The sequence below is a fragment of the Melanotaenia boesemani genome, chromosome 9 (assembly GCF_017639745.1).
Source record: "Melanotaenia boesemani isolate fMelBoe1 chromosome 9, fMelBoe1.pri, whole genome shotgun sequence".
NCBI classification, from domain to species: Eukaryota; Metazoa; Chordata; class Actinopteri; order Atheriniformes; family Melanotaeniidae; genus Melanotaenia; species Melanotaenia boesemani.
In genome coordinates, this window is record NC_055690.1 from 30,169,899 (window position 1) to 30,414,947 (window position 245,049).

Here is a 245,049-nt window from a genome sequence, read left to right on the forward strand (position 1 = left end):
GGTTTTAAAATAAAAGCAAAACTCATGTAAAAAGAGGTTAGATTTTCTTCTATAAGATGTACATATTTGAAACAAAAAAGTTTCCAAACCGACAAAAATAAATCCAAAAGAATATCAATAGTAATTTTAGTCATTTTGTTGTGAAAATCCATTGCAATTATTACATAAAAAATAAAAATCTGCTAAAACCAGTTATATCTGTATTTAAAAACGTAAGTCTATTCTTTATATTTTTAGCCAATATAATGAGCCATTGTGAAATGTCCAAAGAGCCACTCCGGAGCTGCAGGTTGCAGACCCCTGGTCTAGCATAAAAATCCTTTCAAAATATAACTGTGACCAATAATGTAATTTGATTGATAATGTGATTTATTTTTTCTTTTCTGTATTTGTGTTTGTTTCTCAAGATTTTGTATATTATTGGCAAATTATGTTATTGGCTTACTATAATTTGAAAATAGCTAAAGTTTTTAAGAACTGCTAGGTTATTGGTTGCTACAAGGCAGGATGAATCCATGCTCTCATGATGTTTCCACCAAATTCTGAGCCTATCATCAGAAGCTTTGGCGCTTCAGCTGGTTGGCTCAGAATGGTACGATGGATGGTTTGGATCTGAAATTGAGACTCATCAAACCAGCAACGTTTCTCCATCTTCTATTCAGTTCTGGTGAGTCTGTGTGATTTGTAGCCTCAGTTCCTGTTCTTAGCTGACAGGAGGCACCCGGTGTGGTCTTCTGCTGCTGTAGCCCATCTGCTTCAAGGTCGGACGTGTTGTGTGTTCAGAGATGCTGTTCTGAAGACCTTTGTTGGAACCAGTCTGCACATTCTCCTCTGACATCAACAAGACGTGTTGGACCAGACAACTGCTGCTCACTGGATATTTTCTCTTCTTCAGAATATTCTCTGTAAACCCTAGCTGGTCTTTTGGTTGTGTGTGAAAATCCCAGTAGATCAGCATTTTTCTGAAATACTCAGACCAACAACCATGCAGCATTCAAAGTAATTTAAATCCTCTTTCTTCCTCGTTCTGATGGTCTATTTTAACTTCAGCAAGTCGTCTTCATCATGTCTTCATGACTACATTTGTTGAATTAAATATTTGTGTTAAGGTGGACCTAATAAAGTGGATGGTGAATAAAAAAAAAATAATTATATATATATATATATATATATATATATATATATGTATATATATATATATATATATATATATATATAGTGTTCATTTATAGGCTACTAACATACAGAAAAGTGAGAGGAAAACAACTAAAAGGGAGACGGGAAGCACATGACAGAAAACGTTAGAAAGTTATGAATATATAGGATATACACACACAGAATGGCAAAAGGTTCGAGGAACTTTTTGTAGTTCTGGTCTTGATGGGGTTGTACCGTATAACCACCACCAGATGTCGCTAAGGTATTTTCCTTACTGTGCACATTTACCGCAATGTGAGCTGTTTCGTTATTTTCTAAATTAAACTAATTCAAATCATGTTCCTGTCTCTGAAACAATACATGAAACTCCGTAATTGTTATGAAATAATTTAAGTTGTTAAAATCAGTTGTTTTAACACTAAAGTCCAGTACTTTGAGTAAGTCTGATTTATAAACCATTTTCGAATCTTTAACAAAATAACCCACTTTAAGAGCAGCATATTTTATCTGTAGTACTCAGGTATGGAGAACATTTAGATCATATAAACTGGGTCAAAGTAATCGATTTATTTTTGCATCATAATTAAACTTGTTTAGACGTCAGCTGTCCGCCGATTTTCCCCGCAGACTATTTTGGAGTTGAAAACGTTTGAGTCATCTTTACAACCTTCGTTTTAATCTGTTAAATGACAACGCGGCGTTAAAACCGTCTTTTTTCTAACGGAAATCTCTACAAGGCTGAGAAACGGCCAACTCGGCGGCGCTCGCGCCTCCTCAGCCCTTCCCTGCCTTATCCATCACCATTTGAAGACTTGTGCTCACGTGCCCTCGCTGTGCGCCCCCTTCCAGTTGGAACAGAGCATGCCATACATCGTCCACTTCCAGATAAGGGACTGCGGTCTCGCCCCTCCGGCGGAGTCGATCCCCCGGAGCTGCAGCCCGTGGAGCCGCCGCCTGCCGCGGAGCGGAGATTCAACCTTGGAGGAGGACGAATGCTGCGTTTGTTGCAGGTAATGCATGACTTCCTGCGGCCGAGGAAGGACGGGGCAGATCTACAGGGTAAACACTGCTGTGTCCTGCCGCATGCAGCTCCCCATCCGACCCGCCGCCTGCTCCTCCTGCAGCTCGGACAGAAGGCTTGCTTTTAGGGGATAACACCGCCGCTCTCCAAGTGAAATATTTCCGTGAAGTTGTGTTCGGGATAGGAGGCTGCGGCGGGCCGAGCTCCACACCGAAGCCTACTTTTGGTATCCTCCACCCTGACTTTGCTGTGTCCGAGCTGCGCGGCCATGCTGCAGGCTGCACCCTGTGACCTGTTCCCGACCTGACTGGGATTAACAAACTCACCGCTCCCATCTGAATATTATTGTTTATCTTCTGACCGCCTTGTAGTTTCTGCTTTAGCCCCGAACTGACCAGGTTTTACCTGGTAAATGTGAGCAGAGTATCTCAAACATTAATCAAAGCTGACTCTGCATGACTGCTCTGTGGGACCAGCATTCTCTTCATCACAACCCCCAGTGAGGCAGCATCATGGGTGCCAAGCAGACCAAAGGCCAGGAGCTGGGGGGAGCCAGTCCTCAGCACAGCTGGAAGCGGACCCCCACCAAGGAACGGGGAGACATCTTCGCCGCCCTCATGCTGAAGTCAGGAGACCGGCTGAGCCGTGGCGGGACGCCACCGCCTCCTTACCAGCGACGCATAGGAATGATCCAGGAGATGATGCTGATGGCCAAACAGGGGAAGCAGGACGAGGCCACAGAGATGTTGAAGACGCTCCGACAGGTAGCTGTGTGTTTGTCTGTGATTGAGTTAAAACCTTCAAGAATATCTCTTGTTTATTTACATACTCGTATTAATCTCCAAGTTGATGCCTTCACTGATACTGAAACAGAAAAAACGCACTGAATAAACTTCACACATACTTCCTTCCTCCCTTGCTGCATGGCCAGGTCTGTTTTGTTCAGACTGGCTTTGCTACAGAGTCCACCATGCTGTGATCTACAGCCTCTCTCTGCCTTTCAAGACATTATCAACACTTTGCTGACTGCTGCTGTCGCTACAGAGAAAATGAAAACACTTAACAGACGCGAAGAATCTGCTGTGATGAGATAGAAAAGGAAAGCAGGAGAATGAAAATACCACCAACTGAATGGAGGAGCTGGAGAGCTGAACGGGCATCTGTGCGTGTAAGAGTGAAATTATGACAAGAAGAAAACAAACATCAGAAGGTATTCAGTGTTTACCAGCTCTGATTGAACCACAGGGAGCAGAGCTTCAGGCTTCAACACACACAGCTATCTTCCTTTGGGCTTTGGAGATTTCATTTCTTTCTTTAACGCTACTGATTATTTGCATTATGAATCCTGACTCAGTGGCAAAAACAAACCTTAATACAGAGGCCAGTCCTACACACACACACACACACCACTGAGTGCCTAAGATGTGAAAAATCTACAGTTATCAATAGAATTGTAATAAGCTACATCCATGAAATGATATAAAAACAACTATGTACTAGACAGCTGACATTAACCAACTCTGAGGGTGGACTGGATTTTCCTGTAATACCTCTTTTTACCACTAGATGGGGCACTAGTCATTATCGGGTTTATTCTGTCAGAGACAAAAAAGAAATAGCAGCAAAATAACCAAGGGCTGAACGATTTATTATATTTAAATACAAATTGCAATTTATCAAATGTTGCAATTAGTAAATTGCAAAGAAGCATGGTTAATTTTCATGTCCGATGGCGCTTGATCCAGGCGCGGTCCACGGTTTTACATATCCACTCGCTTCAGACGTAATTCCTGTCGTCTTCACTGAGCGACAGTTATTTAGGGTGACCACCCAGATATGTCCTCTTTTTGAGAGTTAAAAAGTGTGTCCGGCTGGGATGTCAAAATTATCTGAGATTTTGTTCTATCAGCCTCAGATATGTTTACACTGGATTTGTGTTTCATTCCCCACACTTGTTTTTTAATCTCCACTCTATCACAAGGAGGCAGCTCAGTGCAGAGAGGACAGAGTAACTGGGTGTTTGTGCAAAACAGCAGAGAAAGTGTGAGTGACTCTCCCTCCTTCTCGGATGAGCTTCACACCCGTGGGGGATGCGAAACCCATCAAACTTTTCCTGGTGAGAGGGTTCAACACCTTAATAAGACGAGGTAGGCTACATGTTAAATGAAACATCATCTGATGCAACACTCCGCTGGGAAGTCATGTCATTTTCCATAAATGACTAAAACACTGAGACAAAAAACACAGTGGACAGAAAACAGCTCAACTTCTGAAATGTCCTAATGAAGTGAATGAAGGCGGTTTTACTAAGTGTACTCACTCTAAATATTCTTATGGACTCGACACACGGGAGGCGACAACGGTGACAGAAACTCATCGCCACCCAGGTGAACCCCATCACACGGGGGGCGACAAACAGCAGCATCGCACTTTCACCTTTCACCAAGAAATTTGATTGGTTATGATATTGGAGGGAATTTTGACATTTTCAAAACAGTCAATGACAGATGAGGCATGATGGATAAAAAGTCAGAAGTTGACAGAAATCTTGCCATTGACTCTACTGCACAAAAGAGAAGGACAACCCTGGGTTCATCCTATTTTACAAACAAGGAAACAGCATGGTGAATATCATCGTTTGATGGCGGACCTCAAGGCTGATCCAGATAAATCCAGGACCTGCATTTGGACAAATTCACCCTTTTGCCATGTGGCTGCCTTTTTATTTACATCTCTATAATCTTTACGTGAAGTATCATAAAGTCTGGGAACGTCAGACACAGCTAAAACTATCTGTTCCTCCATGTTGGAAGTGTTTGCAGACTGCACTGTCTAGCCTGCTCTCAGCTCGTTGGTCAGTCCATGAAGCCCCTCGCTGGTTGGAGGAAGGCAGCGATTATCGCCTCATTGCACAAGTTCCATAGGAAATAAATAGCGAAGTAGCAACGTCGCCTCCCGTGTGCCGAGCCCATTAGAGTTTAGATTTCAGATAAAGTGCTGACGTTTATAAAACCTACTAAGAATATTGGATCCATTTTAAGCTGTAATACAACTCAGACATTTCTAGGAAGAAATGAGGCCCTGTGATGTAAATGAATAACAGACTTTAACAGACTTTAGTTTTTACTACAAGGACTAAGCACAAGCCTGTTCTAGAGGAAACATTTTAGTGTTTGGCCACAGGTTGCATCTTGGAGTTGGATGTAAAGCCCTTCATGTCTCAGCTTTGTGTCCTTGTTAGAATACAGAGCAGGTAATTTCTAGATGTGATAATCCTCCATCTCATATAGAAAATATATTTCTGAACAGAAGCTGGAACTTTTTTTTTAGGAATTGGAAGATTAAATCACAATTTATGTCAGAAAAATCACAATTAATGTTATCATTGTTAGACAATTTAAATGAATTCTTTAGACTTAAAAAAAAAATATATATATATATATATACAGTCTGTATGTACAGTACAAATGTTTAATATCTTTAACTTTTAAACTTTAATTAAAATAAGACCTAAACAAATAGAAACAGTCTTATGTTGTTATGAGACCGTGAAACTGATCCATCAGGATAAGCTCAGGATAAGAAGGTTTTTTGAAGGACTACATGACAAGCCCTCCAATACACCCTCTTTAATGCTTTTTATCATAAATATTTGTCATATTTCCTATTTACCGGAGCCATTGTCACTGTTGCTCAGGGGAAGTTGTGCGTGCATGTCTGGGTAGGGGTGTGCCGGTTTGGACGGCCGTGATACCATTGAAACAGAGCTGTTGACACTACTTCATATTTCCCGTTCCATGGGCTATAACTTTATTGTGGAAAACTGTAAGAGAATCAGAAGTAGCCTATGTCTTTTTTTAATCAGGAGCAGGACAAGCCCAAATAAGCAACTACACTCAGGAAAACAAGCCCAAAAACCCTCCAATGACAATATATGCAAGCGACAGAAGGCATCCTAACAGATACCCGAGTCACCTCATCTGACTCCTCTTAATGCGGAGTTCTGCTCTGAGCCTCTCCTGGACAACCAAACTTCTCACACCTTGTCATCTTAAGTGAGAGTCTATACACCCTGTGGAGAAATTCAGTTTGGCTGCTTATATCCACAGTCTTGTTCTTTTGCTCGCTACCTACAAATCATGTTTAGGTGAGGTCAAGCTCGACCGGGAAATCAAGAGCTTTGTCTTTTGGTTCAGCTCCTTTTTCACCATGAGAGACAGATGCAGAGTCTGTATCACTGTGGACGCTACACATGCCCATGTGGGTTTGTTTTGGCCCAGTTATTTAACACTTAATGAGAAGTTTTGTCCATGCAGGGCGGGGTTCTGCATGCGGCGGTTTCCTTGTCGTTGTATAGATTTTCGTACTTTCTCGCCACCTCAACTAGCTGTGCCTTCAAACTATCCATTTAAATTGGCTACAAGGTGTAGAAATGTGGGTAAACACAGCAAAATATGCACGTGTCGGACAATAATCAGGAGAAATGTCTCGTGGTCAGACATGGAAGAGCTTGGGAAAAGTTCTGATATAAATACAATCAAGTCAGGACCACTAGGATCTGATGCAGCTCCATGTTTTACTCTGATGGCATTGATGTGGACACAGAAGCTGTCCTCCATAAACCAACAGATGAGCTAGTTTTCTTCTTCCTTCTGTGTCTTCTCCGTCAGTGATTCATGATGCAGCACCACCTCTCACATGATTTAATTTGTAATTCAGGAAATATTCAAGCTTTGGCAGCACTGGTCTGTCATCCCCAACCAATTTTCATCAACTTCTTAAGAACATTGTAATTTTTCTGATTTTTCATAACTGACCAGCACAAATACAAATGAAAACAGCAGGTAAATCTGGGGCAAAAAATCCCACAAAAACTAGTGTTTTATGTTATTTATCAGACACTGATTTTATTTATCCCCTCCTGTTTCCTCCTCTGACCTTTTCTGTGCTGAGAATGAAGGAATCATTTTTTTGTTTCTTGTCTGATATTTTTTAAGTGGATAAATATGGTTCTTGGAGTCTGCGCAGCTGGATTAAATGAAAATGCCAAACAGAAATGTGATTACTCTGCTTCAAGAGGCAGAGGGTACACAGCAGCATTGCTGGGCAGATGATTTATAGAGTCTAATAGAAAATGTTAAGTTGGCATCATTTTAGATAATTGGGTTTGTTGATTAGTCTGCTACTACCTTTGAGCTAACCAATTATTTGATCAAATAATTGGAGTATATCTGATTTTAAGATGAGGTTCTGTTTATAAAACATTGTTATTCTGTCTGAACCACACCTATACTAGGCTACAAGCCCCTTAAACGTGCACCCAGCTGAATGTATTTGTGTGCCTGAATTAGCTGTGAATCTGGTTCTGGACTAGATTTTTTTCCCTCCACCATCATAAATTTAAATATGAGCTTCATTATTGGGTCCTTCTGCCCCGGATGTCCTTTCCTTTTGTTTACTGAAGGCACTCGAGCTGTTGTATTGGTCTTTCTCCATCTTTGTTCATGGTCAGCTGGGTTCAGAACATCCCTTTGATGCTGAGCGCTCTAATTAGGGTGGATGGTGTTCTCTAATGAAAGAAGAGACCGAGCTGTTTTGCATGTTGTATAAATTGCTGCAAGTATGTCTGTACACACTTAACCCTAAGTGCTCAAAGAAATTCACTTTGTATGGTCATGCTGTCGCTGTCATGTATATTTCATGAAGGTCTTTTGTTAGTAATCTACTGCATCTCCGGATGGTAAATATTATTATAAGAAGCAAAAAAAAAAAAAAAAATAAATAAATAAATAAATTGATCTTTTGTTTTCTTTTATTATTATTCAAAAAAGAGGAGAACTCCACATATTTAGTTTTAAAGACGCGCTACAAAACTTTAGCAGGTTTTCTCAGTAATGTCGCCCCTAACGACGGGTAAAGCTTGTTACATAGGCAAGGCGAGGCAAGGCAGTTTATTTGTATAGCACATTTCATGTACAGGACAATTCAAAGTGCTTTACATAAAACAAAGACATTACAGATATTTAGAATAGTAAAAGGCATCAATACATAATCAACACATAATCAAAATAAAATAATAAATTACATTAAAATGATTAAAAGCAAGATAAGTTAAAAAAGTTAACATGCAGATTTCATGCATAGGTGCATGAGAAAAGAAATGTTTTTAACCTGGATTTAAAAATGTCTACATTTGGTGAAAGTTTAATCTCCACTGGCAGTTTGTTCCACTTGTTTGCAGCATAACAGCTAAATGCTGCTTCTCCATGTTTAGTCTGGACTCTGGTCTGGACTGGTTGACCAGAGTCTTTGGATCTAAGAGCTCTGCTAGGTTTATATTCTCTGAACATATCACAGATGTATTCTGGGCCTAAACCATTCTGGGATTTGTAAACAATCAGAAGGGTTTTAAATTATATTCTGTGACTGACTGGAAGCCAGTGTAAAGATTTCAAAACTGGTGTGATGTGTTCAGATCTCTTAGTCCTGGTTAAAACTCTAGCAGCAGTGTTCTGGATGAGCTGCAGATGTTTAATGCTCTTTTTAGGAAGTCCTGTTAAAAGACCATTACAGTAATCCAGTCTACTGGAGATGAACGCATGGATGAGTTTCTCCTGGTCTTTCTGGGAGACTAAACTTTTAATTCTGTTGATGTTTCTGAGCTGGTAAAAAGCTGTCTTAGTGACAGCTTTGATGTGGCTGCTGAAAGTCAGATCTGAGTCTATCAACACTCCCAGGTTACGAACTTGGTTGGTGATTTTAAGAGCCCGAGTCTCCAGGTGTTTGCCAGTGCTGACCCTCTTCTCTTTGCTACCAAACAGAATAATCTCAGTTTTGTCTTCATTTAATTGTAGGAAATTCTCCCTCATCCAGGTGTTTATTTGCTCCAGACACTGACACATTAAGTCTATTGGACTGCAGTCATCTGGTGACAGAGACACATAAAGTTGTGTATCATCTGCATAACTTTGATAACTAATGCTATAGTTCTGTAATATTTGACCCAAAGGGAGCATATACAAGTTGAACAGAAGAGGTCCAAGGACTGACCCCTGGGGGACTCCACAGGTCATGGCCACTCGCTCGAATTCATAGCTGCCGATCGTAACAAAATAACTCTGGCCTTCTAAATAGGACCTGAACCAGTTAAGAACCGCTCCAGAAAGTCCAACCCAGTTTTCCAGCCTGTGCAACAGGATTCTGTGATCTACAGTATCAAATGCAGCACTGAGATCCAACAGAACCAGAACTGATACTTGACCAGAATCAGTATTCAACCTAACGTCATTTAACACTTTGACCAAAACTGTTTCAGTGCTGTGATGAGGTCGGAAGCCGGACTGAAATTTATCAAGATTTCCACTTTCATTTAAAAAGTCATGAAGCTGGTGAAATACAACTTTTTCAATAATCTTGGAAATAAAAGAGAGGTTAGAGACATGTCTATAGCTGTTCATTATAGAGGCATAATCCACCAGAGGCAAGAACTTTCTTCTTGTTCTCACGGTCGCAAAAACAAGATAAAAAGTCTGTTTATGTCCGGTCAGTTCATACTCCACAAGAAGCTTTGTCCGCAATGGGGCGGGTATTGCATGCAGCGGTGTTTGTGTATTTATATACCACATGCTGTATTAATTTTCTTACTAACTCACCACCTCAATCCTGCAATAAAAAAAAACAAAAAACTTTTCCCTCATTTTTGGCGCAAATGACGCTGCTGTCATCCTCTCTGTGTCTGCGCTGCCTCCCCCTCTCCCTCTGTCTTCTCAAAGTCAGTGGTGCTGTGCAGATGTTGAAGACGCAGGGCTGACCATTTAGAGGCCATGAATGTTGTGAGAGAAATTATGAACAGGTTCTGAGATATGAATCAGAGCAGGACTCTTCTCAAACAAAGTAGCTGACAGGTGTTAGGATTTATGCAGGGGCGGGTCTAAAAAAGTTTTAATGGGGGGCCAGTCAGGGGCACTGGCCAGGAAAGGTTTGCTTGGGTGAGCCTGCATTGTATGACGTTTATCACTTTACCACAAAGACATACACTTACATACTTTTTAGACAAATCACCAGTTGAATCAGAGTTTCTTCATCGATGTTGGCTGTTTAACTTCAGTCATCACATCTGGTGGTTTTATGGCAGATATAATCACCATGGAGACGGTTGGTAGGATGATGGTGTATGAATTCTGCACTATAGACCATGGTAGAGATGATACAGAACAATACAAGTACATTACATGTTGTGTTTATTGACCCTTGGACATACAGACATAGTTGCAAATGGTGAATAATCACAATTAATTTATTTGTAAGCTGTGATTATTCTAATAAAACATTGTAACCATTTCATAGCCTAAATATGCATCTGTCTGCCAGAGGCTACTGGACTTTGTTCATATGTCTCATATGTTTTTCCAGTATTGTTCAGTCTCCAGCCTTGGTGAGTTAGCATGTGTGGTATTTTTGTTTGTTTTGGCCTCTATTTCTGCTTGGAGTCTTTGTTTGGCATTTTCCAGTATGGCCCGACTGATTAATCGGCCGATATTAGCCCTTTTCAAAATGGCCAATAATCGGCCGTTGTTTTGCCGATTATACGCCAATCTAGTCTTACTTTCCCATCAAACAGTAAATGCTGTTAAGTGTTGGAGTCTGCAGAATGATGTCCTTGTGGTGTTTGTCCATTAGATGGAGCTCTGACTCCATTCAATCCCACAGCATGACTCAGCATGCCTCCAGTTCAGTTTAACTCTGTTTGCCATGTGTAATGACGAGTGATGCATGCTTTGTTGTGTCAGTTTTTTAGTTACGCTGCATTGCTAAAGTTGTGCTAAATTAGCTTAAGGCGCTCCCCATTGTAATGTTTTAGCTAACTGCTCTAAGCGGAAGTCTTATTTTGAAGTGTGAAGCACCGGAACAGGATGTGCATGTAAAATGTTAGAGCATTGCAACGTTGACTTGTAGCCATAGTAGCACATCAAGAATATGCAATAAAGAACCGGCTGATGTTGGCAGTTAACATATATCGTGTGGTTAAGTGATTCCTATAAAACGGCCAGTCATGTCACCCGTCCATGTTAGCAATAACATCGCTGTTATCCCAACCTAGCATAGCATTAGCTAAGTAGCCAGGAACTGCAGAAATAACACAAGTGTACAAAATATCTGAGAGCACAAAACGAGTGTTCATCAATCCGTAAGCTGCAGGTTGAGACTTATTTTAAGAGGAGAGATGTGAAGGCAGAGGGGAGGAGGTTTATTCACTGCAGCACTGAAAATTTAACATTATTAATATTACAGTCTGTCTTCAGCCACAGTCATGTCTTCCTTAGTTTTGCTTTGTCAGAAAATACTAATGTGACACGGGCTGTAGAAGTGACTCACTATGTGTTACAATTATTGCCAGACCATTTGTGACCATTATATCTAAAATACAACTCTATCAAAGATGACATTTTGACATTTGAGAAAAGCATATCTGGTTTTTATTTTGGTTCATATGCCATGATATGTTTCATGACAAAGTATTGGAGTAAAGAAAATGTAATTTAACATTAAAGGGCATCAGAAGGCTGCATAAATAATGTTTTGCTAACTTCACTCATGTTGGTTAACCTTATATATATTTTTCTACCTGTACTTTAACCTACTTTTAATTTGCATCAGCAAGAAGTACAAAACAAGATGTATTTAATTTATTCATGATTTATTTATACAATTCATTTATAGATGGACTCTTTTTTTAAAGGTTATAATTTCCCAGTTATTTAATGCTTTGTTGTATGTTTTGGGAAATTCTTTGGTTGTAAAGTTAAACATGTAAGGACAACATATTGTGAAACAGTAAAATATTTGCCTGTAATTCATATCTTTGTTGGTGTAAGCATTAAAGAACCAAAAATGAAGTTCATTTATTCATTATATATTTTTTTAAAAAATCGGCCAATTAATCGGTAATCAGATTTTTTTCTGCCAAATATCAGAATCGGTATCGGCCTCAAAAAATCCATATCGGTCGCGCCCTAGTTTCCAGAGCCTCAGGTATGGGTAAATGAAGGTACCTCTTGGTGCTTTCCTAGTTGTACCTTTCTGGAGTTCTGACTATTGACAATCCTTGTTGTGACAATCTATGTTGCTTTGATTTTGGCTTCTAACGTCCTCCTCCATGGTGCCTCCTTATTGCCCTTTATGTTACTGATATGTTAGCCGAGCATCTCCACATATATATATGTGGGTATGTGTGTGTATAAAAACTGCACACAAAGTTGACTGCTCATTGTCTTGTACCTGTGTTCAATTGACCTGGTATAGTGGATGCTGTGGCCCATGTGGGCAGTTTGTTTCCATAAACAGAGGCAGCTGGTCAGGTTCAGTCCCAGTGTCTCCCTGGGCCACTTTCTTATCTACCTACTGTAGAAGGACAGTAGAGCCCACGTAATATTAAAAATTGAAAATGTGGAACACACACATTACACAAATAGCATTTCACACACATTTTACAATTTCTCTATGGAGATAAAGTATTTTTATTTGAAATGTTAATGGCATCACAATGATGTAACGACTAATCGATTTTCAGACTAGTCGACTTCAAAAACCACTTAAAATGCCCATCCCAGTAAGTCATTCATGGCTTGTGGCTGCATGAAGTCAACTGGAAACAATGTGATTCTGTGCAACCTGGTAACTGGCAGCACACATAATACACACCTGTTGATGAAGTAATCCTGGGTTTCTGTCCCAGTGATGCCATTCTGAACTGACAATACAGCAGCTGATTAATATGTATGCGTGTCATTCATTTAAAGCTGCCGTCATTATTTGCTCCCCCTCCTACGCAGAACAAAAGGCTGCATGGAAAGCTCAGTGAGTCATACTTCCATGGAGGATACTGAGAATCTCTCCCTGGCTCTCAGTCCATTTTGCCACTGAACTGGTTATGAATTGTCCACAAAACAAATCCAAACGGACATGAAAATGTTTCTGCAGATGCTCATGTTTGGGCTGAAACATATGTGTGTGTCCTGATACACACATTGTCTCAGAAACTGTGTGAAACACTAACATTTACGGCAAAAATAATCACCAGCACGACACATTATGAATTCAGACTGTTATAGCAGAACTGACAGTACATGTACAGCATGATTATTTCCAATAAATACTCTCTAATAAGCAATAAATTTATTTATTTTTCTCTTCTTGTTGCACTGAGGTATTTTTAGGGCACAATACTTTATTCAACATATATTCAGAGGCAGGTCTAGAGATTTTTTTTACTGAGGGCCAGGGCATAGACTGGGAGAACAGTGGATCATGTAAAGGATGCTTAAAACCTTTAAAAGGAAAGATCTAGATTGTATTAAGTAATTAACAGATTATTACAAGTGAAGTGGTCCTCTCATGTTAAAATAAAGAAGAAAATAGAAAATAGTTAATGGATTTTTTTTCAGCCAGTGGTTGTTTAATTTAGGAAACATTAGGAAAAAAGTAACAGCCACGATTGCAAAGACAGAGACTTGAAATATTTAATGGGCAATGAAGATATAAAAAAACAGCTTTGAGCCCAATCAGAAGTTATCAGGTTTCTTTCAGCATACCCAGACATTTGTTAAACTTATATAAGATAGCACTTTTCTAGTCACATGTTGACCACTCAAAGCTACAAACCTTGCACTACTACTGTCACATTCTTTTGTGACATACTAAGTGCTTTCTACTATCACTCACATTCATACCCAGTAGACACATCGGGAGGCAAAGTGGGGTTCAGTGTCTTGCCCAAGGACACTCTTCCTCCTGAGCTACAGCCACCCCATGTAATTTTGCATAGTTCTTACACGTGGTGGATATATGACTGTTACATCCAGTTGAAATAAAATAGTCCTTGTCTTTCAAGTAGAATTAAAACTAACTGAGAACTGGACTGGAGATTCCCAACCAATTTTAGAATATAAACAGTCAAGGCTTCTCTTGTATATAAGATTTTTAATCTCAGCCGGACCATCTGTTAAATAAAGGAAATTAAATTATTATCCTTGTTAAGAGTATTGATGTAGAAATAACAGATAAAAAATCCTGATAAGATGTGGCAATCATCACCTGTAGCCAGATGTATCTTCTGTTACCACAAGCATTTTTTACACTTTCGCTCCCTGATTTTACCAACTCTAGCAACGTTGCCTTTAATAGAGCTACTTAACATTTCATAATATTCCATATAGTTAAAGGACATGAACTAAAATCAAATGGAATTTTACTCAACACTATTTTTATCTTCATTCTTTTGCTGCAAAGACACTTTTGGCCCTTTACCATGTTGCACCTGACATCAAAAGGGGAACATGTTCAATGTGTAAATTATGTGTTGCGTTCACTTGTACTTGGGCATCTGAGGTTTAACTGAATAAAATAATTGAATTATAAAGAGTATCTATTGTAAATGGATATTTGTTAGATGCGGCTGTCTGCCTTTCCATTACATTTTTTCGCAAAATAAAAGCAATATTTCTAAAATATCGACAAAGTGCAACTGCGATTTGCAGGAGTTTCCATTGAATGGGGTTCAGCACATTAGCCGTTATTCTCATAAAAATCCTCATCTCACAAGACCCCACTTTGAGGAGGATGGAGATTTCAAATTCTTTGTAACACTGCATTTTGCTGTTTTGCTATCAAGGATAGCAGTTATATTTTTTCTTTAATTATTTGTAAAAAGATTTCCGTCTCCTCCCGATTCTACTCATACCATGCTACCTTTACTTGAAATTAACTGGTCACGTGACTCCCATGTCACGTCTGGGGATGTGTGAATGCGAAAAAAAGTGTTTCCATTACACTTTGGCTATATACTTCTATATCAACACGCCTGAAAAAATCACCTCATGAGAGAGTAAAAAAAATTTTTGTGATATTTAAAGGGTTTTACAAGATTTCTGTGTTTCCATTACCAGTTTTTTTTTGTGATATTAAGGTTTTGCACAGTTCTACGGGTGATGGAAATGCACCAACATCTGCAGCCCACCAGTAAAAAGCTCTGGTCCACAAATCTCATTCAGAAGTGCTGGAGAATTATCAAGATAGTAGCTGTCTGATAGTCCCCGTAAAAAGAATGCAGTTTTATGCTGTGCTACAGGCAGATTACGTACTAAACAAAATCTGTATCTGTCCAACGAGTTTCCCTGACTCCTTCCACATTGTTGTGCCCTCAATAATAAAACTTTTTCATTGTAAGATGTCACAATTCCTTCTAAGTGGCAGAATGGCATGATGTACAGCTTCATGCTACCCAGGAAGCCCATGACCTTTCCTCACTCACGACTAACTGCACATTCGTCTCACTTATAGCTAAGAGCAGCAAAGCTTTACTACATCAGTATTGTAGTGGGTTTTACAGTGCTTTCAAGTTTTTTATCCAATTCGTTGTGCCTATAATGCTGCATGATGGATAACTTATTTAACTTAATTAACAATCACATCATATATTTGAATTCATGCAGTGTGTGTCCACACAGCCAGTGGGCTGCTTAAAATTCGCCAGTAAAATCATATACAACTTTGTTTTCTTTTTTAAAATCCCTTCATGTCCTCTAGTTTAATTTTGTACTGTGTTCCTTCACATGGCGTCATCATTCATGCTGACTTTTTATTTAACAAGGCTGCTATTCATGCGTGAAGCTCTTCCAACAGGTTTATACTTTTTCGGCTTTGAGGGGTCTTATGTGACAAACTTTCATTTTTCCCTCAGCAGTGAGCAGTCAGACAGCAGGAAGCTGTGCAACAGGATGTCATTTACTGCTTTAAGGGGGTCAGCAAGTTTACAAAACAGGAAATGTGAAAACGTAAAAGCCTCTTACACCCTGGCTTTTAGTCAAACACGACAGATGAACATGAATGAAAACTACATACAGCTTTTTGAATAGAAAATGGGTTTTACCTAATAATTTATGGGGCATTTGGATTTGGTTCTTTGTCCTTTTGTTGTTGAATAAATGAATGAAATTGGGTAGCTTCATTTCCAATGCCACAAAAAAGAAAATAGTACCACATAAATTTACTGTCCACTTTTTCAGGTCCACCAGAACTGCATTAATTCTTGGTGTGAAATATTCAACAAGATGAAACTTTCCTCAGACGTTTTGCTCCATATTGGCATGACAGCATCACACAGCTGCTGCAGGTTTATCGGCTGCAGTTCCACCACATCTCAAAGCTGCTCTACTGGACTGAGATCTGGTGACTGAGGAGGCCGTTGGAGTCCAGTGAACTCATCGTCATGTTCTAGAAAGCAGGTGGAGATGATTTGAGCTTTGTGACATGGTGCATTATCCTGCTGAAGTAGCATCAGAAGATGCTAAACTGTGGTCATAAAGGGATGGACATGGTCAGCAACAATACTCAGGTAGGCTGTGGTGGTTAAACCAGGCCACGTTGGTACTGAGGGGCCCAAAGTGGGCCAAGAAAATACCCCCCATACCATTACACCAGAAGCACCAGCAGTCTGAAGCGTTGATCCAAGACAGCATGGATAAATGCTTTCATGTTGTTTCCACCAAATTCTGACCCAACCATCTGAATGTGGAGCTAAAATCAGACCAGGCAGCGTTTTCCTTTGTCCATGATACCTTTGTGGTAGGGCTGGGCGATATGGCCTAAAACTAATATTCTAATATTTTTTGGCTTGATCCCGATGCACGATATACATCCCAATGTTTTGAAATCTTCTCTAAAACACTGTGTAAAATTTGAATTCAACATTATCATGCATGAAAAAACACTAGTAGTTAAGAAAGCTGAGCAAAATTTATCTTTTTCCCTTTCAAAAACTTTTTATTTTGAACCAGAAGCCTGCACTCAACCATTTAATAAAACCCAGTGTTTTCCCAACCATTATATTAGAGTGGTGCCCCACCTCCCAACAGCAACTCCCTAGAAGATCAAATTAATTTTATTCTCTGTAATTACTTAATTAAAATCTGATCTTTTTTTATTTAATTATATAATAAAATATTGTTTTATTATTTAGGTTATTTTAATTTTGAAGTAATCTAAGGTCTTCTTTCCTCTAGAACAGGTTTATATTTTTACCTTTTATTATAAAAACTAAACAGCCTGGTTTTATCTTATTCTCATGTTGACATGTAATTACGTGTACATGTCAGTACCTGCGTGCACACACAGGTGAGCTACACTCCCATCAGCTGAGAGAGAATGTGGCGTGTCTTTAACAGCAGTATAAAAATCACCGTTGTCTTTGTGGTGGATTTTCATGTCCAGGAAGTTTATGGTTCGGTTTGTTTCCTCTTCATTCAGGAATTTGAAGTTTCCAGTGTTGTCCATTATATTTAAATAATCTGTGAGTTGTTGTGTGTGGACAGATTAGATTTTTTCCAATATGTCTTCTTAACCTTTCCAGAGGGTGGGTTTGTATTGTGTTGGTACTGCAGTTAAGGCTTTTGCTTCCAGATCTTCCATAAAGAAACTGCTCATGATGGCTGACAAAGGGTCTCTCATTGCGAATCTTTCTATTTGCCTGTAAATTTTGTCCCTGAATTTGAAATAGGTGGATTTGGCAGTAAAACGAGGAGGCGGGATGTGTCCTCAGCTGTGAGAGTTGTACGTTTCCTAAAGGTCCGGCCGTTAAGAAGCGTTCTTGTGCAATTTATTGTGTGACGTCGGCGGGGGTTTTGGTGAATAGTGATACAATGTTGTGTGAAATGAAAATTTCGTCAGTTTCTATTTTTGTGTTTTTGAGTTCTTGTGCCAGTTATTTTGCATTTTTGCAAAGTTGATCTGTGAGTTTGAGGATGGTTTTATTATTTCAACCAGCGCTTTTGATGGGTTGTATGTGATGGAACCAATGCTGTCCAGTGGAGGTCCTTTTTGTGAATTTTTGATGTGACATAAATCCTAGGCATAATGCTTGCAGTTTGTAGTAAATGATTATACATGTCCTGAGTTATTTTCTTTTCTTCTTTGGGGTCTTTCTTGATGTGTTATTGTCTCCTAACATAGTTTTGATCTGGGTTGTGTAGGTTTCCGTGTCCATAACCACTGTTGTTCTGCCTTCTGTAGGTAATATAGTGATGGTATTACCCGTTTTGAGTGCATGTATTGCATTTTCTTTGTCTTTTAGAATATTTTGTTTGTGGTAATTTTGCAGTTTTTTTAAATTCCTGCAACAGCGTGAAGTAGTCCTGCTTTTTTTCTGGATTCTCGTGTCTTTTTACAGACTAATTCTCTGTGCGTTAATTTCTTTACCTTTTCTTCTTGCAGTGTTTCTTGAACATTTTTCTTCCCTCTTGTAGTTCCTTGTTGATTTGTTCGTCCATCATTAGATCTTTTCTTGCTGTCTGAATGATTTTTTTTGCATTTTTCGTGTGGATCGGGTTCTTGGTGTTGAGGCTTGCTGGTGTAATATCCTCATCTCTACAACGGAGGTTAAATCTGAGATGCTCCTGATGGGTCGTGGTTGAGTGCCTTGCATGGCAGCTTCCGCCACCAGTGTGTGAATGTGTGTGAATGGGTGAATGTGACGTACATGTAAAGCTCTTTGGATAAAAGCGCTATATAAGTACAAACCATTTACCATTTACGTTGCATATATCGTCCAGTCCTACTTTGTTGGAAACAGGGCTGCATGTTACCACCATCTCGGTTTGTGCCTTGGCTATGAGGGAGGCGTTCAAACTGATCCTTTCTGTGTGGAGTTTGCATGTTCTCCCCATGTACTGTATGTGTGGGCTCTCTTTGAGTACTCCAGCTTCCTCCCATGGTGCAAATAGATGTGTGTTGGGTTAACTGATCATTCTAAATTCTCCCTATGACTGAGTATGTGTGGTTGTCTCTTTGTGTTTGCCCTGTGATGGGCTGGCGACCTGTCCAGGATGCACCCTGTCTCTTTCCTAGCACTGCTGGGATAGGCTACAGCTTCCCCGCGATCCTACGTTGGAATAAGCAAGTATAGAAAATCTTTGGTTGGAACCAGTGCTCATTTGATTTCCTGTTGCATTTCTATCATCTCCAACCAGCCTGTCCATTCTCCTCTGATCTCTGACATCAACAAGACATCCTGGTCCAGACAACTGCTGCTCACTGGATATTTTCTCTTCTTCAGACCATCTCTGTAAACCCTAAAGATGGTTGTGTGTGAAAATCTCAGTAAATACTCAGACCAACAACCAGGTCACGTTCAAAGTCTCCTAAATCCTTTTTCTTCCTTATTCTGATGCTCAGTTTGAACTTCAGCAAGTTGTCTTGACCATGTCTGCATGACTAAATGCATTGAGTTGCTGCCATGTGATTGGCTGATTAAATATTTGTATTAAGCAGTTAAACACGTGGATCTGATTAAATGGCTGGTGAATGTAGATGAACAGGAAGGATGTGTTGCCTCTAAGCTCCATCGCATTAGTGATTATTTAATGCTCTTCTCTACTATGTCTGTAGGACCTGGGCATGGAGTCAACTTCTCTGGATGATGTGCTGTATCGCTATGCCAGCTTCCGAAACCTGGTTGATCCAATCACACACGACCTGATCATCAGCCTAGCGCGATACGTTCACTGCCCCAAGACGGTAGGACATCACACTCATCTGTGCTTTGTTTATCCGAACCATCACTGCTGAGTGCTCAGCCAGCACCATAATCTGAAACTAACTAACTCGCCAAACATTACACACATGCACACACACACACACACAGCAGAAGATGATGTGTGTGATGAACAGTGGTAACCACAGTACACGCCTGCGCATGCTCATACACGCACAGACTGATGTGACTCATTGGGTTGCTGCGATCAGAGGGTCTTCTGACTCATTCTGTCTGACACTATTAGGTTATAGAAGTGCTCTAAGTCAGTGGTTCTCATCTTATTTTCCCTGAGGACCCCCTTCACTCATCTACCAAAGAGCTGAGGACCCCCCGCTCGCCCCGTGTTGAAACCATGCATGGTTTAATTCTTTCATTAGATAGTTCTCAACATAAATTATTCATTCTGGTTGACTTCTTTCCTTTGATAAAAAGTTGAAGAAATTACCAATATGTAATTGGAATAAATGGGTATAAACCGGATGGATAGATAGATTACATTGTTCTGCCTGTTAATAAAAAGATAGAAAACTGATGTTTCTCACCAGATATTTCTTTCTTTTGAGAAGTAGAAAAACAACTTTTTACAAGAAAAACATTACCAAACAATTTCATCTCACAGAAATATGTGAAACATCCATGAAGTCTAAACACTTAATTACATATCTGCAACACATAATTGTTCAAAATTACTTGCCGGGACCACGGAAATCAGGCACTGTTAAGTCTATGGTGGAACTTTGTCGCGGTGTCTGCACGACTTTTCTGATTCTGGAAGTTATGTTTTCTAATACAGAATAAATCTTTTTTTAATGTCATTATGGAAATTTTCTAAAATAACTTTGGTCAGGCTGCTCTCACAAATGGTTTGTAAGATTTCTTATTAAAAATAATGCACAGATATTCATCCACATCCTACTAAATCCTGAGGCCTTCAGGGTTTATTTGGATGTACGAACACTACATGACTCCTTCTTTGAAAAACTGACTTTTGAACCATAACCTCTGCATATTTGAAGTCTTGAAGTAAAAGGGCTTAAAGACACGGGTCCAAGTGTAATAGAGCGCGCTTGACCTAAGCTGTCATGTAATAACTCGTGTTATACCCACCAACTCGGGGCACTGCCAGATGAAATACATTTTCATCCATTTAACAATTAGATTATTAACATCAACAGTTGTGTTCACTGTCGCTTTAACCCTGAACTATATGTTGTTTAGTGTCCTTTCTTATTATCAATACTAATATTAAAGGTGGATTAATAATAGGAGAATAAAATTATCCTTTCAGTTCTGTAAATTAAACAAACCAAGAGTCCATGGCCAGATTTAATTCAAAATTATCTTATTATGTATATGCAGCCATCACACTGACCAATAACATTATCCCAAAGTTCTCTCTTCCAGCAAAGACCAAAGAAACGTACAAGCCAGTTACTAACCAGCCTCGTTCTTTACAACATCCATCCACCACCATAGTTTGTTGTCACTTCATTTAAATTTCTCTCCTCATTCGGCTGCATTTTGTTCAGTAGTAGCTCATAAACAACATTACGTTAAAGCAAGAACTCAGCTAATGGATGTATGATATGTCATGGAAGAGTGTTCATGAGTAATTTGCTTCAGTCATGGTGATGGGAAGTCCGGCTCTTTTCAAAGGTTCAACTCGCTTCCAGCTCCCAAATGGTTATTTATTTAGTATCGCTCTGAGCTTCTGTTTGAGCCTAATTTAGCAATTGCAATGGTTTGTGTTGATAAGCAATTTTTTTTAATTGTTTTCGTACAAACCTATTTTTATGCATTTCTTTGTATTAAAAAAAAGTACCTACTGTTTAACATTTGACTCAAACCTTTAAATGAACAACTAAACAGAGGATCACACCAAAAACAAAGGCATAAATCTTAACATTATGAGACTTTGAAATTAGGAATATTATCATTTTTCAAATTGTGCTCCCAGTTTCGCAGTATCCATATCTTTGAAATGTAGCTAGCTGCTTCTTTTTTGTCCTTCACTCATTTCTTCGCTTTTTCCTGACGTCCTTTCATTTATTGATGCCTGGTTGTCGCAAATGAGTGACAAACCCCCCTCTGGCCTTAGCTTATTTTATTTCTGTATTTATGTTCTGTGGACCTAAGAGTCAAGTTAAAATCTTGCATTATGGCTTTTATGAGGTTGTGAATTTATAAAATAGCATCAGTGTTTGAAAAGCTGTGTGTAGTTTTACCAGTAACTACAGTCAGTGGTTCTTGTTGGGTTGATTTTGTTTACAGGTTTGATAAGAGAGTTGAGGACCACCATCAACCCCTGCCTTATTTTTACCTGCCAGTTTTACAAACTTTTACCGGAGACAGGTGAGATTAACGGATGCATTGCTGCAATGCTCCATCAGGATGAAGCTGGATGTGTTCAGTGGATGTACCTTCACCACATCAAAGCAGAACGCCACTATTTTTTTTTTTTTTTGGATTTTGAAACCTCATTTCTTTTACTTTATTTTGCTGAGTGGGTAGTAGTATATTTGTCATGTGACAAAATTCAGGTGGTAGATTTCTGGTTGGTTAAGTCTTCATGATTTATTTTAAAATGTTAATGTGTACAGACTTTTTAAGTTTTAACAACACAGCTGGCTTTAGCAGTGATACCTTTCTCTGCTAAGATTTAGTTACCTTAGAATTAGCAGAAAGCAACATTAGAGTCACATTTCTGACAAACCTAAACATGTACAGAGGGATAGATGGAGGAAATTCCAATCATGCAATGTCCTAACAGCACTCACAGTATACTTTTCTGCCTCCAGCAAACTGATATTTTTGCTTTTTGCAAAAGGAACAAATTAAAATGATATTTTTTTCAACACAGCACCGACTTTCCAACACTGCTTCACCTCCATCTACCAATGTGTTAATTTATACATCTGTTGTCGTGGTTACGGCTGCAAATATTCCCTTTCCGCCGAGATCAGAGGGTCTAGCAGCTTCGCACTGTTTAAAAAAACGACTTAAACTTTGGCTAAAATCCACACAAGACTATAACCATGATGAAATGCCTCAGCTCACTAATTCAGCACTACTGAATGACACTTCATCCTTTTAAAGATGCTGCTAGAACTAAAGTAGGGCCTTTTAATATTATTATTCACTATTAAGGCTTTTTATAGTTTATATATTTTTAATCCTGTATTTATACTGAGTTGTTATACTGTATTTATAGCTTTTTGCTGTCTTATCTGTTTTTGTTTTTAAATAGTTTGTGAATTGTTTTGTGTAATGTTCTGTTTTCCATATTTACTGTTTGTGTACCTGCCCAGGGACGGCAGATGTAAATTAGCTTTTATCGTGTGATTGTGCATTGTCCCTACAAAATAAACAATAAATTAATTAAATTAAAATTACATAATTTAGTTCAGTTTAATCTGAGTGAAATAAAAACAGAAAGACTGCAGGAAAATTAATCATACATTTTTATAAATAAAAAAAAGGACTGAAAATCTATTTAGCTGAGAGGCTGCATTAATGTATTGAGGTAATTGTGCTGATGCATCAGTAGAGACGTGTTTGTTGATTACATCATATGCATTCAGCTTTCATGAGGACGTTTATAGATCACTCAAGTTAATGAAAGAAACCCTGAAATAAAAATCTAGTCATTTAAAAAAGTTTGAGAAATCTCAGTAAAGTGAAAAAGAACGTAAAGATTTTATGTCGAGATATAATAAAAATAATTTAAGACTCAAAATGACTGAGGGTTATTTTACAAAAACTAAAAAATGCAAAGTATAAAATCATTACCGTTATGCATCTTAATGACTACTAAACTGAGCTTATATGCACAAGACAATATGGTTTAACACAATAACACAATAACGATTCACACACACTCACCAACACTGAACAATAGAAGATGGAGAAACGTTGCTGGTCTGATGAGTCTCCATTTCAGCTCCACATTCAGATGCTAGGCTCAGAATTAGATGGAAACAACATGAAGTCATGGATCCATCCTGCTATGGATCAACACTTTAGGCTGCTGGTGGTGTAATGGTGGGGGGATATTTACTTGGCCCACTTTGGGCCCCTTAGTACCAACATGGCCTGGTTTAACCACCACAGCCTACCTGAGTATTGTTGCTGACCATGTAAATCCCTTCATGACCACAGCGTAGCATCTTCTGATGCTACTTCCAGCAGGATAATGCACCATGTCACAAAGCTCAGATCATCTCCACCTGCTTTCTAGAACATGATGATGAGTTCACTGGACTCCAACGGCCTCCACAGCCACCAGATCTCAACCTGTAGTTGCAACTATCACCATTGCTTCTTTTACTTTTTCTACACAAGAAGATTAACTGGAAATACCGTGATTATCAAGCTTTCACAACGGGTTTCACAATTTTTCCAGTGTGAGAAGCAACAAATGCCACAAACAAATATCTACCCACTCATCCATATGTCTACATGCAACATACAGTGATTTCCAAGCTGTTGACAAACATTTACATTTACATCACTCTCACATCCTCACGTCTTCCTTTCAGCTGTTCATTTCCAAATGATTTTAAAATACATTTAAAGATTAACAGAAGTTGAGCAATTTACACCAGAAAAACATAACGATGTTTAAATGAATTAAATAATCAGGTAACGGAGGACAGGACAGAGTCATGTCAGAAATCATGAGAAAGCAGGGGATTTATTTCAGAGAGCAAATAAGACCAGCAGTCTGACGAAGAGTCTGACAAGAATGACTCATAGCACGTAAAGCTATTTATAGCAGGAATTTATAAACCTGGAAGAATAAAGTCCTCTTGCTTGAAGGATTTAATTTAAAGCATGACTGATATGAATATGAAATGTGTTTTGGCAGTTATGATAAAAAATGTGGAGATGGACAATAATCTCAGGGATTTTATTTTCATTGTCTCATCTGTCTGTCTCTACTTCTCTTTGATTCAACATTCAAGATGTTTTATTGTCCATTTCTGCAGTATGTGGTAGGGATGTTCCAATCCCATTTTTTCTGTCCAATACCAATTCTGATACCTGGGGATTAGGTATCTGCTGATACCGGGTACCGATCTGATACCTGTGTTATGTATCCCCGCTGTGGGACTCCTGTGCTCAGTGTGATGATGCTAGAGATGTTATTGCCAATCCACACTGCTCGTGGCCTCTCACTGAAGAAATCCAGCAACCAGTTGCACAGTGAGGTGTTGAATCCTAGCTGGTCCAGTTTGATGATGAGCAGGGTGGAGAGCAGCACAGATTGCATCATCAGTTGACCGGTTAGCTTGGTATGCAAACTGGAATGGGTCAAGGATGGAGGGGAGGGTGGATTTGATGTGAGACATGACTAGCCGTTCAAAGTACTTCATGATGATGGGGGTGAGTGTGAAAGGGCAGTAGTCATCTAAGGAGGTGGGAGTAGGTTTTTTTTGGCACAGGCATGATGGTGGTGATTTTGAAGCATGCTGGAACAACAGCCTGGCTCAGAGACTTGTTACAGATGTTCATGAAGACATCTTTAAGCTCCTTTGCACAGTCCTTCAGCACACGTCCAGGTAATGTTGTCTGAAACTGTAGTTTTGCGGGTGTTGATGTTGGAGAGTGTCCTCTTCACACTGGCTGCAGACAAACACAGAGCTTGGTCAGGCCTTCTGCATCTCCAGCTCTGAAGGCAGCATTCCTGGCCTTCAGCAGCCTGCCGACCTCTCCTGTCAGCCAAGGTTAGCTCTGGTGACGATGGTCCACGTGTGGGTTACATCATCCATGCTTTTTCTGATGTAGGAAGTGACACTGTCTGTGTCCTCCTTAATGTCTGTGTGGCTTTTGTGTTTGGGCTGCTTGCTTGAAAACACCCCAGTCCGTAGTGTCAAAGCAGTCTTGGAGTGCACGTACTTGGCCACACATGTACTTGCTTCAGGAGGGGTTAGGTGGTCTTCACCCTGGGCCTGTATGCTGGTCTGAGCAGGATAGTGATGTGGTCAGAGAGTCGGATGTGGAGGAGGGGAGAAGCTTTGTATGGTCCTTTCTGAGTTGGGTAGACTAAGACCAAGATGTTGTTTAGGTCTTTAGGTCTGCATGATAAAATCACCAATGAGGATAAGAAAGGCATCTGGGTGGGCTGTCTGCTCCCACTGATGGCCTGAAATAGTTCACAGAGTGCCTCCTCTCTAACAGTGTTGTTATTGGTGGGGAACATAAACCCCGGTCAGCAGAATCTCTGTAAATCCCCTCGGCAAGTAGAGAGGACGCAGCACTTTATGATCATAAACTCCACCAAGGGGAGAACAGTGTGTACATACCAGCGCAGAGTCCTGACTCCAAGCGTTGTTGCTGTACACATCCTCCACCGCTGCAGGGTTTCCCCCCCTGGACTCTGTCGGCTCGGTAGCATGTTTGCTGCTCCAGCTGCACGGCGGAGTCCGGGGCTTTGTCATTCAGCTGTTTCCATAAAAACAACAAATTCTCGTTGAATCCACAAACTTAAATCAACATCCTGATTTAATAAGTGGAAGAGATTTATCTTTCCACTCTGAGATGTTATATTTTATTTATTGGAGATAGAAGGATTTGCACAAACAGTTTGACTTGAAGCAGATTGAAACTCCCAGCCTTACAGTACCAGGTAGTTTTCTTATAAATCACAACTTTGTTTGTGTGAAAGACACACACTCACACACTCACAACATTACTGCTTTTGTTCTGAAACTTTTTAATCTGTCACATTAATGAATAATGAATGAATGAATGCCAGTCTGTATGAGGGACAGGAGACATTTAATTTGATTTAATATGATTTATGTTTAATCTAATTTAATTTGTTTTATTTAATCCAATATCATTTATTTCATTTAGCTATTTTTCATTCATTCATTTCATATTTATTCATTTATTTATTTTTATTTCCTTTTGTTTATGATTGTATTCCATCTTAAGCTGAAAGAATTTAATAAATTTAGTTGTACTTATTGTTGCCTCATATTGAACTTAATTTTGATAGCTAGCCAGCAGCTTAAAATCATTTTTGCTTATTTCAGTGACTCTGTTGTTCAGTTCGTAGAACACACTAATGGTACATTTTTATCCATAAATTAATTTTTCAAAGTTCCTTTCAGGGTAGCACAGAACAGCCTAAATGGTAAATGGACTTGTACTTATATAGCTCTTTTCCAGTCAGCTTAACTTCTCAAAGTGCTTTACGCTGCATGTCACATTCACGCACACACTCACACTCCGATTGGGAGGCAATGCAGGGTTCAGTGCTTACCCAAGGATAATTAGGCATGCAGTCAGGAGAAGCCTGGAATCAATTCACCATCCTGCATGGTTGGAAGACAACTGCTCTTCCTCCTGAGCTACAGCCACCCCAACCTTCCACATCCCCTACAACGTCTTCCTGGAGGGATCCCCAGCTGGGAGATTTAATCCCTCCAACATGATTCTTTTATTTGGGTCATTGCCCAATGAGTAGGAAGTTGGACCAATAAAGATTTCTTGTTTAGGAGGACAGTAGACGTATGATTTTTTTTCACTTGGAGGCTGAAAAATCTTTAGAAGGAGCACATCAAGTGTGTTCACTTAGACCCTGCATCAGGTTGACTGTTGCATTGATCCTAGCTGATCAGGATGGGATGATGCTTCATTTGGTCTGGTTCTTGGTAGGCAGGGAGACCTAAGAGTAGTCAAATGATGGACTGGTAACCTGTTCACCTCTTACCTGAAAGCAGCTGGGATAGACTTCAGCCAGTCCCTCATCCCTCTGAATTGGAATAAGAGTGTATAGAAAATGGATGGATGGCCTAAGAGTGTAATACGAATGTCATCCAACCTTGATGTCTTACAAATGCCAAGTTTCTTGACTACTAAATCCCTAAGGCCACACCACAGAGTTATTTTTAGGGGCCACAGCAACTTTTTTCTTTGCAGGTAAGTATGTGATGAATTTAAAGCTCCCCATTCTTTTCCAACTTATGGCTCCCTTATCCCACCGTATCCTGCATCGAGTTATTGGGCTGCTGCTATGGCAGCGTCATCAAACTACCACAAACTAACCAGAACCAGAAACCAAAATGCCCTTAAACTAGCAAGGAGCTCCTGAAACAGGGATTTTAACAGGACATGTTCTGGAGGTTCTGCAAACAGTCATCACTATTTTAACTTAAGAAAAACATTAAAGTTCTATAAGATAAGAAATCTGTCTTAAGATTATATAAACACCAACCTTTCTCTTGCCAGGAGAAACGACTTGCGGTCAGACTTGGAAGGCTTCAGTAAAAGTTCTGATAGAAATATGATCAACCCAAGAGGGCCAGGATCTGAGCAGCTCCATGTTTTACTCTGATGTGGTGGAAACAGAAGCTGTCCTGCACTAACCAATAGAGAAGCCAGTTTTCTTCTTTGTTTTTTTCCCTCAGTAATTTTTGATGCAGCGCCACCTCTGGTGTGGAGAGGAACATGTTATTTTAAAGATTAATGCGGCGTGAACTTAAACTTTGTCCGGAAGAACCCCCCAACTAAACCGAGTCTCCAGTCGTACCGAGTCCTGTAAACTTTCCTGGTGAGAATGCAGCCTTAGTTGGATTCTGGTCTTCACATGTAGACCAGGGAGGCTTAAAAACCCATTTTGAGGCAGGACAGTTTGGCTTGGTAAACCCTGATCTCTGCTGTGTTTCCACAACCTTTACCTGGTAGGCAGTGGATCTTCTGGACAGTGAGAGATAGCAATAAACATTTACTTAATATGGTGACATCATACCGGAGCAACACCTCTGTTGAATTATAACGAAGAATGCGACACAGAAACGGTTGCGTTCTTTCTTTTTGGCATTTGGCTTTAAGCAACACAAAACCCACAGCATATTTAACACAGAACTGTTGCCGCTTTGTTCTTTTGCAGAGTCACACGGGAAGTGATGATTCTTTCGACCAATCTGTGGATTGTAGTGTGTTAAGTGCCACCCTTTTTGTTAGATCTGTAAGATTGGGACCATTACGGAACGTCCCCAGAAAAGTAGGATGGGTATTCTGGCACCCGTCCCGGTTTTTGCCTGTTCCTTACCGAACTAGACCCATTGATGGAAACGCTGCTAAAAATGCGACAGTCTCCCCTCATTTTCCCTCTTCAAACAGAAGTGTGTGTCCTCCTCCAATGTGAAATTATTCAGTTTATTTAAACTTTTTTCTCACTAACACAATGTCCAAGTTGAACAGTTTGGTGTCCTAAAAGGAAAAAAAAAACAAACAAAAAAAAAACAGTAATTTTCTTTTTCTTTTTCATTACAAGAAGCCAATAAGTTTTTGACTGATGCTGCAGGATTATTTACTTGTAAATGTCATGGCCTTTTCCACAGCACAAATATAACATTGGATAGTGAAGATATTTGCTTTTATCTAAGGCAGTACAGGAAATACTAAAACAGGCTTGTCTCTAAAATCTTCCCCCAGTTAGGGCAGATAAAGTCATTACTTCCCGAGATCAAGCCACGATTCTCAGTCTGCCATGTCTCCTCCTCTCCTGACCGCTGAAACAGGAGCAAGAAGATTGAATTATCCAGACAATTCATCTGCACAGTAGAGAAGGAGTTTAGCACTAATTTACCAGAGCATGCAGGGTATACGGTGATGAAATAGAACCAAAGTAATGGCCCAATCTGGACTGTGCAAACTAATTTCATCAGCAGGTTAGCCTAAAGCAAAGCAGGTGAGGGGAGGAATTAAGGGGAATTGAAGAGGGAAGGAAAGAAAGAGAGGAGAGGTCATGAGCTCTCAGGAGACCGAGAACACTCACAGATGTGCTCTGTATCAATAATGTAAGGAGAGAAACAGGAAGAAAAATGGGAGGAAGGTCAACTGAAGAGGCAGAGAGGAAAAACAAGCAAAGAGATGCTGAAGGAGGATTAAAAGGGATGCTTTACTAGAAGGATCAGTACTCTGCTTCAGTGATGAGGCAGAGAAAACCTGCTGCTTCTTTATGGTTGCTTTCATCATCATTTCTGTTTATTTCTACATGTAAAACAGGAAGATGGCAGGTGTGTGCGGCCATTCGGGGCTGAAAATGGGAGTGCAGATCAGATTCCCGTGTGTGTCTAGTAATCAGGTCACTTTGTATGAAGAATGCGTAGTACTGTCAACAGAGATTTACAGGAGAGTAAATTTAGTTTAGAGACATTTAGATGCTGTTAATGGACAATATGCTGTCAGTGTTTTAGGATCCAAACAGGTGAGGATGTATCTTTATATATGAGGACTATGATTCCCTGATTGTTTATTTTTATTCTTTATATCTTCACTTCTATTACAGCCTTTGTTTACATCTATATTTTTATACTATTTCCGTAAAATCTGTTTCTTGTCATATACGACTATTTCTTGTGATTATTGATACAATGATCAAATGCAATGCAATTTATGTAATCTTGCTGGACCTGACCAGAGGGGACAGAAAAAAGAGAATAAAGAGAAGTAAAAAGGAAAGCAGAAAAAAGGAAGAGGAGACAAAGATCCAGTAGATAGAAGCAACGACCCTGCCAGACACCAGCCATCCAGGGCGCCCAGAGCGAAGGGCCCAGGGCCCCAAGAGCCCAGAGGTGTAGGGTAGAATATTTTTTATGTTAATTAATCTGTGCATGTTAGTGGAGGAATGTCTACCTTTAATAAAGCCTGTTTGGTCAGGATGTGTAATTAGAGAGGTTATTTTTTCTATCCTTCTGGCCAGAGCTTTACTGATTATTTTAAGATCTATATTTATTAATGAAATTGGACGGTAGCTGGATGGAAGTGTCGGGTCTTTTCCTGGTTTTAATAGTGGAGTAATATTAGCTAGGTTCATATTTGGAGGTATTTTTTGTTTTTGTTTTTTTATTTCTAATATCTTAATGTAGAAAGTGGGTGTCAGTATTGTCCAGAATTCTTTGAAGAATTCTGCTGGGTAACCATCTGGATGTGGACCATCTGGATGTGGAGCTTCTGGATGTGGAGCTTTATTGTTGGGCATATGCTGGAGAGCTTCATGGAGTTCGCCGACTGAAAGAGGTGAATCCAAGGTTATTTAATTTTCATGTTTTAATTTTGGAAGATTGATGTTACTAAGAAATCAATCAATATTCTCATCTGTTGTGTTTAGTTGTGATTTATATAAAGTTTTATAGAATTCTCTACGAGTGTTATTTATCTTGTTAGGGTCATGGCTGATATGTTCTGGATCTTTTACAGAGGAGATGGTTGTTTTTTATTTTATTATTTTATTTTATTTTCAAACAGAAAATTTGGCAGGTTTTCATGCAAGCCACATACTCAACTCCGCTGCTCATCCCACAAATGTCAGAACCTGATACCTTTTAGTCTGTGTGAGACTGTTTTATTTAGAAATTCTTGTCCTCCCCACATCCTGTTTAGATCCCCCTCTGTGTGAGTCCCTCCCTGTCTAATTGTCTTCACCTGTGTCCCAATAACTTCCTTTCCTCCCAGATATTTAAGCCCTCCCACTTCCCTTCAGTTAAAGACTTTTTGTCTGTTCCAGACTTTTTGATGAATTGCAGAAATCAGAATCTTGTTCTCAATAAAATACCATTTTTTTGCCAGCCCAGCATCTGACTCTGCACGCCTGGAGTATGACCATTCTGACCCCGATAATGCATTCTCCTTACACATGTAGCTCAGTTTAACAGGAAATAAATAGCATTTCCAGCAGTGTTAGATTAGCTAGAAGCATTGTTACTACAAAGAAATAATCCACCAAACACTAATTTAAACAATATCAAAAATAACATTTCTAAATTTATTGCAGTACTGTATAAAATTAGACCTTTTATGCCAGAAATCTTTGTTTATATTATATTATTCATTAATTGTACCATAGCCTATATGACATACTGGAAAAACTTTATTAAATAAACATAATTTTTTTTTATTTTATTTTTACAATAGAAAATCATTAGAATATTAACTAATAAACGTGATCTTAAAACGACTAATCCGTGTGATTTTTTTAATTAAGCATACTCAAAGTGAGTGAATTAGTAGATTATAAATGAAAACAAATAATGTACAAAGCTACGAACAGTTACCTCCAAACGTCCAGAAGCTGTTCAGAACAAGAGAAAAAAGAACGATCTGAGAGGTAATTTAATTTTTTTAAAACTCAGTTCGAACCAACTATAAATGTAACTGTTTGGAGTTATTGTCCTGAACATATTAAAAATTGTGATTCTTTGAAAGTGTTTAAACAGGTAATTATCAGGTTGTTCTTAACACTGATGCATGAGACACTTCGAGAGGCCACATAAGTGACTTTGGGTAAAATTATTTATTTTCCTTATAAAAATCTATATATCTGATTAAAATTGTGTTATGTGTTGATGTTCTTCTGTTGTTTTATAAGCTTTCAGTCTACATCTCTTTTGGTTCATATAGATTCAATCTTGTTTATCATTTTGTCTGTTATGTTTTGTATATGCCTCCTTTGGAGGAACTAACCATCAATAAATTTCCATATTTTTTGTGCCAACTTTATATTCTGCATCTAGCAATCTGATCCATCAAGAACATGTGATGGCAATACAGTTTATCTCACCTCTTTTTGGAATTGAATTACACTCAAATTAAGCCTCAGTAGCATAAGGAAATGTGTAAGTTCTACAATCTATAAAAAATAATATCTTTTTTATATAAATCATGCTATTATCACAATTGTCTTCCAGATATCAAGATTTGATTATTTCTCCTTTGTGCCTTTTCACAGTGACTTCTGCACCTCTCTCTCAGCTCACCTCTTGAGCTGTTCTCCATCACTCTGGCATCTTCTGAGAGGACAATTTTGTTGAGAGCGCAGAAGAAGCCTGAGTGAAAGAGAGAGGCTCAGACTGGAAAGAGGATATTTGTAGATGAAGCAGATTAATATGCAGGCTGGGACTTTTTGATGATGAGATACAGGATGGCGTGTTGGTGAGGGTGTTGCTGCAGAATCCCAGTGGTTGAATTATCGCCTGACTTGTCATTCACCTGACTTCCTCCTGCTCAGACCGACCTCAGGCCTGAGGAGGAGTCAAAGCTTTGTCATCCAACTGGAGCAATAAATGCAGTCACGATTGTTTGTATCTCAAATAAATGAAGTGCAATAGGTGAAATTTTCATCTCAGATCTGACTTTTCTGTCATTGAAGAAGTTAAAAAAACTCCTCCATGACGGAGCTGAGCTGCAGAATACTGACAAATAATAAAATATGAAAACTGCTTCTTCACAATGAATCACAAGATTGATTTGTCCACAAAATTTTTGCAACAGATAAATTTCTTCACAGTTTCTCCAGGAATTCATTATCGCTTCATTTAGTCAGAAAAATAAGGAAATTTGTGCAGCCGGGGAATGCAGAGTGTCTGCTTCCCTTGATTTGACTCTCTCAGATGCTGTCTTGTAGAAAATTGTTTTTCTGCCTCTGAGCACCGAGCATGACACAAACACTCACCTTCTCACAGTTTAGGTGATGCTGACCGTCTTTGTTTATATCATTTCTTCCCTTCACCATCTGTTGCTGGATGATGTGATTGTATGAACGAACAAACCTGTGACAGTACTTCATATTCATATGTGATGGAGTTTCATCATCTCTGAATTAAACTATGATTCATAAAGATTTTGCATCACAACTAACAAGTGAAGCTTTAGCTGGTGTGTATGGGAACAGATTTTCTTTCCTGCTTCATAAATGTGCAGTTCAGACACTTTGATCATCTCACACCATTAAATGAAGAGTGTTTGTGTTCAGTCACTGCATACAGCTCCGGTCCCTGCTCTATATATATTTATATCTTAGGGAAATTCTCCCCAACACAAGCACTGCAAAGCTAAACCTTTCAACACAAGAAGAACACAGAGCATTACTTCATGTGTACAATTTTACTTGCAAGGAGTGTGTGCACCATACGAGTATGATACACACACTGAGTTGTTTCACATATTACAAGGCATTTATAGGGGAGGTTCATGAAGTCCTTCCCTGTACATAAAACAGTACATAATTACACAATTTCAGGATTTACAGGCTTCAGTGTTTCCTACTAAAATAAGCTATAGGGAGTCAGGGGCACGGTGACCTTCTTTTCTTCTTATCATGGTTTGGTCTTGGTTTTCGAGCAGGATCCACTGTGGATCCACTGTGGATCTGTGGAAATAATTCCCCTGACGTACAGTAGGTCATCTCTTAAAGGGAGTTTGTGGGCTGAAGCTGTCATCTGTATCTCGTAGAGAGCAACATATCTCACAGCTGTTATATGAGCAGCTAAATTCCATCAGTGACGGATGACTTCACTGTATATCTGTTTGTGCTTTCAGACAGACACCGTTCTGGTTCTTGTCCTGCTGTGGAGTCTGTTTAAGAACGAGCTTTCATTTAGACACAAGATATTGTCAGCCAACAGAGAAGAACCCGAACCATCTGAACCTTTAACTAAATAATAACGGCAAACTCTGGCATGTTTTGACTCAAGTCTTTGGATCCCAATCAATGGTTCTCTAGCCACCTTTCTGAACATCTTTTTGTAACATCCTTGGCTTGCTGCCTCTTTTTTATGAATTCGAAAGGACCCATAAAGTAACCTTGATAAGTTCAATAACTGGAGCAACCCCCCAAAAAAACCATAAAACTTAGACATTTTGCAGAGACCAAGAACACATTCACCCTCCACCTCTCTGACAACCGCCCCATGTTACAAGAAACTGATGAGGAGGATGTAACATGTGAACACAAGTGACTAGGTTTTGGCTCTGTTTTTTCACTGATTATAAGAGGAAAGCTGCTGTATGTTTGAGCCTTTCGTTTCGAGTTATTGAAATGGTAAGTTAAGTGTTTTAGGTGGGAATTTTTAACTCCGTACATTGAGTTGAAGGATCTGTCAACAGGACTGTTTACTAATTTCATGGGAAAATTAACGAAAAGTTATGATTACAGGACAATCTTTACAGTGATTCATCATTTTGTTACGACTCTGGCACCTGTTCGTACCACTGCTGTCACATATGCCACATGTTCAGAAAGATGCCGCTCTGAACCACACTGCAATGTCAAATATCGTAAAAAAATGCTAAATTAAACCTACGGTTGCTGCTTAAGTTGTATTTTTCTGGCCCAGCCCAACACTGTGTCAGATTTAAATTCTGATATAATTTACTGATTAGTGATCAAATATTAGATGGAGATGGAGGAAAAGCTGAGAGTCTGTCTGCTCAATCAGTTTTTCCTTTTCTTTGGAAGTATTTTAGTTTTGAAACAGAAAACTAAGATAGCAACTTAAAACTTAAGAGCATCATCACCCAGAGACACTTTAAGTATCAGACAACATCAGCTTTGTAAGTTTTCTAGCTGATATTTGGAAGATTTGTTATAAATTGCTTCTGACTGAAGCTTTTCCCTTTCTGATTTAGTTTTGTTGTACTCAATGAAAAAAATATATATTTAAAAAAACCTCCAGATTATGTTAACATTATTAATAAAAACATATCTGTGTACACTCAGCAGATGAGCTCATCATGACATCCGTCAGATGGATTAAATAATCTGTGGAAACCTTTGTAAATGCATACTGCTGATGCTGTGGAGCTGAACGGCTGTTTTCTCGTCTCCTTCTGTAACTGTATTCATGGCTTCTCTGTGTTTGTGTCCTTGTGTCCGACAGGAAGGAGACTCTCTCGGGGCGATGGAGAAGGTTTGTCGCCAGCTGACCTACCATCTCAGCCCCCACTCTCAGTGGAGGAGGCAGGGCTTGCTCAAGAGGAAACCTCAGGCCTGGTGAGTGTGTGTGTGTGTGTGTGTGTTATGTGTGTTTGTGTGAACATCTCGGTGTGTCACCAATGTGTCATCATCTGCTGCCCCTTTGGATGCTGTGGAAAAATCTCCTAATGTCTGAGCCTATTTATTTTCTCTCTCATACACACAGTTGGAGATGAAATGCGTCCTCTTTATTCCCTCTGCCGGCTTCTCTCCTTTCTTCAGTCCCCGTCTTTAAGCGCACATTGTAACCTGAAGTGATTTGTGTTCCTTTGTCTGGATTTAAGCTCTGAGCTTTGTCAGTTGTTTGTATTTCTTTTTCTCCTCTTCCTCACACATGCATTTTGTAAAACCTCATTTATAAAGTCTGTACAAAAGTGGAGATTCTGACTGGATTTGGTTTTTATGTAGCAGTGTGGCACATTATGTAAATAAGCCATCAAAAGCAAGTAACTAATCCAAAAGCTTCTTCAGCTCAGCTCCAGTGCAAACACTCCAAGTTAAATAACATTTAGACTTCAAATGTTATTTAATATTAGCTGATTATGGGAATTTTCAACATTTTACTCAAAACACTATTGGTTGTATTTAATTGCACTTGTGTGTTCTGTTAAATTTATTGTCTCCCCTCAGGATGCAGGCGTTATGGTCTCTGTTTTTTGTGTAAGAAATACTTTAATCACAAAACACAAGAGGTAGGACCTCCATGAGAGTTCAGATGCATAGATTTGACATGGTGCTTTGGGTTTGTTTGCACTGTAAACTTGTCTCCTGTCCAACGTCTTCACATCTGTTCTCACATGCTGCAGTTCTAGCGTCTCCTTTTTCTCTCTTGTTTCAGCACTTTGTGTTTCTCCATCTGAATTTTTTCATTTTGTTCAATTTGAAGTTGGATGCTGTAGTGGGCAAACATTCAATCCAGCTTTATCCATTCAATCCAGCTTTGTGCAGCGTCAGTTCACAACAAAGTCATCTCAAAGCACTTTTACACAAACAGTTCATTTTTTTTCTTCAGTTATAATCCAATTAAAACAAATCCACTATATGATTTACATTAGTCCAGTTCATGATAACTGTGTTCCTATAAGCCAGTTCATAAAAAATAATTGCCTAGCTATGGAATCCAATTGATTGCATCAATTTTTTTCTTTCATTTAAACCTCCACCCGGAGCTGCATGAGGAGACAATGGAGAGAAAAACCTTCATCAGAACCAGAACCGGGAAGGATGGCCACCTGCCTGGACCAGTTGGTGGTAGAGAGGACAGGAAAGAGGCCAACAAACTCTAGCCAGGGAGACAAGGCCCATTTATACTAGATACAGAAGAAAGATACACAGACGGACGGACAGTTTCATCCGTCTTTTGCGTTGGTTATATGTGTAATTTGGTCCGTTTTCAAGGAGCTTACCTATCCGTTTCTTGACGCAGAAGACGGAGCAATACCTCCGGAAATTGCTGGGACATTGCTGAGCAGAATAGCGGACATGTGACCAACGAAAGAAACAAACCAGTGGAGAAGACGAGGAAAAATTTAAAAAGCAGAATAAGTATGAAGACGAGGACAACAACTGTAGAAATTCTATCAACTTTTGAAGCAAGGATTCAATGTTTACGCTGGAATTATACCGGCTACGTGTGCGTCACGTTACAGCTGCGCCACAGTTTAGTTCCGACCTGCGTAGAGCTGCATTTTATACCGGGAGCGTGTCAGGTGTGGAGCTCCTACGAGTGCAGTCCATCGCGAAATCACAGGAGTGGAGAATCTTGTGATTCTCCACTTCCAGGATGAAAATCTCGTCGTCTGTGATGACATAAAAAAATAACACTGAGACCCCCTGACTGGTTAAACACGTAATGTTTTCATGGTTCAGCTTTTATTTTGAAAAATACCGGAAGCTTTTATACTGTTACTGTGTCTTATTTCTTGTCTAGATTCTTGTCTGCGTAAATCTAGCGTCCTGGAAGGAAAAATTGTGAAGCACTGTCTCTCATCTTCGGGATGCTGCTGGGCACGACAGCTCAAGAAATGTGCATCAAAGCTGTCACTGTGCCATCAAACAAATCAGGAAGTTTTAGAGTTGGAAAGTTGCGTAATGCGTCTCTAATGGCTCCACGGTCGCTCACCTTCATATGGTACAAAATTCAGTCTTTTATCTGGCACACATGAACATGAACCCATCTCTCCTGGTGTAATGTCCCTCCATCAGCTGCCTATCATTTCAGGACCCTTTTTAATAATCTTTTTATGTGTTTTTAAATCCCTCCATGATCTTGTGCCACCCTACCTCTCTTAGCTCCTTCACCCTGACACACCTGCATGTTTCCTAGGATCACCTGATCAGCTGCTCTCGAATGAGATATAAACAAAGCAGAACCTTTGCTGTTGCTGCTTCCAAATAGTGAAACGACTTGCCTCTGCACATCAGACAGGCCTTCTCATTGTCTGTTTTTAAATCTCTTCTTTATGTGGTAGAAGAAATAGTTGTTTCCAGGGTTTATTCTGCAGAAGACATTTGCGGTGTAAATGTCAGGGTCTGTGGTGTCATGTCAGTAATAAGTGCAGGCAGCAGACACCTCAACACGTCTCACTTTACTCACATCAGTCTGACTTCTCACAAACTTATCAAGCAAAGTTTTATTGGAATCTATTGGTTCAGGTCGATATCATTAAATGAGCCTCTAAATGTCGAATCTGACGTATTTCCTCTTCATTTTACATGTCAGAACCTTTGTGTGCTCAATGTTTCTCAGAGCTGAAACCCTCTGACGTAATCTGAGATGCTTTACAAACATCCAGATGCCTTCAAGCATCAAATGGTAAAAAATTATATTTGGACTCATTTTGGTGAAAGGATCCCCACTGCTGCTGTAAGAGAAGATGATAGTGAAGAAATGGAAATGTTAGAATAACCAGCAGCTGTCAGTTTGTCAGTGCAAGAGGAGAAAAAACACATCAGTGCAGCAGATGAGACCTGCTGAGTTTGTTTTTGGTTGCATTTCAGCGCTTTCAGTCAACCAGAGTGATTTATGGTTTAATCAAATTAGGGAACTCCCAAAGTCGCTGTCCTTACTGGAATGGAATAAAGATGATATTCAGATTGAGTTTGGCACTTGTCTGAATTAATTCTGCAGAATGAGATCAGTGTAGCGCTGCAGTCGTCACTTCAGGCTGTCAGGAGGCAGTCAGTAAGTTTGCTGGATTATTTTTTTGTTTTAACCATAGGCGTTGCCAGACCTCTTATGAGAGGTCTGTGCCCCAGTACAATCTTAGGAGTGACAAATGATGTGATATAACAGTAACATGGACAGAAGACAGTTATCTTAAACTGATCTGTTAAGCCAAATAAAGCATGTTAATTAAAATTCAAGCTCCTGTTTGCACTGAAAATTTCATTAACAACAATTATGGATGCTCTGTGAAGCCTTTCAAAAGGTGCAAAATGGTTTAGTCCACACATGCACCGGACATTTCAGCAGAGTTACACAGACTATGTATATTGTGGAGTGAGAAGGGAAGAAGGCTGGAAAAAGTCTCATCTACTAAAAACAAAAAGAGAGGAAAGGGAGAGAAAATCAAGCAGCACACCTGAACTAACACAGAGATTGAACTTGAGATGATCAGAAAGTTATCATCTATCATTTCATCACAGTTTAACCTTGTGTCAATATTTTACTCCTTTCCCAGTGATCAATGACTTTTCCCACATATTTAGTATGGATTTCTTTTGATCTCAGGAGCCTTCACTGTCATTATGTTGAGAAACTGAAAGCAACTGACTCAAAAAACTGGAACGTTTACACCAAATAAACTACCGTTATGTTATAGAGGGTTCAAAGTAAAACAGAAGAGAAGAATATTCTAACTTTAAGGCAACAATGACCAATGAATAAGGCAAAGTCTTATTATTATATGACCTACTGTTAGTGTATTTGAGACTGATTTTTGTCTTACAAATGCTACTTGATTATAAAAAGGGTTTGTTTTATAATCATTTCTTAATTATTTAATTCAGTGCATTAGGTCGACAAATAAAATTCCCAGCCAGTACCATTCATCAGAAAAGTGTCCATGTTATAAGATACAGAGTAGAAGAAGTTCACAGCAGGTCAGGAAGTACAGCAAAAACACGATTCAGAGAGAGATCAAAATTACATGACCTGAATTTGCATTTGCAAATTATTTACTAAAACAATCTGATATTCAGTTAGAATTATGTTATAACTATATCCAAACAAATTTACAATATGATTAGATAATAAATTCTGTGGTTTGTATGTTTCACGTTTGATTAACCACACAGAGAAGATGAGAGAGAGGCAGATGGAGTAGATGGAAAATGGAACATGTGGACAGAAAGATGGGTACAATGTCTCAAATCATGCTTTAAATAAAAATAAATAAACTGCAATTTTTAATTGTGCAAAAAATTTTAAGGTGTAATTTTCTTCTCCAGAGCCGAACAGCTGATTCTACCATTGACTGATGTTTGGTGTCATTTATTGGATTGGATGTGAGAAGTGTGCATGCGGAAGGATGTGGAAGAGCTGTACACATTCACAACAGCCTGCTACCTCCTCTTGCTGGTCACCAGTTTGGCCACTCTGGCATCCCATTCTGCAACCCGCATCTGTCACCAGTCAGCCAGTGTGGTTGTATTGGTCCTTCTGGTGCCAACAGCAGCCCAATATAATCCTTCAAGTGTTAAATGGGGTTGAGGTCAGGACTGCAGGCAGGTCATCCATCCTCTCTGATAAACCCCACTCTGTGGGGCCAGATCTTGAAGTTTGGTCCCAGACTATGGATATATGGGATCACTACTGGTTGCAGAATTTCATCTCCACATCTCTCTGCATTGAGATTTCCTCCAGTGATGACAAACCTTGTTTTTCCAGTGAAGCATATGCCGCCCCACACCATCCTCCATCAAAAGATGTTACCCTATCAGTGTGCTTAATGTTCTCCATGTCTTCTCCACACTTTGACCCAACTGCCATAGAAAGAAACTGGATTCATCACAGAACATAACATTCCTCCAGTGCACATTTTGCAGCAGTGCAAAGCGGCTCGATGGTGAGGGGCTGGCTGTTTGGCATCAGCAGAGAAGATTTGAGAAGTTTTTCCTTGGCACGACCCACATACTCAACTCTGCTTTCTTATCCCACAAATGCTTTTTCCTTAGAAATGTGGCTCCATTTAAAAGCGAAATAAACAGACTTACCAACAGTATGAGATTTATTGACAAGAAACTTCCCACCAACTCCACAGAGAAATATCTGTTATTTGGTTGCATTTTGAAAACGATATCTAAGAGACAAAGGACTTGATTTCCAGGTAACATTTTCTAATGTCAGAAACTCAGCATGTTACATTTCAACATTTAATTTTTTTGGGGGGGGGGGTTGGTATCAACAAAAGCTTAACATTCACATTTCCACAGTGCCTGCATTCAAGTCACTAATGTTAATGTTGTTTTTATCAGGTCCACCTTGCCAGTACCGGCGCGGGTTGGACCCCTTATTCCTTCAGAACAGCCTTAATTCTTGATGTCGTAGACTGAACAAGGTTTTGGAAACATTCCTCAGAGATTTTTCTCCATATTGACATCACACAGTTGCTGCCACAAATAAACCGGATTTCCAACTGTATAATATCTATTGCCAAGAAGCATTGTTACAATAAATAAAATAGTCTACTAAACACTGATTTCTTTACTTTTTGTGCTAACTTTATATATCTGTGCCAGTTATATCAGTCCCTTCCCTAATCAACAGAAAGGATAAAGCTGTGTCCAGTTTAATGGGTTCAGTCAGTGATTTTACATTTGAATTATGTTTGTGGGTCTTATTTTCACTCACACCCACATCATCATAATCATTTCAGCTGTAATTGCCAGTGAGTTTTATTTTTTCATGTAGGTTTTATCATGTTTTCGTTTCAGCTCTTTATACCTAAATATGAAATAACTTTTGCCTAAAAGCTGTCGTTTGCTGTAAAATACCAACAAACACAAAAACACATAATATAGGCTTGGTTTCTATATACATTTTTAATTTATTTAATTTGTTATTTCTATTATATATGACTTGTTCCAGTCCCCACCCTCTGAGATGTCTGTTTAATTTATTGCTTCATAATTAAGTAATTAGATGAGACAGCAGAACAGAAAAACAGAGACATCTGTGAGTTAAAATCTGTTCTCAGTCGTTCTCTGAGAAGCTGCATATCAATATGAGAAATAAATAAATAACTATGCATTCATACTGTTTTATACTTGGCAGAAAAGCTAACTAATCCCTGCCAACATCTGACTCAGCATTCAGACATCTTAAAAATGCAACGAAAATGGGCACGTCTCACTGTTTCTTTACTTTATATGTGTGTGTATGTGTAAATCAAATATTTGGTTTCGTAGAATAGTTACAAAAATGTTTCAGAACACCTCCCTCCTCCTCACTAACCTGAGCTTCTAGAGAAAGCAGCATCACTCTGCTGTTGCTGTAGCAACAGCAGACAACTGTATTCAGCTCCTCCAGCCTCACCAAGCCTCTCGTGGTGATGCTGATGCGACATGGACAGTCCACGGTGCTCGTTTTCAGTACTGTGAACCATGCTTTAGTTGTAAAACATATAAATTACAATATCTCTTCTATTAAGGGTTGCAACTCTGACAGCTAGCTTAACTTTTGTGTGTGTTTCTAAATGATATGCAGTCATCTCAGTTCAGTCCAAGTGAGGATGAGACAGTCAAGAAAATTAGGCCAGAATAAATTTAACCAGAACTGCAAGGATCATCGGTCAGAAGTCTGAGACTCCCAAGTATAGTTTTTACATCACTGACAGTGTTTGATGTACTACCAGGTCCAGCAGGGTCCGGTTCTGGATTTACAAGGTAGCTAATGTAAGCCAGTGAAGACTGGTTCTTCATGAAAGAGAGCATATATGTTACATCGTGGTAGGCAGTTTTTACCCCAAAAAACTATTTAGATTCTTGTGCTGAATTCAAAGTGCTGCACCAAAATTTGGTTTAGTTTCTAACTTTGAACAATGTTAAATCACATTCGGTTCACGCCTCCGCGTCATCCATTAATTTATGATAATGGCCACCTTGTCGTGCATTATCCCTTACATATATGTGTATTCAAGCCCAAAATTATTCATATCTCTGGCAAATTCTAATTTAAAGTTAGTTTTATTCAACCAGCAACTTTTTTTCTTTGGAAATGACACAGGCGTCTCCCAGAAGATTATAAGATGATGTACAAGAGGCATCCTTGTGGAAAAAAATATTTCTCAGCTTTAATTTACATTTGAACAGAAAGTGGCATGTCCAAAATTATTCATACCCTTTGCAAACTGTCACAGTCTATGGGAAAATCCAAAGTTCTAGACCATTCCAAATAGTCCAAGCTGTTCTAAAGCATCCTAATGACCATGATTCATTGGGAACAGCTATTTTAATGAACTCCACAGGTGAAAAACTGCAGCTCCATATGTATATATATATATATATATAGCTCAATACAACTGTCATTTGTCTACAATGACGGCGGGACATGGAGGTGTTTAGATGCAAGATGGAAGAAGATGACAGTTTTCACAGCTGGCTCTGTGGATGGATTTGAGAATAAGAAGAACATTGATGGAACAACAGATGAGCGTTGCCACAATGGAGGATGATGGTGTTTTAATCAAGCGGCAACCTCCGCCTGTAAAATGTGAAGTCTGTGCGGAAGTGCAAACAAATTGCAGTTCATCCCCTCATCCACTAGGGGCTGGCTCCAAAACAGAGCAAACCCCCATAGACTCCCATGTTAAAAAGGCCAGCTTCACAGCAGAAATAAACATGTTTTTAAGGCTGGTACAAAAATCCATTTTAGGATTAATAGGTCAAGTTTACCTTCATGACAACTGTGAGGAGGGTGAATTTTTTTCTAACTCATCCATTTGGATGTTATTTAATCTTGAAATTCGACATAATTATTTTATCAACAGGTGTTTGGGTGATGCTGCTGTAGGACTTTTATCACACTTTTAACACTTAAACTTCAATGATAAAATTAAAATGTATTTTTATCCAGATCATTAGTTTTATCAGTTTCTTCAGCAATATTAACTGTTTAACTTCAGTCATCACATCTGGTGGTTTTATGTCAGACATTATCACCATAGAGATGGTTGGTGAAATGTGTTGGATAAATTCTGCATTATGATCTAGGAACAGTGTTTCTCAGTCCATGTCCTAAGGGCCCACTGCCCTGCATGTTGCAGTTAACATTGAATATTTGTAAGCATTGGCTTGCTGTTCCTGATGATACAATACAATAAAAATTGACATTTTTTGCATAATCATGATAAATCGTGATTAATTAATTTGTAAGCTGTGATTAATCTGATTAAAATTTTAAAAATGTCCTTATTCTAGGTCCTTACAGAAACACGTGTACCACCTGTAGCATCATCTTTCATGGAGACTCTGAATCTGACAAGTCACAGACGAGTCCTGCTAATCCAGTCAGGAATACCCTACAAGTTAGAGATGTGTTAGTGGGTTTACCCTCATTGAACCTCTTTAAACATGCAAATTTTTATTTTAAAGCACTCGTTCTTTACTTTTGTTTAGAAGAGTAAACAAGAGTAAAGAACAAGTTACTCAGTAAATCTAAGGAAGGTCATGATTCTCTCTAGGTGATGTTTTAACAACATCAGCTCCACCACAGCATCCACCAGGCCGAACAGCTGCAGCAGCATTTAAACAGCTGTCTGTCTGACCGTCTGTCTTTGTGTATGTGTGTTTTTTTCCAAATGGCTCATTTAGCGTTCATAATGTTGGCAGGGAAATAATGAGTTCTTGCTGAGGTTTTGCTGGACGACAACATTGTTTGCCATGGAAACACATCATTACACAAACACACACAGACATAGCAGTTTTGCTCAGAGAGTGCATCACCTCATCCTGCTCCCCTGCTTCTTGCAGCCTTTCTTGTCTGTCTGTCAGTCTGTCTTGTTTCCCTGGGTACCAGTCTGTCTGTGTGTGTGCTGCCTGCTGACCCGTCTGGCTCTCGCTGCCTCAGTAGCAGATTTATTGGCGGCATCCGCCTGTGCTCTGGCAGCCAGCAGAGAGAGAAGTTGAATGTTAACTCGGGTTATCTTTTTGCCCTCTTCATTTACATGTTCTGCCTCGTTTCACAGCCGGCACTGAGGACATCAGACCTCTCATGCGTTCATGTTTGTGTGTGTGTGTGTGTGTGTGTGTGTGTGTGTGTGTGTGTGTGGGAGGAAGAGAATTAAGAATTAAGAAGGTGAAAAAAAAATAGAGCTTCAACTAATCTAAAGCAGCTCACAAGCAATACTAGGCAAACATTTGATATTCTGATATCCTAAATCCATTTTTTGCAAAATTATTATGATTTTAATAACTTGTGTGATTTGGCAGAAAACTATTAGACTAGAATTATTGGAAACATGCCACTGTGAGTTTCTAACATATTTTTACACCTATAGGAGGTCATTGATTTGTCGTTACACATCCTTTCACACTCAATCACCATTTCCTTTGTTGGCTGCAGAGGAATGTTCATGTTGATAAAAGTTTCATAAACGTTGTCTTGTGGTGCAACAAACCATCCCACCAACTCTTCAAATAACTGGTTTGCACATTTTAAAAAATGTATTTGAGATTTTTTTATGCAAATAGAAATCATTAAAAAAGGTCTTTTGATTAACATTTTCTAATGTCATAAACTTACCATGTTACATTTCATTGTTTAAAAATTTATATCAGCGTTTCTGTTTGAGGTTAAATCAATGGGGATTTCAAGCATGCAGCTCAAGAGTCCAGAAGAACTTCATGTCAGATGCACAAAATCAGAAATATTTTTTTTATATAATTTCACCAGATTTACAATCATGGTTCCAAAGATGCTGTTTCATGAAAAAATATTAGATCATTTTGATTTTGATGGCAGCAACCTACCTGGAAATAGTTGGAAGAGAAGCAACAAAAGGCCGGAAAAGTCCAACTTTCTATCCATTCTCTGGAAAAGTAATTGACACAAATCAAAAACAACCCGTGGAGTGTTTGACAACTTATGAGGTAAATTGGTGACAGGTAAGTGTTGTTTCCACCATGAGGTCCGGCTTGGGAGGGGACATTTTGGCGTGGCTTGGTCTGGTAAATCCTGATCTCGGTGGCATTTCCACAGCCAACCGTACCCTTACCCAGCCAGATAGAGAACAATTAACCAATTTCGACCAATCAAGGGATTGCAGTGGGTCATGATTCACCCTTTAGGGTTAGATCGGTAAAATTGGGACCCCTATGGTCGGGTGGTAAAGGTAGGATTGTCAAGTTGGATATTTCCTCAATTTTTCCCATGGAAGCGCAACAAAAGCGTACCAACCTGTACCCATTAGTGGAAACGAAGCTTAACATGACTGGGCAAAAAAGGAGCATTTCAGAGAAGCAGAGCCTCTCAGATGTAAAGATGGACAGAGGTTCACCAGTCTGAGACATACTAGGTCCCAATCTGTCGACCAGTTGTGAAAAAATGTTCCTTAACGTAAAACTGAGTAAAAAAGACTGATAATGTTCATTAAAGCATTGAATCTTGAATTTAGTGGAAACAGCATCAAAGTATATATCCATCCTGCCAACAGTTCAGACTGGTGGTGGTGTGGATATTTTCTTGGCCCACTTTGGGCCCCTTAGTACCAACGTGGCCTGGTTTAACCACCACAGCCTACCTGAGTATTGTTTCTGACCATGTCCATTCCTTTATGACCACAGTGGAGCATCTTCTGATGGCTACTTCCAGCAGGATAATGCACCATGTCACAAAGCTCAGATCATCTCCACCTGCTTTCTAGAACATGACAATGAGTTCAGTGTACTCCAACGGCCTCCACAGTCACCAGATCTCAGTCCAGTAAAGCAGCTTTGGGATGTGGTGGAACGGGAGATTCTCATCATTGATGTCCAGCTGCGTGATGCTGTTATGTCAATATGGAGCAAATCTATGAGGAAGTGTATTTAAATTATCCTTGAAAAAATGTTAAAAAAAAAAAAAAGAAAAGGAAAGAAAAGTCAAAATTGAATTTGAACTTTCTTGTCCAGAATTGGACATTTTCCTTTGCCTGAAATATTAATGCTGGCTAAAACTTACAATTAGGAGCTAATGAGGTTTCAAAATTAATCTTAGTCTTTTTAAAGTGCTTTGTTTTCTGCTCTGTTTTAATCCTAATCTCCCTTCTGACTCATCCTCTGAATCATCTCAGAGCCCTTTGTTCTAGGTGTGTGTCCTTACTGAGCCACAGTCACACAGAAGCTATTATTCGCTTTAAAATGACTTTCTGAGCTCAGAGCATCTAGACGAGATCACAAATGATAAAAGTCTCAAAGTGGTTTAAAGAAACAGGATTTTATGTGCAGGCGCATGTCTCAGTATGAATGAGTAGGAAATCATATGAAGCCAGCCTGATGTTTTCCCAGTTCCATCTCTGGGTCAGCCTCCTTCACACTGACTCATGTTTATTCCCAGTGGATCACTGACCTGCTGTATCTGTGAATAATGGTCTTACCCACTGAGCCCACTGCTGTCTGACGCATCTGCCCATCTCATAGATCATTTAATTCTTTTAAAATGAAAAATCTGCATTTAAATTTTTTTCTCAGAAACCCTTTTTAATTAGCTGTTTTGACACATGAGCAACAGCCTCCTGCTGTTGGATAAACAGTAAATGGGATCCTCTGGAGGTGATGACAGCCCAGAAAATGCTGCCCTAGATGATTTAATAAAAGTCAACTATGAGGCAGGGGGGCGTCATCAGAACCATCTGATCTACAAGCTTCTGTCCAAGAACTTCAGTGGACACTTAAAGCTGCTGGTAGCTGTGTAACTGGGGAGGCAGACAACACAAAACGTGTGTTTAGTTTCTTAAAAGCAACATCAGATGTATTTAAATCTCAGCTAAACAAAACCGATCCACAGACTCAGCACAGTATCTTCTGACTTCAGACAAAAGTAGCCACGATAATCCAAACAATCACTTCCACACACAGAAACACTGTTTCTTCATTTTAAAATGCTGAAATATCTCTTTTATTAGGTAACCCAACTTGATTCAGGAATTTTAATGATTCTTTACTATGGGGAGACGTCATGATCTGTGTGTTTTTGGTTTAGTTTTACATTCCTATGGGTTTGTTGTATTGTCTGGTTTCCTGTTTTATTTTGTAGTTCATTCCCCTTCTGTATCGTATTCTGTTCTGCCTCCTGTACGTTAGCACACCTGGTTTAATTTGCTCATTCACTTTACCTGCTCCCTATTAGTTTCTCAGTGTATTTATACCCTTTGGTTTCAGTTGTCGTTTGTCAGATCATCCGTCGTGTTTCATCCATGAACGTGCTTTAGTCCTTCTTATTTAAAACCTTTATTTCTACACCTGCTTCCCTTTTCAACCCGACTGGGTCCTCAGATCAGATAGGGATAATTTTGCCATTAGAGCTTTTAACTGAAAAATAATGCCTGTAGTCATTAGCAAAATACAGTTGCAATGGCTTGGTGGAGATCTGCACATTTTTTCTCTCTTTTTTTTATTTTTTTGTATTTGCGGTTGTGTGAGGCACTTTGTGTAATAAAGTTTCATCTTTATAAAATCCCTGTTGGTTGGATGGACTTTAAGAAATGGAACATTTGTGCTGTAATGTTAAATCCCATCTGGATGTGTTCTGAACCAAACCCAGTTGTTTATGTGCCTGGATTTGTTGGCACGGTGGTGAATATTATCTGATAAATTCTTTACACTGTTTGAAAAAATGTTTCTCCTATCAATGATCAGATTGTTAAAATAAATAAATAAACTCTATTGTAGTTTAATTTTGATAATGAAAGTCATTAATCCCAGAGAGAATTTATGCATGATCATTCATAAAGAATTGAAAATAAACAATAATCTAAAAATTAAAGGTATGAGGAGCTGCAGTACTGAGGCTTCATCTGATGACGATGTAGCTAAGAAAAGCCATGTTTTTGCAGCATTTTCTTGCTTAAGAATCCTGCAGCGGCTGCTTCCTTTTTCCTCCTATTCTGGTTGAAATTGGCCTCATCAGTGTAATAAGATGCTGCAGTCGCTGATTTCTGTGTGACTCTGCTGAGAAGCAGCTCCTGATGGCAGATGATTTGATAAAACAGAGCAAGATGGTTGGAGTGGCTTTTAGAAACCTAACAGCCCACAAACTCTGAGCTTCCTCTTTAAACCTTGTTGCACATAAGATGAGAAACTAAAATTCCATTTTATCTCTGCTGGTTGGTTTGAATCAGGTGTGTGTCGATTTCTGTATCGTGGGATTCAGGTCTGAAGTCAAACACATTATGAGCTCTCTAAGCTTCTCATCTGCTTCAAATTTGCACACTTTGAGTCTCTGCTGGTTTTTTACTGCTTTAAACCAAAGAGGGTGAAGAGGTGTTGGAAGCTGCCCTCATAGTCCATGAAGAAATATATTTCTCTATGCTGATAACACACCAGACAACATGCAGTGACTGAAGAAACCCCTCGGGTTTAGATGTGTGTAATTCCACTTTTCTGCAGTGGTTGAAACCCAGATGTGCGTCTGGTCCCTGTTGAGTGAAGAGAAATGAAGGAAGAAGCAACTGAGTGTTGGAGGGGCACATATGGAGCGTAATGATTAGATCAGTGGTCTCCATCCTGGAGTAATGGGGGGCCAGGGGCATCGCTGCACCAGCTGTGTTAACTAATTAACACACTTTCACTACGAGATGAGAAAATAACCTGCTGCATGGAGCTGGGTTGGTGCATGCTCCTCCAGGGCTGCAGTGGGAAGTGGTTTGAGACCATTTAAACCGACAGAGAGGGGCAGCCTCATCTGTCTCAAGATGTTTTCTGTTTCTTTCACTTCAAATGTTTTTACTTGCAAGTGAATTACAAATTTATGTTTGATATCTCAATTCCATAATGAGAATAACTGGGACAGTTTATAATATAAATCCAGTAAAGAACTGTTCAGCAGCCAGTAAGATTCACACAGCCAAGTTATGGATCGTTTGGACTCATATCCCGGTTACAACAGTCAGTCCATTTATATCCCTCTCCTTAGGTACAGTGGTGTGGAAAAAGTGTTTGCCCCCTTCCTGATTTCTTTTTTTGTATGTTTGTCACACTTAAATGTTTTAGATTGTCAAATAAATTTTAATATTAGTCAAAGAAAACACAAGTAAACACAAAATGCAGTTTTTAAATGAAGGATTTTATTATTAAGGGAGAAAAAATCCAAACCTACATGGCCCTGTGTAAACAATTGATTGTGCCCCCCATTAAAACATAATTTAACTGTGGTTTATCACACCTAAGTTCAATTTCTCTATCCACACCCAGGTCTGATCACTACCACACTGGTTCTTAGTCAAGAAATCACTTAAATAGGACCTTGTAGATTTGATTTGTACTTGTACTCTCAACAGTTGCTTTGACATCTTCTAGTCAGGTTTCCATCTACATCATAGCACTAAAACTGCTCTTCTTAAAATAACAAATAGCATTTGCTTAAACACAAACAAAGGCAACACCTCTATCTTAGTTTTATTGGATTTGAGCATGGCATTAACCACAGTTGACCGTAATATACTGATAAATAGATTGGAAGATTGGGTGGGTCTCTCTGGCATGGCACTAAACTGGATTAAACCATATTTGACAGACAGTGGCAACTTTGTGGCTTTTGAAAATCATGCATCTGAGCACATAAAAACAACACGTGGAGTATCACAGCGATCTTTTATGGGGTTACTTCTGTTCAACATTTACATGTTTCCACTCACACAGATCATGAAAAAATAACTAATGTATTACTGTAGTTATGCAGATAAAACGCAAATAAATATAACATATATATAACAATACGACCAGGGAATTACAGTCACCTGCAAAATCTCTCGAGGAAATAAATAACTGGATACTTCATAGTTTCTTACAATTAAACTAAGACAAGACGGATGTAATAATTTTTGGAAGAAAAGAAGACAACTAAAAATCAGTACCCTTCTTAAATCTCCAATGTTAAAAAGCACAAACCAAGCTAGAAATGTGGGTATAAGTTTGGATTCTGACCTGAAATTTAACAGCCATATTAAATCATTTAAAGGACTGATGTGTCAGAGTGACTAAGAAAACTGGTTCATCTATTTATTTTCAGCAGACTGGACCACTTTAACAGTCTATTCACAAGTTTACCACAAAAATTGCTCAGAGAGTTGCAATTGATCCAGAACGTTGCTGCTCGAGTCCTGACCAACACCAGAAAGGTTGATCATGTCACTCTTGTTCAATTGTCCTGACACTGTCTCCCTGTCCAACAAAGACTTGATTCATTATGTTGTTGGTGGTGTGGGGACAAAGTACATCTCAGACCTTCTTCAGACCTTTCAGACAGCTAAGATCATCATGTGCAGACCTGCTTTCTGTTCCCAAAGCTAGGACTAAAGATGGAGAAGCTGTTCTTAGTTAGAGGGCTTGATTAAGACTTCCATTTATCATTTGAAAATCATATTAAAAAGATCATAAGAACAGCAAAGGCAAATTTGTACACCTTTCGACATATAAGGGACTGTTTATTATTCCAGGCGGCAAATGTATTCATGCATGCAGTGGTTTTCTCTCATCTCAGTTACTGTATAACCTCCTGGTCACAAGCAAAGAGTACAGCAATGACTACATTCGAGTAATTTACAATAGAGCTTTAAAAATATTGGCTAATAAACCCATTAGAACTCACCATTGTGAGGTTTTGCAGAGGTTAAATTTTCTAAATTTTGAAAATTTTATAAAATTTTGTAATCTTTTAATGATGAATAAATGTTTGCATAATCAAGCCCCAGAGGTCCTTGGACAGCTTATAGTTCCTCTAAGAGTGATGGGGTCAATCACACGAGGACCCTCCAATGGGAATGTGAAAGAGCCTTGGAGAAAAACAGCCCTTTGAACGTCAGCTTTTTCTGTCAAGGTTGCTAAAGTGTGGAACTTCTTATCACCTGAATTGAAACGGGACCCAGGTTTAGGGACTTTAAAAAAAAAAACTAAAGAAGGTTTTAAAGAGAGATCAAGTTTGTATACATTTTTTAATAAAAAAAAATTAAATTTAAATTGTAAATGTAATGTATTTGTATTGTAAAAGCCCAACTAGGTACGGACATTGCGAATTAGCCTTGGCTATAAATGTTATGGTGTGATACATGTTTATTGTATACACTTGTCCCTATCAAATAAACGAATGAGTAAAGAATAAAGAGAGAAAGTCAGGAACAACCCAGGATCCTTGTAGACTCAGGCCTGCAGTGATTTTAAAAGCTGCTGGAGCATCACAGTCTAAAGAGAGGATACAGAGGACAAGAGAAAAACCTGTCCCCAGAAATAACACCTACAGCTCTGTTGCTAGGAACCTGCACAAAGAGAAACCTTTCTGTAGAAACATGTTTTGGTCAGATGACACAGTTTGAAACTCGGACACATCCCAGCTGGGTGTGGAATGAATAAGCCAAAGGTCCTGAACTGACCCGTATCAAATACATATGGTCTGTACTGAGTAACCGGCTTCTTCTTCTGCTGGCCCAGAAGAGAGGGTATTGTTCACAATATTTCTGTTGGGGATTATTTTTAGCAGCCGATTAAAACACGGTTGGTGTCAGGCGGAGTTCACGGCACCGGACGGAGAGGTAGATTAAATAGATTGTTCTGTCTGAACAACAGTGGAGCTTGACAGCAGGATCAGGGTTTGGTAGCACATACTTGTTGTAATAATTCATTGTAGGTTTTGTTGATAATATGTAGAACATAATCCTTTTCAATTTTTCACTACATGACCAGCCCTTCTGCTCTATTATCGGACCCCTGAGATCTGGACCATATGTTTCTTCCTGAGAGATTTCCCATCAGAGAGAAATTTTACATGAAAGTGATGCCTCCTGACGCGCTATGGCAACACAGACAGCAGTGTTTTATTTTCAGAACATTTTTCCTTAGTTTGGCCAAATGTCAAAATAAATATGATTCAGACCGAACTTAGAAGGTCAGCTGGAGTAGAACAAAAACTTAACTGTCTTCAAGCAGCTGATCAGAAACTTCAGGAAGAGTCAGAGCATACGCTTCCCACCACAAATCTGAAATGATACCAGGAGCTTCATGATGTTTATTCCCTCCGAGTTAAACCAAAAATAAAACTGACTGTGTGGCCGTTGGGGGAGTGAGCAAAATATTTCTGGAGAGCTAAATTTGACCTGTGCCCATGGTTTTGTTTTGGGCTGCTCTGACCCAGATTCCTCTAAAATCCCTCTTGTATAACAAGAATATGTTCACATGTTGAGTCCCACAGTCTGCTCTGCTGTCAGTGAAGCTTCTTAATGAACCACTTCTGACAATGAATTTGCTCTGAAGAAGCAGTTTTACTGTATCATCACTTAATCTCATATTAGGAATCCTAGTATATGACGAATCTCACATCCCTGTACTTGTTAGTCACCTCCAGTTTCTTATTTTTGGGTCAGACCCCCAGATCAGGTCTGCCAAATCCAGACAACCCACAGTTTATTTTTAGCTTCTACTGTAACAGTTCAGCTCTGAGTCTCAGGCATTTTTATATCACAAAAGTTCTTCCATTTAGACCTCTTTATGTTCTCTGTTAGCATCATTTCACCACATTTATTTTACTTCTTTACAACTATTCTTAACAAATATACCATCCACTTTACAGCTTATTTTTGAGATTTCAGATCTGTGTTAAATATAATTTAATAATCAGCGACAGACTGTTTAGCCAATAAGCTGCACAGTTTTGAAACTGCAAGAGGACCAAGTCTTTGCTTAGTTGTGTCAGAGTTATTCTGGCTTTGTAACCTTTTGACGAGAAAGAAGACTTGCTGCATTGGAAACATTCCTCAGAGGTTTTGCTCCATATTGACATGACAGCATCACAGAGTTGCTGCAGGTTTGTCAGCTGCAGCCCTGATGAGAATCTCCCTTTCCACCACATCCTAAAGCTGCTCTACTGGACTGAGATCTGGGGCCTCATTTATCAAGCTGGCGTAGGAACAAAAACCGACGTACACCAAATATAGTCACCTTTTGGGATTTATGAAAACCAAATTTGTCAGAAAATGTTCCTGCCTCCACGCAACTCTGACCCTGGTATACGCACATAATCTAAAAAAACGGGAAACAGCGACACCAACGGTACATAATAAAATCAAGGAAATGATGTGAAACGTGAGACATTTGTGCACAATCCACTATTACGTTTCACACCACATGTTAGATATTAAACCTGTTTGCATAAATAAATAAAGAGGCACATTCAGTATTAATTCTCCTAAGAGCGCACACTCGGGGGAAAAAAAAATAAACAGGATTTTCAAGAAAAAGAGACATGATAAGAACCTCAACCATTAAAATATGTTCTAACATTGTGAAACAAAACTTACATGTTATAAAAACCTAAATAAGGTGGACAGTCTGCTGCCAGCATGTCAGTGTGAAAAGTAGCTTTGGTCATTCATTCAGCAGAGCAGGACGCAGACTGTAGGCTGGAGGTCTAGAAGTGATGCAACGCTAATGAAACGCACAAGAGGTGGATTTCCTTTTATTTATTTATTTATTTACCCTAACCCTCTTCACAAAAGTGTGAAATAAGCAGTTTTATTTAACAGGTGGCTGACACTGTGTGACATAAAGTTCTCATCAGCTTTAACATTTCTTCCCTCTTTTGTCTCCAGTCTGAAGGCGGTGCTGTCAGCGCCTCTGTCCAGCGGAGCTCTGGACCTCTCTGGCATCCCCTTGTCAGCCCGGGACATGGAGCGTCTGTGTGCACACCTGCAGCGTCATGCATCCACGGTGGTCAGCTTGGAGCTGGGCTTCACAGAGCTGACGGATGAGGCTTTCCTGCTGCTCCTCCCCACACTGGCCGCTCTGCCACATCTGGAGACTCTAGCCCTCAACGGAAACAGACTAACCAGAGCGATTCTAAAGGAGCTGACTGATGCCCTGAAGGTCCGAACAGCATCTGTCTTGTAATCTGCCTGTGGAGCCATAATTCTAATATTTTACTCATGATAAAAATCCAGAATGATTATACATGAGTTATTTCTGTTTTGACTAAATGGACTTTGGGGAAAATAACTCATGAATGGAAATGAAAACTAAAAAAATCTTCCAATTCAAATCAGTAAATGTTGTTTCTTTTATTTTTTATCCCCTGGGCAGAAAAGTACCACTGACATGTGAGATCTCTTCATTCGGGGATTTAGAAATCTATTTTAAAACATGTGAGTTGACAGGTGAACTTGTTTTTTCACAGGATCCGAACAGTTTCCCGAGCGTGACGTGGATCGACCTGGGAAACAACGTGGACATCTTCTCCCTACCGCAGCCCTTCCTGGTCAGCCTGAGGAAACGCTGCCCTAAGCAGGGCAACTTGCCCACCATCCTGGAGTTTGGAGAGAGCCAGGCCAGTGAACCCCCCGAAAGGCTGAGGGGTCTCGGGGAAGAGGAGGAGACGGATGATACCAACCAGACTGAGAGCATGGGGGAGCTCAGGTCGGAGGTAGAGGAGGAGCTGGATGGAGAGACTGAGATAGAGGAGATGATGGAGGAGCTGCTGGACTTTGACAGAGAGGTGCAGGGGAAGGCGGATGAGGAGGAGAGCATGTGGACGGTGGGGGAGCAGAGAAGAGTTGGAGGGAGAAGGCGAGAGAGACGGGAGGAGGAGGATGAAAAGGAGAAGGAAACACAGCAGAGAGCCATGAGGAAGCCGGGAAGGAGGCCAGCAATGGTGGAAGATGAAGATGACACGCAGAGCCACTCCTCCCACTTTTCATGCTCCAGCCAATCACAGCACTCTCTTTCTGGAGCAGTGGAGCCAATGAGAGCAGAGGAGGATTACTCGATCAGCCAATCAGAACATTTAACCTGATTGCTGCTTCCTGCTTGGTTTGTGTTTTCCTTCCTGTGTCTGGTCCTATGTGGACGGAGAGAAGACTGAGGCTGGACACGACCCTGTTGTCCGTCCAGTGATCCGGTTCGCCTCCGATAACTGACATGATGACTGCTGAGCCCAAGGTCAAAGGTTGGCCCAACAAGATGTGTTTAATCAGAACAGACTGCTTTATCTGCTTACACAAAGTTGTCTGTACAACAATGGCCACGTTTACATGAGGGTTTTAATTCTCCTTTAATTCAGAATAAAAATTAAAATGACCTTGTAAACACCTAATTCTGAAAGAAAATGACCATTCTGAATTAAACTTAAATCCGAAGTAAATGGCTAGTTTATTCGGATTTAAAATCCGAATTGAATAATTCCTCATGTTCACTCATTCATTCCACTTTAAATTAATTCTGGTTGTTCTGCGCATGTTCGTTCCCTTGTCCTGTCGCCATGACGTTACAGTACTCTACCTCCCTTCTCCTCCTCAGCTGACCAAAGTAAGGTAATATGCTGGTGTCAAGCTGCTGCTTCAAAACTAGAATCAAAATTAATGTGAAAATGGTTCTTATTACATGGCCTTCCATGTTGTAGACTAAAAGAAAAAAAAGCTGAAACTGGAGTTTTCTTCTGGTACATCACATCCGCCTACTGTCCAATAAGAACCATTCCCAACCCCCAGATCTAAAGTGGAATTAAACGTCTTTCCATGTAAACCTCAATTCGGAATTACTATTTCCATGTAAACGAGAAGCAGAATACTTTAATTCTGATTTATTTCATTCTGAATAATTAATTCCAAATTAAAAAAACACCATGCAACTGTGGCCTTTGTTAATCAGGTCTTTTCTCCCGTCGGTCTCTGTAAAGCCTTCATGTGCCTGTAACACCTTTGGTTACTGGTTTAACTTGTGTCCTGTCCGAGAAAAACAACTAGAAGATAAAATAAAACAGAGACACAAATAAACTGGTCAGGCCCTTAAACTTATGAAAAATGCTGTTAGCCAAAAAACTACAAATAGGAACTTAGAAAACGTTCCTCGTGTGTGTCTGACGGCTGGTCAGCTGCATGCGAAGGTTAGCTGGAGTCAAACTGAAGCCATTTTATGGCGATCTGTTGCTGGTAAAGAAACAAACAGATGCACTGAGGTGTTAAAGATGTGAAGTTAGTCATCTGCAGCAACCAATAAAGGATTCGATGCTGCAGAGAAAGAAGACTGGGTGATGTTTGTACAAAGAACAGAAGTTACAATCTGGCTGCCATGTGTCCCAAAGCAGATATTAAAAATTTAAAAGCCTTTTCACACAATCCAGGTCCACTATTCACTCCGTGGACGATTGTGCCACTGAGTGTCACATGTTTATAACCATGTGTTTGTGTATATGATCACATTCAGGTAGAAAACAAACTTATTTTTACCCTGCAGAGCATCGCTTTCACCCAGGATGTGTGCTTTTCCTCCAGCTGCCCCATCATGCAGAGCTTTAAAAAGCAACTTTATTTTTACATGTACAGCATAAATATATAAAAATATATATAGATTGTTTTTAATCTGTCCAGCTGTAGCTGAGTAAATGAGCTAGATAAGAAGGAATACTACTGGTCCAGTAACTCATATTATCTTTGTGGTTTGGAAGAGCTGAACCTCAGCACTAGTTAATTATTTTGTTGTTATGTAGATTTTTGGTGCAGAAAATGAACAGAAGTAAAAGAAAGAAGTTCGCACTGATACAAACCTTAATTCTAAACAAGCTGTAACGATATAAAATATTTTAAAAATACCGAATGCAATTTTCTTTACATCTCATCAACCCATATTTTATTCCTAATATATTATAAACAGCATCTTATGTTGAAACTGAGGCATTTTGCCATTTTAGCTCATTGACTTTGATAGCAGCAACACTTTCTCTAAAAAGTAGTTCCAGGGTGATGTTCAGCATCGTGTGGCATCCCCTCTTTTTTTAACATCTGTCTATAAATGTCTGGGAAGTGAGGAGAGTTTTAGTAGAGGAATGTTGTCCCATTCTGGTCTGATGCAGGATTCTAGCTGCTCAACAGTCCTGGACCTTCGTTGCTGGACTTATGGGTTCATGATGCTCCAGATATTTTCTATTGGTGAAAGGCCAGTTCAGCAGCCGGACTCTTCTCCTGTGAAGCCATGCTGTTGTGATGGATGCAGGATGTGGTTCAGCATTGTCTTGCTGAAATCTGCAAGGCCTTCCCTGAAAGAGACGTTGTTTGAATGGGAGCAGATGTTGCTCTAAAACCTCCATGTACTTTTCAGCATTGATGGAGCTTCACAGATGTGGAAGCTGCTCACACCATAGACACTAATGCAGCCCCCATACCATCAGAGATGCAGCTTTTCACCTGTCCACTGATAACAAGCTGGATGCTCCCTCTCCTCTTTAGTCTGCAGGACACACCTTTCATGCTTTCCAGAAAGAATTACTAAAACATGTTTTGATCCACAGAATAGTTTTCCACTTAGCCTCAGGGCATTTTAAATCAGCTTTGGTCCAGAGAAGATGGCGGTGTTTGTAGATTTGTATTTGTAGATTTCAGGGTAAACTGTGTTCACAGACAGAGATTTCTGGAAGCCTTCCTGAGTCCATGCAGTGATTTCCAGTAGAGAATCATATCTGCCTTTAATGCAGTGCTGTCTGAGGCCCCAAGATCACAATTATCCAGTTTTGACCTTCAGCCTTGTCCCGTGTGCATAGAGATTCCTCCCGATTCTCTGTGCACATGTAAAATTAAAAATAAAAAATAAAAAAAGTTGAGTGAACTTTTAAAATTGAGGTAACTGCAAAGCCTTTTTGAATTAACTAGATGGTATTGAACAGGTAAATCAAAGTTTAACAAATTAGGATAGATGTTCAGGTGATTGTGCTAACACAGCTCGTGTTGAAATTATATAATATTGACAAAATTTTGTTTAAGTTAGTCCAACTTAATATTACAACTTTGATTTACACACCTACCTATGTACCCATGATACTCACAGCATGAGTTTTTGTTGTGTACAGCTGTACACAATGCAAAACCGAGCACCCAGAGAGCACCCATGCATACACATGCAAACCCCACACAGAAAGGCCCAGAACTGTTTTTCTGTACTAGCTACTAACATGTATTCATAGTATTATCATGGTGAGATGACAATATTCCCAAGTCTTGAACAAAAAAAGTACCTGCATGGTGCTCTTGTTGCATTTACGGAGGCACAAATCATTATCTAAAGTTGTCTTAACTTGGGAATTGCATTTCATTGCATAACAGATTTGTAAACTTGACATTTTGATTAAAGAAATGCTCACCCAACCTAGAAAGAAAATTTACATTATACTAATTTGAAGCTTGGGTTTTTACATTGTGCCCATCTTTCCATCGTAGAGGCTCTGCCTCGTGTTTCTGACCTTTTGCCAGTTAACCTAATTCGTTGTTAAATGATCCTCTAGTTGTTTTGATTTGTACCAGTTACTTTTCCAGCCTTTTGTTGATCGTGTTCAAACTTTTTATAGATGTGTTGCTGCCATCAAGTTCATAATGAGCTCATTTTTTTCCATTAAATGGTAAAAAGGTCTCAGTTTCAACATATGATGTGTTGTTTATGTTCTACTGGGAATAAAATATGAGTTGATGAGATTTGGAAATCGTTGTCTTCTGTTTTATTTACGTTTCACACAGAGTCACAACTTTTTCGGAAACGGGGATGTAAATATGACCTCAGTCATCTGTGGAACTATGGTGTGAAAACTTTGTTGTATCATAAATTTAGGAGAACCCAGCTCATAGAGAATAATGCATATTTACAGAAATTGAAGAAAATAAGATAAACACATTGTAGAAATAATATAAAGGAATATAGACTTTGTCAAACCCTTTATCCTCTTGACTCTTTGTTAATCCTGCAGTCTGATGCTTAGCGGATGTTTTTCTGTCTCAGACATTTAATATATGAATCCTGTCACAACGAGCTGAGCAGTTTAGAATAAACCTGTACACATTTCTGTACAGTAAAGCCTTACAAGTGGACTTAGAGCCTTTTAGTAATCCATTCCAGCTTACCCTTCATGGTATCAGCAGATCAGAACGGGAGCTGTGCAGCCGTCAGTGATGACATTTCATTCAAAATCTTTCAATACAGCAAATGACTCCTTTTCTACTCATTCAAACCAGCAGCATTTTGATGGCATTGCACATAGAACTGATAACAAAGAGAAACATCCCTTTAATCTATATTTATGATAAGCTAGTATTCTATTGTCTGCTATTTCAGTTTGCCCCTTGGACAGAGGTCACACAACATTTTAAAGCATTCAGGTGACATTAAAAATGGACCGTTGTATCTCACAGTTGGTTCGCTTTTTGGTGTGAATGTGTGTGCATTATCTGGCTTTGTATGCAGCCTGCGGTTTCATTCAGTTATTAAGGTCAGACTCTCAGGATGACATTGGCAGTTGCTGCAATAGACTCTAGGCTGCAGATAAGAATTGTGTGTAAATGTTTATGATGACCCAATGCCATGCACATCTCTGCTTTTAATGTTAAGGTCAGGGCAAATCAAAGCAAAGTCACATCAGCTTGAATCAGACTGACGTGTGCTTTTATGAAGAGAAGGACTATAATCCCATATAAAGATAAATGACCATTTGAATTGTTGATGTCAAATTCTCCACCTGCAGAATGACCAGCCCTACCATATTTTACAGTAAGACAATCATGGACTTGCAGAACAAGAGGGTCTGCTTTAAGCAGACTTGAGGATGCTGAGTATGTCTTGCTCAAGGACTCTGTGATCCGTGATGCCTTGGATCTTTTCTTGCTCCACAGTTCTTTCTTCTCTATGTGTTCCTCAGTCTGCAGTATGCCTCTGTAGTACTCTGTATGCTAGCTTCCTTTTTACCCCTTTGTCTAGCTGATTGTTTAAGGAAATGTGCACTTATTCAATTTGAAGATCATATCTTGCTGCCATGAATCTAACAAATAAATTCTATGAGAAAAAAGAGAGGATGGTGTCTTTCATTTACTTTTGTGTTGCATCCACTTCAAACGCATAATCTGGAGTTTAGTAAGAGATTCACAGATGAAACATGTCACATTTATTCTTTAGCATAAAGTCATTAAATTATTAGCTGATTTGAGGTCATAAAAATATCTCCTGTTACTGAGTCATGAACAAACAAGCAGTGCTTCTCCTGATAGCAAGGTTTATTATCTGAATATCGAAAAAGTGACTAATAATAATGACTAATAATGGTTTTAACCCATCATCATCTGAAGTACAAATCCAGTTACAGAAAAGTTGGGACACTGTGGTAAAAGCAAATAAAAACCGAATACAGTAATTTGTAAATCTCATCAACCCATATTTTATTCCTAATAGAATATAAACATCATATGTTGAAATTGGGCATTTTAACATTTCATGTGAGCTCATTTTGAATCTGATGGCAGCAACGCATCTTTAAAAAGTAGTTCCAGGGTGATGTTCAGCATCGTGTAGCGTCTCCTCTTCTTTTAACAACTTTCTGTAAACGTCTGGGAAGTGAGGAGACCAGTTGCTGGAGTTTTAGGAGAAGAATGTTGTCCCATTCTGGTGTGATGCAGGATTCTACCTGTTCTACAGACCTGGACCTTCGTTGCTGGATTTTTGCTTTCATTATGCTCCAGATGTTTTTTAATTGCTGGATTTTTTGATATTATACAGTGTAGATGGTGGGATCTTCAAAGTCTTCACAATTTTATGATGAGAAACGATTTTCTGAAATGAGCAGTTTTCAATAATAAAATTGATATTAAAATTTAAATATATAATATCTGATAATAAAATTGGCCACAGATTTGTGAATCGCTGTCCATCTTTACATCTGAGAGACTGAAGTTTACTTTAGTTTATTCACACATTTAGAGAAATAGAGTATTTTCAGGGATCTTTTTTAACACCCAGATGAAGTTGCTTAAAACTTATAATAGGGGGTCCAGTTTTCTACAAATAAAATGGTAATGGACAGAATATGGGCTAGCTATTTTTTTTGGTCATAACAACACACAAGTAAGCATATAACAAACACATTAAATAATCTCAGCATTCTGATTAGGTTTCTAGAAAAGGAGTGCTGGTATTATACTTTGTAGGCACTTTGTAAAATATATTTATTTTTAGAATTTCCAGCTTTATTAGGTGGGTCGGAAATGTGATAGACCATATAATATTACAATAATGTAAATAAGGCTCAAATAAAGTTTTATAAAGGGCGAGAAGTAGAGAGACGTGCTTCTTTTATACCCAGTCATGTTACTGACTTCTTGCAAATTAACCTCATTAGTTGTCAAATGCTCCTAAAAATTTTTTGTTTGTTTTGTTTTGTTTTTACTTTGCACCAATTACTTTTCCAACCTTTTGTAGCCCTGGTTGCATTTTCTTTTATTAATGTGTTGTTGCCATCAAATGAAAAATGAATTAATTTTTTCCATAAAATGATAAAATGTCTCAGTTTTTAACATCTGATATGTTGTTTATTTTCTATTTGGAATACAATATGGGTTGATGAGATTTACTAATAATTGCATTGTGTTTTTATTTGTATTTTATATGGCATGTCAGCTTTTTGAAATTGTATTATATTTGACACATACCATTTCCGAGACCTATTGCATCACCATATGGAAAACACACGTATGTTGTATACACTCTGATACTTGTCTCATGCTGCCTGGTGGATACCTTTTGCACTACAATAATTTAAACATGTCATACAGTAATAAGTGATACATGTATGCATATTTTTTGTTAATTTGTTTTTTCTTTTTTATGTTTTGAAAAAATTTAATTTTCTTTCCATTCAGTATATTTACATACATCTCAGGGGCCTTTACAGAGAAAGTAAAGTAATACATTCAATTAAATGCAATTCAGTTTAGTCCAGTTATTGTCCAATTCAACTCAGATCAGTCCAATTCAGTCTAATTCAGTCTTCTATAATCCAGTTTTCATTAGATATCAGGGTTCATTGATGTATGCCAATTAACTTCCCATGCAGACACCTGCATACCTGGACACAGTTTCCAGTACTTTCAGCAGAAGATGGAATAAACAAATCAACCATAAAGTTAATGATACAACATTTTCAATAACATTTAAGCAAGGTTGGTCAATTATCTTTGCTTTGTACCACTTTAGGGCCACTAAAAGAAAACATAAATGTGAACACCCAAACAGATTTAAGCACTCAGATAACACTAAGTGTCAGAATGAAATGGTAACTTTTTAAAAAAGGAGAATAAGCATAAATTCTCTAAGTGATCAGCTACAAACACGTACCAAAACCCCTGTGTGAACTGTAGGAAGATCATCTGCAAACTCTGCAATGTTTTATAGTGCAAATACACCTGCACAAGTGATTGTACAGCTACCTTTGCAGAGCACACAAAATAAGATGAATCAAAATCCTGCTTTAGGATTCTGCAAATGAAGGACCACTAAACGAAAGAAAAAAAATGGATGCATTTAGTTAACATTGTATGTGTGCTGATTTAAATTGTAATTTGTTTTGGGTCCAAGAAGCATAGACAGGAAAAAAGGGTGGAGAATTTCATGAAAGGACCTTTGGCACTGGGATAAATTAATCGTTTGTAAATTGTGCTTCTTCTTTCTGTCTGCCACTGGAATGACTGTTATTTTTCATTTGTTAAATATCGATTTCGGACAGCATACAATCGACCACAACAATGACGTACAGATAATGGTCACATTTAATAGTGTTTTACTGACACCCAGCGACCAAAAATATAAATTACAACTACACGTTACGTTCAACTAATATTTCTATCATTTAAACAGAAGTTGGTCAAATAGTTTAAGTGTTCGTGTCAAAATACAATTACAGTATTTCTGCTGACTTGTAAAAATGAGGTAAGAGTAAGTTAAACAACATAAGATTAACGAGGTGATCTGCTCACTGTCAATATAAACACACCAGTCTCTTTGGCAAATATTAAAACTTATAGAATATTATACCGCATGTTTATGTTCCTCGATATAACCTGAAAACTATACACTGTGTTTAATATAACGCGCATTTGAAACGGAAGTTATATTTCGCTATTTTAGCTTTAGTTTGCTGCCAATGTACTACGCGTGCAGCGCTTCATAATACGTCACATCCGGTGAGTGGGGCCCTTTTTTTGTTTTCCCGTATCCGCCATTTCAGTTTTTGAAGTTAGTTGACATAGGCGGCTGGATTGTAGCTGGAATTCTGTCCCGAAACCAGTTAAATGGTTGGTAGATCTTTACTCTGCCCACGAACCCAACAAGAGTCCATTTTGTCGCGTGGTTTATGTTCGGTGAATCGGTCCCCGAACGGCCAGTTGCGGATGTCGCCTGTTTACTAAGCGTGCTCTAGGCGCTAAAGTTTTTGTATGAGTTGAAGGCTTCGCGTGTGGATAACGGAGGGAGAGCAGGGAAGGCCCCGGTGAAGCCTCGGCTTTGGAGTGGTTATCATGGCCGGAAATTTTGACGCAGAGGACCGTGGCAGCTGGTACTGGGCTCGGTTGAGCAGGCAGGAGGCTGTGTCTCTGTTGCAGGGTCAAAGGCACGGCGTGTTTCTGGTCCGGGACTCTATCACCAGCCCCGGCGACTACGTGCTCTCGGTGTCGGAGAACTCCAAAGTCTCGCATTACATAATAAACAGCATCACCAACAACCGACAATCGGGTCCAGGTAAGACAGGATTGGGGGCGTGGAGGAGGCTCGGTACACGCCGGTGCTGATCTGACCATTCTTGCATGACTTGCACCAAAGAAGATGCGCAGTAGTGCCTTTTCCACTTCAGAATGAGGACTACTGCAGGCCAGACACAGTGAGGGATAACCTTAATGTAAGGCAAACATACTTGTGCTTACCTCACAGGTATACAACACTATGTTGCAGGAAATCAGAAATTGGAGGTAGCTGTGGCCTGGTGCAGCATCAAAATCAGACACTTTTGTTTTTTTACTGAAAGTGTTGTGAATATATTCAAATGTCCATACGTTTGCCAAGTTTTCGCCAGAACTGCTTCTGCTTATTTGTTTGTTTGTTTTTTATTATTATTGTTTATATTTCATTTTTTATGTAGCAATCACAGCAGAATATTTGTTCTATTTCCACATGCCCTTTCAGCTATATAACTCTCATGGATGGGAACAAATTAAACATGCATAAGGGAAATGTAGAATAAGCAAACTAAAATGCTTCCTCCTTGTCCTGGAAATCACTGTCATCATCATCATGCTTGGTAGTAAAAATAGCCCAGGTTCAGACGTTCCTGTGTTGAGAGAAAAAAAAGAAACAACTAGTTTTTTCTTTGTTTTTTACCAGGTTTGTCCCATCCAAGGTTCCGTATTGGTGACCAGGAGTTTGATGCCCTCCCTGCTCTGCTTGAGTTTTATAAAATCCACTACTTGGATACCACCACATTGATAGAACCGATCAACAAATCCAAACATCCCTTGTACATGGGGCCGGGTGGATGTCCCCCGCCACGCTTGGAGGACGAGTACGTAAGAGCGCTTTTTGATTTTCCTGGCAATGACGAGGAGGATCTTCCATTCAGGAAGGGAGATGTTCTCCGAGTTCTGGAGAAGCCAGAGGAGCAGTGGTGGAATGCCCAGAACTCTGAGGGCCGAACGGGGATGATCCCAGTGCCGTATGTGGAGAAGTACCGACCGGCATCTCCGAGTTCAGCGGCAGGGCCTGGGGGGCCACCAGGTGGGATGGCAATGCACGGGAACTCTGAAAGCTCTGCAGCCCAGTCTGGTGCTCCATTGCTGGGAGACCCCAGCCAGTACGCTCAGCCCACCCCTCTACCAAACCTCCAGAACGGACCAGTCTATGCCAGGGCCATACAGAAGAGGGTGCCCAATGCCTACGACAAAACCGCCCTGGCCTTAGAGGTAAATATGGATGTGTATGGCGTTTTTTGTTTTGTTTTTTTTTCTTCTTCTTTTTCCTTGTGTTCAGGAAGAGGTCAGGCAGGAGAATGCAGGAGCAGCCCATAAAGCTTATCAAGACTGAGTTCACATTCTTTGGCTTTCTTTCCTCTTAGTGCTTCTGGTTCTTTCTTCCTCATCTCGTGTTAAGTTCTCAGAAAGTTTTAGTTTTTCATGGTTAAGTCAATTAATTTTATTCTGTAGAGTTTTTTTTCCACTGGCATGGGAATGGAGTCTGCTAAACTCTGTCCAGAATGGTTATAAAGAGCCTTGCTGGCTAAATCCCTGTAAAATTGTGTCAGATTTTAACTTAATATGGTACCTAAATATGAAAACTGCCTGTTCTGGCTGCACAGAGCGGCTGGCCTGTTTAACTGTCCGGAAGTGAGAGCGGGGCTCCCACAGAGCAGGTCATTGGGGGAAGGAAATAGTTTGTGTTTGGGAACAGGACCATTTCCTCTGGTTTCTGTGAAGCCAGGAATCCAGCTGAGCTCTGAGCATGATGAGAAGGCAGGCTGAGCTAAATGCTGAGCCCCCCCGGTCCTGCTGGCGCTGGATGATTCTGTTGAAGGTACCTGCACAGATTCACTGTTTGGCTTTTTGCCAGTGTTGAAATGAGCTCCTGCTGCATGGTTTTTCTTTCTCTAGTTAAACTGTTAGCACAGAAAAGATTTGTTTGAAGTGGGTTTTGCTTATGCCAGAATTCTCCTTTCTTTGCTTGTATGTTTGGATTTTCATTCACTGGGGAATCATGTTCAATCTAAAAAAAAAAACAAAAAAATCTTGAGTTAGACATGTTTTTATTGACTGGTCTGAAGTGAATAGACTCAGCCATGTTGATTTAGTAGTCCTGCAGGTGTTATTTCTTCTGATTTCCTAACCAGAGATCAGAGTTTTTATCTCTAGCAGGGAAACTATACAACAGGAACATAGATGGTGCTTTTGCTCAGGAATGACTTCCATCTCTGTTATTACCTGGAAAAATCTGTGGTCCGTTGGTGAGTTTATTGTCTGCAGACCAGAAACAGCCGAAGAGTTGCCTCATTGCAAGTCAGACTAGACTCATAAAATTGTTTTCTTTTCCTTTAATGTGCATTAAGTCATCTTCAAAACCTTTTCAGGTCCATTTTTTATGCAGATCCTTTAAATGAACTGCTTTCTATCTCCCAGCTAAGTTAGACTTTTCTGGCTTTGACCTATGTGAAGTGATTTGTTTTCTCTACACTAGTAGACCATTAGTGACTCAGCATGGCGGCGCTGAGCAGTTAATAATTAGCTTACATTTCTGTGTCTCAGAAAACCCTCTGACTGTGAAGCTTTACCTTCATCCTGGGTAACTAAAACATGCTTCCATTACCAATTAGTTTCACATGTCTCTTAGGCATGTACTCTGTTGTAGTGCATCATGGAGTTGTCGTCACAGGATAGTAGGAAGCTTCAACTCTAATCTCCCCTGAGCTCAAAGTTCAGGAGCACAGTTGAAGATAAAGGTAATAAATACAGCCAGATGATCTTCTGTTATCTGAGTCGTACAAACTCACCCTGTGTCTCGTTTGGTCCAGGATGGTGAAACTGTGAAATCATTTGCAGTGTAAAATGTCAGAGAGGCAGTGAGAACAGTGTTTACTGTTCAGTGAGAAAGGCGTGAATAAGAAGTTTTAAAACAATCATGAAAAATTAATTCTGGTTCCCGTTCTTGGACTTATTCAACAGTTCAGTGAAGATGATGTTACGTGAAACCCATTGGATGAAAACCAAAACATTTATTCTTCCAGATGGTTTCAGGGGTTGTTCCTCACTGAAGATGTCAGTAGGTCTGTTAGGATTTTAATTGTCAATAAATCAGTCTGTTGACCTGATCTGAGTGCAGATGAGAGGATGTGTTTGTGGCTGCTACAGGTGTGTTGATTAGATATTAATAAAGCTGTGAAATCAACTGTGATTCATTGTCTGATTACCTGAAACACGTGCTAATGCTAAATCTGAAGCACAAGCTAAGTGTAAGACATCAGGATGCTGCAAACAGTCGGGAGGATCAGGGTGTTTGATAACATGCATTTCTAACTAGATGAAGAACCAAAGTGAAGATGCTCTGAGAATAAAACCTTGTTGGTGATAAACACCGGCTCGGTGCCTGGACTAATAAAGTTTCCGAAATAATTTAATGTTCGTCTGTTCCATCTGAGCAGCTGCTGTGGCAGCTGGATGAACATCACTCCATCACTTAGGCCTGGTACACAAAACAATTTTTTTAATCTTGTGAGATTTTTTTATCTGGTCGAGACCTCACACAGATAAAAAAAATCAGTTTTAATCGTACTGTGTGTGGTGTGCTCCGAAAATGTAATCACAGAGCAACACACGCAGGACGCGTTGATGAACGGATGCTGAGTTATTCTGGGTTATTGAACAAATAATGGCTACTGTTGGCCGTAACCACGCCGAACAACCAGCATCAGGAAAAAACAACCGGGTGACGGCGTCAGCCCTCTCTAGCCGACTCATTTTCCCATTTACTTTCTTATCCAACCACATATCTATCTCAACCCCCCACACACACTCAGTATTACAGTCTCATAGAACATTTTAACATGTAACATTAGCAGGAACATCACTGTAGGATTGCTAGAATACCATTAATGCTAAATGTTAACAGTGCAGCTGCTTCTCTGCCTGTCTGTGTGTGGTCGTGTTGGGCAGGAAACAAAGAATGGTTTAAACAGAAATACTTGCCGATATGATCCCCGTACTTTTGGTAGGATCAGCGTAATACTGCAGTACCGGCTTTGTTTGATAAGTGTTAGAGCAGGGATGCCCAGTTTTCGGCCTCAAGGGCCACAATCCTGCAGGTTTTTGATGTGTCCTGACTCAAATTGCTGAGTCATTGTGAAAAACTTAATAGGCTGTTGGATCTATTTCATTTAAGTCTGGTGTGTTGAAGCAGGAAACATTGGAAAATCTGCAGGACAGTGGCCCTCGAGGACCGACTTTAGGCACCCCTGTGCTAGGGCATCGTTTGGGATAAGTAACCCCTTAAAAGAACCATAAAATAAGAGAGTAAAAATGTACAGAATGCTGAGGTAGTTACCTGTAGTGCAGTCATCGTTTCACCTGAGACCACTGGCTCCACTCACACATGAAAACATGTTGAGGTCTAGAAAGATTTTGGCCACTGATGCTCACCGTCCATTCACAACTTGCTATGTCCATATTTACCACTAGATGTCTATATACTAGATAGATAGATAGATAGATAGATAGATAGATATCATTTATATTTAGTTCTTTGTCTTTTGTTAAGTAATAAGTTTTATTTGATTTATATATTCTTCTGATTTGAGCAACTTTTGTGGTAAAAAGTGGTGAAAGAATTAAATTAATTGCACAGTGATCAGTTAAGGGAGCGTTTAATATTAAGACATCTGTTATAGTATTAGAGATTTCAGGGGAGATTAGCCAGAAGTTAATTCTAGACTTCAAGCTTTCATTGGGTTTGATCCAGAAAAACTCTTCTGTCAAGATTTCTATCCTTCCAGATGTTAATTAGTTCTATGATCATTTCTGTAAGTTTTCTTCTGATTTGCCATAAAGTCGTTTCCATCTGCCCAACACGCTCTAAACACTCACATATAGTCTTTATTCCAAAGCTTGCACAATTTCTAGTTGTTGTCTTTGTCTTTATTCTTCTGCTTTTTTGTTAACTTCCTGATTCTCTTCTTCTCTGGTTTGTTTCTTTCCCTAGTCACATGTCAGCTGTTCTGCTCAGCACTGTCCCCGCGATTTACAGTGGTATTGCTCGGTCTTCTGCATCAAGCGACAGAGCTAAGCTAACTGAAAACTGACCAAATTATACACATAACTGACACTTTTCCTGTTGCTGAACAATAAGGGATGCTAGAGTCCACACAATGTTAAAAGTATAACAGTGTAAAAAAAATACTTGTTTATGGAACACACACACACAAACAAATAACATCTCATACATGTTTTAAAATTTCCATTTGAGGATAGTTTTTTTTTTTTTTTTTTTTTATTTCATTATTCACAACTAATTGTTTTTGAAAGGCCTGACTTCAAAAATCACCTAAAAGGCTCATCCCTACTCTACATATGTTGAAGAAGGTCCAGGGGGATGTTTCCGGTCAGACGTTGCTGTTGATGAAGTCACCTGTGATTAGCTGCTTTCTTTTCTGAGATTAACGGGCACTTTACATTCAATGAAACCTTTTCAGGTTCCTGTCGCGATTGTTAGTGTCCTTTAAAAAAAAACACAAATACTGTTTCTGGCTTTAAACGCTGTCATTATCATCCTGGATCAAACTGCTGTTCTTCAAGCTTGTATTTATTTAATATTTGTATTTAGTACCTTCTTTTAAACTGGATGGTGTTTTTACATTGCTTTTCTCCAAGATGGCAGTGGTCTGTGGCAACTTTTCCCAAACATAATTATTGTGTTGTTTCCTTACAGATTTTGTGGTCAGTGATCACACCAAGAAATTTAATTTCATTCACTACGTGTACATTATAACATTTCAAATATCGTCACTAAATGTGTCCTCTCAGGGACATAACGTGCTACAATTTGGGTGTTTTAGTCCTCCTTAAGATCCGATTAAAGCTGTGGTGACTGTTCAGGTGTTACTCAGAGACTTGAACTTTGGACCCGACTGTTAGCCCATGTTTGCTCGGGTTGGTAGACTCAGGAGCAGCCACTCCTCTTCCTGCTCAGGTCGCCTTTAATAGCTGATGAATGCAACCATATAGCTGAACACCATTTCCACATCAACCACTGACTGATTTGGAATATGTTGTTATATTCTCAGTTAAAATGATAAATATCGTCTGGTTTCAGCTTCTAAAATGAGACTGCTGCAGCAGCGTAATGACAAATGTTATCAGAACGATTGACTCCATTAAAATGTGGCTCTCTCTGTGACATCAGTGGATTTGGTTGTAAAGTTTTGTCATATCTTTTGTTTCTGTTCTTTTATGTTCGGACTCTAACTCCGGCTCTCCGCTTTCCTTCTCCAGGTGGGCGACATGGTGAAGGTGACCAAAATAAACGTGAATGGGCAGTGGGAGGGGGAATGTAAAGGCAAGCGAGGCCACTTTCCCTTCACACACGTCAAACTGCTGGACCAGCACAACGCCGAGGATGAGCTGAGCTGAGGGTGGACCACCGGGCCACTACCTGAACTCTAGGATTAGATTTTTCCTCATCCCTCCCTCCCCCCTCCCTCTTTCTCTCCTCCAGTCAAAACTCCTCCCTCATGTTTTCTCACTGGCACCAAGTACAGTTTCAAAACATCACTGAGAACAAGCCAGGTCCCTGTTGGAGTCGTTCCCACCCCCCCAATGGTAGCTGTTCTGTGCATTTGATTCGGACTGCCCAGTATAGTTAACGTCCACCACACAGACGGCATTATTTCTCGATTTTGCAGCTAAGAGTTCTCCGGCTTTTCCTGGACATGAATGCAGCATTGCTCTGATTGAACCCATACTGCTTTAGGAGGATCCAGAACTGGTTCACCTGTCCTGTGAAGTCCAAGCAAGAGAAAATAAACCTTAACAGTTTGAAGGAGTCGCAGCACGAGGCCCAAGCAGCAACCTGAGAAAACTGCAAGACTGTTGAAGAGGAGGCGATAAAGGCAACACTACATCCTCTTACCTCAGCACCCCCTTCAACCAAGTACCATCAAGTAGATTTTTGTAAAATAAATAGAAGATATTATGAAATGATGTACTACATGCTTATCATTTCAAGCTAAACATTGTTTTAGTCATCTTTGTAGTTGTCCTTTTTGCTGGTTTTTGTCTGGAAGTGCACATTTTTTTGCTGCTGCGTGCTGGGAGCGATGGCTGGGCAGTGGAAAGTGAACTTACTGAAGTCGGATGGGGCACATCTGTTCACCCCCCCAACCCTCGCGTGTTCTCATTCTGCATCTGATGTACACGACTGAAGTTGAACAGAGTGAATGTAGGCTGTCCACAATGCTAGTTAGTACTGTCTCCTCATATTAGTTCGCTCCATTAAGCTCACTGAGTATATCTTAGCTAATCAGATGTGTGTTCAGATCTTTGTGTGTCAAAGGAAAGAGAAAATGGAATTATCTTATTAGGTACCTGCCCTTTTGTTTTGAAGCCTTTTATAATCTTGCCACCTTACACCTTTTAGTCCTTTAACACATTTAATTTTTTCCTCCCTGTTTTGGTCCTTTTACTAGTCTCTTATTTAAATTTTTGTCTGGTTACATGCACAGGCCAAAATGGACTTTTTTGTTTGTTTTTTATAGTTTTAGCTCATCCCTTCATGTCTTTATTGCCAAGAGTTTAAGTTGTTTTTTTTTGTTTGTTTGTTTTTTGCCCCCCCAAAAAGTTAAGCTTAAATCTACATGTCAACATGACAATCATCACCCCGTGTATTGTAAAACTGACTAAATGTGTAGCGTCTGAACACTTTAAATGTGACCCGTTAGAATTTGATGTCTGTTCTAAATGAAGGCTTCCACTCGGATGTGGTGGGTGCAGCGTTTCGGCTCATCGCCTGCAGGTGGCCCTGCAACACTTTCAGGTGAAAAGGTTCTGTCAGAGCTGATGAGCTGAAGGGAGATGAAGTTTTAACAGAGTGCACTTACTGCTTTCACACAGCTTTCTGTCCATTTCACAGTGTAATTATCTCCTCACTGACCTCATCGTGGTCCGCTCTCCTCCTTTTACTCTTTGTTTTTAGGTCAGTTGCCCTCAAAACTCCAAACTTTACTCTTTTAAAAATATTTTGACATTCTGGAAAAATGTAAAATGAGTTACACAGTCCATTTTCATCTGCATATTCATGATCAAATTCAGCTTCTGTCACTCGGTCTGCACTCAGCAGGTGCTCAGCTGCGTAAATCTACATTTTGTTGCCAATGAAACCACCAAGAAGTATTTTTTTAGTAGCCCTGCATGAAGTCATTCACGTCCTTGTCATACGAAGGAACTGATGGTAAAATGCCAGCGGAAACTGTGTAATATCAATATGTGCCATTTTATTATAACACTATATTCTTTCAAGACAACTGAAATTACCTTTTTATTTTCTGTAGCATGTAATGTGTTAATATAATAGTAAATAAAGTCAAACCCATGACATGATTTTTTCTGTGTGCTGCAGTTTTTGATGTTTGACACCTACATTACTTAAACCCGTTTATGACAAAGAGCCCTTTTTATTTATGCTTCACATGGTAGTTGCCTAGCAACAGAAATGTTTGCCATTCATAGTGCTGTTGTATTTTTAGTAACTCTGAAGTAAGTTTCCACACAGAATATATCCAAACGTGAAGTTCATCAAGCTCTTAGAAAAGTTTACAAAACTTAATCCTTTATTTTTTATGCGGAGTAGGTTTTTTTTTTATTTAATATTGGAAGGAATTTTATAAAATCACAATGAACTATGTAATAATTTCTTTATGTGCATGGGTTTGAGGTCAGTATTCTGATGAAGCGAGAAAAGAATCTCTTGATTATCCTCTCCGTCATGACCATGCAGATGCATGAATGTCCTTGATGATTCGCCTGACTTCATGCATCCAGTAGACGCAGCACTGTCCTGGTTGTTCGTTCAGCACCGGAGACCTTTCCTGTGTGTCCCTCACATACACTGCTGTGATAACTGTGGTCCCATTAGAACAGTGGTTCCCAAAGTGGGGGACCCAGAGGAATGACGGGGTTGTAGCTAGGGTAAATGAAACATAGTTTTTGCACTACTTAGACTACAATATTATCTTTAACTTTAAACTACAACATAGGCTTATTATGTTATTCTTAAAGATTTTAACAACGCTTCAATTAGGCTTAAAAAGTACTCAAAATTGCTACAACAAACAGAAAAAAAGTGAGCAACAATTGATGCTTCCTCTTCTGACTCAGCATATTCTGAGTGGAAATGCTTCAGATGCACAGTTGCCTGATCAGCTAAACATAAAAAAACTAAATTCTTCAGTCAATATTTTTTTTGTTTTTTATTAGGTGTATTTTTTATTATTATATTTTAATTTAAAAATATATTTTAATTAGTCTGGAACATGTCAACACTTTTTAACTTTTTAAATATTATTTTCCACACGCTTCATTAATAGACTTTACTATCATACATTACTATATTACTAGTAAGCCAGTGCGGGATTAGCCAGCAGCAGCTTTGTACATTTCATTTCCAGCCTGGTGATGAACGCCATCGAACGCCAGTCAGTGAAACGCTGTAATCATATACTGTATGTATATCGAAATATCGGAAATGTGTTCAAAACTCATATCACCCTTATTGAATAAAAGTATATTGCGATATATATTGACATTGAATTATTGTCCAGCCCTAGCCCAGCCATTCCTGAAATCTTGCTTCGAGTGATTTTGTAATTTCTGAACTGTTCATACGTGTAAGCACTGATAACATAAACGAGGTAGCTTGTTATGTCCAGCGATGAGGTTGGAGGTAGTAATGTAGCATCAGTTTGGTCACGTATCTGACAAAGACCTACTGACCGGCTCTGACCCATAGACCCTTTGTTTAAATGTATGCATACGTCACGTGCGCATGCACATAACTGCAATGGAGGGCAGAAAGCGCAGCTGTTAATTGAACTAGGTTATATGTTCTTCTTTACCAAGGAAGTTAGAGCAATTCTAGACAGTTGTGTGTATTTGTCTGATCAAATCATCGAGGTGAGAAGGCACAGGAAACAGGGAAAACATTTTATCCGTTTCTGGTGAAGAAACGCCAGCAAGCAGCCTGGGTTCGTGCTATCGTCTGGACAAACTCCGCAGAGTAGGAGGCAGCAAAAGTTATTCACCATGAAACTGTCCAGGTATGCAGCGGCTCCATGTTGCAGTGGAAACATCACTGACCCACTCATTCAATAATTCATTAACTCTGCAGGTGAGCGAATTAGCAATCATTAGCTACATTTACACGGATAAATATAACATATATCAGATTCATTCAGTTGTAGAGTTAATGAATCATTGACTAAGCATGTCAGTAAAGATGGTGGGCGCCAGAGCAAACCTTGACAATTTCATGGCTATGGATTCACTGCTGCGTCCTACTCCGACCGCTTTGACTTCTCTGGTTGATTCATTAAATATAAAAACAAAGCAGATCCCTCAGGTCATCAGGGTCAAATCTACTTTCTGTTCCCAGAGTCAGAACTAAACATGAAGAGGCAGTGTTTAGCTTTTATGCTCCACACACGAGGAACAAGCTCCCAGAAAACTGCGGGTCTGCTGAAACTCTCAAAAACTTTTCTATTTGCTGCCTTTTATCAAGACAACTGTTAAATACCTCACACTAGAACTTTATTTCTTGCATTTTAGCTTTTTACTTTCTGTTTTTATTTATTGTATTTCTTTTAAAGTTTGTTTTTAATGCACTTGTTATTGCTTCCTGCACCCCGCTGTAATGCTTTTAATGTTTTATGTAAAGCACTTTTAATTGTCTAGTACATGAAATGTGTTATACAAATAAATTAGCCTTGCCTTCCCCTTCATGTCCAGAAAAAGGCAATAGTCCACATCTTTGGTGTCATCACATGGCCAACAGGAGCCAAAGTGAGCACCTGATGCCAGGCATCACCTTTCATTATGTGTGGTCGATCCAACGAATTCAGAAAGCTCACTGGTGTTTATTTACGGGAAACCGGTAAAGACGTATTCACTGTTTGTGTCCCTTCTCGCCTCATCAGCTGGAACAGTTGAATACATAACAACCGTTTGGAATCGCTCTAATTTACCCGGTAAAGATGGTCAAAGTGAACCTACTAAACAGATCAGCGGCTTGAACTGTAGGACCACCTGTTAGTCAGCCCACTCTCTGCCCTCCATCGCAGTTATGTGTGACATATGCATAAATCTCCCATTGGAAAATATGAGGAAACAACAACAGACATTTCAACTTGACGTTGTCGATGGAAAGCGAGTCCTGCAGAAAATGTTCAATAATCTGGATCACCAAGGCCCAGTTGTTCAAATGTAATCAATTCGGATTTTGGTTATCGGATAGGATCAAATTTTGAAAATGGGTTGTTCACAAGGGAAATCCGGATTCCCTCAGTTTGGTTTGTTCAAATTTTCTGAGTAGGATCCAGATAATTTTGATCCAAAAGAAGATTATCCTGATCCCAGCAGAGGGCAGGATTACAAGGCGGATTTCAGGAAGAACATGCGGTACAACCTAACAACTGATCAAATAAAAGAACTTTTTATTTGATGTAAAATAAATAAAGGGGTATGTGAAAAATCCTTAATTGATTCCTGCTCTTGTGGACTCACATATTAAAATGAATTAGTCTGAAATGAGCATAATAGAGCCTAGTCTTCTCCTCGCTAACACAGCTGTGTGGCAATCTTCACTGAGACCTAGCTGGACAACGATGTCCCCGACCCAGCAGTGGAACTAGCCAGGCACTCTGTTTCGTGCCAACCGAACTGCAGCCTCAGGTAAGACCACAGGTGGAATTTTGGCGCAGCATGTTCACAATTCGTGATGTACAGCTAAAAACATTATTGAAACTTTTTGCTCCTCCGACCTGGAATATCTAGCAGTGATGTGCAGTCTGTTTAAACTGGTTAGAGAATTCAGTTTGGTTGTGATCATAGCAGCCTACATGCCTAAGCTAGCTAATGCTAAGTTAGTGCTGCGGGAGCTGTACTGCCTGATTACATGAATGCTAATCCGGAAATGGCTGTGATCGTGGCTGGGGACTTTAACCACATGAAATTAAAATCTGTACTCCCCAAATTCCACAAATTCAAAAACGCTTGACAAAAGACATTAATATTTTGGACCAGATGTACTGTAACATTCCAGGAGCATACAAGGCTGCAGCAGCTCCTCGTCATCATCATATTTCTGTGGACTCCACAGTGTGGAGTTGATCCCTGCCTACAGACCTCTGATCTGCCTGACCAAACCCACCACCAGAACCATTCAGGTTTGGACTGAGGAGGCTTCCTCAACCTTACAGGACTGCTTTGAGCACACAGACTGGGGAGTGTTCAAAGAGGACACTGATCTGGAGGAATACACGTCGTCTGTGCTGTCCTATGTTCATTTCTGCACTGATGCTGTTCTACCCACAAGGACAATCACGGTCTTTCCCAGTCAGAAGCCATGAGTGGACAGCACAGTTTAGTCCCTAATGAAAGCCGGGACGCAGCCTACAGAGCAGGAGACAAACAGGCTTATGGCAGGGCCTGCCAGAGAACTGAAAAACTGGCATCCAGCTGAACAGCAAAACTCAGGTTCAAGCAGTGCATTGAGGAGCACTTCGATGACAACAACACACGTAACATGTACAAAGGCATCAAGACCATCACAGAGTTCAAGCGCAGAGACCAGCAGGTCAGCCACGACCCCACTCTGCTTGACACCTTGAATAGCTCTTTGCATGTTTCGACTCTCCATGTTCACCCTCCACAGCCAGAGGCCACATCAGTCTCTCACTCTGCAGCTGCACCAAGTGGCCTCCACCTTGTGAAGGATCAGCATCAACAAGGCTGCGGGTCCAGATAAGGTGTTAGGCCATTACCTGCCTCAGTGATTAACACCTCTCACCACAGTCATGATGAAGTGGTTCAAGCAGATCTTCCTAAAGCACATCAAGGATGCCATCCCTGCCGGTCTGAATAGCCTGCAATTCACCTACAGGGTTCTAAGACCTGCCCCCTTCACCCTCTTCACACAGGACTGCTTTGCCATCCACCCCACCAACATGGCTGTGAAGTCTGCAGACGTGGTGGGTCTCATATCCAACAATGATGAGAAGAGGTCCAGAAGCTCACAAATGGTGTTCCAAGAGTAACCTGGTTCTTAACATCAACAGGACAGGACAAGGGAGGTCATAGTGGATTACGAGAGGTCCAGGAAGACTGAGCATGCTCCTCTCTGCATCCACTGAGAGGCAGTGGAGTGTGTGGACAGCATTAAGTTCCTGGGCATCCACATTTCTTCTGACCTCTTTACACAGGGTGAAGAAGCCCAACAACGTCTCTTCTTCCTCAGGAAGGTGAAGTGTACGGGACTTTCTCCTCAGCTGCTGGTGAACTTTTACAGAGTCACCATTAAGAGCATCCAGTGTCTCAGTGTGACAGTGTGGTTTGGCAGCTGCACAGCACAGGACAAGAGGAACTTGGCCCTGGTGGTGAGGACAGCTCAGGGGATTATGGGCTGCCGTCTACCAGATCTGGACTCCATCTACACTGTCCGAGTCCAGAAGAGGGCCAGACGCATTGCAGCTGACCCCACCCACCCGGACAATGCCCTGTTTGTACTGCTTCCATCAGGAAAGCAGTACAGGAACATTCAGGGGCTGTCCCCACGACACCGGATTGCAGCAAAACCGCAAAAGTATTTCAGCAAATCACCCTTTCATCCCCACGAAGCCAGGGATTAGCCTCCATGAAACCGACCATGTCTGGAGCCAGGTACCAAAGTGGATAGGTCTGAGTCCTCTACCGTCTGCGGTACTGTGCAGACAGTGTAGTGTAGTGGAGTGGAAGTTTTTTATGCTTTGCAGTCAAGCATTTTTTGTCCAAAGAAATGTTTCTCTTTTGCCTCGCAGTGAATCCTCAGCTATCTTTTGTCTGCTTCCAATGTGTACTTCCTGTAACACACAGTGAGCTTTTATCTGTGCATGCTTGGTTTTGCTCTAGCTTTGGCGTGTTACTCTTAGCATCCCCCACAGCCTTGTAGTATGTTCTACAGCGGTGTGGTGGGGATGTGGAAGCCTTTCTCCCAAGTTTTCGCCACCGTTTTCACACCTGAACCAGCTTTGGTGCCATGTGGACATAGCCTAAAACCACCACAAAAAGACTCAGACAGCTTCTTCCCCGGAGATGTGAAAGCAATAGCCCCCCTGTAGTTTAACACTTACATAGCACCCCCGCTACAGCACTCACGCACATGCACCCAACCCTCTACAGCCACACACTGAAGATTCACACCTTCTCAGACACACACACACAGACCTCCATCCTTGCACTAGGATGTACTTTATCCACCCTGTAAATATTACTGTCTGCTGGGAATTCTTTTTTTCTTTAAATATAGATGTGTTCTTATATATTTTATATAATTTTTTTATGTGTGCCTGTTTCATTTCCATTTTCTTATTTATGTGTGCTTAAGCCAAGAGAAACCTCAAAATTTCCTTATGCTTGCATAATGACAAAGAACTTGGATCTTGAGTTGAATCTTTATAGATGTGTGCAAGAGTTCATCAGGTGGCCCTTATGATAGAATTCAGAAACAGGTTAGTTTTAGCAGAAATGCTTGCATTATTATTAAAGTGCAATGAATTGAGGACACAGTCTGTCCTCCTGATGACTACCTGGGTGTCAGGAGGCTGAAAATAATACAACTTGAATATCAAATTAAAGCCATGTAGTTCATCTTAAATGCAATGCTAACAATGTTAAATTACAGAATTCTTAGGCAAGAAATCTGATATATAAAACTAAAGTGCATGAATGAAAGTTATTGTGTGCAAGTGGTGTCTATTTTCCATGTCCAGTAGGCTCAATGCCTCTGAAAACTACCCATGTTCTTTGCTGTATCAGCTGTAAATGTAATTCTAAAGGGTCATGCTGCAGGTTTCAGCACACAGTTTATTTCTCTGTATTGGAACTGTAACGTTTGCGGCAGACTCACAAAAGACCAGCGACAGCATAAGTAAAAGGTTTAATGAGCTTAACTATTAAGTGCGCAGACAAGATGAGCAGGAAGGCGGGTCTGGAGGGAACTAGAAACAGAACCAGGTTAGATGGGTTTTTCAACTGATGACATTTCTTTACTGAATAAGAATGGAGACTCATATGTAGAAGTGCGCGTTGCAGAACCAGGGATGTCAAACATAGCAGCAGCACCAAAACTGTGAGAGATAAACTGGAGCAAGAATCTAGAGGGAAACAGGTAAGTTTCGGCAGAGGGCTGAGTGGACTGGAGAACATGCTATGTATATAGGGTGGCAGTAGCTCAGGAGGAAGAGCAGTCGTCTTTCAACCGGAAGTTGGGCGGATGGATTCCAGGCTTTCACTGACTACATGCAGAAGTGTCCTTGGGCAAGACACTTAACCCCACGTTGCCTCCCGATGTGCCTATCGGGGTGTGAATGGGTGAATGTGATAAGTAGTGTAAAGCGCTTTGAGTGGTCAAACTGACTGGAAAAGCGCTATATAAGTACAAGTCCATTTACCATGTAATAAAACCAAGAAGTGACTGCTGTGGGGTGAAGCTATGGGTTAAATTGAATCCTGGTAGAGCAAATTATCCAGGCCTGAAAGTCAACACAGACATTAAACAGAAATCCAATTCCAGGTGAAGGTGTACTCACAGAGTAAGGGTCCAGGGACAAAACTGGGCAAGCAGTCCCAGTCCAGAAATCTAGAATCCTAGTGAGAAACAGGCCGGGATCAGATACCAAACTTGTGTGTCCTGAGGGGCCAGAGGCAGAGATTGGGGTCAGTTCCAAAACAGGTCAGATCAGGCCAACAGACAGATGCAGAGACTAGGAGGCTGGAAAGTCCCCAGCAGACAGACAGGTTTGCAGACAATCTGACAAAGCACTAGGGTGACACTCCTGCTTATGAAGACAGAGGAACAGGTGAAACAGTCAGGATAATCAGGAGCTGATTGCTATGGGAAGGAAACAATGAACAATGAAATGGCATGAGCACGGCAACAGTGACAGTAATTACATTAAATCATATTGCTGCTGGTTAATTCAATAAAAAATAGTAAATACTGAAGTAGAAATAAGTAGAAGTGAAAGCTGTTAAAGAACATTTAAAAGTTTCACTTGAAGAATTTGATTGTGTAACAATAAAGCCTTAAAAGATAACATTATTAACATGTTATTGTATTTGTTATAAGTATAAAATATCATAATAAAAGGGCAATGAACATTGGTTAGAACGGCCCCCTGTGAAATTTGCTTGGGTCCACCAGAGACCTAAGAAACAGCTCTGGCCCTGCTGATACATCACAATGAGTCCGACAGCAGACCCATGGAAGACCTAAACTGCCAAAATCAAAAGTAAATACAGAAATATGTATTTAAATAAAGCTGGAACAACCTCTCAGTGACTGCATACACACCAAACAGTAAGCAGTCATCAGTGACTGTGTAATTTTCCGCTAAGAGAACATGTCAAAAATCCTGTACAATCTCCTACTAAAAGTCAGGCATTTCTGTAGGGTTTCACCCACTAAAAACCCCCATTTCCCTCCCAACACCACAAGAAACAGAGCCATGCAGAGCTAGTCAGGCTCAGCTGCATTGTCCTCCCTGTACTTACAGACAATGCTGAAATTAGCTTCCGATTCCTTATGTGTGAAGGGTCATTCCACTGAATTTTTAGCAACCTAAACCACATTAGACCAGCTCCTGATCAAAAACTACAATACTTATACTCTTCAAACCTGGACTGAAATATCCTACACAGGATCAGGATTAATTAAAATACAGTTTCTGATTTGTTCAACCTTTATTCTATTTGTGAAAATGCATTTTTATAGAAATCTTATAGGATGTTGCATGAACTTTATCCATCTGAGGCATTTTCCTTTTTTACTGCCTTTCATCTAGAAAATAAAACCATGAAAACATTTCAAACTAGGCAGAAATTTTTATATAAGACATAAGTTATGTAAAAAAAAACCCACATTGGTTATATCTGAACTGATCCTAAAACACATTTTAGCATCACATTTTACCATCTGAGTTTGTGAAAACCTGACTTTCTTTTTGCTTTTTACGATGTTTAGAGAAAGCCCCATTTCTCCATTCCATGCTTTGTTTGCATTATGAGCTCCTGCCTTTGACTAAAGTAAAAACATTGATCAAGGCATTATCAATTCATAAATGTTTTCTATCTTGTTTTTAAGCTCTTTTCTCCAGAAATAGTGACTATTTTCTCTCCAACCTATCTTCCTTCTGCCCCTGGTCAACCTCTGCCACAGCCTCAGTCCATGTCAAGCTCCTTTTCTCAACAGAGCCTGTAGTGTTGCCTGCATTAGAGGAGACATATTTCAATTCAGATTCCTTATTATATGCTGGATAAAGTATTATTATATAGAGATGTTTTTGTCTGTACTTTATCCTGATTAACCTAAAGTTTTTTCTGTCATCTGACTTATCTTTCCATTAATGTGTGCCAATATTTCAGGCAGTGCTCTTCCTCTCCTGCTCATTCCTGACCTATCTGTGATCAGACCAGACCCTCTTCAGCCCACTTCAATAATAGTTTCTTTTCCATACATGTGTATCTATAAACTTACACTAAGTGTTGTAGCCCTTTAATTTCCATGACAGAGATTACCTGATAATAAAAATTATCCTGTTTGGCCCTAGTTTGTTTCTGGGTGCCTTAATCCATATCAGGAAAATTCCCATGTCCTTATTTGTCTGTGCTGCTAAAGTTAATTTCTACACATTTGATTTGCATTTAGTTTTAGTTACAATTTGGGTCAAATTATCACAGCGGCAAGATGACGCTTCTGAAGAAGAGTGCACACAAAATAGTCTATATTTAAGAAAGAAGGTTAAAATTATCCTTTTTGAGCCAGAAGAGCCACAAGAGCCATCATTGTTTATTATTGTTTTTGACACAATTAACAATGTCTTAATTCTTAATAATAAACAGTATTGTGCATTTAAATAATTCAGCCATGAAAATGAATGGAAATTGGAGTTTAAATCACAAGTATATCTACAATTACAGTCTAAACAAGAGTTGCCAAACCAGTAAAGCCGCAACATGCTTGATACGGTTTCTGATTACAGCAAACCTCTTAATCTGCACAACATACCTCCTCAATTAACATGGACATAATGTCAGGTGTATGTTCGTGTTATGATTTGATGCTAAGAGGAACAGATGAGACCAGAAACACCTACAGAAACTTAGCAAAACGGCTTTAACAGCATGTGTGCACTCTCGTAGCTGTGTAATCAGTGTCTCTCAGATCACCCCTTTTCGTGAGGGAAACACAAAACTTATTAAGAAAAATGCAAAAGTATTGCATGGTAACACAAAAATGTTGTGAATGAATGCAAATTAATTGTGAGGTAACAAAAAAGAAAAAAATCTCCCCATATCCCCTATTGGCTCAGAATGACATAAATATGACCGTGATTTTTAAAAAGTGTCAATAAATGAATAAATAAATAAAATGTTAGATGAAAATAGAATATAGAAATAAATCATTTAGAAAATAAGCACATGTAAATTAGAAATAATGCAAAAATAAACACTGGCATAAAAATAAAGACGGAAATAAATTTTGAAAAGCACCTGAAAACAATTAAATAAATAAACTAAAAATAACCCAGAAAAGTAATTCAGTAGTACTAATATGAAGTTAAATTAAAGCAGTTGAAAATGACAACAGAAATATAAATTTGTTAAGTTATAGATTCCTTTATGGACAAAATGATTTTTCAGGATTTATATATAATTTATTGGCTAATCAATTTATTTATTGAGCCATTTTTATTTTTCTGTATTTATTTTTGATCTTGGCAGTCTCATTCCTCCATACAGACCAGGGTGGTATTCCAGACAAAATTCTTGGAATACCCCCAGTTGCTAAAACACACACACCACACACACGCACACACACCCATATATACATATGGTGTGTGTGTGTGTGTGTGTGTGTGTGTGTGTGTGTGTGTGTGTGTGTGTGTGTGTGTGTGTGTGTAATTACTTTTAATAATTACGATAATAACGGAGTAAAAGGCAATAAACATGCAAATAATAAATTATGTTTAATAAATAAATTAAGTGTAATAATATCATTAAGCTGCCCACAGTAATCAAAAGTAAAGAGCATAGTTAGGAATGGATTAGGGGAAACACGCTTGTTTATTGTAGAGATGTTCTGTTTTCTTAATCCACACTCCTTAGTGCACCTTAACTTTGTTTGCCGACCGCCAGTAAACACCAAAAAGAGGGGGGGGGGAAAGTAAATTATACGTTTTGCAGTACCCGGATGAAACCGGCAGCCATCTTTACTCTATCCCATCCCAGCGCTGCCGGTGGGGCGGAACACCTCTCATCGACCAGTTAGTTTCTAGGAACTGCCGACAGACCTGGCACGCCACCGTGTTTTTCCACTACAGATCTGTCACTTTGATTTTCAAGTTTGCTGCAGTATCTGAATCTTGATATACAATGGGAGAACGAGAAGATCTAGTTTATCAGGCAAAACTTGCCGAGCAGGCAGAGCGATATGACGGTAAGCCACACGTTGAGGGCCGGCTCAGAGTGGGACGTGTTCGGCTCTCCCTTTTTTTCTCTCTCACTGTGAACAAGCTAGCGTTAACGGAGCAGCGCTAGCTCAGTGTTAGCCGTCGCTAGCTAAGGGGCTAGTCTGGCTACTACCAGTGTTTTAGACCTAACCATTTGTTGACATCATATATAGCTGGTTGTTGTAAGATATTGTCGTAATGTTAAATCATTATCCAGTACTGGAGGCCTTTTTGCTTTACTAAAACATCACGGATGTGAGAGACATTAGCTTACATGAGCGTTGGGGCTATAACAAAATGGCGGATAAGTGAAGCGTGAGCTGTCAGGAGTTGCCTCCCCTGCACCATGCTAGCCCTGTAGCTTAACACTTGAACTATTCCTCCAGTTAACAACTACAAGCAACACCCACTGTGACATTTCTAGCTTAGTAATTATATTAACCTGACAAGTTTAACGCGTTCTGTTAGCTTGTCAGCTTAAACACCGAAGCAGTATCTGCCTGAAGTCTGCTGGGTGTTATCAGCGGGTGGGAGGGCAGCTGTTCTTTTGGTGGGGTGTTCCCCTGCAGGCAGGTTGCAAAGATCGATTGGCGAAGATGACTACCTCTTCTCTTTACATTCCTGTCAGTGTCATACCATTACAGGTCTTGGAGAGGCTGTTTTTAGACGAGTGTCTTTATCACCGGTCATATGTTGCCTGGTAACGTTAGGCGAATGCACCATGAGTCATTCATGGGATTTGGACCCAGAGTACTTAGAGTGATTTAGGGTTTAATCACTAAATGGTAACCTTGCTGGAATGTATGTTGTTCTGCAGTAGGTTAGCACACATTACCACGCTGAAAAATAAACTTTAAGAGCAAAATATTAAATAAAATACATTAGCAGCTGCCTTAGACTGTCCCAGTTATATTTGTTATTATCATATTATAAAACGTTTGTACACTGTCTGTTAGCACTGATAGTTCAGCTTATTTGTTTTCTGGATTGATGGATGATTAGAAAGAGTTTCTGTCACCTCTAAAATCTGTCATTGTGAAGTTTTGCTTAGCAGCCAGAAACCCAATTAAATTACATTGTACATACAGTGCTTTGATAATGCCATGTTACATTCAAGATAACACACACTCAAAAGCAGTGTGACTTTGGTCTTTTGGACAGAGATGGTGGAGTCTATGAAGAAAGTGGCTGGCATGGACGTGGAGCTCACAGTGGAGGAGAGGAACCTACTATCGGTGGCCTACAAGAATGTAATCGGAGCTCGGAGAGCCTCTTGGAGAATAATCAGCAGTATTGAACAGAGGGAAGAGAGCAAGGGTGGAGAAGAGAAACTGAAGATGATCCGGGAATACAGGCAAACGGTAAAACATTTAATGAGGCTTTGTGGTCAAGATTAGAATTTGTATTTAGACTTTGTGAAATATTTTTTTTTTTTCATTCTCAAGCATCTCAGATTTGCACTGTGAGTGTGACATCACACTCATGTAAATGGCACTACTGGACAGACTGCCTCTGAGTCATAGCCGACAAGTCCTGCCTCCACTCAGTCTTGCTTTTATGAGGGGAAATAAGAGCTGCCATCATTCTGGGAGAGGCCAGAGTGTGTCAGAGATGAGAGAAGCAGCTGGACTGCAGTTGCTGATCTAATGGGATGCAGAGATGAATACATTTAATTTCCCTTCGGGGACACATCTTTTGTATAACCATTCCAGCTCCTGGTCAGGATCAAACAACGAGTTATTTTGTATATAAAATGTGTGCAAAATATTAAAACTGACCTTAAACATGCTGTTGGCATGGAGTTTAAATAGAAGGACAATGCAAAAGAAAAATCTCAGCAATTAAATCTTCCTTTGTAAATAATTAAAATATTGTTTGTGGCTGAATAAATTGTGTTTTTCTTGCAGGTTGAAAATGAGCTGAAGTCTATCTGTGGTGACATTCTGGATGCACTGGAGAGGCACCTACTCCCCTCTGCAGTCATGGGAGAGTCGAAGGTCTTCTACAACAAAATGTAAGAGTCCTGCCCCAAAAGTTAATGACCAGATCAATTGACATTGACAGGATCCACTAGCAGTTATTTCCCTTTGTGAGGTAACAAAGGGAAAGATCTCAGACTCAACCGTTTGAGCACGCATTTGCTAAAAAGTGGAGCAAGCAAGTGAGAGATGTGTCAGAATTTTCTTATTTTTGGGCCTCATACACAGGCTATGAGGACACGTGACTGTTAAGAAACCTTTAGAAAGTGAATTTTGCATAATATGGGACCTTTAATGAAATGTTTACTTTATCACAAAAAAATTATTTTAACATAAAAACATTAATGTTCAGTAAAACGAAGGAGGAAGAGGACGAAAAAAATAATAAAACAAGCTGAAAGCATTAAAAGAATCAATAGTAATAAAACCCAGTACAGTCAGTTGGCAGCAAGCCGTCAAACCACCATGAAGTTTTCTTTCTTTTGATTTTATCTGTCCTCCCACCAAAGTAGCTTTGTTTTTTCATAATTAGAAATATTAGGAATTATTGGGCAGTGACTGAAATCAGCCTGTTTTCAGTTCTGTTGGCTGATTTGTGTTTCCAGTTGTATTAACATTACACATCATTGCCTAACCAACATAATGCCTTCATATTTTCTGCCTCAGTAAATACTAGGGCAGCATGAAATGTTGAAAACTTGTGATGGGCAATAACACAGTTGAAAGTTGCAGTGATGATATGATCTGCAATTAAAAAACTAAATTTACCCCACTCACAAAACTTTCATGCATGGGTCTTCGTTAATGCCATAATACTACTAGTAGCGTTGTTTAGCGAACACCAGATTTTAGTAACTCTTCTTAAAAATGATTAAGTCATTAAGAGAATGTATTCACTAATTTCATAAAGCCTAAGGACTAGAGATAAAATAGGAAATTGACAGCCTTTGCAAGAGTTTAAAGTGATTTCTTTACAAACTTTTGATACATTATAAGGATATCTGTGTTTTATATTCCAGTGTAGATTGTCAGTTATTAAAATTTTTTATTTTCAAACTAAGCAAAATTTACATTAATCCACTCATGTCTAACATAAGTGGTAGACCACTGCCTAACGTCATCAGTCCAGGTATCCATGCCGCTGTCAATGTCGGTAGATGCGAGGTAGTTAGACTCATACAAGAAGACGTAACACACAAAACAGCTGCTGGATTCATCTATAGCTCCTTGTGGCTGTACTGTAGGTGGCAGCGGAGATTTAACACATTTCTCTGGTGGTTGTCGCAAGTATCCAGCATGTCCTACAGAGTTGCTGTGTTTGTAGTATGTCGTCTCACTTGTAACCAAAATAGTTCCAAATAGCTGACATGCTTTTCTGTTTAGCCACAAGTTTTTCTGCACCACTTTTTCATTGCTTCTCTTGTTACCTTTCACCACCACCACACCAGTCATTCTATGTACTGTATTGGCAAAGACACTGGCATCTACACGGAGCATCCAGGACAGTAACATTTGAGTCCGTTCGATTTGCCACACAGCATGAATGCACAGCAGCGTTTGGGACAGCATCACATCATTTCCTTAAAATATTAAAATAGAGACTACTCTTTGTGCAGTTTAGGGAGTTGTTGCAAATTGTTTACTGTACAGGCTAATATTGCGATAAAGGTACATTTTTTTATACATTGTGCAACTCTAGTAAATACTTAGCTTAGCAGTTTGGGACATGCATGATTTTTTTTTTTTAAACTCAGAAGTGTTTTGGTAAAGCCGGTTCTGCTCCATCTGCAGTGCAGCCTCCAAAATTCCCCTGACTTTGGTTCTGATGAGACTTGACAACGTGAATGTGCAGTCATACCAATACTTTCACATCTAGGTAGCGCTAACATGTTTGCAGTTGTTAACTCAGGACACAGTTTGCTTTGGTTTTGACATTATTCACTGCTCATCTAGTTTGGTGCCTGCTTAAATATTATCATTATGGAATTGGGCACAACTCTGTCATAAGACCTTTCTTTTTCTTCTCTTGTATACTGGGACAAAGACGGTGGTCCAGTTGAATAAGCTGAGCAGTAACCAGAACTCAAGAAAAACAAAGTGCATCTCAGCATATCTTTGATTTTTTTTCTGAGTGAATATCGATGTAGGTCATTTTACATGAGATAATTTGATATAATTGTTTCTATACAGGACGGGTCAGAAAATTTGAAGTTCTCTAGGACATTAATGTTAATGTTCTTATTATATTAGTGCAATATCACATTTGCCACATTGCAAATACACATTTATGTCCTTTTTTATGTTTTCATGTGTAGGAAGGGCGACTACCACCGGTACCTGGCAGAGTTTGCCACTGGCAACAACAGAAAGGAGGCAGCAGAGAACAGTCTGGTGGCCTACAAAACCGCTACGGATCTGGCCATGATAGAGCTGCCACCCACACACCCCATCCGCCTCGGCCTCGCCCTCAACTTCTCTGTTTTCTACTACGAGATCCTAAACTCACCCGACCGCGCCTGCAGGTTACTGTCTCCTCAGTATTGAGTCAATACGTTTTCCTGAATGTCTGCTTGTGAAGCCCGTTTGAGCCTTTAAATAAAGGGATATGTATTGACTGCGCCTAGTAAACACTGTTTAGATACAGCATGTTAATAGACAGTATATTTTAATAGAGGTGTAAGTTTATTAGGATTTAAGCAGGAGTGTTTTTTTTCAGGTTGGCGAAGGCTGCATTTGATGACGCCATCGCAGAACTGGACACACTGAGTGAAGAAAGTTACAAGGACTCCACACTTATCATGCAGTTGTTACGTGACAACCTGACACTATGGACTTCAGACATGCAGGGAGAAGGTAGGATGCTAAAACCACAAAAAAACCACAGTGTAATGCTCCTCTGTCGACCTAAATCTCAATACTGATCAACTAACTCACTCGTCCTGTTAACCATGAAAAACTTATTTTCTCTCTATAAATTTATAATCTGTAGTAATATTGTAAAGCAACTTGATTGATCTTCACTTTATTCACTCATTTCGTCCATATAACTGCTGTTACAGTTGTTCAGTGTCCACACTTAAGAAGCCACAGAGAGGGTAATTTCGTTCTGATATGAAGGATCCTCGGTCCCCCCAAAAGAAGCTGTGTACTGTGTAAAAAGTAAATAAAAACAGAATGCCTTGATGTGGATGTCGGTGAGCTTTGAGCTGGAAACGCTTCTAGAAATCACTGTCTGTGAACAGAGTTCACCCTGAAATCCACAAATGCAGGGTAACGCTCTTATCATACCAAGAAGCTATATGTGAACAGGATCCAGAAACACCATCGCCTTCTCTGCATCAAAGCTCATTTAAAATGTACTTACAGCTGTGGCATCTTGAAAGTAGGGCTAGTATTTAAAAAGATGCTCACACGACTTACTGATGCTCTGTGAGTCCTTAGCAAATATGCACAATTGAAAGGTTGCCTGTGTCGCTTCCATCCAAACATCAGTTTTTCTGGTTGAGATAATTCCAAATTTAGATTTTTTTTTCATTTACTATTGGATTACATTTACCTGTAATCTATATAGCAGCTTATTACCTCTCACATTAGCAGACCCACCTCCCCCACTACAAGGTTAAAGTTATTTATTTCGATCTAACATAAGTCATTTAAAGTCTCATTTCACTTGGAACAGGCTTACACTTCGTACTTTTATAAAAACAAAAAACTAACCTAAACGGCCTGATGTTATTTATCCTTTTACATGATGGCTTGTCGCAGCTGCTCGCTGGAGTTCTGCCCTGATGTCACACATAGACACAAGCGCGCACACACGGGCGATCACACCTCCGTCAGCAGACAGAGAGCATGTCGGAAAACATGTCAACCAGCTGAAAATCAGACAAAAATAGACTTTTAAAAATTCTCCCAGGGAGAAGAAGGTGGAAACACTCTTGCTCCAGTAAGGAGCAGCCGGAGTATTTCTCCTGCTCCAGTGTTGCGCCGAGAACATCATGCCCATCACATCTGAACAAGCATTCAAAGTCTTTGTGGTAATTTCTGAGTTACACTGCAGCTTAAAATGATCCAGTATTCTTTTTAAGTCTTGTTTTCTGAGATCTGAACTGTGAGAATATTCAGAGCTGAATGAAACGGTCTTCATCAGGACATTTAACTTTTTTAATCACCACATTTCTGGCTGTGAACCTGGAGGAAACACTGACCTGTAAATGCACACAACGGTCTTTCAAAGATGGTATTTCAGAAGTGCATGTAGACATGTCATATCAGATCATTACAGTAACTCCAAGATACCTGATTTTGATGATCATATAAACGGGCTCAGTGTTTTATGAAAAGGTTATCTGAGAATGTCTCTAATATTCAACAAAAGTAGCTGTTACATGAATATCTGTAAATGAATAAATGTAGAATCGATCCATGAAATTAGTGGTAATACCCAGCCCTGAAGGTGGATTTATGCTTGCGTGACGTTTGTGTGCGGTCGGTTACGGCGAACTGACGTTGGTGAGTTTTCTCTCGCACTCGAGCGTAGGGGGTACACGTCGTTTTGGTGTCATGTTGCAGTTTCTCCTCCTAACCTGAAGGTGGCAGCAGTGGTGGTATCGGCTGGTAAACTCACCAGTTCGGAGTTCTTTTGATGGTTCACTTCAGTTTGGTAGGTATTTTCTGTTTTAAAAAAAACAGTGGCGTCCAGTGTGGTTCAGTGTCTTTATTAGCTATTGAAAGAAAACAAAGAATTAATTCGATCAGTTTCTCATCAACTTGATCCACTGGTTATTGTTTTTAAAAACTGTGGTTACCACACAAATTCAGCGAGAAGATCCAGATATCCAGTAACACGTGATCCCAAACTGACCAATCACAAGGGAGTACCTCTGTGTAACCTTCTGCATAGTAGGGGTGCCGTCAGGTCTGGGAGAGATGCGCGTCGAGCCTCTGCGGGGCTGCAGCAGTTACGCAGACGTCACGCGACCATAAATCCGCCTTAAGTGCGATGTCATAGTGGTGTGACACCTTCCGTGAAGAATAATAAGAATAAGAAAAAACCTTTATTAGTCTCTCAGTGGGGAAATTGCTTTGTTGCAGTGCAGTAGCAAAAGCACGCAGGTGATATAAAAAAGAACACACACAAGTAATAATATGTACAGTATATGGTCTGACAGAGTATGTACAGTAAATAAATATGTACATAAACATGTGCATAAATATGTAAAATTAGTTTACATGAGTTCATCGTAAAGTCTGAAGGAGAAGAGCATGGCACAGAGCAGAGGAGAATAGTGGATATCAGCAGTCTGTCTTTTCTTGGCAGCATGTGGCTTTAAAAAACAAAATCACTACATATTTAAATATGGAGATATTCCTGCTTTGTTGTCTTTTGCCAGGTTACACAGGAAGTGATAATTCTTTTGACCAGTCAATAGATTGGATTCACAAGATTGGATCCCACCAGAAGGGTCCCAAATTGGGATGCCAGAATTACTTAATTCTACCATTAATCACTATTAAATACTGTGATGTATAATAAATTAAATGCTACTAAAACCAAATGAATGAAAATGCTTTTTAAATAACCATCACAAATACAGTTGTGCAAAAAATGCAATATTGCAATACAAATATATAAAAATAGCAAAAAAAAAAGAGGTCAGTTTGCTGTTAAAGCCATTTTTAAAAATGATGTCTTTACTATAAGTTTTTCCTCTTGTGTGTAGTGTTCAAACTTTTTTGGGAAAATGAGCAAACATGTAAACAGGTTGTGAAACATCTCAATTACTAAATCAGTGCACCTTTTATCTTAGTGCAAATATCAAATAACAAAATAGAAATAGATGCAAAATAACAACATCAGACAAGCAACTGCCCGCAGGTCCTGCTGGTCCACATGTCAGTAGTCAGAGCAAAGGGTCGTATTTTCGAGAGCCGGGCAGCCAGAATTTCTTTCACTTCTGTATACATTTTAGGTAGTGCTTCTTTTGCAAAATAATTTCTGCTGGGCAGCTGGTATATCGGGTCAAAGGTTTTTAGTAACTGTGAAGCCAGGTTGCTCGACTGTTGCAATGGGGACCACGTCTTTGGCGAAGTGACACACCACGGCCGTTGAAATGTTGCACCTCCTGCTGCTTTTCCGCTTGTAAGGGACTGAACTAGTCATTGAGTTCTGCAGAGTGGTCTGTTTTGGGACAGATAGCTTATGAGACTTTACTGTTTGAGTTGCGGCACGCAGTTTAACACACTCTTTGTGCTGAACTTTTGGTGGGGACATTTTCCCCACACACTCTGCAGAACACATTTTTCTGCTGTTCATCAGATACTAAGAATCCGAACCACCTCCATATCAGTGAGCCGTTATTCTTCTTTTTACCAACAAATTCTGTGTTGAACTTTCCTCCATTTGTGTCCGTGGCCATGATGTGATGCTGTCGCTGTAGTAGGCTACACACACACATGTCTCCGAGAGGAGTCTCAGGTGATGGGGGCAGGTCTTGCTGTTCCACAGAGGTGGGAGGAGTGAAATTGTGTGAGAGGCAGACAGGGAAAGGAAAATCAGGGGAAAACGGCGGCTCTGCCACAGTCATTTTAACTCAAAACAAGCTATCTCGATATAAACAATATTCCCTTATTCTATATCTCGTGTGAAGAAGTCTCGATACATTAGAAAATCTAAACGTCTAAAGATAGAAATAAATAAAATAAAACTTTAGGATCTGTAAGGAGTATTCATATGATTTCCCGTTTTATAGTGATGTGAAATTAAATAACACATAATAATTGAGATAATCGTAAAATTGTGATTATTTGTTTGAGTTAATTGTACCAACAAAATCTGTAATTGAGACATCCCTTGTCTCAAAAAAGTAGGACACCTCGGAACAGATATTCTCGCACCTTTGGGTGTACTGAGCTGGACCTCTTGGTGGAAACAGGGTTTTAAAGATTATTCGGGATACTTTCTATTTGCCTGCGCATAAACAGACATCTTTCAGACAGGATACATGACATTAGCAGTTATACGGTTTGTGATATAAAAGTGATTAAAACAAGCAAACAAAAAAAGGTCAACAGAAGGTATGACATCTGTATCTAAGTGTAAGTTAGCATGCTAACTAGCTAGCTACTGTCTGCTTGTGTTTAAAGCTGTTTTCACACATCAGTTGCACCTTATTGGCATATCCTTAATAACCTGCTGCTGGTCCTTCTAATTCACACAATCAAAGCAGAGGCAGCTCAGCACTGCATCACTGTGTGCTGACGTCCAGCTGGCGTCTCAGAATCAGCTAAGCGATGACAGAACCACTACCTAGAGCAGCAGTTTCTGTGATGCCAACCTTTACATACAGTTTGATTCCCCTCATAACCTTAATAAAGTTTATTTATCACTTTTGAAATACTGGTTTACAGACGTTTTTCTCCTTCATTTAAGTTTTACATTTGAGAAAAGTTTTACGTTTGTGTTGCTGTCAGAGTTTTTGGAAAGGAAGAAAACTGGTCCTTTTCCAGGAAAAACTGAAATGTTTTTGACCTGTCTGGAAAGCAGATTGTATACAAAGTTCAGATGTTTATCTGAGCCCGTCCATCAGAGCAGGCGACGGTGATTACACACAAGAGGCCATGTTGAAAACGATGCATTCAGGTGTCAACTGGTACTAAATAACATGGTTTTGATATAAAATCAGACACGCTTTAGTTGTTTTCTTTCTTCATTCATTCCAGCAGCTGGAGAGCTTCCATACTGTTGTACACTCATCCCCTCTCTTGTCTTTCTCTCATTCCCTCTGCTGTAGAGTCCTAAAGGAAACAAACCTGTTCATTTCCCATGTTAACTGTACTTTGTAAGTGTTGCTCACCCATGCCTTGCTCTGTGTGTGTGTGTGTATTTGTGTGTGTCTCACATGTTGGCACTGGCTCACATTAATAATAGTCCACTCACCTGTTTCTTTGTCACTCATTTATTTGGGTGGTTGAACTTTTTGTAGAAGTTAATGATCTTTGATCTTCCTCCACAGTCTCATGAAAAGTGACCAGATAGTCAAACTCAGACTGACTCATGTTGTATAGAGAGTGTGTGTGTGTCTTTACACCTGCCTGTTGAACCTGTCTATACCCATAATCAGTGACTTAGATCACCTCATTAGCATGTGTGACTGCCTGCACACACCATCCCAGGTCCAACATGTCCAGGTTTAATGTGTCAGAAGAAAGCTGGGTTCAGATGTTCAGGTGGAAAAGCATGTTTGTTTTGGTGTGAAATTATTTAGTTGTTTTTCCCTCACTTTGCTTTTACTGCTTTTTATAAAATAGTTGGTCTGTGTTACAGACTTTAATTCAAACTATGTGAATATATATTTTCTGGTACTTTTTGTTCATACTTTACTGTCAGAGATCCCTTTCAAGCAAATTTTTTTTTATCATAAAAAAAATCTGACACTTCTAAATCTGCTTTATTAAATTTAATCTCAGCTGCACTTATGGTTTCAACATTAAACAAAAAAACAACAAAAAAAAGTGGTTTTAATACAGGAAAACAGCAGAGATTTACTGAAGTTACTATGAAGCAGTTTTTTTCCTTTTGAAACAATGGAGGAAAACAAAAACAGAAAAGCAACTTGTTTTCTTGTTTTTATTTCTGATAAGTTATCTGTTTTCTGATTTGTGAAAATGGAGGAAAAATGGCTGCTTGCAGCTCTTTAACACGAGTTGAGTTGACTATTTAACTCCAAGACAGGGAGCTAGGAGAGTGACTTAAGTTTTTTAAATTGTATCCACAGTTTTGTAAGTCTAATAAGTACACATAAAAATCAAATCTACAAGTACAGATTAACTCTGCAAGTTAAAAAATACAAGTTAATTTTAGCGGTTAAAAAAACACATTTTACACAGCTACTCAACCAGTCAGATTTTCTTTAATCCCACTCACTGAGAGAGGAGGGTCATCTGTGACCACAACCAGGTTTTACATCATGTTTTTTCAGAGACGTATTTTTCATCTCCAGAAAGAAACCTTTGACTTTAACCGAGTCACCTTTAGGGAGCTTTGGCAGCCACACTGACCTGGGTCAAACATTTCCATATATTGTTTGGGTGTGGAGACAGGATTCACACTCCCTCTGGGATTGGTTAGGGATGAGGGAAATCTGAGTGCTTCCTGACTAGGCACATGAAATGTGGGAGAAATGATTCGTACTTGGAAAGCCCACTTGTACTTTTTGATTTGCAGAACTAATCCGTACTTGATTTGATTTGTACCTACACTTGTTCCACTTTCAAATATGGAGATTACATTACAGTCTTTTAGCAGACACTTTTATCCAAAGCGACTTTCAGTGGTTAGGCAGTAGCGTTAAGGACCCAACTGGAAAGTGTTAATATTTGTCCCCCGGGGGAATTGAACTTGTCCCGCATGGGAGACGGATGCTCTGCCGCCTGAGCTAACCAGCCGCTACAGATACAAGTTATAAAACTTACGCCACTGTCCTAGTTCCATATATATTACCATATAGAACTGTTAAGCGTGATTTATTGACACAGGATCATACACAAGATTGGTGGCTTAAGGCAGGTAAACACTACAGGATAATTGGGCCGATTTTTGTCCTGATTCCTCCTTACAATGAAAGCCAGCAAAGGCCCGTTTGTCTGATGTTTGCAAACCACATTGTGCCCGATTTTCCTGTGGTTTGGTATGTGTTAAGTGATTTTTTTCTGGTCTGATTCGCTTGGAAGGCATTGGAAGGAGAGATTGTAAATATTGAACATCTTCAATATTTGCGAGTAGAAATCCTGTAGTGTGTGTGGGTGTTCCGAGCACGCACAGTGTGTAATGTCACATGTACCGGAAAAAGCCAATCAAGACACGAGCTGAATCAGCTGACTGACGGAAGAGGGGTTTACAATGGTTGCGGTAACTTTCCTGACGTTTTTGACTTGCTAGCACTGGTGCTACTATCTAGTGCAAAGTCCTGCTCTCCAAACGATTTGAGATACAATTTTTACTCACCTCCAACTCGCACTGCAATGCGTACAGCCCACATTCCCGCCCTCTCCATGACTTTCCATAATCGGTTTTCTTTTTGTGTATTTTTTTTCTGGAAAGTAAGAGGCCGAAAACAATCATCATCGCTTCTTGTTGTTCATCCGCCATGTTTGTTTACACTGAAGTTACGTTTGAATACATGAGATTTGGAATTTTGAGCGTGAAGAACTGGACACTCTGCTGAAGAATCGGTTAGTGTGTGGTGTGCTTCGTAGTGCACATCAAACATGTTTTCAATGTATTCGGTTTTGTCACATTTCTACTAAAGTGAGGTAAACTAAAAACGTGCTTTTCTGAGCTGTGTTGCTCATTTGCCGCCGCCATCTTGTGCAAAATGTATTTTGGAAGAAAAGAGCCCGTAGTCTTCGCTACAGGCCAAACGAAGTGGGGGTTTGTAGGGTGGATTCGGAGGCACCTTCCATATGGGACAGTGCTTGGCGCGCCACAGTGACGTGTGTAACCAACGAACCTTTGAAGTGTGTAGACCCTGAATTGGGGCACAGTTATAACCTGCTCGAAGGGATTTCCATTCTTATGCAGTTTTTTTGTTACTAATTGATGGGAAAACATTACTGTTATTAATTGGAAGACCAGTAGAAAAGCTGATAACCGGGCTGAAAGTATTCCAGTTCTGTGCCGGATCTCCGGCATGCAGAATTTTGTCAGTGAAAAACGAAGATAAAGCACTTAACAAGCTGCACTTAACAATTTTACCTTCATGTGGAATCAAATGGCAACTCCCAGTGATCATTGATGTGACACTGAAAGGTTTTCCAATGTAAAAAATCTGGGACTTGAACAGTCGACCCAACTCATTTAGGAATAAAGAGCATCCATAGATGGAGGAAATGAAATTAAAAAAGCTATGAAATATCAGTCCAGCTGCTTGGTATCTAAGGAATCAGAAACATTCTAATAATTTTTTATTTTCTTAATGCTCATGCAAAACAGTCAGAAAATATTTCATTCTGTATAAATCACTCATCTTATTTTACATTTTTATTTAGGAAACAAAAACAGGAAAATAAGTGTTTCTGTTTTCGTTTGTTTTAAAGGAAAAACCAAACCACTTAAAAAACACAGACCTGTAAAGTCCACAGTGTCTGATATTTAGATTTAAGCTACTCAGTTCAGATCCTCCAGCTCAGCGCTGCTCACAGATCAGTCAGAATAGTCCTGGGATATCAAGCTGTCTGTTTTCACACCTGTCACCTCCGGTATCGGTTCACCTTTGAGGTCTGCTGCTTCCTCTCTGTCAGACATGAGGGTTGGTTTTAGTGTCTAACATCCGGTTTCTGTCCTCCAGGTGAAGAACAAAGCAAAGAGGCACTGCAAGACGTTGAGGATGAGGCCCAGTGAGACGACGCCACCCACCCAGCCACCAACTCATGACCCGCCTTCCCCCACCTCCTCACACTCCTCACCTCTCCTTCGTCTTCCTCATCCTCTCTCCCCCCCACTTATTTTTTTTGGCAAGTCACCCACCTCCCCTCCCTTTTCCTTTTCTCCACCTCTGCAGCTCTGAGACCCAGCAGGGTCACCGAGTTTAACATGTTTCTTTTCTCCTCTTTTTTTATTTTTATATTAGCCCTTACATCAGTCAGAAAAAAAACCACTTAACTGAGACAGGAAATACGACGTTAGAAAGACGAAGATGAAGCAGGAGGTCCCTGGATTGTTTGCTGTTTTTGTCCTGGTACAAGCGGTTCTGAACATGTATCTTTGTTTTCATTATTGTATTTTTGTTTTTGCTTTTCCTCAATATTTTTATCAGTTGCTGGATGTATTGAGATTTTTTTCTTAATGTAATTACAGAAATTAACTTTTATTACTGATAATGTTTAATATTAGTTATGGGAGCTATTTTATCTGTTTTTAGTGAAATGTCGAGCAGATTATTTGACCTTTTTACGGGCGGTTTGAGAGCCACAGCCGCCCTTCTTTTTAACTTGGTTTTTCAGAGGAAGTTGGCAAAATTTTCGATATCCACGTGGGGCAAAGAAGTGCTTACTTTTTCCACCGTAGTGATTCTGTCGTCATGTTTTGTAGATGTCCTCGGACTGTATTTTGTGCTGACATACTGTAATCGTGTACACATGCTGAATCTTTGAAGGCTGTTGATTTTAATTTTAAAAAAAACAAAAGAAAAAAAAAAAGAAAACTTGGGAGATTTGACATGTTTAGAAGAAGAGAGAGCCCCAGAAAACGATGGTTGTTGATGACACAAACTAACACGATGCTTTCTGCTGCGTCTCCCCTGCTTTATACTGAAACTCCTCTACGATCAAATTTGTGTTCTTTCTTCGTCGCGCTTCCAGTTTTGCTTCTTTATGTGTAACTTGGAGCTGGATTGTACTACTGGATATCTGACTGGAGCCACAAACAGGGAATCTGTATTCTTACTGAAACACAGCATGGAATTAACATTAAACAATCTAAATTAAAAAAAAATTACAAGCTCACTTGTTTGTGTTTTTTTTCCTATTAAAAGGCAGGAAATTTCTGACTCGTACGTGTTTGCTGTAACAGAGCTCTCAAGCTTTGACCTTTTACCCCCTCTGAGTTTCAGTTGCACTCTGTGCCTCTGTTACATCACCTGCGACAGCCAGAGCTGCCCGACCTAAATTTAGCCTCCCAGCTGAAAGTGAAGGAGCATGTCATGCAGAAAGCAGGCAGCAAGCAACAGCCGGTCACAGTAACGTCTTTCTTTCTGCATGGGGAGCTTCAGCCTGTTCTGTTTGTAGAGGTGGAGCTGTGGACAAGCCGAGCTACTGGGATCCATGAGGGAGCAGTGTCGACCAAGGATGCTGTTCTGAGCTCGGTTTTGATGGCCGCCAACCTTTTAGCGAACAGAATGAACAGACTAAAATTTCAGGGAAAGTGTAAATGCAGATTAAATTCCTTAAAAGTGTATTCAACCCATTTCTGCTCCACAAAGGAGAAACCGCTTCAATTTCCAGTGATTTAAGTTTGGCTTTTATGCTACTGAGTTCCATTTAATGTTTCACTATATAAATGTTTATGTTGGTAAGATGGCATCAATGTTAAGGATGATCCTTTGTTACTGTTCTGGAGCAAATACGTGCATGAATGCTTTGATTTGAACATCTTAGGACAACAAACATCCCCAAGACAAAAATAATTGTCATAATTAACATGCTAAAAAAGAAGTAGAGGCACAAGCTTATTTACTTCTACGATTTCCCGATGTCTAATAAACAATCATCACTGTTACTTCCTGTTTAAATTGGCCCATATCTTCCTTACAGTTAGCTATAAATTACTATTTGTATCAACCACACTAAATGTACATATTTGCAAAGTCCTTTCTCTTCCATGCATCTTGCTAAAAACATATTCCTGAACCTCATATTTGAATTTGAGGTGACAAACATATGGCCCGGGGACCAAAACCGGTCCTCCAAACGGTCCGATCTGGCCCATGGGGTGAATTTGCTAAACGTGAAAATGACATTGAAACGTTAACTGCAATTATTTAATTGTAAGTAATTATAGTTACAAGTAATTATACACATCTTTCTCACTTCATTGTTCTGACTTGTTTGCATTATGAGGTGAGTCAATGAGGGTGCTCAGAACTACTACACAAATGTGGAAATGTACATATATGTACATTTAAAATATCTAGCTCAATCTAAATAGTTACCATCATAATGTGAAATACAGTATTTTTCAGTTTCAGATACCTGTGATTAATTGTTTTTTTTTTTTTTGTGGATGCATTGTTATTTTTAAGTTATAATTCACATGTAAAAATATGTAAATGTGTAACATTTAAACATTTAATGTATGAAAATAAAATAAATGTAATATATAAAAAAAATTATATATTAAGTTTAAAAAAATTACAATTTAGAACATTTCATAATTTTTGTAATGTCAAAATTATTTTATAATTGTAAAATCTAAAAAAACAACTAAAACAACATGTAAATTCATAACTAAAGTACATAAATGTGTAACTGAGGTCAAATATTGTTCAAACTGCATTTATTTTTCTCCAGAAATTTCAGGTTCAGAATGTTTTCCAAAAGGATAGTTCATTAAATATCAACGTCTACTTGTACTTTTACTTACCTTTAACTTGAAGGGAAAATTAGGCAGATGTGACTGGATGGTTGTGCGTCAGCTCCTTTGGTGCCCTCTACAGATCAAACCGGCCACCCACAACAGATTCTCAAGTGTTGATCAAGTGTTCAAAGGATGAAGAAATCAAACTCTGCTGCTCTGTTTACACCCTTCTGTAAACCAGCGAACCAAACATCAACCAGTTCACACGTAAGTCATGAGTTTGGTTTTGTGAACATCAAATTAACAACAGTTCTGTGTTTTACTACAACTTTTAGGGCCTGGCTATCAGGGTCTGCTAATCAGCTCCAAAATGTTTAATTAATCTGATCACACTGTTGTACAATACACTCACTGTCCACTTTATCAGTCAGAGAAGAATGGGCAGACTGGTTGGAGATGATAGAAAGGCAACAGGAAGGTCTGCAGAATAGCAGCTCTGAACGCACAACACGTCCGACCTTGAAGCAGGTGGGCTACCTGTCAGCTAAGAACAGGAAACTGAGGCTACACTTACAAAGACTCACCAACACTGGACAATAGAAGATGTAGAAACGTTGCTGGTCTGATGAGTCTCCATTTCAGATCCACATTCAGATGCTAGGCTCAGAATTTGGTGGAAACATCATGAAAGCATGGGTCCATCCCTTCTTGGATCAACACTTCAGGCTGCTGGTGGTGTAAGGTGTGGGGGATATTTTCTTGGCCCATTTTGGGCCCCTTAGTACCAATGTGGGCTGGTTAACCACCACAGCCTACCTGAGTATTGTTTCTGACCATGTCCATCTGTTTATGACCACAGTGTAGCATCTTCTGATGCTACTTCCAGCAGGATAATGCACCATGTCACAAAGCTCAGATCATCTCCACCTGCTTTCTAGAACATGACGATGAGTTCACTGTACTCCAACGGCCTCCACAGTCACCAGATCTCAATCCAGTTAGAGCAGCTTTTGAATGTGGTGGAACGGGAGATTCTCATCATGGATGCAGCCGACAAACCTGCAGCAACTGTGTGATGCTGTCATGTCAATATGGAGCAAAACCTCTGAGGAATGTTTGTGACATCTTGTTGAATCTTTGACATCAAGAATTAAGGCAGTTCTGCAGGAAACTGAGTGAGTCCAACTCGGTACAAGGAAGTGATCATTACGTAGAGGGCAAAGTGTTGAAATATTTATGAGCTTAAATAGTTAAAAGTGATAAATGGCTGAAATTTCAACACAAAGTTTTCTCGTCTCAGATTCTGTTAAATCAGGTTTTGTTGCAGATTTTCTCTCAGCCTGTCAAGGATGTGTTACTCCCAGGTTACCATGGCAACTCATGGTTTTTCCTCCACTGATCATCCTGTAATGTAAAACCTCAAGAGGGCAGCAGCTTCCAGCAAACCTCACGATGTGTTACTCATCCTGTAAAGATATCCATATTTCCACAGGACGTGGATGAGGGAAGAGCTGTAAGTGAACAAAACAAAGTGCAACTTTCCTTTCAATACACTGCTCTGCAAAGAGTGTGTTTTGGTTGTCGAGTCAGTGGCTCCCTCTTCTGCAGCCTGATCGACATCCTCCAGCTTCCTGTGGAAACTGGAAGCTGCCACAATGTTCTGTTATCGGAGCAGGATTACTGCTGGCCAAGCGGGACCCAGGGAACAAACGTCAATGAAATATTAGGAACTTCCTCTCCTGCTGCAGAGACAGCAGTTATTAATAGCGGGGTTATTTTCAGGCAGCACTTGTGAGATTTACTCAGGCCTGGACCAAAGTGGTCCAAGTTGAGCCTCCATGTCAGATCTGGTTACAGGACTGCACCACAGAAATACAGCAGGGTGGAGCTGGAAACTACAGCTCTGCGGTGTCCAGGTGTAAGCTGCACATGTCTCAGCTATCACTTTTTTTTTGTATCCCATTGTCAAATCTGTGTTTATCAGAGCCACTTGACATGTTCTGGATATGTTCATTAAACCTGGATGTTTGTGGTATTTATCATCCAAATATCTTCAAATGTGTCTAAAAAGTGTTCACACACGTTTTGATGCATTACTGTTTCTATAAAATCTTTCAATTTATTCAACTATGTTAAGCTAAAGCTAATTTTATTCAATAATTTATAAATTTCTTTTAATACTTAATAACATTTAGCTACATATTTCAACCATCTTCAGTACTTTTTTTTTTTTTTTTTTTTTAGCTTATTTCCATTTTTCTAACAAGTTTGAAATCAGTCTTTCCACCTAGAAATCTTTTTTGGGAGAAAGGGTATCAAATGTAAATGAGACCTTTAACAAGAAGGGGGTCTAGAATTTAGAGAATAATGAACAAATTATCTAAACATATTAACTAAAGTGGTCATCTAATGCAAAGATTTGTAAAAAATCTTGATTTACTTTTGCAAAATTTATAAAAGCAAACAATATTTTTCTTCATCAACAGTTGTTTACTTGCCTACATTGTATGTCAATCAATTCATTAACTTCATGCTGCATTCACCTGCACTTGGGCATCTAGGTCAGTTTACACTGAATACTTGTTAGAATTTGATTAGCGATACTTGGGGTGGCACCTGGATAAGCCTGTCAGATCCTAGAGGTGGCTTATGCCCCTCCATGCCACCCCTTTGGCCCCACCCCTCTTAAGACAAACAATATATTCATTTGGAAAAATCAGCAGCACGTCAGATTAGAGTCTACATGATGTTTTTCTACCAGAATGTTTCAACATTCGCTGTTCAGAGGAAACAGTTCAACTGGAAATTCCAGGAATGGACATTATATCAGTGGGACTCTGGTTCCGCGGGAATGTGAATCACTCTTAACTGGCATTATCACTACAGCTTTCTGCGAGAACACACCATCCCACCTGCTTTGGACTTTTTGGGACGACCATTTATTTTGGAACAACAAAATGACCCAAAACACCTCCAGACTTTCGAAGGGTAAAATGTACTCCTCTGAAATTTGGAAAAGGACAGCAAATATTAAATAAAAATAAAGTGCAACATAAAGAAACTTGGAGCATCAGTGACAACTACAACTTGAAAGTTTTATTCTTTCAACAACACAGTTTCTTCTGCATCATTTATATACATGGATAAGAAAAATTCTTTCTTTCTTTCTTTCTTTCTTTCTTTCTTTCTTTCTTTCTTTCTTTCTTTCTTTCTAATTGTAGTAGTTGAGGGGTTAAAGCGCTTGTTCAGGGACACACAGTGGTTCACCTCTGCAACCAGTACTTGGATTAAAACTATGGTATTCCAGCCCAAGTCCCAAATTCAGCAGAGCTGATTTCTAGCTTCAGTTCTTTGGCAGGCAAATGCAGCCACATAAAACAAGACAATACAAAACAACATCAGCAGCAGGAGACTAAAATGCACAATAAGAGAAAATGAAAAAAAAGAAAAAATATTGTCTTACACTAGAAAAAAGTACCACAATGACCAGAATGTTTATTAAAATGCAAAAGCAATTATAGAACACTGTTACATGCCAGTGTCCAGCTTGCCAAAGGGAACATCATGTATGGATCATTCTCTGGATTCAAATACAGCTGAGTAGATTCAAGTGTTAAGTTATCTCTAATGATGGATGTATGCCATTCTATTCACAGTTTTCTTTATTCATTGCTTAGGCAGAGTTTTGAATCAGTAAGATATTTAAACGAATGACCCTCATAGTCGTCACCGTGGGATCCTCATCTTTACAGATTTTGATGCATCAAGTAACAGCTGGAAATTTCGCATCATCTCAGATGACACAAATTATTTAAGAAAATAATAAAAATAAAGAAATAATCTGTCTACATATAGCAACTATAAAACAAACTAATAAGTTCTTGTCTGCTGCATTCTTTAATTTAACTTTCATTTCACATTATGCAACAACTCTTAGTTCATCTTGGAAGTCATATTTAAACTGTGTGGGTGCTTTTAAGTGCAGCCACATCTTTTTCGAAACAGTGTGTGTGCATGTGACTGCTAGTGTGTGGAGGCCACAGATTTCCTGTTGATGCCAGGCTGTCGAGCATGCCTTCAGCTGGGTCAGAGGTCTTAGGATGTGTGTCTCTTTCTCCCCACCCCCTCCCTCCTCCACACTAAAGTTTACAGAATACCAAGCCACACTCATGCTTGGAAGCTGTTTTCATGCAAGTCACAGTGTGTGACAGCAACGTCACATTTAACCCCTCTACTCTGGAAACCACCTGCTGACAGTGTGGTGTGTGTTTGGATTAGTGTGTTGAGTGTAGAGGCTCCAGTTTATCTAGTCCTCGAGGGCAGGAAGTGTGTCTATACATGAGCATGAGTCCTGTATTTGTTTTTAGGAAGCCTGAGGTGCTTACGCGTGCCTCTCTGTTGTGTATCCTAATGGAATGTATCCATCATACACATGCTCATAATGTACAAATACATCAGACGCTAAATCTACTGGGTGGTTACTGAAAGTGTCTAAGGCAGGATGCTGTTTGCAGGAGAAAACTCTTCTTGCATCAGCACTCTGTGTGTGTATGTGTGCGTGCATGGGGAGTGGCGGTGTTAAGTGCTAACACAAATCAATCAAATCTCATTTTTTTATTTATAAAGCACTTTTAAAGCAACCACAGTTGAGCCATCGCAAACAAGTATGCCCTGAGCTCCATTTTTTTTTCTCAATTCAAATCCTTTATTGTCATTACACATAGTAGTGTAACGAAATTGCTCGGCAATCCGAATACACAAAAACACACAGAGGCAAAGACAATAGACATAAATTATACATTAAAAAAAAAGTGACTAGTGTTTTAAGTAAGTAACATGTTCTAATAAAGTGCAAGGGGTTATGAATTGGTCATTTTTTTGTTCAGTAGGCTGATGGCAAATGGCTAAAAACGGTCTCTGAACCGAGATGTCCATGCTAATGATGCTGAAAGCTCTGCTGAGGTAGTGTGATGTAACAAGGTTATCCAGGGGGGCCAGGGGGCAGCCAATTATCTTTTCTGCTGACTTAATGACTCTCAGAAACTATTATGAGAAAGGGAGCATTGTTTTGGAAAGATACAATCTCCCCTATCAACTTAAGGCTCATTTATTCTCCAGTAAAGTATGTAAATAGGTATGTTCCATTTTAAACCTCACTGTCTTTATACTCTCATGCATCCTTTATGGTATGGATTTTTAGGCAATACATCCACCAGGGGGAAGGGTAGAGTTCAGAGTTCAGCTCCAAGTTTTGATGTCAGTTTCATACTGTAATAACATGCATGGTGACGACGGAGGAGATAGTAATAATGTACATTCTCAGAAGAGACATAAAAGCAGGCAGTGCAGTGGTTGTTGGTGGTCTGTGCAGCCATCATATACATCGCACCCTCTTCTTTGTTATTTCATTGGTTGCATGCCAACTATATTCCTGAACACTTCCTCTGTGGTTTAAGGTAGTACTACTCCATTTCCTACATTGGGCTACAGATCCAAACCCCGAAGACAAACCAAATTCCACATAAAAAAACGGACTCAGATGGCAGACAGTGGGTGCTGTGTCTGTATTTAGCAAATAACATAAATGGGCCCTAATCTTTACTGGGGAATAACAAAAAAGCAGTTTTTGAGAAGATCTACCAGGTCTGGAGTTCAGGAATCTGCTCAGGTCCTCTACAGTCACAGGTGGAGTTCCACATGGATCAATTTTGGGGTCAGTTTTATTCTTACTTTATGCTTCCTTTGGGGTAAATCATTTACAAGTACAATAGCTCAGTCCATTTCTTTGCAGATGATACACAAATCTATCTGCCTTTAAGCCCTGAAGACTCCACATTTATCTGGCCAATTTTGGTACCAGTTAGAATTCTGGCAGCAGAGTTCTGAATCAGCAGCAGATGGGATAAAAGAGACTAATGCCAAAGTATAGAATCTGACAGTAATCCAGCCTTGAAGTGATTAGGGCTGGAAATACTGTCTCCGAGTTTTTGGTGGAAAGGAAAGATTTAATTAAATATAACTCCCAAATTCTTAACATGGGTGAGAGAACTGAATGACAATGGTTTTAACTAAGACAATTGATAGCCAGCATTTTACCTCCTTAATAAGGTTTTGGGTCAATGTGACTGGTCTGGAGTCTTTATGATTTAAGGGCAGATAGATTTGTGCATCATCTGAATAGAAATGCAATAAGAAATCAAGATGATAAAGCCCAATAGAAGCAGATGGAGTGAGAATAAAACTGGTCCCAGGGCTGATCCCTGAGGAACTCCTCTCATGACTGCAGCTGTAGAGGAGGACAAATCCCAGATCTTAACAGAGACAGTCCAGTCAATTAAATATGAGGTACATCCACGTGGGTCTATTCCCTGAATACCAGCCTGATCTTGACAAAGATTTAGAAGAATATGCTGGACAGCTTTATTAAAATATCTGAAAGGACATAGTGAGGAATAATTACTGCAAAATAAAAGGAAAAGAAAATCAGTCAAACACGGGTTATTTTCTTTTTTACTTAAGAATCAAATGTGATTAGTTCTCCCGATGAACACACACTCATTTAATCCCACAGGCACACTTTAACACACACACATTTGTAAGACAAAAGACACATATCCTCTGCATGTGACATCGATGTCGAGACAGGCTGAGCTGCATATCCTCCCCATAGTCCCTGGGCCAGAGGGGTAACATCCTCTGGCAGCAGTGAGGGGAAGCTGGCTTCACTGAGACTCTGCACTCTCCAACAGGTAACACCGCCACCACAGAGCTCCACTTCACAGCTGGAAAACACTCAATCTCTGCTTTTAGCTTGTCTGGAGGTTACAGTTATTTGACAGATTAGAGGATCCTGTCCAACAAAGTGGCTCATGTCTTTATCCACATGTAGAGGAGAAATTTGTGATTCTTCAATGCTTTTCTGAAGAGTGATTACTTTTTGCTTTCCAGGCATCTCTTGGGATGGTTGTCAAGGGACATTGTCTTTCGGTCTGACCTAAGGATTCACCAACACACTTGAGGAAAGCTGAGCAGTTTATGTTTAACTTTGACACCTTTATAGATATCAGTAGAAGCAAGCGCACTTCCAAACAGGATCACATTCATCAGCAGGAATACTGAAGAACAGGAGCAATGATGGAACTGAGGATCCAGCTCATCCCGACAGGGGAAATCATCCTTCCTCCGGGAAAGAACGGAGAAAACTACTGCCATAACTGCAAGGTCAGTTCTGCATGGCAGAGGCCAGATCTGGGGTCCATTTTTTTCTGCTAGTAATAATATAGTTGAAGTTACAGAGGTTTTCCTGCAGAATTTAAGCTAGTTTATTGATGAGTGATATAAATCTCAGTAATTCCTGGACTTGTAGCAGCACATGAATGCTGGTAAATGATCATTAGAGCTAAAACTTCTATATTTACAAACTTTTTAGAACATAAAGATGGCATATTAGGTTAAATCTACTTATTAGACCAAAAATACTCAGAAATGAGGAGATAATTTAACTTTCATTTCAATTTGAAAATGCATGATCCAACTTCCTGATTAACTGATGACTGAGGATAACTTCATGTGAAAGCAAGATGTTCTCATTGCTGCTGCATCTAAACTTGATATAAAAAATGTTAAACATCAGCCTTAAAAGTCCAGTTAAAATTTAGTCCCATATAATAAACATAAACCATGACAGTGGGTGAATATTAATGTTGGGCAAGCAGCTGTAGCAGAAGCAGAAATGCTGCTCTCTGCACAATGATAATTTCCAGCTGGGTTTAAACTGCTGGGATCTATATTTTGGTAACTTCAGGCGATGGACAATCACAGCGTAATCATCAGTTTGCAGTTATTCTGCAGCTTTGCTTTGACTGATGTTCTTTTCTGGGATTTGAGTCCAGCCATCATTTGAAGCACCAGTTGTATACAACATACTCAACAAAGTGAAGTATTGGGAGAATAAAAGAAAATTAAAAATTTAACTCCAAATGATTGCTAACATTCCTGGAGATTCTTAAATTTTTTTTTTTACTTTAACTTCTAAAAAATACTGCCAATAGATTCCCTTTTACATGAAAGTTCTCCTTGTTAGAGCTGCTAATCTGGGCTGAATTAAATGAGGTTGTCTCCAACTTTGTGTGATTGTGTGACGCCAGACAACAGGAAGAAAGTCTTGCATGTTAAAGCTATCATGTTCAGGCCTCAGGAGGCGGTCCTTAATACAGCTCAGCTCCTGTCTGATTCTTTCAGATTGCAAATCTCTTCCTACAGAGCTGCAAATAAGGGCCTCTTTGCTTATGTCTTTGTCTCATGAGCTGCCTGTGCTTCAATCTGTGCAAGAAATTTGAGGACACAGCGTTTGTTTAGCGATGACTGAGGCCGACACAATGACATTGTGTCCCATGTACAGCACTTGGTTGTCTTAATGTAGCCACAATAATGAAACTTGGCTTCAGATCTGAGCAGGTTTAGATCACTTGAACCCATTTTGGCCTCTAACTTTGTAAAAGGGTTTGTAAGCATCCAGTGAAATCTAATGTTCAGATTTTCTGTTAAGTTCACAAACTGCAGTTGTTTGTAAGAATAACTTTGAGTGAAAGGGGCAAAACTTCTGCTTTGGTCTGCATGACAAAAACACAACAACAACAACAACAACAAGAAACCCTCCAATCTGAGTGGTGTTTCTGCAAAAATAAGGCACTGTTGCTCTGACCTTTCAACATGCTGCTCACTGTATATCATGTATGAGCGTGGTAACTTACACAGCTGCTGTCTAATATCTGTACAGCATCTGAGGAATGAAGGGAGTGAGCTTTTAAATGCAGTCTTCCCGTGGTATAAGGCACCATTTGGTACAGTTACAGCACAATCTGATGGCAATCAGAGTTGAAGGAATGTGACATGGTGAATGCAGCCTGCTGCGCCTGGTTACCGATGACTGGAGAGGCGTGGAATGTACTGTAGCCTGGATGAGAGGAAACGACAAAGACATTCCTGTACACAGCTTCATTTGTTCCCCTTCCCACATTCCTCCAGGGTCACATCACCCTGCCTCTTTGGATGTGTGTGAAAGGTGTGTGCCGGGGTCTCTGACCTTGTACCTTTTGCCATTTAAGTTCTGGCTTCTCACAAGGAAGATTGGGATCTGGAGGAGGGGAGTGAGTGTGGCCTTTCCGTCAGCCACAGTCTGTCTAGCATGGCCTTGTCAACAGGATACAACCTGTGTATGTGTGCATAAATGCTGCAGGTTGCTGTTTTCTGAATGGATCGCTCCCCCCTCTGGCTGAGCAGCCTTATTACAGACTGAAGTCACCGCCATAGAACCAGAACATGTTATTGAACTGCAGTGAAATCTGAGAAGTGACACAAGGTCTGATCAAACTGTGTCATCATGAGACAAACTATCATCATCATCATAAAGGTCATGAACTCGGAGGGTACCAGGGGCCGAGCTAGAAGGATGGCAATGGTGGCACTGGCCACCTCTGGAATCTGACTGAACACCCCAGGAGCCACACCAGCTGGTTGACAGGTCACTGGAGGAGGACAGAAACATCTTTCTTGACACACATGAATCACCAGTATCACTACACCAGTTTAACGTATTAGTCATCCTTTCTAGAGGCGATTTTGTCCCTGTGCAAGTACAACTACTAATGTTATGGATGTCTATTAACCTTATGTTAGCATGACGCTACATAGCAATGCTAATCTAGTTATATGCTAGCACTAGATTAGTTTAAAGATAATGTGGGGAAACCATGTCATATTTAGTGTTAAGTGAGTGTATGAAGGCTCAACATAGTTATTCAACATTTTCACATTGGGGCTGAAAATAAACAATAAAGATGCTCAGTACCTCAGTATCAAAATTACATAGGGCTGACTAAGCTAGCTACATGATCCAGTTTAATGGATGATGCTAACTCATCAGGACTCATGTCCTGTGTGACATACAAATAAAGCAGGAATGGCTCATTATTTCTGTTGGAGGACCGCCATTTTCCTCCATTATTTCTGAGTCGTGTTTTGGTAATATTTTAAGGAAGGTGTTGCTGTGCAATGGTGTCATGCTATTATGTAGCTGAGGCATCCATCGCTGTGCGGCTAATAGTCCACCTCTCAGGTAAGGGTTACGGTTGGCTGTGGGAATACAACGAGATTACAGTTTACAAACCATATCTGCACCCTAACCATCCCAATGCATAGGTGGAAACAAGGCATATGTTTTTCCACAGGCAAAAACTGGGAAAGTACCAGAATTCCTACCAGAGCCATCCAACTTTTTGGGACCCTTGGGGTCTCAATCTTACCAATCCATCTCTAAAGGCTGAAGGTTGACATGCTGGAATCCACTGATTGGTAGAAAAAACAGTCACTACCTGTGTGACCCTGCAATAAGAACAAAGTGGGAACAGTTCCATGACTAAATATAGCATTGATTCTTTTTAAGCCACATGCCAAGAAGATAACATAAACTGCTGGATGTCCACCATTTTCCTCCTTTGTTTCACCGCGATGACATCATGCTTTTACATGGCTGACGCATCTATGCTGTTTGGCTAATCTGCTACCAAGTTACCAAGGGTACGATTAGCTGTGGACAGGCAACAGAGATCAAGGTTTACTGAACCAAACCAACCGATCCTGATCTGGATCCCTTGGTGCAAGCGAGTTTATTAAACATTTCTATGGACCTTTTTCAAATTTCCACTTGCTGATCTAGATTATTCATGTAAAGTTGTTTTATTTCTTATGTCTCTCTAATGTGACTACAGTTATTTAAACTCACATTCATAAAATAACAAACATGAAATATAAGAAGTGGCCCTCCGGGGGCCCTGCAGTCGCAGCAGAGCTGCAGCTGCGCCTTCAGGACAGCAGATGGCAGAAGAGCTCCGTCAGCCTGACAATGGGGCTGCTATGGAGCAGATCCACGCATACTGCAGCCTGTCACACCACGAGGGAAAATTTCAGTTGGCACAATCTGCCGATATCCACGTTTTTTTTTTTTTTTAGAATGAAAACTCCGTGTTATTTCTGCCTTCATCATCCACAGCTAAAAAATAATATTCCTCCTCCAACAAGTTTTCTTCTTTCGTAAAACTGTCACTTTGCTGACATTTGTTGTGTGGATCCAGTCTCGTTTCGGAGTTTGTTTGTAGCAGCGGTTTTACTGACTGAATGACGACACGACGCTTGGCTCCTGCGCCATAAATAAACTCGCCGCGCTCGTGCTGGACTGTGGGATGGGTTTTTGGTGAACTTCCTGGTATTACAGGGTGTGCTGCCCTTCAATGACAGAAAAGGAAAGGGGAAATTAGCACACCACTCCCATAGCGGGTTTAGGGGAACTGAGTCTCATCAAAACTGCGCCTTGATCGCTTTGCGTCAGATCATCAGCGTCAGGTTTCATCCAATGATCGGAGTTTGACGGGTTTTACCTGCGGCTGAACAGCTGGAGACGGTCCTGAGCGCAGTCAGCAGTGGAGAAGCCACAGCTGTAGCAGAGCCTACAGTGGATCGCTGTGAGGGTGGGAGGGTCGGGACGAAGCCAGCTGACAGAGCAGAGCGACCGGACCGAGCTAAAAGCAGATCTCCGTCCGGACCCACAGAGCGCGCCTCGTTTCACTCTGCGGCTGTTTCCAGGTATGTTTTCTATTTTCTGTCAGAATCAAACTCTGGATTTTGTTAGTGTTGGTTCTGCTCCATTCACCGGACTCTTAGCTTCCCCTTGGACACTTTAAATAAAAGATAACTTGGTTTGGTTCATCTCAAAGGAAGATTTGGACACACACTCCTCAGTAATCTGAGACTTTGCAGCAGGCTTGGAGAAAAAATCTGGTGGGATTGAGGCCACAATATGAAATCCCTAAAGTTGGGTTCTTCCAGCTGCGGCTACATTTACTCTACATGTTTTCCCTGGAAGTTCTTATTCAGTATTAGAAGGTCTGAACCTGCAGGTTAACACCGTCTGAACTGACCTCATCCCATCTCTGTTTGGGTTTATTAGACTGTGGACTGACGTTTTTGACCAGAGCTCAGCTGTTCGGACACAAACTGGCTGCCCTCCACCAACCAGCTGCTTTAACTGTTAAAATTTTAGTACTCTGTAAACATGAAAAGCATTTGTTTTCCTTTTTTTTTTTTTTTTTTTTTTCTTTGTCTAACTGGCTCATGTTTGAAACAGTTAAAAAGCAACAAATTTGATCTCTGAGTTTATCAGACGCCAGGAAAACCTAAGTTTCCTAACAACTTGATGACCTTCATTCTGATGAGCCAGATCTGAGCTGTTGTTGAAGGTGACCTGGAGGTCAGGACCTCCCAGTGTTCAGACCGCCTGCAGCTGCTCTAAGTTTGGTTTAAGCTCCTTTAACCGAAAGCTTGTCATTGAAGGCGAGAGGCTTTGAATCAGAACCGACAACGGTGCTGCGTTCACTTGCACGTTTGTTTATGTGACATAAATATTTTTTCTGCTTGATTATTGCAGAATGTTCTGGGACTAAACATAAATCAATGTGCTGTGGTCAATACATTTTTCCAGAGCCCTCCCTGGTTATATTCCCTGTGCTGACATTCGTTCAGCTGCAGCTTCCACTGGATCCATAGAAAAACCTCAAAGAAGTTTTTAAAACTCAGCGTGGGTCCTGAATCTTTGTGATATTTCTGGTTGGCAGAGAGAGCAGCAGCAGTCAGTTCTAGGTTCTTGCTTCTTCATGGATGAGCATTTTCTCTGTGACTCAGCTTACATGAGTGCAAACACAACACAATATGCGGGTTATGAAATGGTTGTGTGTTTATTTAAGAAGATAAAACAAAGGCCGGTGACATTATCTTGCCCTCATTTTCATTTCACTCATAAAGCTTTCAGGCTTTTATTTTTTAAATCTTCTTCTGCTCCACATGGAGATGACAATATATTCCAAGAGACAGTTTTAAAGTAAAGCCAAAATGTGTTGCGGACCCTAAATGACCTGAATCTAGATGAAGACCTCCTGAAAACTTTATTTGGCAGATGTGGGAGCAGCTGTCGGCAGGGTGAAGGTTTTTAAGTCATGTTGTCCCAGCTGCATGTCAGGTGGACCCTGGGAGGAACTCTGCAGGACACACCTGACTGATGTTGGCTACATCTCATCAGGAAACACACATGGCATATTATGACGGAAATGGGGAGTTATTGACCTTCTAATGTGACCCTGTGAATGTCAGCTCGCAGCATGGCTGTTAGAGACATCTCTGTCATGAAGTTTACACTTAACACAAATGAAGGAAGCCACGCTAAAACACTGGTGTGCAGGTAGAAGCTGCTCGGCTAGTTTCAGACAAGTTCAAAGTTTTTCTAATAATGTTTTCAAGGATCATTCATACAGATGAGAAGATCAGATCCAAAGCTGCAGTCAGCAGCTGGTTAGTGTCTCTTTCTCCTGCCTTCAATTCTTCAAACTGCTGCAAGACGTTGACCAGTCATAATTACTTCACATAAAGAGCAAGAAAATGAATTATCCCTTTAAAATAGACATGTCTGGTTTAAAACCTGGCATCTGTGCCTGCTCTGATAACAATAAACGCAGCTATGGCATTAGACTGAGCCAGAAGCAGGCTGATAAGGTCTGAGTTTAACAGCAGGTTAAAGTGAATTGGTGGAACTTGGACTCATGATGGGGTTGAGCCGTGTCATTGAAGGTCAAATTACATTTTCATGGGAGATATCTGATCTTAAAAGCTTTAAATCAGACTTTTCTGCATCTTTAGCTCTAAATCTGTTTTCTCTCCAGAATTTGATACGTAACATTTTCACACATTTTGCTGAACTGTGTGTTATTTCTGCATCTCTGCTAACGTACACTGCTAATAACCTGGTGATAATCTGATGTTCGTAAACTGATTTGCTATCTTTTCCCTTCCCTCTGGAAGAAATGTAAGGAATGCACCATTAGGTAAAACATAGATGAAGTTAACTTCTAATTGGATTAAGTGTGTAAAACGAGGTCCGGTGGGTGATGATGCTGGTATTTATGGAGCATGTGTAGACAATGACTAGGAAACTGACTCAGGCCTTGGAATATTTTGATCTTGACTTTGGCAGACAGAAAAATGCCAGATAAGGTTAAAATCCTGCATCAAACATAGAGTTATTTATTTTTACTACTGCTGCATCTTTTTGCAGGTTTAATGTGTTTTGTGTGTCAGGTGGATGCAAATAATGTTGGAAAATCTGCAGAAATGTCCAACAGAATGGAAGTAACAAAGGCACAGAGTTGGACTATGACTCTGGGAGTATGAGGTGCCCCAGTTTGGGATATTTTCCCACATCCTGAAGCCAGTGCAGCGGTACGGCGAACACCGCCTTGCTGGGAATAAATGTCATAACTGACTGCATCCTGCTTCTCCACACTATTACAGCCTTGACTCGCTGTGGGACTGGAAACCACCCTGCATGTGCATCAAAATCCATGCCAGATTCGCTGCCTTTTTTGTACACGCACCAAAAATAAAGTGGGAAGTCCCCAAGTAACTTGTTGTGTCAGAAATTTAATCAACACAGTTAAGATAGGAACACAGAAAGTCATTTTTCTGACTTCTACAGAAGTTTAGTTAACATTTTCACCACAACAACCTCCTGTACAAGAGGCAGCATGAGACATGTGCAGAGCAGAAGATGTTTGCAGACACCAGGAAGCACCAATTTTAACATGTAACATACCAAAATGACGGGTAGAAGCTCAGCTAAAAGACTCTACCAAGCATTGGCATCCAAACCAAACACAGTTCAAACCCAAATCAATTATATGGAAATGTAACAGGTCTTTTTTGAAAGCTGAGACTCTGCTGGTTACAAAGATGTCTGTCTCATCACTGTGGGACAGAAACTCTGGAGCTAGCAGCCAAAATCAGAACTCATGTCTTACTTTTGCTGTTTTGTGGTGAAAAGTTTGATTCCAGCTGGCTTCCTGAGATATTTACCTACGTAACACCTCTTTTTAAACACCTGGAAAACTGCTCAGGTTCACTTTTTACCTTCTACTGGATCACAGTTCCTCATCAGACATTACTTTACTCATTCCTAGATAAATTGGGCTTCTATCCTCTGGTTTTCACTGAAAGTAATGTGGCTTTGTTGTAGGAGCAGATAACCATTAAAAGGTGAATTTACTCTGACACAGTGACACAAATCTTGATCCTGACACTTCTGTAGTAAGCTCACACGTCTCAGCTTCAGGTAGAAACCTACAGCCCTTGTAGTTGTGAAGATGTACTTCATTTATTTTGGCTATGTAATTTCAGGCAGGAGGCTGTAAAAATAGGCCTTGTGAATAAGGTTAAATGCTCTTTAGGATGGAGTTCAAGTCGACTGAGGGCAGAACTGCTCATTCATGTGCTGACCAAGTTACTTCGTAATCCCTTTGTTGTACACACCTTCCCATGCATGCTCAGATTAACCTGATGATACAAGATTACTGCTAATCCCACTTCGTCAGGAGCTGAGTGGGGCTGAAGGTTTTTCTGTGGGATGTTCTGCTGAGCAGGTTTGTTTAATCCTGTTGTGAAACTTCAGGGTTTTTATGGGCACTTTTGAGCGTGAATGTATGGGTTTTTCAGAAACCTGATGGATGTTGTTGATGCACTTAACCCATAATAGTCACAATCATAATTCATGTCTAATGATAGATGTTTATTTAAATACTTCACGATGTGAGTCATTGAATTCCAGCCCTGCTTCCCACACATACAGAGGGTAGGTGGTCTGAGGAATAACAACACTCTCCTTATCCCCATGAGCTGTTTAAACCATCCTATAATAGAACCAGAACACCTGTAAATGTTCTGTTAAAGGTCCAGTTGTTGAACCTTAATAGTTTATGTGTGATGTCCACTCCCTGAGTGTTCAGTATTTGCTAGGATGAGGGCTCCTGTGTTGTGTCTCTGGGAATGTTTGGGTTGGATTGAAGCACGACTCTGAATTTAATGCCCCTCTATCAGAGGAGAACTCAAACCTGAAGAATCACCTTTAAGTTGGAGTTTTGTTTATAGGTTAAAGCCTTTTTCCAATGCTTTGACTGCAGCGTCAGCACAGTTTTCTTCAGCATTAACCTTTAACCGAGTCTTTCCTCAGATGTCTATACCAGGACATGCAGGCGTGGCCATGGGCCTGGACGGGGTAAATGAGTATATGAGGGAGCAGTCTGAAGGAAAAGTGCGATGTGGAGTGAAAGTGGAGGCCGACACCCACAGCAGTCGCAGAGTCTGAAGAAATGCAAACAGCACTGAACAGGTTCCTGATCTCTAATTCAGATATCTGAGCGAAAAGCATTCATCCCAGCATGCAACTGGGTGTTAAACAGCAGATGCAGATAGCAAAGACTTATCAGACCACCGTCTACCTCACTCAGAGTCTGCTGTAAAACTTTGGCGGAGGTGAGGACCCAAACGTAGACTGATGAGGCAGAAGACAGACAAGTGCAATTATCCCAGGCTTTATTTCAAAGAAAATGGTTGACGAACACAGAGTGGAGCATTGGGAGAACAACAACAATGATTTGGCACTGAGTAAGAGAAACCAGGAGGTATATAAACAGAGGATGACTAACAGGGAACAGGTGAAGTGAGTGAGGAATCAGACCAGGCGAACAAACGAGGCGGAAACAGAAACACAGAACACACAAGGGAATAAAGGGCATCAGTGCATCCCTGTTTTCTATGGACCTTTTATGGTCTATAGTCTTCTATAGTCTGATGCTATGTGCGTGTACTCATATTTAGTATTCATAAAAGTGTTCCAGTACCACACAACCCGATACCAATGTGGAAAAACTAGGGCTGGCAAAAATAATGCCTTATTGCAAAGGGAGTAATCCGTGGAAATAACACATTATTTTTTTTAATGCATAAATAACAAAGTTATTACTAATGTCACATTAAAGTTCAAATTTGTTTTTTTTTTTTATCAGTGAGAGAAGTTTATTTTGGGAATGTAGGCGCCTTGTCACAGCAGTGAACCAAATCCACCAAAAACCACTTTTTCCTTCTTATTTATGAAGATTCTGACAGTTATCCAGCATTACATTTAGAGGTTGACCCATTTGATATATCACACAACGAATCACTCAGCATTCTGGTCTACACTCCTTACCAGTGAACTGTAATGGGATTCATCAGTACTCATATCGGTACTTAGTACTGACAAGTACTAATGTAAGTACTTGTGCTTGTACTCAGTTTGGAAAAATATGATATCGGTATGTCCCTAATAGAAAGGTGGGTTGATTGTTTTGGGATGCAGTAGGTGGTAGTAGGGAGATCAGTGACTTCTCCTCCTGCAGTTCTGGTTTACTGTCTGCTGGTGGTGGTAGACTGGATGCTTGTGAGGCTAGATCCATGTTTGTAGCTGCTGGGGCTCCTGACATTACGAGGGGATGGTCTGTCTCAACCTGATCTGTGTCCTTTTTCTTTAAAAGTCAGAAATATCTCCCGTTCTTTAAAAACCTCATTCATATTTCTGTATCCTCCATTTTATGGAATGTGAATGTCTGGATGTTGTTTTATTGTTTAATTATCCATATTCTAATTATTATTGCATTTCTTATCAGTTCCCATTTTGGAAGTGGATAAATAAAGGACTGAAATCTGTATAGAAACATACATTAAAAATATAAAATTTACAGTTGCATTAAAATAAAAACAAAATATATCAGAGGCAAAAACAAAGTAAAGTATTTTTATTGCTAAATGTCCATGACAAGCAGCTGAAAGCCTTTTAAAGTGAGTTACTTTTACCCAAACTTCCCTATCTTACAGGAATTCCCAGTTACTTTTCTGATTGTGGTCTGGATTGTTGTTTTTTTTTTAATCACAGCTGCTGTGAACCACACGACCACCCGTCCTGTCTGCAGACGGCAGCCGCCCAGTCTGGACATGACGGTGATGGGAGAGATGGAACAGCTGTCTGGTCCGTCTTTCCTCCTCCTCCCAGTGGAATTTACTTATCATGGGTGTGGCAGAAATGTGAAGGATATTCTTAGAAAGATGCAAACTCAACTAACTCTCAACATAAAATTGAAATTTATTACTTTCTAGTTTGAATTCTGCAGAAATTTCAAGTGCAATATTATGAATATTGAATCAGTGGCATCATTTTGAGTCTATATATCCCAGACTACATTTCCCATAAATCCTTGAGGTGGCATAGTCTTCTCCTCACACATTCTTCCACGTATCATCAGTAAAACTTTTAGTATTGTATCTGTGTGGATACTACTGGCTGACTTGAGTGTTGACACCGTTCAAGTGTCCAAAGGTCTTTTTTTTCCCCCTTTTTTATTCTGTTCAGCGGGTGCTGACAGAGCGATGCTTTCTGTCTCAGTTTCAGGGTTTGTTGGTTCTGTCTGTTGGGATGTTGCAGGAAATCTGGGATAAGTTACTTTCTCCAGAAATTGCTCTCAGATTTCAAGCTGTTCCCACATAAATTTCCAGCCATTTGCCAGGTTTAAAGTAGGTGCTGCTGACACGTCGACTGCACTTTAATAAGAAACCGATGGTCTCTGAGGAGCTCTCGTCCCCATCTGTCACTGTTTAAACTCGATGCTTTTTCTGTCACATTTATCCATCTTTTAAACAATCAATTTAGTCCTCGTCCTGATTGGTGTAAAAACATTAAGACAGACACAGATAAAAGGAAGAGAAATGATAGAAGGAAAGAAACCAGTGATGTTTTGTGTCTTTGTTCTTCTGCTTTACGTTCATCCCACAGCTCAGCTGTTATTAACGCCTGATCAGCACAGAGGAAATCTTCAGAGTAAACAGGAAGTTTGCTGTTTGGAAACTTAGCAACTTAGCCTTGGTTGTTTTAATACCGTGCTAATACTGCGGATGTGTTGATACTGCATCTAGTTTTCTGACTATCAGTCACATCTGATAAAATACTTCCTGAGTCATTTAATGAACTTTAAACATCAGCTGCATGTCGGTTCAAGTCGGGCGGCTCAAAGAAGCAAAGACAGGACATAAACAGACTGAATATCCAGCCCTTTTTAGGATTTCTTTTAAATAAAAAGTCTGCATTTGCTGTGTCTATATAACATGTACTGGGTGTAAAATAGAGCAGGGGGAGGAGCAGAGGTGTGGAAGAGATAAAGAGAGCTGATAAAGTAATAGGAGAGAGATATGAGCTGGGAGAAAAAGGGTGGGAACGAGAGCTGAATGATCCCAGAGTTCTTTCTCGACGAGTCGCCACCTGCCCTGTTTTTGTTGGAACTCTTTCTGACTGATGCAGCACAATGTGTGTGTGTGTGTGTGTGTGATTGTTTGGATGTAATTTATGTTTATTTACCTGTTTACATTTATTAAGAGCCAGCCATGACATCAGAAATAAAGTCTGTAATTATTTGTGTGTGGATGGGTAAAAAATAACACCTGAGCTGTTGTGACTCAACATACTCTGCAGCTAAAGCTACTATGAGAAGCTTGGTTGGGATTTTACTTGGAACTATCAGTTTTAGAGTTAATCATATGCCAGGGAAGATAATGAGTTGATAAAATGAGCCAGCTTGCTGTGGATAAAGAGCTGTATTTATACCAAACTCTGCACTCAGTGGGCCTTGTTCACCAAAATCTTCTTACAAATCTTTTTTTTTAATTTTCACTGTTTGAAAGACCGACTGCATCATTTGATGGTAAAAAATTTGCTCAAAAACTTGTTATATACAATATGATACTTGCACTACAACAATTCAAACATATTACACGGTAATAAACGGCGCACTTATTCAGATTATTTTTCTGTTCTTTGTTGCATATTGTGCAAGGGCCAGATAAAGACTTAAGATTTAAAAAACTTTTCATTTTCTGCTCATAATTTCTTGGGTCAGGCTTTAAAGTGTTTTAACTTGTACTTAAGACGTTTTTTTTTTTTTAACAGAAACTTTCCACCTGATTTGCAAACGTCTTTTGTATCTCTGGTCTTGAGTCGATGAATACCAAGTCCTTTGTGAGTTGAAAGGACAAACTAGCTGTACTTTGCAGATAAATACTTATAAAATGTCAGGAGACAGAGGTGAGACAGCCGAGGAAAAATTCTTATATTGCCAAAGGAATAAATGAACTTTAGATAATAATAAAGGTGTGCACTGAAACCTTTATGTTCTTATTTTTAAAGTAATAACTTGGTTGTACAAAGTCAAATATTGAGATTCAAATCACTTCCATACAGAACCTTTTACAGTTTGTATAGCAAATGGCTTTCTGCTGTGTCCAAACACATCCATCACCCTTTTTTTAAGATGTGGTGCACTGACGAAGTGAGTGATGGGTCTGATGAGTCTGAAGGCTGATCAGTGGTGTTATCAACCAGGAGATCAGAGCATATCCTCCATCTCCTAATAAACTAATCAGTATAATAGATAACAAAAAAAGTAGTAGATTTTAATTAATAAAGACCACATTCAGCAGGTGGATCTGGGAGTTGCAGGTGACTTGGACGTTTATGGAGTGATATAAGGAACAGATCTGTCCTGTGTTCAGTCCATTGCACTGATGGTTTTATGAAGACAAGAAACACAATTAAATCTGTCTTAATTGATTTTTTCCCTCAGTTGTAATGTTAGTACACGATCTGCAATATCTTTCTATGTACTTAAAAATGACAAAATGCTTTGTAAACCAAAAGTTATTTTAAAAGCCTGACGAAAACATGGCTGTAGTTTTATTATTGTATTTTAATGAACAGAACAACAGAAAACAACACAAACACTGACTTTGTTTAAACATGTCAGCACTCAAACATTCTCTTGGATGGTCCAAGATGTTATAAAATCTTCATAAAGAGTTCGTAAGTAGGACTTATAGATTTGTTCACAAGAACTGTTGGTGAATGAGGCCCGATGTTCTGATCTGTTTGTTTTAGGGTTTCAGCTTCCAGTCGTGGTGTTCGGGGGACGTTGATGGACACATTAGACTCAGCCGGGACAAACCCAGCACAGCACTGTCGTTTCTAATTGATTGATCTAATTATTGAGCACTGTGTCCCAGAATTTGCTCCTCATACTGTCATGTCTATGTGTGCAAGGGCTCTCCGCCTCCCTCCATCTCACAGAAAGCTTTTATGACAGTCTGTGAAGACTTTAGGAAATGCCTGCATGACCAACGGGCTGCCACAGTGGAAAAGTGGGTGTGTTTGTGAAGGGCACGGAGTGTGTCCATATTTGGTAAGCGAAGTAAAAAAAAAAAAAAGATGCAGCTGAGTTTCCCACATTGACTTTCTTTCAAGCCTGCTGGTTATTTTTTGTTGCTTTGGCGGTCATCATCAGCACACAGACCATGAAGTAGACGACAGAGAAACAGGAACAGCCTGAGTGGATTTGGCCCCTGGTAAACCCCTTGTGTCAATATGATTCTCGGCACCCTTCAGCTCACAAACCACTACTTTTGTTATGAGCACACACACCCTCACACATTCACCCTCATTTAATAACACAAGGTCTTCTTACTGAGACACTTTTACCATCTGTAACCAACTTCCTTCCTCTCATCTTTACTTCTGTATTGTTGAATATTTTTTTCCTCTGGCTCTCTTCTCCCTGACTCTTGGTCCTGGTTTGGCGCCCACATGGCTTACATTCTTTAACTTTGACATCACAGCCACCCTACTCAGCCATTTTTTTCTCTTTTTTTCAGCCTCTCTCTTTCTCCCTCTGGTTTCTCCCTCTCTGCCCTCATGTATTATATTTCTCAAACTGAGTACTGGCTCTCTGTAGTAGATGCTGCAAATCTTTATCTTTGGAGTCATATTTTAAGTAGCACAGAGAAAACAGAAGAAGGGGAGGAGGACCATGGCGGAGAGGGAAAGTAAAAGGCAGGAAACGTGAAAGGAAGAACAGTCTGGATAATGTTTCTCGGGTTAGGAGTGACCTGCAGTTTTACAGTGACATGAAGAAAGCATTTAGTACTTCACAGGTTTTCCTTGTTCAATGGTTGGAGTTTGATCCCGCTCTGGCTTTTCTCTCAACTATTTAACTTCAAAGCTGGGGTAATATTTGTTTTACAAGTCATTGTTCTGACTTGTTTTATTGCTGTTTACAAAAGCGTCTCTGATGTGGTGAAAGAACCTGAGAAAGAGGAAAACCAGGTCTGTTGAACGACTCTGAAACTGGCAGAGAAACGCTGTGTATGAAATGTGCAACATGATGCTTAAAGAGATGCATAAAAGTGTCCAAACCTTTTACTTCAGATGATGGGTGGGCTCATCATCCAGACACTTTATCAGGACCACTTCGCTTATAATTGGTTGGAACCCATTTTCCCTCCAGAACTGCCTTAATTGATTTCATAGATTCAACAAGGTGTTGGAAACTTTCCTCAGAGGTTTTGCTCCATATTGACATGACAGCATCACACATTTGCTGTAGATTTGTCGGCTGCATCCATGATGAGAATCTCCCGTTCCACCACATCTCAAAGCTGCTCGGATGGAGATCTGGTGACTGTGGAGGCTGTTGGATTCCAGTAGTCATGTTCAAGAAAACAGTTATATAGCGACAGGGATGTCACAATTATAGGTTTTCTTTGTAAGTATTGTCAGAGAAATAATCAGGATTTTATGATTATCACTATTATTATGCGTTAATTTCACAAAACTATAAATATGTAAAATCACATGAGCACTCCTTTTCGGTGCATGTTTAAAACGGCCAGTGTGTTGATATCCGGTTTCTAGCGTGTGACATGGTGCTGACATTGTGGTCCAGACAATTGCTGCTCACAGGATATTTTTTCTTCTTCAGACCATTCGCTGGAAACCCTTGAACTTCAGCAAGTCGTCGTCACCGTCTTCTACATGTCTAAATACACTGAGTTGCTTCCATGTGATTGGCAGATTAAATATTTGTGTTAACAAATTTTTGAACAGGTGTGTGTGTGTGTGTGTCTGGTAGAGAACATTGTTATTACTGAGTGCCTGTCTCTTGAACATCAGGAGCGTGAACAGATGCTTTTCTCTGCTCGACTCTTATCGCTGATTTCAGGCCAATGCTGCTGGCGCCAGAGATGCTTTTTGGTTTATGATCCTATGTTGCAACAGCAAAGGGCCCCAAATCACATTACTGATGTCTTAGCTGCGTATCTGTCAGCGCTCTTACTGTGTGGGAGTCGTGATGAAAATGGGCTGTGGGATCCAGGGTGTATTCAGGATGAGCTCATCAGATTACTCTGACTGACAGAGAGTTACTGATACAAGAAATAATATATTTCTATAATAGGAAACCAATATAATAATACAGAAATATAAAAGCTCTAAATGACTCAGAAGGCAGATATTTAGCTTGAGTATTGTAATTAGAAATTTGGATTTAACTGCATGTTTCATCACACAGCTTTGTATCACAAATTAATCTGAGCCCATCCAGAAGTGTCATCTCCGTTAGCTCCATTCAGCTGATCGTGTTTTTAGTTTTAGTTTTAATGATGAAGTCTGGAAGTGATGTTGGAGTGGGAAAAACTCCTCAACATAGCCACAGTGGAGCTGATGAGTGTGTTAATGCAGCTCAGTAACGGCTCCTAAATAAATATGATAAATTGGTGTGTACTGTCTGGCATGACAACACATTCCCATACCATATTTCTGGATCAAATTAGGACAGCGGAGAAAGTGGAAAACTTCTATTTATAACCCAGGATAATTCAAAGTGAACTTTGGTTAAGAGGAAGTGCAAGAGGAAAGAAGAATTTCAGAGGAGGGGTGCAGGAGAAGCAGCTGGAGGGGAAAGTCAAGTTCCCATTTATGATTTCCCACGGAGCAGCGATCACATGTGTGCCTGAAAGCAGTCAGAAAAAAATGTTTTTAAAAATATTTTTTATTTTCTTTGTTAAAACATGTTTGATTTGATGTTTTCCCTCTGAAACAGATTAGTATCAGCTCTGATTTTAGAAGGGAGGAAGGGCACAAACACATAACGAGTGTTTGTTCACCCTGCAATGATTAACCCAGCTGGGACCGCAGGCTTGTTATATTGTTGAATTCACCTGTCTGGTACACCCTTCACTCTAGCTGGCATTTATCCTGTGGCTCCACCCTTTATCAACCAATGTTTGTGCAGTTTCTATGGATTTATGCTCCTGACATTCCTTTTATGACACATTTAATGATTAAGAGTCATAAAAGTGCAGGAAAAAGAGGCGTCAGATCCTTGTGGATAAGAAACGGACCATTAAAGGGTTAAAGTCTGACAACTATAGAAGATCCTGGTGGTCAGATGCAGCCCCTCCTCCCCCTCCAGCTCAGCACAAATGTGCTGCCTCAGCATGAGCCTGCAGAAACACACACTCAGACACACACACACCTTTACAGTCCTGACTCTTGCCAGCAGCATTTGGAGTTGGAGACCTTAGCTCACATGAATAAACGAGTGAAACGACTTCTATCTGCTGTTGTATCTCTGCTTCTTCTTCCTGCTGTGTGTCCAGTGTGTTCTCACACTGTGGTGGGAGTGAGACACACACACCGGCAGGGAGAGAGTGCGAGCGTCTGGAAAACATTACTCAGATTCCTGCAGCAGGGGCTCTGATTATACAGGCTACAAAGGAGGAGGGGGCATCGAATGAGTATGAAAGTTTAATCTCCAACACACACACCAGAGAATCCACTCAGTTTTATCTCAAACCACTAAACACACAGATTGATGCTTTATTTATATGGATTAAATCATTACATAAATACATTTTTATAATTATTAAAGTATTATATGATAAATTTAATAAAATAATTTAGGTTCTGAGATTTTTGCCTTAAAAAAGCTCTTTAGTCTGAAGACATGAGGTGACCAGTAGAGGGCGACGTAGAAGACAGAGAATTAAAGCGTCTTCTTCTGCTCTGCTCTTGCATTAATGTGGGAAAACAGCTGATTAGATCCTCATCTTGTTTCTGATCGATGTTGCATGTTTGATCCGATGTTTGGATCTTCTGCTCAGTTATGTCGCTTTTAAAAGAGCCTTTGTGTTCCCTGAAGGCACCATGGACTTATTTCAAAAGTAATTAGAAGCATGAGTCGAATAACCTTGACCAGGACGTCACCTTGAGCAGAGCAGGACTGCAGAGTGAGGGCGCTTCCTAATACCAGAGTGAAAAAAAACTCAGCCACCGTCCATACGGTGGCCAGGTCAGATTTAAAGAGATGTAATGCACAAAACAAACAGGTGCTAATTCTTTGGGTTTACAGGTTTATTCTATTTGATCTTCAGGAAGGAGCAAGAGGTCCTAATGAGCTCCATAAAAGCTGAACTTCCTGCTGTTGCTCTTCTCTTTGAACCTGCAGCTTTATCCTCCATCCTGTTTTTGCTGCGATTAGTTGTTGACAGACATTTTTCTCCATAAGATTCTTCAGGAATCAGTTTGAAAAGGAAAATAAAGCCTATGTACTTTTCTTGTTTTAAAGAAATCTGTAAAAATATCAGATATTTTCAGTAATTGATTCCAGGCAATCTTTTCAGATTGATTGTGACATCAAACATAATCATAGAGCTGCCTCAGGTTGTTTCATTTGACTTATGGAAACATGGAAACATCAATAACATGTTGACAGGGGTTAAATTAGGATTTACCATGTTTGGGGGGTATACACTGTAACTGCAATTATTAGACTGTTTGATAGTTTGGTTACAGTAACAACACTGAAAAAGAGGATAACTTATTTATTTCTAATTTAATGTAGTTTTTCTTTTTGTGATTGATCTTTATCCAAACCCAGATGCCGAAGTACAAGCTACCTCTTGATCGTAATGCAGCATTCATACAGCATCATCTCACATGACAACTGTGGAAGTTAAAAGCCTAGAATACTAAAACATGATTAAACCACCCAGTGATGAACCTGCCTCTTACCTAGTGGCAGCTGGGATAAGCTGCAACTCTGCATTGGAATAAGTGGGTTTGGACGGTGGTTATTGTTATACTCATAGACTGACAAGGTGGAGCTGGAGGGTAAAACCTGACACCTGATCGGATAAAATTATTTCTCTTTTAGGATGAAGATGTGTTGAATCAGGGAGTCATTTCCCCTGATCGGAAGGAGTGAATCTAACCAGACATGCCAAGATAAACCCAGACTACAGTCGTAAAAACTCCTAAAGACTAAGTGTTATTTAATCTAAACACAACCACAGATGGAGCATTGTTGGATTTTATATAAGTGTGTGTGCTGAGGACATACAGTCATGTGAGAAAGAGCTAAAACTAGATTTTATCGAGGTTCTTACACTGATGATGATCAAGTGGTTTTTTTACCAGGAGAAACTCCACACTTTAACATCACAAACACTCAAGCTTCTAAGTCGGCCTCGTTAACATCGTGGAGCAGAAACTTTTCTCTCTCTTTGTCCACAGCAACACACCCCCTCTCGGCCTGTAACATGTCAGCTGTTATTAGTGTTAACAAGGAGGAGCATAAGACCTCTGAGGCCTTTGATGTGCAGCAGCTGGGTGGACGCGTGCACCAACGCCGGTCTGGACTCATTACACCATCTATAATGATATTGGGATAATGATGGGGAGCCTTCCTTCATCACTGTATACATGCATGTGTGAGCGTGTGTGTGTGTGTGGGTGGGGTAGGGGGTTTCTGTTTAAGCTTGCAAATCTAAGCAGAGGAGTAGAAAAAAAGTAAAAGGAAAATCAAAGCTGAAGCAGATTATTATTTATTAACTTACACTAGTATAGAGTGCTTCTTCTGTTACAAAGGAACATGGAAGTTTTCCCTTTAGAACCAAAGTCTTCTGGGATTGAGGAAGGGGCGACAGGGAAAATAAGCAGAGAAAGAATAGGGGAAGGAGGAGGAGGGGTGTGTGTGTGTGTGTGTCGCCCAACATAGGGACTGTTTCTTCTGAAGGGAAGGAGAAGAAGAGTGGGTGAGGTGTGTGTGAGAGCAGCAGTAAGAAGAGAAGCTATGGCAGCTGGCTCTCTGGACGGAGGGGAGAGCTTCTAAAAACAAACTCTCGGCTAAAAAGTGGTTGTGACGCGGTGCTGGAGGCCACATACTTACAGCCGGAGTATCACCGTGGTGGGAAACAGGAAAACTCCGTCCAGAATCACTGGAAAGCTGGAGCCATGAAGTACAGACCAATGGTAAGACCCCCGCGCGCATACATACGGTCAACCTAGATAGCAAAGTTATTTAAACCAGTGTGGACTTGCAGGTTTGCATTCAGGATTGGAAAGTTAGATCTCAGAAAGGGAGATCGTTTTGGTCTGGTTGGGGGTTTAAAGTGCTGCAGGGAGTTTCTGAGAGCCGCCTTTCAGATTGCGTAACAACCTTGATGGTGTGTGTTCTTGAACCTGAAAGAGTCAGGTGAAAGCGCCGCTCACCTGATGCGTCTCTTTGATATGAACACTTGAATTCTCCTCCATGTCAGCATCCTCACATCTCGCCTCTGTATTTATCACACTGACGTTAGATCTGTTTGATATCTGCAAGGACGTGTCCTCATCTCTCTGTATGTGTGTGTTTTCACTGCCTCAGGGCGAGGCAGTCACATGCCTGTGTTGTGTAGCTGTACTGCATTCATGAAATTAAGAGTGTGCATGTTAATGAAACTCTTCTCTGGCTCTGTGTGGATGAGGCTGAAGGAGTTGTTTAAAAAGAAAGTTTTCCATTGCTGCAGCTCTCTGAGTGCGAAGCAGCGTGTGAGGAAGACAGACGAATGACACATGTCAGGGCTGTTGCATGAAGACATTCCTGACACAGTTGTCATTGTTGCCTGCAGCTCAATGAGTAGTTTATATTGGGCTTGTCCCAGTCTCTTTAGGCTTTTCTCTTCTCACCTTTCTGTTTGCACGTCTCAGTCACAATGAAGTAAAAGGTTTTTGAATATGAACTTTTTTTTCTCTCTGGAATATAAACTGATTGATTTGGAAGCTGCAAAGCCGTCTCCATGGAGTATCGCTGGGGTCGGGTGAGTTAGCAGACTTCTGTGAACTGACTTGTGTAATGACGAATACTAACATGGTGGTTAAAAGCAAAGTTATTCAGCTAGTGATTAATGTGATTTTCAGTGTTGGCTGAGTCGAGTTTCAGTGTCAGTCTGCTGTAAAAGAAAGTGTGTGCCTGTAAATAACAGCTGTTTTCTGTCTTGCTGGGATGTGTGTGACAAAATGACACTGAAAACAAGAAAATGTGATGCTTAAATGAGTCCAGAGTGGCCAGCAAACATCACACTTGGATTTAATAAGAACACAGATTTCTGGTGGCTCCTCAGTGAAGTTGTTCCTGAAAGTGATCCAGAGATTTTCCACCTTCTCGTTGTGAAAGTTTGGGCTTCGTGTCCTCAGGCATGCAGGCGTCTCAGGTAGCTCGTTCCACCTGTCTGACTGCTCTGCAGTTTAACTCTCTGCTTGCAGAAATTAACTTGCAATAGGAGTGATTCCATGGTTACAACCAGCCAAACCTAAATAAACATTGATGCTGCACAGGTGAATGAATGGAAAATGCTTCCAGCACTGATGTAATTCTGTCAGGTAGTTTCAGTTTGTTTTTACCTCTGTGTTGTTGGTTAAGATCAGAATTTAATGATTCTGAAATTAAAAATAAATTAAACCGTTTATTTTACACTCCCCTGTTTAATAAAGCCTATGTTTGACTGAAGAACAAGATGAAGGAAAAGAAGAAATCAGTCAAATCAGCCAAAGAACTAAAACCAACATGTTTCTGACAGAAGCTTCTGGCACATGCCATTTCAACTTTTAGTTTTTGCATATGTGACCTGAATCTTTTCCATGCATGTACATTACAACGCTGAGGCCTGCTTTGTCTGCACAGCAGATGCAGAACTGAGAGTTTTGTGGTAGAACTGGGTCTGGTTTCGTTATGTAGGATCCACAGTGGTTTCTCTGAATCTGTCAGATTTATGGAATTGCAGTAATAAAACATCAGCATCCTCTATTTGAATGACCAGATAATTAAATGTAGTCTTTGTCTGCAACTGACTAATGAAAATAATATAGCAGCAGCTTTGAGATGGTTGAACAAACGTTTACTTCAGTATTAAGTGAAACAGATCTAAAGTCCAGATTTTCCAGCCTCTTTTTGTGTCATTCTTCCTTCAAGCTTCCATCGTGAGTGCGGTCCGCTGCATGGAAAGCAGCAGCTTAGACGAGCTTTACATAAACGGTGTGACATCCGAGCTGTGTGAAGCCACCGGGCCGATGGAAAGGTCAAGGAGTGCAGCTATTGTTCCAGGCCGGCTGGATGTTTAAATCCCTCAGCTTTCTCCTCATTTTCTCTGCTTCTTTAACTATCAAGACAGTTTGCTTACATGTCAAACCACCAAAAACTACCAACCTGAGTTTTGTGAACCTGATGGAGAGTTAAAACTTGGGCCAAAGAGAATCCTGTAAAGTTCTGGTGCACATCATGATCAGTTTGGTTAGAAGTCCAGCTGGTCTGGGGTAGGATGAGTTCCTCTCTGTGAGTCGGTCACCAGGATTTCTGAACCGATTTGTATTTGGTTTTTACCTCGTCCTGTCCAGCATCATAGCAAGCAGAATGACGGTCTGGCTGCCATGCTATGCTGACAAAGATTGCTTTGTTAAACTGGAGTGCAAAGCCACACTTAATAATAATGATGATGTGTAATTCCCTGGAGGGAAACTTTCCCCTTGCTTGCTTTGCTGTGGGCAGATTAGCCCTGTTCCATATCAACTGTCCAACATATCACAAAAAATATTAAAAGAATCTAGTTGTAGTCTCTAATTTCAGTCTGAGACTAGGTTTGTCTTTAGATGTGAGCTGGTAGTTTTCTAGAGTCTTTTGCAAATCTTTTAAAAGTCTTCTAGCGTGTAAGCCCAGTCTTAATGTATTAATAGCTGTATTACCTATTAATGCTGGAACTGACAGGAAGAACAAAAGAAGGGAGAGTGAAGAGAATAGAGATATAAAAGATCACAGTGTGTTTTGTCTAAAAAACTCACTGCAACCGCTGGGGGAGCTGGGAGCCCCCACTAATAAAATGGTAGGGGAAACACTGGATAGAAAACAACTGTAATAACAACTGTAAATTCAAAACAAAACAGAAGAACCAAACAACCAGCTGCTATAAATAAAAGCTTCATTTAAAAATATTTGTGACCAGGAGTCAGTTTTGGACCAGACCACAACATGTGTATGACATTGGCAGGAGACGGGTTGCATTTGTTACAGGCATCTGCAATATTTGGGTCAATTTTAGACAGTCTAGGATTAGTAAAGTAAGTCCTGTGTATGAGTTTGCAATGCATCGGTCCGTATGTGGCACAGATACAGGAGTTTTGCACTAAATCAAGAATTCTGTCCCATTGATCTCTTCCAAGATTGACCCCTAGCTCCCATTCCCAGACATTTTTTTGTTTGTTGTGGGAAAACTGAAGTAGTGGATTTTGTGGCATTACAGATACGAGAAGTAATCTCTCTCTGTTTGGGGTATATGATAAGAAGAGTTTCTTGTAAGATTTGTGGGGGGAGTTTTAGGAAGTCGGAATAATTTTTCAGGCCAAAGATTTTTTTTTTAAAGCTGAATAAGTGAGAGGAGAGGAGATTCAACTTTAATGAACACTATCCTCTATAATGAAAACCCTCTATAATAATAAAAAAGCTAGTAATCATCAGGAGCACCTAAATTCCAGAGGTATAACCATGTAGTACAGCAATTGGAACAATGGTTGCAATAGCAGCTGGAAAGTAATTTTGTAGAGTAATCAGGGATGTAATGATGGAAAAATACATTTAAAGACAACAAGGCCAAACGTTTTGGTAACAGAATAAGTAATAACTTAGTAATTAGTCAATAAGATGGTTTAAAAGTGAACATTTTGATAATTTAACTGGTAGTGTGGTGACTACCACTTATGTAAACTCACATGTTTCATTTGGCCTGAGAAAACCATTTTGTTTGCAGTGTTCCCATGAAATTAAGGTAATTAATACATATGCAAAATACCAATCTGTACATAGTTGCTTTTATGAGGTCACTACCACATTCATGTAATCAGATTAAACTACACTCATTTAACTATCTTATTATAGCCATATATTAAATGATGAGTACTTCTACTATCTCCTGAAAAGTCTACACTTCTGTAGTATGCAGCAGTAGAATGATGAGTTCAGGGGTCTGCGGACATGTTAGCTGATCTGAGCAATGTTTCAAAGCATCATAAAAAATATTAGATTCCATGTAAATCCATCCTGATGCTTTTTTTTTTACTCACAATGTACATCGTGAACATCTGCACAATGTATAGGTCAGTCCATATTTCAGAGATTGGTTAAACAACCATCAGTGACTTCATTGTGAGCTATAGTAGCAGTGCAGAGTTGCTCCTTCTCCTCTGGTCTTCTCCTGCTAACCTGGCCCAAGCTACGTTGTTTGCCGCACAGGATTTGGAAAACATGACGACATGTAGGAGCACGTACTTTGTGTGTTCCTGAGACCGGGTGGAGGTCTGTAGTGTGGCATTACCCTCAGGAAAGCCAAACGGTGAGAGAAGCATTGGGAAAACAATGAAGTAATGGAGCGAGAGGGTGAGAGACTGAGACAAGGAGTAAAAGTAAATGAGAGATGAGGAAGAGGAGGGGAGAGGCGGGGAAAATAGGCTCTGCTTTCTTTCCTCACAGCCGACATTATATTGTGACAGTTTTGTAATGAATCATGACACTGTCATGTAAATTCTGTTCTTCATAGTAATTCAGCCTTTTCCCAAATGAGGAATTCTTTCATGTTTGGTCTAGATGCCTGCTGAGCACTCAGTCTTTCCCAGGAAAAGTCCTGTGTTAGGCAGGAAGTCATTTTTCCAGCTGCAGTAACAGCAGCATGTTTGGATTGTGAAACTGAGCAGACTGTTTAACATAGTTGAAGAGAGGCAGAAGTTTTTATCAGCACAGGAAAAAAATTAAGAGGTGAGAGGAGCAATGTACAGATGTCATAGCCATGACTGATAATACACAAACACTGCAGTTACTTTACTTTCCACAGAGATGTGTGAAACACAAGGTCATCAAAGCTCATGGTGTCTGTGGAGACCTGAGGGTGGGACCCATGGGGACATATGGGATAACATTACCATAAAAACAAAGTCAGATGTCCACACAGCCTTTTATTGATAAATAGCTTTAGAACCTGGAGATGTGGAGTCAAAGTCTAAGCTTGACCCAGTAAAGATGGCTGCCCAACAAATCAATGGTTTATTCCTGCATAAACTTTATCAACACTAAACAAAACAAGTTGCACATGTGAGAAACTAGATCAAAACAGCCACTCTCTTTTTCATCTAGTAAAACACTTTCACAGTTTTTCTAATGTCATGGTCATGGTTTACCTTTGAAGTGTTTCATTCTTCTGTGATAATTTCCACATACTGTTTCAATAAACAGTATTTTTATTCCTGACGACGCACATAATAGTTTTACGAATTTTCTCACTTTGTCCACCAGAATGCTCTTAGCTGGGATGTATCTTCATTCCCAAATCCGACTTATGAGCTTTGAGTCAAATCAAACTCACCATTACTTCCTGCAGGTAAGCTGGTTTTGTGAAGATAGTAGGTAAACAGTAGCATAAATAACTGAAAAGCAAAGACCAGCTGGAGGAAAAAGTGTAAGTCAGTAAATATTTTGTGTTGTGTTTTTATATTCCAATGCTAATACTTTTTCTCCTGAAAACCAAAACTTGAAAGAATGATATGCAGATGAGTAAAAGCTTGGTCACTGCTGATCTGTGTGTTATACAAAGTACTTTTAGTAAGTGCCCTTTATTCTAGATCTGTTCTTTAAGTGGTAAAGGGCTTATTTGGTTCCTGCTTTAATCTGATTGTTAACCTTTAGCTTAGGGTTCAAAATGGCTGAGGAAAATGCTGGCACATCCAAATATTGTTTTGACTAAGGCATGCACTAAAGCGTTACCTGGGACTAGAGTCTCCTGGTTAGACACTAATATACAGCTGAATGTTATGAACATAATTAAAATTAGACTTTTTGGGGTTTTTTTATGATCAGAGTTACCGGGAGCATGTTGATGTTGAGCAATGGGGGGCCCAAGATGGAGCCCTGGGGAACTCCACATGTCATCTTTGTTTGACTAGATCTATATCCACCAGTTAATATGAAGTACTTTCTGTCTCTGAACATGCAGATTCATTATGTATTCTATTCAGTCAGAGCTGAATATTGAAGGTCCTATAAAATCCTGCATTAAAAACCCTCAGCACAGAATAAATTAAGTTGTCTGCGTGTTGACACTATGCCAAACTTTTGACCTTGTGAGGTTGTGTGTTCAAACATCTATGCTCAGAGTCTTTTTCCAGCTTTGATGAAGACATAAAGGGAGCACTCCTGGTGCACGCCTGAGTCACCATCAGAAGGTGAAGTTGTGAGGTGAGTCAGCTGTAACAGAGTCTCAGGCAGTAAAAACAGATTGCAGGGGTGTTTTAGTTAATTAAAGAACATCAACGTAACAGACGGTCCTTTGCTGATGGTATTAGATTCAGAAAGCTGCTGTGTCACTTCTGTCCTCCTGAAGTTGTGCCGTGAACCAGAGATGTGGACTGACCCGGTGTCCACACGTAAAGCCCGATGGGACGCAGCAGCTCCTCTTTAACAGCAGGGATTGAACATGTTCATGCATGCTTGGGTAAAATTGGAACAAAATGTTGTGTACATTGTGCTTGAGCACTGAAAACAGTGTTGATGCAGACATTTACCGGCCTGGGTGTCGCGTTGTCAAGGGCATGACTGTGTGGAATTTCAGGGAGTATTGTTAACTTTCCAGAGGAGTTTAAATGGAGTGATGGGGCAGGATGGGAGTGGTGACCCAGCATCCATCAGGTTTTCATTTCCCCAGCTCTAATTAATATGTTCTCTACTGCCTTGAGCTTTCTCTTCACACTGTCATTTCCCAAGAGATCTGACAGCCTAACATAACAACACCTGGTGTACTTCTCTATGTTGGTGTGTTTGCCCTGCCTTCCACCTCCTCTACCCTTCATCACAGTTTACATTGAATTTAGTTGTGTCCAATTTTGCACACTTTAACCATGGATGTAGGTAATATTTGCAGCTTGATGCATGAAACTCAGATTTTACAGCAGAGCCTTCTGAGCAAACGCCTCCACGAGCTCAAACACGTAAGTGTCGCAATTTCACGTCTGATATTAAAATGATTTTTTATATATAACATGTAAAACTTGAATGGGACTTCCCCTCATACATACAGCTGTTGGCTTGGCTCCATCTCTGTTAGTTTGCTGTATGAAGGCTGTTGTGGTTAAAGCTGCTCTTCGTGCTGCTGTTTGAATGGATGTGAGGTGTGTAAGCCTGAGGCTTCTTGGGAATGCTTCAGATAATTTCTGCTGCAATTTGTAAAAAGTGAAAGAAGGTTTTACCTAAAATAAACACAGACACAGAGCTGTTGTGGTTAAATTCTACTTATTTGCATGCTGATGATAACTTTCATCAGCTCCTGTGAAAGCCGCAGAATTTTTCAAGAACTGCTTTTGCATGTTGCACTTCATGTCCCGAAATATAAAACCCCAGAACAGAAAGAGGGTGTATTTTCTTTTTATACATGACTGCAAATGCAACAGACTGATCTTTACCAATAATGCATCAACTCACTGGTCCAGTTGTTTTATGAAAGTCATTTCTGGTTTTCTTTTGGTCTCTTTTCCTTCCACAGATGGATGATGTGTACGTGATGTGGTCTGTTAGTGTGATTTATGAACTGTTACTCAATGCCTGCTGTACTGTTGTTTCATTCACTAACTACAATACGATTGTATGATCCTACAGTTTGTTTCTCCTCCTCCAGGTGGTGGCTAGTGACGGGGTCCGAGCTATGATGGAGTCGGCCCTGGCAGCCAGAGACCGGGTGGGAGTGCAGGATTTCGTCCTGCTGGAGAACTTCACCAGCGAAGCTGCTTTCATAGAGAATCTCCGCAAACGCTTCAAAGAAAACCTCATTTATGTACGTGAATGTACAACCACAGTTCCAAAAATGTAGGGACGTTGTGTAAAATGTAAATAAAAATAAAATGCAATAACTCAAATTTTATTACCAATAGAACAAAAAAACACATGTCACATGTTGAAAATGAAATATTTTACCATTTCAGGGAACATATTTGCTCATTTTGAATCCAAAAATGTTAGAACGGAGTCTAGGAAGTTGCTGGCATTTCAGGAGAGGAATGTTGTCCCATTCTGGTCTGATGCAGGATTCTAGCTGCTGGATTTTTGGTTTCATGATGCTTCACATTTTTAGGTGAAAGGGCTGGACTGCAGGCAGGCCACTTCAGCAGCCAGACTCTTCTCCTTTGAAGCCGTGCTGTTGTGATGGATGCAGGATGTTATTCAGCATTATCTTGCTGAAACCTGCAAACCTTCCCTGAAAGAGACCTATGGATGCGAGCAGATGTTGCTCATACAACCCCAATATACTTTTGTTTCTTGATCCTGTTCACATCTGGCTTCTTCTTTGCATGAAGAAGCTTTAACCTGCATTTGTGGATTTAATGGTGAACTGTGTTCACAAACAATGATTTCTGGAAGTCTGGAGTCCATGCAGTGATTTCCAGAAGAGAATCACGTCTGCTTTTAATGCAGTTCTGCCTGAGAACCCCAGAATCAGCATCTGGTTTGACTTCTTGCCTTATCTGTTTGTGCTTTGATTCCTCTAGAGTCTCTGACTCTTTTTATGGTATTCTACACTACTTTTCCGAAATTTTAGATGCAGTTTGTCTCAGATTGGTCCTCCTATTTTTTTTTTTTTGTCTTTTGTTGCTCCTCTTCAAAGTTGTTATTTTACAGGTATGTTTCTGCCTTCAGATTCAAAATGAGCTGATATTTTCCATAAAATGGTAAAATGTCTCAGTTTCAATACCTTCTATGTGTTTTATGTTATACTGGGCACTAGAAGCACTCAGAGAGCGCAGACCTCCACCAATCTATTGTAATTTTTTGCCAATTATTTTGGGTATTATTTTTGGGTGAGAAGTTCTAATGACAAAATTACCTCTATCCCCACATAATAAAGGATCCTTTAAAAAATTCAAGGATCCAGAAAATCTAATCTTGTCTTTTTTATTCCATTTCTAACATTTCCTGAAAATTTCATCAAAATCTGTCAATAAGATTTTGAGTTATGAGATTTACAGTTCATTGCATTCTGTTTTTATTTACAATCATACAGCATCCCAGCCTATTTTAAAATTGCAGTTGGGGATATTTGTAAATGAGATATAGTTTATTATTATTATTATAACACATCAGTTCAGAAACATTTTTATAATTTTGGTTCGTCTAACTTGCGATGGATTTGAATCCCTTCTCATCAGACGTACATCGGTTCTGTGCTGGTGTCAGTTAACCCCTACAAAGACCTGGAGATCTACACCAAGAACCATATGGAGCGATACCGCGGGGTCAACTTCTACGAGGTGTCACCACACATGTAGGTTCACACACACTCACCTCACATCTTCTACATGGAAACACTGATTCACATCCTCGAGTCAACTAGCTTCAGGTAAACCTGAGCACTGAAAGTTTGAGAGTTGGTTTGCTGGGAATATTTTTTAAATTTCCTAGAATATTTTTTAAAATGGCCATCACAGCTTCAGAAGTTGTTTGGGAGGAATTTTTCATGACTTGAACTGGTGGATCTGCATCATTTGTGTTGGACTGTACGTTAACTATAGCCTTGTTGGCTTCACAACGTTTTTTATCCTAAAATGACATAATGGTGTTCCAAGAGCTCATGAACACATGGGAATATTTCCTCTCACAGCCTTTTAGCTCTTTGATACTGTAAAGGTCACTGCCATAGGAATGATCAGAGAATTCCCTGTTAAATCCTCCCAGACACCAAACAATCCAATGCATTCTGCTGAGTGAGAGCGGAGTCATCGAGTCATTCCAGTATCTGTTTATTCACAGCCCTTCTTTACTTCAGCACTCGGGAATGTGGCCAAATGTTTTCTGAAAGATGTGCTTTGGCTGCAGAGAAATGGGAGGAAGAGGTGAAAAGAAAAGTAAGCAAATGATGGTACCAGGAGAAAGAGGGAATTCCTCTGACCTGAACATGACCTCCTCAGCCTCCAGCAGTAGCTCAATACGCTGCAGCTGCGGCAGAGCTGCTGCTCTTTATCTTTCAGGAATTAGTCTTGTGTGTGAAATGTGTCAAAACACACTGAAACAAAGCTGCTGTGAGAGCCTGATGAATGATGCTGTAACTCAAACAAGCTGTTTTCTCTGATATCTTCACACACTGTGATCATATTTCAAATTCCTACAAGACATGTAGTTTTCAGAGATTATCACCATGACTGAGTACATGTAGATGGTTTTTACCTCATTTAGCTGTCTTTGTTAATGTTGATCATGAAGCTGCTGTAGGATCCTGAAATCTTTTGATGCCTCTAAAACCTTTTTTTTTTTTTCATCATGTGAACCTCTCCTCTTTAGCTACGCTGTGGCGGACAACTCGTACCGCTCCATGAGGGCAGAGAGGAAGGACCAGTGCATCCTGATCTCTGGAGAGAGCGGCGCTGGGAAGACAGAGGCGTCCAAGAAGATCCTGCAGTACTATGCTGTCACCTGTCCAGCCAGCGAGCAGGTGCAGACCATCAAAGACCGCCTACTGCAGTCCAACCCTGTCCTGGAGGTGAGACCCCATGGAAAATTCTTCCTACTCGTCTGGTTACTGAGCTGACATTTAAATGTGTTTGATCAGAGGACAGCTGAAAATGCTGTGAAAAAGGGTCTGAAGGATGAGGAAAGAAAGAGAACATTTAGGTGTCTTCTTATCTCGGCAGATACTTTCGAGCTGTCTAAACGTGTGTGTATGTATCTGTAATCTATATTTCTGTCCATGCAGGGATTCTAACACCTTCTGATGTTTCACACCATCTTTTTACTATTTTCTCTACTCCTTCATCCATCTCTCCTCTCCTCTCCTCCCTCCAGGCCTTTGGCAATGCCAAGACGTTGCGTAACGACAACTCCAGCCGCTTTGGGAAGTACATGGACATTCAGTTTGACTTCAGGGTGAGCAGCAGCTCCTCTTTTAACTCACTTTGAGGGAACAGACTATTTTTCATGGACTGTAAAATCCCTGTGAAACCTGCATGTTTCACACCTCAGTATCCCAGCCTTACCCTCTCCTCCTCCTCTTCTTTATCCTCCACTTCAATCCCCCTCCATCCCTGGCGTCTGTCCCGTTGGCAGGGTGCCCCTGTGGGAGGCCATATCCTCAACTACCTGCTGGAGAAGTCCCGGGTGGTCCACCAAAACCACGGGGAGAGGAACTTTCACATTTTCTATCAGCTGATTGAGGGAGGTGAAGAGGACCTGCTGAGGCGCCTCGGCCTTGAGAGAAACCCTCAACAGTACCAGTACCTGGTCAAAGTAAGAAACCAGAACATCATGTTCATACTTCAGCGTGAGCATCATATTATCTGATGATAAACCTCAGTATCTGAACAAAAACAGACCGTCAGTCATACGCACACTTTTGTCTCTTGCTTTTTATTTCTAGTTTATCCTTTTTCATTCCTTTACATGTACCAGGCTTAAAATGAAAAAAAAGTTGTGATCAAATTTCTAATGCTTGTTTTTTTTAATGAGCACACTTTTGTGCATGAGGGTGTTTAACAGGATTATTTTAAAGGGCTGATTAAGGGTTAAACACCTGCTTGTCTAAATAATTGTTTACATCACACATAAGTAGGTATTTACCTGCAGCCAGCAGCTTTGCAGGTTTTCTCTGACATGTTCTGAGTCTAAAATTTGTTTAGACATAGAACAATTAGCAGATCCAAAGTTCTTGAGTCTGCTTACAGGTGTTTCTGGTTTTTACAGGGTAACTGTCCCAAAGTGAGCTCCATCAATGATCGCAGCGATTGGAAAGTGGTGAGAAAAGCACTGACGGTGATTGGCTTCAATGAGGACGAGGTGGAGGTGAGATACAGCAGCTTTTCTCACAAACAACAGCATAGTTCAGCGCTTTAGGGAGCGTAGGCTGTTTCTGTCTCACTGTGGATGTTTGTTAGACAGAAATGTGTGTAGCTGTTATTATGTAGTTTAAGCTCTCTTGTTCTCAGCGTGGGAGCCGTCCTATGTGTTTGTATGTCTGGGCTTGCTTCCAAATCTCCTTCAAAGTGAACAGGTGTGAGAATGTGTCCTGCTCACATCTTATCCTGGTTTATATCAAAACCAGGCTTATCAGTAAAAGCTCTCATAAAGATAGTCTCGGCACTAAGTTCTGATATTATTGTTCCTTTTCTTCTTCTTCACCTTTGTTCTCATCCTCCCTTATCTGTTTTTCTAACTCGGCTGTGTTTTGTCTGTGCAGGAGCTGCTGAACATAATCGCCAGTGTGCTTCACCTGGGCAACGTGCAATACGGTGGAGAGGAAGGCACCGCCTTCATCACCTCAGACACTCAGATAAAGTACCTGGCTCGGGTAAGACGGGTTTTTTTTAATATAGGTTTTTGAGAATGATTTCAGAGAAAAAGCAGAAAGTTGGAGCAGGATGAAGCTTTACAGTGATGGAAACATGCTTTCAGATAAGTCAGTTTTAGGTAAAGCACTACATTTACAGAAGACACAAGGAAACAAATCCTGCAAATAAAAACTAAAGAAAATCAATTGATTGATTATTTGAAAGATTTCAATGACTTCTTCTTAATTCCAGACAAAAAGCCTGCATTGTAATCAGGATGGAGATCAGCTGACTGCATACTGTCTGTCTGTTTACTGGTTTTATTGTGATGTGTGATATTGTTGTGCTTCTCCAGTTGTTAGGAGTGAACGGGACAGTGCTGACAGAGGCGCTCACACACAAAAAGATAATTGCGAAGGGGGAGGAGGTAGGTCTGGACACGCACTGTCATTGTGCGATAAGCATTTGTATACAGAGATTTCCTGTCTGTATAATGTCTGCTCTGCTCCACTGGAGGAAGATTGTAACTTGTAACTCTGTTATTGTGTCTTCGCTGGAGTCCACTCATCCTGTGTGTGTGTGTGTGTGTGTGTGTGTTTGTGTATTTCATCAGCTGGTAAGTCCTCTGAACCTGGAGCAGGCATCATCGGCTCGGGATGCTTTGTCCAAGGCTGTGTATGGACGCACCTTCACTTGGCTGGTTAACAAGATTAATGCGTCACTGGCATACACGGTAAACAGAGAGATGTGTGCGCGCATGCACGCACGCACACACGCACACACACACACAAACACACTGAAATCAAACACGTATGAAGAGCATGTGTCTCAGCTTTATTCTGTTACAACAGCTCCATCTTGTGACTGCAGTACAGTATGAAATATTTATAATTTATTGTTATTAATTGCATCTACTTTACTCTTATAAATAGGAAACAAACTATTCATGACCTATCCATTTCTTATATATATATATATATATATATATTCAGAGCCAAAGATGATATTTTCTTTGCTTCTTCTCCAGGATGACTCTTACAAGAATTATTCTGTCATTGGCCTGTTGGACATCTATGGCTTTGAGGTCTTCCAGCACAACAGGTACAGTTAGTATTACTGAAACTAAACCAGAGAGACCTTTGCAGACCCCCTTTTAAAAAGTAACTTTAGTCTTCGGTTGATTATATTTCTACAATCCCACTTCTAAAAATGTAAAATGGAAATAAAAACAGAATTCCCATAAACAACATAGAAGGTGTTGAAACTGGGACATTTTACCATTATATGGAAAATATCAGCTTATTTTGATTCTGATGGCAGCAACACGTCTGTAAAATAAATAAAAAAATAGGAACAGCTCACCAAAAGACTGGAAAAGTAATTTTCACAAATCAAAAACAACAGAAGGAGCAACTTACATCTAATCAGGCTAATTGGATCATGACTGGCTATAAAAAGGAGCATTTCAGAGAGGCAGTCTCTCAGATGTAACGTTGGGTTCACCTATGTAGGTTCACCAATCCGAAATATAAAATTGTGAGAACTTTAAAGATCCAACCAGCTATAGTGTATAATGGAAAAGATCAACACTGAAAAGTACATGAAGGTTTTAGACCAGCATCTGCTCCTATCCAGACGTCTCTTCTAGCGAAGGCCTTGCAGATTTCAGCAAGACAAACCACATCCTGCATCCGTCACAACAGCATGGCTTCACAGGAGAAGAGTCTGGCTGCTGAACAGGCCTGCCTGCAGTCCATACCTTTCACCAATACAAAACATCTGGAGCATCATGGAAGCAAAAATCTAGCAGTGAAGGTTCAGGACTGTAGAGCAGCTACGGGATCAGACCAGAATGGGACAACATTCCTCTCCTAAAACTCCAGCAACTGGTCTCCTCACTTCCCAGATGTTTCCAGGCAGATGTTGCATTATAACCTCTTCTTGACGAAGCCTACTTTCTCTGGGACGAGGGGATGCTACACGATGCTAAACTTTACCCTGAAACTACTTTTTACAGATGTGTTGCTAACATCAGATTTAAAATGAACTCAAACAGTAAAATGTCTCAGTGTTAACATCTGGCATGATGTTTATGTTCTACTGGGAATAAAATGTGGGTTGATGAGATTAGTAAATTATTGCATACTGTATTTGTTTACATTTTACAGTGTCCCAATGTTTTTAGAACTGGGGTTGCATTTTTTTACCTCTAAAGTGAATGTCCTAAAAACGATGACCTGTCGGTTGCTTTGCAGCTTCGAGCAGTTCTGCATCAACTACTGCAATGAGAAGCTGCAGCAGCTGTTCATCGAACTCACCCTCAAGTCGGAGCAGGAGGAATATGAGTCTGAAGGCATCACGGTCAGTTGTTTTTCATTCTTGACACCTCTGTCCTCGTCTTAAAAGATGTCCTTAGGTTTTGTTTTTCATCTTTGTGCCATTTCTCCTCTGAAAGCTCCCATTTTTATTCTCTACATTGTGTATTTTTGTCCTGCCTCGCTGGGACAAGTGCTACTTGTCTAACATAAATTCATGTGTCCAGACAACAAACAGGTTGTGGGAGAAACTTGGACTCACCTCTCAAAGGGCCCATTATGATGTGACATGAGGGCCGTGGGCCGGTACTCTGTCATATCTGTGGAAATTGTGTGACAGCGCTAACATACACTCAGCCAGTGGAACTCTGTGTTCATGAGCATGTGTGTGTCCATGTAGACGTGGGTGAGGGTGTGTGCGTGGCAGCATTTCTGGCATTCTGTGGATTGTTGAGGGTTTGCTCATGTAACAGCTGTTGGGTTTAAAATCAGCTCTCAGTGTTTCTGCTTTGATGTGTCAAAAAAACAAAGCAAAAACAAATAAAACCAGATTATTAGGCTATTGTCAATGTGCTCACTTGTTTCTTTTCAGTGGGAACCAGTCCAATATTTCAACAACAAGATCATCTGTGACCTGGTAGAAGAGAAGTTTAAGGGCATCATCTCCATCCTGGTGAGGAGACATAGTGACCTTCTTGTCTGATGCTTCCTGGCATCCTCAAAGAGTCCTGGTAACCTTTCCTGAAACTGGATGGATGAAATTTTTTTTTTTTTTTTGCTGTTTTCAGGATGAGGAGTGTCTGAGGCCCGGAGATGCCAGTGATACCACCTTCCTGGAGAAGTTGGAGGACACTGTTGGAGGACACCCTCACTTCGTCACGTTAGTTTGATTCTTAGCTGATCCCACTTTGGTTTCACAGTCCTTAAACCTGAGCTGTTTGTATTAAATGTGTGTTTGTGTGTTCCTGCAGTCACAAGCTGGCAGATGGAAAGACTCGGAAGGTAATGGGCCGAGATGAATTCAGACTGCTGCACTACGCTGGAGAGGTCAACTATAATGTCAACGGTGAGTTTTTATTTATCTTTACTGCCATGGTCGGGAAGAAAACTCTGATTACACACCAGCTTTTAATGACTTCTGGCGAACATGAAGACAGTAAATCTGTCCACAATCAAAAAAGTGATTTTTCAAGGTTAATCCTTTGAGTCCTGTGCCTATTTTTTAGGCCTCTGCTCAAAAATCTCATAATGATCTCTAACAAATTACGCGTGTAATTTGGTCCGTTTTCAGGTAGCTTAGCTATCAGTCAAGACGGAGGGATACCACCGGAAATCATGGAGGCAGTGCTGAGCAGAATAGCTCACATGCGACCAGGGAAAGAAACAAGCCAGAAGAAGAAGAATAAAGACGAGCACCACAAATTTAGAAATTGTGTGAGCTTATGAAAAAAGACTATATGCGAATGTTTAGGGTGTGGTGGGCGGTTGGAAACAACTTTATAGCAACGCATTACCGCTGCCAAACGGTGTCTGAAACTGATGGCGGCTCGCGGGAGTGAACTCTGAACTTAGCACTGCCCACTAGTGGAGGAACTGACTTCACACCCATGGCCACACAAAACACACGTGAAGACATCGATGTACGACAACGTTTGAAATGGACGTTTCTATTTATGTATGTAAGGGAGCATAAATGGGCGTTTACACTCAATATGTTGCCAGAAAGGTAAAATGCCACGTGTCATCCCATCCCTGGTCTTAAGGGTTAAAAAACACACTCTTTCAGGTTGAACATGAATTTCCCTTTTAAATTATGCAGCTTTACCTCTAAAGCTCTGTCAGCTCATCGTACAATATCTGACCCTTATCTCCTAGATGTAAGTCACTTTGGAGAAAGGCGTCAGCTAAATGACTGTAGAATAGAATAGAATAGAATAGTGTCTAAGCAAGGATCAACTCTGATAAAGAGAAGCAGAACAAAATGAAAGAAGCTTTAGTGCATACAGATCAGGTGAGGATTCCAAAATGGCAGTTTTGACACCATCCATTCTCAAAATCCCCCAAGTGGGAGATCTCAGGTTTTGAAACTCTAAGACCTGGCTTTAGACTCAGCCTTAAGACCTGGTTCTGGTTGTGATGGTTAAGGTTCATTTATGGTGAAATGATAGGGTGAAAAAGTAAATGTACACTAACTAGTCATGGCTGGTAGCTAATAAAATGTAACTAAAATAAAAAATACTTTTTCTAGTTTCTAGGTTTTACTAGTTTTCCTGAGGGGATTTTTAAATAACTGGTATCACATAAACTTTATTTATAAAGCATGTTAACAACAACCCCAGCTGAAAGAAAGTTCTGTATATCAGGGATAAAAATAAAAATAAAAAAAGACATAAAAACAAACAATTAAACAAGAAAAACAACAAAAGTGTCAAAAACTGACAAGTACAAACATTTTCATTTTCAGTAAAATTAGAATAAATAAATAAATGAAAAAAAATTTCTATGAAGTGCATTTAACAAATAAATTACAATAATTGAATAGAATTATAAATAACATTTAAATGAAATAAAACATGGAGGACATAAACCTGCACATCATCAGCTCTCATGATGAATTCAAGTTGATAATCTAATAATAATCTGAGTATGAAAGGATCAGAACATCTGATCGCCTTCCAGTCTAAACTTAACTTTTTTTCCCCTTTCATTTCTACAAACCTGTTTACAGGAAAGTTTCAGTGTGAAACACGAACAGAAAAAAACTTTAATTTAAATTGAAATCAGTGTAAAGTTGACATGTGAAATTATTAAAGCTTTAAAATGTTTTTTAATTATAAACAAAAATGCATTTTACTAAAGTTGGGACGTAGATGCTGAAAGAAGAGAAAAACTTTTAGTAAAGTTTATAAATTCTTTTAAGACTAACAAAGGAAAAAAGAAGCAGCTCAGACTCAACAGCTACATCGTAAAACAAGTCAGTTTCACTCTCCCACGTTGTCCACCACCTCCTTATTGGTAGATTAGAAGAAACAATGGCTGCACCGGATCTGGGACCTCAGAGCCGAGGAGAAAGCCTCCACTGATGAATGCAGCAGACAGGAAACCTTCTTGTTCCGAATAAACTCCATTATGACATTGTGCCAGGACTTCTTTGTCCTTAATCCAAGAGAGCAGGCTATTTTTCCAGGCAGCAGAAGTTAGCAGCTTATAACGTCTCTGATGTTCAGCATTGAAAACATGAAGGTCTGGAAAACCCAGACAGCTTTTAAGGTCCAGGTCAAGTGGAACAGATAAAATGTTGGACAAGTTGCCGCCATTTCCGACATGTAGTGTAGCTTCACACATGACCAAAGATCATCCTGTACAGCAGTATTAACAATAACACATTTTATTCATTGATTGCTTCAGATATTCAAAGGCTCTTTACATACAAATAGATAGTAAAAAAAAAACAGCCATACAAATATTTAAAATTAGATGAGCAAACAATAACATGCAAGTAATTGTCAAGTATGAACATTAAAAGAACTTTTAAAAAGATGAGTTTTGAGTAGTCAGGCATAGCACCCTCGCCCACCTGAGAATTACATCTGAAACAGGAGCAACACATCCTCATCTCTCCTCTTCTTCTGGTTTTTAACAGAGAATTTTTAATATAAACAGATTTAATTAGATTCCAGACAGAGACGGTCACAGCATGGATCCAGACTTCCTGTCTGGAGCAGATGATCAGATCAAGTCGCTCTCCCAGGATCGCTCGGAGGCTCGGGAATATTGAGACAGATGGGCATAAGAAAAGAAAAGTTGTTCTCTTAGTTCCCAAACTATCATTAAAGTTCAGTTTAAAGTCTTTTTTGTTCTTTTACCACCGATCTACTTCGTAGTCACTACTTAGAAATGAGAACCGTGATGTTCTGAGAGCTGAATCCATCTATAACCTCAAATCAGTAATGTTACTGATATTCTAGTTGCTGTTAATATGACTTCAGCTGAAATCCTGGTTGATTCCAGCTCCATGAGCTTTTAAAGTTTTAACTGAATTTTCTCTATTATATTCAGTTAAAGCCTGTTCAGATAATTTAGTGAATCGCAACAGATCTGATGTTTAATCTGTGGAGGTGAATTCTTTTACAGCAGAGCAGCACAGATGGATTGTCCATCAGGGATCATACCAGAGCTGTATGGAAACTATAACACTAATTACAAAAAAAGGTTGATATGTAAAACGTTATGGTATATGTAGTTCTGTGTCACTGGAAAGGGATCAGACGTTATTATCAGATTTATGAAAATTAAATCAGCATCTCCTCTCTTTCAGGGTTTTTGGACAAGAACAATGACCTGCTCTTCAGGAACTTGAAGGAGGTGAGACTGAGTTGGGAAGAAATGGAATATTCTCTGCCTCATGATGTGTAGATGTTCAGCATTTTCTCCACATGTGTGTGTGTGTCTGCAGGTCATGTGCATGTCAGAGAACAAGATCCTGACGCAGAGTTTTGACCGAGAAGAGCTGAGTGACAAGAAACGTCCAGACACGGTGAGATACCTAACAGTGTGGGAGGTTTTCCCCATTTATAAATCCCTCCATGCCTCCCAGCATCTTTCCAGGACAACAAACAGCGGTGTGTTTACCCTCCATGGTGCTGAGTGGGCGGTCAGATGGGGATTTTCTGTGGCTGCCCACTCATCGAGGAATGCCCTGCACACATTTCTCTCACACAGACACACATGCTGATGCAGGGTCCTGTCACAGGCTGGCCGGTTAGCATCCCAGTTGTCCACACTGGGCCCAGTGTTCGGCTGCGTCAGCCGCTCTGCTTACGTAGCTCTTCTTAGGTCATCCCCTCCTCCCTTCAGGCTTCCACTCGCTCCTCACCTCTTCATCCCTGCCCATACTGACTGCCAGCCTCTTCATCGTCCTTCATCGCGTACTAACAAGCTCTTCTCCGTTCTCTGTCCGTTTGTCTGCCCCTCAAGGCGGCCACCCAGTTCAAAGCAAGTCTGGCGAAACTCATGGAGATCCTCATGTCGAAGGAGCCGTCGTACGTCCGCTGCATCAAGCCCAATGACTCCAAACAAGCAGGTAAGATGTCGATTCCTGCTGATTCTAGTTTACAAACTCACGCTGAGGATCCGACAGTACAAATACGATTTTCTGTTTGTCACTTTTACCCAAAACCAGAACTTATTAGGTGTTTTCTTTCCTCTGGATGAGGCAGTAGGAGCAGGAGTTGTGATTAATGCAGAAACTAAATTGTAGAATTGTCAAGTTTCACCAGTAATGAAGAAATCATGTTAAAATCTCATCACAGTTTTAAATATTTTTGTTTTACAAACAGAAATGAATTCATAAGGTCTTTACAAAGTCCATCTGACTGCTTGTGTTTGCTTTAACTAAATTTAATTTAAATATGATAAAGAGAAATAAATCCATTGGTATGAACTTCCTGAAATGTAGATCCTAGATCAGCTTCTGTGGCTGGTTTCATAAACACTGCAGAAGAAGCTTGTTCCCCACAAACATCATGGTCATTCCAACCCAAACAGTTTGTTTTGTGCTGTATCAGGAGATGCATCGTAACTTCGTGTGGTCGTCAGTATATCGGCTCGGCCTTTGTTTCCGTCTACACTCGGCCTTTTGTTGCTTCCACACTGTTCCTCTGTCCTCACTCACTCCTACTGCTGCTTAGCATTTACTGGTTCTCTCTGGTTCATTTTGTCCATTTTTCTCACTGTGATTTGACCCTGATCTCTCCCTCCCCTCCCCTCCTCCTCTGTCCCAGGTCGATTTGACGAGGTTTTGATCCGTCACCAGGTCAAGTATCTGGGACTGATGGAGAACCTGAGGGTGAGGAGGGCCGGCTTTGCTTACAGACGGCGCTACGAGGTCTTCCTACAAAGGTGATCAGCTAGTCACAAAAATAACTTATATTTCAAATAAAGTCATGTATTTTTATTTTTGTTTTTGTTTGTTTTTTACATTTTTGACATCTTCTTGACGAGAGCCACCTGTACTGGGAGCGCCATGAAATTCAAGCAGTACAGAAGATGTTTGCACACTCTAGGAAGCACCAATCCTGACATGTAGCATTGCAACATGACGGAGAGAAACTAAGCTAAAAGTCTCTACCAAGCATTGACTTCCAAACCAAACACTGTTCACACCCCAAGAAATTAAATGGAAATGTAACAAAAACATGAGAACAGCTCTGTCCACTTTAGAGCTTCTACTAAGCAAACCAAACAAACCAGATGTTGTATGAAAGCAGAGGCTCTGCTGCTTACAAAGATGTCTGTCTCATCACTGTGGGACAGAAACTCTGGAGCTAGCAGCTAGAATCAGAAATCATGTCTTACTTTTGCTGGTTCATGGTGAAAAGTTTGATTCTAGCTCTAAAAACTCTGCTGTGTTCTCCTACGATTCTGGTTTGAAATAAATTCTAAACGTCCTGCTCGTTTCCATGGAGATGAAGGAGGTTGTATAGTGAAGTACTGACTCCTCCTATCATAAACTATCTTGGGCTTCACTTCTTTCTGGATCCTCATGGTGTTTCTAAGGTGAATGTGGGGTCTATCCCTGGATTCTCCTGACTCTGACCATTGATAGAGGTGTCCATCATCAGCATCGGCCGATGGCTTCCTGAGATATTTACCTCTAATACCTCTATTTAAACACCTGGTAAACTGCTCAGGTTTACTTTTTTACCTTCTATTTTAGCACAGTTCCTCATCAGATATTACTTTACTCATTCTTAAATGAATTTAGCTGTTATCTTCTGGTTTTCTCTGAAAGTAATTAGGTTTTCCTTTAGGAGTAAATTCTCTGAAACAGTAGAAAATGTAAATGGTTATTTACATTTTCTACTGTTTTCCAGGTGATTTTACTCAGACACAGTGACATACATATCTTGATTCTGATAATTCTGTAATTATCAAAAGATTTTTAAAAGTAATAAAAAGATTACATATATCATTACAGGCAGGCAGAGAAAGGTTATAATGCAACAGATGCTGTGCAGATGTTGTCTCAGTGGTGGTATCTTAGAGTCAGAGTCCCTCAAACCTTCAGACTTTATATGCAAACCAAACCAACATTTTTGGTGTTTACTTGTGTGTGTGTTCAGGTACAAGTCGCTGTGTCCGGACACGTGGCCTAACTGGGAGGGGAAGCTGTCTGATGGGGTGTCCACGCTTGTGAAACATTTGGGATACAAACCTGAGGAGTACAAACTGGGAAGGTCAGCTTCACAATGTCTCAGACAAAATTACATGACTTGTTCTTGACTTTGTGTTCAAGTGATAGAAGATTTGCTTTCTAAACTTCCAGATCCAAAATCTTCATCCGCTTCCCAAAGACTCTGTTTGCCACTGAGGATGCGCTGGAGACCAGGAAGCATGGTCTTGGTAAGACTGAATGATGTAAAGACAAACAAGTTATCTGTTCTACAGCTGCAGATTTCAGCTGTTTATGTCTCTGTTTGTCATCTCACAGCCACCAAACTACAGGCCGGATGGAAGAGCTACAGCCAGAAGTCCAAATACCAAAAACTCAGAAGCTCAGGTAGGAAGCCACGGTTTACTTGTGTCTAATGTAGAAGTGTGACATCAAACAGAGTGCAGCAGGATTATATGTCTGTTGTCCCTGCAGCTATCGGGGTCCAGGCGTGGTGGAGGGGCATCCTGGCCAGGAGGAAGGCCCAGCGCAGGCGGCAAGCAGCTGACACTATCCGCAGGTGAGGACCACACAAGACTAATGGTGCAATACAGTTAGAGAGCAAGTGTGTGTGTCAATATTTGGCTGAAAATTCTGTTAAAATCTCTACTCAGGTTCATTAAAGGCTTTATCTACCGCCACAAGGAGCGCTGTCCAGAGAACGAGTATTTCCTGGATTACGTGCGCTATTCCTTCCTCATGAAGCTGCGCAAAAACCTGCCAAAGAACGTCCTGGACAAGAGCTGGCCGACACCTCCGGCTGCTCTCACCGAGGTGGGACGGCTTTCTTTGTTTTCTTCTGTACTTAAAGCTTTAGTGGGGGGGCTGTAGCTATGAAAACTCCATCTGTGTCTTCAGGCATCGGAGCATTTGCGTAAGATGTGCATGCAGAACATGGTGTGGAGCTACTGCAAGAAGATCAGTCCTGAGTGGAAACATCAGGTGAGAAATGTCCCAGCAAGACTGGTTCCTTTAGCTGATTCCTTTGCTTCACGGTTGTGGATCTTATCTGGTCAGATGGAGCAGAAGATGATCGCCAGTGAAATCTTCAAGGATAAGAAGGACAACTACCCGCAGAGCGTCCCCAAACTATTCGTCAGCACCAGGCTCAGTAAGTGTCAGTGCTCTACATGCTTTAACCTTTAAAACAACAGTAGTGTGTAACTCTGTGGAGGTTTTCCAAGGATTTATATCCCATCCAGGAGGTTTACAATCCAGCCACAAAATGCAGGTTTATTCAGAGGCTCTAAATGATAAATTCACAATGATTAATAATAATGATGAAGCTGCTTACTGTCAACCAATCAGATAGCTTAGATGACAGTAAGGTCCAATCAGAAGTGAACAGAAAGTTCTATGTGTTTCTGAAAATAAGAAAAATAATGCTCCTCTACAACTGGATTAAAGGCAAGAAGATGTTTTTGATGCACAGTGGCATAAAAATGCTGCTGAGCTGGAGTTGCTTTTGTGAGGGTCGTAGGTAAATAGTAGCATAAATAACTGTAAATAGCTAAAACAGCTGGAGGGAAAAAGTGTAAATATATAAATTGTTCCTGTCGTGTGTTTGTTTCAATGCCAATATTTTTTCTCCTAAAAATTAAGACGAGTGAAAAGGCTTGGTCACTGCAGATCTGTGTGTTTTTTCTACAAAGTTCTGCTCGTAATAAATCCTGTTTTCTTGTTCTGGTCGGCCTTTATGCTGCTATATCTATTGATACATTCATTTAACAACATTTTAGCCTCATAATTTGACAACTGAGGCTGTGCTGAAGAAATGTCTGGATGTTGAATGCGCTTAAAATGGTTGAGCTTCTACATGTAGTTTTTTTTATTGAAAAAAAGGCCGACCAAAAATGGAGAATATGACTGAGTTTTAAGGGTTATAATGATTCATTGTTTGTCATCCTGCTCAGATGGTGAGGACATCAACCCCAAGGTGCTGCAGGCTCTGGGCAGCGAGAAGATGAAGGTGAGTGAAGCTCAGAGAGTGTGAGTGAGTGTGTGTGAGAAGAGTGTGTTCAACTGCGTCTTCTCTAATTACAGTACGCAGTTCCAGTCACCAAGTACGACAGGAAAGGCTACAAGGCTCGGTCCCGCCAGCTGCTGCTCACCGCCAACTTCGCCGTCATCATAGAGGAGGGAAAACTCAAACAGCGCATCGACTACGGAACCCTGAAAGGTCCAAACTCAGAGCCTGTTCCTGTGTTGAATGAAACTGCTGATTACGTGAAGATTTACAGGTTTATCTGTATTTGATTTAACCTTTCTCTTCAGGAATCTCTGTCAGCTCTCTCAGCGACGGCCTGTTCGTTCTGCATGTTCCCAGTGAAGACAACAAACAGAAGGTGAAACCGAGGATGCTTCTGTAACTTTTCATGGTTTCGTTGTGTGTGAGGGTGCTCACTGCTCTGTGGTTTCCTCCCAGGGTGACGTTGTGTTGCAGAGTGACCATGTGATCGAGACCTTGACCAAGATCGCCATCTGCTCTGATAAAATCAACAGCATCAACATCAACCAGGGCAGGTGAGAGGCAGCGCAGACACCGTATGTGCTGATGTTCCAGATGCAGCAGCTCTTAACATCTTCCTGTCACATGTTGCTCTGCAGCATAAAGTTTACAGCAGCTCAGGGTAAAGAAGGGATCATAGACTTCACGCCCGGATCCGAACTGCTGGTGGCCAAGGCCAAGAACGGACACCTGTCTGTGGTGAGTTTTATGAGCCGAGTCCTGCAGAAATGTATCTGTTAGTTAATCTGTTAGAGTTTTATCAGACTTTATCAGGTCCACTTTGCTAGTACCAGATTGGACCCCTTTTTCCTTTAGAACTGCTTTAGTTCTTGGTGTCATAGATTCAACAAGATGTTGGAAACATTCCTCAGAGATTTTACTCCATGATGACATGATAGCACAGTTGCAGCAGCAGAAACCATTAATACAAGGCAGGATGGATCCATGTTTTCATGTTGTTTTCTGAGCCTATCATCTGAATGTGGAGCTGAAATTAAGACTCGTCAGACCAGCAATGTTTCTCCATCTTCTGTTGTCCAGTGTTGGTGAGTCTGTGTGAATTATAGCCTCAGTTTCTTGTTCTTAGCTGACAGGAGGCACCCAGTGTGGTCTTCTGCTGCTGTAGCCCATCTGCTTCAAAGTTGGACGGGTTGTGTATTCAGAGGTGCTATTCTGCAGACCTTGGTTGGAACCAAGACTCCCTGTTGTCTTTCTATCATCTCTAACCAGTCGGCCCATTCTTGCTGGGCCCACTGGATATTTTTTCTTCTCCAGACCATTCTCTGAAAACCCTGGAGACAGGGGTGTTAAAAATTCCAGGAGATCCGCAGTTTCTGAAATACTCAGACCAACAACCGTGTCACATTCAAAGCTACATGAATCTCCTTTCTCCCTAATTCTGATGTGTAGTTTGACCTTAACCGTGTCTACATGACTAAATGCATTGAGTTGCTGCCATGTGATTGGCTGATTAGATATTTGTGTATAAATCAATTGAACAGGTGTTCCTGATAAAGTTGCCGGTGTTTTTATGTTCTAATAAAGCTCAATTTTTTTCTATATTAAAGAAGCCATTAGCCAAAAATACTATACTGTTTATTTTTTGTGTAGAATTCACATAACTTCCTCTTGTGCTGCCCTCACATGGCAAAAAGCGGTTACTGCAGCTAAAACACATGAAGAGGAGTCTCCAAGTTGAGTCGGACTAAACCGGGCTGCAACCTGGTTGGTTTCATGTTCTATGATGACTTTTCTTCCAGACGGCCCCCAGACTGAACTCCAGATGATGAAGACACACCAGGAACCCCAGACCTCCGGCATCCTCCAATCACATGACTGCAGACCGTGCTCTGCCAAAGCCAATCAGACGCCAGCTGTCATCACATTGGGTGGCTTGTGCTTCCAATTTAAAATAAATGCAAAAAAACAAAACAAAACAAAACAAAAAAAAAAAAACAAATAAATAAATAAAAAAAAAAATCATGCAAAGCTAATTGATATATTTATGTTTATATATTATATTTTTGGGATTAATACAGTTGCTGTTTGAATATTCAGATTTTATATACAAGGCCAAGGAATAACAAATATTTGTGATGCATTTTTCTAGCGTGCCTGCTTATTGTGCTTTATCTGGGGGAAAAAAAGATATGATTTTTAATCAGAGACTACAATGAGGGTGTTGAAAGTCAGGGTGAGCTGTTATCTGTCATTTCCTTTGTTTTCTCCTGTTGACTTTTTCTGCTTGACTAAGAGACTTGATTGTCCTTCTTACACTACTTCTCTAACCAGGACAGATGGCTCGTTGTTGAAGCTTGAAGGTGTGGAGGCTGCTGAGTGGGCGGGGACTTTTCCATTGGACAGGGATGCTACATCTGTATGAAAAAGATGATGCATGACTTATAAATCTGCTGTTTGAAGTGAGGGAAAGAACTATAAGTATGTGAGATGTGGGTGAAGTAAAGTTTTTAAAAGGTGAAATGAAAGAAGGTGCAGCAGTTCAGACGCTTTTTTCTTTCACTGTTTCATTGTTGGTTTAACAAAAACCATGGCATTCAACAGCAGAATAAGTCCAGTAAAGTGTAAATAGGAACCGGATTGATGGCAGCTGTGCGTACATCACACTCCAACATCTGTCTTACTTCCATCCACGCCTCCATAACCCACCTGTAGCTGTTTTTTCCAGAGAGCCATCGCTCCTGAATCTGACTGCCCTTTGACCAACATAAACTAGCTTACGCTTATTTTTTCCTTAATCTAGAAAAATCCAAGTTTTCCAGCGGGGAACTTGTGGAACTGGATTAAAATTTTATTAAACTTACCTGCAGTTTTTCTTAATTTCAGCTAAAAGGAAAGGGCGGTGTTGTACAGATGTGTTTCTTTTTTAAACAAGGAGTTTCTTGCCAAGAGTAAATGATGATGATGCCAAACTCATGAAGCTTAGCTTCATCTGAAACAGCTGTGTCGGATAAACAAGATCAAATTTATTAGAAATGGTAACAGGTTTGTCTCTAATGTCCTACCAGGAAGACGAGCCACTCTTTTTTTAGTTCTACACCAAGGAGATCTTTAAAACTCTGACCTCTTAAAACCTGCCGGTGAGACCAAAGACTGGTGGAGAAAAGCCGGAAACGTTTCTGATGTTTTCCTTCTTCCTCTTCCTCTATGTGGCGATGTGGCGAGGCAGGACTCACCAACCAAAGACCCGGTTGATTTATTGTGATTTTTTGTTTTTATGGTTTAATATGAAATAATTACTGACTCTTTATTTTGAGGGGAGATGTATTTGTACAGTTTGTGTTGTAAAACAAGTGATTTAAGTAGGTGAGGTGTGACGATGTGAAAAGGGGGAAGACAAAGCTTTTAGTGTTCGGTGTAAACATGTTGATGTGTCTTTGTCGGACAGTGATGTAAGATCTGAGAAATACCTCTTCAGCTGTCGGAACAGAGTCTTCATTTCTGTACGAACTTTAGTCAAACCAAGTTTAATGTTTGTTCATCTGCAGATACACTCCTGTTTTCAGTCCTGACTTACTGTATGCACCAAATCAATGTAGAATTATACCAACACACTAAAAATATCATCCTTAAGATCTGGATAAATAAATTTAAACTGTTAATACAAACTGCTTCATGTTTACTTTTGAAAAGATTTAGGTTTTATTCCAGGAGTCTTGTGGTTTTGTTCAGATGCAACATCAAGCTTTGCTGCCATGTTCTTTTTAGAAAGAAGATGCTTTCTCCTGCAACACTTCCAAACAGACCACACTTGTTCAGTCTTTTCTAATAACTGTCATAAACTTTAACATTTAGCATGCTAACTGAGACCTGGAGAGTCTGAGATGTAACTGTTGGGTTTTTGCACTTTGAGGCTGAATTGCTGGCCAGTGAAACTTAAAAAAGTGGCATAGACAGCTTGATTTCCACAAATTATACATAATATTCACACAAAGTGCTTTACATAATGAAAACAATTTATGCATATTAAATAAAACAAGCCTTCACATATCAAAGTAGCAATTTAAAAAAAAACATTATCTCTCTCCATACACATGCAGACAGAGCAGTTAACCCCCATCCTACAATAAATGTGTGTGTGTATATATATATATATATATATATAAGATAATATAAGATAATATAAAAGAAAATGATGTAAAATAAATTAAGATCAAATTCAGTTAAAACCTAAGCTAAAAAGGTCTAGAGCCTCTTTTTAAAAACATCAACAGTCTGCAGTTCTGACGTTCTCTGGAAGACTGTTCTACAGTCGAGGGTCGCCTCACCGTAGGTTTTGGTCCTTAGTCTTGGAACAACTAAAAGACCAGTACCAGAGGACCGGTCCTCGAGGGCTGATAGTTTAAAAGTAAGTCAGATAAATAAGAAGCTCCAAGACCATTAAGACATTTATAAACTACTGAAAGAACCTTAAAATCAACGCACAAAACGGTCGCAAGACAAAATATACAAATACTAGAAGACAAAAAACAAAAGCAAGTACCCACTTTAGGGGTTGGTACAAGATATTACTGCAGAAAAAACAAAAATAAAATAAAAAAATATGCTGAGTCTGTTCAAGCTTTCTCAAGATAAGATCTAATAAAGTCCCAGGGAGTGTCAAATTCAACAGGAATGACTTAGACTCTTAGAGAAATAGAGCAGGTTGTTCCATCGATGGCAGATCTGTAAAGTCCTGTTAGCAGTTTTTTCATGCTAACATGTTTCCTGTTCATCAAAAGTGTACACTTTGCTAAAGAAAGGCCATCTTTGTAATGATGTACACTACTTTTGATTGTACAGTGGGAGTTTTCACACCCAGAATATAAAACATGGGACACGGTTTAACATCTATTTTATGAAGACACAATACATTTTTTAGAGCATCTGACCAGAACCGTTTTACAAGAGGACAGGACCACAGCAGCTGCACCAACGTACCCTCTGCTCCATACCCATGCCAACACAATTTAGATAAATCATCTATTTTATTTAATGCGCATGGTGTAATATATGTTCTGTATTTTTTTTTATTTTATTATTATTAATTTTATATCTGATGCATTTGGATATTTTTAAGAACTATTTTTACAAACAGCATCTCACTATTTATTTCTAATAGGAATACCTATCTCACCTTCCCATTGTAGCTTAGTTTGAAAGTTGCTGTCAGTTGCCTCAGAAGACGGATCTTATATATTGTTGAGACTGCACTCCTCCTGGTAGCAATTCTCGTTAGTTTGTCTTCTAAGTCTCTCGTACTTCCTGTGTCCATACCTTTAGAAAATATTGACTTTATGATAGATTTTATTTGCAAGTTCATTCATTCATTCATTCATTCGTTCATTCATTCATTCATTCATTCATTCATTCATTCATTCATTATCTGTACCGCCTTGTCCATTACGGGTCGGGGGAAAGCTGGAGCCTATCCCAGCATTTTAACAGGTGAGAGGCAGGTTCACCTGGACAGGTCACCAGTCCATCACAGGGCCACATATTTGCAAGTAGGATAAAAATTCAATCTTTTAAAATGAGCTGTGTTTTCAGATCAGTAAGAGGAACTACATTTCCATTTTAAAGCACTTGCCCTACACTTTTTATATTGCACTGCTGCCACAGATTATTTTTGAGAGCTCTTCCCCCTGCGGTAAACAAAGAGTTGCTCCATAATGGACATAATGGTAAAGACGTTCCACTAAAGGTCGAGCATTTCTGTAGCAGCTTTATTATCTCACATGAATATTGCAGCAGCAGATTGTTCATCCTAGGAATGGCTTTCGGGTTGTACCACAAAACTGGTAAATATAAATCTGCTTTATATATTTGTTAAATTTGTTCTTCAAGCTCATCCCAACTGACAACTTCTGTCACTTTATTATAAGCCCAATGTAGAGCAATCTTGAGTTATAAGTTATGTAGTACTGGTGGATATTCCTCCTTTATCTCGTGGGTTTATTAGTTTTTTATGACTAATCCTAGATTTTTTGCTCTCCATAGGAAGCAAGAGAATAGTTTGTTTACTTCCTTGAACCAGCTTGGCAGAAACTTAAGTGGCATAGATGACATAAAGTAAGCCAGCCTTGGTAGTATATTCGTTCTAATAACTTCAGATCTACCCCACACGGACAAAGGTAACACTGTCCACCTTTTAATGTCCTGCCTTACAGTTTTGAGCAGATCTGGTGTATTTAACTTAAATATCCTTACAACAGGAAATTTAATTTTAATTTCTAAATATTTTATGTCTTTTGAATTCCACTGGAAAGGCACCGAGTCCAAATATGACTGAAAAGTAAGATGGTTAAGTGGGACGGCCTTGCTCTTACTGTAGTTAACCTTGTAACCGGAAAACTGCCCAAATGTGTCATACAAGCTGGCTTTAAACTCATTGCCACCAACACTGATACCTTTTATGTCTTTTGAGCCCGTACGGCACAAGAAGTTCCAGGGCAAGAATAAAAATTCTAAGTGAAAATGTGCATCCTTGGCTTGTAGGATAATAAAAACAAAACAGGAGAGACTGGATGCCATTTGTTTTGACGGTTGCTACTGGTTCACTATATAATGCTTTTACCAAGCTCTGAAATACTGGAACAAACCCATATTTAGAAAGTACATGCTGCAAATATTCCCACTCAATTCTTTCGGAGACTTATCGCTGGTTGCTGAGAAGCCTCAACATTACCTTCAGCAGCCTCCTCATATTACTTAAAGCCATGCAGCCTTTTATAAAGCCTACTTGGTCAGTGCGTATAAGAGAGGAAACATTTTCTGTTCTTCTCACAAGAATCGTTTCAAATATTTTGTAGTCATAGTTTAATATAATCAAAGGTCTAAAGTTACTCATTTGTAAGTGGTCCTTACCTGGTTTTGGAATCAAGGAAACAGTGGCTTAAGACATGGTTGTTGGCATAGATTGATTGATTATTATATTAGTGAACAATAACAACAGCAGCAGTGGGTTAAGAATGTCCTGGAAACAATGCATTTTTCTCACGTAAAATGTTTCTAATTCTGTTTTTGTAATTATCATAAAAAAAAAATGTTTTTTTCTTTTGCTGTAAATTATCAGGCTCCAACATATACTTTATTTCAAGATTCTTAAGGTCACTATTCAGTCTTATTATTAACCAAAATTTAATATAATAAAAATATAGAATGATGAAAAGTTAAACAAAATAATAAAAACAGGGAATAAGTCTTACATTTATTGTTTGACTGGTTTCTCTACTGACAGTATGAATGTGAGAGAACAGGAGACCAGTTTAATCAAGAGTTAGAAGTTATTGTCTTTAGAAAACCTCCACAGACACATATAAGCTATTCAGATACTTCTGATATCTTACATTGTAAATCAGTGACGGTCTGTGGTTGGATAAGAGTTCTGCAGCATTAATGCAAAAAAGTTCACTGACATTGTACAGCGACATATGCTGCCTAAAGGATCGGGAAAAGACCACTACCTTTGTCAGGGACCACATTCTGCACTGAGAAAGAAGAGGGTACTGGACTGTTGTGCCTGCAGTAATTTTTGGAGAATTTACAAACGACAACCCCATATGATGCGTGAGGAAGAAGAATGGGACAAAATAACACCTGAAAATCTTCATCACGTTACATCCTTTGCTCCTCAAAGTATTTTAAGATGCCTTGTAACACCTGGGAGATATCACCAGTGTCATTAATCTGAGTTTATCTGCTCAGTAGTTTGTGTAAGAAGAAGCAGCCACCAGGTGTCGCCCTCCTCTCTCTCTCTCTCTCTCTCTCTCTCTCTCTCTCTTTCTCTCTCTCTCTCTCTTTCTTTCTGAGTCTCGGCGTGTTCTTGTTTTTCAGCTGGACCATGTTGAACCCTCCTCATCTGTACTTCTAGGAATCACACATTTGGCACAACGCAGCAAGTAAACAGGGTGTCAAGTCGATAAATCCAGTATGAAGGAACGTTTTACAAATCTGGTAAAAGACACTGAGGGAAAAACATGATGTTTTTTACAGGGTTGAGAAGTTAAATCAGAACAAAGAACCCCTTCAGGTTGGAGACGTTTTAAACTGTGTCTCTGAGCGCAGTATGACCATATTCTGCACAATGATGAGACACAAAAAAGTTTCTTTTAGATTCACCTGCATTTTTCCAACTTGTTTGTTCTTGTTCTTTGGTCTTTAATACCTGAACAATCTGTGTTGCCTTATTTATTTTGGTTTCAGTGTTAAAGCCACATTATTTAATATAATTATCCTGTTGTTTTCTACACACTTACTTTTAAGGTTTGGAAACAACACTTATAACACGATAGCTCGCTGATTGGCTGTGGCTGGTCTCCGGCTGGGCTGCGGACCAATAGGCAGGCGGCAGTGTTTGTCGCTGCGCTGCTATAAAGCTGCGGCTGAGCGAGATGACAGTAAAGACATAAAGACAGTGCGAGAAGGGGGGCAAACTCACATCCCACAGGTCCATTCCCCACTGCTGCTTCGTCTGTTGGTCATTGAAGGGGCATCTGGACCTGCAGAAGCAGAACTGACCTGAGGACAGAGCTGCTCGGCCGCCCCCAGATCCGGATTCGTATCCCCGCGCTCAGGTGAGGCGGTCCGTAGCAGGGATGCTCCACAGCGCTGGAGAATGAGAGGATGACTCATATAGTTGTTTTTGTTTAAATTGTCAGCAGCTTTCAGTGGCATGATTTAATTTGTCACAGACATCAGTTTACAGATGTTTATTTCTTGACAATTTTAGGGGTGTCAGCCTTTTTCCGCCTCTCTGAACATGAAGACTGATTACTTAATAAATGTTTTTAAAGTTGCTTTCATTTCAATGACCAATCACTTCCTCTTTATATTATTCGGATAATAAAAGTCGCACAATTCCAGTTTCCTCCTCTGATCTGAAGCACAAAGTGTATAAAATAAGCAGAATATTAATTTAGATGCGGTTACAGCCTGTTTGCTGTTACTCTTTGTCTCAGAGCGGTATTTCCCTGCCTTGTTGTTGATACCGAACAGCTGAGCGCTTCTTGTTTAGAGTTACATCAAGTTACTAAGACGCAACCCTTGTGTTTCCGGTATTCTTCAAAATTAAAGTATTCAATGACCGTGAAAATATTATGCACTCTGATTATTATACTTATTACCCATCTATTATTTCTTTATTAAATAACTCAATGTTAATAATAGAAATTTTAATAGAAATATTTGTAGTTTTTGCTGTTATGGCTTTGAGCAGGGGTGATATTGAAAACAACCCAACGGAAGCTGGTTATATTGTCTAAGCTAACTTGATAGAAAGGCTGGGGATCGAGAAGATGCGGGTCTGGTTGGGTGGGGGTGGATGGTGCGGATGATTTCAGTCCAGTTCAGACCAGTTTTAAGATCGCTCTTCCTCTCAGGCGCAGATTTCTTTGTTTAATTGTTTTCAACGTGACGAAGTTTAATACAGAAAACACGAGTAAAATATTAAATGTTTCCCCACAGCGCGCGAGACCAGCAAGTTTACGTTTAGTCACACAATGTTCTCATGAAGCGCATTTCATTATAATTTTTAAAGCCATATATATATATTTTTTCATTTTAAGCGAAATCTAAAATTCACGCCTCATAAATGATTTATGTATATTTGATGTTAAAGTCTCAGACGTTAGTCTGTTTCTCGTCGGTGTGCACGCGCTGCTGCATGCACGGATCTGTGAAGCTGCTCAATCTGATAAACCAAACATCTCGCGCCGAACTGGCTCCAACTGGCTTGAGCTGCATTCACGTGTAGTGCCGTTTTCTGTAAAAGAAATAAAATAAATAATAATGATAATAATAAATAAATAAATAAATATTATATATATGTTTTGATTTATTCGCCCATTCCAAATTATTTTAGTTTTTTTACTTAAGAAGTTATTTCTATTGCTGAAATCCAAATTTTAATCTGACAGCATTTTCTATCAGTAAACACATCTGGAAAAAACAGCAACAACCTCACGTGCAGCTGCTGCAGAAGGCTATGTCACCAGCAGCCAATAAGAAAGCATTTCATACCTGTAAGCCAATCAGATATCTCCTCTGGTGGGAACGTTTTTAACTTGAAGGGTGGGGGGGTTGTGGCTTCTAGGGTTTCAGCTGTTCAGTGGTCTTCCTCAGTCTGTTCCCAATCATCATCATCAGCCTAGAACAAAGGATGATTTGTGGTTCCTGGAAAAAAACAAAAAAACAAAAGACAAAATAAATAAACAAATAAAATAAAAATAAAAAAAGCAAGTAGCTCTGAATCATGGCAGAGATGTAATTTTATCCCAGCATTCCATCTGTCAGTATCATGCCCATCACATTTTTTGTGTTTTCCATGTTTCAGGCTCCAGGAGCCTCCTTCAGAACCAGTCAGACCAGCACACCACCACCACCACCCTGGTAGCGATGGCTCCCACCCTGACCACCGCCTTCTCCCGCCGCTGGTGGATGGCTGTTACAGCAGTCATCGAAAACCTGCTTTTCTCTGCCGTGCTGCTCGGCTGGTCGTCCCTGCTCATCATGCTCAAGTCCGAGGGCTTCTACTCCTACCTGTGCCAAGAACCAGGTGTGTCAGCGTTGCATTTACCATTCCTACCCAACTACACACTAACAAATGTTCATTCTTATTAGTTTCAGGCTGAGCTTGAATCTGTACTTAGTCAAATGTACAACAGATGATTAGATTAAATCTATTTAGGCTGATCATGGAGGAAACATACACCACTGCTAATGCTGCACTCTATCATGAAGACATTTGTCATACAAAAAAGCCCGTTACTCCTCTTCAGTGATACCAGGCTTGTTTGCATCCAGTGTCTCACCCAGTGTCTCACAGATATGAGCAGACTGGATTAAATCAGATTGGGTAAATTTGAGATCTTTCAACTTGATTTAACAGTAACTTTCAAGGGTGTTTCCTGGAGAGGAGTTATGCAGATTTTGGGACACAAACAGGTATTAAAATCCCACAACCTCTGTGGAGTTCATTTGCTCTGCAGGAGCAGAGACCTGTGTGAAAAACAGCTGATTTTGAGGGATTCAAAATGTGTAAAAGGATTGTTTAAACAATAATGAGTTTATTTGATCAACATTTTGTTGTGTCCTCAGCTCCCTTTGATCAACGCAGCTTTTTATTTGGTTAATTTAGCCTGGGAGCATCTCACTAGAGAGGAGTTTTCCATGCCAGGATTCAGTAATCAGTGCTCGGTGAAGTGATGTGCTAGGCCATAACAATATAATGAAAATAGACCTGCTGATTTCTGTTAACATGGTCTAAATTGTTTCCTCAACCAGCCAATCGATTCATCCTTCATGCTACACAGAGATCATCACATAAAATATTTCTGTCCTTCTCTCATTGATGTCTGACTGTGTATTTCTCTTTGTATTAAAGTAAAGATAATGGATAAAAGCCTTTAAGGTTAACTTGTCAATAAAACATTTGAGCTTAATTCCACTCTGATAACCGCTCACAGATAGCAACCCGACTCATCCCACCCCCACAGGTCTTCACCCTCTGGTGAAAGCTGAACTGAACATGATCAAGAAGTTCTTCTCATGTACTTATATAATGTAAGTGATGGGGATGAAATCCACTCAAAGACAACAAAAGACTGGGAAGTTAACTGCTACAAATCAGAAACAACTGGAGAAGTGTTTGACAACTAATCAGGTTAATTGGGAACAGGTCAGTAACATGACTGGGTATAAAAGCAGCATTTCAGAGACGCAGTCTTTCTGATGAAAAGATGAACAGAGCTTTACCAATCTGACAAAAACTGAGTCTTGCAAACTTGCAAAGACTTCAATGATCCTACCTACCTGGAAGCCAACCAAAGATTTTCCATTATTTGACTTTATGAAAAGACAAAAAAAAAAAAAAATATAACCTGAAAATAAAATATGCAGTGATGCAGATATCTGTGAAGAACCTTAATGCACCATGCTAGCCGGTAGACAGTATCCAGAGCATGGAAACAATGTGTGTATATATATATATATATATATATATATATATATATATATATATATAAATTAGCAGCAACAGGTGTCTTTGTAAAGGCAAAATAAAAAACAAAACAGTTTTAACTTTACTTATTTGGATGTGAGGTTTGAAAGGGAGCGCAACACCAATGACTGCAAAGCAAACTGATGTAAGGATTGTATGGAAACATATTGTAGGTCATACAGCTTGGAATGAGATGAAAAATACAAGTATGAGCAGGATCTCTAAAAGCACGGTAAAACCTGGGCTGTTGATGGTTCTGTGTGTTCATGTAAGTACTGACTGAACAATACGCAGGAACTCAGGCTGAGCAGGCTGCAGTGCTTCATTATAATATCTGCCTGGTGTTCGGCAAAGGAAACAGGCAACACCACAACAAAGCCACTAAGTGAATATTCTCCTTCTCACTGCGCTGTGACTCTGGAATCTGTGAAAAAGAAACAAGGTCTCAAAAAACAGCCCTGAACCCGTCATTGATCACACGAGACGTAAAACCACTTCATACTAGCTGCTGACTCCCAGTTTGAAGTCAGACGAATGCCGAGGAGTCTTCAGGCGGAGAGAGTGTCTGCTGTGAATGTTTTTCCTTTTTCCCATCTATCACTTTTATTCAAACCTCCCTCTAAAGTTCAGTTTCTGTTTCTGAGTCTATGTTCTGAGATTTATTAGTTAAGTGTTTTGCTGTGGTTGTTGTCGTTGTGAAACATGTGCGACATATACCTTTGTCTAACCCGCATTTTGTCTTGTTAAATGTTTAATGACTCGGCCTGTCTGCACGCCTAATCATCAGCGTGAACAGAACGCCCGCTGAAAAGAGACAACATATTAAAAATGGAAGTAACTCCTTAAATGCTCGGCTGGTGCTGACATGTGTGCAGCTTTGTAACCATTAACTGGCCGTGATCATGACCACATCCTGAAACATGTCGGTTTCTGTGTACTGATGGTGATGTTTGTGTAGGATTACCTCTCTGTCAGATCATTTTTTGGTGCTTTAAAAACAATGACTTGTTTCTGTCAAAGCAGCATACAGAAAAAAATGCAAAACATGAAAAGTGTTGACATGAAGCTTCACTGAAGAAAAGCAGGTGAACAATAAACATTGACTCATTAGAAAGAACTTTTCAAAGGAGATCAGGTTTATACTGTGTGCCAAGAGATGAGTCAGCAGTCAGAGCAACAGTCAGCACTTAATGTTCCTCAAAACTGCAGTCTGGGGGGAGGGGGGCACAAAACTTAAATAACTCCAGGCTGATACACTCACCAGCCTCTTTATCAGCTCCACCTTGCTGGTAGTGGGTTTTAACCCTCTTTCCCTCCAGTACTGCTTTAATTCTTGGTTGCATAGATTCAACAAGGTGTTGGAAACATTGCTCAGAGGTTTTGCTCCATATTGACATGACAGCAACACACAGTTGCTGCAGGTTTGTCGGCTGCATCCATGATGACCCGATGTGGTCTTCTGCTGCTGAAGCTCATCTGCTGCAAGGTTGAACATGTTTTGTGTTTAGAGATGCTGTTCTGCATACCTTGGTTGGAACCAGTGCTCACTGGACTGCCTGTTGCCTTTCCATCATCTCCAACCAGTCTGCCCGTTCTCTTCTGACCAAGACATTCTGGTCCAGACAACTGCTGCTCACTGGATATTTTCTCTTCTTCAGACTTCTTCTTCTTCTCTGTAAACCCTAGAGATGGTTGTGTGTGGAAATCCTAGTAGAAACTCAGACCAGCAACCATGTCATGTTCAAAGCCACTTAAATCCTCTTTCTTACTTATTCTGATGCTCAGTTTCAACTCCAGTAAGTTGTCTTAACCATGTCTGCATGACTAAATGCATTGAGCTGCTTCGCTCAGCTGTACTATGAAATCAGTCATGAGGTGTCAACATGTTTTTTTATAGTTTCTAACATCAACACCCCCCCCTTCCTGTTCCTGCTGGGAGCTGAATCAGCACATGCAGAGATGATGGTATCACTCATGTTTCATCTTTGTGTGTATTAGTTTCTGTGAAATGAGTAAAAGACTCAACAGTTTGGTGCTCCCTCCTCCTCCTCCTTTACTTGTAAGGCATGTGCAAACTTCTCCATATTGCTACGTCTGGCGGTTTGACAGTAAACAAGGGGAGGTGAGCAGGGAACTGTTTTCCTGTGGCAGCTCTGCTGACTGTTGATACCGGCAGAGCTTGACAGAGATAACAGTAATATGGAGCACAAGGACAGAAATAGCCTGCAGATGAACTTGGTGGACTCTGTTTACAGTCAAACTGTTCCAGAGAGGTACCTCCTCCATTCTGGCTCCACTTAGGACTATTTCTGCTCCATGTACTCAGTATTCTGTATTGTTTACTTGACCTCTAATGAGTGTCTTGGGTTTTCAATCAGCTGGTCAGCTTTCTAGTTGGAGGAAGGGGGCAGGGGGGTTTAACAATATTAGAGCTATTCTCAGATGAAATACCTAGAGGGTATTTAATTTTTGAAGACACCATAGTGAATAGGCTGTAGATGGTCAGAAAAAAGACTTGATGGATAAACTGACTACAGAACAAAAGTCTTCACCTCTATGCTTCTTATTTCTTCTTCCAGGAAACAGTTCTGGCCACAACAACTCCAACATCTCCAACTCTGACAGCACAGAAGAAGAGTTCCTTACGATGAACAACTGGCCCATCTGCAAAGACCAGGATGAGATGCTGAACCTGGCCTTCACTGTGGGCTCCTTCCTGCTGTCGGCAATCACTCTGCCTCTGGGGATCGTCATGGACAAATACGGCCCGCGAAAGTTACGACTTCTAGGAAGGTGAGTTTGGAGAAGATAATCTGTCCTGATGAACATCAGATGACTTTAAAGCTGTTATTCATCGACACGTCTTTGTTTTCAGTTCCTGTTTCGCCTTCTCCTGCCTCCTGATCGCCTACGGTGCCAGCGATCCAAACAGTGCGTATCTTTTCTCACTGTGTCAACATCCATCACTTTATGGATGCTGTAGTTTTACTCGGGGCGCTGCTGCCTTACATCCTGTCCTTGGTCGTGTTTCTAATCTGCACTTTCTCCTGCAGATCTGTCCATCCTGATCTTCTTTGCACTGGCGTTAAACGGGTTTGGAGGCATGTGCATGACCTTCACCTCTCTGACGGTAAGATTACAGATGATTTGGAAACAGCATCTTCCTCATTGTGAGACACTAAGATGATTTTATTATGAAGCTGACAAATGGCAGAAGGTAGTTTAGTATTTCTAGGATGAAGGCTCACATCATTTACAGCACAGAGCGGTGACGTCTCATCATTCACACACACTTATCAGTAATCACATTGTCAGCTGTTCTTAGTTTCCTTTACTCTGTGACTTTTAAACAACAAAAAAGTTTCAGATACCAAACAAATGTCTATATCAAACCAAATTTTCTCCAAAAATTATGACATACAGTGAAATACAAGCAACACAGTTTTTCTGAAACGTTTAAACACATTTCCAGAAACTGAGGCTCAGTTTCTTAAAACTCTTAAGCACAATCCCAAAGAGGTTAAGTACTTTGTCAGAGCTTGAAAAGCCTGTGGAAAATGAAAAACAGAACTCCAAACCATATTCTCTCTTCTCCAAAATCATTCTCTCCAACAGAACAACATGCAGTCTTTTCTGTTTCTGTCTGACAGCATCATATAAACACTAACGGAGTAAAGTCCAAACAGCCGTCAGAGGTGTTTCTGCAGGTTCTGGCTGAAGTGTAGGAAGGAATTTTTGCCTCACAATAACATTAACTGAACTGCTTTAATATGCGAAACAAAGGATATTTTATTGTTTGAAGCAAAACTGGTCATTTCACATGCAAATGAATGCAAAAGGTCTGCACACATACAAAATTGTAAAAAAGAGAGACAACTAACCTGATAAAAAAAAAAAAAGCAAAACGCATTGGAACATCACTCTGTTTCTCAACTCTGGTCCTGCTCTTTAGAAGTATCTGCTCGCTTTTGTTTTCCTCTTGCACATCCTGTCTTATTGGTGTTCCATCTTCTTGCCTAACATCTGTATGAGCCACCTGAGTGCACAACATGGTGGAGTTTTTCTTTAGTTTCCCAAAACTGTGGTTTAGAATTATATTTGAGGGATGCTTGGAGCTTAACCCCTTATGATGCAGACGTACCGGTCCCGGTACATGACTACTAATCAACAACATTGCAGCCATGTGTGCAAGCCCCTCCATCATGAATGCCCACAATATACACATCAAATGAAAGCTCAAAGTCTCGTCTTTCCGATGATATAAACCATTTTAACACGCAACAACCACAGCACTAACACTAAAGCCTTTTTTACAGAAAAGCAGAAAGTTTAAATGTTTACTTTCCTTACCTTTGAGGGCTCTCTATAGGTCAAACATCAATATTTCCCATCAAGATTGGTCTCATTCTGTCCGTACAGGTTAGGCGAGGACAAAAAAATATTTTTTCTGTGTGTTCTAAAGTGTATAACTTTTTATCAGTAATACTTACAGTGATTCTGATTGCTGTGGGTGAAACTAGAGAGTGTTACCTTTACAAAGACCCCAAGCCTGTACTTACAATCCAGAGGGTTCAATAACAGCAGTAATTCTAATTTGGAGAGGTCATATTACAGGCGTTTTTGCCAAAATGACCCCGCTTAATAAGGGGTTAAAGTTTGGAATCATATTGTTTATAAATGAGCTCCACTTATTTTTTTTTAGAACTGAGTGTAAAGAAAAAAAATGTGTGTATACATGTAGGAAAACTGTGATACAAATGGCCCAAAACCTCACAGAAGGCTCAATTCAAACACTCACTCTTACACAGTTGGATTATAACAGAATTAATCAAGCCTGGCACCTCAATGTCCGTCTATCCATCCATCCATCCATCCATCCATCCATCCATCCATCCATCCATCCATCCATCCATCAATGAGTTTCGACTCTGTTGCAGTGTGTCAGCGCTGTGTGTGAACATGTGTGGAGGCCTCTGAGTTTCAGCTCCCTGCAGGTCTTTACAAATGTTTTGCTTCCACTGCTGCCACGCTCTGTAACTTTCTAAGAAAACTTCACCTACATTCACTCCTGGTCATTACTGACACATATAACTAATTTTAGGAAGCCCCCAGTCCCTCTTTTTCCTTTGGGTGAATGGTTGGAAAACAGCTATTTTAAGAAGATGGTGTCACTATATCTGGGGCATCATTGGTAAAAATGATCAGCTCATGGTGTCCTACCCTGTTGCTGCTACCCTCTCTCCTCATCAGTCCTTGCTTTACTTCGTGGGAAAACAGGGAGTAAATTTGAGGCCAGGTCAGGGTCAGGATGAATTTTTCCACGTTCTTTAAGCATAAATGTCATCATATTACAGAACCTTCTTGCTCTGAGGTGCTGTTTAAAGCAGTGCTACTGAACTTTTGCAGATTTTTTCTGTGAGGTGCCTCCTACCTGTTCTCCCCAGCCAGTAAAAATCAGTCCTGTGTTGACTCTTGGCTTAGCTCATGCTCTGTCACTTTCTCCCTTTTTTCTCTGTCTTCCTTTCTATAATGTCCACGTGCATTTCTTTGATGAATTGGCCATGGTGTGTTAAAAATGGCTGGTGTGTTGATAAACAGCTGCTATCGTGTGACACGGTGGATAAAGTGAAACTCGGCTGCAAAGTAATGCAATTCCAGAAGTAAAAGATGTGGTTCCTTAGCCTCAGGAAGCTGCAGGGCAACGATGGCTCCAGGAATGAGCATAATAAATGTCGCTGTGCCATCAAAACAAATCAAAAATGGATTTTTTAAGGTCAGAAAGTTACAAAGTGCATCTTTTAAAAGCACCATACCTTCATATCGCTATATAAGCTTTAAATTACATGTCATTAAACAACTCTGATATAAGAGACCTTATGACCAGAATCCACTGAAGTTCACCTGCTTGACCACTAGTCTTACATATGTTCAGTATAAATCCTGCTTGTTGATGCATCAATATAGCAGATGCATTTTTTATACTTGCAAATAACAGAACAATATCAGGTTTAACAATGAGAAGAAATGATACAGAATGAAGCTGAGGAGTGGAGGAAGAGTTAGAAGATTTGAGAAAAGTGACAGAGATGGCGGGTTAGAGCTCTGTAAAAGCACAGACAAGTTGAAAAGATGGCTGACGAAAGGCTCCTGGGAGGAAGTGATGTGTGGAGCGGTGAGGGTCAAACTGGATCAGCAAAGCTGCTCGTCAGGATGATCTCATCATCTGAAAGTGCTGCATCATGGTTAGAGGACATGTGAGCGAGAGACATAGAGAGTTATGAGAAAGCTGGAATGCATTTGTGATGTATTATTCACTGCAACTTTGGCTGGAGGCCAAGAAAAGACCTCTCCTCATTACTTTTTCATCCACACATGGACACATAGGTTGCTTTGTTGTGTGTGTGTTGAGATGTAGGGTTTTTTTTGTATCAGTGTGTGTGTTTCAATTCTTGTTTCCTTTTTTATCTCACGTGTGTTAAGAGTTTTGCTTCTTTGTTGCTGCTTGACTGTTTCTTTCAACACTTGTGCTTGGACATGCTGTTACTTTATTACCACACTCAGCCACATTCACACACACACTGACAGACAAGAGACAAACAGGAAGCTGCAACGGGACTGAATGTGCATGTGCATTTCCCCACCCCGCTTTGCTGTTTCCTATTCACACACAAGTGACTGGGCCTGTTTCATCATGCTTTACTCCTCCCTCCAACATCCCAATCTTAAGTCTAGTTGTTTTCCTCGTCTCCAGTTTCAGTCGCCCTCCCCTCACCGATGGGAACCAACTCAACTATCAGAACTGTCTCATGTGTGCGTGACTTTCGACTCTGTTGCAGTGTGTCAGCGCTGTGTGTGAGCATGTGGAGGCCTCTGAGTTTCAGCTCCCTGCAGGTCTTTACAAATGATTTGCTTCAACTGCTGCCACGCTCTGTAACTTTCTAAGAGAGCATCACCTACATTCACTGCTGGTCATTAGAATAGAACTTTATTGTCATTGCAACAAAAAGTGCAACGAAACTACTATTACAACTAATCTAATAGTTAACAAAACTACAATATTACACACTATTACTATTACAGACACACATAATTATAAATGGTTGTCGCAGTGGAAAGCAGCTATTTTGAGAAGATGGGGTAACTTTTATATCTCTGAAGCTGAATCTTTGCATCACTGGTGAAAGTGATCAACTCACAGCGTCCTACCCTGTTGCTGCTTCCCTCTCTCCTTATCAGTCCTTGCTTTACTTCCTCATTCTCTCCTGTTGATGCACATTCAGCATTCAGCATGGGAAAACAGGGAGTAAATCTGAGGAAAAGGGCCTGGTCAGGATTTATTTTTCCCGTTTGTTGAGCGTAAACAGCATCATGTTACAGACAAGCTCTTCTATTCCTTATAAAACACTCAAACAGACTTTATCTGCATGCACTGCAGTATATACTGTACATACAGTATGTCCGCACCCACATGAAGTCACCAGGCTCCTCCTCCTGTTCTTTGTCGGATGCACGTGTTGGAGCACTTTGGGTTCATTCTGCTGCCTTGTAATATATATTTCCCTTAGTGTTGAGTGATCGCCTCTCTGAGGACTAAATGTTGGATACACATGGTCTATATTTATCATGCTGGAGCTAGAAGGGTGGAGCACATGTTCTGTTCACTGAATATAAAAAAATAAAGCAAAAACACTGAATGAATAAAGTCCACTATTTCTGTTAGATATATTTGAATAATAAAAAATAAGAAGCAGACATCTCATAAGAGGGAACGTAAGCTGACATCAGGCTGACGGAGGAATGCTGTCTGCTGTTTGTCAGCTGGTGTTTGCTAATCTTACAGCCCACTTGGCTGCTCTTTATGATGGAAGCAGTCAGGACTGGACTGGTCAAAGCTGGTTTCCAATGATCCAGCAGCAGGCAGCTGAAGTTTCCACAAGCTGCAGCAAAAATGTCTCTTCCTTTTTTCATTTCTCTGTTCTTTCCTCCAAGTCAGCTGCGTCCAGTTTCCTCATTTTTGACCCACCCAGCCTGAAAAGCTCAGCATATTTCCCCTCTCCATGACTGTCCCATCACGTCACATTTTCAGCATCAGACTTTTTCCATTTCCATTTTCAGCACTCTGCCCACACTGGTATCCACGGTGTAGGAGAGAAAATTAGGTAGAAATTTGCAGTCACAGGGAAAACTTGTTCAAGATTGTGAAGATGAGGACACAGATCAGACTGTGAAAATACTAATGTTGCCTGAAGCACTACCGAAGAATCATCAACAAGTATGCTTATTATATATAAGGAAGCCACATGGTGCACTCTGCATACATCCTTGTTGTTTGTGCTGATAACATTCAGTCCTCTCACCCAGATGCAAATACAGGTCAACAGTTTTCACCAGGCCCACAACTGAGATAAACATGCTTAAAAACCAGTTTAACACTTTAGAGATTTCAACCATTTATATGTCTTACATCACTTTTATCCTCATTCTTTTTATATATCGTTTATCAGACAAAACGTGATTTCCCAAAACGTTTACACCTGTTGCTAAACGATCTCTTATCTCCAGGTGTGACTGCTCTGAGGCTAAAAGAAACCCAGAGTGACTGTTCAAATACTGAATCCATCAGTGTGTGTACTTTGTGCATAGATACACTGTGAACTCTGAGCTAACAGAGGAGTTATTCAGTCAGGGAACAACAACAAAGCCACTTTTGGGTGTTATTATATTTAAGAGGTTGCTCCTGGTTTTTGCTTTTCCCTGCAGAGATGAACATACTGATTCTGATGTTTGTAATGTGATGCAGATTAGAAATTGTTAGGGCTTGGTAGTGCTGAGATTAGCCGAGAAAGAAAGGGGCAGGTGAGGGGAAATCTCCAGAACAAACACTTGGAATGATCAGGAACAACATGATCACATGCAGGTTGAGAAATATGGGGAATACATTCTTCTGATGATTAGAAGTCAACAAAACGGGCTGCTGCACTTGTGGGTGTTTGAGTACTTTTTTGTCCTTTCAGGCACATTTTACCTCAATTTTTGACCATCATTCTGGTGGTGTTACCCCATATGGGATGATTTTCAGTTACAGGTCAGCAGGACACCGGGAACAAGTTTACCCCTTTGGGACATTAGAGAACAAAAAAGTTCCCTTCCAAAAACTATAAAAACATTACAGATGAATATTTTCAGTCCTAATAAAACATTACCAAATATGTAATTATTGAAATTATTCTAACCCTTTAAATACAAATATGATCACATTATTGTTATTATGAAAAAAGTCTGTATTAATGAGTTATTTCCTATATAATGTATGTTAGGGGAGGCAAATTTATTTTGTTTAAAGGTCAAAATCAAAGCAACGTGTAATGTTTCAATTTACAATCTTTTAGTACATTTAAGACTGATAGAAAAAAAATCCCAGTCATCCCTAATCTAATATATGTAAAAAAAAAAAAAAAAAAAAGGAAAATCTACCTCTTTTTTGGGAGGGGGGTGTGTTAATTTAAAAAGTGACATCATTTGATCAAACTGGCATTTAAAGGGTTACGATATTAAAATAATTACATATTTGTTAGTTTTGATTAGGTATGAAGTTGACTGAGCAATTTGAGGGAAAAGCGTAGAAAAATATTAATCTGTAATGTTTGTTTTGCAGTTTCTTGTGAGAACTTTTGTGTCATCTAAAGCAGTGAATTGAGAGCCATTACATTACGTCAAATCTTGCATGGATACTGAAAATATGTTGATTTTTAGCAGTTTAACTTTCACTTATCCAGTTATCTTAACAACTTTAGGATGAACTGCCAAGTTTGCACTACCGGTTAAACTTGAATGCTTTTAGTGTTATCTGTCCTAGACAGCAGTGGATAGCATGCTAAAAGATGTCCGTTTGGACTTTAACACTGCATTCATGTCATTTCAGATTCACCATAATTAGCTTCCTGCTTATAAACAGCAGGAATCTGAAAACTATACAGTGGAAAGTCAAATATTACTGAAAGCATTCACTACCTGAACCACCCTGTTTGCCTAAGTGATGTGTTTTTGGCTCCAGTAATGAAAACACTGCTACCTTGTCAAGCCCAACAGCTGCTCCTCCCATCGGCACGCTCACTCAAACCTCACAAAACTGGCCCCATTAATCCCTGCTTCTTCTTTCATAAGCAGCAGAACAAACCAGTTTGTCACATGTTTTAGCGAAACATTGATCTCAGCAGCTGACTGAGGCTCAGACTTGTAGTAACCCGGAGAAGTGCCAGTGTGACGTAAGCTCAAAATTAGGCCAATGCTCTGCTCTGCCAGACAGTGTCTGCCTGGCTTTTGCTTTTGATTTAATTTGAGAGTTTTGCTTTGGCACCACGCTTTTCTTTTTTGGGGGGATTTTGTGAAGAAATCCTCCAAATAAACCTGTCCCTGGAAATATAACACTTGAGTGTAATACATTTAAATATTATGTGAAAAGATTGGTCAACTTTGAGCCGTCATCATGACGCCAAATCCTGATGGTTTGTTTCATTTCTTCTTTTCTCCGTCCACTGGGCCAAAGGTGAGCCTTTCTCCCCCAGCAAACCCTGCTTGTCAGGGAATCAGACACCACCTGCAGAGAAAGCGAAGGAGTCTGGGGAGGCCTTGTTAATTTAAGTCATCGGTGGCATAGTGATTTCTTTTTTTTTTGCTCACCTTTAGTCCACTTCAATTAGAGGAGGTTCCAGCTGCTTATTAACAAGCTCTCCCCCTGTAGTGAACACAGTAGCTGGATGGATGGGTCGACGGACGGATCATGACAATGAGATAGAGGGGGAAACTTACTATTCATGACCCATAAAACTCTTTTACTGACCAATTTTTGTCTAATTTTACCTCCCAGCCCCCATTTGTTCAACAAGAACATGCTTTTAAAAGAAGCAAACTTTGACGGAGACCATGAACCTCTAAGCCACATGTTGCTCTCTTGGTTTTGGCTCTTCGCTGTCAACTTCCTGTAGCAGATGTTTACAGTTTGCCTGCTTAAGAACACACTGTCCTCTTTTCTCTGTTTGATTTGAGCATCATTATGCAAGACTCGGGTTTTTCTCTTTCTGCTCTGCTGCAAACACAGGAACAGAAACAAGGCAAGAAACACCCTGAATCTGCAGCCTGCACAGGGAGTGCTGGGCACTGACGATTTATCAGTAATCAGTGACATGGAACATAGTGTGTTTGCAGTTCGCTGCATTCTTTCACAGGGTGTATGAAGCTTTTAATAGATTGCTACAGGTTGTATAAAGTGAAATGTGACAAGACAGAATAGTTGGCAACCTTACAAAGCAAAGCTGAATGAACACCTGCAGTGTGAAGCTGCCAGCACACACATATGTATCATTTAATGCACGTTAACAAGGTTCAGAGCAGTTCTGTTGAATTCAGTCTGAACTTATTTGTCTCAGTTTATTTACAGTTACATGTAAAAAAATAAAAAGTTAAAAAATAACACAAAGAAGACTGCAATAAAATAAAATATAAATACATTAAATTAATAATTAAATAAATGAAAATATATGATAAAAAATTAATTATAAATAATATCAAAATAAATAAATACATGAATAATAGTAAATAAATAAAAATAAATCAATGAAATGAAAAGAAATAAAATAAGAATAAACTATTTGCTGTAATTTCATGCACAAGGCATGAATTTTGCTGCATATCTGCCTCTTCAACGAAGTGAAGAAGCCTTTTTCCTGTAGAAGAGGGAATAGTTGATCTATGGATGAGCTGATCTGTGATCAGTTCTGGCTGCTCTCTCTGCAGCTCCCCAACATGTTTGGAGACCTGAGGTCGACGTTCATCGCCCTGATGATTGGATCTTATGCTTCCTCTGCTGTCACCTTCCCCGGCATCAAGGTACCATCTTCTCCTCCTTCCTCCACTTGGTAATTGGAGTGTTTTTCATTGGTTTATTAATTTTCTATCATGGTGTTTTTGTTTGGTTTCTGTCTCGCCCCCTTTAGGTGATCTATGATTTGGGTGCCACCTTCATCTCCATCCTGATGGTCTGGGCTGGCTGTGCCTGCCTCGTCTTCCTCAACTGCTTCATCAACTGGCCTCTGGAGCCCTTCCCAGGCCCTGAGGACATGGATTTCACGTAAGACGAAGCCACTGTTGTACTATTAGCTATTCAGGATGTACCTGATCTGAATCAGCTCCATCTGAGCCCAGACAAAAACATGTACGTTTGCTTCCATACTTATTAAATCCTGCAGTAAGATAGCAGAGCCTGCTGAGCCCTAAAGAGGAAAGCCCATAAAACCAGATGATCGTTCGACTTTGTTTTCGTTCACCTGAGTCTTTTCCTCTTTTCTTTCTTACCCTGCTGACATTTTTCTCCTTTATCATTTGCCCTGTGTTCTTTTAGGGTCAAGATTAAGTTCAGCTGGCTGGGCTTCGACCACAAGATCACCGGGAAGCAGTTTTACCGGCAGGTGACCACGGTGGGCCGCCGTCTCAGCGTCGGCCACTCGATAAAGCAGCCGCAGCAGCCGCCCAAAGATCTGGCCACGCAGGAGGCCAACAAGCTGTGCCTGTCCACCGTCGATCTGGAGGTGAAGTGCAAGGGCGACGAAGAGAGTAAGTCTGGAGAAGAAGATCTAATTTAAATATTTTGCAAGTCTGAAGTGAAAGTAAACCACTGCCTAATGCCGAGGTTTGGGCTTGGAAAACATCCGGTTTATGGGTCACAGCTTTAAAAACCTAAACCCTCAACATGCTGCTCACAGAAAGTCTCTGCTGTTTGTGTGTCTCAGAGTAGAAATCCAAAACACAAATAATTTAGCATAAGACCTCCTTGTTCTTACTCAAGCCCCTACTACGCCAACCTATGAATATTCATCTGGGCAGCTCAAAAGCCACTGTCTGTGGGGTATGTGTGCCAGATTTGTCTGAGTGATGGACAAACGGCCCACCCACAGGGTCCAGAAACAACGGTGATATTAACAGCTCCTGAGTTTCCTGATTTAAAACCCGCTCAGCTGTTTTTCTCTTTTTGCACCACATCAGCGCCAACTACAATTCACATACACTCATTTCAGCTGTAGATCAACTATGCCTATGTTTCTGCTAAAGGTGCAGAGAGATGATCATCTTTGCTTTTTTAAAACTAAAACTTGCCAGAAAAAGAAACTTCTTAAAAGTGAAAACACTGAATGTCTATGTTGGAGTTTTGGTTTGTCCTAAATTTCCATGTTTTCCCTAAGAACAGATGAGAAAAAAGGTACCAAAAGCAGAAAGAAGATGGATTTAGATGTAAAATTTATTTTAAAACCATTAAACATTGAAGATGGACACCTGTGTCCAACAGTGGAGCACAATCATTACCTCCTCCCCACACCCCTGCAAAGTTCATCTCTGTAACCCAGCCCCCCGTCAGGGTCAGTCAGTCCCAGTAGGTGACTAGCAGCTCCCCTCTCAGCCTTTTTGGTACCAAACAGACCGTGGAATTGCTTTGGATCGTGTTCTTGGAAAAGCCACTCAGCGGGTGTTGTGGGGTAGTTTTGCTTTGGCTCCAAGAATCCAAGTGTAGGTGTGTGTGTATGTGTGTGTGTGTGTGTGAAGTGCATTGAGGATGCACATGGCTGGTTTCTGAACATCTGGATTTTTCTGTCAGTGTCTTTGAAGAGTCCCACATTTCACACCTGCACACAAACCGCCTGATTCTCATTTTGAAACTGTTTCATAGGATTCAGCTTTTGTTTCTATCTCTCTCTGTTCTGAATTTATTATAAACTTTATCACGGGCCGTACTGACAACAAGTCAGTGGTTGCAGTGTACCCCCCAGATCCAAAATAAAATGCAACGCTATCCTGGCTGCTCTTAGTTCAAATCCTACATCTCTGAAAGGGTATGTACAGGTTTGAGAGCAACATTTGCTCTCATCCAGATGACGTCTATTTCAGGGAAGGGACAATGCTGAACCACATACTGCATCCATCACAGGAGAAGGTGCTGAACTGGCCTGCCTGCAGTCCAGATCTTTCACCCGTAGAAAACATTTGGAGCATCATGAAACTCAAAGTCCAGCAATGAAGGTCCAGGACTGTAGAGCAGCTAGAATCCTGCATCAGACCAGAATGGGACAACATTCCTCTCCTAAAACTCCAGAAACTGGTCTTCTCACTTCCCAGATGTTGACAGACAGATGTTAAAGGAAGCGGGGATGCTGTACTGTGGGAAAAAATGCATTTGGGGTTGTGCTAGTTTGATATATAAACAACATTTCCTCAAGTGACTCAGTGACATAAACAAAACTTTGGAGCATTTTAGACTTCTTTTCTTCTGCCTGATCATGTTTTCCACGTATGGCTTCATGCATACTGCTCAGATTCTAATAATCCACTGCTGATAAAACATTACAATGCCTGATGAGCACAGCCGAGCAGATCCCATAATTACACTGAGCTGAGTGTCTGTTGGTAAAGGCAATAAAGCCAATGTGCTCCATCTGTGCACCCACCGTTAATTGGTCTCTCCAATTCTTCACCATAAGAACAGATGAGTCCACTTTCCATTTATAAGCATAACTAAGATTAATGATCAACTTTTACTCCAACAGACCTCTTTAAATTCTCCAATCACGGAGCATATGGAAATCAACATATTCAGGTTTGGACATGTTGCCATTGCAGCCAGAGTCACGTGGAGAGAGTTTCGAAGGAGCATAGACATGTTTGTGTTTGTAGCTGCAGATGATCAGGTTGGGATTTTTTAGCCATGTGACCTGTTTGAGTTGTTGTTGGATTGCTATGAAATCTTTTGTCCCATTAAACCAATTCTAGTAGTGCAGACTTTCTGTTTTTGTATTTTATATTTTAGTTCAGCCGGTGTAGATAGGTGGGTGGTACCTGCTCAAAAGACGGCTTTCCCAAAGACTTGAAGTGGTTTTTGATTTCTGTTTTAAAGCAGTAGCTATATATTTTGGACCTGAAGTGAAGGGAGTATTGGGAGAGAAGGGCTTGTCTCTGAAGGCTTATATCTCTTTAATTCAGTTTCCACAAACACCAAGAAACAGGCTGATTATAACCCTTTGATGGTCACACTAAGAAAAAGCTTTAGATATTTTTTGCATTTTTTTCATTGCCTTGGAACAAGAAATTTTTTTACACAAATAGTTGAAATAACAGGTAAGATATGGTAACAATGGTTAAATATTCAAAATTAGAAACACTAATTTTTACTACCAAACCGAGTGGTAGACATGGTTAAGGCAAGTTTATTTCCACAAATATTAAATAAAATTTATTTTAGTTGCTGAAATATTTGCTCTGCCAAGCAGTAGTGCTGACAGTTAAAAGGATGAGAAGTACACTTCATGTTCAGATCAACAATTCTTAATTAAAATATCTTCTTTTTTTCCAAGGGTTTTTATTTTCTAAGGCAGTGCCATATTTTGAGCTCATTTCTCTGTTTTTGCCAAGCTTTGTACAATGAGCACATGCAACCCAGTCATTGAGCTGGAGATAAAATCCTGTTGTAATAATCTTGAAATTTTTATCATCTAGGAAAATGTTTATCAAATAGAAGCACAAATACCCCTTGGGGTACCTAAGGACACTCAAGGGGGAATGTGAAAAACTGAAAAAATAATAAAATTTGCAGATTCAAGTCATCACAAGACCAGTGAAATCATTAAAAGCTCTGGAGAATTCTGTGGTGTGTTTGCTTGCTGTTGACCTGCTGCTGCTACTCTGGCAGAGATGATGTTGGACAACAACACAGTGGAAATACTAAAAGCTTTGCCTTTTTCTAATGACACATAAAAATTAAAGAGACATTGACTCACTGTTACTCCAGCTGGATGAATACACAGATGTGAGTGGAAACTTGTTGCTTTAGTTTGATACATTGACGCTGATGATATTGATGAACATGTCCTCTTCTGCAAAAGAGGGAAAACATCCCATTTTTCCATGAAAACAGTCGCACCTTTTAGTTATGAAAAAAGATTTGGCATGAATTTAATCGAAGATTATTCACAACATTTTTTAAATATGTCTTTTTAAAATGTTTGAAATTTGAATCAGTGTTTCTTTAGTTTAAAAACTAATAAATCAGGCAGTGATGGTTGAAGCTCTGCATTAGTGTGTTAAAAAAAAAACATCTTCCACACAGGTTTGTGACACACTGATTTAGGAAAATAACGAATACTACCAATCATTTACAAAAGCAGCATCAGTCCCGTGAGCAGGCGAAATCTCCATTCTCTTTGATTTTGATTGTCTCGTCTCATTGCCTCTGCAGCTCCATCTTTCATGAAGAGTATCTTCAGTCCCATCTTCCTTCTCAGCCTCATCACCATGTGTGTCACTCAGCTTCGGCTCATCTTCTACATGGGAGCCATGAACACCATCCTGGAGTCCCTGACAGATGGAGACCTGAACACAGGTGTGTGTCGCTGCTTGCAGGATGTAGTTTAGACAGAGATGATGTTTGTCCTGCGATTGCTTCCTATCTTAAACACCTCTCTAACATCCCTGCCATGCTGGCTTCCTGCTGCTGCTGTAACAGTGGAGAGGATGCAAGTGGGTAAGAGACCAGAGGCCAGACCGAGCACCTACATTCATCCTCTCCTCCACTCTGTCCTGTCTAGCTGTCTTGTTTAAAGCATGAAGCCTGCTGTCATATGTGTGGTCACACACCTGAAAATGTTTTCTAATGATTTCTGTCAGTGACGTGCACCATCCTCATTTTGCTCATATCATACTCAAAGTGTAGCATCAGCACATAATAAGAGCTGTGTGTGCTGTCTGTCTCTCAGTGAGCGTGTACACCTCCATCTTTGGCGTGCTCCAGCTCCTGTGTCTCATCACCTCTCCTGTGATCGGCTACGTTATGGACTGGAAACTCAAAGACTGCGACGATGATAATGAAAAGACTGTTAAAAGGTGAGGGTGCACAAGTTTAGGCTTTAACCCGTTGGTACCAGATGTCCCGTGGGCATGACATGACAAATAAATTAAATAAATTATTTTACTCAGTCGCCCTTAAAAGTGCCTATGCATGTTACACACCACTGGAAAGATAAGATTCTTGAGATGTGAATGCTATATAACATTCCTAGTTACAATCATAACTGTAGATTCAGTGAACACTTATTTCAGACCAGTTGCAAATGCAATTTATCTTTGAAGCCATACTGTACTCCAGTAGCTGATGATATTACAATAAACATTCTACTGTTACGTCAGCAAGGGTCCAGTAAAAGTAGTCCAGCAAAATAGTTGGTCCATGATGGATTGTAATGGGTTAAACTAAAAAGAAAGGAAGAAAAAAATGGAAAAATGTAAGATTTTTTTGTTTTTGTCCTGCATCAGAGAGCCTGGTGAGCCTCGCCGCCCTTCCAAACAGATACAGAAGATTGTCAATGCCACCAGGGCCTTCATCTTCACCAATCTCCTCCTGGTTGGCTTCGGAGCCACCTGCATTATCCAGAACCTGCCACTTCAGGTACAAAAACATGGACATGCTGCAGACGAGAGAAGTTTGTCTTTTCTTTTCTGTTTATTTTTGGGGGTATTCACATTTCCAGACATGTGCTGCTGCAGCTCCTCATGAGGAGAGCAACCTCTGCAGTATTCAGACAAGAGGCCCAACTATCAGGGCTGTACTGACCCCTGCTGGACGGAAATATCATGTCTTCCTTCTTTTTTTTTTTCTGAGTCTCTTTTATTAAAGATGAAAGCAGTTCTGAGCAGACACCAGCCGTCTGTGATCTGATCTAGCACTTAATGGGAAAAAATATCTGTTCTGTCTTTTCTCTACAGATTCTGTCCTTCATCCTGCACACTATTGTCAGGGGCTTCATCCACTCTGCAGTCGGAGGCCTTTATGCTGCTGTGTGAGTGTTCAGATAATGATTGCATCCCAATAACAATGAACAATGACTGTGTGTACTGACAAAAAAACAACATATTCTGCTGAGGGATGATTTTTCTTAAGGTTTTGCAGAAAATCTCACTTATGCTTTGGATTATATAACCACAACAGTTTGGAATCTTGCAGGAAACATTTAATAGACTTTTAAAGAGAGAATTATTACAGCACACTTACCAGCAACTTTATCAGGTCCACCTTGCTAGTACTGGGTTGTACTTCCTGTAGAACGGCCTTAATTCTTGATGTCAAAGATTCAACAAGGTGTCAGAAACATTCCTCTGGGATTTTGCTCCCTGAGGAGGAAAAAACAAAAAACAGTTGCTGCATATTTATCTGCTGCACATCAATGATGAAAATCTCCCGTTCCACCACATCCCAAAGCTGCTCTGGTGGATTGAGATCTGGTGACTGTGGAGGCCCTTGGAGTCCAGTGAGCTCATTTTCATGTTCTAGAAAGCAGGTGGAGATGATCTGAGCTTTGTGACATGGTGCATTATCCTGCTGGAAGCAGCCATGAGAAGATGCTACACTGTGGTCATAAAGGGATGAACATGGTCAGCAACAATACTCAGGTAGCTGAGCCTACCATCTCAATATGTGAACTGTAGCCTTCCTGTTCTTAGCTGACAGGAGGCATCTGGTGTGATCTTCTGCTACTGTAGCCCATCTGCTTTAAGGTTGGATGTGTTTAGAGATGCTATTCTGCAGACCTTGGTTGGAACCAGTGCTTATTTAAGTTCCTGTTGCCTTTCTATCATCTCCAACCAGTCTGCCCATTCTCCTCTGACCTCTGACACCAACAAGACATTTTAATTCAGACAGCTGCTGCTCACTGGATATTTTCTCTTCTTCAGACCATTCTCTGTAAACTCTAGAGATGGTTGTGTGTGAAAATCCCAGTAGATCTGCAGTTTCTGAAATACTCAGACCAACAACCATGCCTAGTTCAAAGTCACTTAAATCCCCCTTCTTTCTCATTCTGATGCTCAGTTTGACCTTCAGCAGGCTGTCTTCATCATGTCTACATGACTATATGTACTGAGTTGCTGCCATGTGATTGGCTGATTAGATATTGATGTTAAGGAATTGATCAGGTGGACCTGATAAAGTGGCAGATATGTGTAGACTTGACATTCATTCAGAAACATAAGAACTACCACATGTCATGTGACCTTTTGTCAAACATGTTGTTTGTCCTCTGCAGGTACCCATCCTCTCAGTTCGGCAGCCTGACGGGAATGCAGTCTCTGATCAGCGCTCTCTTTGCCCTCCTCCAGCAGCCTCTTTTCATGGCCATGGTGGGACCCCTGGAGGGAGACCCTCTGTGGGTAAGGCCATACAAATAATCTGGACATCAACATCACTGGGCGTTAACATGTTGAATCACTGCATCGTCATCATTTTGTCTGTCTGACCCGTAGGTAAACGTGGGCTTGTTGGTGCTAAGCATGCTGGGATTCTGCCTGCCCCTCTACCTGCTGTGCCACAGTCGCTACCTCCAACGCCTCCGAGACGAGCAGGACGAGGATCCCAAGATCTACGTGAAGATCAATAATGGCAGCGCTCCCGAGGCCTCCGTGTAGAAAGGATGAAGCTTTTCCAAACAGCAACAAGCTCCATTAATCCAAAGGAGGGTGGAGTTTGCTTCGCCCTCACCTGTTTGACACGTGTGATCATTTCATTCACTTTGAAGCTGCAGAATCTGCATCCTTACACACAAACTTTACACTGCTAAACCTACATGAAAACACTGTGACACCCAATTCTGTGAAAACCCGACACAATCTGCAGCCTCAAAACCTCGACTGCATCCCAGACCTGTTGAAAAACTGACTGATTTTAACCTCCACTCATCATTTTCAGACCTTTCTGATCCTGAATGGAGGATTTTGGTCATGTGAACATCTTGGATTTCAGTAACACACTCTATTTCACATTTAAATTTATCTTATTATGGTAGACAAAGTGCACGTACACACAAACATGCTGTCCGTCCCCTCATCTTCACCTCCAATCATTCTGGAGGATGTTTTTAGAGTCTGACTCAATCTACACAGACATCATCATGCAGAAAACACTGCAGCATGTGTGCGTTACATAATGCAGTGTGATATTAAACACTGCATGATATTATTCCTGTTTCTCAGCCAATGTCGCAGAGACAGTTCACCATGTTTTTATGTCCTCTGTTTAAAATATGTTACTCTTTTTTTGTATTCACTTGCAATATGATCTCAGATGTGGTGTTAAATCTTTGCTCCTCATTCACGACGTGGCGACGTGAAGGAGGAAACGTCTGTAAAACAGGTAGACGGTTTACAGGCTGGATTAGTATTTTTACACACACAGTTTTAGCAATAAACACTTCTGTGAGGTGCTGGGCACTCACACAAACACAGGCAAACACACAAGTTCATTCAGTCATGTTGTAGATTACATTGAGGTGCTAGCTGATTAACAGAAACATGTTTGCATTTTGCTTTAAGTTGCAGCTGAGTTTTGTTTTGTGTGTGTGTGTGTGTGTTTTTTTTTTACTGTAAACAAATAACATTAACTCTACATGGTGAATTCCAAAGAAGCAGTTTAGTTTAGGTTTCATGTTGTTGTCATCAGATTTGTAGTGGTTCTGCTCGGGGAAACTTGACTTAACCTCTTAAAGACATTAAAGGAGATTTGCTTAAAGGTTTAAGCAAATCTGGGATAGACTCCAGCTTTCCCACAACCATGAATTAGAATAAGCGATATGGAAAATGAATGAATGAATGCTAAACAGTAGCAGGGTGATACATGTGTTCTTCCAGCCTCTGAGAAAATACGTTGACAATTAAGAGTCTTTGTCTCTGAGAGAGAAGCCTGGGATTTGCAGATGATGATGTAGGGAGATAATTATTCATTCCATTGTCTTTAAATGCTGTTAGAAGCTCCTCAGATCCTCCTGTTTGGCAGTAACTGACTGAGACACCTTCAAAGATGGTCGTGGCCCTCAGAGTGCCTCTCTGGGCTGTGGTGGGGTGGATCCAGGCAGGATGTGCTGGACATTTCAAACACATCTCTGAAGTGTGATCCAGTGACAGATCTGAGAGACACGCCTCTGCTGCCCTCACGTGCTCCCAGCGCACGACCTGATGGAGAAATGAGCGGCACATGATGCACTTTAGATACCTGAAATGGACCTCATTCACATTTTTTTTTTAAAAGCCCCCCCAATGCAAAGAATGTAGACTCAGAGCTCCGGATGTAGATTTGTAATTCTTAACATGGAAATGGAGAAATTATTTTATTTTTCTATACTCAGAAAAATAAGAATTACTTCATATATTTGTTGGTGGCCTTCACGTGCGTGACAGCGTGGCAGAGTCTTGTCTCTCAGTCTGAACAGCTTAACATTTTTATTAGTTTGTAAAGAAGCAGAGATAATCATATGGAGTAAAACTGGTGAAGACATGATGGTAAAAAGATGCATTTGTGAAAAAATGTTCATGAAAAGCACCTTTTCTAGTCGTACATCTGAGCCCACGAGTGAAACTTTGGATTTTCTACATTAAACCTGCACCGACAGGTTGCAGAAAATTATTCAATTGTCCAAAACTTACTCAAAAATATGTGTAAGAAACAATGAGTTAAACTTGCAGGTTTTGTTCCTCTGATATATACTGAAGCACCAGTTGGACTCCATAGAGAACATGTCAGGTCCTGCTGCTGTCTCTGTTGTGTTGATGGCAGGTACAGATGCAGATGGATGTAAATCTTTTCTTCTGTTGCCCTGGTAACCCATCCTGAACTCATGTGATTTCAGGACAGCTTTGGATTGTTTGTTGTCACATGTAGCGTCATGTGGGAACCGAGTCTGGACTGAATGACTGACGAGTTCATCCCTGAAAAGCCCAGATCAATCAGCACTTTGGATCACTGCCGTTCAAATTATTCACCCTTATCCTGTCCCCATCTTCCTCACTGAATCCCAAACTCCTGGGATAAGGGTTCTAAGTTTAGTTTAATTTTTTTGGTTGATGTATCAATGACTTTCCCTGTGACTGAATTTTTCCTGCCACCGTTAGCTGGAGTTATGTGTGACAATAGGAGGTGGGAATTACTGCAGAAACACGGACTTCTTCTCACCCATCTCCCATCACAACCTCCGCTGTGGCTTTGTTGTCTTTGACAACTTTTTTTCTCTTTGATGTTTACAAGAAAGTGCATTTCCATGATTTTATCTTTTATGTATGTTTTCTCTTTTTCTTTACCACATTATAGCTGTTGTCAATTACTTTTCAAGACATCCTGTTTCAACTGAAAAAGAAAAAAAAAAAGTCAGCATATGAAACAAAATAAAAATAATTTGTATAAAAGGTCTCTCTCATTTACAACCTCCTCCAAGAAAGAGTTTAGTTGACATTCAGCAAATCCAACCTCAGATGAACAAGTATCATTATTTATTGAACAGACACTAAAAATTTGAATCCGTGTGTGGAAAAACTGTCCAAGTCATGATCTAGCAGCTTGTGGAATCTCCTTCAGCAGTAACGAGTTCAGGTAATGTTTTTCTGGATGATGTTATCAATCTCCCCCATGGTTGTGGAGGAATTGTGCTCCACTCTTCTTTCCAACGGGGCTTCAGTTCATTGAGGTTTGCAGCTTTAGTTTCTGCACAGTTCTCTGAGGGTCCCACCACAGCATTTCAATCAGGTTAGTGCAGTGGTTCTCAAACTGGGGTCGTCTACTGGTCCACACTCCGAACCACTTGATGGCAGTAATGCACCAATTTGTTTTTGCCATCTGCCAAAAAATATAAATGGGAAGAACTGAATTTTAGAACTGAATTTTGAAGTTTACTGAATGCATTAAAGCAGGGGTGCCCAAGTTCGGTCCTCGAGATCTACCATCCTGCAACTTTTAGATGCAACTCTTCTCCAACACGCTTGAATCAGATGTCATCTGCATGTCACTCAGCTCTGCAGAGGCCTGGTAACGAGCCAGTCATATGATTCAGGTGTGTTAGAGAAGGGTTGCATCTAAAAGTTGCAGGGTGGTAGATCTCGAGGACTGGATTTGGGCACCCCTGCATTAAAGGGAGAAAAGAAAGATTTTATATATATATATAAAATCTTTCTTTTCTCCCTTTAATGCAGGGGTGCCCAATATATATATATATATATATATATATATATATATATATATATATATATATATATATATACTCATGCTGTGGAGGAAGAAACTGAACAAAATACATGTGCAAACGAACCAAAGACGCCAAAGAAAAAAATTTAACTGACTCAATCATAATACAGTCATTGTTCAAAACAATACAAATGCTGTTGACTCTTTTTGCACACAGCTTCACATTAGGCTTTAAAGTTGAAATTTTTACCAAATTTATTTTGCCAGAGGCTGTAAAGTTTGTACAGGAAGGCAGTACTTCTGCAGAGCAGCGGGTGCCACATTTCTCCTTTACCTGCATTTTTAAAAGAGTGAATTTGTCAAGGTGTGGCAGAGGTGAGGACCCAATATCAGGACTCAGAGACAGGAGGTAGACAGGTGTAGGAACAAAGTTTTTTGGAAATTAAACCCCCCCATACTAAAATAAATAAGTAAATAAATAAATAATTAATCAGGGCCCACAGACAGGATAAGGAAACGCAACAAGAATCTGACCAAGGACAACTAAACCAAGGAGTACAAATACACTGAGGTGAACTAACAAGGAACAGGTGTGACAAATTAGCAAATTAGACCAGGTGTACAAACGAACAAGAAGCAAAAAGCAAAACAGGATACACAAGGAGAAAACTCCACAAAATACAACAGAACTAAACAGGACAGGATTACAAACCCCATTAAAAACCACACATATCATGACAGAATCTGCTTCACACAGAAGTTAAACGTGCTGAACTAGCCAGTTTCTTCAAAGCTGACATAAAATGAGTCTTGATGTACTGGTTTGACCACACTGGTACACGCATTAGTCTACTTTTAGCGTCCATTTGTCTTTTTTTCCACATCTGTTTGGTTCATGAACTTGAAAATGTTGAAAAATTAAATAAAATGTTAGAGCAGAACAGTTAAACTAGCATCCCGCATATTATTCTTACTTTTAATCCTAACATTGTTATTGATTGACTGTTATAGATGGTTCCGGTAGGGAGTGCGGCAACCGGTTTGGAAGGTTCTTACTACACTTAAACGCAACACGCGGTTACCTGAAACTAGGTGGGTGTCTCCTCCTCTCGCGACGCCGCGCCCATATGTCCACACACGGCATCTTCCAGGAAGAAAAAGCAGCGTCAAAGCGGTGAATTAACCACTTCCATTCAGCCTTTCCCCCTACTCAACCTTCTCTCTTACTTGTGTTTTGGACCGACGGCCAACATGCTTATTAAAGAATTGTGAGTATTTTCTTTTAACTTCACGAGACGCCGTTTCTCTCAAGTTTTGACCAACAAACGGCGGTTTTATAAGTTAAAACTGATCCCAGGCTAGTTAGCCATCACCCAGGAGAAGTAACCTGGAGAATTCCGCTTCTAGTCAAACTTTATTCATGTTTGTTTGGGATGTGCTTTTTTACACGGTGTAAACGACACAGAAGTGTGTTTGAAGAAACTTGTTGAACGTCAAGACTCCATTTAACTTTCTCGGTATTTTAAGGTAATTTCATTGTTAACGAAGATGTAAACGAGGGCGTTTAGAAATAAGCTCGGTTTTGGATTGCTAGGGGTATTGGTGTAATTTCGGCTTCAGTGGGTTGGATTATGTGTGAAATATTGATGTAAATCAGCTGAATCTGTAGATCAGTAAGCTTAACAGCCGACATTTGGCTGCTATGCAGTTTGTCAGGAAGACCGACAGTTTGTGCAGTTTCACCTCTTTTTTATTTGCCTTGATGTATTCCTCCTGCTAGTTGTCATAGTTGAAGTGAGGAAATCATCTAAAGCATTAAAACATGACAGTAAATTCATAAGAAAAAAATGAAGAATTTGTATGTCTGATTTTTGCAGATGTTGGAGATTCATTAAATGTTACAATAAAGAGCGATTAATAAATTAAAGACCATCTTTTGTGTCTGACTTTCAGTAGCTTCTAAGTTAGTTTTTTTATCATAACCATGTCATATGCACATCATCACTGGGAATACATCCAGTGCTGGCTGTCATCTGACCATAGTGCAAAGTACATTAACAGACTCAGCCATGTTTTATTGTTAGACTCAAGAGGGCCAGCTGTACCTAAGAACACTTCGTTCCAGACAAATATTATTGTTATTATTATTATTATTATTATTATTATTACTGGGACTTGGCTGATGTAAGAGTATGGCCCAACACCTGATCTTCGTCACACCAGCCATTGAGTTCATACCTGGAAGGCTCCTCCTCCACTCCGATCTGTCCTTATGAAATATTTAAGTCCTGCCAGACTGGCAGCATTTGGAGATTAATTAGCTGTTGTCTGATGGCTTAAACGCACACAAAGTTTCTACTTAAACTGAAACTTCCGGGCTTGTTCTCTAATAGAGCAATCCTGATTGGAGCTTCATAATTCCCTCTTCCTGGGATCATATGTGAAACAATCAGAGAAAACACATGTTTACATGACATGTTAATAAAAATCATCATGGTTCCATTGCAGTTTCTAGCTTATCGTAATTTTTCCATCAGATAACCTGTGTGTATTGAAATAAAATGGTCATGGTTGATTTTCTCTGCTCTGATTGGACAGAGGAGCACACCTCTGATTTTTACTCGGCTTTAAGAAGCACCGTAAAAACAGGTACATGTTTTAGTGGCCAACTGAAATGCTGTTGTGATGCATTGTGGGACGTGTGCTTGACATTTGAAGTACATGATATATCAGTGATTGTTCTTCGGGTAACAGGTTGACGTATGCCTTTAGACATGTTTTTAAACTTTTACTGGTATTTATTGATGTGATAAGATTATTATTTAAAGGCAACTGATTTCCATCCAGCTGTGGTAGACAAGGATGTATGTACACTTGTTAATGTGTTGTTGTATATCTTTTTTTTTTCTCTCACAGCCGGATCGTCCTTCCCATCTCTGTGGAGGAGGTAAAGACTCATTTATTTACTTTCATTTTATCAGTGACTGCACACGATAATTAACAGAGCGTTTATGTTCCATGTTTGGATAAATGGCTAACTTCCTCTCTCCTTATCTGGCTGTTTGCCTTTTCTTGTTGATAATTATGGCCCAGAACATCACTTTGCTTCACTCAAAGCTTTTAGAAATGCAGTGACGTCACATTTTAAGTTGATAAACATCCCAAAATTTGACAGCACTGTGTCGCCCCTGGTGTGTTGTGTCACACTGAAGTCTTTGTGTTTCCGTTGCTTCACACCAAGCTGAAGTATTTCACTAAAGCACATAATCAGAGTTTGCCGAGCAGCCGGCTTTTCTCCTGATCCTCTCGCTGGTTAGTTGTGTAACCGTGTGAGACGTTTGGGACATTCTGAGCCGGATTGAGGGTGACGGAGTGGGGGCTGCCCTTTCCTATTGGTGTCCACATCTTCCACTAATTTTGCAACAAGGCTGAGGGGTTATAGATGATTAAATTAAAGCTGCTTGGCTTTATATTTCTGGCACTTTTTTTCTGTTCTACTTATTAGAGTCAAATTAGTTACCAATGAAATGATTAAAGAAATACTTAAAGTATTTTGGATCTAAATTATTTTCTTTACACTGCTTTAACATTTTTTTTAAAATCTATTTTATTGTAAAAATGCACGTAAAAGCTCAGCCCTTTTAATCATGGTTAACATCCAGACATGATGTTTTAGAACAGCCTCAGCTGTCAGATTATGAGACTAAAATAATGTAAAATTTATGTTTCATAGCTATAGCAGCATAAAGGCCAACCAAAACAAGAAAGCATAATTTATTACTAACAGTGCTTTGTAGAAATAGCACACAGATCAACAGGGACCAAGCCTTTTTTCATCTGCACATCATTCTCTCAAGTCTTGGCTTTTAGAAAAAAAAATGGCATTGAAATAAACACAACAGGAACTACTAACATATTCACACCTTTTCCTTCAGCTGTTTTATCTATTTACAGTTATTTATGCTACTATTTACCTACTATCCTCACAAAACCAACTCGAACCCAGTTCGTTTGGCGCCACCGTGCATCAAAAACATCTTCTTTGCTTTATTCCAGCCATAGAGGAGCATTATTTTTCTTCTTTTCAGACACACATAGAACTTTCTGCTCACTTGTTGCTCTTTGGATGCTCCTGATTGGACATTACTGTCAATTTAAGCTATTTGGTTAGTTGATGGTTTGATGAGAAGCAGCTTCATCATAATTTCTGAGTCTAAATAGAGGTCTCTTCACAATATAGCTGTGGTTAGTGATCTTTTTTTATTATGAAAATGTGATAAATAAAAGTGTTTTCAGGGATCACTCATTGTGGGTTTTTTTGTGGCTGGATTATAAACTTTCTATATGGGATATAAATGCCAGGAAAACTCCAGAGTTATTTTAATAACGTTGAGATATGCTTCTGATTCAATACAAATACAAATATGAACCACTGTTTAAAGTTTTATTAGGCTCTGACAAAAAGTTGATGCAGACTCAAGCTGTTGAGTCATTCTGACGGTTATTTATACAGAGTAGGCTTTTCATCCAGCGATTGTCGTATTCATCCTCGGTCCACACCTTTCTGTCATTTCTGATGTTTTTCTGATAAACCTGATGTACTGAGTGTTCTGCCTCAACATGTTGCTGTTGTCTCACACTGATTGTGGGCTTTGACTGAATGTTTTGTTCCCGTTTGTGAGCTTTCTCTAAAGCTCTGCTTGTCTTTGATAATGAAAACACACACTGGTTATACACGGCGAGTCACATTCCTTAGTTCCTCTCCTCAGAGGCGACACTGAGCATCCGCTGCAACCAAAGTAGGCCAACCAGCCTGTAGCGACATCATGCCTCTGAGGAGGTCTGGGCTCAACTCAATGAACGAATGTTCCTCTTCAACCACCCCGATCCACCTGAAAGGAAGATAACTAATCCTGCAGTGGTCTCGGTGGACCAGTTGTTTCTGTTGTATAAAACTACTTGATTTATGTTTTTTTAAAAGGATTCTTTGTGTTGAGTAAGCTGACAACGCCTGTAATGAGTCACTGTTTCCAGCCTCATAACACTTTTGCCCTACTCAGGGTCAGGGAGGAAGAGGAAGAGAGGGGAAGAGAAGTAGAGAAAAGGTCTGAGAATTTGATCATGACAGGCACCAGTTTCTTAAAGTGCTTCTGGAGTATTAAATCTCTACAACCCAGAGATTGTTTCATTCTTGTTGACCATCACAGCTCAAAGTCAGTTAGAGCCTTCTCGAGTCATGTTACAGATTTGAGTAACAACTCTTTTCAAGATAACAAATTTGCAAACTTTGCACATTAGAAATGTAAAGAAATTTGAGTTTGGTTGATTTTTTTTCTCTCCTTTAATAATACCAACTGTGATTGTATTATGCATCTAAGACCACCAATCAATTCCTAATCATCTCCTTGCTCAGTGTGGAAAGCGAGATCTTCAGCATTTTTGCCAAGAGACTCTCCAAATTCCAACTAGATACAAATGAAACTAAAAAAAAAAAAAAAGAGTGCTGCACAAAATTGAATTTATTTCAGTAATTCATCTTAAAAGGGGAAGCTAATATATAGACTCATTACATGAAAAATAAGATATTTCAAGCATTTTTGTTATCATTTTGATTGCTGTGGCTTACAGCTTATGAAACCCAAAAATCATAATCTCAGAAAATTAGAATATTACATCAATTTAAAAAAAAAAAAAAAAGGAGATTTTGGATATAGAAATGTTGACCATCTAAAAAGTATACTCATGCATATGAACTCATTACTTGGTTAGAGCACCTTTTGCATGAATTACTACCTCAGTGCATTGTTGCATAGATGTTATCAGCCTGTGGCCCTGCTGGGGTGTAATTGAAGACCAGGATGCTTCAATAGCGACCTTTAATTCCTCTACATTGCTCAGTTTCATGTGGATGTTATTTGTCACGGGGCAGGTGGGTTCTGAACTTATTAACAAAATACCAATTTCACCATCAGAGGGCTGTTTGTCTGCATAGAAAGGCATGACTGGGGGTAATGAATTGCTAACAAATATTAAGTGTAAACTAACCTTCACTTCAAATGTCCCAAGTGTCAGTGAATGCAGCATGCAATGCACTTTGAAATGTTGTTCTACATAAACACTGAAAAATATCTGTTTTTTCAAATTTAACATTTGATGACCCCTTAAGTTCTAATAAGCAGCTAATTATCAAAATTTGGGCCTGGGAAAAAAAATTATTTGTGCCACCCATTTCCTGGTTCGTGCTCCTGCCTGGCCCCCTCATCAAAACTTTTCTATACCCGTCCCTGTATATAAATCCTTTCTCTTTCCTGTCAACCACCTGGTTAGAGAAGGGTCCTACTCTGATTTTTATTTCAGAACCTGTGCATAATTTCCCCTTCATCACATTTATGGCTTAGGGTAAAACCTGCTTAATCAACATCTGCACAGTGCCAATGATTTGGAGAAAACACCCCCTTGTTTAATCTTGACACTCGCTAGATGTCTGAACCTGATCCATCTGGCTGTATTATGACCAGCAAACTTTACAGCTATGTTACCAGCAAACTGCAGCTAACAATAAAAATATTATAAAATAAATGCAAACAAAAGGCTATCTAATTGAAATGGACTACTGCTTTACATCAACATCTTGCTAGTTTTCTCTTTCTCAGCACAAGCTGAATGATAAACTACAAGAGAGATGCCCTGAGAAAGAAAAGCCGATCAGCTGATCGACAGTCACGTCATGATTCAAGGAGCAACAGGAGAGGGAGGGGGAGAGAGTCACGAGGTGCAGAGCGACTGTAGCAACGTTTGTGCAAAAGTTTATGAAAGGAAAAAAAAAACGGCAAAAAAGATCCTCTCACCATGAAAAGTGTGGGTGTCAAAACACCCACATCCCCCATGGGAGGGTTGCCACCATTAAAATGATGCTTCTATCTAAAGTCAACTACCTGTTTTCAATGATCCCCACTAAACTATCCTCCAGTTGGTTTAATTCACTGGATTCACTCATATCCACCTTTTTATGGAAAATCAAGCCAACAGACTAAAGACAGAGTTGGATTGGAATTATCCAACTTTAATCACTATTTTCAAGCCAACTAGCTTCAAAATATCTTCAATTGGCTCAAACCTAGCGGTCTGGATGAACCATGGTTAGATGTAGAGCAAGCACTAGAAATCTCTGATCTGCCATTCATCAGCCCAGCCATCAAACCACATAAGTGTTTTAAAAGCATCAATATCAGTTCCTCTTTAATGGCGTGGTGGGAATTTCTAAAATTAACCAAGTCTTCACTTTTTCCATGTAAGCTTACACCCCTCTGGAACAACCCTGACATCCTTCATCATAAAAAGAATGATTTAACTTCACTCAATGGAAAAATAAAGGAATAAAACAGAACATATAAAAGAAAAGAGAAACTTATTGTCATTTGATATTCTCATTTTACAATATGGAATCAGTAGCATTAAATTTTTGGAATACTACCAGCTTAAATCTATAATATGTAAAAATATACCATTAACCAATTAAACCTGCAGCTACCTATCAGGGTAGCAGAATTCTTAAAGAATAGGAGGCAGACCTATCCAGTAGCTTAAATCATAATGAATGGTCACAAAGAAGTTTGAACACATTTAAAATGACTAAGAATTCAAATATGAAACTAAGAGAATTAAAAATTCTTCATAAAACTCATCATACAGGACAAAGGGTGTTCAGGGTGGGTCTGTCATGATCAAATATCTGCTCACACTGCACTTATAAAACGATAGACAACTATTTCCATGCCTTGTGGTCCTGCACACCTGTCCGCAGGTTCTGGCTTCAGGTATGTGAAGACATGCTGGTTTGGTGACTTGGGTGAAATTAACATGGTAGGGCCCTGGGTCAGTGGGTGTCGGCCCTGGGTCGGGTCGCCGGGCTGTTCTGGGGCGGACTGGGTGGGGGTTCTGGGCTGTCACGCCTGAGGGTGGCCCCATCTCTTGGGGGTGAAGGGGTTGGTTGGTGCCAACCGTGGGAGGTTGAATTGTTGAATATCCATCCAGTTTCACCGTGGTCACATTTACACTGTGAGGAACTGGAGAATGTTTTGTTCGTTTGCTGCTTCACATAAAACATGGCTTGAGTATAAACCTATTATTTGACTGTCCTCCTATTTACACATGGACAACTTTTTTGTATTTCTTGTTGAAGGAAGGAACAAGAATATCTGATTAAGAATTAAAGGAATCAACAAGACCATTTTTAAAAAAACTTTAATGTAATTTGTACTCTACTCTTTTTTTGCTTGCTGTTGTCTTTCAAACTTTTCCAGATCATCGTTTTGCTTTTTTAAGGAATGCAGACAAACACAAAGATGGATGGGACATAGGCTGGGGACAACAGCTTGTCGCACTTTTACCCAAGCAAAGACAGAATTGGCCTCAATTACATGTTCGTTAACAACAGAGTAACGTAAAGTGTCCGGTCCTGGGGCGCAATAATGTTAATTCAAAATTCAAAATTAGCGCAGCCCACAATAAGTAGACTTGGAAAGCACAGAAAACAAAATTTTCGATATACTTGCCACCGACAAAGTGCTCGCTGCACAGCTAAAAGCTTCTGACAGTTTCCAGTTATTTCGTTTGATGGCAGCAACCCATTTAGCCGTCGTTCAGGGTCAGCAGGCAGTCTGTAAATTAAAATCCCATTCTTGGGATGTCGATTGGAACATCCAAAGGCACAACATGGATGTACCATTATTTTTATAATGTGTCAGTGTCCAAGTTTGTCACTTTGACACAGGCCGAGGCTTGAACAACCTCGGTCAGGTCACCTGGTGGAGGGTGTATGTTGTAAGACCCGAAACACCCAAAGATACCAGGATACAACAATGATGATTTGTATAAGTTAGAGCATCAGAAGTTGTATGTAAAAAAAAAAAACCAAAAGAAAACTAGTGGATTTTGATTTATTTTTGCGAGCGCTACCCGTACATGATGCAGGATTCTTTCAAGGTATACCCCATTGTAAAGGTGAATAATTGGGCTGTCCAGCAATGTATAATAAAACACCAGCTGTTTTTATCTTATTTGTTTGGTTTTTAAAGGGGGAGGTATAAGTTAACTTTGTGTGCAGCCTGGGCAGTTTTAACTGGGTTAAAAAAAATCTGAGCAAAAAACAGTAACCATGTTATGTTGTTAATTTTTTCCTCTCCAGTATCAGGTGGGTCAGCTGTTCTCAGTAGCAGAAGCCAGTAAGAGTGAGACGGGTGGAGGCGATGGTGTGGAGGTGCTCGCCAATGAGCCGTATGAGCAGGATGGAGAGAAGGGGCAGTATACCCACAAGGTGTACCACCTACAGAGGTAAGCATCCTCTACAGGTGGACTCCTGGCTGCTCCATTCATGTAGGTGCAGAATCACCACCTCCTTTCCTGATATCAGAACCTGTTTTTTTTTTTTTTTTTTAACAGCATACAATCTATCAAATTCTGCAGTTGCAAGGTTTCTCTTGTTGTTGTTTGTCTCCAGAGCTGAACTTTATCCTTTTAAATGAAAAAACAGAGAGGACTACAGAATGAGATTTATATCTGAGACAATTCCTGTTTGTTTCTGCAGCAAAGTGCCAAATTTTGTCCGTTTGATCGCTCCAAAAGGTTCCCTAGAGGTGCACGAGAAGGCCTGGAACGCATATCCTTACTGTCGAACCAGTGAGTCTTACTCCATGTGCTCGCTCTCTCTCTCTCTCTCTCTCTCTCTCTCTCTCTCTCTCTCTCTCTCTCTCTCTCTCTCTCTCTCTCTCTCTCTCTCTCTCTCTCTCTCTCTCTCACTCACACACTCACACACACACCCCAGCTTTATAGACCTCCGGTCTGAACTACGAAACAGGATTAAAGTCTTTTTGAGGTAACTTCTGGTTCTGGATTTTCAAGAGACGTGAAGCTGGTTCACTTTTGAAACTTTAAGCTTTCTGCAGTTTTTATTATAAAAATGTAATGTGTAAAATCTTTGGATCCATCCTGAGCTCACAGCTGCACTATGCAGTGTCATTTCAGATAAGAGGAGCATGATCGTCTGTTAAAAATGCACAGTTTATTATTTATTCATTTTTTTCACTCAGTTTTTCCAGTTTGATCCTGATACCAGGAATTGACACAGATCCTGTCAGATAACATTCAAATGTTGTTTTGGCTCTGATCTTATATTTTTATGATTTGTTTTGTATGTTACTTTATATTTTTATGATTTATTTTGTATGTTACTAAAATCCTTTGTAGCACTTTGAGATTCCTTGGAATGTAAAGTGCGTTACAAATAAAATTTATTATTATTATTATTGATCTTGTGTTCATGTTCTGTTAACAGAACGTGTTAAATTAAATAGCTAGGGGCTTACAATGTATGCTTGGTTTGTGGGATCATCTGTGGAATTTCTGCTGCCTGTGTGGAGGCATGTCTGGTCAGAATGAGACCTTAAGTCTCCCAGATATCCTGATGGTGGTCACATGTGATCGGATCACCCAGGACACGTTAGCACCAGGTCTGAACAGGAACCAGCAACCCTTCTCCAAATACCACCAGCTGTACATCTACAGCAATGTTTAGTTTCTCAGATGATGTTCGTGAATGATTTAACTGTTCGCTTATGTTTCTCTCTCTGGAACATCTTCTCATTGTGGTCCACCACTTCCTTGGATTCAGTCCTTACAGTAAGTGTTCTTCAGGTCCATTCTCCAAATGAAAGATGATAAAGTTTTTATTCTAAATAAAGTCAGAGGTAGAGCTGATGGATTACATGTCAAATAGGTTAAACAGTAAAATACTACAGAGCAGTGCAGGTCATATCTTATGTTGTCTGTGTGTGGAACAACATGATTGTTGACTAATCACATATTTTTTTTTTTTATTACAGAATGTCTACATGAAAGAGAAATTCATGATTAAGATCGAGACATGGCACAAGCCCGACATGGGGGAGCAGGACAATGTAAGTCATGTTTGTCAGCAGCAACAAGACAAAATTCCCAGTTTCATTACAGGGAAAGTAACGGAGGTTTAATGTTGAGCCTGAGTTCCCTTGTTAAGATCACCATGGTAACCCAACCTAAACATATAATCTGCTCCAGAGAATTTCTGCTCAGATTTTGGGGCTGGATCTTTGGTGAAGCTGTCTTTTTACTTAATCTGTTCCCAGTCATATCATAGATTTAAAAAACAAAACAAAAAAAAAAACAATTATCCATTTATTTTCGACCACTTATCCGACTCGGGTTTCAGGGGGCAGCAGCTTTTACAGGGACGCTTCTTTCTCCCTGGCAACTTCTTCCAGCTCATCTGGAGGAATCCTGGGGTGTTCCCGGGCCAACAGGGAGACGTAGTCCCTTCATGTTCTGAGTTTTCTAAGTTGCCTCTTCTGGTGGGACACCAGAACCTACGTTGCCCAGAACACCTCCCCAGGGAGGCATCCTAACCAGATGCCCGAGCCACCTCATCTGGCTGCTCTGGATGTGGAGAAGCAGCAGCTCTACTTTGAGGTCCACCTGGATGACCGGGCTTCTTAAAGGAGATTCCATATACTCTGAGGAGGAAACTCTTTTTGTATCCACTGTTTTTTTTTTTTTTTTTTCCCCAGTCACTACCCATCATAGGTGAGGGTAGGAACGTAGACTGACCAGTATATCGAGAGCTTCACTTTTTGGTGCAGCTGTCAGGCACAACAGCAGTTTTCAGTTTCCTGTCATCTCTTCTCTTATTTGCTGTAATGATTTTCATATTTTTACACATTTCCAATCAGACAAGCTGCTCTCCTTACGAGCAATGCATCAGGTGCATCACAAGTCAGTTTTTACGTGAGCATTGAAGGAGTCTGAAGAGTCTGAGTTAATATAGTGGAACGGACAAATATCTTTCCTGTTATCAGCTGACCTGACTTATAAATGTGTTTGGCTTTTTTCTCCTATGCTGTAGGTGCACGGACTTGACAAAAGCACATGGGATGGAGTTGAGGTTATTGACATTGACATTGCTGACAGAAGCAGCATCAGTCCAAAGGTAAGAAGAAAAACATTGCGAATCTGGCTGAGATTTTTCTCATCATTAAATCATAGTTAGAGGTGTCATGATTATTTAAGTTTATAATTAATGGTGGTATTAAAGAAAACAATGACCAAGGTGTCATTGTGGAGGACAGCTCACTAGCCTGTAAAACAGGACATTAAAAGTTGCAGAGAAAGGGGAAAATACATCCAATACGTTTCACCACCTGGATATCCAGCAGCTTTTTATACTACAGTGAAGGTAAATGCACAGTAGTTTCGATGTACAACTCGGGTTGGAAATACAATGTGACCAGTAGATTGACCTTTTTACTATTTTAGAGTATAACTGCTGTGTACTGCCCCTAGTGGTGACCTACAGTATTGAGTGTTTAGGCCACGTCATGTTTCCATCGTTTGCAGCAAGAATATACACGGACGTAGCAGAATGTTGACGTGTATGCTTGTGTTCACATCAAGTATGTCCTAGCCCTTACAGCACAACATGACGCTTTCATTGCTACCCAGAGCTCATGACCATAGGTGAGGGCAGGAACATAGATTGACTGGTAAATCGAGAGCTTTCCCTTTTGGCTCAGCTCCTTTTTCACCACCACAGACCGATGCAGAATCCGCATCACTGCAGATGCTGCACCGATCCGCCTGTCGATCTCCCACGGCATCCTTGCCTCACTCGTGAACAAGACTTGAACTTCTCCACTTTGGGCAGGACTTCATTCCCAGCCCAGAGAAAGCACTCCACCCTTTTCTGGCTGAGCACCATGGTCTTGGATTTGGAGGTGCTGGTTCTCATCCCAGCTGTTTCACACTTGGCTGCGAATCGTTCCAGCAAGAGCTGAAGATCACGGCCTGATGAACCCAACAGAACCGCACAATCCACAAAGAGCAGAGACCCAATCCTGAGGCCACCAAGCCAGATCCCCTCAAAACCTCGGCTGCATCTAGAAATTCTGTCCATAAAAGTTATGAACAGAATCGGTGATAAAGGGCAGCCTTGGCAGAGTCCAACCTTCACTGGAAACTAATCTGACTTGCTGCCGGCAATGCAGGCCAAGCTCTGGCTCTGGTCGTAAAGCTTGTACAAGGGGGTTTGGCACTCCATTATTCCGGAGGACCGTCCACAGGAGTCCCCAGGGAACACAGTCAGATGCCTTCTCCAAGTCCACAAAGCACATGTAGATTGGTTAAGCAAACTCCCTTGCCCCCTCCAAAACCCTGAAGAGGGTGTAGAGCTGGTCCACTGTTTAACTACCGGGACAAAAACCACATTGCTCCTCCTCAATCCGAGATTCGACTATCCGATGGACCCTCCTCTCCAGGACCCGTGAATAGACCTTACCAGGGGGCTGAGGATTGTGATCCCCCTGTAGATGGAGGACACCCTCTGGTCCCCGTTTTTGAAGACGGGGACCACCACCCCAGTCTGTTAGTCCAGGGGAACTCAATTCTGCAAAGGTGTGTCAACCAAGACAGCCCTACAGCATCCAGAGCCTTAAGGATCTCTGGGCTTACCTCATCCAACCCCAGGGCCCTTCCACGAGGAGCTTTTTTGCCACGAAGATAGGAGAGCCAACACCAGGGTCCCCCGAATCTGCTTCCTCATCAGAAGACATGACAGTGGAATTGAGGAGGTCTTCGAAGTATTCCCTCCACCGCCTCACAACGTCCCAACTCAAGGTCAGCAGCCCCCCATCCCCATTGTACACAGTATTGATGGAGCACTGCTTCCCCCTCCTGAGCCCTCAAATGGTGGACCAGAATCTCCTCGTAGCCATCCAGAAGTCATTCTCCATGGCCTCTCCATACTCCTCCCATGCCAGTTCTTTTGCCTCAGCGACCACCAAAGCCACGTTCCACTTGGCTTGCAGATTCCCACCAGTGGCCTCCGGAGTCCCACAGGCCAAAAAGGTCCAATAGGACTCCTCCTCCAGCTTGACAGCATCCCTCACTGCTGTTTTCCACCAACGAGTTTGGGGATTTCTGCTCTGACAGGCACCAACGACCTTAGGGCCACAACTCTAGTTGGCCACCTCAACAATAGAGGCAGGGAACAGCTTGAACACAGATTTTATAGGGTTGGGAAATGAGTTTATGCATAATAATCGTGATAATAAAATCTGAATTATTTCTTTAAAAATAGTTGTACCAAGAAAAATCTGTAATCATGACATCCTTAATCAGCGATAGGAACAGCTTATCTACACTCTGTATCTCTCTTTGCAAGGTGTCAGACTAACGAGAAGCTTGTTCACTGTCATTCCTTAGGACTACAAACCAGAGCAGGATCCAGCTATCTTTAAGTCGGAGAAGACGGGTAGAGGCCCTTTGGGACCTGACTGGAAGGTACGTCCCTTCTGCAGCACCTCACTGTATTTGTGAATTGAGTTTAATCTCCTGAGATTTATTATTTTTATGTTTTTGGGTGTTTGTATGTGTTAACAGAAAGCACTGGCCAACAACCCCAACTGTCCCCACATGTGTGCGTACAAACTTGTTACTGTTGAATTCAAGTGGATGGGACTACAGAACAAGATGGAAAGCTTTATTCAAAGGGTATGAAGTAGTTATTTCCCCTTCTTTTAATGTAAAACTTCTACTGGTGGCCAATGTTCTACTTCTACTGGTGGTGAATGTCAGCATCCTCACACTGTTTAGGTGGAGAAGCGTTTGTTTACCCACTTCCACAGACAGCTGTTCTGCTGGATTGACAAATGGATTGATCTGTCGATGGATGACATCCGGCGTATGGAGGAGGAGACAAAGAAGGAACTGGATGAGGTAACTGAAGCAATGATAATCTTAGTGGAAGTTATTTCTTTTTGTCAGTTGACTTATGAATCAATATTTATTCACTGTACAACTTTTTGTGTCTTCAAATGTGGATGTGACATCTGTGTTGCATCAAGATTGAAGGTGAAAGCATGAATTTGTCAAAAAAGCTTTTATTTGTGACATGCACAATTATACATAGTACAATATACAGTAAAAATGCATTTTGTATTTGCTACCGGTGAAGATAGAAGTTAGTGTTAAAGTGTTAGTGTTAAAGGTGCAGTTTGGAGGATCTAGTGACATCTAGTGGTATAAGTGTCCATCTCTTTCTTCTCCAAGTCTGCAGGGCAGCTATGATCTCTGCAAAGAGCACCACTCCTCTTCTCTAAAGCCAAGTCTTTGTCCTTTCTGGGCTACTATAATAGTTGCATAGTGAAATTTCACAGAGGGGCAGGGAGAGTAACCTGCACAATTTATAACATAAACCTACAGACTACTTTATCAGGTCCAACTTGCTAGTACCAGGTTGGACCAGTTTTTCCCTCAGAACGGCCTTAAACCCTTGTGTCATAGATTAATCAAGGTGTTGAAAACATTCCTCAGAGATTTTGCTCCATATTGACATGACAGCATCACACAGTTGCTGCACATCCATGATGAGAATCTCACGTTCCACCGCATCCCAAAGCTGCTCTGGATTGGATTAAGATCCGGTGGCTGTGGAGGCCACTGAACTAATTATCATGTTCTAGAAAGCAGTTAGAGATTATCTGAGCTTTGTGACATGGTGCATTATCCTGCTGGAAGTAGCATCAGAAGATGCTACACTGTGGTCATAAAGGGATGGACAGCAACAATACTCAGGTAGGGTGTGGTGGTTAAACCAGACTACGTTGGTACTAACGTGCCCAAAAGTACACCACCAGCAACCTGAAGCGTTGATACAAGGCAGGGTGGATCCATGCTTTCATGTAATTTCTGCCAAATTCTGACACTACTATCTCAATAGCTACATTCATACTGCATGTCATAATGTTGGACAAGACATGATAAAAAAAATAATTTGCACCAAACAAGATGGGTCTTGGCATGCTCATATGTATAAAATGGATGGAAAAATATAATTTTGTTGGCTGTAAATGCACAACAGCTTTAAAACTGATATGCACACACTGTTTAGTATCTACAGTGCCTTGCGAAAGTATTCGGCCCCCTTAAACCTTGCAACCTTTCGCCACATTTCAGGCTTCAAACATAAAGATATAAACTTTAAATTTTTAGTCAAGAATCAACAACAAGAAAATAAAATACTAACGGCACAAATTACAAAAGAAGAAATTCAATCTGCAATTGGTAGGCTTAAAATTAATAAAATACCAGGTACAGATGGTCTTTACTGCCGAGTGGTACAAGAAACTGAGGGAGGCGCTGACACCAGTGTTATTAAAAACATTTAATTGGGTCCTGACAAAGGGAGAAGCTCCCCCTTCATGGAAACAGGCTATAATCTCTGTCATTCCTAAAGAAGGAAAAGACAAGTCGGAATGTTCAAATTATAGACCAATAAGCATATTAAACTTAGATTATAAACTATTCGCATCAATTATAGTGAAGAGACTCGAGAGAATTATGCCAAAAATAATACATTTAGACCAAACTGGATTTGTTAAATCACGTCAAACACATGACAATGTTAGAAGATCATTGCAAATTATTAGGCATTTAAATTTGAATAAAATACAAGCTGTGTTACTGAGCCTGGACGCTGAAAAAGCCTTCGACTCTGTGAGATGGGAATTTCTATTTAGAGTAATGCTAAAATTTGGGTTTAGTGAATCAATTATTACTACACTGAAAGCTCTATATAATAGACCAACAGCTAGATTGAAGATTAATGGTGAACTTTCGGACTGCTTCGGCCTTGAAAGATCCACACGACAGGGTTGTCCATTGAGTCCACTTCTATTCGCTATTTTTATAGAACCGCTGGCCCAGTGGATTAGGGAAAATAAAAAAATAAAAGGAATTAACATGGCAGCAGGTGAACAGAAATTGGCTTTGTTTGCGGATGATGTTCTAGTTTATCTATCAGACCCAACTGAATCCTTCCCAGAGCTCATGTCAGTACTAAGGGAATACGGATCGTACTCAGGATATAAATTGAATGAACAAAAAACACAAGTTCTCAGAAGTAACTATAACCCCCCTCCATGCCTGCGTAGTCAATATAAAATGGACTGGGATAAAGAATCTATAAAGTACTTAGGCATCTACCTACCCATGGATCTAACTAGATTAGAGGAAATTAATTACTCCCCACTCAAAAAAGACATTCTGTCAGACATTAATAGATGGAACTTAATCCCATACTTAAGCATGTCTTCTAGGGTAGACTCAATAAAAATGAATATTCTCCCAAGAATGCTATATTTATTTCATTCAGTTCCTATTGAGAAGCCAGACCGGTTCTTCGCAGAATGGGATAAAGTTATTTCTAGATTTGTATGGGCGGGTAAAAGGCCAAGAGTCAAGTATAAAACACTTCAGCTACCCAAGGGGAAAGGAGGACTGGGCCTTCCATGTCTGTATGATTATTACAGAGCAACTCAAATAGGACCACTGATAGGATGGTGTAAACCTAGTTACAACTCGAGATGGAAGGAGATTGAGAGCTCCTTGGGTGGAAACTTCCCGGTCACAACTCTGTTAGGAGATCCCACAATGACAAAATTTTTAACAGATTCAGACAACCCTTGGATAAAAAGCTCAATGAAGATATGGGGCAACATACTTAAAAAGTATCAATTAAAAGAAAGGGCCGAAAACTTAAAATGGTTTGCTCACGACCCAGAGTTCCTACCCAGTAAAACTGATTCAGTATTTAAAACATGGTCTAATAAAGGTCTTACAACATACTATACTCTGTTAAAGGATGGGAAAGTGATGAGCTTCCAGGACCTTAAGGATAAATTCGAACTGAATAATCAAGACCTCTTTAGATACTTACAAATCAGGGATTTTTTAAACAAGAAACTGAAACGACTAGAACTATTTAATAAGAACGAAGAAATTATAGACATAATTAAAAATGCACACAAAGATGCACCCCACCAAAAAATTATTTCTAGAATCTATCAGACATTATCCAATCTACAGGGTGATAATACACTGCATATAAAGGCAAGATGGGAAGCAGAGGGCAATCTAACTCTAACAACAGAAGAATGGGATAGAATTAGTATCCAGCAGTGGTCCACAACAAGTGCCCCTTCCTGGAAGGAATTCAGTTGGAAGAATGTGATTCGCTATTTTTGTACTCCAGCACAAAAGACTAAATACTCTCACCGGGCCAGCTGCTGGAGGTTATGTGGACATAATTTAGCAAACCATTTTCACATATTTTGGGGTTGCCCCCTTGTAGTTCCATTTTGGAAGGAAATGCATAAGGTCCTGGAGGCTGTATTCAAAAGGAAAATACAATTCCACTTTGTATCATTATATTTAGGAAACCTGGAAGATCTTAACCTACAAAAGCCCGACAAATACCTCTTTGGAGTGTTACTGGTGGCCTCCAAAAAGGCCATAACTCGTAAGTGGCTTAAGACAGAAACTCCTAACGTGGATGAATGGATCGACCAGATATATAATATCTTTGTGATGGAAAGATTAACATTTAGGCTGAAGTCACAGGAGGATGTTTTTGAGAAATTCTGGTCGAAATGGATAAGATATGTACAAAAAGTGAGGCCTGATTTTGTATAATTGTGAATGGGTTTTTTTTTTTTGTTTTGTTTTGTTTTTTTTCTGTGTTTGCCCCCCCCCCTCAACTGTAGCAAGTTCATGTCAACACTTGTAATGTTTGTAATCTTTATACAAAAAACAATAAAAAATATAAATGGGAAAAAAAAAAAGAATCAACAACAAGTGGGACACAATCGTGAAGTGGAACGAAATTTATTGGATAATTTAAACTTTTATAACAAATAAAAAACTGAAAAGTGGGGCGTGCAATATTATTCGGCCCCCTTGCATTAATACTTTGTAGCGCCACCTTTTGCTCCAATTACAGCTGCAAGTCGCTTGGGGTATGTTTCTATCAGTTTTGCACATCGAGAGACTGAAATTCTTGCCCATTCTTCCTTGCAAAACAGCTCGAGCTCAGTGAGGTTGGATGGAGAGCGTTTGTGAACAGCAGTCTTCAGCTCTATCCACAGATTCTCGATTGGATTCAGGTCTGGACTTTGACTTGACCATTCTAACACCTGGATACGTTTCTTTGTCAACCATTGCATTGTAGATTTGGCTTTATGTTTTGGATCATTGTCCTGTTGGAAGATAAATCTCCGTCCCAGTCTCAGGTCTTGTGCAGACTCCAACAGGTTTTCTTCCAGAATGGTCCTGTATTTGGCTCCATCCATCTTCCCGTCAATTTTAACCAACCTCCCTGTTCCTGCTGAAGAAAAGCAGGCCCAAACCATGATGCTGCCACCACCATGTTTGACAGTGGGGATGGTATGTTCAGGGTGATGAGCTGTGTTGCTTTTACGCCAAACATATCGTTTTGCATTGTGGCCAAAAAGTTCGATTTTGGTTTCATCTGACCAGAGCACCTTCTTCCACATGTTTGGTGCGTCTCCCAGGTGGCTTGTGGCAAACTTTAAACGAGACTTTTTATGGATATCTTTGAGAAATGGCTTTCTTCTTGCCACTCTTCCATAAAGGCCAGATTTGTGCAGTGTACGACTGATTGTTGTCCTATGGACAGACTCTCCCACCTCAGCTGTAGATCTCTGCAGTTCCTCCAGAGTGATCATGGGCCTCTTGGCTGCATCTCTGATCAGTTTTCTCCTTGTTTGAGACGAAAGTTTGGAGGGACGGCCGGGTCTTGGTAGATTTGCAGTGGTCTGATACTCCTTCCATTTCAATATGATTGCTTGCACAGTGCTCCTTGAGATGTTTAAAGCTTGGGAAATCTTTTTGTATCCAAATCCGGCTTTAAACTTCCCCACAACAGTATCTCGGACCTGCCTAGTGTGTTCCTTGGTCTTCATGATGCTCTCTGCGATTTAAACAGAACCCTGAGACTATCACAGAGCAGGTGCATTTATACGGTGACTTGATTACACACAGGTGGATTCTATTTATCATCATCAGTCATTTAGGACAACATTGGATCATTCAGAGATCCTCACTGAACTTCTGGAGTGAGTTTGCTGCACTGAAAGTAAAGGGGCCGAATAATATTGCACGCCCCACTTTTCAGTTTTTTATTTGTTGAAAAGGTTTAAATTATCCAATAAATTTCGTTCCACTTCACGATTGTGTCCCACTTGTTGTTGATTCTTGACTAAAAATTTAAAGTTTATATCTTTATGTTTGAAGCCTGAAATGTGGCGAAAGGTTGCAAGGTTCAAGGGGGCCGAATACTTTCGCAAGGCACTGTATATTTAGCTCTGTGAACACAGCGTGCCTCTGACCTCTGACATCAATAAGAGATGTTGGTCGAAACAAGTGCTGCTCACTGGATATTTTCTCTTCTTCAGACCATTCTCTAAACCCTGGAGATGGTTGTGTATGAAAATCCCAGTAGATCGTCAGTTTCTGAAATACTCAAACCAACAATCATGCCATGTTTAAAGTCACTTAACTCCCCTTTCTTCCTCATTCTGATGCTCAGTTTGAACTTCAGCAAGTTGTCCTCAGCCTGTCTACATGACTAGATGTATTAAGCTGCTGCCATGTGATTGGCTGATTAGGTGTTTGTATTATTAAGCCGCTGAATTCATGTAACTTATAAAGTGGCTGGTGAGTGTAATTGTGTGTGCACACTTGGCATTAACATGTTTATCTTTGCTGTAGATGAGGAAGACTGATGAAGTTAAAGGCATGTCAGCTGATGAGTGATGGGAAGTGACTTGGTGAGTATCACATTTATTGTTTAATGATATTTGGTGTTTATTTTAGCAGAAACAGGTTACTTAATGCATTCTGCTTCTCTCTTCAGACCTCTTTGATACCATAAAGCTCGGACTTCACTCATCAAGCCGACGGGAACTACAGCAGCTTCAAGGGCAGAATCAGGAACATCACTCATACATCCTAATAAAGAATTTGCTCTTAATAAGAGTTCAGTATTGTAAAACAATTGTGCATTTTTATGTACTACATTAGAATAGAACTACAGCTGCTTTTAGTGTTTTTTAATGGGGGAGGCTTGTGAGTTGAAGGTTGTTTTTGAGGATAAAATATTCTTGTTTTGCCTGTCCATTCATCCTAAAACATTTGGGGAAAGGTGTGGGCTATCTGTAGATCTCCAGTGACTGTAATCTTTTTGTGCTTACTTTATGGTTTGGTTCCTCTTCTTGATTTTGTGTTTTCAGTTCTCAGTGATTTATGGTTTACTTATTACATCAAGACAAATGTCTATCAGTCCAACGTCTACATCTATTAAAACCCCAGTTACAAGAAATTTGATTTTATTTTTTGCTTTTTGATAAGTTAAATTAAGTGCTTCTGTAAAAAATTGTGATGTTTTCTGTTCTGTGTAAAGTGCACTGATTGCAAGTGGAAATTTCTCCAACGGTCTGCACTTATTTTTCTCAAGCAATTAATTAATCATAACATGTTGGGATGAGGCAATAAAAGCATCTTATGACAAAGTCAAGGACACTAAAGAGACATCCTGGTCAGGTTATGTGCATTTGGTCAAGAATACGATTTTTTTTTTCTCCCATTTTTTTGTTAATCGTACATTTTGTTTGAAGCTTTGTTTCCTATTTGAAATTAACCAGAACATTTTACATATTTGGTCATTGTGTCCTGCATTAAATGTAATAATCAGTTTTTAATACCATGAGTTGTGACTGTGTCTTGTTCTAAAATAATTGTTCTATTCTTTTGCATTTTTTGTACTCACGTTTTCATCCTGTAGGGGGGCATATAAAGGCTGAAAACACTTATATATACTGAGCAAACATGGAGAGTCAAATCCCCAGGCCTCTACACCCTGGACCAGTTCATGAAACAACCTCAGGAATTGCACACACATTGGAGAAGTCATGGAGGAAAATTCCGGCAGTCATTAAATGTTCTCCCAACAGCTCCATCAGTGAAGTGACCTACCATTCTGTACTTTGCTGAGGCTGCAGTCAGCCTTTGTATGGGGATGAGGGCTAAGTCAACCAGATGGCCCTTTAGGTGGTTTATATAGAAGTCACCAAGAAGATCTTTGTGGGACAGCTGAATGATCATCTCTATGAGATGACTGGAGGCCTGGTCCTTCAGAAAGACAAGAAGTGGACTGTTGGCAATGTAAAAATAATGTTAACCAACACACCAGTTTTAATAAACTACTTTGGGATTAAGACTGAGCAAAAACGTTGTCTCTAGCCTTAACTCCAGGAGCGGCACTGCGGCTCGTCGGGTACTCCATGCTGCATTTGTGGAGTTGTTTGCAGAGTTTGGTTCATTTTCTATGACACACGATCAACATGGTCTGGAACACTGGACTGGCAACAGTGTAACACTTGCTAAAGAGAAAGGAAATGTTTTTTATTTAAACTCCCTAACAATCTAAAGGTGAGCTGTGGCAAGCGACCTGTAAAAACACCTGAGGCATACCCAAAGTACAGAAAGCATGAATGAATCATGTTTCTTCAATAAAGAGCTTCCAGATACATAGTAACACTTACTTCATTAGTTTAAAATGTTCTCTTTAAACACTGTAGATGGACCCGGTTCTTCAGGATTTACATCAAACCCAAATAACATCCCCAAGTTCCAAAAGTTATGCACTTCTAGAACAGAAGAAAGGTGCCTCAACATAATTATAGTCTTCATATGTTTTGACATATACACAATCACATCCCTTCTCCAGTGTTTTTTCCCCAGACATGTTCTTTCATTTACAATATTTACATCTACACATTTCATGTCTGAAAAGGAGTAGGCAGAAGTACAAACATATATAGCCTTACCCCATTTCTACAATACACTCTAACAGTCCAACTCTATTACACAACTCAAATTTCCTACTTCACAATAAAAAATGTACACACTCCCCTCTCTCCTTCCACCCAAGAAGACATAAATAAATGAAACAAAACACAATATTTCTGGCTTGTGTTTTCCGGTTGTTAGTATGTTTCTTCTTCGTTTTTTGCCAGGTCTTGATATGGTTCTTCTTCTATGTTTCTGTTAGATCACCTCTGGTCACGTGATATGTCAGGCTCGGAGGACTACTTATAGATCAGTTGCAGGCCAGCATCATTATGTGTGTGTTGTTCTGTGATGAGATTATCAGAGCACACACAGTATGATCAAAATGTTTCATGCTTGATTTTTTATCTTCACGTGTGAGGTCTAGAACCTATAAATAAATTATAAGATTTAAATAATCCTTAGCTGTGTACCAGGCTTAAGACTGGAAACTCACAGGTCCCAAAACAAGTATGACAGATTTTCCAGCACTCAGTTTTTGCCTGAGTTTGGTGGAAACAGGGCATCATTACCAAACATCTCCACTTTGGTCTCGTCTGACCAAAAGATGGTGATATATATATTAATGCATTTATTTAGCATCACCTGAATGCTACTTAGTCAGTACTCAACTCAACTCTAACTTTATATGGAAAAATCAAACTCCTTACATAAGGAAAGCTGTTGTGATGAATAATTATGAATCAGGTGGGCTTAATTTTCTGGACTTCTCCACTTTAAATATCACATTTAAAATTAATTGGGCCAAACATTTTCTTAAATTCCTTTCTCTATCTGGAATTTTATACCACATTTTGTCTTCTCTCGTTTTGGTGGCTTTAACTTTATTTTGAATTGCAATTATAGTGTTGACAAACTCCCCGTGAAGCTTTCATACTTCCATAAAGCAGGTCCCCTTAGCATTGTCCCTTATTTATAAGCACGACTTTTCACCGAATATATACATCATCTGGAAAAACAGAGATATTTTATTTAGAAATACATCACTTTTTATTGAAATCTGGGTTAAGAATGGAATTGTACTGGTGGGTCAGTGGGTTAACAATGATGGACGACTTCTCATGTACACTGAGTTCCTGTCGCTTTATAACTTTACGGTCAGCCCAAAGAATTCTGCTTTGTACTAAATGCCATACCTTCAGGTACATTAATGTTATTTAAAAAACACAGGTAACTTCCCATTAACTTCAGTCTTTCTCTCTCTGATTCAACTGACTCGCCAGTGGTGAAAATCTGTTTTTTACAGCAACCAGGTAACAGCTGATGAAGTTCGAACTGAACACAACCACCCCTAGCACCGGTAGCCACAAGCCGAAGTTCCAGACCGATGTCGGATTCGAAGCGGGGGCAACAGCAGAAAATACTGTACTTCCGGAAACCAGGACTTCCGGTGCTCTTACATTTTGGCGTACCCTGTCAGAATAGCATACCGGAAGTATAACATTATCGCTTTGCTAGGCTAGTTTATCAAAACAATATACCTGCTATTACTATGTAATATAACTACTACTTAGTCTACACTTAACATTAGACAGTATACTAAATCTATGGGTTCATGTTCGGAGCCAGCGGGTATTTTATAGCGGTTTTCTGTGCTACGCATGCGCATTAACCAATAATGTTATTCTGATGGGCATGTCAAATTTTCAAAGCACCGGACTACTGCCTTCTCCTGGTACAACAATACGCAAACAACGACTCATACAGAAACATACCAGGTAGTTTACTATGAAACACTTTCACTCGTGTTTTTTCTATTTCAGGTTTTAAATGTTTTTGTTTTGTTTTTAACGAAGAAGTTTGTGTTCGCTTGCTCCGCATAATTGCTAACCTGACCTGAAAACATGATGCTAATATGAGTTAACTCAGATTAAGTAAATTAATACATTTAAGTCTGTGTAAGGAGTGTGTCGAAGCAGGGGCTGAATGCGAGACACACTGTGGTTTTATGTGGAGAATGAAGCTGTTGAGTTAGCTGTGTTAGCCGTTCATATTGTGACTGCGTACATGTGTTCCTGTCAGGTGTGGAGATGATGGAGGAGACTGAGGAGCAGTCACACCCCCATCAGTTTGAGGATAGTTTGAAGGAGGAACCACGCGACGGAGACACCTTCAGGTTGGATGTTACCCTATAGCCCCCACTTATCAAGAAACACATCATTTACACACAAGACGTTGATAAACCAGATGACATCTCTTGAAGGTAAACCTGGTCTGCAAAGATCCGGTTTCAGACACCCCAGGGCGCCATCAGATGTACTTTACTCACATCCTGATGGGTTAGAGCTGTTTTGGTGACATTAAGACGAACCACTGGATGAATGCAGGCAGAATGTTATGGCAGATCAGTATACCTGAATCACACGCAGCAAGTGCTGTATTGTGAGGTTTAAGGGTCAGGATCTCTTGTCTCTGTATTTTCTTTTGTGAAAATTTAAAAGCCTCTTATGTTTCTCATTTGTATCAAGGTTTGGCTTAGCTTGGCTTGTATGAAAATGTGTAAGCCACAAATATCTCATCACATGCTTGATGTTATGTTGTTTTTCTTGTTACCCATTTAGTAGTGGGTGAACAGGAAAGATGGTGCTCTTTAGTATTTTGTTTTCTCTTTTGCCTCTTTTGTCACTTTTCCAGCTGCTGAATCATTCTCTTATTTCATCAAATCAAAGGTTTGCAGTAAATACTTTGTATGGTGCCTGGTACTCCACGACTTCTCTGAAAAGCCTGATTGTGTGTGTTATTTAAAGTTGAACAATCTCCAGCACTGAATACAGTGCAGCGTTTACCGGTCTACAAATCTGACTGCATTCTGGGAGGTGGATTAAGTTACCCAACAACACACACAAAAGCGGATTTGTAGTTAAAAAACGTGTACTGTAATGTACTGCCCTCCAACCTGAGGAGAGAAAGTTTGTCAATATTTCTACTAAGCCTATTGTTGAGACATTTTACAATGAGATTATACATAGTTTTTATTACACTAAACCACTTAGACTAGTTCTGTAATCACTCTGTCCAACTGTGGAGCACCCAAATCCTCCAGCCTGGACTTTCCTCATTTCACTCTGTGGTGTATTTCTGCTGCGTCTAGGATTTTTGCTCCCCTGTTTCCTTTTAAAATTAATTTAATTTTATTTATTTGATGCAATTTTGGTGCAGACTTTTTCATTCTTGAAGAAGTACTGAATTCCGTTTAGTATATTAAGTCAGAATGGATGAAATCAGGCGGCTGTTAGGCACCATTGGGCGGGTTCGCAGCGACACCCTTTCCTCAGACGCCACACAGTCCACCGGGGGAAAACTGGCTCTGCGCCATCGGATCAGCCAGCTCATGACCTGCGTAGACGACTTGGACCCCGAAAACAAGCTACACGATAAAATGGTGAAGACTTTGGACAGCGCCTTTCTCGTCTGTGCCAAAAGAGCCAACAAACCAAAAAAGGACAGCTTCAGGTGGAGGATGATGCAGCTTCTTGCTGGAATTTTCTGCTTAATCTGTAGTTTTGTCCTCTACAGTCATGTTCCTCTGTCTTCTTCATGGATTTTTCTCCTCTGGGTTCAGTGACCTGCCTTATCAAAGACTCTCTTTATTCTTGCCAACTGAAAACTTCCAGTAGAGATGATTCCTTGTAATCTTTGATTCAGTTGGAGGTCAGAGTGACTGGTCTCTTTATGTGTTGATGTGTTAACTGTAGCAGCCTGACCTGCACATGGCAGTGTTACACAGCTTATATTGTCAAAGCTTTAACGCCCTAGCATGATGTGCTGATCTGTAGTTGTTGGATGAAAGCGCGCCTCTGACAGTAAAGTTTTAAGTAAAAAAAAACAAAACAGATTCCTTAGGAAAGTGTTGTAGCTGAATGTTTTTCACTCATCAGATGATCAGAAAGGTTTAAAAAGTGGATGTTTTTCACAGGGTTCACGTGGTGACGTGGAACGTGGCCACGATTGATCCTCCAGACGATGTGACCTCGCTTCTTCACCTCAACTCACCAAAAAGCGCAGACCTCTACGTCATTGGGTAAAAGTGATTTCTGGCATCAGTAATTTGTTGATATCGGTGGATATTCGGCCGAATGATCAAATCTATGCATGTGTGTGTTTAGTTTGCAGGAAGTGTACTCAGGGCCAGTGAGATTTGTGTCAGACATGATATTTGAGGACTCATGGACTGGGTTGTTTACCTCCAGCTTAACACCACTGCAGTATGTCAAGGTACAGATTATGTGACACACACACACACACTGCAGCTAGTAGTCTGTCAGAGTGTAAAAACAAAGAATCCTGCTCTCAGATCACAAAAAGATGCAGCTGATTGAAGACTGAAACAACCTCCACTGCAGCCACTTTCAGAGCAGATCAACCATTCACTTGTCATGTGTGTGTCTGTTCGTGCTTTGTTAAGCGTGTGTGTGTTTCAGGTGTCGTCCATGAGAATGCAGGGTCTGCTGCTGCTTTTCTTCTCCAAACTGGAGCACATCCCTTTCATCAGAGACATCCAGGCGACGTACACACGAACAGGCATCTGTGGTTACTGGGTGAGCAATAAACACACACACCCACACACACACACACCCACTGTGTGTTTATGTTTATAAGGACAAGTTAAATTATTCTTAAATAATTTATTTTATGCAGTTATTCTTATTAATTAGATGAGTTTTTTTTACTCTTAATTAAGAACATGTTTTATTTTTAAGAACAAGATTGTCTTTTATGTTTTGTTTAAAATTATTTAAAAAGAATTTATTATGAGAATCAGAAATCAAAATCCATCCCATTACCATCAGCGATCACGCACCAGTATCGTTCACTCTGAGAAATAAGAGCAATAAACCAGCAACTAGAAATTGAAGATCCTGAGTTTATCAGCTACTTTAAAAGAGAATGGTCCTCATATCTAGAAAACTTACCAGAAACGTCAGTAAGTGTTCTTTAGAAAGCAGGAAAAGCAGTAATGAGAGGGAAAATAATTTCCTTCTCTTCCCTTAAGTAAAACAAGGAAACTTTGAGAATTTCAGTTAGAATTAAATCCCTATAGGACGCTTACCATGTCTCCCCAGAAGAACACACTCTCAATGATAAAAGGAAATCTAAACTTGAACTTAATGAAATAATAGATTAAAAAAACACAATTCTTGGTGCAAAGACTTCTCTTGGAGAACTTTGAACAGGGAAATAAATCTGGAAGGTTCCTGGCTAATCAGTTAAAAACAAACAAGGAGAAATCAACCATCTCCTCTGTCAAAGATCCAGAAGGAAACATCAGCCACGACCCTGACAAGATAAATAACACTTTCAAAGAATTCTATAAAACATTATATACATCACAACTAACTACAATGGATGACAATATTGATAAATTTCTTAGTAATATCAATCTTCCAAAATTAAAACATGAAAATAATCTTTCAGTCGGCGAACTCCAAGAAGCTCTCCAGCATATGCCCAACAATAAAGCTCCAGGTCCAGATGGTTACCCAGCAGAATTCTACAAAGAATTCTGGACAATGCTGGCACCCACTTTCTACAATATGATATTAGAAATAAAGGAAAAACAAAAATTACATCCAAATATGAACCTAGCTAATATTACTCTACTATTAAAACCAGGTAAAGACCCAACACTTCCATCTCAAAATAATCAGCAAAGCTTTGGCCAGAAGGATTAAAAAAAAAAACCTCTAATTACACATCCTGACCAAACAGGCTTTATTAAAGGTAGACATTCCTCCACTAATATGCACGGATTAATTAACATAATAGATTATTCTACTCTACATAATCTGGAATCTACAGTAATTTCTTTAGATGCAGAAAAAGCATTTGACCGAGTAAACTGTAGATTTTTATTTGCAACATTAAACAAATTTAGGTTTGGGTCATCTTTCATAGACTGGATAAAAATATTATATAACAACCCAAATGCATGTATGAAGACCAATGATCAAACTTTTCCAAGCTTCTGTTTGCAGAGAGGAACCAGGCAGGGCTGCCCGCTTTCTCCTTCACTTTTTGCTATTTCAAATGAACCCTTAGCTGCTGCCATAAGACAAAATAAAGAGATTAAAGGAATCCATTAAAAAAAACCTACAACATTAGTCTGTATGCTGATGATGTATTACTTTTCCTCCACAACTCACCGACATCTCTCCCTCAGACAATCACACTCATTGACACATTCACTGATTGCAAGTGAAAATTTCTCCAACAGTCTGCACTTGTTTTTCTCAAACAATTAATTAATCATAACATGTTGGCATGAGGCAATAAAAGCATCTTATTCTCATAAAATCAAGGGCAATAAAGAGACGTCCTGGTCAGGCTATGTGCATTAGTATATTATGCTATATAAGTATATTATTTTCTTGTTTTGTTTTGTTTTTTATTTTTGTATTTGTACATTTAGATTGAAGCTTTGTTTCCAATTTAAAATTAACTAGTACATTTCACATATTTGGTCATTGGTGTTGTGTCCTGCATTAAATGTAATAATCAATTATTTTAATACCATAAGTTGTGACTGTGTCTTGTTCTAAATTAATCTTGAAAATAATAGTGTTATTTAAGAAGTTTGACTTTTTAAAATTATTTATTATATTTAACTATTTTACTAACTTTTAACAGTCAATAAATTTTTTCTTAATTTTTTATCATCTAATTATTTTATTCATTTATGTTTCACTTAACAAGGATTTTATTATATAAGAACAAATCTTACAAAGTTGTATTTAATCATTGATTTAATTTAGTTATTCAATTATAAATTTATTTTCAAATGATCTATTTATTTAAATTTTATTTAACTATTTTTTTTTTTTATTTGATTATTTGATGTAATTATTTTCTAAATTGTCCAGTTACATATTTTCAGTTATTTTTTTAAATATATTTTAAACTATTATTTAAACATTTTATCAATCTTGTAGACCAGAGGGCTTCAGACTGACTTCAGACTCACTGTTTCTGATCTCTTCCTGTTTGGTTGTCAGGGTAACAAAGGTGCTGTGTCCATCCGGCTGTCTTTTTATGGTCACATGCTCTGTTTCCTCAACTGCCACTTAGCTGCTCACATGAAATATGCTTCTGAGAGAGTGGATGAGTTTGAGTACATCATGGACAGACAGACGTTTGACTGTAGGAAGGCTCCGAGAATAACTGACCACAGGTGAGAAATATACCTGAACAACATCGGCTGCACATTTATTCTCCTGAATTCTTAAAATGAAGATTTCTGTGGTTGTGCCTAGGTTGGTGTTCTGGTTTGGAGATTTGAACTTCCGGATCCAGGACCATGGTATGCACTTTGTTCGCTCCTGTATCAACAATCAAACCTACAACCTGCTGTGGAGCAGCGACCAGGTTCGATCCTCTTTTACTTCCCTGAGTCCTGCACCGATCAACCTGGATGAGTGAGTTTAGAATAAAATGTGTGTTTTCAGCTGATCATGATGAAGAAGAAAGAACCGTTGCTGCAGGATTTTGAGGAAGGGGCCCTGGATTTTCAGCCCACATATAAGTTTGACTTGAACTCTGATAATTACGACAGCAGGTAAGAATTTCCAAGTATCACACAGGACATTGTGGTCGTTTCAAATCCAGTTTTTCTCTCTGTGTGCCCTTCACTTTCACCTCTGTTTAACTTCACAGACTCTACAGGACATGGTTTGGCTTTAAGTAAGAGTTCAGAATAATTACCTCTTAATAACATATTCGTCCATATTTACTTTTTCTAACTTTAGTATGTGCATACAAACTACTTTTAACCTGCTGGTTAAAATAGTTTCTGCTTCTTTTGCAGCATTTTTAAGACTTAGTTGTGAACGTAACATTAATCTGTTACGGTGAGGAACAATGCTGAGTTTGTCTTTGCAAAGAAAGACTGAAACACTTGTTAATGTGTCAGATTATTAACTCACATTACTGCTGCTGTTAAAGGTGCCCCTTGGATGTTTGCACCACTGCTGCCATTTAAGTTTTTATTATTATTCTTTGTTTATTTAGTTTAGCTGCTCACTCACAGTTTGTGGGATTCATGCAGAAAGATAAAAGCTGATTTATAAGGTTTTTCAAATGAATACACGGAAACAGTTTGATTTTTCATGAAGAAAATAAATGATTGTATACCAAGGAAGTGTATTTGTTACATACACACAAAAACCAGAACACCACAGGGTACCTTCTGACCAGCAGAGTCTGTTCACTCGCATTTAACCTTCACTGTTAATACCATTTCTCTTGGATTGTTTATACAGTATAAATGTCAGAAATGTGGACGTGTAACTCTGCAGGTCGCTCAGCAGCAGCTGCATAATGACTAACATGTTGTAATCATACAGCATGCATGTTAGTCATGATGGATCATTTCATGTCTGTGTTCTTTATGACACTGAAGCTCACCAACAGGCAGTGATGCTTATGATGGGGATCGCTTGCAGGCAGTTTCAGTGAATTACTGCAAAGACAATAGTGACTTTTAATGTCAGGCTTTTTAATCCATCTGTGTTTCCGAACCGGACTGGTTCAGGACTTTCATTTTCAAGAGGCACAAAAAGATTTTATTAAACACCGATGAAGCAAAAAGGTTTTAACCTCTTTTTGAGGAGAGAATCCTGTACAGGAAGCAGCGTGAAATTCATGCAGTACAGAAGATGTTTGCACATGCTAGGAAGCAGCACTGTTAACATGTAGCATAGCAACATTTCGGGGAGCTAAAAGACTCTACCAAGCATTGCCGTCCAAACCAAACAGTTCAAACCCCAAGCAATTATATGGGAGTGTAAGAGAAACATGAGAACTGCACTGTCCGCTTTAGAACTTCTACTAATTTCTTTTCTTCAAGTAAACCACACAAACAAGGAGTCGTATGAAACCAGAGACTCTGCTGCTTACAAAGCTGTTTATCTCATCACTGTGGGACAGAAACTCTGGGAGCTAGCTGCCTAATTCATAAGTCACATCTTACTTTTGCTGTTTTGTAGTCAAAAGTTTTATTCCAGCTCCAAAAAACAAATAAACTTTGTTCTGCTATGACTGCTTTTATTTAAAATAAACCATGAAGGTCCTGCTAGTTTCCATGGAGATGGAGGAGGTTTTATAGTGAAGTATTCACTCCTTCTATCATAGACTATCTTTAATTCTTTCTGGATCCTCATGGTGTTTCGGATATTTTCCTGCGTAACACTTCTAATAAAACACCTGGAAAACTGCTCAGCTTCTCTCTTTTACTTCTACTGTAGCACAGTTCCTCAACAGACATTACTTTACTGGAAAGTAATGTGGTTTTCTTTTAGGAGGAGATATTCTACTGTGTTCCAGGTGAATCATTCTGATGCAGTGACACATTTCTTAGTTCTGATACTACGTCATTAATCCCACATCTCAGCTTTCTGAAGAGACCAAGATTAAACATATGGCCCTTGCAGTTGTGAAAATATATTTAATTTGGATGTCATTTCAGACAGGAAGGAGAAAAGATAGGCTGTGTGATCAAAAGGTTAAATTCTGAAATTTTTTTCATGGGTGCAGAAGTGGTAGTTTTAGTGGAAGCGGTGTATTGTCAAAGCGATAAACTAAATCCACAAAAAAAAGGCACTTTTTTCTTTATATGTGAAGATTATAATATTTTTCAAGCCTTATATTAGAAGATGGATGCAGGATGACCCATTTATATATCTCACAATGAACCACTTGATCATCACATCTGGCATTCTGGTCCACACTCCTTACTCAGAGGAAACTCATTCCAGCCTTGAATAGTACTCATATCGTTACTCGGTAACAACAAGTACTTTAATGTAAGTTCTCGGTTTGAAAAAAATGTGGTATTGGTGCATCTCTAACAATAAAAAGCATACACACAACAGCAGTACTCAGGCTGAGGTGTTTAAACCAGAACTAAGGGCCATCATGTGCTCCATCGTTTTCACTCTGTAGCTTATTCCTTCATCCACTTCAGAGTTATTCTTTAAATGCTTTTCTCCTCTAATGTTGCTGTGTAGACTCGATGCTTGCAGCTTTTTATTTTTAACCATTTCAAGTCCACGAGCCTGGTGTGAGTTTTAGAAACAGAGCAGCTGCAGACTTCTCCTCATCCCAGTGTTTGTTTGTACCTGCAGGACTTTGAGCTCCACTGCTGTCACACAATTGATTGATGAGATAATTGAATCTATTTCAAACTTTATAACACTTTGACTATTTAAAAGAAGCTGAACCAACCTGTCTACATTATTTTGAAGTGTGATACAGGTCACTGTAACTAAATGTATCCTCTGTGCAGCTGACAGAAAAAAAATATTTTAATTGTTAACTGTTTTGCATGAGAATATTCTACATGTCTGTGTATCAGTACTGTTTTTAAGGATACACAAGGTTATTGTCTCATCATTATATAGTCTAACATTTTTCATCTGTAACCATGTGATCAGTAGTAAGAAGCGAAAGCCCGCCTGGACAGACAGGATTCTGTGGCGGATGCGACCCAAAGCCCCGCCCCCTGATGAGCAAGATGGAAATGACAGCACTTTGTATGGAGAGAAGATCAAGCAGCTTGATAAGGAAGACGAGTACCCTCTGAAGGTCAGGCAGGACCTGTACACCAGCATCATGGAGTACAGCATCAGCGACCACAAACCCGTCATCGGCATCTTCACACTTGAGGTGAGAAACTAAAACCCAGTTTGTAGATGCAGAAAAGTCTCTGTTCAAACATTGTCAAGTCATTTCTGACAGTCAGGATCTTTTATTGGTGTAGTTTTTAGGATTTGTAAAAAAAATCATTTAAAAATGGGGAAAAAATTCTTTTTAACTTTTTACATAAAAACAAACAATAGTTGGAAAAAAAAAATTAAAAATTTTAATCTATCCAATCAATGATAAAAGTTGTGCTCACATCAGGTTATGGGAGCAGCAGCTTAGCAGAGTGAAGTCAGACTTTCCTTTCTCTGGCCACTTCTTCCTGGGAATCCTAAGATATTCCCAGGCCAGCGAGACATGTGTTTTGGGTCCTCCCTGTTGATTTTGCCTGGAAAACCTCCCATGGAGGCATCCTGGAGGGATCCTAACCAGATTCCCGAGCCACCTCATCTGGCTCCTTTTCATGAGGAGGAACAGGAGCTCTAATCAGAGCCTCTCCATATCTCTAAGGGAGAGCCCAGGCAACCTACAGAGAAAACTCATTCCAGCCTCTTGTATCCATGATCTTGTTCTTTTGGTCACTACCCACAGCTGGTGACCATAGGTGAGGGTAGGAACATAGATCGACTGGTAAATTGAGGGCTTTGACGGTGTAGAACCTGAATCCCCGATCCACCTGTCAATCTCCTGTTCCATTCATCCCACACTCATGAACCTGACTTGAGATACTTAAACTCTGCTTAGGGCAGGATCTCATTCCTGGCCTGGATGAGGACACTCCATCCTTATACAGCTGAGTGATATTTAGCTAGAACCTCTCAACACCCAGGACCAGTTTGGGCTCTTCCCCCGCCAGAGAAATGACATCCCCGTCCCCAGAACTAGCTTCTGCAGCAGAGGATTAGACTGCTAAAGCCACCACCTTTAGCCACCAGTCAGCTCCCATTGCACCAAACCTCCTTGACTCCTCCTTTGAGTGGTGAGCCATGAGAACTAGGACCCACTTTACCTCTTCAGGCTGTGCCTGGAAGGACCCCCTGGGTGCAGGCCTGGCCACAAGGTGCCCACAAGAGGGGGTTACTGCATCAGGGCGAGTGAAGTTCAGTGTTTTTGTTCATCATAGGAGTGTTTTTGTCTGGACCCTCACGTAGGACCTGTTACCAGGAACCTAAAGACAGCTGAGCCCCTATGATTATTGGGACATGAAAACCCCTCCAGCCTGATAAGAGCAGTTTGAGGAGAGACAAAAGTCTTTTCTGTTTGTTTTGTTAATTTAACCTCTTAAAGCAACTCGGCGTTTTCAACCTGCTCAGTGTTTTAACTGAGAACGGTTAAGTGTGACATTTCCTCTTTTAAGGTGGCTGAAACACGATGCGTCATTTCTTCCATGGATTTCTTCATCACATGGTTGTGTTTCATCTTCCAGTGGAAGAACAGAAATATATATATATATATATATATATATATATATATATATATATATATATGAAGTTTGACCAGCTGTTCTGACAGGTCACAGTAACTCAGGTAATCAAGCTGACTTTGCTGTCCTTCCAGCTGAGGAAGATGTACGACACTCCTCTGGTACGTCTGCAGGCAGAGGGCGACTGGAGCGCAGACATTGACTCGTTGGTTGTGTACAGCCCTCTGCAGCCGTTCCCCGCCAGTACATGGGACTGGATCGGGCTCTACAAGGTGGGCTGTTTACCCTTAGCTGTTGAAGTTAGCCGCTCCAGTCGGAGACTCATCGTTTGTGTGGATTTTAGGTTGGATTCAGCAGCTTGTCGGACTACATCACCTACACGTGGGTCAAAGACGACGAGGTGGCCTTCAACGAGGAAGTGATGCAGGTATTGGCTTAGTGAGGCGAGTTCTGTTTGAACTGATTAGCTGAAGCTGCAGATTATTTATACAAACCTGTTTTTGTAGGTGTTTGTGAGTAAAGAGGAAATCCCTGTGAGGGGAGGAGAGTGTGTCCTGTGCTACTACTGCAGCACTCTGCAGTGCATCATTGGAATCAGTGAACCGTTCAAGGTCAGTTGCAGTAAAAATATGTCAAATCTTCAATCTGATTTTCTAAAAAACAAGTTTCTTCCTTTCTTTCAGGTCCTCGAGTCCAGAGTAGCCATTGAGGAAGGCTTGCTGCCTGACAAAACTGTTGGACTTGACAAAAACCACAGCGAATGAAGAGTTTTGAACCTCATGGCTTTTTGTTCTTAACCTGCAACTGAAAGAGAAGATTAGGAAGCTCTTTTCTTGTGGTCACTCATCCTACTGACCTCCAGTCTGCTGGTGTTCTTCATTTATTTTCTACTGTAGTTGGTCTCCAGGGTGACTGACTAAACACTGTGCTGTTTGTGAAATAGAAATAGTGTGCTTGGTTGATGATGAACAGCTCATATATGATAATGATAATGATAGAGAGAAGGATGTTGTATGACCTGCGGAAGCCTGCTGCTTATGATCTTTTTAGACTGGCTTAGTCAGCTTTCACAGGTAGGAAAAGGAAAAGGGAATTACAAAATTCACAAAGCTCATCGGCCAGTTTGTTTAAATCAATGATGCCAGTCCATGTTTTTCCTCCACGAATCGAAGCCGATGTGATGCTGAAGCAGGAAGTTTCACACAAGGTGGAGCCCAGAGCTCTGCAGGTGGAGGTGATGGAGGATTAATCAGGACAGGCCCAGTTTTTGGAGAATAAAGAAAGTTTTTATGTTGCATTTTGTGTTTGATGCTCCTGCAGAAACTTTGGCTCATGACTTGATTTTACAGCAAACATGATGAATGTTTTCCTCTTTTGCTGGCAGTTCTGGTAAGAACTGATTTCCTCTGAGCTTTGTTACGGTGCGTTTTACGCTGTTAAATGTTTTGTTTGAAGCTTCTGTGGAAACAAGCTACTGTAGAACCGGTTTGGACTTTCTCCTCGCAGCGTTTTAATCAACTTCACTCGTTCCTGGAGAACTTGAAAACAGATGTTTATATAACTTGAAGCTTTTTTTGTGGCTAATTTTCAGTTTTCTGATTCTTTTGCTTACTGAAACCTCAGAGTTTAAAACAAAAAAAGTCATATGAATCATTCCCTTTTAAAAGTTGATTGGGGCATCACTTAAAGGATATTGCACTGTTTATTGTTTATGCTTAAATATTTATAGATTGTTATTGTTAGTGTTTACTGAGAAAAAAATATAAATATTTAGTCTTTAATGACCCACATGGATTCAGCAAGTGCCTTTAAAGTGATTGTGGCTGCATTTGAAGATGCTGCTTCTCTAAATGATTTGAAATCTTTGAGCTCCATCTGAATGTTACTAGAATCACTTATTTTATTATCATATTAATCTCAATTTCCCCTTTTTATTGTACTATTTAGTATGAAAATATACTGTAACATAATGACACCATCTTATAAGTTTGCAATCTAAATATTAAACAGGTCTCACATCATTTTCGTGTGTTTTATTGATCCAGATTAGATTCTTCTGGGTGCAAATGCACAAGACTTTGAGTAATATTTATCTGTGTTTCAATCACACTTCTGTTTCCATCACAAATTTCAACAGTTTTTAGAAAACACAAGCAAAACATAAAATAATATAACTTATTTTAGGGATTCCCATAGAAATTGTTTGGATTCTTCCAAAATAAGGGTAAGAAAGTGTTCAGTCTTGTGATTGATGATGAAGTTTTGGCCCTGAAAATTATTCAGAAAGCTTCTCCAGTTTTTCCTGTACGTATACATATTATGAATAAAAACGTAGGCATTTTTGTATTATTGCTATCAACTTGACCATCATTGTGAGAGGCTTTAGAACAGGGATCTTCAGTCCTGGTCCTCAAGGGCTGGTGTCCTGCAGCCTGACATCAGCAATATGTCATCTTGTCAGGTTTTCACTGATTAAAAAGACGATGGCTACTACTTCTTAATTACTGGACACAGAACGCTTACTCCCTAACTTCCTGTGTGATTGGCAGTTCAATCACACAGTTGTCACTCCTTCCTCTTCTTTTTTTTCTAGGTAGGGGGCAGTTGGCAAAAATTAATGCCTTAGACATATAAGAAATATGATTACCGCTACTAACGGGTTCAATCCCACAGTTCTTTGCGTTGGTGACTCATTAGCCGCTTCCGCCTCACTCGCGGTTGCCATAGTAACTGTTTGTTTTCATCCAACGGAGGGTCGAAACGGGAATTAATGTAGGTGTTGGGAAAACGAAAGGAAGTTTTCTGTTCTTCTTCGATGAAAACGTGTCAACCAGACACGGACACGGTGTTTTAGGCTGTTTATAAACCAAAGTCCGTTTTAGTTATGTGGGAAATAATTTAAAGACACACGATTTCGTATTGTGTTCATACAAATTTGCAAAGTTTGTTCTGATTCAGTTAAAGCATTTTTTCAATACTTCTGTTTTATATGAGTTTCAAAGGGTTAATTTCTGACATTTTCATTTATTTATTTTTACAAAAATAGTGTTTAGAAGAAACAGCCATCCTGTCCTCACCATGTCTGTCCTGGAGCCTGGCCCCCAGCAGGGAGGACGCCCTGACCTGGTTGATGTTGAGGTCACGCTGAACCACTCTGAACTCTTTAGAGCAGATTGCAAGAGGTTGATTCTGGACACTGACAAAGCCTGCAAACGCATGCAGGATAATGACAGCAAGCGACTTGGTGAGTAGGAGTCAGATGGTTTGCGTGTGGTCCAAGATGGAGATGCAAATGTTTCTAAGGTGAATTCTGCTGTTCAGATCAGCGGGTCAGAGACATTGGGTTTCTAAAAAATGAGCTGGAGCAGAAGCTGGAGGAGATAACTCAAGAGACTGAAACACTCATCACCTTACAGAACAGAGTGACGAAGGCCCTGGAAGCAAGCAATGAGCCCCTGAGGGTCACCAATCTCTGCCTGGAGGAGAGGTGAAGCCGGCACATGATCACAAACCATCTACAAATTTTCTTCTCTTCCACATATTTGTGTATTACATATACGTTTCCAGTAACTTTATGCAGCGCTTTTTGCTTGAAAAAACAAAAGCAACCCCCCCCCCTCCCCAAACAAACAAACAAACAAAAACTTGTGCTTTTCTTATCTAGTTTGTTGGAAAATATTAAAAGTTTTTATTTTTCATGGGGAAATTAATAAAGAAAAATTAGGGAAAATAAGTAAATAAATGAATAAACTATCTGCAAGGACAATGTTTTGGTTGGCAAGTGTTTTATTTTACTAGGGGGCAGGAAAGTCTAGAGCAGGGCTACTCAATTCGGTCCTACAAGGGTCGCAATCCAGCGGGTTTTCCATGTATCCCTGCGCCAACACACCTGAGTCAAATTAATGAGTCATTGTGTAGAACCTGATTGGCTGTTAGAGCCACCTAATTTGACTCAGGTGTGTTGGTGCAGGGATACATGGAAAACCTGCTGGATTGCGGCCCTCGTAGGACCGAATTGAGTAGCCCTGGTCTAGAGCATCTGGTCTTAAAGTTGGTGCTCGTCTGAATGAGAATAAAGGTGGTTCTGAAAACCATTCATCCCACTGAAGAATCATCCAATTCCAAACCTTGTTAAATTTTTTATTATGGAAGTTGTGATAACTGTGAAAATGGTTGGTGGTTAAAACTAAAAAACAATTTCTTTCAGGATGTGAATATATCAAGGGCTTAAACTTTGTCCAGTTCAGGGTTGCGGGGGGCTGGAGCCTATCCCAGCAATTAGCAGGCAAGAGGCAGGATACACCCTGGACAGGTCACTGGTCCAACTCAGGGTAAACACAGAAAGAGAAACAACCACTCACACTCACTCCTAGGGAGAATTTAGAGGGACCAATTAACCTTAAACGCAGGTCTTTGGACTGCAGGAGGAAGCCAGAGAGAACCCACATACACTGGGAGAACACGCAAACTCCACAAAGAAAGGTATCCTAGGCCTAAAAAGGCTGCTGTAATGGGAAAGGTTGTGGATTGTAAAAATGAAAGCAACTACATTCCCTGGACTCTGTGATGAAGAAGATTTTTCTCCTTTCGAGGGCAACTCATGTTGTATTTTGTTTAAAAAGGTGTTGGAATTTCTCTTCTAAAGATAAGGTCCATGAATCTTTATCATGAGATTGACCATAGGTGTCTGAGCCACAGCAAACACTAACCCCGATAAAGACCTAGTAGGTTGTAATACCTTGGTCATTTTTATTTTTGGCATGTAAAATTTAGGGTTTTTGATATTTGTAACCAACTCTATACAGTCGCTTTGATCCTTTTTATAGGCCATTTGCTTTTTTCAGAAAAGCACACGTTTTTTCACTTTTCAGCGAAACTTCTTTTCAGCTTTCATCAAGCTGAAAAGAAGTCAACACATCCGAGGAACCAAGAGCACGTTTAGTAATCACCATAAGAACCCGGAAGCACTTTCAGTAGTTTCATGCAGTTTCTATGTTAGATGTGAGGGAAGCTGTGTCAAGTCTTTGTTTTGTGGCTTGCAGAATGAAACGTGCCCATTCTGAGAGACTGCACGATGATGTGGACAGGGAGCTGCTGAAAGAGCGTGAGGTCACCGAGGGGGTGGTGTCTCTTCTGCAGCGTGTGATTGAGCAGATCTCTGAGCAGATACGGTAAGAAGATGATTTTCACTTCTTGGTATTTTAAAATCCAAATTCACTTAGTATTTAACCTGCTTCTTCGTGTTCCAGCCTGAATCGATCTACTAAGTACCAGTTAGAGCAGGACCTGAAGGAAAAATCTGAGGCTCGGCACATAGACGACTCCTGTTCTTTAATGACTACCACTTCCATGAAAAACCTTCAGAAGTCCAAAAATAAGGCAGCTGCACTGTCAAGGTAAACTGCCATCCTTGTGTTGTTTCCAGAAAGACCAAAATAAACAAAGCCTGTTCTAAGACTAATAGTTCTAAAATGTCTCTCAGCTTGACAGTGACTCTAGAACAGTGGGAGAACATGTCAGAAATCAATATCAGCAAGGTAGAGAAGCAGAAAGCCAGCTCTCAGTCCCTGCGGGCCCTGGTGGAGTCGGTCCTGGAGCAGACCACGGCTGACGTGCAGAAGCAGGTTCAGGCTACAACTGCGGCTATTCAGCTCAACATCCAGGAGGTCAAGTCTGCCAAGAATCAGATGGAGGAGAAAATGCCCAAGGTAGAGGGAGTGGGCTATGAGGAAAAATCCAGCTGATGTTACAGGAAACTCTTATGTGACATGGCTCCTTGACACTGATGTAACTCCTCCCTTCCCTCCAGATTCAGTCTGAGATTTCCAGCCAGCAGAAGATGAGGGAGGATCTCCGAGCGGCCATCATAGAAAACGAGCAGTTCTTGAGTTTGGCCCAGGCCCGTCTGGCTTTACGCCGGCAGAGGCCTGTTAAAGAGCAGTGCCATGATTTTGTGCACACCCAGCTCCTCACTGATGTCCAGCAGCTCACTGCTCACATCAACATGTCAGACTCCGATGTGACAAATCCTTAAAAAATTCAAATATCTGTATGAGTTGATAACAGTCTAAAAATGATGGAATGGTGGAAACCTGTTGTTCCTGCTTGTTAATATGACAGTTTAGACCATGTTATCATCATCATAATGCTGTTTCTTTTTCTCTGCTGGCAGACTGCATGAGGAGGTGGCCCAGTCGGAGGAGCAGGAGAGAGCGCTGCTGCGCTGCCAGGTGAAGCTGCAGGAAAGCATTGATGCCAGAGCCAGGTCTCTTTACATCGACGAGGTGATCTGCCTGCAGCACAGGGAGCCCATCATCATACACAACTTCTAAACATTTATCCCCACGTGCTATTTATTTCATAATACACTCTTTAAACTCACTTAAAAATTTGTGTCGGATTCTTATGTTCCCCTCATGAAGTTATGTTTGGTCAAGTTAATGGTTGAGCTCACGTAGGAACTCTTCAGGAACATGAGCTGAACAGCTGCAGCTGTAAAGACCATCCCAAACACACACACTAGTCCTGAGTTCTGTTACTAAATATGATCACCTCACATCTGCAAACTGTTAAAACAACTGTTACATTTATGTTATAAAACCACCTGTCTGAATGTATTTGAGTAATTAATGGTAATGTTACCTCACCGAGTAATGATGGTGCAGTCATTTTAGAATTTCTCTTTTTGGGATTAATGAGCAATCGCTTCATTAATTGTAAATAGACAAATACATAAAAAAAAAAAAGTCTGCACAAGTTATTGAAACCAAAGCTAACAACAGTGGTGGGTAAACCACAACAAAAAATGTCTTAATAACTTGTCATGTGTTAGGTGTTGTCTTGGAATGACGTGTGATGAAACTATGATAAAGAGGACTGTTTAGATACAAGCTGTCAGGGAAACAGAACATGAAGTGGTCCAGTTATGGTTCACATGCTTCTTTTTTTCTTTCTCTTTTTTAATTAATCACCTTGTTAGAGAACAGCATGTTATACAACAAATACTTAAACACAGCTGAAATGCATTAAAATGTTTACACAAAGTCAAATTAAGTTCACTTGTAAAGGTTATAGTGCATTTTAGTTTCATTCTGACATAAAAAAAAGCTGAATATCCATAACTTTTCGTGAGAAGTGTATACAGATTGATAGCTTGCAGGACATAGTGTTCAAGATAAATTCAGATTTCTGTTCATCTGACCACAGAACAGTTTTTCCACTTTGCCTCCATCCATTTGAAATGGACCATGTCATGGGACATTGTGTAAAATGTAAATATAAACATGCAGGTTTTCCCCTGTCCACTGATAACAAGCTGGATGCTCCCTCTCCTCTTTAGTCTGCAGAACACGGCTTCCATGGTTTCCAGAAAAAATTGCACATTTTCAGATATCTGACCACAGAACAGTTTCCGAGTTTACCTCAGAACATTTTAAATGGGCTTTGGTCCAGAAAAGATGCTGCTCTTTCTGGATCCTGTTCACATCTGGCTTCTTCTTTGCATGATAGAGCTTTAACCTGCATTTGTGGGTTTCAGGGTGAACTGTGTTCACAGACAGAGATTTCTGGAAGTCTTCCTAAGTCAATATATATATATATATATATATATATATATATATATATATATATATATATATATATATATATATATATATATGTGTGTGTGTGTGTGTTGGCCCTGCGATGGACTGGTGACCTGTCTAGGGTGTACCCTGCCTCTCACCTGTTTATGCTGGGGTAGGCTCCAGTAGATAGGCTCCAGCTTACCCACGACCCGGATATATATATATATATATATATATATATATATAAATCTCTGTCAATGTTTACTTCCGAGAGACTCAGCTTCTCTAAGGTGCTCTTTCAATGCCCAGTCATCACTGAGCTGTTGATAATAAACCCGATGAGCTGTGACATGTTCCTCCAGCCGGTTGTTCAGCAGCCTTTTGTTGCTCTGACCTTTTCTTTGGTTGTTGTTTTCTTTCTTGTGTTGTGAATAAAATATTGGTTCATGAGATCACATTCAGTTTTTATTTACATTTTACACAGGTTTCAAACGTTTTGGAGTTGGTGTTTTTTATCCATCAGTGATGAAGCATTGGTCACATGACCCCTACCATATTTCACATTTTTCGTTGCTTCTCGTCGCGCTTGGCAAGAAACGAAATATAAGGAAAAGCTTGAAGAGTGATTTGTACTGCATTGCTGCCCTCTGGTGGCTGCAGAGATAAAAGCTGTTTTAGAGTAGCCGCTTCATCTCGTTTCCGTCTACATCCACCCTTAAGTCAGAGGAGTGACTTCACTGGGTTATCAGTTTTATTACAAACACACACAGACAGACAGTGAGCCACATTTACACCGTTTGTCTTCAGACTGAAAACTGCTGACAGAAATGATTAATGATGGAGAGAATAATCTGAGCATCTGCAGCTTCCTCCACCTCTGCTGCTCTGCAGATTTTCAACCTCCCGAACCTGCTGGAGCTTCAACTTGTTTTGAAGTTTTGCTGAATCCACACCTTTACACCACGTAACCTGCCTTCTGATTAACTTAATGAAAGTCATGTCCGCGGGTTGCCAGGGCATTTACGCCTCCATGTGGCGGCTGTGGTGCACAGCAGCTCGCAGCGTAGTGGAGGCTTTCACTTTCTGTTGCTGTGAAATAAACCCCAGAAGCCCTGAACTTCATAAACAACCAATTCCTCTTCATGGACAACACGGAGGGCACACGCACCTGTGGACAGTGGTAAGTTTTCCGAGGAGGACACACCGACGTGTGTCAGGTTTGTTTGTCGTCACACTTCGACAAATTGATCAGTCGTATGACGTGCGGTGAAGTTTATGGTTGGTGAGGCACTAATTTACAATTGTAGGAACTGAAAGAGCATCTTATTTCAATTTCAATTTTTCATTCAACAGCATGCAACTGGTAATACTTCATATTCTATCAGCATTACTCTTTCAATTACACTCACACACCCACTGTTACTAACTCTTCAGGTAGAAAAGTAGCTACAGGCTGTCCTAAAAGTCGTTAGAAATCGCTAAATGACATCATCTAATGTAGCTACATATAACCTGGTACATGGAGGCTGCTGTGGAGAGGGATGTCATGGGAAAGGCAAAAATGGACGAAAAGACAAGCTAAAAATGTTTAAAAAAAGCAAAACTTATAAAAAATAAAACAAATTCTTTGGTTAATATTTTCTTTTATTCTAGTTTAATTTTATTAAGTGTAGGTTGTTTTCTAATTAGAGGCAACATTTCACAACACTTGTTTTCCTTCACACTCTTCAGTAATAGACATTAATATCTGACGGTAAGACAGCGCGAGATCATCCTGCACCATCTTTGAACGTTTCATTTTTAGTCTGGTCATGAAACAGGTGATCATCTCCTGCTCTGACTGCTGCCAGAAGCCTCTTCTGGTTGCTTTTGGACAGGAGAGGGGCCTGCGCAGCAGCACCCACTCCTCACTGAGAAGAATACAAAAGTCTCCCAATACTGAAAAAGTCGCCAGATTTGTCGCTAGTCGCTTAAAACAAACAAACAAAAGGTTGCTAAGTTGGCAACACACAAACACCGTGTTGGTGTGTGAGTGCGCCCCCTTGAGGTGAGGCAGCGTACTGTTTGCCTCACCTGCTGACTTTTCTCTGCACTTTATTGTAGGATAAACGGGAATATTTCTCTCACAAATACATTAAATGCATTACACATACTGTAGAGAGTCATGTTGTATAACAAATATTTCTGTAAAGTTCATATTGGCGATATGCTGAGGAACAGAAAACGGCACGTGCCATGCAACCCAGTTTGTATTGGGTGGCGCAGTCAGAGCTGAGGCACAGCTCGCTCGTGCCTCCACCGGGGTTTCTGCACAGGATTTGATAGGGAAATACTTAAATTTGGCAATTTCTACTTAATAGACTGTCAAAAACGTGTTAGAGTCAGACTGAAAATGCATTTTCAACACAGATCAGTGAAAAATATTAATATTTATTGTATGTTTTTTTTCTTCATCATGAAGTGATAGGCACCTGCCTCCCCTGATCGCAGGTTACTGGTAGTATCAGAAGTTTCTGATCACTTTGATCTGAAGGGATTTTAATCAGAATTTTCATAAAGAGGTTTGACTTTAAAATTATCTGTGTTTTTATTTGTTAACTTTTCAGAAACACTTTCAGTTTTAATACATCTTTATCTCGCTGGTGAGGAAGAGGATGGTGTTCTGCCACTGCTGCTGTTTCGAAACTGAAAGTGTCAATTTTCTAAATCAGTATAGAAACAGGATGGTAAGTGACAGAATTTACCATCCTGCATGGACTCTCAGAAGAGAGGAAAACAACTTAGGCTACTGTTTGCACACATGATGAGTTTAGAAAGTAAAATATTTAATTTCTCTTTTCTCTTAATCATTCGTTTTTACTGTTTTCATGTTTGCATTCTAATTTTCTCCATTCATAAGACTGATGAATTACTTTTATTCGTTATTTACTCCCTAAATGATATTAATTAAATGTTTTACACATGAATTCCTAAAAAGTAGTGCTGCTATGTAAAATGTTAATAAAACAGAATGCAATGATGTATAAATCTAATTAATCTATATTTGATTCCCAGTAGAACATGAACAACATATGAGATGTTGAAACTGAGACATTTTCTTATTTCATGTAAAATATGAGCTCATTTTGAATCTGATGGCAGGGACACATCTGTGAAAAAGATGAAAGAGGGACAACTAAAGGGTGGAAAAATAATTGGCACAAATCAAACCCTTGGATAATTTGACAGCTTATCAGGTTAATTGACAACAGGCAAGCAACATGTTTGTGTATAAAAGGAGCATTTCAGAGAGGCGGAGGTTCATTAATCTGAGACAAATTGTGTCTAAATATTCAGGAACAATTTCAGAAAAATGTTCTTCAATGTAAAATTGTGATAGCTTCTAAGACTCCAGCATCTGCAGTTATAATATAATCAAAACATTCAGATAACCAGGAGGAATCTCTGTGTGCAAGGGATAAGGTTGGATGTTGGTAATCGTCTGCATTAAAAGCAGACATGATTCTTTACTGGAAATCGCTGCGCCATTTGTTGAAATTGCTGTCACAAAAAAAAAACAAACAAAAAAAAAAAAACAGTCTAAAATAAGCACTTGTCAACCACTTACTAACCATATTTAGGTGAGCAGAATCTGATAGGCTACATTTGCTGACACTGAAATGCTGTGATCATTAATGGGTTATAATACAGCTAAACATAAAAGGTTATTTGAAGCAGATTTATATATTTTACACATTTTTAGTTCATATACAAGTCAAAGTAAAACATTGATCATTTATTTTCATTACACATTTTCTTTTAACTTCTCCTGTTCAGTCATGTGATTCACTGGCATTCACTAATGACTTAAAATAGAGATTTGTTGCAGACTTTGCATCTTTTAACACTTTTTGGGTAGGGGTGTATTTGTGGGCAGAGCCAGAGTAGTTGATTTTACATGAAAGTAAAGCACAAACAGTGCTGTTTTCTACCAACATCCTATTCTCTGTAGCAATCCTTCTCACCATAGCAAACACCCTTTCAGAACTGGCATTGCTGTGGGGAATGCATAGTAAAACCTTCATTAGTCTTGGCAGCTCACTGAACCCCACATCCTTCCCTACCAGGCCCCAGAATCTGTCAATTTTGTCTTCTTGGGAGAGTTGCTTCCTATCTGTCACCAGGTAGTCCATGAGTTCCTCTCTCAGCCTATTCTCATTCAAGCTCAACTGAGGGAACAGGGCCCCTAGTCTTTGCACTGCAAAATAAAACAAATAAATGTTTTACTGAACATTGCAGATCTAAACCATGCAATATTTCATTAATTCTATCAATGGGAATCTGACCCTAACATTTACCTGTCCCTGGAGTAACAGCAAGGCGAGCAGGAGTGGATGGTCGAGGGGGAAGGAGGAGAACATCTTCTGAAGCACTGCTTCATAGAATCTTCTCACAGATCTACAACAGCACAAGAGTGAAAAAAATTCATTAGTGGCAGCATTTTAGCCTATACCCACATACTGTTAAAAGATTATACCATAATTATATAACTGCTGGGTAATATACTCACTGAAAGATTTTCTTCTTGGCTGATACAGGGAGCTCTGTGCTTTTGATGAATGCCTTTGTGTCCGCTCTGATAAAGAGCTCCAAGCCTTCTCCTTTTGAACGGTCTGTCCCCCACCTTTTTCCCTGAAGAGCAGAAATTTTTACATTCTTTGTGCCCTGTCCGGGCACTTAGGATTGATTTGGACAGAACCAAGCATTTTAGGAAAAGTGACCAGCTGTTTGTGTCCTGGGCCAAACCATATGTTGGGAAACCTGTGTCTAAGCAGCGTCTTTCCCACTGGATAGTGAGGGCCATTGCCCTGGCATACACCAGCAAGGGTCCGCAGCCACCTGGGGAGCTCCGTGCACACTCCACAAGGGGCCTGGCAACCTCTTGGGCCTTGTTTAAGGGAGTTTCAATCCAAGAGGTGTGTGCAGTGGCATGTTGGGCTTCCCCGCATACTTTCGCTAGGTTTTATAAGTTGGATGTTACAGCACCAACCCTGGCACGTTCAGTCCTGGGATTGGGCTCTCAGGATGTGGGCCCAGTCTGAAGTTTGTTTTGAATGACGACTGATGCTATGTCAGCCCTATATATAGGGGCTCGGAGCTTCTTCAGACATAGACCTACGTCACCAGTGCCAGCCACTCAGAGCTGGCGTAATGACATTTGAGCTTTTGACGAGGTCACACAGGAGGCGTCCCCCATAGTGAGACACTCATTCATGCTACTCAGAGAACCGGGGTTACGACAGTAACCTAAAGTTATGGTTAAGTTATTCCTAAAAAACTGCCAGTCATAACACCCGTCTATGTTAGCAATAGCATCCCTGTTATCCCAACTTAGCATAGCATTAGCTAAGTAGCCTGTAACTGCAGAAATAACATAAGTGTACAAAATATCTGAGAGTACAGAACGAGTGTTCATCACTTCGTCAGCTGCAGGTTGAGGCTTATTTTAGGAGGAGAGATGTGAATGCAGAGTGGAGGAGGTTTATTCACTGGAGCACCGAAAACTTATTAATATTACAGTCTGTCTTTAGCTACCGTCATGTTGTCATGTCTCCCTTAGTTTTACTTAGTCAGAAAATACTAATGTGACACAGGCTGTAACAGCGACTCACTATGTGTTCCAATAGGTGCCAGCCCATTTGTGACCATTATTTATAAAATACAACTCTATCAAAGATGACATCTTTTTGACATTTGAGAAAAGCATATCTGGTTTTTATTTTGGATCATATATGATATATCCCATGATATATTTCATGGCAAAGAAAGTATTGGAGTAAAGAAAATGTAATTTAACATTAAAGGGCATCAGAAAGCTGCAATATAATGTTTTGCTAACTTTACTCATGTTGGTTATGAAAGGCAAAAACCTTATATTTTTCTACCCGTACTTTAACCTACAAAAAAATCGTCCGATTAATCGATAATCAGATTTTTTTCTGCCAAAAATCGGAATCGGTAAAAAATCCATATTGATCAGGCCCTAATTATAATTGGCCATCATTCACTCATTCATTCAATGTCGTTTACATCCACCTGGAAAGCAACATTAAACTCAGATAAAGGCTTAAGGGTAGCACTCAGAAACAGGAAGTAGACCTTAATGATTGGCTTGCCAGATCACGCACTCCGACACTCCTCTCCACCTCCTCGCGACTGTTAAAGAATGCCAACAGTAAATAAGGACACAGGGTGGCAAATTATTGGTAAAATAGAAACATAGCATAGTAAACTGTATATATTTGCTGGGGTTACCGTTCTTACCTGTAGTGCATCCCACTGGTTCAGCACTCTCTGGATGCAGTTTAACAGACTCAGCCATCTGGTGCTGCAGTACCTGAGAAGTTTCAGGTGGTCTGAATCAGTGAAATCTACAAACTCTTTGTAGAGTGCTGAGTGACATCATTCCTTCCCCTGTGAGAGACACTAAAATCACATGTATAGATTTTACAGAACGCGTGACTGTGCCCCATTCTGCTCTCCTCTTTAGGAAAGTAAATTCACCACCCTATTTATCGAGATATTTACATGACTTTTTTTTGGCAGGAATGCCTTCTCCTTTGTTAGCTCCATCCATCTCTCTTTGTGCTTTCGGGTTTGTTCCTACGGTTGGCACTAACCTCGCGAGAACTGCCACTTGCAGTAGTGTGTGTGGCAGTTCTTGCGAGGTTAGTGACAAAGTTCAAGTCAATCTTTTGTAATGACTGACTGTGAGGACCCGAAAATTCAACCCTGGACTTTTGCACTAAATGTTATTTATTTTTAACTAAATGTTATTTATTTTGTACTATTTATCATTTTTGTAGCGGTTTGTTTAGTTTAGAGTGTTTCAATGTGACAATGTTTTGTTTGTTAGTTACAATATGTGTGCGATTATGCAATTATGTAGCTTTAGTTTAGGTAAACATTTTGCCGTGTAGGGTGGGAAGCAAAACTCCGGTTTTGCCTAGGGCACCTGCTGGCCTAGGGCCGGCCCTGAATCACTGCAAGGACACATGAAAACTTCCAGAAATCTCTGTCTGTGAACACAGTTCACAGTGAAATCCACAAATGCAGATTAAAGCTCCATCATGCAAAGAAGAAGCCAGATGTAAACAGGATCCAGAAACAGCACCCTCCCCTCTGGATCTAAGCTCAGTTGAAATGGTCTGAAGCAAAGTGGAAAACTGTGGTCAGATAGATCTGAAATTCTCTCTGGAAAGCATGGACACCGTATCCTGCAGACTAAAGAGGAGAGGGAGCATCCAGCTTGTTATCAGTGGACAGTTGGAAACCTGCATGTTTATATTTATATTTTACACAATTTTCACACAATTTCTGATTAAGTCATTAGTCACTTTATGTTTGTTTATATGATACAACCAGGGATCAGTTACTGACCTTGTTAAATTAATTTATTAGATTATTTCTGTTGTTCTTGACTCAGAACAAAACAAACAAAAAAACTAAAATTTTTCTTCAAGTCTTCGAGTCTGCAGCAAAGTCATTTAATGTTGTGCTTCTCCTTATGTTTTCACGTTTGTCTCTTAAAGCCAGAGGGAGGTTGCAGAGGCCAACTTTGCTCTGCATGAGTCCCACTGCAGCCGTTTCTTATGTCTCTGTCCCGACTGCAATGAAACTGTTCCCAGAGATCAGCTGACCCAACACAGAGAGGAGCAACACACCCAGGTGCACACACACACACACACACACACACACATACAGTCGCATTTCCATCATGATATCTATATTATTTGACTGGCATTAATACACTCATGTCAACCTTGACTGTTATTTCACGCCTGCGTGTGTTTTAAGGTGAAATGCTCCAAGTGTAACAAGAAGATGGAACGATGTCAACTCCTGGATCATGAGGTGAGTCTGGTTTACCGGAGCATGAGCTGCAGTTCTACAGGAAACACCTCTACCCCTGAGTGTTAAAAAAGGCATACTTAAACTCCCCAACTGCTGCAGACCACCTGTTTATTACCTTTGTGGTTCTGCTTCACCTCGTAGTCTGACGAGTGTGTGGAGCGCCTGCAGAAGTGTGACTTCTGTGAGCTGGAGGTTGTGTGGAAGCATCTGGACGAACACCGTGTGGTCTGTGGGAGTCGCACTGAGCTCTGCAAGGACTGCGGCTGCTACGTCATGCTGAGAGACCAGCCGGAGCACATCCTGACCTGCTCCACCTCCGACCAGAACTCCGCTCCTTCTCCAGCTGCCAGCAATGCTGCGAGTAGTGCAAGTATGAAAACCATGAATTAAGCAGGAAACTCCATGAATGTCAAGATGATTTTTTTCCTGATGTTTAACTCTTTCTGACTTTCAGCAACCATGATGTGCAGCAGATGTTTGGGCTCATTTTCCACTGATGATATCGATGAACATGAGGTATTTTTGAGTAATGTTGTATTTTATCGAAGCAAATTTTTGTAGCAAACACAGATCTATCAGTGATCTGTTCATTTATTCCACAACCAGCTCAGAGTAGAACCATCAGGCCTCCACATCTTCCTGTTATGCTGCATTCACTGCACCTGTGATGTAGAAATTCAGACTATTTAATTTATTTGTGAAACCTCATCATTTCTAAAATTAAATTGAAGAATTGAGCTGATAACGGTTCTGTAGTTCTTTGTTTATTGTTTCACATCCTGACTGGGAAATCTGACTCCATGTTGGTGTTGTTTGATTTAGTTTCCAGGTTTTCATTTGTCACTGAATGCAGCATCAGTGGTGCAGGCTGAATGTGCTCTTCCTCATATCATTTCTCCACTGTGTTTACTGAAAACATGTTGGTTTTCATGTGTGTCACCAGGCGGAGTGTTGTCCTGCAAGTAGGTGGGATGATGAAGAAGCTGAGCCAAAGAGGGAAGAAAAGGAGGGTAAAGATGATTCGTCAGGGCAGGGGGCCACTGCTCTTTTAAGTGGTACCTTTAAGGCCACGTCCCTTACACAGCCACAGTTGAGTGGTCCCCGAGGTGATAGAGGAGATCTAGTTGAGATCAGCACCTGCCCACACTGTCACCTGGCTCTGCCCATCATCATACTCCGCTGGCATGAGGTAATGTTCCTGATTCCCACAAACTCTGAACACACACTGTTGTTGCTGTAGTAACAGGTTTTTTCCTTCTCTGTGTGTTAGGTGAAGTGCCAAATCCACATTTTCCTGAAACTCAGAGAGGGTTAGAGAGACCTCCTTAGGCTTGCTGCCTCAAAGAGCCACCAGAGTACAGAGAGTCACTTTGCCTCTCTTTCCTCTTGAAACAAAGATTTACATAGTTTTAGGTTTAACTTGAGCTTCTATGACTTGATGCTTTATGATGAAAAAATGTTGTTCTACATTTTAATAAATGTTATAATGCTGGTGAATTTGATGTTAAATACAAGAACAGAGATTAAACTATAACACTAAGTTTATTCATGTAAATCAGTCAGCAGAATAATAGCACACACAACAGTAGGTTACTTCTGATGTCTCAAAGTCACTCTCAAATTGTAGAAAGTTCTCATGTCAAATGTTGTAGAAACTTTTAGGAGTTCTTAAATGGGTCTCAAGTAGGAAGAAGAGATGGATGATGGGCATAACGTGGTAGATGATGTAGAATTTGAGCCAAATGATCTGATTAAAAGAAAAGTGGTCAGTAATTGAAGACGGCTTCTTCAAACTCCTGTTTCTGATCATGTGACTGCAGTCCTGAGCTGTTTCAGATGCATGTTTCTGCTCCTGATGAATACTTCTAATCTGTAATTACTGACTTTTTTCATACGTCAAATTGCACAAATAAAATCTGGAATATAAACATTTAAAATCTGTAAGTCTGTGTATAAATAGAGATATGCATGTGTTGAGAAGGAAATGTTTGACCAATATAAGCTTTAAGTCAAACATCAAATGTGTGACTTTAATTTGGAGGAAATATAGTAATAATAATAATTAGGACTGTCAAATGATTAAAAATTTTAATCATGATTAATCACAGCTTTCAAATTATTCATGATTAATCACAGCTTTCAAATTAATCACGATTAATCACCATTCATGACCATGCTTGAAATGTATAAACAGAATGAGCCAATGTTACAAACATTTACTGGTAACTGACCTTCTCTTGAGTAAACCTCAGATTTCCAAGGGTCAGTAAATGCAGCATTTAATTCACTTCTATGTTGTTCTAAATAATCTCTACAGTGTTCTAGATCATAATCAGAATATATCATCATCTCACCACCCGTCTCCATGGTAATAATTTCTGTCGTAAAACTAGCAGATGCGACGTCTAAAGTTAAAAAGCCAAGATTGATGAAAAATACTGATAAAACTGATGATCTGGCTGATGATGAGAAACAAGTTTTTCCTTTTACCATTGAAGTCTAAGTGTTTGTGCAGCAGTGATAAAAGCAGCATCACCCAAAGTAAACAACTGTTGATAAAAATAGATCATTGGCTGTTTGTTTTTACAAGTTTTTCTTCACTTTTTTTTTACATTAGATGAGTACTTTAGTTGTAATAATCAGTTAAATTTTTCATAAAATCTAGACTATAGAAAATCTTTTGCTTCTTCCAGGTTGCATGGCTATAGATAAAAAGTATTGATAAATTAAATTAAATTAAAGGTCCCATATTATGCAAAATTCACTTTTTAATGGTTTTGGAACAGTCATACTGGTCCCCCCGCATGTGTAGGAGACCCGTAAGTGTGAAACTCTTTCAGGCGCTCTCTCTCCCCCCTGCTCCACCTCTAGGGAAGTAAGCGCTGAATTGAGCGAGTTTGAAAGCGTGTACGTTATGACGTCATAAGGGACAATAACCACTCCCCACAGAGCGATGGACCCGCTTACCGGCTCTCAAAGCCCGCCCTCTAAAAATCACCTAGCGCCCAGTGTTTATCCTTTTCGGCAACCCTCGTTAGCGGACATGGCTAAGCGACAGAAGCACTGTTCTGTTTGTGGCTGCATAAATGAACACGAAAACGTTTTTTTACTTCCATCCACTGAACCCACGAGGACTGAGTGGATTAATTTTATTTTTGGAGGAAATGTACCCGGAAAACTTCCAAAGGTTTTGCATGTCTGTGGCCAGCATTTCAAAGAGGACTGTTTCCACAACATGGGGGCATGGAAAGCAGGCTTCGCCAACCGTTTGAAGCTGAAGCCAGGTTCAATACCAACTGTCCGTGACACAGCTGGAGAGGTAAGAGCTGGCAGTTATTTTATCGTTTCGGCCTTATTAGTCTGATAGCTTGAAAATATATTAGCACTGTTGTAAATGTAGCCAAGTCACTGTTTCTACTGTTTGTATCCGGTGCCATTGTGCATCAGATTGATGAGCGTAGCTAGCTGTGTTCTCCGTGCGTCGCGGTTTGGGTCGGTAATGGGGGCTTCAGGAATGGGTTCCGGTGTTCCGGCGTTTGTTTATCCTTCACTACGCTGTAATCAGCGTGTAGTTACCGCTAAGGCCTAACCTGTCAATCACCTCATGACGGGCGATGCGATGGGCGGAGCCAACAGCTGAGCTGCTCCACCAGGGTTCCGCCCACCATAAACGGCACATTTCTGAAGCTGCTAAAAAGAGGGAGGTGAAGAGAAGCCGCTGCACTCAAACTGAGGGTCGATTTGTCCATACCATGGCGGAAATATTTCATTTAGATATTAATGAATGGTCTCAGATTGGGAATAAAGTGTATAATATGGGACCTTTAAATTAAATTAAATTAAATTAAATTTTCATAGTCATAGTCATTTAGTCACATTGACCACTTCTTCAAAATGACAGATGTAGGGAACGTTTCACCTTCTTCTATCTTTTGATCAGAAAAACATTTAAAGACTGAAAACATTAAACTCTTGAGTTGGACGAAAGAATAAGCAGCTACAGAGTGAAAAAGATGAATTTGCAGTGAATTATTATCTCTGATGGTGGTGAAAGGTTCCTACAATGTTTTCTTCTCACACTTTGTTTGAACACCACAGCCTGAATGTTGCTGTTGACAACATGATCACAGTTTACAGTGGACATAAAACTCAACACACCTCATTAAAATGCCAGGTTTCTGTGGCATTAAAAAATGAGACCACAATAAATTATGCATCTATTTTCTACCACTTTTCTGAGGTCTGGTAATGGGGCCAGTCTCAAAAGCATGCAGCCACATGTCTTATGACATAACTACAAAGCCAATCATGGAGCGGTAGCCTCGGCTGTTCTGGTATCAGGTGTGCACATGAACATCCTTATGCAGGTTCAGATTGCAGGGGGGCATTCCTCAAAGTCATGCCCCTCCAGGCCTCACTGTCATAGCCCATGTGAGCATTGAAGTACCGCAGTAGAACAAGGAAGTCCCCAGCAGGAGCTCTCTCCAACATTCCATCCAAGGACTTCAAACAGGTGCTCTGAGCAGGTGTTTGGCACAGTTCAGCACAAACAACAGTTAGGACCTGTCCCACCACCCAGGAGGCAGAAAAGCACCTTTTTATCCACCCGTTTAGGTCCCAAGCCGCGGAGCAACAAATATGCCCACTCTCATTGGGAAAAACTTCAGAATGGAAGAGAGTCCAACCCCTTTTTTAAGAGAGGGGTTCAGCAGCCCAAGCTATGCGTCAAAAGGGGTCTGGTGATATCTAGCTGGAACCTCTCTTGTTCAGAATGCTTTCCTGCCAGACTGGTGACTTTCACAGCTTTAGAATCATAATCCTGCTACCGCCATGCTTCACCATGGTTAGTTTAGTTTAGTTTATTTAATTCATTCTTAATACATTTGAACAAAAACAGATAAAAGATAACCATAAAATAACAAGAATGAAAAGAGCCACGTGGCCACATTACTGTAGGTCTTGCAAATATATTAAAATTTAACATCACTTAATGGGAAGGGGCAGGACCACCCCTGTGGCCACTCTGATTGGTAGCTTATCAAGTTTATTAATATTGGAACCAAAGTAATACCTTTCTTCTTGATTTTTTACTTATTCATTATTTGCATTTTAATTTATTATTTTTAATTAGAGACTCATTCCTATAATTGTCAGTTTTATTAGGTTATTGTTTGAGTAGTTTTGTGCCCTTTCATGTTCTTTTGTACACTTTGGTTGCTCTTATACATTTTGATAAAGTGCTATATGAATAAAGTTAAGCTGAATATTGTCATGATGTATAAATTTGTGTTTTCCTAATTAATTACAGAAGGTAACATCAAAGAGTATGTCAATGATATATACTTTATGTGGCTAACTAATGTGTTAAATATAAAGCAGGGGTGTCCAAAGTTGTCGTCTGGGGCCACTGTCAAGCAGGTTTTCAATGTTTCCCTGCTCCAGCACACCTGACTCAAATGCTTCCAACAGTCTATGAAGTTCTGTACAATTACTCATTAATTTGAGTCAGGTGTTTTGAAGCAGGGAACTGGACACTAGGGATGACACGATTATTTAATTTTACAATTAATTGGGTATTAAACACTGGAATAAAAAAAAAAAAAAAAATATATATATATATATATATATATATAAATCCGGGTCGTGGGTAAGCTGGAGCCTATCTACTGGAGCCTACCCCAGCATAAACAGGTGAGAGGCAGGGTACACCCTAGACAGGTCACCAGTCCATCGCAGGGCCAACACATAGGTGACAAACAACCATTCACACTTGCACACACTCCTAGGGAGAATTTAGAGTAATCAATTAACCTAACATGCATGTCTTTGGACGGTGGGAGGAAGCCGGAGTACCAGGAGAGAACCCACGCATACATGGGGAGAACATGCAAACTCCACACAGAAAGGCCACCACCCTCAAGGTTTGAACCTCCCCCCGGCCGAGATTCGAACCAGTGACCTGTTTTAAACAAAATGACTTACAAAAACTACAAAAACTTAAATAAATAAATAAATGAAATAAAATATATGCACTGCCTCTAGCACTACATGACAGCACCTGGGTCCAACTGGACTCAAAGCAGTCTGACTTTCACTTAATTATGATGTCCCATCTTGTTTGAATTCATGCTTGTGTTGTTCTTATGGCTCATAACACACTGCAGGGTAGAACAAGGTTATGTTTTACGTGACATAAAGAGGTTATCTATGTCATGAGAAAATTTTAAAAAAACTCACAGCCCCTCCCTCCAGATGCAAACAGATGGGTCCTCCCCTTGCAGGCATAGAAAACCACACCCACCAACGCATATGAAGGGATGTGAGCTTATCTGGTGTAGATTTGCTTGTTTCAGACTTCTATTCTTTCAGAGAGCTTCTGATTAAATATTCCTGCAATGGGACAGATTTGTGCTTTTGAGGGGTGTAAAAGTAACACCGAACTTTATTCTTCACCTGCTGATCCTCATCTGGTGACAGACAGCAGCTCAAATCACAGCAGAGGCAAATCACAGCAGCACTTCCTGCTACAACCTGCTGCAAGTCTCCACAGCTTTCCAGAGCTGCTGGAGCTGCTGACAGGCCAGCGTAACAGTGCCAATGGAGGTTTCTGATGGAGTTTTTCCTTCCTGCTTCTGGTCTGATGGCTTTGGATTTGTTTTAATTGAATTATAAGTGGATTACAATGAATTGGGCAGAATTGAACAGTAACAGTGCCTTAAGATTATTTTGTTATGAACTGGTGTTACAATTAATTCTGAATTCAAATAGATTCAATGTTCAGGCCCTGCCATAGACTGGCAACCTGACCCTGCATGGATGGGGGGTGGATGGATGATGGATGGATGAATGGATGGATGGATGGATGGATGGATGGACGGATGGATGGACGTGTGCATGGATGGATGGATGGATGGATGGATGGACGGATGGACGGATAGATGGAGTTCAAGCCTTCACTCGAGTCTTATCAGAAAACGAAAACATCCGCTCCATCACATGCTGCTGTTCATCACATCTCCTACAGGCAGGAGACTCTTTGAACCAAATTAAACCTACTTAAGTAAATTATCTTGGAATCGTTGTATCTGTTCTGAAATAAAAAATGTCTTTTTCCCTTTAAATGAATATTTTTCTCCCAACTTCTGTCGTATTCAGGGTTGCAGCTGACTGAGCTTCATGCCATCAGACAACTGTGCTTCAGACTGTAAAACTCCCTGTTCCTGCTGAATAGTTTGTTAGTCAGGTTAGAGGCAAAGTGTGAGAGTTCAACCTTAACCAGTGAAAACAGCTGCAAAGACTACCACACTCTGATTATATACACCCTTCAACACACACAGTGATCCTTTGTATTTATTCAAACATTAAACAGCTACAAACACAGAGGAAGAGATAGCAGCCACATGATAACTAGCAGCTGTACAGTCAAAGGTGTGTGTGTGTGTGTGTGTGTGTGTGTGTGTGTGTGTGTGTGTGATGTCCTCCATATTCATAGATCAGGACGCAGTGTTGATCAGGATGGAAACATGCACTTGTTTCAACAACCAGAACATCTGATGTACTCCACTTTACAAAGATTTGGTACCAACAGATTCTTCATAAAAAAGTTGTCTTTTCTTAAGTAACACAGTCGGAAAGTTTGACTCTCCATCTTTAATGTGCAGCCTGTTTGCTGCTGTGATGAGCTGAGCTGATCCTGGCTTTTCTAAAGTCACAGGTTATCAGTAAACTCTGATCTGTGAGGAGTCCAACAGCAGAGGTTCTTCTGCTTCCAGTATAGACAGTTGTCAGACCGATGTATTTGATAGTGTCCAGCAGGAAAAGGAGATGATTTCACTTTTTTTGAAATTTTTTTTCTTTTTTTTTGTCCGTTATTTGAAGAGATCTACTTGCTTCTGTATCTTTGCAGCGTAGCTGAATGTGGATGGAGGCATGAGGATCTGAGGTTTGGTGCCGCACTTTGCTACAAATCCTGAGATAAACATCCAAACATGAGTCTACCTTCTTCTTTAAAAAGTTTGTTTTAAAAAGTTGGCAAATCTTAAAAATCGTACAAACACTCACAGTAACAACAGACCGATGCAGGCAAACAATACAAGAGTCAAGACTGTAAAACACTGAGCGTTTCTCTCTGCAGCCACCAGAGGGCAGCAATGCAACACAAATCACTCTCCAACACCGAACTGAGAGGAAAGGTGATTTGGAATAAAGACGCTGCTGATCCCAGGTCAGTTTAAATTTGGGCCTTCTCCAAGTTTATCTCATAGAAGTGTTTCTTTTTTCTTGTTTTTTTAAGCTTGATGCTGCAAAGGTGAGAAACAGATAAAGAAAATGTGAAGTAAAAACCAAAGTACATGTTAGTAAATAATCTGCTAAATCTGCTAAATAGAAAAATAGATGATTTCAAAACAAATTTAAACTTAGAAAAATATTTATAATCAAATGATATATGTACATGATCAGTGGTAATGTGACCAATACGTTGTCGATCAGTACAGACATTTTCACTGATGGACAATATACAAACACCAGCTGCAATAAAAGTTGGGACACTGTGTAAAATGTAAACAAAAATACAATAGAATTTCATAAACCATTACTCTATCCACAAAAGAAAAAAAAAAAAAAAAAAACAACAACTAAATGTGAGACATTTAACTGATGAACAATCTTGAATCTATTGGCAGCAACACGTCTCAGAAAAGTTGGGATGGAGCAAAAAATAGCGGCTAAACAGAAAGAGCTGGAGGATCATAGTGCAGCTGATCAGGTTTATTATCAACAGCTTAGTAACATGACTGGTACTAAAAGAGCACATTAGAGAGCAGAATCTCTCAGATGTAAATATGGACAGGTGCATCTGAATATGAATCCGTTTCAGAAAAATGTTCCTAAATGT

The 245,049-nt window shown here is 40.0% G+C and overlaps 9 protein-coding genes and 2 long non-coding RNA genes across 18 annotated transcripts; 9 read left to right on the plus strand and 2 right to left on the minus strand.

The window, feature by feature from the left end:
- Positions 1–1,971: 1,971 nt before the first annotated feature.
- On the plus strand, positions 1,972–57,501 carry lrrc75a (leucine rich repeat containing 75A). Its single transcript, XM_041994456.1, has 5 exons — positions 1,972–2,943; positions 19,619–19,747; positions 35,438–35,550; positions 54,309–54,582; positions 54,890–57,501. The coding sequence occupies exons 1-5, from the start codon at positions 2,692–2,694 to the stop codon at positions 55,502–55,504; spliced, it is 1,383 nt and encodes a 460-aa protein (XP_041850390.1). The 5' UTR covers positions 1,972–2,691; the 3' UTR covers positions 55,505–57,501.
- Positions 57,502–63,710: 6,209 nt separating this feature from the next.
- crk (v-crk avian sarcoma virus CT10 oncogene homolog) lies at positions 63,711–72,626 on the plus strand. Its single transcript, XM_041994466.1, has 3 exons — positions 63,711–64,245; positions 64,885–65,459; positions 70,527–72,626. The coding sequence occupies exons 1-3, from the start codon at positions 64,026–64,028 to the stop codon at positions 70,662–70,664; spliced, it is 933 nt and encodes a 310-aa protein (XP_041850400.1). The 5' UTR covers positions 63,711–64,025; the 3' UTR covers positions 70,665–72,626.
- A 10,920-nt stretch (positions 72,627–83,546) lies between these two features.
- Positions 83,547–98,015, plus strand: ywhae1 (tyrosine 3-monooxygenase/tryptophan 5-monooxygenase activation protein, epsilon polypeptide 1). Its single transcript, XM_041994470.1, has 6 exons — positions 83,547–83,775; positions 84,950–85,149; positions 85,696–85,802; positions 88,083–88,289; positions 88,484–88,620; positions 97,116–98,015. Exons 1-6 carry the CDS (start codon positions 83,712–83,714, stop codon positions 97,166–97,168), a joined length of 768 nt encoding a protein of 255 aa, XP_041850404.1. The 5' UTR covers positions 83,547–83,711; the 3' UTR covers positions 97,169–98,015.
- Positions 98,016–106,648: 8,633 nt separating this feature from the next.
- Positions 106,649–154,169, plus strand: LOC121645753 (unconventional myosin-Ic-like). 4 transcript variants are annotated; one of them, XM_041994416.1, is made up of 32 exons: positions 106,649–107,062; positions 134,648–134,803; positions 136,173–136,288; positions 137,302–137,500; positions 137,803–137,883; positions 138,064–138,243; positions 138,697–138,795; positions 139,190–139,300; positions 139,636–139,707; positions 139,894–140,013; positions 140,308–140,381; positions 141,536–141,641; positions 142,188–142,268; positions 142,384–142,475; positions 142,567–142,661; positions 145,914–145,960; positions 146,052–146,132; positions 146,573–146,678; positions 147,379–147,496; positions 148,720–148,833; positions 148,923–148,999; positions 149,088–149,156; positions 149,244–149,328; positions 149,423–149,582; positions 149,667–149,750; positions 149,826–149,919; positions 150,722–150,777; positions 150,852–150,987; positions 151,083–151,153; positions 151,234–151,331; positions 151,416–151,515; positions 152,577–154,169. In XM_041994416.1, the coding sequence occupies exons 1-32, from the start codon at positions 106,973–106,975 to the stop codon at positions 152,601–152,603; spliced, it is 3,195 nt and encodes a 1,064-aa protein (XP_041850350.1). In that variant the 5' UTR covers positions 106,649–106,972; the 3' UTR covers positions 152,604–154,169. The 4 variants fall into 4 exon arrangements, with proteins under 4 accessions (XP_041850350.1, XP_041850353.1, XP_041850352.1 ...); XM_041994419.1 differs by lacking the exon at positions 106,649–107,062 and adding an exon at positions 110,886–111,481; XM_041994418.1 differs by lacking the exon at positions 106,649–107,062 and adding an exon at positions 126,850–126,938.
- A 5,032-nt stretch (positions 154,170–159,201) lies between these two features.
- On the plus strand, positions 159,202–184,909 carry LOC121645761 (large neutral amino acids transporter small subunit 4-like). 2 transcript variants are annotated; one of them, XM_041994446.1, is made up of 15 exons: positions 159,202–159,389; positions 161,147–161,368; positions 165,391–165,604; positions 165,687–165,742; positions 165,865–165,941; positions 174,605–174,697; positions 174,805–174,938; positions 175,209–175,420; positions 179,088–179,231; positions 179,355–179,372; positions 179,605–179,731; positions 180,161–180,293; positions 180,611–180,684; positions 181,927–182,050; positions 182,144–184,909. In XM_041994446.1, exons 2-15 carry the CDS (start codon positions 161,209–161,211, stop codon positions 182,303–182,305), a joined length of 1,728 nt encoding a protein of 575 aa, XP_041850380.1. In that variant the 5' UTR covers positions 159,202–159,389; positions 161,147–161,208; the 3' UTR covers positions 182,306–184,909. The 2 variants fall into 2 exon arrangements, with proteins under 2 accessions (XP_041850380.1, XP_041850381.1); XM_041994447.1 differs by lacking the exon at positions 179,355–179,372.
- Positions 160,377–164,398, minus strand: LOC121645785. The gene is made up of 3 exons (XR_006011506.1): positions 164,338–164,398; positions 160,834–160,986; positions 160,377–160,576 (listed from the first exon to the last, which is right to left on the minus strand). It is a non-coding gene; the product is annotated as an uncharacterized LOC121645785 (long non-coding RNA).
- Positions 184,910–186,952: 2,043 nt separating the features above from the next.
- On the plus strand, positions 186,953–207,487 carry LOC121645776 (phosphatidylinositol transfer protein alpha isoform-like). Its single transcript, XM_041994468.1, has 12 exons — positions 186,953–187,111; positions 188,760–188,790; positions 195,031–195,176; positions 195,430–195,521; positions 196,513–196,520; positions 196,724–196,798; positions 197,779–197,862; positions 200,133–200,210; positions 200,310–200,420; positions 200,523–200,645; positions 206,499–206,557; positions 206,644–207,487. The coding sequence occupies exons 1-11, from the start codon at positions 187,095–187,097 to the stop codon at positions 206,541–206,543; spliced, it is 810 nt and encodes a 269-aa protein (XP_041850402.1). The 5' UTR covers positions 186,953–187,094; the 3' UTR covers positions 206,544–206,557; positions 206,644–207,487.
- LOC121645788 lies at positions 189,593–209,636 on the minus strand. Its single transcript, XR_006011509.1, has 3 exons — positions 209,625–209,636; positions 196,625–196,633; positions 189,593–189,706 (listed from the first exon to the last, which is right to left on the minus strand). It is a non-coding gene; the product is annotated as an uncharacterized LOC121645788 (long non-coding RNA).
- Positions 209,637–210,061: 425 nt separating this feature from the next.
- On the plus strand, positions 210,062–222,716 carry inpp5ka (inositol polyphosphate-5-phosphatase Ka). 3 transcript variants are annotated; one of them, XM_041994451.1, is made up of 15 exons: positions 210,062–210,355; positions 210,660–210,753; positions 212,554–212,658; positions 212,744–212,852; positions 213,059–213,175; positions 215,630–215,805; positions 215,888–215,999; positions 216,080–216,189; positions 216,288–216,314; positions 219,065–219,296; positions 220,830–220,868; positions 220,926–220,967; positions 221,039–221,122; positions 221,202–221,306; positions 221,379–222,716. In XM_041994451.1, the coding sequence occupies exons 2-15, from the start codon at positions 210,668–210,670 to the stop codon at positions 221,457–221,459; spliced, it is 1,425 nt and encodes a 474-aa protein (XP_041850385.1). In that variant the 5' UTR covers positions 210,062–210,355; positions 210,660–210,667; the 3' UTR covers positions 221,460–222,716. The 3 variants fall into 3 exon arrangements, with proteins under 3 accessions (XP_041850385.1, XP_041850383.1, XP_041850384.1); XM_041994449.1 differs by having other exon boundaries at positions 210,064–210,355; positions 220,830–220,967; XM_041994450.1 differs by lacking the exon at positions 216,288–216,314 and having other exon boundaries at positions 210,065–210,355; positions 220,830–220,967.
- A 711-nt stretch (positions 222,717–223,427) lies between these two features.
- On the plus strand, positions 223,428–227,290 carry tekt1 (tektin 1). 2 transcript variants are annotated; one of them, XM_041994460.1, is made up of 8 exons: positions 223,428–223,467; positions 223,742–223,939; positions 224,017–224,182; positions 225,738–225,866; positions 225,945–226,091; positions 226,178–226,403; positions 226,505–226,701; positions 226,868–227,290. In XM_041994460.1, the coding sequence occupies exons 2-8, from the start codon at positions 223,774–223,776 to the stop codon at positions 227,025–227,027; spliced, it is 1,191 nt and encodes a 396-aa protein (XP_041850394.1). In that variant the 5' UTR covers positions 223,428–223,467; positions 223,742–223,773; the 3' UTR covers positions 227,028–227,290. The 2 variants fall into 2 exon arrangements, with proteins under 2 accessions (XP_041850394.1, XP_041850395.1); XM_041994461.1 differs by lacking the exon at positions 223,428–223,467 and adding an exon at positions 223,474–223,577.
- Positions 227,291–229,304: 2,014 nt separating this feature from the next.
- Positions 229,305–238,846, plus strand: xaf1 (XIAP associated factor 1). The gene is made up of 7 exons (XM_041994467.1): positions 229,305–229,440; positions 235,832–235,967; positions 236,097–236,153; positions 236,295–236,523; positions 236,608–236,669; positions 237,097–237,342; positions 237,424–238,846. Exons 1-7 carry the CDS (start codon positions 229,403–229,405, stop codon positions 237,466–237,468), a joined length of 813 nt encoding a protein of 270 aa, XP_041850401.1. The 5' UTR covers positions 229,305–229,402; the 3' UTR covers positions 237,469–238,846.
- Positions 238,847–245,049: the final 6,203 nt, after the last annotated feature.

Excerpts from the sequence above, each read along its gene's own strand:
- lrrc75a (XM_041994456.1), top strand. The coding sequence starts at position 2,692 with ATGGGTGCCAAGCAGACCAAAGGCCAGGAGCTGGGGGGAGCCAGTCCT. Across the intron at positions 19,748-35,437 it reads ACGTTCACTGCCCCAAGACG|GAAGGAGACTCTCTCGGGGC; the intron begins GTAGGACATCAC and ends TGTGTCCGACAG. Across the intron at positions 54,583-54,889 it reads AGCTGACTGATGCCCTGAAG|GATCCGAACAGTTTCCCGAG; the intron begins GTCCGAACAGCA and ends GTTTTTTCACAG.
- crk (XM_041994466.1), top strand. The coding sequence starts at position 64,026 with ATGGCCGGAAATTTTGACGCAGAGGACCGTGGCAGCTGGTACTGGGCT. Across the intron at positions 64,246-64,884 it reads CAACCGACAATCGGGTCCAG|GTTTGTCCCATCCAAGGTTC; the intron begins GTAAGACAGGAT and ends GTTTTTTACCAG. Across the intron at positions 65,460-70,526 it reads AAACCGCCCTGGCCTTAGAG|GTGGGCGACATGGTGAAGGT; the intron begins GTAAATATGGAT and ends TTCCTTCTCCAG.
- ywhae1 (XM_041994470.1), top strand. The coding sequence starts at position 83,712 with ATGGGAGAACGAGAAGATCTAGTTTATCAGGCAAAACTTGCCGAGCAG. Across the intron at positions 83,776-84,949 it reads GCAGGCAGAGCGATATGACG|AGATGGTGGAGTCTATGAAG; the intron begins GTAAGCCACACG and ends TCTTTTGGACAG. Across the intron at positions 85,150-85,695 it reads TCCGGGAATACAGGCAAACG|GTTGAAAATGAGCTGAAGTC; the intron begins GTAAAACATTTA and ends TTTTTCTTGCAG.
- LOC121645753 (XM_041994416.1), top strand. The coding sequence starts at position 106,973 with ATGATGGAACTGAGGATCCAGCTCATCCCGACAGGGGAAATCATCCTT. Across the intron at positions 138,244-138,696 it reads AGTACCAGTACCTGGTCAAA|GGTAACTGTCCCAAAGTGAG; the intron begins GTAAGAAACCAG and ends TGGTTTTTACAG. Across the intron at positions 149,583-149,666 it reads CTCCGGCTGCTCTCACCGAG|GCATCGGAGCATTTGCGTAA; the intron begins GTGGGACGGCTT and ends CTGTGTCTTCAG.
- LOC121645761 (XM_041994446.1), top strand. The coding sequence starts at position 161,209 with ATGGCTCCCACCCTGACCACCGCCTTCTCCCGCCGCTGGTGGATGGCT. Across the intron at positions 165,743-165,864 it reads CGGTGCCAGCGATCCAAACA|ATCTGTCCATCCTGATCTTC; the intron begins GTGCGTATCTTT and ends TTTCTCCTGCAG. Across the intron at positions 165,942-174,604 it reads TGACCTTCACCTCTCTGACG|CTCCCCAACATGTTTGGAGA; the intron begins GTAAGATTACAG and ends CTCTCTCTGCAG.
- LOC121645776 (XM_041994468.1), top strand. Across the intron at positions 195,177-195,429 it reads AAGGTGTACCACCTACAGAG|CAAAGTGCCAAATTTTGTCC; the intron begins GTAAGCATCCTC and ends TTGTTTCTGCAG. Across the intron at positions 200,646-206,498 it reads CAAAGAAGGAACTGGATGAG|ATGAGGAAGACTGATGAAGT; the intron begins GTAACTGAAGCA and ends TCTTTGCTGTAG.
- inpp5ka (XM_041994449.1), top strand. The coding sequence starts at position 210,668 with ATGATGGAGGAGACTGAGGAGCAGTCACACCCCCATCAGTTTGAGGAT. Across the intron at positions 212,659-212,743 it reads GCAGACCTCTACGTCATTGG|TTTGCAGGAAGTGTACTCAG; the intron begins GTAAAAGTGATT and ends GTGTGTGTTTAG. Across the intron at positions 220,968-221,038 it reads ACTGGATCGGGCTCTACAAG|GTTGGATTCAGCAGCTTGTC; the intron begins GTGGGCTGTTTA and ends TGTGGATTTTAG.
- tekt1 (XM_041994460.1), top strand. The coding sequence starts at position 223,774 with ATGTCTGTCCTGGAGCCTGGCCCCCAGCAGGGAGGACGCCCTGACCTG. Across the intron at positions 226,092-226,177 it reads AAGGCAGCTGCACTGTCAAG|CTTGACAGTGACTCTAGAAC; the intron begins GTAAACTGCCAT and ends AATGTCTCTCAG. Across the intron at positions 226,702-226,867 it reads CTCACTGCTCACATCAACAT|ACTGCATGAGGAGGTGGCCC; the intron begins GTCAGACTCCGA and ends CTCTGCTGGCAG.
- xaf1 (XM_041994467.1), top strand. The coding sequence starts at position 229,403 with ATGGACAACACGGAGGGCACACGCACCTGTGGACAGTG. Across the intron at positions 236,524-236,607 it reads CAATGCTGCGAGTAGTGCAA|CAACCATGATGTGCAGCAGA; the intron begins GTATGAAAACCA and ends TCTGACTTTCAG. Across the intron at positions 236,670-237,096 it reads ATGATATCGATGAACATGAG|GCGGAGTGTTGTCCTGCAAG; the intron begins GTATTTTTGAGT and ends GTGTGTCACCAG.